This window comes from Cydia fagiglandana, chromosome 1, assembly GCF_963556715.1.
Source record: "Cydia fagiglandana chromosome 1, ilCydFagi1.1, whole genome shotgun sequence".
NCBI lineage: Eukaryota > Metazoa > Arthropoda > Insecta > Lepidoptera > Tortricidae > Cydia > Cydia fagiglandana.
In genome coordinates, this window is record NC_085932.1 from 4,502,960 (window position 1) to 4,791,317 (window position 288,358).

At 37.7% G+C, this 288,358-nt stretch overlaps 5 protein-coding genes across 5 annotated transcripts; 2 read left to right on the forward strand and 3 right to left on the reverse strand.

The window, feature by feature from the left end:
- Window positions 1-5,287: 5,287 nt before the first annotated feature.
- Window positions 5,288-36,617, reverse strand: LOC134679752 (phospholipase A1 member A-like). The gene is made up of 7 exons (XM_063538664.1): window positions 36,414-36,617; window positions 17,702-17,849; window positions 15,785-16,010; window positions 8,282-8,462; window positions 6,933-7,124; window positions 6,144-6,312; window positions 5,288-5,759 (listed from the first exon to the last, which is right to left on the reverse strand). The coding sequence occupies exons 1-7, from the start codon at window positions 36,466-36,468 to the stop codon at window positions 5,642-5,644; spliced, it is 1,089 nt and encodes a 362-aa protein (XP_063394734.1). The 5' UTR covers window positions 36,469-36,617; the 3' UTR covers window positions 5,288-5,641.
- A 10,824-nt stretch (window positions 36,618-47,441) lies between these two features.
- On the reverse strand, window positions 47,442-60,221 carry LOC134679806 (pancreatic triacylglycerol lipase-like). The gene is made up of 7 exons (XM_063538704.1): window positions 60,111-60,221; window positions 59,423-59,571; window positions 58,866-59,117; window positions 58,390-58,439; window positions 58,006-58,147; window positions 56,931-57,099; window positions 47,442-47,559 (listed from the first exon to the last, which is right to left on the reverse strand). Exons 1-7 carry the CDS (start codon window positions 60,152-60,154, stop codon window positions 47,466-47,468), a joined length of 900 nt encoding a protein of 299 aa, XP_063394774.1. The 5' UTR covers window positions 60,155-60,221; the 3' UTR covers window positions 47,442-47,465.
- Window positions 60,222-66,294: 6,073 nt separating this feature from the next.
- On the reverse strand, window positions 66,295-208,146 carry LOC134679591 (cadherin-related tumor suppressor). The gene is made up of 9 exons (XM_063538544.1): window positions 202,489-208,146; window positions 87,847-88,155; window positions 87,137-87,370; window positions 78,240-78,441; window positions 77,593-77,780; window positions 75,774-76,196; window positions 75,168-75,669; window positions 69,695-75,056; window positions 66,295-69,477 (listed from the first exon to the last, which is right to left on the reverse strand). The coding sequence occupies exons 1-9, from the start codon at window positions 207,616-207,618 to the stop codon at window positions 66,867-66,869; spliced, it is 14,961 nt and encodes a 4,986-aa protein (XP_063394614.1). The 5' UTR covers window positions 207,619-208,146; the 3' UTR covers window positions 66,295-66,866.
- Window positions 208,147-253,730: 45,584 nt separating this feature from the next.
- Window positions 253,731-257,318, forward strand: LOC134679051 (uncharacterized). Its single transcript, XM_063537909.1, has 3 exons — window positions 253,731-253,999; window positions 254,173-254,941; window positions 255,251-257,318. Exons 1-3 carry the CDS (start codon window positions 253,746-253,748, stop codon window positions 255,347-255,349), a joined length of 1,122 nt encoding a protein of 373 aa, XP_063393979.1. The 5' UTR covers window positions 253,731-253,745; the 3' UTR covers window positions 255,350-257,318.
- A 7,878-nt stretch (window positions 257,319-265,196) lies between these two features.
- Window positions 265,197-280,263, forward strand: LOC134679667 (synaptic vesicle 2-related protein). The gene is made up of 13 exons (XM_063538621.1): window positions 265,197-265,556; window positions 266,358-266,517; window positions 266,946-267,042; window positions 269,274-269,398; window positions 269,599-269,662; window positions 269,989-270,114; window positions 275,576-275,647; window positions 275,893-276,032; window positions 277,728-277,888; window positions 278,884-278,992; window positions 279,226-279,310; window positions 279,548-279,637; window positions 280,126-280,263. Exons 1-13 carry the CDS (start codon window positions 265,436-265,438, stop codon window positions 280,261-280,263), a joined length of 1,488 nt encoding a protein of 495 aa, XP_063394691.1. The 5' UTR covers window positions 265,197-265,435.
- Window positions 280,264-288,358: the final 8,095 nt, after the last annotated feature.

The window sequence follows — 288,358 nt, forward strand, 5'->3', positions numbered from 1 at the left end:
GTTATACCTACTCGTAAAATATTTCAAAGCAGAGGCCCTGCCGCGAAAAACGAAAATTATAATTTGATTATTAGTACACACAACAATGATGTGTTGTGTTGTGTGTAGATAATCAAATTATAATGTTGTGTAAATAGTTCGAATGCGGTGATATAGAAAGTTGAATGGCTAGTTTCTTAGACATAATAAAAAAATTAGATAAAAAGGAATAAGAAAACTAATTATAACATAGATAATTTATCTGTAATTACAATAGACTATATTAATTTTGAATGTTTTCATGCAGAGAAACTTGGTCTAATATCTTTTAATATAGTAATGTACTTTCCTATGTAAGTTATGAAACTGTATGAATACAGATTTCTTACTTGTACCATTTTAGGAGCGGCCATTCTACCAGTACCATTCTAAGAGAGGCCAACAGCAGCAGGCATATTATGGATGGCCTTATCCACGTTTATCCATGTGATAAAATAAATGTCACTTTTTAACACCGCGGGATAGAAAGTGACGGATACCGTTTTATCACGCTGTCACGTAGACAAAAACGACCATCATATCCGTGCAGGTTGATATAAAAAAATTAAAATGATTGCCACAATAATACTGGGCATTTATTTAATTAAGTAAATTTCTCTGCATGGTTGCAAGTCAAATTAATATTTAACATAAGCCTTGAAGTAAGTATTAATTGCACAAAGGCACTGATTTGTCAATTACTGATTAGACTCATGTTAAGGATTTGCTTTCAAAGTCCTGATATTGACAACCGCTGTAAATAATTTGTGTCGCTTACGTCTCATTTGATCCTGTTGCGTTAATTTTTATTCAACCATTAAATGCATGGTGTCAATTTTCCATTAATGCCATAAAATAAAAGTCATAAATAATTAATTATTTTGAAACAATTTCACCAAGCTACTGTAATGTAATGCAATAGGCTATCGTTTGTAGAACTGCCGTTTTCTTTTCCAATTAAACTCTTTCTGTAACTGAAGTAATTTCTACTGAGACCTCTGACTCTTGCTCTGTTACACAGGCTCAAATTAAATGTTGGGGTTAAAGAAGGCCGAAGTCTTATGTATCATAATATCGAAATATTATGTGACCTTATGTCGTTTTACTCGACCTGACCTTGGTTCCACATCCAGTCAAAAACAAAATAAAAAGCCATGCATTTATGGATTAATACAGTTTGTAGATAATACTTATAAACAGTTCTATCGGTCATTAACTACATTAACTTGCGTGTTGATTGTTACATACACACACCAGCGGTAGTAAAAGCAGAAAAGAATCTCCAGCTGTTACACCATGTTGACAATTGTCAACTGACACTGACAATTCGGCGTTACTGTTATTTAGTAATTTATGTGTTTTTACATAAATTACATAACACGTATTGCGAATTGTCGTTGTAGCTTTTGGTGAAACAGAAGCCGAAAAGTTTTATTTATTTATTCGTCACAAATTTTACTGTCCAAAACAAAAGTTATAAAAAATGTATTTACAGAATGAAGTAGATTATTAGGTCACCGAGTCGTATAAACGTACCGTATTAGTGTGTGCTCAGTTAAGTTGACTGTGGTTAAAGACAGTGGTCGGCATTTAGTTTCAATCTGGCCTATCGTAACTAGTAATTAGGAATTGTACAAAACAGGCCTTATTTCACTAACTTGACAATCGACTTCTGACACTGACAATTTCGCTTGAAATTCTGGCCGAACTATGTGATATTGACGCATAATTATGGTCATGGAACTAATGCCTAAAATATTAGGTCAGTGCCAAATGCCAGCCTCATCTGTCCACTATCAAGTTAGTAAAGTAGATGCCATTATTTTTACAGTTCAGTAAATCAAAACTACGTAACTTATAGCTAGTTTTGGATTGATTATTAACTAAGAAACAGAATTTCTGTTATGTGTTACTGACTTTTTTTGGATAAGATCTTGTAAACTATATAAGGTAAACAACGCGAGTTCTTTGAATGAATTTAATATTGAAAATGTTGCGCGGACGACAAAGATTGTAAATAAAAAAAGTGGATTGACGTACCTATTTAATAAGGTTTTAGGTGTATGAGATTTGATAAATATAAGCTTGCAAGTTCTAACGTTTAGAGTGTGTCTATGGTAACTTCCGGAAACTAGAAAATTAAAGTTAAAGATGAAGGAAATTACAAATAATGAGATAAGACGGGGAAATGTGACGTGATTGGTCACGGTCAAATAATGTGCCCTCGATGGAGACTACGGGTACTATAGTAACTTTACTGTAAATATTTTCACTGTGGTTTCTGATCCTGAAAGTTTGTTAAACAGTATAGCGGAAGCAGTTATAAAGTTGACCCAAAAAATTTTTATTAAGCTATGAGCTTCATCACATATGTTCCTTGAGTAATTCTAAGCATTTCAAGCCTGGGAGCCAATAAGAAATGTGTGTCTACTCGGATTTGTAATGGATTCAAACTTTCAACCCCTTTTTAACCCTGTTAGGGGATGAATTTTACAAAACGCTGAAATTATTTTTCCTGTCTTTTAATAATATCCCCAAATACAAAGATTCAAGTCCCGCGTTCGAAAATTTTTTTGTAATCCATACAAACTTTCAACTCCTTTTTCACCACCTTAGGGGATGAATTTTCAAAAACGCTGAAATTAGTTTTCTTGTATTTTAATAATATATCGTTTTACGAAGTTTCAAATTCCTAGCTTAATATAAAACTTGAACCCCATACAAACTTTCATCCCCTTTTTAACCCCCTTAGGGGTTGAATTTCTCAAAATCGCTTCTTATCTCTTGTACACTTTATAAATGTAATCTAGTGTGCAAATTTCAACTTTATATCTTTTGTAGTTTCGGCTCCGCGTAGCAAAAACCTCCAACCAAATTTTTCACCTTTTTACGTTTTTCTTGTAAAATTACTATGAAATTGAAAAAACAAATATCAGCAATGAATTCTACGTCTTTGGTTTATACAAAAATGATACCAAACTTGCCCTAGTACCCACCAGGATCAGAGTAGATTTTTTTTAAAGATGACGGATGGCGGCCGTCTTTGCACCCCACCCTCCCCCCCACTTCAGGCTAGAAATGCTTAGAATTACTCAAATATCAGATTTGGTGAAGCTCATAGCTTAATAAAAAATTTTTGGGTCATGTATGGCAGCGTTACATAACTGACTCCAGTAGTAGTTGACATTGTAGATGTACATATTTCAAAGAAACTGTGGTCGATTCAATGTAAGCAAGTTGATACTTCATACTTAATCATGTTCAATATTAATGGTTGTTTAATATGTACACTTATTTGGCTGAGATAGTATTGAAGTGCATGTATCAGCCAAGGTTAACTAACAGCGGACCTAATTTTTAAGTCGTCCCATATTTTTATTCATACTTACACAGTTTTGTTTTGTATCATTATTATTTTTTACATTGATGACACAACCTTTTACTCACTAGAAATCTAAAACCGTCTTCAGCAGAAATTTTCTTGAGCTAACCGATATATTCACGAAAAATGTTTCTTAATTTGGCTGATGCAAGTGAAACATTTACCTTCTTAGTTCAATAAGAAATCAAAATATCGATGATTCAAATATACCTTATATTTCCTGTTTTTGATATTGATGTTGCAAACGATAAAGTAGTTTAATCAATCATCATTAATCAAGTAGTTAGATAATTTGTCATAGATTAATAATGTATTTTAAATCGAACTTTATAGTGCATTTATATGTTGTCTTTTTTCTCAGTGTTATACTCGGCTTCGACTTGTTATCTACTGTATAATATATTAAAACTTCTTTTTTGTCTTTACTTCATGTGCTTGTATAGAGTTTTAGCTAAATTTTGTTTAATTTAAATGGTGACATTATCTTCCCTTATAATAAATGTATGAAAATTTTGTTCTTTATTTCATTCCCGGTGCCTAAATAAAACAAAAACACAACACGTTTTTTACAAAGTTTACTAACAATGCAAAAATCAAAAATTATAATCACCTATTCATTTAATTTATTTGTCTTAGTTTAGGGATTTATAAATATATGGATAAATAAGCAAAATAAAAAAATACATACAAAAACAATACAAATCCAACTATAATTGTTACATATACAATCATAATAACCACATTAAATTATACCTACATATTATCTATAATAATTCTAACTACGAGAATCACAAATTCCAATAGATAATATAGACATGAATAAAATTATGTACCCATATATTATTGGAAGATGTATTCCTATTTATCCCCATCTCACGTGAGTGCCACCGTGGTGGGGACAGATATGGATTATTTATATGAATTCACCTTTTCCCACCTGTGACCGGCGGGGACAAATGGGAATACACCTATTGGAATAATCAATCACGATCAACTTAGTTCGTAGTAAAACTATTGCAACATACCTAGGTATCTAAGGCGCTAGGTCTGCGATCAACTCCAAAATTAATAAAAAAAACGAAATAGTTGTATTACACTTAACATAAGTCAACTAAGCATACCGAAAACCGATAAAAGTCTGTAAACCTATCAAGAGTGGCAAATATCACAAACACCTATGACCTATTAATAAATTATATTGGTGAACTATTCAATTGACAAGAAAACACATGCCTAACTAAGAACTAAAACTATGAATGATGGTAACCAGAACGAAAACACGGTGTAGCAACCATTAATGGAATTTAAATACAGTAAATTTTTTTAAATGTTAATTAATCAGAATAATCTTTAAATTGCCTGTAACTCTTATAAAACTCCATTTAGACAGATCAAAAACTTGCATGCGATTTTCTTCACATTGCGTTATTTGGTTGATCGATTGAATTAGTTGTCTTCAGATTGCAATATTCGATAAATTGTTTAAAACAGAGTAAAATTAAAGTCAGCTTATTTATTTATTTATAAACTGATGTAAAATGTATTGGATGCGAGTAATAAGAGTAGTTGCTCCACCGTTGTTGTTACCCCTATTATACGAACCTGACAATTGTCACTTGACACTCAATTCACCGAAAATTCTTAAGGCAACAAATAACAATGATGCCTAGTGATAAATATTATCTTGTACTGAAGTTAAAAGTCAAAACATATGGTGAATTTTTATTAACTAAGACCACACCACACACACCACAATAAAAAGGGCCCACTGATTAACAGTCCGCCGGACGGTATCGGCCTGTCAGTTGTTCGGAACTGTCAAAATTTTGTTCTAACTGACAGGCCGATACCGTCCGGCGGACTGTTAATCAGTGGGCCCATTTAGAGTGGTGTCATGAGTTGGATATTTAAGGTGTTCCGACTGTTCCGCGTTTAAATGTACCGCTTGACTCTTAAACGCTGCGTTAGCGTTATTGTAGCATTATGCAAACATTTTTGGACGCTGTTTGCAATTCCATTTTCCGTGAGAACCAAATGTGTCTAAGAAAGATATACTATCTTTATGTTTTGTACCCTACTGTCAGGTTGGTATAACAAAAGCCTGCTATAGTAGCCGCTAACCAAACTTAGGGTCATCACTATACTTAACTGTCGCTCTACCTAAAACCGCGCGAGTGTGAATGAGAAGTCCTACGACCCCGAACATTAGTTTGGTTTGCAGATAGTTGAGTTAGCAGAACCTCAGCTATTAGAGCTGTAAGGATAGGGCGGTGCGGAACGCAGTCGACGCGATTTGCCGGGGAAGCCGCGTGCGTAAGGGGGCTTCGCGTTTGTCGTCACATAGTACACGCCGCGTGCTCTGTAAAAAATAGAACATAGGTAGGTATATATGATTATTGTATGAAGAAGAATGATCACGAGTCAGTTTACATATATATTTTGTAGGTTTTGGACATACAACTTGCAAAATAATTTCCAGTTAAGATATTTTAACTCACACCAGTCAATGAGCTAGGAGGTAGGAGAAGGCACGGTTCGGGGTTCGGCCTAGAAACCTGTGCGAGACTTGATCTACTTAACAAATACAAGAAAAATAATCCTTACTTGAGCCCATACTCTGTTAGCTCAGGCTCACACCATCCAATTTGGTAGGAGAATAAACTAGGGCACGGTCCGGCCCAGAAGCCTGTGCGAGACTTGATCTACTTAAGTCTACTTAACGACTAATAAGATAAATACTTACTTGTGAGTGAGATGCTCCCCCATGAGCACATACTCTGTGTCCTTAGGCTCACACCAGCCAATGAGGTAGGAGAATAAACTAGGGCAGGGTCCGGCCCAGAAGCCTGCCCGAGAGTTAATAGACTCGATGAAGTACGGCGTCACCTTTGTGTGGTCGCATGAGAGCGTTTCTGGAAAGTGGAAAATAAATTTAACAAACATTTCCAGTAAGTACCTATATTTTTGATTGCCTCGCAAATACTTGAACTGAACATTTGTATATTAGTACAATCAAATTACATTATCTTTTTAAAATATCCTCCATCATACCTTTGATACTTACACAAACGAAGTAAGGTATTTGTATTGTTGCCTGGTTAAAATTTTTAAATAAATAAATATAGTTACCAGGAGTATTGAAAAAATAAAAATAAACAAATAATCAAAATTCTCTATCAAACGGCTAGTAAGTAACCCATGCTCGGAACCCATGCCATGTGTATCCCATTTAGCTACGCCCGCCACCTATCTGCAAGTTCCACAAAGACTCACCAAACTTACTGAACTCCCAGTGTAATGTTAGATGGCGCTAAAATAATTGAGATTACAGCGCCCTCTATCAAATACAGAGCAAAACTCGCTTTACCGTACTTTCACATTATTCACTTAGGTAAGGCTTGTTAGTGTAACATTTTGATAAAAGATGACGCTCTAAGCACTAGTAATGCACTGCAGTTTTTTATTGATCTTTATATATTGGTTTTGACTGTTTTTTTTATTTATGATTTTTTAAGTTGTGTTTGTTACTTACGGAAGATTGTGTCATGCGCGCACCCGGGCTGGCTCGAGCCGCCATTGACGTAAAAGTCGGCGTGGCCATTGGGACCCCATTGGCCAAGTATACCGGCTCCCGTGTGTAGAATGTCCACAAATAGGGCGTCCGTATGGTCCAGGTCTCGAGAACGGTTGTTCCCCATGTAGAATAAGATGGTTGGGTCTAAACCTGGAAAAAAAAAATTTTTGGACTTTGCACACTAGGTACTTTGCAGTGACAACGTGTCGTGTGGAAAAATCGCCATGAAACGACAAATTACTATGAAACTAAGATTTATTTTCAAACACTTCCAAACTTAGCCTCTTTAAAGTCGGTTCAGAGGCTACAGAGCTTAAATGGTCTCTAGCAGAGGGGAAATCATATTATCTTAATTCTAAGTGTCTAAGCAGTTTTTCTTTACAATAGGTAGGTACCTACCTACTTTACTCAGGTACCTATCAAACAATGCATCACTTATTTTTGACTATCATCCGGTCATTGTATCTAAAAGGTAACTAGGTATATATTATATTTTGCATATGGCCAAGGTGAATTATGACATTCGGTACGTTTGTAGGTAATCAAGGTGTTTGGAGGTCGATCAGTCCATAAAGGCTAATACTCTATTTAGATTGTGCTAATTAACGGATGGCAAAAATTCTGATGTCCATTTATCATGCAAATATAATGCCAGGCCAAAGTCAACCTTAAAGATGTAATGAAATGGGTTGAGCTTATCAAAACTGAGTCATCTCTTCTAATTCGTCTTCAAAATTGTATAAACCGTTACATTTATTTGCAAATGGTTCAATACAATAAAACCCACTTCTAGACATAATTGAAGTCGGTTAATTATCGTCGGTTCTTTAATTATATTGGTGCTGTACAGTCAACGGTACCAATATGAAATTGTCTCCATTAGATAGGTACCTAAATGAGTAATGAAGCCGTCACAAGTAAGGGTAGGTACCTGTGTCACCTGTGATGTGATCAAGATTTTCTTTTGTCCGGAAATTTGCAACCAAAATGAGCGCTCAAACTGTACCGGATGTTCCAATCCAATAAGGTACTTACCGTTGAATAATTTTACGGTTTAGACTCACTTTGTATTAAGATACTCGGCCGTCGTGAACGCTGTTCGCACTGTTAGAGCTTGAGAAAGGAAACCTAGGCTCTCCGAAACATGTCGCACTAGTAACTTAATACAAGCCGCTTACCTGATGTGATGCGTCCAAGTTTTCCTTTAGGCAGGTGATTCGCGACCGCCCATAAACGTGAATTACTACGTTGTATACCTGATGTTATTCTCATCTTCTAATGACGTTAGCTCCATTAGCCAAGCTTACCTGTGATGCGACCAAGTTTTCCTTTAGGCAGAAAGTTGGCAACCAGTCCCAAAATGTGGGCCCCCACGCTATAACCGATGGTGTGTACTTGTTCCGGTGGGAAACCCTTCGTCGGGTGCTTCCGTAAGTATTCCAGCATTTGCGCTATGCACATGCCGGCGAAGCGGGGAGCCCATTCGATCTAAAATGATACATTTATTATAAGACTAGCTTTTGCCCGCGACTTCGTCTGCGTGAAATTAGTAATTTGGGTACCATAATTGGAACATTCGAAGCCGTTTCGGGTCTCGGTGGGGGGGGGGGGGGGGTCGAGCTTCGGGAGTTTCGGGGGTTCTAGAACAGTCCAGACCATCCGAGAGTATTCGAGAGCATTCCACAGCATTTCAGAACATTCTGGAATGTTGTCGAATATTTGAGAACATTCTAGATCATTGTGGATCATTCCAGAATACTTTCGAATGTTCTAGAATATTCTATATCCTTCCTCGGGACTTAAACTATCTGTATACCTCAACCGAATCGGTTCGGCGGTTATTGATTCCCCATACAAACTTCCACCCCCTTTTTCACCCCCTTAAAGAGGGATGTCTGGAATAAAAACTACCCTTCCCCGGACCCAAACCCCTTCCCTTTTTCCTTTCCCGGGACTCAAATTATCTCTATACCAAATTTCATCAAATTCGGTTCAGCGGTTTAAGCGTGAAGAGGTAACAGACAGACAGACAGACAGACACACTTTCGCATTTATAATATTATAATTAGTATGGATTTATAAGTGTCGAAATACATTACCTACTCTGGAAAAATTCAAGAGGGAACATATTTTTAGAATGAATGAATGTTTTCTTACGAGTGGAAGAAGTCTTCAGACAGGTCGGGCAGATCATCGCAAAAAAGTTAGGTATTGATGTATTTAATTGCTATTGTTTGCATACTTACGTGCCTATTTTAAAATTAAAATTATAAATTATATGTACCGCAACCCGTAACCTAAAATTGTTCAAAACTTAGCTTCTTGTACCCATCTAGTTTGAATTTAAATCAATCAATCAATCAATCTTTGGGTAATATGGCTCCATCGATACTGTCGATGATTTCGCCAACGTCAAAGTGGATCCCACGTGGGATCGAATTAATATTATTTGTAATAAATAAACTTTAGCCAGTGTACGGTATAAAACTATCAAATTATGGCCTCTAGGGCTCTAGCCAGCCACGGTTAGAGGTAGAAATACCAAATGCTCGTAGAGCACGACGTTGTTCGGTATTAGGGTTATGAGCTCTTGTAAGGTGATAGCTGGACTTTACAAGGACCCTCGTGGGCTACCCGGCGTTGACGCCAGAATGGTGGTTAAACGCGTTTCATGATTAATTTTTCATTATCTGCACACTTCCACATTAATTTACTGCATAATACGCTATCAATATTACACTTTAAACAACATTAATGAGCAAAAACAAAGAAATGAATCACGAGGCGATGTTACCAATATGGCGGTCGACGAATAACCCCTTGAATTTAAATAAACATTATATTGTTTCGCAATAACCTTCTCATCTATACATATAATAAAGCTGAAGACGGTCGAAAGTCTGTACATGGAAGATATTTGAAAAAAAGTTGGCTGGGGATACTTAGAATCGATAACAGAACACGTTCCAAAAGTTTTTAGAATTTTTGTCTGTTTATCTGTTTATCTGTTTGTCTGTTTATTTGAACGCGCATCACGTGAAAACGGCTGAACGGATTTTGATGAAAACTTTACCAATCTGTCGAGAAAATCCCGGGCCAGGTTTTAGGCTATAAAAATTCAACCCCTAAAAGGGGGGCTAGCCACAACACTCGATTGGCTTAAGTTTGCCCCTGAATCTTATGGCGCTACTTAGGAAGGAGGGGCAATCTTTTTTCAAATATGTGCTACCACTATTGAGTACCCTGGTAAACTAACAGATGGCGCTGCATTCAATACGTTGTGACATGAATAAGCCACCGAGGAAAGATTTTGCTAAATTTAACTCTAAGTTTAGAAGAGAGGTTACGGATATCAACAAAAATAATTTAATAATTATGTTGATTTAATAAATTAATAATACAACAAATTTAAACGACAGTAAATTAATTGCCCCTCATTGCACAGTGCCATCTTTTGGGGAACAGAGTGAACATTAAGTAATCAAGAAAACTAAAAATGAGTTTAAGTACATAGTTACGTAGTGGTAAAATAACACACATATATACACGCGTATAATTGCATAATTATTTAAAATTGTAAATTTTCTCCATCATGAAATATACCTAATCTTAATTATATCGCACCCATATCAAATCCATATTCATACGGAGGTATCGCCTCGCACTCAATAATGGCCACGAAGGTGAGTACTTTGAAAAAAAAAAAGCATTGACCTGTCATTTGCATTTTAAGCAAAATAAGCACTTGCACCACGTCTAGGGAGTACCAAAACCGTAGGCAAAAAAACGCGCAGGTTCCATCAACATTGCAGTCGTCGTGGAGTAGGTACCTACATGAAACTTTTATACATGAACCTACCCTTCTACCTACCCATCTAATAACGAAGGGTCGTAGGGATCAAGTAAGAGAGTGAGGGTACGTAAGAACATCTCCAACGTAGGCTTTCGATTTGACCTTACGCTGAGGCCCTCAAAGTCATGGAACACAATCTTGCTTTCGGGCTTGCGGCCAGCCGATTTTTTCGACATAGGGTACCGATTTTATAGCAAATTCTGCTCTTTTGCGCGCCAGATTTGTCGGCCAAGCCGAGTTGCTCCTTAGCCGCGATCCTGAGACCTAACTGTCAAAGTATTATAAGGGACCCCATGAAAGCCGAAAACTAAAAGCATCCTAAAGCCTCCTCCACACGTGGCGTCGATTTTCGCAGACAGCGAAATCGACTCCACACTCGCGTTCGCGGCTTCGCCCGCGATTCACGCGCATAGTCTGGAGGGGGCTTATCAAGTAGCGCTTTCGAGTGAAGCCAAAGAGCGAGCAGTAGAAGAGATGTGATTACATGCACAGATTCGATTTCAAGCCACTCTTTTGCAGTTCGGCGTTAGGTCTTATGCGAGGCCTTCTACCTTACGGCAAAGTTGATCTTCTACTTTAATTACACTTGGGCGTGGATCCAAATCCAAGCTTTCCTCTTTCGCAGCTGGGCCTTCTGCCTTGCTAACACTTTGCCAATTCAATTCACTTGGTCAATTCCAAGCTCTGATTTCTTGCATCTTTTCACCTCTCTTGCATCAAACAACCTCGCTGAGACCCTTAAATATCGAGCTCTATGCGAAGCTAGGCTGATAAAAAACTGTCCCATCCCTTCTCTGTATGAAATCCTGGATTCGCGCCTGGTTGGGACTAAAAGTAAAAATGTACAACTGTCTAAATTGTGTTTTGTATATCGAAAAATTTTCGCGCTCGCTTCGCTTGCGTTTTAATAACTTTATAAGGTCTGATAAAGGTAACATTCAGGTGGCGACTGCAGCAGCATTACTCTGTTGCAACGTTACTGCTGCAGCACTGTCAATTTTCGTGATAAAATTATGTAACTGATTTCCATACTAAAAGTAAAAATGTACAACTGTCTATCAAATTGCGTTTTTTTTATCGAAAAATTTTCGCGCTCGCTTCGCTCGCGTTTTCAACCACTTTCTAAGATATGATAAAGGTGACTTTCAAGTGGTGACTGCAGCAGCATTACTCTGTTGCAACGTTACTGCTGCAGCACTGTCAATTTTCGTGATAAAATGATGTGACTGATTTCCATACTAAAAATGTACAACTGTCTATCAAATTGCGTTTTTTTTATCGGATCATTTTCGCGCTCGCTTCGCTCGCGTTTTCAACCACTTTCTAAGATATGATAAAGGTGACATTCAAGTGGTGACTGCAGCAGCATTATTCTGTTGCAACGTTACTGCTGCAGCACTGTCAATTTTCGAATGATGTGTTTGATTTCCATACTAAAAGTAAAAATGTAAAACTGTCTATCAAATTGCGTTTTTTATATCGATAAATTTTCGCGCTCGCTTCGCTCGCGTATTCAATTGCTTTCTAAGATATGACAAAGGTGACATTCGGGTGGCGACTGCAGAAGCTTTACTCTTTTGCTACGTTACTGCTGCGGCACTGTCAATTTTTGTGATAAAATTATGTGACTGAATTCCATACTAAAAGTAAAAGTGTACAACTGCCTATCAAATTGCGTTTTTTTATATCGAAAAATTTTCGCGCTCTCTTCGCTCGCGTTTTCAATTACTTCCTGAGTAATCCTGAGATATGACAAAGGTGACATTCGGGTGGCGACTGCAGCAGCATTACTGTGTTGCTACGTTACTGCTACAGCACTGTCAATTTTCGTAATAAAATTATGTAACTGATACTAAAAGTAAAAATGTACAACTGTCTAACAAATTGCGTTTTTATATCGAAAAATATTCGCGCTCGCTTCGCTCGCGTTTTCAATTACATTCCATTCTAAGATATGGCGACTGCAGCAGCATTAGGTACTCTGTTGCAACGTTACTTTACTACTGCGGCACTGTCAATTTTCGTGATAAAATGATGTGACTGATTTCTATTTCCAGCTGTAATGCGGCAATGAACTTCACTCAATTTACCAAAAAAATTCAATGTAACCTTGATGACCGTAGGGAGAGGGGGCACCATGGTCTAGAAATGCTTAGGGCATCAAAATATCTTGATCCGGCACTGGTAGTTTGCGGAGTCAAACGATTTGGGACTCGCATTTTATACGCATTTCCATGCCTTCCCGAAAAAAATCGAATCATTCGCAAGTCTCGCAACGCATTTAGATTACAAACAGCACGCGGTCTTCCTCAGGAGTCTGAAGAAGACCTCGGTGAGCGGCGTTCTAGCCAGGCAGGCCGCTTCGCTTTCACTCGCGCGCGTATACCTTACTGTATCGTCCGATATACACTCTGTCATTAAAATCACGTGTAAAGTTTTAATAAGGGCGAAAAAAACTATTGATTTTGGAGTGTAGTTTTATTTAGTAGTACCTAACTGTAAAATATTTTATCTGGACTACAGTTCTCTAGCATATCCATCTGTCAACTTTACTTCAAGTTCCGCCTCCAGGGGAGAGAGAGAGAGAGAGAGAGAGATTAGAAATTAGCCGCTTACTGACACAGACCGAATTCCACGCGGGCGGAGCCGCGGGCACAGCTAGTACTTAATACTTATAAACCTTAGTTTAATGACATAATATATATTCATCAAAACTTGTCCTGCTTCCTGCATACATAATATATTACATAATTACCTACATATATGAAATACCTCCAAGGTACACGTGTCAAAGAGCAAGGTGAATAAGTTATCTTAGGTCTACCTTTAAGCGAGTAATTCTTGTATTATATTTATTTATTTATAAATTTCGGGAATCTCGGAAGTGGCTCTAACGATTCTGATGAAATTTGCTTTATGGTGGTTTCCGGGGGCGAAAAATCAATCAAGGTAGGTATTATCTCTGGGAAAACCCGCATTTTTGAGTTTCTATATGTCCCAGATATTATTTTATAAAATGTTAATTTACGATCTCATATTTTAATAATTAATTTAATTTATTATTTATAAACCAACCTCCAACAAACTACGCAACAAAGTAAAAAAATTGTCATTCTTTACACATATTATATTCATCCAAAGCCTCACCAGAAATATTTATTATTACATATTTATGATCACGCGCCATGTTGCGGAATTTCACTGGAACTAATTTTTCATACTGTACTGAAAGCTGTCACTCTATAATAATAACGCCCTCTTGACAATGATCCTAATTATATAGCAAAGAGAATAGGTAAGATAGGTAATGGCGCCATCTATTCGAGAATTACTTTTTCTTGATTTCCGAGGCACGTTTTTTTCTTAGACTTTATTCATCTTATACGGAGTTATATATATCTCTGTTATATAGGTAACTGGTCAGGCTTCACTAATGTCGATTAATTTTGCCTATGGCCATGACATTTTCAGTTCTAAGTCTATGAGTCGAATCTATTCTAAGCTTTAACTCTTCCGCATTATTGATGATTAAGCAATGTTAGTTAAGTAACTAGCTTGTTGAGCTATCAACAGAATCAATTCAATAAGCTAATTAGATAATGGGTTAGTCATGATGTCATGACATGAATAAAATTGGATTAGGTTCGGGATAAGCCAGTGCTCTTTTTTGTTTTTCGATCACTGGCTATTAGAGCCTAGAGGAAGCTGAAATTAATAAAGCTATTTACTAACTTTTATTTTTCTAATTTGTATCATTTGTTTGAGTCAATCGGTCCTCGGTAGAAATACGGGCAGCCGGTTGCCCTTTGTCGGATAGAAGCTACATATATATTTGTTGTGTCTTGTAGGTGTCTATTACTGATTTATTGGGGCGGGGACCTGCAGCGAATACGGGTGGCTTTGTCCCGAGTTTCCAGGCCCCTGTTTCACCAACGTGACAGGTGCGACGAATTGTAAAATCACTGTCGCTGACGTCACAGGCATCCATGGGCTACGGTTACCGCTTACCCTCGGGCGGGCTGTATTCCTGTTTGCCACCATCATTGTATTATTAAAAAAAACTTTATGATATCGGAAAAAACAGATATTTCTCTTGCTAAGTTTATGACAATTGTCACAAGAAACACTACAATTGTCACGAAATTCCGACATATAACTCATTACCTGTCAAGAATTACCTACAATTCTTCTAAATCTTTGACAATTGTCAGAAACTTCGCAGGAGAAATATCTGTTTTTTCCGATATAATAAAGTTTTTTAAAATAATACAATGATGGTGGCAAACAGGAATACGGCCCGCCCGATGGTAAGTGGTAATCGTAGCCCATGGATGCCTGTGACGTCAGCAACAGTGATTTTACAATTCGTCGCACCTGTCACCGATGTGAAATTGGGGCCTGATGACTTACACCATGAAACCGCCAATCCTGGCGAAGACCTGGCCCCAATTTCACATCGGTGACAGGTGCGACGAATTGTAAAATCACTGTTGCTGACGTCACAGGCATCCATGGGCTACGATTACCACTTACCATCGGGCGGGCCGTATTCCTGTTTGCCACCATCATTGTATTATTTTAAAAAACTTTATTATATCGGAAAAAACAGATATTTCTCCTGCGAAGTTTCTGACAATTGTCAAAGATTTAGAAGAATTGTAGGTAATTCTTGACAGGTAATGAGTTATATGTCGGAATTTCGTGACAATTGTAGTGTTTCTTGTGACAATTGTCATAAACTTAGCAAGAGAAATATCTGTTTTTTCCGATATCATAAAGTTTTTTTTAATAATACAATGATGGTGGCAAACAGGAATACGGCCCGCCCGAGGGTAAGCGGTAACCGTAGCCCATGGATGCCTGTGACGTCAGCGACAGTGATTTTACAATTCGTCGCACCTGTCACGTTGGTGAAACAGGGGCCAGATCAGGTAAGCGAAATCTATAACTAACTAACCTGGCCAAGACAAGGCTCCTTGACCAAACTGCCATAATCCACGATAATGATGTTGTAGTCTCCCTTAGTGAAGTAAGCTTTGCGCATGTCCGTGCTGGGCGAGAGGTTCCTGCCGCCGCCGAAGCCGTGGACGACCACCTTGGTCGGGTGGCTCGGGTTGAAGCGAGACTTCGTGAGGGAGTCGTCGTCCAATGTGTCGAGGAGCTCGCCCTTTGCTTGCGTTGTTCTGAAATGAGAGGATAAAGCATTTTATATTAAAAGCTTCTAATATATATTTAAAACTAGCTTCTGCCGCGTCGTCTGCTTGGAATCAAGATGATGATGATAACTGATAAGAACCATCCTATGTCCTTCCCGCCCTAGGACCTGGGACCTCAAACTACCTCCATACCAAGCTTCTAAATCAATTTAGCAGTTTAGGCGTGAAGAGATTGAGTAGAGATAGATTTTCCAGTCCACAGACATCGGCTAGATTTACGGCCAATTCGAATTTTAAGCAACGTTTTTTTTAAAGAAACGTCACTTTGACACAGACGTATCTACTATCTAATCCATATCGTCTCTAGTAGTAATATTTGACGTAATCCTATAGTTCGAATCGGGCCGTTTTACTCCTGTTCACGATATGTAGAAACACTCTGCCCCAATGGCCATCGGTTCTTAAGTAATATGTCTCACCCTCTTTGTCACATCATATAGAATGGGGACAAAATACCTACTCAAAACAAGCCGCTCTACCTAAAACGACAAATCCAGAAACCTTGAAACGTCTATAGCATGAGCAAATTTATATGCACATAAAATACTACTTAAACATAAAACATAATTTACGTAAGAGCAGCGTAAGAGATAAAAAACCGGAAGATTATTATTTAAATTCGGCACGAGAAGAACTAGCTGTAAAATGGCAATTAATGCAGTAGACAAATAATTGTAGATGTAGATACTCTGATGAAAGACAAATTAATTGTTGGAATAGGTTTTTTTTATTATGTATTTATATGACTTTTATAACTTTAGGTAGATTTTACTAGGCATCTAATTACAGTCGTAACTAAGAACGAACTTTCCTTCATTGGAATATTTCTCACTTGCTCTATCACATCGGCCTTATGCTTCCTAAAGTATCTGTGTATGGAGATTAGCAATTAATATTATTTACTTGTCGATTACACCTATTAAAATAGTCAACTACACGTGGAGGCTTCTACATCTCGAATTCTCGATGACGCTCATTAATCAAAGTTACACAACAAAAAATGCATAATTTTAAATATTTATTATATTTCCCATTGACTTCGCCAATGCATATATTTTTTTAAGCAATCAAAACGTTAATCGACCTTGTGTGCAGAGGTTGAGGTAAAGGTGGATGCGAGGGTCTCATATTAGCATTTGACATTGGCGAGCCGCTAAAGACTTTTTTGAATTTAAAAATATTTATTTCTAAAGCTACCTGCTGTTGCATGAATATTAAGCATATTTGGGTAACTTAAAAAAACTGAAGTCGACGCTCATTTGCCATCTGCGACCCCAGGTTGAAGCGCTGTTGAGGTTGCGTTGTAGTTGTAACCCTGTAACCCTGTAGTGTGTAATCCATGCTCATGGTGTATCATCATCTTCTTCTTCTGCTTTTTGCATGATCAATAAAATTGCAACCCATCAGGATGCACGCAGCGGTTTAATGGCATGATGTAGGAGATGAAGTTAATTACGTTATGTGCTGCTACGATTCCAGGTTGAGGTATTGATGGGGTTGAGTTGTCACTGGCTGACGAATCACTCACTTGGTGAAGAGGCAGAACTTCATCGCAGGGAAAAGGCAGCGGTTGGGTGTTAAATTTTCGCTGTAGCAGTTTGGGTTCGGATTATTTTGATCCACTACAAACATTGTAGTTCCATTTTCATCTCACTCACCTGGTGTACAGGTAGAACTGCATCCCAGCGTGCGGACAGCGATAAGGCGGAGGGATACATGAGGTGGTGTTGAATATGTCCTGTAGCTGCTGAGGTCCGGGATTGACGCGTAGCTTGTTGGGGTTGCGTTGTCGTTGGCTCTCTGATGCTGCAACAAATGGTTCAAAAAATTGTTGTGAATAGTACAGTTTTAATATTTCTCTTTGGTAATGATATAAAAAAAATACTTTTTGGGTGTTTTAACCTTGGGACTCTGCAAAATGCCATGCAATAGGCTCACCCGTCCCATTCTACCAATTAAATGGATTTTTGCAGCTTGACCGGCTGAGATAACGGGCGTGTGTACTTTAAACATAATCCACGGATATGAATAGTTGATAGGTATCCTATCCTACCCGATATGGCCGAACGGTACCTAAGTGTTTCTGCACCACTATATTTCTTTAGTAGGTAGATGTCTTCTTAAAATGTAATGTAACGCTATACATATTGCAGCATTACATTACATTTACAACAGTACCGAAACCAGCTAAACAAGTTGCTTATGAATACAGACGCGAGTAATTGCTTCCAATTGCTTTGGTATTACGTTTCATCGAATTTTTAAAGATACAAATACCTCCCTAGTTTATGGTTTGAGATAAAATAATTTCTCTGGTTTTTTCGACATCGCTTGTGTTTCTTACAAAGATCATAAAATACTGCTTAGAACAAAATACAGAAATCTGACACAAATAAAAAATGGATTTTTAGAAATAGATTGTGCACTGACCTGGACCCCTATTCGACAAGCGACGTTTGACGTATCGTGTTGATCTCCCGTTGAAGTGGGAAAAATCATAAGTTCTCGAATACGTACAATGTCAAAATTTGACATTAACAATCCACAGTTAGGGTGTCAAGCAAACCAAACCGAACCACCCTTAGTTTAGCGTTGAGTTTTGGTTGTACCAAATTATATTATCCACCGTTGATGGAATCAACACTCAGTATGCAATAAAATCAACTGTTGATTTGACGTGGATGCGAAATCTGACAATTGTACATGTCGAATTTGGCCCCTGACCCAACGAAAAAGACAAATGGAGGAATACGTTAATTATGTAACAAACGACTAATATTTAAATACATCTTTGTTTTAATTTATTCTGCGTGAGCTATTATCTAATAAACAGAGCGTAAAGAAACTAGTCGTTACACTGTTCTGGTTATGTTGGCACTTTTACTGTTATTAAATTCTATCCACGTAAATGCGTATCCACACTGTGGATTGTTGTAGGCGCATCCCAGAACATAATATCAAACAAAAATGTCATATTTTTAAAAATCTGAATGTATCATGTCTTGATGCAAGGGTTTTGCGCAATGCTACCTCAAGTAGGCTCTCAAGAAAATTATGCCGACTTTAGGTAGGTACCTACTGCTGGAGCTCAAATACCAAGCGTTTTAGTAATTTTCTAAAATTACGTCTGAGGAAATAAGCACGTCATTTAAATAATGTTCAAATGATTTTGCAATTCCAAAGTATGTAGGTACATACAAATATGTAATTGTTGATTTTATGCTCATATTTTTATATCGGTTTTAAAGACGGCTGTGTCAAAAAACCTAGAATAAATATGATGATTAATTATTACCTATTACCTTAACAAAATTTAGTAATTTTACTGAGGTTAAGTATACCCACCATTCAACATAAGCATACATAAGTGAAACCTTCGCCTTGAATAAATTAAACAGCTTTTATCGTGGTGTGGTCACACGCCATAAATGATTCGCCACACCCGTAGGTACTCGTTACATAGATAAAACTCAATAAATGCCCTGTTTATTATCTTTTATAGATCATAAAAAATGTTCTCATGAACTAAGGTCACGCCTGTGTTGCTGCGCTTAGCGGAAAGCCGTCTCTTCACTGACATTCTGCCGTATTCGAACATCAAGATATTCACAAGAGACGACACGTACTAGATCCATTCTAGATACGTTATAGTTTAGATATCAACTAGTTCTCTTTTGCAGCGCAATTCGGGCAACCAATGTCACTTTTACGTTAGATAGAGTAAGATGGGCGTTTTCAGAAATAAATATCGTAAGCCCGATTTTCGCAGATCCCGGTGTTTTTGCGTTCTTTCAACTCAGAATCAGTAGAATATTCAATTCTGATGATAAAATAAAATGTCCCAAAAATTTGTATGAAAATTGTACATTCCACTACGTCACGCACTTACAAATGAAAATTTTTTTCATACTAAAACGTGACGTAATGGAATGGACATTTTGGGACATCTTTTTTTAATGGTGGGATGGAGAATGCTGTCGATTCTGAGTAGAATGAGCCCAAGAACGTCATGTGAAAGAATCAGGTTTTCAATATTTATTTCTGAAAACGCCCAGATATCTATTAGATGTGAATTGGATCTCTAAGTCATATCCTGTGGAAATCGTTCAAAGGTATCTCCAGAATCGCGCAAATGTCAAATTTGACAGGTTAGATTTTAAATATATCGTTATCGTATCTTGGTGATGTCTAAAAGATGTGTAATAGATATCTATTTCAAAATCCGAATCGGGCCCATCATCAAACAAATGTTTCATGGCACCGACATCCAAGTAATGCGCAGGACAAAGTTACTACCTATGTGTGCGTTTATTATGTCCTAGATCGTCGATCATATTATACGAAAGTGCTATACGAATAGAAAATACCCTTATATACATACATTTATAGCAAAATACGCTTCCCTGTCATGTCACCAATTGGGTTTTAAATGGCGACCGGACTGGCCTAGTGGGTAGTGACCCTGCCTGCGAAGCCGATGGTCCTGGGTTCGAATCCCAGTAAGGGCATTTATTTGTATGATGATACAGATATTTGTTCCTGAGTCATGGGTGTTTTCTATGTATTTAAGTATGTATTTGTATATTATATATATCGTTGTCTGAGTACCCACAACACAAGCCTTCTTGAGCTTACTGTGGGACTTAGTCAATCTGTGTAAGAATGTCCTAAAATATTTATTTATTTATTTATTTATTTATTTATTTAAATGGACAGGGTCTTGTTTCATTTTTATGTTATATGTAAAAGTCTAGAAATATCAAACAGATACCTATTCATATTTAATATAACATTTTAGATGCGTAATCCCACTACATTCATAGCAATTCATAGTATACTTTAGAATCGATTGCACCTAGATTCGCTTAGCACACCTTCCGCCATAGCCTAACCAAATTTAATCATGCCGCTACGCAACGCTCGGGTTTTTCTCACAAATCATTACTATTAGCAAACACGATCTGATCCATTATTTACCCATTTCATTATGAATCACGAGGGTCAACAACTAGTGGTTTGTATACTGAATGAGTCAATGCGCTTTCACTGATCGGGTTGGCACAGTGTGGACGCGTTATGAATGTTATGCCTCACTTATGTAATGTTGTAGGTACCTAGTCAAATTGGTCTTGACATTCAGAATTTTTGAATAATAATTAAGTGGGAAATGTGGTTAGTTTTCCGCATGATTGGCCATCCTACCACTGTAACATAGTTAAGAGTTAAAAGCCGCTGCCATACATAATTGTTTGTACTAATCTGTCATTTTGATTTACGTGTGTGTAAGAAATAGATAAAACATACGTTAACTAGGTGATTGTGGCTTGTAAAATTGTATAATATGGGGCTAACAAACTAACAGAAGTTTTAAAAGAATATTCGGGAAAAAAACTGTCAAAAAAATGAATTCGGGACTCCAAAACTAAGCGCAACCAAGCACATCAAACAAAGTGCATTTGTAATTGTAAAGCATTTGTTTACAATGAAGGAAGGCATCGTAAGACCGACACGCGTGGTCGCGCGATCTAACGACTATAATGAGTCTATAATATAATCATTACCGCCGTGCAATACCATCGCCTTGCGGTTGACATGTATTGAGAAACATCCACCTTTGAGGACCGCGGAGGTCGCTTGCCTAATCACCTTTTTACATGCCAATTTAGGGTTTACAATGGTGTGGTACTTTAGTTCAGCGTCATAAGGTCTACTAGTAGATCTCTAAGGGCCACTTGCACCATTCTACTAACCCGTGGTTAAGCGGTTAAACCATTAACTTAATGTCAAATTGTACTGGTAACCATGGTAACTCCAGGTTTAACCGGTTAAACCCGGGTTGGTGGAATGGTGCAAATGGGCCTAAGAATGTTGCTGTTAGTACAGTTGAGGAAGTTCCCGGTCATGTCTGTTGAGAAATGTATGCGCTAACGGTAGGCCTTGTGACAAAGGCACTACTAGCTAACGTGCCTAAAGTTAACACCTAAGATAAACGTGCTACAAGTTAATTTTAATCACATAAATACAATCTCATAAAGTCATCAATATTATATGTTATTAATTTCTTTCTTCACTTTGGGTAAGTATGTAGATTGTGGATATAATATAACCTGCATGTATTAATCAAACGTCACCTAAACCTGTTCAGCCTCTATTATAATAATTGAGTAACAATCAAACGCGTAATGCGGCTAATCTTGTATTTAATTACGCCTTATTAATCATCATAACGCCACACTAAGATCTCAACAAAGTTAACCTTTAGAGTTCGTAATAAAACATGAGAATTACTATACTTTGCTCCCTTTCTCACGAGAAAAAGCTTGTTAAGTAACCCCGCTATTGTTAGACGTCGTTCAGTTAACGAAACAGAAAGTGTACGACATAAACATGTCTTCTTGTGTTGATGCTACAGTGGTGTTAGTCACAGGTAGAATATTTAGGAAAAAACACAGACGTATTTGTTACACAACGGGACTTAATCGCGTATTTAAGTTTTAAGATACAAAAAAAAATACGCGATTAAGTCCCGTTGTGTAGTTTCATAATGTTAAATAATCGTGAAAGTTTAAATCATAGACATAGACATATACATAGACATAGAAAAACTTTATTTAACATCACAAACATCACATGAATGGTACATTTGAACATAAAATCTTAAAAACTTCTAAAACAAAATTCAATTTATGTTAACATATAAACAAAACAGCGTGATGTTAAAAAGGGGCTCGACTCAGCATGATGTTGCAGTAAAATTAACTGCAACGCTGATTTTCAGTCGGACCCTAATAAAATAATAAAGAACCTAAAGTTAATAAAATATGTGACGTAACGGAGCGAGGAGTGCAAGTTATAAAAATATATGTGTACCTTACTGTGCATTCTATGTGTGTTCTATAGTTTGTGTACAGTATCATATTTAAAAGAAGTAACGTTTTGTGTATATAAATTGGGATATATATTGAGTGTGAAGTGCATACGTATTTGTTAAAAATATAGTATAGTTAAAAAAAAATATATAAAAATCAGTGTATTTGTTACAAGTGGTATTCATTCCAAAGTGAATCACCAACGTAGATTTTACAACATAGAGTAACTTTTTATTACCTGCAGTAGTAGTAAATAATATTGCAAATAATTTAGTTACACTGGTATTTAGTGATTAATTATTACGTAGTTAATAATATTTCCAATCATTATCAGGTTATATTTTACCATTTATGCCACATTACGACAGTTTTAAGTTATAGTATATTTAATTAGTAATTAATTAAACTTTAGGAAGCAAGTTATGTAAGGTAAGAATGTAACTGTCAAATTTTGAACAGGTGACTTTTACTACTTTAATTCTTGTGACCGGCTAGCTAGAGCGGTAAAAGAAAACCAAGTTCTTTACAGTAAACAATATAATATGAAAATATGTACAATAAAATAAACTAATTTCTGTCAGTACTTGAATCTAAACCAATAAAATATCGTCACTGGCCTTAGCGTTCTTGCATCCCATTCTTTGTCGAACCGTACGATCAACTTTATGAGGCCGCGGTTGCGGGAGTCAGCTTTGGCAACGCAGGCTCAGCGAGGTCCGTGGGTAGAGAAAAGCTTCAGCAGCAAACGTCCAAATAATAAGCAGCAACAGTAATAAGTAGCTCTTCAATTTAAAGGTAGAAGAAAGGGCTGGAACAATCGTACCTACGTTCTTAGACTTGTAGTCGAAACCTAACCCAAGCCTTATTCCGTTACAAGAACCAGTGACGTGCATTACGTACAAATAAGACTTGGATTAGGTTTAATTTCAACATAAACCTAAACTTAATGCTATATATACAATTATACAAACTTTACCTGCATTAGTGGCAGCCCTGGTATTAAACTTTATCACTAATTAATTCATACCCCGGCCGGCGAGAGCAAAAATGCGTCTGCTCCTAGTGCTTAATTAAATATCGACTATTCTATCGACATATGGATGTCGATAGAATAGTCGACTTTTAATTAAGCACAATTTTTTTTTAAACTGAGCCATTCGTATTTGTTATTTATTTCAACTTGATATAAACCTCCACGCGTTTCTAAGAATAACCCTAAAACAATTTTCTATCAACATAAAATTATTATTATTATAAAGTTATTCACAATAAGTATCAGAATGTGTTGAAGAAGACCGTTGGCATTTTAACTTTAAACAATTTAAATAAATTGATATCTGGCAGAGAAGTGGAACTACCTAATACAGAACAAATTCATAATCACTATGAATTATTTCGTTTTGCTCCGATTACTACAGTAGATTTAGAACGGTCCTTTAGTTGGATGAAATGGATCTTATCGGCAAGGCGAAGGAGTTTAAAATCAGAAAATTTAGAAAAAATGCTAATTGTATATTACGAAAATTACATAAAATACTGAATAAATACAAACACTTGGTTTTAATTTTGTTTACAACAATAATTAAATTAATACTTCTGCATATCATAACGGTGGTCCAGTACATCGTGTTGTTTTTATCGACATCGACCAAAGTGTGTGTCCTCGCACTATTAAGCTGTCAACGCATTTTTGCTCTCGCCGGCCGGGGTATGCTAATTATAAACATACAGTCGCATTAAAATAATAATTACAGAATTGCTATATCCAACAACATTTCCAAAGGAAAAATTTATGAATAAAAAACAAAAGACGGGCGAGACCCTTAGCTTTTTTATTTACAACCGGCCAGTGTGCGCGGTGACTGTACATGCAGGTTTGCCATGTTACATTCTTACCTCGTTAGGTTTATTTTAAATTACCTACTTACTTTGAAAAGTGTCGAACTTAAAAGTGTTTTGACCATAAGTCGTTAAATTCGGTTAAAACCTCATCGTTAAGACGGCGTCTTTGCCCTCACTTAAAACTTCCTTGCTTACAGACGATACTCCACCAATTTGACCCGACGAAGAGGTGAGTGAAGTCCCGGACTAGTATTATAACAAGCCGAATTTGTTTCCAAGTTAGAGCTTAAAGTTTTGCGGTGCGGCAGGCCTAGCCAAGGTAACAATCGCTATCGCTTCGACAACGAAACGCTTTGTGTCTTTTTATCACTCTTCCTTATAAGTGCGACAGTGACAGCTGCGTTTCGATCGCTACGGAGCGTTAGCGATAGGCAGGTTGGCTACGCGGCCGGATTGTAAAGGTTGTAAGTAAATATTCGTGCGATACATCGTGATTACAAGCCTGAGATTTACAAGGAAAAAAGTATAACGAGGACATTCGAACCATGTCATAACATAATACAAACTGGTAGGCGCCACTGTATGTTACTCGATCTCTGACACGGATCTACTCTTGCGCAACTCGGATGATACTGTGTCAAAAGATCGAAGCAATTTGCAAAATTATAGTTTTTAAAAGGAGTAGGTATAACATCATTGTTATTCTGTTAGATAACCTGCCGTATTCGAACTTCAAGATATTCACAAGAGACGACACGTACTAGATCCATTCTAGATACGTTATAGTTTAGATATCAACTAGTTCTCTTTTGCAGCGCAATTCGGGCAACCAATGTCACTTTTACATTAGATAGAGTAAGATATCTATTAGATGTGAATTGGATCTCTAAGTCATAATCCTGTGGAAATCGTTCAAGAGTATCCCCAGAATCGCGCAAATGTCAAATTTGACAGGTTAGATCTTAAACATATCGTTATCATATCTTGGTGATGTCTAAAAGATAATAGATGTCTATTTCAAAATCCGAATCAGGCCCAACGTTTGGATTAAATAATAGAGTCGCTCAAGTGAAGAATGAGAATGATATCAATTCAGACATCAAACTCTTAAATTGAATGCAGCTATTGGTTGAACATTGTAATTAATCTAAGCGTTTATCTCATTGTATTTTTTGTTTTGCATGACCAAACGGCCGGTGACCAGCCAGATTTTGTTAACCCACATTCGTGCATTCGTTCAATGGCGTTCACGTTGATTTCCAAGTGCTAAGTGCTTAGACACTCCTAATAGTTGCCATCCTCATCTTAATTCCAACAGCTGACAAACATGCTGTCAACTATTCGCTGTTTGGCTGTCAATCACTAGGACGTTTGTCTTGTTTAATGTACATACCTACTTAGGTAATGTAGACAGTAAATTTCTAAGAGTGGATATATTTCTATTGTTGCTTAAAAATAATATATTTTTAGCTTGTTTCTTATTTTATTCCTTACAGATTTTTCCGCAAAATATCCTTACTACAATATTGTAAGTAGCTTTCGTCATTAAAAAATAATAACATGTAGGTACCTACAGTGAGTTCGATATATGGATAGATGTTGTATTCTGCAATGTCCATTAAGTAGTATTCTCATTTCTAGTACCGAAGGCAACGGGCACGCAAAAGAACGTGATTAGGATACAGAGTAAACATTATGACCCACATAGTGAGGCCCAGGAAAAACGCTGAATTAGCACAGGTTATGAGCAGTGACGAAGAGGGTTCACATGACCACCAATTATGCTTAAATAAAATAAGCGAAAGTGATAAAGTAATACGTACGTTAAAACGTCGTCGTCGTCGTCGTACGTCGATGGGCGGATGTGGTGGACGCTGATCTGCGCGAGCTCCGGGTTGAGAACTGGCGAGACACGGCACAAGACCGGGATCAGTGGCGAGCAGTCGTGTTGGAGGCCAAGACACACTTTGGGTCGCTGCGCCAAAGGAGTAAGTAAGTAAGTAAGTACGTTAAAACAAGAATTACAACAGTACTCTGATGTGCATAATGAAAATAAGTTATTAAAACAGCTACTAGCAGATAAAGAACGACAATACAACAGCCTTGAATCAAAATTAATACCAAACGACCCAATAAATAGCTCTTGCCCAGGTGTGGGGTCACTCGAGACTGATGAAATGCAAATATTAACCCCACTAAAGCAAAAAATTGCAAAGAAAGAAAAAGAGAATCTCTCTCTGGCCATGAGAATAGAAGAACTAGAAAATGAAAATACGACCTTATGTAATATGATTAAAATTAACGAGCCTTCCTCGATGACACCATACAATTTAGATAAAATTAAAGATCTTGAAGAAAAAACTAACGAATTTAGACAAAAAATCAAAGTTCTGACTAAAAAACTACGGAACGTTATAAAAAAATATACGGCCTTAAATAAACAATATAAGGAACTAAAAAGTAAGGATATATCGTTAAGCACTATCAGGCAATCCGTAGAATGCCTTAAAAAGAATACAGACGCGTTAAAAGAGCTTATAGAACAGGCCCCCAGTACAATCTATACGACCCCTAGAGTTGCTACACAGCATCCGAACACGTCAACCCATGAAGATCTACGCGACAAGTCTGCAAGTAACGTGGAACATAAGACTAAAGAACAGCCAAGGCCAAAACCAAATCTTCTCCTTCTATCAGACCTCCATGGAACTGAAGTGACCTCAATGCTGTCTCGTATACGCCGGGGGGACTACGATTTCACTGCGGACATTATCAACAACGGTACAACTGACCGCGTCCTCCTGAATGTTATGGAAAAGACGGAACACTTCAGTAACAAAGATTGCGTAGTCATAATGTGCGGTGGAAGTGACTACAACGTTTACACTCCAGCAGAAACGGTTTTATTGGTAGAGGAAGCAGTTAAGAGGCTCCCCCATTGTAATATTGTTATATGCACTATACCAGTGAGCATCAATTATAACAGCAAAGGGTTTAATTTATTTGCAAATAAGGTTAATGCTGGGTTTACCCAAACTTTGACGAAGTACAACAACGTTACAATTAAAAATATAGATGAGAACCTTAATGTGGAGGATTATGCAAAGAACGGCTATAACTTACGAATTAAGGGTAAATTTAAAATTGCATCTGCCATAAATGTATGTTTAAAAGAAATTAACGAAAAATTTTACAATAGTGACAATTTTTTATAAACAAAGATATTATGGATAGTAAATTTGAGGCTGAAAATCTTGGCATTATGCATTTAAACATAAATAGACTCAGAAATAAATTGCTTAGCATGGAAGCTTTTATAGAATGCGAAATAAAATTGAAACCAAAAGTGATTATGCTTACGGAAACATGGCTTGAACCATCCGAACACGCAAACATCAACATGCCAGGTTATTCAGTTTCAAGTCATACTTCTAGAACTATAACTAAAGGTGGAGGAACAATAGTATTTATAAGAAATGACTGTTCAAATAATTATAAAGAGATTGATGTTTCTGAATACTACATAGAAAAAGTATTTGAAGTATGTGCAATTTGTTTAGAGCTGAACGGCACAGGTTTTTATTGTGTTGTAATCTATCGATCCCCAAATTCTAATTTCAATCTTTTTCTCAACCAGTTAAATAACATGTTAAGCAAACTTAAGTTTCCTAACATCATAATAGGCGGAGACTTTAATATCAATCTTGCATCTAAAACCGATAATAATACTAAAATGTTTCTACAGACCCTCTTAGAACATAATATTAAACCTACAATATCTGATTATACCCGAGTAACTGCAAGTACATCAACTGTAATAGACAATATAATGACAGACTTTAGTGAGTACGCAACAGCTTATGTTATACCATGTAGCTTCTCTGATCATGATGCCCAAATGCTAGAGTTGCCTGCGTCACTCAATCGAAAAGCTGAACCATGTAAATTTACACAAAAACGCATATTTTCTAAAAATGCCACAAGTAAATTTCAGCATGATCTCGAACTTATCGACTGGCACACAGCTTTTGCTAATAAAGATTGTAATAATAAAATAAACCAATTTTATGACATACTATTGCCACTGATCGAAAAATATTTTCCTTTAAAAAAGGTACAATCGCGAAAAAAACCTAATAAGTGGATAACCAAAGGCATAAGAAAATCTAGTCAAACAAAACGTAAGCTGCATAGTATAGCGCGCCACACTGCTGATGAACCCTTCCTGAAGTACTATAAACAATATAAAAATACATTCAAAACCGTCCTTACCCATGCCAAGAAAATGAACATGTATCGTACAATCAGTAACGCAAAAAATAAGGCCAAAACTGTATGGAATCTAGTTAAGGAAACTACAGGCAAATGTGTAAAGACTCAACCTAAAATAACTCTAAGACTAGATAACGGCATTACTAACGATAAAAAAGCAATAGCAAATGCGTTTAACAATTACTTTTTAAATGTAGGGATGTCATCGTGCAAAACAAAAAATAAGGAACATATAAAAGCTATGCACAAGCTAAAAGTAACTAACAGTAGTTCAATATTTTTGAGCCCGATAACAGAGTCGGAAATCATCCGAACAGTAAAAAATCTTAAAAATAGTAACTCTACTGGACCAGATAATTTAAATACTAGATTCTTAAAAGATAATATTCACTTATTGTGTTCCCCATTGTCCATAATATTTAATAGTTGTATAGAAAAAGGTATTTTTCCTGACCTGTTAAAAAAAGCTAAAGTAATAACCATACACAAAAAAGGAAGTCGCTCTGAACTAAATAATTATAGACCGATATCACTGTTATGTGTCGTCTCAAAAATACTAGAGAAATGCTTAGCTGAGAGATTAGAAAAACACTTGACAAAACACAACATGTTAACTACACAGCAATATGGCTTTAGGAAAGGAAAAAATACTTCAAATGCTGTAATCAATTTAGTAACGGAAGTAATGTTTAATCTAAATAAAGGTTATAAGTGTGGCGGAGTATTCTGTGATCTGACAAAAGCATTCGACTGTGTCGATCACAGGATACTTCTCGACAAACTAGAATATTACGGAGTTCGTGGCTCTGCTCTGAATCTCTTTGAGTCATATTTAACTAACCGCACTCAATATGTAGAAATATCGTATGTAGATTCTGATAGCGTAGCTCGTTCTGAAGAAGCTGTAGTAAAATACGGGGTCCCTCAGGGCTCTGTACTAGGTCCATTATTATTTCTAATTTTCATAAACGATTTACCCCAATCTCTTACCTATGGAACACCTTATCTATACGCTGATGATACCAGTGTCATTTTGAACGCGACCACTACCCATGAGTTCAAAGTAATGATCAAAAAATGCTGGGAAGAAATCGAAAATTGGTTTACTGTCAATGGCCTTAGAGTCAATCATGAGAAAAGTTATTACACTATATTTCGACGTAGCCCTAAAAGTACCGACTTCGACTGTGATGTACCAATACAGAAGGCCGAATGTATTAAATTTTTAGGGGTAGAACTCGATCCTTATCTGAGATGGAACAACCAGATAGATTCCATATGCAAAAGGCTGGCTAGTGCATGTTACTCCTTAAAATCACTTTCGAAAGTAGCCGATGTAACTATACTTAAATCTGTATACTTCTCCTACTTCGAGAGTATTATCAGATATTGTATAGAAGTATGGGGTAACGGAACGAACATAAACTCTATACTACTCTTGCAAAAAAGGCACTACGAATTATTGTGGGATCTAAACACATACCAGTCACTCATCGCAATATGTTTATAGACCACAAAATATTTACAATTACGGCATTGTATTTATATCGAATATGCGTTTATATGTATGTCAATCAAAATAATTATAGAAAGGCTGAAGAAACCCATCATTTTAATCTCAGAAACAAATCAAAAATTGTTCAAATTAAATCTAACTTTATCCATTTTAATAACAGCCTTAACAATATCGGAATTAAAATTTTTAATAAATTAAGTACCGACATAAAACAATGTAGTGACCTAAGAACATTTGACATAAAGGTAAGAGATTATTTCATAAATAGACCATTCTACACAATTGACGAATATTTTGCCAACGCACTTGATTAAAATTATTTTAGGAGCTGTATTTGTAACTTCGTAGACTTTTTTATTTATTTTTACATCATAACTTGACATTTATACAACATCCGACATTATTTTATACCTTCATTTATATTTTTAGCTAGATTTAAGATATTATGACTGTAATGGGGGTTCTTTTTATGAGTGGGGGTTTTATTGTTAAATTAATTATTAAGTAATTGTAGTTGTAATTATTATATAGTTTGGACTGTAATTTGTAAGCTTTATGTGTGTATGTGTAGTTTTAAATTTATTTTATATCGATTTTAATTTTAATGTATTTTCAATGTTTTTCTAATTTTGTGCCAATTAAATTATAAACATAATTGAAATTGTAATGGATAATAATTAATGTAAATATTGTAAATAATTGTATATACCTACCTTGTACCTATAAAACTGTATTTGCATGTACATGTACTTAACGCAAATAAATAAATACAATAGTGTATATTGTCTACGTTTGGAACTATGCTGCAAATCACATACCTTCGTCACACTTTTAACTGACTCCGTAGACAACATGCCAATCACTAACGCTACGTAGCGAACGAAACGCAACTGTCACTGTCACACTAATATGGAAGAAGTGATAGCTCTATCTAGAGACACAAAGAGATTCGATGGCGAAGCACAAGCGAATGTCACCTTGGCTAGGCTGCCTGATTATTCGTAAATCTTATTGCAAAGACGTTAAAGTCTAGTGTTGGCCAGCCACTGATCATATTGTTTTTTATGGCAGTGCCTACTTTGCATCTATATAAATGTTTGAATGGGGCAAAGGTTAAGATTGCCTTAATAGGATGGCTGTTAATAGTGACCGGATGGAAGATGCCCAGGATCTAATATAACAACATGATGCTGGTGGCCTAAGACCAGCAGTGGAACGATGCTGTATGTTAATGTGTGCTAGAATGTATAGCGATGGGTTTGTTAAGAACCAATAGAATCACCTCCTTTACCTATTATCCTCGCTCAGAGCAGCACAATATTACTATTGGTTCTTAACAAACACATTCCTCGCTACGCATCCGCACATCTCGAATCTCTGGTGGAAACGCAGCCTAGTATTCATGATGTGAAAGGTAAAGGTCCGTAAAACCCAGGGAGAGAAAAGGGAACAGAAGTCAGTCAGAAAAGGTAAGTAATATTAAAAAAACAAGACTAGTAAATTGTAACTACGAGGACATTTATCTTAATTAGGAAAAAATACTAAGTAATTATAAGTAATTGGTCGTTTCGTCAGACAATGAATTAACCATGATTCACAAATAATGTATTTTTGTGGACTACAATAGTCAATTACATCTTTTATTTTCTAAATTATCAACGATTTTCTCCCATTTCATTCGTAACGATGTCACATTACCTAACCCCATTACCAAAATCGCGATACCATCGAATGAGAGAAACGTGACAATAACAAGAAGTGAATCTGTCCAAAATTGTCCCAAATCAGTCAGTCACGTTTACAATGTAACGTATCAAAGTTAGGTAAGACAGTGAGAGTAGTTTGTGGAAAAAGGTCTTATGGTCATATGTTTTAAACGTGTGCTCCGCCTTTCTCTTGCGCGCGCATGCGCGGGATTATGCAATGAAATGTGGTCTGCGCTTGCGTTCGGAAGTAGCGCAGTGGAAGTGTTATGCGTAAGGAAGTTCTAGTAGGTTCTGTTTATATTTGTGAGGATAATGTTGACTTTTGTTTTAGCATCATTTTGTTTCAGATAAATGTAATATACCTACCCAGGTAGTTCGTATTTTTTTAAAGTTAGGCTTTACTTTCGGCTTGGAATGAAATTTTAAACGTATCTAATAACAATTTTTAAAATACTCTTATTATGTAGTCTTATTACTTAAAACACCTATCATGATTTTTTATTATTATTTTGGAAGTTTATTTATTAATCATTATTATGATAGTTACAAAAAAGGATACAAATTACAACTAACAATTACAAATAAAAGTTAAATCTATAATAATATACTCTTTTAATTACAGGTACAGAGTCCCTCAAAACTAACTTTGCACACAACGACAAAGTGCGGAAGTGTCATTATAAACGTCATGTTTTCATAGAAATTTGACGTTAAATATAACATTACCTCACTTTGTTATTGCGAATGGCATGCAGAGTTACCTTGGTCCGCCTCTAATTATTTCTTGCGTGCATGGCATTGGATAATCACTGGTTGGTTAGGTTAAAAGTGGCTATGAACTTTGAGCATAACATAACGACTTGGCAGTAAAATAAAGTTAATTCCTAGGCTATTAAATATATACCTATACCTAATAAACATCACTGTTTCTGAGTAAAAAGTCAGTTAGTCTTAAGTACGTAAGATTTTATAATGTAATTAAGTACCGTAAAACGGGGTGAGTAGGTTTCGCGGGGAGAGTTGGGTTATGAATGGGGAGAGAAGGTTTGGGGTGAGAAGGGATTTTAAGACTACTGCTATAAAAATAATGTATTCCAATTTTAAATGGGGCTATAGTAATACGCATAATAAAAAAAAATCGATCCAACAATCTTCCAAAATCACCTTTGTATGAAAAATCCTCTCACCCCAAATACGAGGCACTACGGGGTGAGGTGGGTTTTCCTCTTTATCGTATCGTAAGTTATGAAATGGAACTACCCAAAATAAAATACAAGCGTTCGAACCACTTATTATATACACCATTCAGTTTTCACATGTGAAAATAAAATTTTATCGAGGTTTGAAAGTCTAATTTCACCCAACTCACCCCATTTAACGGTACCTAAATTATTTTAAATTATACTTTTGCTTTAAATTTTGCTCGTCACGTCCCTTGGTATAAATAAAATTGCAAAAAGCCCATAACATTTCGCCATATATAGAATACAATACAATACAATATACGTTGCCATGTAAATACTTACAAATATGTATTTTAGCCACATGTGTTAACGTGGCGTGTCACGTAGGTCAGGTCTGTGTTCCGTCTGTCTATCTATTCACAAATCAATCTGTCTCGACTGGACCAGTCACCAGTATTTCTTGATCTCTTGACTTTACCTAACCTAAACTAACAACCGTTTCATTTATTCATCCAAATAAACCATTATTTCTTTACTTAGTGCATCGTTTTCACCTAATATTTTAATACAAACTTCGTAAGTCCCCACGTCCTTGTACAAGTACAAATTAAATTCGAGTTTTGAACTCTTATAGAAAAAGAAAGTTCCAAATTCAAAAGCGAAAAAATTTACTTGGGTCTTACGAGGATAAATACCTATACGTGAACGGGCTGAGGCTGCATTCCCTTTGTGCACTCCTCCCTACAAAACCAGATAAAGCTTAAAAGCCGGCAAAGTGCAAGTCGGACTCGCGCACGAAGGGTTCCGTACGATTACGCAATATGGGCAAAAAAATCACGTTTGTTGTATGGGAGCCCCACTTAAATATTTATTTTATTCTGTTTTTAGTATTTGTTGTTAATAGCGCCAACAGAAATACATCATCTGTGAAAATTTCAACTGTCTAGGTATCACGTTTCATCAGATACAGCCTGGTGACAGACAGACGGACAGGTCGGAGTCGGACAGTGGAGTCTTAGTAATAGGGTCCCGTATTTACCATTTGGGTACGGAACCCCCAAAAAGGACAATTGTCGCTGATGTTAAACACATTATTTCCCTAAGTTAAATCAGTCTACAGACAATATAAATATTTTTTCACCTCAGCAGCTCGAACAAGGGTACTTTGCTTCTTAAAAACAGTGAGCAAAATGCGATTTTGCTCACTGAGTCATTTTGTCTCACTCAGTGAGCATAATGCGATGCGAATGACAAAATGACATTCAAGTGACCTTTATAGTCAAATTTCATTTCAACATGCGGGGTCTAATATATACAAGTTCGATATACTTGGGTTCTATTATCTCTGTCCCTCTAGGTATGTTCTCACTGCTTAGGGTGAAAAATTTTGTGTACTACACGAGATCAAAGTTATTTACATCTCGTGCGCTTTTGAAGCCCTTACTACGCTCAAGATTCAAAATTAGATTCACTCGCTACGCTCGTGAATCTATTATAGAATCTTTCGCTTGCACGGGACTCAAAATAAGCACTCGAAGAAATATCAAACTTTGATCTCTTGTTGTACAAATAACTATTCTTCCAAAGCCACTATTAGGTTTGTTGCACGTTCAGCCAGGACTGCACGCAAATCTTCGACTCTGTTTTTGGGACAGTTTCCGACACGCACGATATGATACTCGTTAACTTTACGTAGTACCTAGTATCTGGTAGTATAAAGTGTCGAAGTGTAAGATGCTAATTAAGTTGCATTTAAATAATGTTAATTGTCTATACAAGACATTATTCCGACTGTTACTTTTCGATTGGTCGCTTGCTTACCTCTACTTTGCAAAATCCTGTTTTTAGTGTTCCGTACAAAACTTTGTTCACGGAACACTTATGGGATCACTTCGGTCTTGTTTTATTAGCAGCATTGGCTTGGCGACGACGTCCAGCGACCAGCCATCATAACGCCTTTAATCTACCGCAAGGATGCGTCTCAATTTAAGTGCTGGTTATTAAGTCGCAGTGGTTTAATAACTTGATCTCTACATGGTTTTCCGGCTTTTACTTTTCGCTTGCTAGCTTGCTGCCCTTTACTTTGCATAATCTTGGGAATATATTGCACCAGCTTGTTGCGTCCTTGACTTGACGACGTCCAGCCATCGCTTCTTTAACCTACCGCAATCGCAATTCAGGACTGTTATATGCAGTAGATAGGTAAATTTACTGAAAATGCCCTGTCCCTGAAGAAGGACAAGTAAGCAAATGCAGAACAAATTATTTAATTTTAAAAAATTGTACTTAATTCCCTTTTTTAGGATTCCGTAGCCAAATGGCAAAAAACGGAACCCATATAGATTCGTCATGACTGTCCGTCTGTCTGTCCGTGTATGTCACAGCCACTTTTTTCCGAAACTATAAGAACTATACTCTTGAAACTTGGTAAGTAGATGTATTCTGTGAACCGCATTTAGATTTTCACACAAAAATAGAAAAAAAAACAATAAATTTTAAGTATTCCCCATACTTAGAACTGAAACTCAAAAATTCTTTTTCATCAAACCCATACGTATGGGTGTCTACGGATAGGTCTTCAAAAATGATATTGAGGTTTCTACTATAATTTTTTTCTAAACTGAATAGTTTGCGCGAGAGACACTTCCAAAGTGATAAAATGTGTCCCCCCCCCCTGTAACTTCTAAAATAAGAGAATGATAAATCTAAAAAAAATATATGATGTACCATGCAAACTTCCACCGAAAATTGGTTTGAACGAGATCTGGTAAGTAGTTTTTTTTAATACGTCATAAATCGTAAACCGCAATTTTATTATGTTACTTGCTGGTACGGAACCCTTCATGGGCGAGTACGACTCGCACTTGTCCGGTTTTTTTGTGAATAGGTAACGTCTTAATTATCGTTAACGTGCAATTATTACAAACTGCAAAAATGCTGCAAAACTGATTATTATCACTAAACGCCGTTTTTCCACTCACCAGGAAATTGCAATAGGACTACTCCGACCACCAGCAACCACTTCGTTTCAACCATTTTCCCAATAAATATTTTAACTAAGCATCACAATTTCACACAGACATAATATTTGTTATCACAGACCATAACTAATATTATTGTTTACCGCGTGATCATACTGATCATGTCGTACGGGTGCGTGTGAGCCGGCCGTGTGCCGCGCGGGTACTGGCCAGCGAAAGTGGAGACGTTGGGACAGTGTGACCCTCGTACTGCTTCCTCTTGCGCTGTGCTCCATGGATATATGATAACCATATGTTAGGCGTTGTCCTACCTTGAGGAAGGAACGGGTGTGCGTTACTGGCGGAAGGCTGTCATAATTGTTGAGTTATAAGTTAAAACAAAAACAACATTTTTTAATTCAATGTATGTTATAGTGTGTGCCGAAAGAGAAGACTCATAGAATGTATTGTTTTCTATACACAATTCTATTGTGTATTTAATAACCACCAGTCATCCTCAAGTATACAAAATATATACAGTAAACTGTAAAAATAACTGCTATATTAATGCGCAAAAAATATCTTGTCATTGGCTCTATGGATCACCACCCAGACATTGTGAGCCAGGCAAAGTGGTTTCATGAAGCCTCGTTGGTTCAGATAAGTATAGAAAAATAATTATGTTTTTTATTATATATCTTCCCTATGATATTTTTTTATAAAGAGTCACCGTTAAATATATTTCACCATAACATAACGCAACCCGACGTGCCTCTTCTGATGGTAACGGCAATATGGCGTTTTGTGGTCACAATTCAATCAGCATTGTTTAAAATTACGAATTTTTCTCTCCTTAAATTTCTCACCTTTATGTAGTTCCATTCATTCATCATCAGAATTCTGTACATTTTTGGGTCGATGAAGTAAGGATACTAGTTGTACATATGTAAAGCCTAACCAGGAATATGATCACGCGCCACTTCACTCGGGGGCACATTTTGTTTAACCCTCGTGCTTTGAAACCCTCGCAACGCACATGATTCCATTTTTCGAATCTTTCGCTTGCTCGGGTGTCAATATTAGCACGAGCGGTTAAACAACAACTTTGCCCCCTTGTAAAATAAATAACTATTTTATACGCGTTATTGAGCGTGATTCTCTTGGGATACACCTTGCGCAAAATGATGCATTGTCTATCGCTTACACAATAACTATAAATGCCAATCGCTAAATTATATTAGGATACTTGACAGGTATTCATTAGGCAACAAGATACGTGTTAATAAACCTACACAACTTGTGTAATGTTTTTGACACTCATCTCTAAATCTGGCAACATACGGTCATATCAGACTGATGAGAGCTATTTTCTGTCTCTCTTTAACGGGCTAAAATCTAGAGCTTATTATTAATTTCTCTCCTTTAGAAAGCATTCGGGAATACCTTAATAAATATTTTACACATTTATTCATTCGCGGTTGAAGTCCTCTTTTTTTGTATGTCGGTTAAACAGTTTGGCAACCTCGCCCGTATTAATTAAGGTTCCAAGTATGTTTAAGCCTCCTGGAGTGCTATTCGAACATCAATAACCTGTTATTGATGTGTTACCGATGACTTACAGTGCATTTTGCACCTAAAGAGTTACACGAATATAATTATATTGCTATCTAGGGGCCCGTTTCTCAAAAGCTTATAACTTGTAATACAAGTGGAAGTCCCTTTCTAACAAAAGCTGTCAAAAAGTGACATCCGCTTGATCTTATTACAAGTTACAAGCTTTTGGAAACGGGTCCCTGCCCATGACGTCGGCGGTCAATGGGAGCGAGACAGCAATATAATTAAGCGCGTGCGTAAGATAGGAACAGGTAGGTTCTTCAGAAATTCTTCGTGCTTAGCGTCCTTACTTTACCTATACGTTTACCGGATATCTATCCACAGACATTGACTGATTTGTTGGCCATACACATATCCCAGATAGATCTGACGTAGGTACTACGTATGTACTTATACCCCTAGCTATTAAATAAGCACAAGTGAGATACCCGGGCGCGGGATGTCAAAATGATATCAAATTGACACCAATCTGTAAGTTCGAATCGCCCCCCGGCGTCGCCCGTCGTTCGACAACCGGTTCTGTTTCCAAAACTCCCTTGACACACGAAAGTTGCTCTTTTATGCAGCCGGTGTTTTTCCTACATTATTTTAAAAATAATTCAACATTACCTATACCTAAATTTTTTTAGATTTTTTTTACCTGAAATAACAAACTAGAACAATGGTGGGCAAACTTTCTTCATGAGGGGTCAAAACTTGAAGGAATTTCAGAGGAGGGCCAGATTTACAGCAAGCTGCAAGCGGCAACACACACCACTAAACTAGAATACAGGTAGATATAGCTACATATAAAAGCCTGACTAGAGCTCCAAAACTACCCCACACAAATGTAGCTCTATCTTGACAATAATTATAATCGTCGTCGTCGTAAATTTAAGAGTTGGACTCTTGTCGGTGTAGCTCTCTCCATTTGACTCTATCCAGGGCCGCCTCCTTGATTTCCTTATACGACATTACAGCTACCTTTTCTTTTATTTGTGTTATGTAGCTTATCCTCGGCCTTCCCCTTCCTCTCTTGCCTGCAATCTTTCCTTCTATTATGTTATTTATAAAAGCGTCATGTCGTATAAGATGACCAATCATTTTCCCTCTCCTACTCTCTATTGTCCTCAACAATTGCCTTTTCTCTCCTACTCTTTTTAACACTTCTTAACACTTCTTCATTTGTGATTCTTTCTGTCCATTTGATCTTTAATAATAATAATTATAATACACAGATTTAATTTACTTATAATTTTTTTCGTGCTTTAATATTGATCTTGTAAGTGGTAGGCTTCGAATACGATAGTTATCTTGTTAAATTAAATGAATGAAAATGAACGGACTCTTGAGGTTATTTACCTACACACAGATACACTGCAGTAATATTTAATTCTCGTACTTCTGTGTCGCACAACCGCAAAATTATACTTATTCGCAGTTCTAAGCAGTTACTGTTTACTGGGAAGTGTCGTAACTTCACTTAACCTTTTCCGGCCTTAGAAGGCCATTGGTCGTCAAATAGGTAGGAAACAAATTTGCGGGCAACTTTTTTTGTTATATTCAAAAATGACACACACACGCTTAACACGCGTATTCGGGAAACGAGATAATCACAAGATCTAGAGACGATTTAGAGATCAACTAGATCTATATTAGATATCGACTAGATGTGACTTGGATATCTAAGTCATAACTTGTCGAAATCGTTCAAGAGGACCTCCAGAATCGAGGAAACGTCAAATTTGACATATCTACCTTACAAATATCTTTAAATTATCCATATCGTAACTTGTTGAAGTCTAGTAGAAATCTAACTCATTTTCCGAATCGAGCCGTAAGGCTGTACCTACAGGTGGCCAATTGGAGCGTACATTTTGATATCTTCAAATAAATTGAAAGTACATGATTTAGTTACGAATATCAAAATGTAACCTTACCAGACGCACGGATCACACGGATCACACGGATCACACAGATCACACGGATCACACGGATCACACGGATCACACGGATGTTACTTTGACAGGCTCTAAGGATATTTTGGGTTACTTAATGGTAGTAACTATACATACAGTTACATACATAGGTACCTACTTCCAAATGTTAGACTTGAGATTGTTTTAGAAATATAATTATTATAATTATATTTTCTACATAGCGCTTCCGACATATTTTTGGTCTGTTTTATGATTTTTCTGTCAAGTATTAGTTATTAGCTACATCGTAAATCTCTAATGGGAAAGTTTCGCAATCGGGTTAAAAGCATTCGGGACACAGACCACCATCTTTACGATGGACATTATGAAAGTTACCGGTTTGGGTACATTTTACGAAGGCCTTTATTATTTTTAAGTGTCCAATAAAAGGTTTTGACATTCATTTAAGGGTCCAGCAAGAAAATTTGGCTTTAAACTTAATTTTTTAGGGTTCCGTACCCAAAGGGTAAAACGGGACCCTATTACTAAGACTCCGCTGTCCGTCCGTCCGTCCGTCCGTCTGTCACCAGGCTGTATCTCACGAACCGTGATAGCTAGACAGTTGAAATTTTCACAGATGATGTATTTCTGTTGCCGCTATAACAACAAATACTAAAAACAGAATAAAATAAAGATTTAAGTGGGGCTCCCATACAGCAAACGTGATTTTTGACCAAAGTTAAGCAACGTCGGGCGTGGTCAGTACTTGGATGGGTGAGTCCGACTCGCACTTGCCCGGTTTTTTAATGATGTCCACAGAAAAGTCGCATAACCTTAACTTACCACACCTAAAGCAGTTTTTGACCCAATCGGCGACGGCCATAACGTATTTAATTCTGGGATCTCGAATTTGCAATACATTGATTTAGCTGACTGACGCACTGGATCCGCCGAGTGCATCCGTGTCAGCGGCTATTTTATGTAACAGCTTAAATCGTAACAGTGCACTCGCATTTGCGTAAACATCTCTGTCCGGTTTGAGATTCGCAAGACAAGTACTATTTTAGTAATTTATTTATGTAACTGTATTTTTCTAGTCTATTCTTCTTCAATAAACTGTCTGGCAAAAGACCGAGTAAGTACTTAGATGTTAAGCCTCCTGCACACTCGTGCGCGAATCGCGGCGCGAAGCCGCGAACGCGAGTGTGGCGTCGATTTTCGCGGACAGCGAAATCGACTCCACACTCGCGTTCGCGGCTTCGCCCGCGATTCACGCGCATAGTCTGGAGGGGGCTTTATGTGAGATAGGTACAAATAGTCAAACCTGATATTGTCTTAATAGACTCTAACCACGCTAAATTTGCACAAACTTGGCAGTAAGAATGCATAAATTAAGTATCCCTATAAGTTCCATTTACGTTGCACTTGGAACGAAAGCTTAGCACGATCTGACTACTCCATTTTAAAATCACAAGAAATTTTAAGCTCTCAAAGTTTTACTTGCTTTTTTTCTTTATGGGTGGTCAGGTCATGCAAGTCTATTTTGTTTCATGGGTCAAACAGAAAACTGTGTTACGTCTTTCCTGTAGACATACACAAGAGTTAAGGGCTATAAAGCTTAATTTTCTTATTTAACTCTTATCCACGCGAAAAAGTCCTCCTTTTATTTAGAGAACTATGATAAAATCATTACTTACATGCCCACAAGCTGTTAACTATTGCCCACAGGAGAGAAAACTGTACAGTTCGCGGGAACACACTTAGTTATCTCTCCTGTGGGCAATAGTTAACAGCTTGTGGGTATGTAAGTACTTAATGATTTTATCATAGTTCTTTAAATAAAAGGAGGACCTTTTCACGTGACCTTGACCCTTATTTTATTTTATTGGTTTACCAGTAGGTACCTGTTACAGTGGCGCATACATCACTAAGCCACAGATTATATAATAGTTCTTACGAACAGATACTTTTCTCTCAAACAAAACGCAAATACCTACCGTTTTGATACCTACACAAAAATACAATGGAGTGACCTTCAACGCGCCGCTCCCCGCACCGCGCGCACCGGCACAACGCTAGGGTTGCTGACGCTTAGAAATGATAAATAAATACCTACTTAAACAGCGGAGTGAAATAAAAGGAAAGCTAAATCTTAAATTATACCTAATATTCCGATTATGCGTTAGTGTTTGCGAAAGTCATTTTAAAAGGTCATATGTCCCTGCAGTAACCGCAGTGTTTACGCCGTTTTATAAACCGCGCAATAATCCCAGCAAAAAATATTTTAAAACTTCGTGTAATTTAAAACCAGATAGAGATTAATGTTACACAATAAAGAAAAATAATATAAACCCCATGAATACAAGTAATTAATTATAAGTTAACCAGAGCAAAAATGAGTAAGTAGGCACTTTCCGGTGTAAAGTTAACTTACTGTCGTTAAACTAAACATTTACCAAAATAAATTAAAAATATGCTACCTATTTCAAATAGACAGATATCTAAAACTATACATTTGTCATACATAATAAACATTACATGTTTAATTAAAGAAATTCAATAGTAGGTAGGTACCTACTACGTAGCTTGTAACTATCGTAAAAAATGACAGTGCGGTGCGGCGCGCGGTGACGTGCGTACGTGAGCGCGTGTGGCAACCAACTGGCTTGCTTTTCTACCGTAAACGGGAGCGGATTCGTAGGTATTAAACCGAGCTCGCACGGAGAGTTCCATAGGCCTGACTAAGCTCTTAAAATAAAATGGAGGTAAACACTGCATGCAAATTAAAATTTAGGTATTACTATTTATATCAGAGGACAACGGAGGATGTTTAGGGTCACCCCATTGTCATTAATGACAATATTTTACAGAATACCTAAAACATATTTTAAGTTGTTTCCTCAGAACTCATTTATTAATCGATTACTTACACCATATTTTTTACATCTATGAATTTTTGTATTAAACCCAGTTTAAAATTTCGAAGGAGCCCCCTCCTAAATACTTTGGAATCTTTTTTAGGGTTCCGTACCCAAAGGGTAAAAACGGGACCCTAATATTTACTAAGACTCTGCTGTCCGTCTGTCTGTCTGTCTGTTCGTCTGTCCGTCACCAGGTCTCATCTCATGAACCGTGATAGCTAGGCAGTTGACATTTTCACAGATGATGGATTTCTGTTGCCGCTATAACAACAAATACTAAAAACAAAATATAATAAATATTTAAGTGGGGCTCCGATCCAAACGTGATTTTTTCTCAGTTTTTGGTGTAATGGTACGAAACCCTTCGTGCGCGAGTCCGATTCGTTCTTGGCCGGTTTTTTAAGGTTTCCTGATTGCTCGAAAATAGACCGAATCTTCTTTTGTTTCTAATGTCAAGTCAGAATCCGATTATGGTTTCCTGGGCAAAACGGGGAAACTCTTCAAGTACTTAATTTTTAGTGATTTCGGTATTTTTACAGTAACTGCTTTGCTTTCGGAAAGTGGAACTAATGAAGATCATTTTAGCCTCCTGTCACCCACTGCTGAGCATAGGCCTTTCTTCGTGTATGCCACTATCCCGGTCCTGGGCTGCTCTCACCCAGAAGTGTTCCGCGATTTTTCGATTGTCATCCCAACTAGCCAACAGTTTTGTGAAGTCAGCCTTTTATTATTGCTAAAAGTTATTTAGTGTCTACAAGTAGGTAGTAAGTAAAGTATGCGAACTACCTGTTTGTCCCTCTTGCCGTGGAAACCGCTGGCTGTTGGTTTGCCAAGTCTTTCATTGGGGAAGTGGGCAGGCGTTTGAGAGAGGGTGGTTATGACCCCCGCTCCGGGTCGTTCCTTAGGGTCTCCCCAAATATATCGACGCGCATTCGGCAAAAGCCGATAGGAAAAAGCTTTATGTCCGCGCAATAAGAGCGAAAAAGTCGTCGTTCGACTCGGCTCGCATCGGCCGGCACCTGCCAACGCGTCGACGGCTTTTTCGCTCTTATTGCGCGGACATAAAGCTTTTTCCTATCGGCTTTTGCCGAATGCGCGTCGATATATTTGGGGAGACCCTTATGCAAAGGTTGTCCATCGCGGTTCAACGTGGCAACGCGGCGAGGGTGATGGGCTCCTTTGCGTCTGGAGACTCTGGAGGGACTCGGAACGAATTTTGTCAATAGTTTTTGTTTTATTAGTTGTTAGTATAGGTTAAGAAATGAGTAATTTTTGGATTTGTATTGTATTGTAAATTGTAAGATTTGTATTAATAAAGAATTTTATAGTAGGTCTACTAGTTATTTCTTTTATGTATGATTGTAAGTATGATACTGCACACCGTTACGATATGATCGCGATCGCCGATCACGGATAAAGACACACCATTTAAAAATGTTAAAAATGAAAGGTTGTGCGGTGATTGCTCATAAAGGTTTACCGAATTACCTCATCAAGTACCTACTTGAACTGTCTCGTTAAATAAAGCAAGCAATATTGAGTCGTATTCCATCGGTATAAGTTTTAAAATTGGATAGATGAAAAATGTGCATTTATAATTATTTTAAGACCTTAATGACGTGTATTACATAACTGGTATTTATTCATCATTCCCTGTTTAACTTTACTAAGAACTATGGGACTGGTGTAACTGGTGTTGCAATAAATTAATGACAAATATGTTTTTTAGAGCTTGCTATGTAATATGAGCCGTTATATCGCATGTAAATTTTCTCGTCTGTTTCCTTAGTGGTTGGACTTTAAGGCCCCTTTTTTCTTCAAAATGAGTTTACTTATCTATTACAGACACGCTCTCACTTTTTTCTCTTGCTTATCGCTTCTATAATCTATCACAGAATAAATAATAGTACTAGATACAGAGAAGACTCACTCTCTAACAAAACGCGTCTGTTACGATCATATTTATATGGGGCCGATTTTTGAATTTCGACCACTCGATTTCGTGTATTTCGTTCAATAATATCTCCACTACTAGGCATTATAATTCTACTAATAGAATTGAAAACGAGTGGGCAATACCACTCGATTCCAAATTTCTATCGCTCGTATTTCAAAAATCAGCATTTCGCCGTTTTCCACCGATTTTCGAGTGACGAAATCGAGCGATCGAAATTCAAAAATCGCCCCCCAGGACAGATATGGCCGCTAGGTGGCGACAGCGCCACGCGCGGCTTATGGCTAGCCACCATAATTGCCACCAGCGGAACGCATGTACTTTTAGCTACCTGCTGCAAAGCGACGAAATCGCGGAGTGAGCCACGCCTGACTCTACCAACAACATCTGCTGCTGAGGCTATTTAAAGGCTTAGGTATGTGACCTAAAAAAAAATAACTTATCATAGACATTTAACTCTAATAAGAAGCATCTGTCTTCTACAGAAACATTTGACGTTTACACTTCGCTTTAAAAGACAGGGGACTACTTACAGTTCTGACCTTACAGTACGTACATGAACGCTCCCTTCAGTACAGGGTAAGTGCGCTCGCTATGCCGCCCACAGGTCTGGTATCCACCAGCCTTCACTCTGAAAATGTATTCTAACGACACTTCTTAATACCTTTACCTGTCGCCGAATAGTTAGCAGGTACGTATGTCATAACAGCTTCGGATGCTAAAGTTGCTGCAACACCGGAGTTGCAAAACCAATAGGATGGTCTCTCGAGGATGTCGATGTAAATGTCCTATCCAAAATTGTGGTTCCATGTTTATTATAGACCGGGTTTTTTTTAATTGACCATAATTTTGACTTGGCTGTCTTTTTTTTCGCCTCCTATTACTCAAATGACTTGAAGGAGTTGATGTTTAAGGTTTTGTAGATGTATCTATGTACCTACAAATTTGTTGGTCGATTTGTAACAATTGTAACTATAAAAGCCACTGATAAGTATGATTCTCATGCGAGTATGTTTCTTTTTAAAGCATTTCAATGTGATAACTATGTTCCAGTACGCCTACCATGAGTTGACACTTGACGTTTACGCTATCGACTCCGTAAACTCGATCGCAGTCCATCTAGTTCGCACTGATGTATTGCTGAGCTCAGTTCTATTGTTTAAGGCCATGAATCCCTTATTAAAATGTTGCTATTAAAAGTACCTTAATCTAATTCTAAACCAGTGAGATATTATTTTGAGGACAGTTGGAGCAAATGCGCCCATCATGTTGGAGGTCCATTTTTAGGGTTTCGTACCCAAAGGGTAAAACGGGACCCTATTACTAAGACTTCGCTGTCCGTCCGTCCGTCCGTCTGTCCGTCCGTCTGTTACCAGGCTGTATCTCACGAACCGTGATAGCTACACAGTTGAAATTTTCACAGATGATGTATTTCTGTTGCCGCTATAACAACAAATACTAAAAAAAGAATAAAATAAAGATTTAAATGGGGCTCCCATACAACAAACGTGATTTTTGACCAAAGTTAAGCAATGTCGGGAGTGGTCAGTACTTGTATGGGTGACCGTTTTTTTGCTTTTTTTTTGTTTTTTTTTGCATTATGGTACGGAACCCTTCGTGCGCGAGTCCGACTCGTACTTGCCCGGTTTTTTTTTACTCGGAACCTTAGTTACTTATTACTTGTTTTACATTGTTCAAGAGTATCGCTGTCAAGTTTTACATGGCAACTCGAGCTCAAGGAAGCGTCTCAAATTAAAAGGGAAATGTCAAGTGAAAGTACAGCACGCTGTTGAATGGAAGAATGTACTGCCTGTATATACTCGTACGTTTATACTTGGTTTGGGCGATTTTTTCCTTATATTTGCAGCACTGGACAGCAACAGTCTATAGTTGGACCGTAAACAGTCTGCAGCGATTTTGATAGCCCACGCAGTGCAAGTGTCATTTTAAACGTCAAACTTCTATGAAATTATGACGTATAAATAACACTTATACTGCGTGGGCTATCAAATCCGCTGCAGACTTTTATTCGTGCGACTATATCTATTAATTCACATGGAAATAAATTTTTCCGGTAAGTAGCTACAATACGAACATTAACTAACCTCGTATTTTGCTTATTATTAGAAAATTTAAGGCCTATTACGGTATTACTCCTTTAATGTTCCTGTATCATAATTATGGAGAATTCAACGAATTTGTTATGTTTGTAATAAAGTACTTAATCCAAAAGTTGAGGAAATTGGCGAAATAGATGCCTACATTGCCTTTCACTACGATAGAGGACAAAATTTTGTAGTCAAAGGTAAGGCTGATATAGTTAATTCACAATCCGATCAAGGGTTAGTATCCATAAGCAAAATTGTTTTTCTTGTGTGCTATTACAACTCTTGCACAATAGTTATTTACGATACAAGTGTGATTTTTTTTATATTAGTATCGTGGATCGTGGTCTTACCGTTCGCTCGCATAGGTACCAAACTATCTTTAACAAAGTGGGATACCTACAGAAAATATTCACTAAAATATAATTATGTACTTATATTTTTATTTGTGCGCTCTTAGTTGTTACTTCATTTATTTTTTGAGTGAAATGTTATAGGTACTTATTTACATCTACAATTATACATTTCAGTATTTAGTAACAATAAATCACGTTGAAGCTTCTAAACATATTTTACAAACGCTATCGGTGGAAAATACTTCTGGAATCTTTCTTGTTGCGGCCACGTGCGTACGGTGACTCGGAGTTCGTCACGAAGAAGTAAAGACCCGAAGCGCTGGAAAATAAAAGTGCATTGAAAAAGTAAGCCGTCAACATCCCGAACCCTCTTTGTACACTCAACTATATGGCAAATAAGGGAAAAAAAGAAATGGTTTCTCGGCGGCACCCCTTCCACGCAAGTGGACTTTTGCAATATCAGGGGATTGCATTCTAATTTGAGCGCAGTCCATTACCACCTGGAATCTGCGCAGCCGACCATCCTATTTTTAACGGAGACGCAGATATCCTGCCCGGCGGACACTGCATACCTGTTATATCCCGGCTAATACGCTTGAACACAAGTTCATGAGACACGCTGGTGTATGTATGTATGCCCGGCAGGAGGTCTGCTGTCGCCGCCTCCATGCCTTTGAAGACAGGGACCTGTCAGTTCTGTGGGTGCGTGTGGATTACAGCGGCCACACTCGTATCTACGCGTGCCTATACAGGTCTCATAGCGGAAACACGGAAACAACCCGGCTTTTCGAGCACCTACAACGGACGGCTGACAAACTTCTGGAGCAGTACCCTTCCGCAGAGCTGGTGATTTTGGGGGATTTTAACGCTCACCACGTTGAGTGGCTTAGTTCCCGGTCCACCGACCACGCAGGGAGGGCTGGTCACGATTTTTCTCTGGCCTATGGACTTTCGCAACTGGTACATTCTCCCACGAGAATTCCAGATATCGAGAACCATACGAGCTCTTTACTGGACCTCCTGCTGACCACACGTCCGGACGGATATTCCGTCTCAGTGAATGCACCTCTCGGTTCGTCCGATCACTGCCTCGTCCGGGCACAGGCACCTTGCGCGCGGCCCGATCCACCACAGCCAGCTAGCTCGCGGCGCGTGTGGCATTATAAGTCAGCAGATTGGGACGGACTGCGTGAATTCTACGCCTCGTTGCCGTGGAGGCAGCTCTGTTTCACATCAGACGATCCTGACTCCTGTGCAGCCAATGTTGCCGAGACAATACTGCTGGGAATGGATTGTTTCATTCCCAACTCGGTAATAGCTGCGGGAGCAAAGCGACGTCCTTGGTTTAATCGGCCTTGTAAAGAAGCTACAGTTCGCAAGCAAGCCGCTTACAGGGCTTGGACCAAGGCCGTAGCTAATAAGGATCCGAACGTTTCTGATGTGAAGCGCAATTTAAACGCTGCCTCGAGGTCCAGTAAAAAAGCCATTGCCAGGGCTAAATACGATTTCGTCGGCAGAATTGGTGAGAAACTAGCGGGCTATCCCACTGGGAGTCGCGCGTTCTGGTCACTTGCCAAAGCTGCCGAGGGAAAATTTTGTCAGTCGTCTTTACCACCACTGCGGAAAGCTGATGGTGATCTGGCCCACAGTGCAAAGGAGAAAGCCGACCTCCTTGGTACTCTTTTTGCCTCGAACTCAACCCTGAACGACGACGGTAGCGCCGTGCCGCCCACCATCCCGCGGTGCGTATACTCCATGCCAGAAATCTCATTCACGCAGAGGGATATTCGGAGGGAGTTGCTATCCCTGAACGTCCATAAGTCGAGCGGCCCAGACGGCATACCAGCTCTTGTGCTAAAGCAGTGTGCTCCTGAGTTATGTCCCGTGTTAGCGCGTCTTTTCTCACTCTCTAGCGACAAACGGCATGTTCCATCTTCGTGGAAGACGGCCCTTGTACACCCTGTGCCTAAAAAGGGCGATAGATCGGACCCATCGAATTACAGGCCTATCGCTATTACCTCCCTTCTCTCTAAGGTCATGGAGCGTATAATCAACGCAAAGCTCCTGAGATACCTAGAAGAACACGATCTGATCAGCGACCGCCAATATGGTTTTCGCCACGGTCGCTCGTCTGGTGATCTTCTAGTGTATCTCACACACCGCTGGGCTTCGGCCATTGAGAGTCAAGGTGAGGCATTGGCAGTAAGCCTAGATATAGCGAAGGCATTCGATCGGGTCTGGCATCGGGGTCTCTTGTCGAAGTTACCATCTTATGGATTGCCGGAGGGACTATGCAAATGGATCGCTAGCTTTTTGTCCGGCAGACGCATACGAGCCGTAGTAGACGGAAGCTGCTCCGATAGCATGGACATTAACGCTGGCGTTCCGCAAGGTTCTGTGCTATCCCCTACGCTGTTTTTGCTGCACATCAATGACATGTTGTCTATCGATGACATTCATTGCTATGCAGACGACAGTACTGGGGATGCCTTTTACACAGGCCGTGCCAATATCCCTCGCTCTGTGGTGCTGGAGAGTCGTGAAAAGCTTGTGTCAGACATTGAGAGCACTCTATCTAGAGTTTCGGTGTGGGGCCGGGACAATTTAGTGCGATTCAACCCCACCAAGACACAAGTTTGCGCGTTCACTGCTAAGAAAACCCCATTCACTGTGGTCCCACAGTTCCAAGGCACAGCCCTTACCATGTCAGGGAGTATTGGGATCCTCGGTGTTGACATCTCCAGTGACGTCCAATTCGGCAGCCACCTGGAAGGTAAGGCTGCGCTGGCATCCAAAAAACTCGGTGTGCTCAATAAAGCGAGGCGATACTTTACTCCGGGGCAAAGACTGCTGCTTTATAAATCGCAAGTCAGACCCCATATGGAGTACTGCTGTCACCTTTCGGCAGGAGCACCTGGATGCCAGCTTGGACCCTTCGAATCAGTCCAAAGGCGCGCTGTGCGAATCGTCAATGATCCCAAACTCACAAGCGGTATTGAACCTTTAAGTCTAAGGAGAGACTTTGCCTCCTTGTGTGTGTTCTACCGCTTGTACAATGGGTTGTGCTCTGAGGAACTATTTGACATGATGCCAACGGCCGCTTTCTATCACCGCACTGCTCGCCGTCGGCAGGGTGTTCATCCTCACACCCTAGAACCTAAATGGTCGCGTACTGTGCGATTTAAGAGGAATTTCCTCCCGCGGACGCTCCGGCTGTGGAATGAGCTCCCTCCCGAGGTTTTCCCGAGGGTCTACAGTATGGGGTTCTTCAAAAAAGGAGTGTACAGGTTTTTAAAAGGTCGGCAACGCGCATGTAACACCTCTGGAGTTGCAGGCGTTCATAGGCTACGGTGACTGCTTACCATCAGGCGGGCCGTATGCTTGTTTGCCACCGATGTGGTATATAAAAAAAAAAGAACGAAAGGCAACCAAATACGATTTGTTTTTAATTAACCTCGACAAATCTACGGACATGAGTCGTGGTGGTGGTAGGTTTGCAACCTTTACAGCCTTTTATATCAGTGACTGCCCATACAACCATTTCCAGTCGCCGTTACGACGCGGTGTAGACACATCTTGTGTCGACACCGTCTGTTTCGGTCACAATTCCAGTCGCAGAGTCGTCGCCGTGTCGACACAGTTACCAGAAATGGGGAAGGGTCGACACATGACACAAAGTGACATAAAGTGTGGTCGCCGTGTGCACACATTGTTTCGGGTTTGCGACTACTTTATGCCAAAATCATTCGTTCATTCGTTCATTTTGTTCCTGTCAAATGGAAACTGTCAGATGGAAAAATAGTTAAATAAAAATAAGTGACATTAATACGCCATCTCTAAAACGGATTACAAGACGTAAATTATATATTGTTTGCATTTATATTACAATAGGACTTAAATTATTATGGGGAATTAAACTGCTCGAGTGATTTGATAAACTAAGTGTAATATAATCAACGCGCCACCACATTGTTTTAGTTTAGCCGGAAATGAAATTGTTTACTTCTCAGTGCTTGTGTTCATAAATATATTATTTGATGCATTTTTAGTACTTCGATGCGTATACTATACTTAAATAACAGAAATAACGCTTTACATACTACGAAACTTGTTAATTATGATGTATAAATATGGTTTAAGGCTGAGAAATATTGCAGTCACAAAGTAGTCGCAAATGTTTCGACTTTGTGTCGACTCTGTGTAGACACATGACACGCGCTGTCAAAAGTAATAACAAAGTAACTGGATTTGCAAAATGGCTCCTTGTGTTCATTTGTTTTCAGATATTCTCAAAGTGTAAAAATGACGTGGTCAGAGATGGGACTTAATAGATTAACTGTTTATTCGACTAATTAATGGAATAAAAAAAGTTAATCCTCAAATTTTAATCACGATTAGTTTAGTCGACCTAACATAGATTGAAATTGAATTAATCTGAACATTAATCGAATAAATTATCGATTAAATCTCGGTTGGAAGTTGACAGGGGGCCATTTTTGTACGTAAAAATAATAGAAATGTCTTGCATGCAGATGGTAGCCAAACACTTTGTCATAAAAGTCGAGATGGGTGTCGATTTATAGGTTTTAGGGAGTGCCGATTTCGAAAATGATGACCATTTTGGAATCCAAAATGGCGGCCATGCACTGTGTCATAAAAGTCGTCATGGATGTCGTTTTATACGTTTTAGGGGGTCCCAATTTTGAAAATGATGACCATTTTGGAATCCAAAATGGCGGCCATGCACTATGCCATAAAAGTCGTCATGGATGTCGTTTTATAGGTTTTGGGGGGCGCAGATTTAGAAAATGATGACCATTTTGGATTCCAAAATGGTGGCCATGCACTATGTCATAAAAGTCGTCATGGGTGTCGTTTTATAGGTTTTAGGGGGCGCAGATTTCGAAAATGATGACCATTTTGGAATCCAGAATGGCGGCCATGCACTATGTCATGAAAGTTGTCATGGATGTCGTTTTATGGGTTTTAGGGGGCCCCGATTTAGAAAATGATGACCATTTTGAAATCCAAAATGGCGGTCATGCACTATGTCATAAAAGTCGTCATGGGTGTCGTTTTATAGGTTTTGGGGGGCGCAGATTTCGAAAACGATAACCATTTTCGATTCCAAAATGGCGGCCATGCACTATGTCATAAAAGTCGTCATGGATGTCGTTTTATAGGTTTTGGGGGGCGCAGATTTAGAAAATGATGACCATTTTGGATTCCAAAATGGTGGCCATGCACTATGTCATAAAAGTCGTCATGGGTGTCGTTTTATAGGTTTTAGGGGGCGCAGATTTCGAAAACGATGACCATTTTGGATTCCAAAATGGCGGCCATGCACTATGTTATAAAAGTCGTCATGGATGTCGTTTTATAGGTTTTAGGTGGCCCCGCTTTCGAAAATGATGACCATTTTGGAATCCAGAATGGCGGCCATGCACTATGTCATGAAAGTTGTCATGGGTGTCGTTTTATAGGTTTTGGGGGGCGCAGATTTCGAAAACGATAACCATTTTCGATTCCAAAATGGCGGCCATGCACTATGTCATAAAAGTCGTCATGGATGTCGTTTTATAGGTTTTGGGGGGCGCAGATTTAGAAAATGATGACCATTTTGGATTCCAAAATGGTGGCCATGCACTATGTCATAAAAGTCGTCATGGGTGTCGTTTTATAGGTTTTAGGGGGCGCAGATTTCGAAAATGATGACCATTTTGGAATCCAGAATGGCGGCCATGCACTATGTCATGAAAGTTGTCATGGATGTCGTTTTATAGGTTTTGGGGGGCGCAGATTTCGAAAACTATAACCATTTTCGATTCCAAAATGGCGGCCATGCACTATGTCATAAAAGTCGTCATGGGTGTCGTTTTATACGTTTTAGGGGGCGCAGATTTCGAAAACGATGACCATTTTGGATTCCAAGATGGCGGCCATGCACTATGTCATAGAAGTCGTCATGGATGTCGTTTTGTAGGTTTTAGGGGACGCAGATTTCGAAAATGATGGCCATTTTGGAATCCAAAATGGCGGCCACGCACTATGTCATAAAAGTTGTCATGGGTGTCGTTTTATAGGTTTTAGGGAGCGCGAATAATAACTATTTTGGAATCGAAGATGGCGGCCATGCACTATGTTAAAAGTCGACATGGATGTCGTTTTGGTGGTCATGGTCATCATTTTCGAAATCTGCTCTTCCTAACACCTATAAATCAACATCTATGACGGCTTATATGACAAAGTGCACGGCAGACATCTTGGAATCCAAAATGATCATCATTTTCGAATTCTGCACTCCCTAAAACCTATAAAACGATATCCATGACGACTTTTATGACAAAGTGCACGGCACACATCTTGGATTCCAAACTGGTCATCATTTTCGAAATCGGCACTTCCTAAAACCTATAAAACGATATTCATGACGACTTTTATGACAAAATACGTAGCGGCCATCTTGGATTATAAAATGATCATCGTTTTCGAATTCTGCACTCCCTAAAACCTATAAATCGACATCCGTGACGACGCAAGTTATCTTTATTTTCAGATCTAACAAATTGCTACAGAATACAAAGGACAAAAAAAGAAGCGAGGAGGTAATGAAACAAGCAAAAATACAGATGATTCCTCGACGCAATTGGATGCTTCTTAAATTGTGTCCAGATTTTTTTGTCATAAAAGTTTTTATTTTTCACGTATTACTCTCACAAGTTCCGTGACATTTCGACCTTGTAATTTTTTAAGTAAATGTTTTTGTTTATCTGTGAGGATCTCACTAGAATAATATAATCAAGGTATGTTTATATTTGATGATTGAAATAGTAACGCAAAAAAATATATATATATATTTGTGTCTTATATTCCTGCCGAAGACTTTTATTTTTCCTTTTCCTTCTACACAAGTTTGGTCAAGTAATAAGAATTTAGGGCTCTCAATTTTATTTTGACTTCTACAACAGTAAAGCTACGAGGCCATGTTTGGCATCGTTTTCGTATAAATTCGCAGTACCAAATTAAGTTATGGTATCACATTGACACCATTCCAAAGTAAAAACATATAAACTTACTTTCTTTTAAACTCCTCTTCACGCTTAAACTGCTGAACAGTTTTAATTTAAATTTAGTACACATATATTTTGAGTCCCGAGACAGGACATAATAAGTTATCTCAAAAATCATCCTTCAAAGGTGTGAAATGAGGTATAGGGGGTAATTCAAAATTGACTTCTTGAAGTTAATACTGTTTAAGTTTAGGTTTGAAGTCATGTTTTTTTTATCATTTTTAACTAAATCAAAGATGTAGACCATCCCAAATTTAATATAAATCGGTTCAGCGGTTATTGATTTCCCTTACAAATTTCCACGCCACTTTTCACACCTTCAAAAGATGATTTTGGTTATAAGATCTATCCTATAATAATAATAATAATAAGCCCCCAGGGCAGCTTGTGGCGAGCTGAATGGGAAGTGACGTCCCTTGGGTCCCATACCCCCGAGAGTCGGTCAGGCCCCTCTCTCCAGCTTGCCTTCATTGGCCGGCTGGAGTGAACACTGAGCAGGGGCCGCAGGACTCTCACCTCTGGCTTGCCTTAACCGGCCGTCCAGAGTGGGGTGTCAGAGCTATATGCTCGCAGGGCGGAAGTGAAATATGCCTAAGACGCGAGTTGGCACAGTGGCTGCCTACAGCCACTGGGTAGAAAGCGGTGCACACCTCTCCACGCCCTGAGCCGCTCACGTGATGTTGTCCCCTTGTCGCTCCGTGCGAGCGGCCGTTTTCGGGGACCCATATTGTGAGTTGGCGAGTCACCACCTGGCCCATTTTTTCATGTTTTTAACATATGAGCAGGGCAGGTGCCATAGTCTCCTCCATAGTCCCGGTTACTAGCCCACTAGCAACTCAACGCAATAGCCCGGTTTCTTTTTGTACCTTTTCTTGCAATAGTCCTACACTAACCGGGGCTTGTCCTTGGGTGCACTACTATAGTGCAAACAGGGATAATCGTCGGTTGGTGTCACATTACATTTAGAGTAAATTGTCTTATTACAAGGGGCCTCTACGTGTTGGCTTCGGCCCCACGCACGCCTTCCAAATGCCCGGGACCCCATGGTCCCGAGAATTTGTAAAAGACAGACATAATAATAATAATAAAAATACCTAACCTAAGACGATAAATAAATAATAATAAAATCATTTATTTCAGGCAAAGCCCATAAAAGTGTTAGTATCTGTACAAAGCAAGACTTAAGACTATTGTTAATAAAATACAGAGTCACAAAACACACACACAACCGAATGAGCTATGTCCTGTTCCGGGACGCAAACTATTTCTATACCAAATTTCAACGAAATCGGTTCAGCGGTTAAGCGTCAAGAGGAGTTTAAAAAAAACCGACCAAGTGCGAGTCGGACTCGCGTATTAAGGGTTCCGTACATTAAGTCCGACTCGCGCTTGACTGCACATTTCTAATAGGTTTTCCTGTCATCTATAGGTAAAGAACTATTTTGTGTATTCAGACAGACAGACATACAGACGCACGAGTGATCCTATAAGGATTCCGTTTTTTACTTTTGAGGTACGGAACCCTAAAAAGATTTTTTTAATTTTGTGGAATGGTGTCAATGTGATACCTTAAATGGATTCAGCAACCCGATACAGACAGCAAAACGATACCATACACGGCCTAGCACCTTCACTGATTTAGATATATCAAGATAAAATTGAGAGCCCTAAATAAACTTTCAAGAGCGGATATCTCAAAAACTATTCAACATATCGAAAAAATTGACGGAATAAACTTGTAACAAATTAAATTAACTTTCATTTTGTATAAGTGGCCATGTCGCTAAGATGCATAGTTTCCGAGATATAATCGAAAAACCGGAAAATGGGACCTTCAAAGCCCCCTCTCTTCCCCCCGCTCAAGGGCTACGGCCGGGGACTTTTGATATGTTCACCTCCTAACTTGTCCAAACCAAGTTACAGAGTCAAAAATTGTGTTCCGAGCATTTCCCTCTACAACTTTTTTGAGCATTCGTTGGCTGACCTAAGTAGCTTATTGCATTTCTTTAAAAACTTTTCTGTAAAAGGTTGACGGGTGTTGGGTGTTTATATGGTTTTGGTCGATTATTATCATTTGCATCGCCCATGATGACTTACTAGAATTACTTACGAGCACACGAGACACTAATAGTAGTTTGACAAACCTTGGTTTTCAAGAGGTATTTTATATTGACATTTGCTGTCACAAATTTGCTGTCAGATTTAGTCGCAAACCGCACGCAAAGTGCACACAAATGTGTCGACACCTTGTTACGGAAAAGTGTACACACGGCGACGACACTTTGTTTCGAAACAATTCTAGACACATTGTGTGGACTCTGTTACGACACATCTGACATTTAGTTACCACTTTGATGATTCTGCGACTGGAATGGTTATATGGGTGGCTAGTCACTCTATTTGAATTTAGAATCTGATTTCGCTGTCAGATGGGACGGGGTGCGAATCGGATTCCTAAAGAGGCAGCCATCAAGAGTAGTTGACTTACATAAATTTTGTGATCTAGCTAACCGTGGTTGAAAGAATACAGAAGACCTGATTCATGCGTATTAATGCCCTCCACATCCTTCCTGATAGGCCGTATCACTTTACAGTACCGTAGAAGCCATATAATATTTACTTTAATGACATCCATTCTCCATACAGCTCGTCGTCATCAGACCGCCCGCTGCACCACCCGATAATGTAGGAGAACCACGAGTGGCACTTGGTACCGTAGAAGCCGACCTCGGTGGTTATGGATTCCGCGTAGTACGCCGGAGCTCTTGCGTGGTCGCAGCCTGATTTCGCTGGAATTTACAAACGATACTTAATTAGTATATACCTCTTTAGTTTGGGACTAAAAGTCAAATGAAGTTAGGATTGCTATAATCTCGCTAGCAACCCCTACCGAATTCTAGCATATGTATTTACTATTTTAGCAAACGAGAGGTTGGAGAAATTAGTACCTACTCACAATTTTATCCTCAACTAAGTAAACTTAAACTTATTACTAAGCCAAAACTTGCTTACAAAATTTCATTAGAATCTGTAGAAATGCGATCTATGCAGGAGAACAGCTGGACAACAAGCTGAAACGGAGACCACTTGCGCATCGCACTCGTTGGGTTTTCGCAAAACTTTGGCTCCCGTTCGTCTATCTCTCCGCAAACTGATGTATCTGATAATGCTAGGAGACTGGGGTACCTAATGCTCGTTTAACCTCCTAAGGCTAAGGCTCATAGTTCTACCTACCTACCTATAGGTAGTTAGTTGGTACTTATATTGGAAAAGAGTTGCATTTGTTTATCAATTTTAGAATAATATAAAATCAACTCTATAGATTAAATTTCACTGGCTAATTTTGGGCTATATCCTTGTTGGGCCTAACTGGTTGGGCCTTAAGAGAATGAAAGTTTTATACAAAAAACTTGCGATGTCCGACTACCGACAAATATTGGTTTGGTCGAACTGCTCATATAAAACCTACAGGCGTTTTCTGTGAGGTCGTACAACTACTACAGTATACTGCAATATACTTATAGGTAAGTACTGCAATATTTATGGATACTGCGACTACGGTTTTGAGGACTCACTTAGCTGATAGGATAGGGTATAAACTTTTCTGCTTATGGGCAATAATAAACCCTGCGTCAATGTGAATGGCATTTGTCAACGAAAAGCATTTATAACTTCATCTGTAAAATAATAGTTACTTTGTTCCTTCGTCGGCAAGCAACCGGGCTGTGTGAGCCCTCCGTTGGGGAACCAGTCGGACGCGCCGCAAGTCTCCAGCTTGCCCTTCTCCAGCGAGTTGGTGTGCAGACAGTCCACGTTCTTAGCGTCACCGGAGTCCACCTTTAACACCCATCGGATGAGTCAGAAGAATTACCATATTTTGGGTATTTTACATACTTACCTATTAACATACAAATTTTTATTTTACATGTATGATTGACTAGGTAATATATAAATAATATCATCATGTTATTCACGAGGTTAAAACAAAATTTTTGTTTTGATTTTAGTACTAAATTAAAGAAAGCTACGTCTCCATTTTGTATCATAAATTGAATCCTATACTTTAGTGTATACGTTACCTTCTTATTCTTATCTTCGGTGACAAACAAGGGCATGGCTGGATCAAGGGCTGAAAAAATGCATTGTGATAAAATAAATAATAATTTCTTCTACGTGGTAATAGCCCAGGATGTAAGATTTTTTGGATGAGTGAGTAAAATAATTTGAGACCACTTTTTCAGATCAATAGCAATTAAATTTGTATTAACTAGTTTGGTAAGATAGAGTAGTAAACAAAAATTTGGCCAGTGCACCTTGGCGCTCAGAACCGTTTTCCGTATTGTTCGAAAATAGATCTCACCTGATATTGTTTCCAATGTCCCACTGGTCAGATTTTTTTAATTCACTCAGCAGTCTGTCCTTCAAGACTGAAGCTGAGGACATTTAAGTGAAACTTCCTTAAATTGAATCCGTGCTCGGAAACCTGGTCGATGAGTTGGGCCATGCACTTGCACATCAGTTCTATGTCGTGTTGCTGTGAAGTAGGTTCACTTACCGGATATCCTTTCCAACTTCCCACTTGTTAAAAAGTTTGCAGTCAATCCAGCCGTTTGTCCTCCAAGACTGAAGCCGATGATGTGGAACTTCTTCAAATCGAAGCCGTGTTGGGTCACCAGTTGGTCGATGAGTTGGGCCGTGCACTTGCCGACCAGTTCCGTGTTCCGTGCGGCCTGGAAGTAGCACGGATCGCGCGCGATGGGGTTGTAGTCGACGCTGATTACGTTGTAGTTGCAGCATTTCATGTACGCTGAGTTCAGGGGAATAGTTAGAGCGATGTAAGTGGGATATTCAAACACGATAAGAAGTAGGAAAATAATTAATGATCTAATATTGAAAAGCTTCTAGATTAAATTAGTACAATCCTTTAAATCTATAAGGTTTCATTTTAGAGTACCGTGACACTTAATAAATAATATATAAAAATTGATTCAATAGAATTTCTGTAAGAGGTATTAAAAATTCCAGTACTACTGTAGACAAATTCTGGGCCGATTACGAAACATGTTCAAATAGTTACAGGACAAGTGAACAAGGTTTCCTTTTTGTTTTCACCTGGCCGTATTTCCTTGCTGGGCGAATAGTCTTTGTGGCCTGTGTACCCGTGGATGAGGATCTTGACGGGAGCTTCGGCGACCCACGGCGCCGATTTGATGGAGTCTGCATCCATGGCTAGTACTTGATGCGGCTTGTCTTCGTTGGCCCTGCATGTGAACCAGGAAAACGTCTTTCTTAGTAAGACATATCTTTCCTATAAGCCGTCTTGTCGTTGTGTTCTGTCGAATTTTTGCATGGTAACCACGTTTTTGCGGTGTCTTGAGTTTTTGACTAACTAAACATCGGAATTAAAAGGTTATAGTGCAGTGCCAATAAAGTTTTACTATCAAATAATGACCCTACCTATTTTCTAGAAATGTTAGAAACAGTATATATTTTATTTTAAATAATATGCTTACCCGTACCTTTGGTAGTCAACTAGGAACCTAGCCCGGTTTTTCTAAAATACTTTCTACGTGAATCTTAATCACGGATGTACCTACGCTGCTGTCGCGATCACAATAATAGAAATGTATATTATTACATATCCATTTAGGGCCACTTGCACCATTCCTCTAACCCGTGGTTAAGCGGTTAAACAATTAACTTAATGTCAAATTGTACTGGTAACCATGGTAACCCTAGGTTTAACCGGTTAACCCCGGGTTGGTGGAATGGTGCAAGTGGGCCTTAGTGTGTTACCTACCTCGTGTAGAGCCAAAATGTAATATTTTGGTTGGGGCATTCCATCGGCGGTGTTACGCACCCCTGTTGTGCTCTTGCGTAGCTGAAAACTAAATAAGGTGAATACTAATTAACTCAAAATTTATATGTATCTATAAATCCATACAGAGCTCTGACTTTGCTTAGGATCTTACTATTTCTACTTTTTCCTAATCAGAACACGATACCGAATATGCCCTATAACGGATCCCCGATATTTATGTTAAACCTTGACTTGAATTAACCTGGGCTATCGCGAAAACCGAAATTCGCAAATTGCGGGGATCTTTCTCTTTTACTCCAATGAAGGCGTAATAAATGTGACAGAGAAAAATGCCCGCAATTTGCGAACTTCTATTTTCGCGGTTATAGCCCTGTATTTTATTATCTCACTATAATTAATTAAATCCTTGATCCTGCTAAATTTCCGATGCAGTTTCTGTATACCTTTGCTTGTTGGCATAATAAAAATGATGATTGTATTGGCAATTTGTGTCAGTTGAATGGTTCGCCGGAAGACATTTGTGATAAGAGCGCACCTTCTGTGACGGTTACGACTCGGTTAAACGGAAGCTGTCAAAAATGTAAATGTATAGAAGGTAGAGGTACTTCTACCCCAAAGAGTACGTATGGTACATAAGTATATTTAAAGTACTGTCGCCATCAGATATATCGGAGCGGCCAAGGTGCTGACAAATATCTAAACATCTGTCAGGGCGCTAGAGTGCGTGTTCAGATATTGTGAACACCTTGGCCGCTCCGATATATATGATGGCGACTGTACATATGGTGCTACTTTACCGCCCTGGGTCGGGATTAAGGACAATGCGTGCCTATATCGAAAATTTAAAGGGCCATATGTACAGTGGCGTTCAGAAGTGCATGGATAGATGTCGACCGTAATACCTTAATATTACAGCCATGCACTTTTGAACCACTGTACTGTAAAACGTTTTACAATACGTGTGTATTGTAATGTACTATATAGCTCTACTCTCCATATGCAAAAGTATAAAAACCTCACGCGATTGGTCAACGTCATAATATAATGTCAATCTTATTTTGTTAGCATTTCTCGGTCGGTGACTAACAAAAGAAAATATATAGGCACCATTACTAAACTTATAGGCGCTTAATTTTGTAAATGCATAATGAAGTACTGTCAAGTGTAAAAATATTTTTGGTTGCACACATCCAGGCGCGGATCCAGCCCTCAAAAAGGGTTGTGGTCACAGCCACTCCAAAAACAGCCAAGTGCGAGTGGAGGGTACCTGATGATCCCCGACCAATAAATTCGCAGAGGGATCGCAAGCGATTTATTTCAGTCTACTTATACACACTTAGATAGATTACTACGCTAAAAAACTAAAAACTAAGCTAGAAATAATTGCCCCTGTTAGTAAATATATAATTCTTGCAAATAATTAGGGCACTGTATTCAGCTGGGGTACCTAGCCTAATAATTCTCCGACCAATTTTTAGCAAATTGTCGATTCGCTTACAACGTTTCGCCGAAAATGGTTTCGCAGAGTCAATTATTCGTAGATGTAACTTTTGGTCGACTAACTTTTGGTAGACTCTTGATTCACATATCATTCAGATCGCTTCTGTGTACATAAATTAGCAGACCAATTTGGTAGAGTAATCTTTTCATCAAGCAACCTTCAGTCGAGTAACGTTATATAACTTTTTGTAAAGTTTTTGTCAAGTGGCACTCGATCACACTACATATAAGTATTGCATGTGGACGGTTTTGCCTGTGGACACTGCCGGTATTTAAAGAACTACTAACGATAGATAGACTACCATCGTGAACTTAAAAAAATGCATTTTCTTATGGCTCCTCTACACGATGGGCCAACGCCGGCCACTACAAGGGACGCAGCCAGGGCCGGATTAAGCATGTGGCCCTAGGCAGTGCGAGGCACGGGGCCCCTTACAGTCAATTCTGCACACACAATATTCAGTACAGGGAAATAAGTTTGAGTTTTTAATTTATATACAATAACAATTTTGATAGCACTCGCAGAGCAAGTGTTATTTTAATCTTCAAAACTTCTATGAAATTATGACTTATAATTAGCACTTGCACTGCGTATGCAAGAAAAGTCTGCAAAATCATTGGTCTTACTCTATTCATTTACTAGTCACAAGCTAATATGTAGATACAGGGTCATCTAAAGAACAAAAAGAAACGCGAGCACAGCGAGCGCGAAATTTTCTGTTAACTATATCGCAAAAAGGCCGGGTATCAATCTTCATCTGGGCCTAAGACTCCGAAGTGAAGCGAAGTTAGGACACCCTGACTAACGAAAAATCAAGCTTTATTCGTCTAAAGCTTTGCATACTAAACGATGATTTCGAGGTCTTTGTAGACCCTGGAGACAATATCAAGTCCATAATAATTGCTGAAAAGTTGTACCAAAAATATTGTCCATAGGTACAAACCCTGCCTATACAAACAGTAGTTGTACCTATGAACAAAAATATCAATTTTAACATTTATTTTATATCTATGGTTCCTATTTAGCTAACGTGGGAAAACTAGTCTGCAATTATAGACTATATAATAATTATTCAAAAGAAATAAATAAGTTTATGACATTGTCAATAGTTTATGATTTATGAACAAAATAAGGCCAAAATCTGGAAAATGTCTACATGTAGAGCACTTGCCCCTACACTTAAGTAGTCGGAATTTTACCAAAAATGGCATGCGATTTTTGTAAGGTCTATGGAGCCCTTTCCATGCCCATATAGACCTGTGGCCTATTTTATAAAGCTACAAGTTACAATTTACAAGCGGAAGTCTCGTTCTAAAACATAGGGTTAGAAAGAGACTTCCGCTTGTAAATTGTAACTTGTAGCTTTATAAAATGGGCCACTGCGCTTTAAAACTCCTATGACAGTCAAAGTCAATTAGAAGCTGGCATGGCACGTTTAAAATTTAAATTTAAGACTTCATAAGTTAACAATTTAAAAAAAATGCTGTTTATATTCTGTATCACTAATAATTTGAGTTGTCAGCTGATACTAAATACTTATGACAGGTAGTTCTATTTAACTAAGTACCTTCATAGGTATATAGGTACCTACCGTGTTTCAGCCAATGGTTAATTTACTCGGGCAATTTTAACTTTTACCAAACTCAACGATCATTCTACGATAAGTAAATCTGCTTACCTATCGATCAACTGACTACCTACTCTGTGTATTTATATGTACCTAATGAAATTCTATCAAATGTTCCTCTGCCAAAGCGTCTGCGAAACAAAAATCGGCGTAATTCTACTCGGGGAAACAATCGGGCACCCTATTAGGGTTGTGGGCATGCCCACCGTGCCCACAACGGTGGATCCGCGCCTGCACACATCACACTCAAAAATATGTCCCATAGCTCTTATGTCAGTGAATTAAGATCTATGGGACATATTTTTGAGTTATATTATGCACCCATATTTTTACACTTCACTGTACTTGAGTATGCATTCATTCAATTAAGCGCCTATAAACTTAGTAATGGTGTATAATTAACACAATATTGATGATTAGATTACAGTTGAAGTCAATATGTATGTTAGAGTCTGTGCGGAAAGAGAAGAGTCGTGAAATGAATTATAGTTAGGCTCTCTACATTCCACGATTCTTCTTTTTCCGCACAGACTCTTCTTATTCAACTTATTCGTTACATGGTAAATGAAATCGATAGAATATGAGTACTTTATTGGGTATCCAATGACAAAAAATACTCTAAGAAAAAATTAAATTACTTTATTTTACTTTGTGTTATTTCAAATAGACACACTACTATTTGAAATTACAAATTGTTACTATTTATTCAGACATTTGTCTCATAAACGGAGGACGCTGGTTCGATTCCAGCCTTGGCCACATTTTTTCCTTCGTATACCGGGTGTGGCCTGTAACATGAGCAAATAATTAAAACATAGATTGTACTCCTCAAACCGCGACACTTTTGTTCAACAACTTTTAAAAATTATGAAGTATTTAGACTCCCTATTTGTGATACAAAATAAATATTATCTTCAATGGACGCCATCGCCACGCCATATCATTGTGATTGACATTGCGTCTTAAAATAAACTTTAAAGTGTATTAAAAATCAAACCACAAGTTATTTTTAAAAGTCGCTGAACAAATGTTGGTCAGTATGAGGAGTACCTACAGCCTACAGTTTAATTTTTTGCTCATGTTACAGGCCACATCCGGTATGACATTAATTCCGGTATGTAAGTATTTTAGATTGCAAAAATAATAAACTGGAAGCAATGTATTTTGCTAAAAATACTTACCAATACTAAATATAAGAACAGAAATAGCACAATCCATTATCAAAGAAGTAGATAGGCCTATATAATTACAATTAAATGTAGTAAAACTCTCGCCTATATATAAACACATGACACGCCTCGGTGCTTCAAAAGCCTCTTACGCCCAAGACCAAAGAGCGACTGAAAATTTTAAGAACAGTTAATGGCATGGAGCGGTCGTTATAATCTTTTGAGGCTATTTCCTTTTTAATAGAACAGGTGTGCCTTATGAATGTCTTGTATTTATTTAGTAGTAATTACGTTACGTCCGTTACTAACTTGTTATTAATAACTGCAATAGCTCCAATATTCATTTCACATTTTCATCAAAAACACGGTTCACGGTTGTGTCGGATTGATTTTAAATTTTGCAAGCTTACATATAATGATACTAAGATTTTGTGATACTAAGATACAAATGAGTTTGAAGGGCTGTTTTAATTGCTGAGTCAGCAATAAAAACTCAAAAAAGAAATTATTGTCAAAAAACTTATTTAAAGTCCAATACACTCTACAGTCTTGTCTGTATTGTAATATGTAAATGTTTTCAAATTAACGCAAAGAACATGCTCATATGAGTATTAGCTTATCTTCATGGCGTGTGTTTTGGCATTTACGGCGAATTCGGATATACTTATCTATACAGGGAGCCTAGCCAAGATGACAAACACCAATCCAAATATAGTGCATTGGCAGGCGTGGCTCACTCCGCGATTTCGTCGCTTTGCTACAGGTAGCTAAAACTCCATCCGTTCGACCCCAATTTTGGGGCTTGCCATAAGCCGCGCGTGGCGCTGTCGCCACCTAGCGGCCATATCTGTGCTGATTGTGACAGACGCGTTTTGTTAGAGAGTGAGTCTTCTGTACCTAGTACTATTATTTATTCTGTGGCATTGGGGGAAATGCGAAGGCGGGGTAATTCCGAAACTGGCAAATATCTACTAAACTAGAAACACTTTCTACTGTAGCAACAGTACGCAAGATGCCATGTAAGCGTTGCAGCGGCGTAAGTGTTGCTAAAGTATGAAGTGTTTCTAGTTTAGTAGATATTTGCCAGTTTCGGAATTACCCCGCCTTCGCATTTACCCCAATGCACCCTATCAATAAAGTATGGAAATAGTCACGTGACTTTTCGTAGCATCTGTCATCTTGATACATTTTTTTTTCGTTTGCCTAAACAAAAACACGTTACTCGAATATACAGGGTGCGTATCACTCTTCCAAATTAGTGCAATAGAGACTGTTGCGTTTAGTTTGCTACGGAGCGTTAACGATTGGCATGGTTGTCTACTACATCAATAACGCAGCAGATCTCATTTCCATCCATTTTGTTCAGTACGTTAATTGCCTCTAGTTTGGAGTTCAGGTCCTGCAGCGCCATCTATATGATTGAACGAAGGTTTAGTTATTTTGAAACAAATTTCCTGTTATCTTCAAGCGTTATACTGTTCCTTTAAAAACCTATTTCATAGCAGATTCAGGGTATCGATAAATAAATAAATTTAATTATTTGAGTTATTTTTTTATTGTTCATATTAACATAAATCAGTCGGTCATCGTAAACAAAAAGGCATTTGGCACTTTGTTTGCTAACAGTATGGCTCGATAAAATTTTCAATTTTCAAAGTCGTTTGTCAAATTACTATTCAGAGAGACTTATTAATTGAAATAAATAAAATTGCAGGTCAGCCAACATACATACATAGGTACTATACAGGCTGTTTGGTACATCGTTTGCCAAATTAAAACGGCAGATAGGTTGAGTCATTTGCTATCTTCTCAGGCCTAGAAATTTTTAATTTGGTGAAAAATTTTTTTTTCACTTCTATGACAGTTTTTCGTAAATTTAAAATTTTTACTTGCGTAATAATAAAAAAACCATGGCCAATTTTGTTTTTCTAGGCGTGAGTAGATAGCAAATGACTCAACCTATCTGCCGTTTTAATTTGGCAAACGGTGTACCAAATACCCTGTATATATACATAGGAATACATACATAGGAATGCATACTATATTTTATAACAACCGAAATTTTTTAGAAAGGATAAAAGTGGTAATTTTGCTTGCTTGCCTCAGATACACAACCTAAAAAATACTGTTGGTGTTGTCTGCAACCTTATTTGTAAATTTATTTTTGATGACAATCTCAAAACTATGTATTAAAAAGAGACAGAAACTTAACTTCATTTCTTATATACAAAGTGACTTCCTATTCTATATATACATTCACGATATTCATTCAATACATTACACAATTGCATGAAGTTTATTACACAAAACGATCAACAAGATATGGCAAGAGAATTGAATCTAGAGAGACCTTGATACAAGATCGCAACAAATATTTGTACAAAACTTAAAATTACTCCAGACTATTTACAATATGTCCTTAAATAATAATTTATACATTACACGTATTCTTCTGATGGCTTAGGGGTGCCATTTGGAAGTCTTAAAGAGGAAGATATTCGACCGTTAACGGAGTCGGGCAATTCAGCAATATCTTTAAACACGCCAATCATACTTTCAAAATTCGGACCCCAGTTGAGCAGATAGTCCCAGCCTAAGGTAGCTGGGGCAGGCGACCCGTTAGCCTGCCGGTACAGCGCGGACCCTACGTGCGGCGCGAGGTCATCATCCGAAGCGACCAAAGTACTGAGAGATCCCCGAAAGGACGAATCAAAACTTTCATACGGGGGTGGTAAAATAGGCTTCTTCGAATTATTGCCGCTACCCACGTTGGGCCTTCTCACATCCTCTGGCTTGTCAGCATTTATACTATTATTATCATACTCTACTTCTGAACATGTAAAGCTATCATTACCGCTTTCATCGTCAGAGCCGGTTGAACTTCTATTGTCGACAGGTGGAGAGTGATGCCTGTGTGACATATGGTGACCGACCCCTCCACCTCGAGGTGCTTCGCTCGAGCTTGATACTGCATCTAAGGTTGACACTAGACTTGAAGTTCGTTGTCGTGCATTCATTCTCTCTATTTCTTCTGCGGTCAGACCGACCGCTCCCGACCCTACAGAAACTACTTGAGGAACTTGAGGTGGGGCACTAGGCGTTTTTCTGCCAGCGGATGAACTCTGGCCACTTAATTGAGACATGACCGGACTGTTCAAGCTTCGTTCGCTATTGCTATGAAGAGCATCTTTACCGACGCCTCCTGAGCTTGACGTAGTTGCGAGTAATGCGCTTTGTAGAGGCTTTCCTGAGATATCGTGAAGAGTAAGTATCCTTGGTTGTTGGCTTAGTTCACTACTAGGAGACAATCGGGCTAATGGTGTTGTTTGGTGTTGTCTTGGTTGTGACGGAGGCTGAGACGGTTGTGGTAGGACTCTCGGTGGGTAACCGGCATGATGTGGTGAATGCCTATGTTGAGGTGTTTGGTGCTTGTGGTGGTACCCAGCTATGGGAGGAGGTGTTGCTTTATATTTACGAATACCTGCAGCTTCTCGGAATCCCTTGTAATGGTAAACAATATCTATGTCCGATGGAGCAATAGAACTGGCGTTTTCGAGATCATAATGCTCAGGTATCTCCGAGTTCAAATCCATTCCACTTGGGTGGTCATGTGTATGATGGGAATTATTTGTAGATGGTGGTGGTGGCGGGTGATGATCTTCTCTTAGCGCAGGACTTTTGCCCACTACTTCACGCTCTATGATATCAGGTCTTTGTGGCCGAGGCGGGTCTATATTCATTATTTCACGATCTTTGTACTTTTTAGATAGTAGTTCGGGGCCAACTATATGACCGACGTTTCGCATAATGTCAGCATTATCAGACAAATAGCTGTTCAGACTTGTCTCGTTGCTGTGTAAATTTCGACTCATTATACTGTCATTGGTACCAGCTATCAAGTTCGGTGCATTCAACATAGCAGGACCACCGTTTTGTTTGGAATGCATGATGCTTTTCCCCGTCGGCATGTTACCCTTTTCTTTCTTTTGCTTTCGAAGACGGAACACGACGAACGATACTAAGATGGCAACAATCAGAATAATAAAGAAGACGATGACTAGGGTAATGCCGATACTGAGAGGATCGGGATTTTGTGCTAGGCCGACTCCGAAACTACTATGGCATCCAGCCAATATTTTTCCTTTACGAATTATTTCTTTAAATATACTTCCGTTTCCAGTAAAAGGTTGTAATTCGTTATTGATCGAAAAGTTTGCTAAACAGCCTTCAAAATTGTTGTTGCTGGTAACGGGCAAAAATTCTGTTTTTACGCCGCCAAATGAAATTACTGTTAAATAAGGGTCCAAAAAATCATGCACCCCGGCAGCGTCCAGTTCTTCGCCTACATTTGCACCATCTACTATAAGGCGAATGCTCCTTCCAAGAGAGAACAAAGTGACATTGTGCCAGGTGCCGTCAGCAACATCTACCTGTTCCACTTGTGTCATATTGACGATAGTATTTTGTTTTGAAGTGTAAACTATTTTTCCTTCCATTAATTCAATCAAAGTGTAGTACTTGTCAGTTGCAGAATAAAATAATATGCCTTCTTTACGATACGTTCTGAAAAAGAACGTCAGTGATTTAGCTGGATTGATGTGATTTTCAGAAAGTCTACTAGATTTCTTGTTCCAAGCTGTATCTTCTATGTAGAATGTCTCCAAAAGCTGCATTCTTCGATGTTTTTCCGAGATTGTATAGTACACAAATCCATTTCCACCAACAGATATAGGCTGGAATGACGAACCGCAGTCTGGGGATAGAACATTGCCATCGCATTTGCAGTAATTTGCCTTCCATCGGTCTAGGCATTCACCGTTGCCACACACGTCCTTTTTATAACAAGCTCCCTTCTCTTCTCGACCACAATTAGGCTCAACTCCACGGGATTTTATGGGATTTGTTAAATTTAATAAGCGTCCATTTATTGATATACTGTGAATACATCCGATAAAGTCATCAGTGTGAATTTGTCCCGGGCGCTCTAGGACTGGATCAGCTTTGTGAAGACCACCGATGAGAAGGCGTTCGTTGTTGAAGTTTAATGTCCTGAAAAGAAGCACACAAAACATCAATATTAAAAAGTAATCGAGTCTTGGTTATCATCACTATATATTTTTAATATAACTCAACAATATACCTACACATATTATTTTGTTAAATTTTCAAACTAGTCTGTAAGATGGGAATGGACTTTAATATTTATCTCAAGATAAGATATAAGGTTTGTACTCAAATATGCGTTAATTACTAATCAAATACGTACCCTGCTTGGCCAGTTTCATCGTTGTAGCAGGAGTGGTCGCCGGGTTCGCATTCCATGCAAACGTCACCATGGTCCGTGCAAGATGTGACGCTCAGCGAGATAACACGGCCGTTCCTGGTTGCGGTCAACTTGTACCATCCGCCGTCTGCGAAGTTCTTCCTATTATCCGTGATAGCAACTGAAGCAATAGATGTCCTCGCACCTCCAAATGAAAACACAGGTGTTCCCCCTAGAAGCTCAATTGCAATAAAATCGGATCTCCCTCCTGTTTGTGCCCCGTAGTTGTACAGTAGCAGCGCATCAGACTTAGTAGTTGCAAATATGATTGTAATGTCGTTAGTAGAAGCATCCAAGGCCGGAAATTGCATATAAGATAGTTCATTAAATCCGAAAGTAGAGCTTTCACAATGTGCACCGTAACGGCCATTTGTGCAGCTGCACTTGTATCCAGGCTTCAGGCTTATACATATTCCGCCATTGAGGCAAGGGTTGGGTCTGCAGGAGTCCACTAAGGCTTCACACTCATTCCCGCGATAACCAGGACGGCACAAACAGAAGAATGTTTTTCTATCCGCACTCTCTTTGCAAGATCCACCATTTTTACATGGATTTGTATTACATAAGTCGTCTCTTTCCAATTCACACGTTTTGCCTTCACGGCGAGGTGGACATGTACAAACAAAGTCATGTCCCTGTTTTCGACACTGACCTCCAAAGCGACATGGGTTTGGAGAGCACGGATCTTGTCGTTTTTCACATTTGTCGCCCATAAATCCTTCCGTGCAATGACAAGTGAACTCGTGCCGCACTAAAGGCGATGAAAGAATTAAAGCGGCACTCTCTGTTATTTTAGTTTGGTCTAAAACTTTTATTGAATCAAAGCAAATACCATTATTTTGGCATTCGTGGAAAGAACACGGCATGTAAGATACTATTATTTGACTCTTTAATAACTTTGACATGTCGCGCTCTTTGGCTTTCAAGTGTTTTTCTGTAAGCTCTCTTTTCCAGACTGAATGGTTTCCTTTAGTAGCTATTGTAAGATACAAGTTACCATCATCCTCATTGATACTGTATAAATAAACACTTTCTGTGTTTTTGAGTCCCGTTTTCAGGGTTTCAAGTAAACTTCTATAATAATGTGTCAGGAAATGAGATGCCGTCATATTCACGATTCTCAGGGTTACAGACTGCTCTACTGTATTATTATCAAAAGAGAAGTATTCCACGCTAACAGATGAGACCACATCTCTGTGAATGCCATCATTACCAGACACAGAAAATGAATATCCTTGGCCTGGTCTCACTGCATTTGTGTGTAAATCACATCCCTTTTTGACATACAATAATGAAAGCGTGAGGTCGGATGTCGAGTCTTTGATAATTTTGCATTTGTAGTCGCCAACAATGTCTAGGTCATTTGGTTTAACGTCGGCTATTTTTCCAGATGGCACTTTATTGTTAAATACATAGACAAGTACATGCACTGATCTTGATGTTGGTGGGTTGTCATTACGATCTAGTACTTTTATAGGTATTGTATAATTTGATGACATGACGGGTGTTCCGCTATCTTCTATCTGTATGATTATTTCTAAATAAGGAGTCAGTTCTCTATCTATTTTCTTTGTAGTTAACAAAACTCCTGTATGCTTGTGTACTTTAACGAAATTTTGATGTTTTCCTCCTATGATAGAATAAGAAAATGGAGCACCGTTTGGTGGAAGATCGGGATCCTTTGCAGTGAGTGTTGTTATGCTGGTGTTTGGTGGTTCGTTTTCAAAAACAGCGCCATTAAAGTTGGCGACATCAAATATAGGACCATTGTCATTAATGTCAGTTAAGGTTATCGTCACTGTGGCTGTACCAGTTTGAGGTGGAACACCGGTATCAATGGCGCCAACAATCAAAGAATATGTGGGCAGTGCCTCTCTGTCCAGGTGACGTGCAACTTCTATTTCACCAGATAATGGGTCTATTTTAAAATCTTGATTGACATTTCCTCCAATTATTGAGAAGCTGAACTGATTATTCTGCGGGCGAACATCTTTGTCAAGGGCTTGGACTTGTATGACTTGGTGTCCTATGTTGGCACCTTCAGAAATGACCGCCTCGTAGTTATGGCGCAAGAATTCGGGTGGATCGTTACCATCTTGTATAGATATTATTACTTGTGCTTCGTCAGTATCGTTTCCATGTATTCCTCCAGAATTTTTAGCTAGCACTGTCAACACTACTCTATTTTGGGTTTCTCTATCTAAATATCGAGCGACTCTTATAACACCGGTTTGAGAGTTAATACTGAAGCCTTTATCGTTACTAGAACCCACGAATAGGTAGTAAATTATTCCATCATCACCGTTATCTTGATCAGTTGCTTGAATAACGCCAACATTTGTGCCAACCTCAGCTGATTCTGATACATCAAAGTGAAATACTGGCTGAATAAACTTTGGATAAAATTCGTTTACACCTGTAATTTCTACTAATACTTCAGTCATACTCTTCATTGTAGTATCTGGATTTGCAGCCAGTATTTCAATTTTATACATGGACTTTTCTTCATAATCAAATATTTCTTTAGAAAATATTTCGCCAGTATTTGCATCAATACGAAACAAGGACTTCATTTCATTATTTTTAATTGAATATTTAATAATTGCATTTTTTGGCGAATCTATATCAATTGCTTTTACTGTAAAAATGAAACTATTAACTGGTGCATTCTCTGGTAAGAAGGCGGTGTAGTGAGTTTGGTTGAAAAGGGGAGCATTGTCATTGATGTCGGTTAAAATAATTGTCAATGTAGCAGTTGTCTCTTTTGGCTTAAAGCCCAGATCGCTGGCAGTTATGTTCAAACGATACTCTTGAATCGTGTCGTAATCAAGTGGCCGTAGAATGCTTATCGTGCCTGATACGGGATCTACTGCAAAATCTTTTCCGACGTTCCCAGATGATATAGCATATCGGACTATTCCGTTTGGACCTTCGTCATCGTCGCTAGCTTTAACTGTTAGTATAGAAGATCCGGTTGGTTCATTTTCTGGTACTATAACTTGATAGCTTAGTGCTGTAAATTTAGGTGCAAACATATTATCACCGGTTACAACAAAAGACATATACGTTTCATCTGATTGCGGAGGAACTCCACGATCGACGGCTTTTACTTTCAGCACGTAATATTGACCAAGATCATAAAATTGTTTCTTGACAATTATCCAGCCGTCTCTTTTGTCAATGGTGAAATATGTTGAACCATTGCCTCCGGACACGTAATATTCAACTTCTGCGTTAATTCCAAAGTCCAAATTATCTTCGGCAATCAGTTTGACGATTTTTTCGCCTAAAGTAGCATCCTTTGGAACAGGTACCAATCTTTCGTGGTCACGGAATTTAGGCGAATTATTATTCGCATCCACAACATTGATCGTAACCAAGCATTCTGATGACATTGGGGGTTTACCATTATCTGTAGCTATGACAATGACGGAATAAGTATTTTCAGGTGAAGAGTTTATCGATGTTCTTTTATATCTCAGTACATATTTGCTCAATATTTCACCTGTTGCAGGATCGATCGTGAATATATCCGAAGGTTGCTGTAATGCATAAGATATTATAGAATTTGGCCCTTGTTTATCTCTGTCATTTGCAATGACTTGTCCTACAAAACTATTCTTCTTTTGTAACTCTGGGAAGTTGAAACTGTAATAAGAGTACTCGAATTCTGGAGCATTATCATTTTGGTCCTGTATAGTTATTGTTAAAGGTGTTTCTGATCTCCACGCTCCGTCAATGGCGGCAACTTTCAATATGTATTCGTCTTGTAGTTCTCTGTCCAAGGATCCAACGACAGTCACATTACCGCTGATGGGATCGATAACAAACTTTCCACCGGGGTTTTCTACAAAACTGTATGTTGCATTAGCATTTGGCCCCGAGTCCAAATCAGAACTAGTTACTTTGATTACAAAGGATCCAATTTCTGCATTTTCTGTGACGTTTACGCTAAACAGCCTTGTAAATCGTGGCGGATTGTCATTTTTATCTAAAACTGTTACGATAACTGTTGAACTTCCTACCAACTGAGGAGTTCCATGATCATAGGCTTCTACCAATAATTCATAAAATGGAGTTGTTTCTCTGTCTAAAGCCATATTAGTATATATTTCTCCACTTTCAGAGTCGATTTCAAATGTTTCTTCATAATCATTAACTAATCTGTAACTAATTCTACCATTTTCATTAGAATCGTCATCGTGAGCTTCTATTTTAATGACAAGTTGTGAAGGGGACTCCTCTTCTAAGACAGTTGCATTGTAGAGTGCCTGTTCAATGATGGGAGCATTATCATTTGCATCAGTTACTTTAATTTCGATTTCTATAAAAGACTTTAGTGGTGGGTTATCAGAATCTCTTACTTCAAACCAAACTTCATATAAAGGCATGGTTTCGTAATCAAGACCTTTTCCGGTGACAAAAACTTCTCCACTCATTGGCTCTACTCTCAAAGCATCACCTACGTTGCCGCCAGCAATGGCGTATTGTAATAGACCTGTTGGACCTGTCTTTGGTGATGATGCTGATAGCCTTGTAACTAAAACACCTTCAGGTGTATCTTCCGAAAATGTGAACGTTAATTTATTTGTAACCGCAAATTTTGGAAAATTTCTTACTGACTTGGGTATAAGCTTTAATTCAGCTGTGGTTTGTCTCGGTGCAGTACCTGAATCTGTAGCAACTATTATTAAATTGAAAGTTGAACCACTTTTGCCTCGATATTTCATAAGATTTTCCTCCGCTTTTATTACGCCAGTTTCTTTGTTTATAGTGAATAAATTTTGATGTTCACCTTTTAAATCATATTTTATTTTCTTGTTTAAGCCGATATCGCTATCTGTAGCTTTAACACCAAAAATAAAATCTCCCGTGACAGTGCGATCTGAAATGTAGGTTTCATATTCCGGTTGGGGAAAGGTTGGCGTGTTGTCATTTTCATCGTCAACGACAATTGTAAGATTGGCCGTAGCTGTGCGTGGATCAGTCGTGGATGAATCTTGTGCCATTATTATTAGATAATAGACATCCCACTCTTCTCTGTCTAATGATGCATTAGTAGAGATAACGCCTGTTCCAACATCAATTAGAAATCTTTCAGATTTGTCACCCAGGATACTGTAACGAATTTTGGCATTATTTCCAATATCCTTATCTGTTGCTTTTGGGCTAAGTATTATAGTTCCTATAGGTAAATTCTCTTTGACTCTTGTTTTGTAACTTTGTCTTTCAAATATGGGGCTATTGTCATTGACATCTTGTATGATTATTTTCACTGTACCAGACCCGGTTAAAGGAGGTGAACCTGAAAAAGACAAAATAAATCAATATGATTTGTTACTAAAAAGCGCAAAAAAAAACAGAAAGAACAATGAATTGAATGAATTTACAATTTCTTAAGATAACGCTTCCTTACCTGTATCCATAGCTACGAGTGATAATGTGTACTCATCTTGTATTTCTCGATCGAGTGTTCTTAACAACGATATTTGTCCAGTCGACGCATTTATTTTGAACAGGTCAGCATCACCTTCTTTTATAAAATAGCGTACTTGATTATTGAAGGGCGGAGAGTCGGCATCATAAGCATGAATGGTTATAACATAGCCGCCATTAGGAGGTATTACATTTTCCATTACGTACGCTAAGTACGGTGAATCTAAGAACGTAGGCGGGTTATCGTTAATGTCTTGGATTGAGATAGACAGCTGAGCCGTGTCAAATTTAACGTCGTCTTCCGCACAATCTTCGGCCCTTATGGTTAGAATATAACGAGCTTTCCTTTCAAAATTAAGGTTTTTAGCAACCCTTACAATTCCTGTATCCTCACTTATACTGAAATCACGGTTTTCGTCTCCAGAAGCAATAGAGTATCTAACTCTTCCATTAGCATCTTCATCTATATCAGTAGCCGAAACCTGTAAAAAATAAATGAACATCTTAGTAAAAGCAATATCGTTTTTTTAAGAAGGTACTGCTTAATTTTAAGAAATACAAGAAGTATGTTTTAACAAATATATACCTGCAAGACACTTGCTCCAATGCTAGCATTTTCTGGTACGGATGCACTATACTGTTTTGGATCAAATACAGGACTGTTATCATTTTCATCCAAAATTTTTACTTCGATCAACGTTTTTGATACTTTCGGAGGATCACCTCTATCTTTAGCCGTTACGGAAAGCATATAACTAGATTTTAGTTCTCTATCAAGCTTGCCCGTGGCTCTCAGTATTCCATCAACATTTCCCAATGAAAAGTAGCCATTAACTTCTTGGTCCGAAGCCATAAAATACTCAACATATCCGTTTCTTCCCTCGTCTTTATCCACAGCCTTAACAGTCATCACAACAGTGTTGAGCGGAATATTCTCGGAAATGGTTATTACATTTGCAGAAACAAATTCTGGGGCCATATCATTGACATCTTTTAACTGTATGGTGACCTGAAAATTATAAAATAATATACGTTAATAATTTTATCTTGGAAATACTTGAAAATCTCCATTACATGTGCGTATTTGTATAGAAATAAAATGGTTGCATCATCATATAAAATTGGGGAGCAGATAAATCTCTTTTATAAAATAGAATATATATAAAATAAACGAAGGAATATGAACTGTAAGTAGCGTCTAGGCACAGCTGCTTATCCTCTCTCATCAGTGGCATATTGTGCTCTTTAACAATAGCACTCTTTAACAATGCGAACTAATGAACGTAAGTTTTTAAAACATTTTTACTTTTACCTACTTCAACATTGAAGCTCACATCATTTCGTGTGCATGGAAATTATTCAAAGAAAAAATACTTTGACATTTTTACATAATTTTCATAAGAAAACGACTTGTTCCCATAAACCACAAGGGCTTGTTAAGTTAGGGATAGTATTCGTAGAGGTGATAGCTTGTTAGAGGAGTGCCACTAAAAATAACACGTGTCCGCTAAAGCAAATATTGCCGCGGCTACATTTGAACAGGCCGAATGATCAAGAGTAAACTGAAGTTTTTTCACAAGTGAACTGTGTACACAGTGATTGTGAGATCTGGAGTAGTTTTAATGATGAGGGAAGAATTTTAACACAATTGCAAACTCAAACAATTTATTTTATTATGCTTTATTCATTGCTATTAATCCGAATAATGATGTCTGTAGTTACAGTGTATGCGGGTAATTTATTGGTAGGAGGTGTTTTCGAAGCTATAATGATCGAAAAAAGGAAAGATCGACGAGGGGATCATAATCACTAACAATGCACACAAATATCAGAAATCGTATAGGTCTGTCGCTCTCAAACAGGGAAATAGATTATAACTTAGTTAATATTCTTTGGAGAGTGGCTTAATCGATGTTTCTGATAGTTAGGTACTGGGTTAAACTGTTTTTATTTCTTATTACAGTTAACTGGCAGTTGGTAGACCTTATTGCTTTGCAATACCATTTACAAATAATCAATTAACTTTTTTGACGACAGATAATACAGATATTGTAGGTACCTGCACGGTAGACGACAGCTGCGGCTCGGACAGGCGCGCAGAGTCCTTCGCAGTCACAACGAGGTAGTAGATGGGCAACGTCACCCGGTCCAGCAGCCGCGCGGTGTACATCGTCCCGTTAGGAGCAATCGAGAAGTCCTGTGCGTCGTCTCCTGGTGTGATATTGTAGGTACTTGCACGGTAGACGACAGCTGCGGCTCGGACGGGCGCGCAGAGTCCTTCGCAGTCACAACGAGGTAGTAGATGGGCAACGTCTCCCGGTCCAGCAGCCGCGCGGTGTACATCGTCCCGTTAGGAGCAATCGAGAAGTCCTGTGCGTCGTCTCCTGATGTGATATTGTAGGTACCTGGACGGTAGACGACAGCTGCGGCTCGGGCGGGCGCGCAGAGTCCTTCGCAGTCACAACGAGGTAGTAGACGGGCAACGTCTCCCGGTCCAGCAGCCGCGCGGTGTACATCGTCCCGTTAGGAGCAATCAAGAAGTCCTGTGCGTCGTCTCCTGATGTGATATTGTAGGTCAACTTGCCGTTTAGCCCTGGAAATTGTACATAACGATATTTACTTCGTGCTTCCGAGAAAAATGAAAGGATGCATAAAGAATGATTTCAGTTCATAAAATACAGATCGCATGTGAACCTTACATAAAATTCACGTTTTTCCCCAGTTTTATTTAAATAAGAATACTAATTGTGTACAAAATTGTTTTAAACCTAGAAGTGCCTATTTATAGCAAGCCTATCTAAATTAATTGGTCTATGCATAATATGCATTACCTATCCTAATTTTACTTACTTTAAATTTTCCTGTTTAGGTACGCATGAAAGTATAAAGCAACCATTTAGATCCATAAATTGTAGCATATTGCAGAATATTGGACAATTTTGAGAAAATTGCACAAATCTCCGACTTATCCGAATTATAATAGGACAACTACAAACCATGACATTTTTGCAAAGAAACTCATCACATACCTACACATAATTTCTCAACATACCCGAATCTAAATCCGTAGCACTGATAGTAACAACAGAAGTGCCGATAGGAACGTCCTCAGGGATCTCATTGGAGAAGCTCATGGGATCGAAGACCGGCGCGTTGTCGTTGAGATCCACCACGTTGATGTACACCGTCACGGTGCCTGAGAGCGAGGGCCGGCCGTTGTCCACGGCCTGAGTTACCAGAATGTAGTGCTGCGTCTGGAAAACGGAAGATTGAAGCTTAAATCAAAGTGGTTAATGTTGGTTTTAGGTTTAATTGTGTGGGATAAGCAGTGAAAAAAATCCTGTGCGACAACTAAAATTATATTATCATATTAGTAACAGGTCGGATAAGTAATAATAAATTTGGAAAATGGTCATGCTACTTTTAAAGCGAAAAAAACAACGCAAGCTGCTTATTTAAAATGGCTCAAATGTTTCAAATTCCTAATAACGAAGCACAAGCTACAGAAGCGGGTGATGTTAAAAACCTAAATGCCGAAAATTCTCAGCATAAGGCCTGTAATATTTTAAGAGGCTTTTTAAATTTAGTTATGTTCTTTGACGTGATGTTGTCTACGAATTGCATGTTGCAATTTAGTAGTTTAGGCATAAACAAACATCAGAGTTGGTATCATTTGCTAGGACCATGTATAAAAATGGTCACAATATACATAGGTATGGTTATGGCATGATACTGCGGAATTAAATATTATATGGTGTTGTGACTTGTGACATAACGTGACACCGTGTTGTAGCAATTACGACGTGCATTGTAAATATTGACGATACGACATCGTATAACATCCACTTGTATTTTAGCCCTAACCGGCATATATATCACCAAATAAGTGTTTATTTTAAAAGTATTTAAAAACTTCATTTGTATCAAAAACCACACAGCAGTAAAGCGCTGCTATAACATTTCACGGACGTCGCTGGCATTCAGATTTCCACTTTTTACTTTTTCAACATCTCATTTTACCTGTAAATACCGTTGTAAAAGCAACCTTGCCCTATGTAAAATAAAGTACATTTCGAAATAACGCAAAAGTGAGATATGAGGTCGAGAAAGTAATGTCGATTTTTCATTATAGTAGGACACCGAAACCTCCCAGCTATGACAAGCTCCTTCATTCTCGGATCGTGAACTGAGTTGGCCGTTTAAAAAACGGTTCGTGCTCGCGGAATCCGGCTCGCGGATGTTTTGCAGACGGCTGCTTTGTCTGACATTGTTTGAGCCTTAATTTCGATGGTGGATCGAGCGGGCAAATGCCGAATATGATGCGCGACGGGAAAAAACTGTACCTGGATGAAATTAGCAGCTCTCTAGCAGGGTACGCGGAATTGGCGGGCGGTCGACAGAACGAGTGTACCCCGAATTGTTTTTATTAATTAGCGAGCTTGGCCGACTTGATGAGTCTCCGGCGACGGTTCGGCCGCGCCGCGACTTGCGCCCTTGCGGCCCGCGCGCTCCAGCGCCGAGAAAGGCCAACTGACGAAACGTGGAGATAAATTTAACAAACAATGGAACGAGTTTTTTAGTGTTTCAATAGTAACTATTAAAATATTCTAGAAGTATCCTTTTTGTTGAAAGTCGGGTTTGTAAGTCAGTCTGACGGGCGGATAACTTATTTTGCGATACGTTTCAAGGCATCTGCGTTTCAATAGGTGATTATATCTAATTAAACACAGACGTCTCTTTACGATAGCTGGATAATGGGAAGAGATTCTTTGATGGCAACTTATTGTATGTGGTATACGTTATAGAGCTCTTATTGATACCGCGCGTTATGATATAGCGTTTATATCTAAACGCGCGGTACCTATCTGAAAGTGAGATAAGAGTGGCCATAATAACGCCTACTGGACGAATATGGAAATAGGATATTAAATTAGCGCATTATAGTACTTGTATATTTAACAATAAGTGCAGTCAAAATAATGACTAAGTGATCAAAAAATAAAATCATCATAAAATATGCAGTCTTAAAAATATCAATATAAAATGCGACGTCGATGTCGTTTGGATATACAACAGGTCCAGGAGCGGCAACCTATCCAGTTAGTGTTGTTCAATTTTAAACTCTGTGATTATGAAAGTAAACGTCAAAATTGTCTACAGTTTTATGAATCTATTTTATACATGGTGAATTAAAACACGCTCGGGGCCATGGACGTCCTTCGTTTCCGAATTGCCTACGCGCAGGGGTTTACGCGTCGTGCAATATATTTTTTATACACTTTTATTATTTTTATACCCAAAAGGCATACCGGCAAATAGCTCGGGTAGTGCTTTACGAGGTAATTGTGCAGTTTCAAGTAGGAAAAACAAAATAATATATGTATTTTTAACTTGTCTTATAATATTTATGGCATTTTTGTATTCAGGTGTAGGTATCCATCCCTCATCGGGCGGCTACGGCAAATGTTACTCGTACAGGTAAGAACTTTGAAACGGTTTAAATACGTGAAACTATGATAATATGTAGGGATGTACCGACTAGTCGCCGACTAGTCGGGAAAGCCGACTATCCGGCCACATTTGTAGTCGGCGATTAGTCGGCGACTAGTCGGCAAAAATGGCCGATTAGTCGGCACTTTATTAGTGAAAGAAAAACAGAAAAAAAGAAACCAACAGTCAATATTTACCATATGTTTTATGTCTATTTTACCAAAATACCTATTCCGGGTGTGGAAACTATTGTTCATATAATTCTCAGGTCGATCTCAACTGACGTGTAATTTCATGGAAGTTCTATACTTAAAGGATTTTATTATAATTCAGTTTTTGTTTTTTTTTTAATGGTGGAGCCATGGGAAACTACGAGTATTAATGTTATTGCAAAATTTAGAGACTTATAAACAGGGCACGTTCCTCGTAAAGACGCTGACCACAGGGGATAGGTTCTTAACTGGCGACTACGTATGAGAAATAGAGCCTTGGAAATACCTCCTACAAGTTGTACCTACTGACGGTCTGCTCAGGATCGCAAAATAAAAAAAAAGACAGAAATTGAACGAGGAGTCTCTGAACCTGTAGAGAACACCTTTTAGCCAAGCTAATATATGAATAGCGCAACCAAAATAGCAAAACTATTGTTTTTCACCCGAACTTATACGAAACTAATGATCTGGCCGACTAGCCGACTAGTCGGCCGACTAATCGGCCATTCGAGCGCCGATTAGTCGGCTAGTCGGCTAGTCGGCCAAATCAATAGTCGGTACATCACTAATAATATGGTATTCTTGTAATATGTAAGAATTTAAATAAAGTTGTGATTATATACACTTATAACTAAATAAAAAGCCGGCAAGTTTATACCTCCCGCGCCGAACGTTGGTACTTTCCCTACCTACTGGTCCCTATTACCGCGCAATTGAATATGGAGGTATTTAAGTACCTACTTATTCCATTAAGAATCGTTTATAAACATCCCAGCTTACATACGTTCCATTTATACATTTTATAATGGACAAGTGCATAAGAACTGATCAAAAGCAAATGCGACAGGCTTTTGTCCGACATATCTGTGCTACTTATACATCACGTCCAATATAAGTTGTCCGGTCAACGCCCTCTTGTAGATCTATGCTTAGATAATTCTTTGGACCGCAATAAGCCTCGAGCGGAGACTAAATCAGACATGTGTACTTTAAAAATAAGCTTTTAAGTGTCTATTACTACTCTTAGAAATAATAGGTACATAATGAGTATTTTAGCGTACGGATTTGCGGGACGTGTGAAATGTTTTTAGGCGGGATATGCCACGACCGATTAGTGATATTTTGATGTAAAAGCGTTTTGAATTGATCTTGCTAGTTCGAAACGTCGAGTATGATCATACAATCAGAAATATTGTCTGATTTTTTAATGAAAAGTCTTTGACGTTCGATTTATTGGCGCCCACCGTGATTTAGAACTCTTACAATCTCTATATTTTTTATTATGTCTTAGGCAATGACTAGCGACCTGCCTGGATTTGCACGGGTTACAAAAAACGTGGTCTTCATACTAAAAAGCAGTCATTTCACATCCACTAGTTTATTAATTCGTGAGACAGACAGACGCAGCGGAGGATTAGGGGAAACCGAGGTGAGTTGTGACAGAGGAGAGTTGTGATTGTGACATCGTTGATTTTTTGGAATCTATTAACTAAAAACAAGGTCGCAATAGAGCGCGTTTGTTAATTCAAGTTACGAGCTAACAAACGCACACTGTTGCGAGCTCGCTAACAGTCATTAGATTCCAAAAAATCAACAATGTCACAACTCTTCTCTGTCAAAACTCATCTCGGTCTCCCCTATGTTTTACAAAGTGATGCTGATGTGTCAAAATGTGACGCACCATAAACTCTTAATTCGTGCTTAATTCTCACTTTTATTTATTATAGATTTGCCATCTAAGTTTAATATCAAAAATAATTGTAATAAATTTTTAAAGTTAATATTTACATAATGGTACCTAGATAGGTATGTAACTTCTGTAGGTACATTCCGTTCTCTCGGAGTAATAAAATTAATTAAAAGCCATTAGTACAACACTCAAGTTAGTGCTTAATTGGAAAATAGGCTTTATTTTCACCGTTACCATTTTATGGGTCTTACCTACTCTTTTAATAGTCTCTTCCTTATCTACCCATTGACACTAAACTTTTAATTGCCAACAATATCCCTTGGGCGTTGTGATATTAGAACTTGTCTACGTTGGAATAATAATGCTTCTGCTTTTACGTGCATATAAAAATAAGGAAGATATTGCTCATTCATTATGAGGTAAAGGATGAAATAGCTATTTAGGAATAGGTATTAAAACATTGGATTTCTGCATAAAAACGATTACCCAGAGAATGTTGTTAGAATTGCTAAATTAAAGATATTTACTATCGAAAATACGACATAAAAGTTATGTTATAATTATAATTTTGTTAAATCATGTAACATAATTATTTATACGAATGATTTAAATGCCTGACCGACGCTAATGTATACATCGAATCAATTATTTTTTTACAAAAATTACATTTTTGAACAAATCTTATGACATAAATGTCATTCTACAAACCCAAACTCAATGAGTTTGTGTATAATCACCATGATCAGTTCGATCACCGGTTTGTAGGTTTACCTAATTTAATCCTACTGCAAGTTTATTATGGCCTATGGGTTATGGGTTCTGATTGAATTTCCAACATCTGACGTAACTAACATCGCAAGTCAAATAAAAGGTTGCGAATGTTATATTATATCTACTTTTGACTTTTGACTTTGTAAGTATTTACTTGTTCAGTCAAAATGCGACAAAACTGAAAATTAGGGATGTACCGACTAGTCGCCGACTAGTCGGGAAAGCCGACTATCCGGCCACATTTGTAGTCGGCGATTAGTCGGCGACTAGTCGGCAAAAATGGCCGATTAGTCGGCACTTTATTAGTGAAAGAAAAACAGAAAAAAAGAAACCAACAGTCAATATTTACCATATGTTTTATGTCTATTTTACCAAAATACCTATTCCGGGTGTGGAAACTATTGTTCATATAATTCTCAGGTCGATCTCAACTGACGTGTAATTTCATGGAAGTTCTATACTTAAAGGATTTTATTATAATTCAGTTTTTGTTTTTTTTTTAATGGTGGAGCCATGGGAAACTACGAGTATTAATGTTATTGCAAAATTTAGAGACTTATAAACAGGGCACGTTCCTCGTAAAGACGCTGACCACAGGGGATAGGTTCTTAACTGGCGACTACGTATGAGAAATAGAGCCTTGGAAATACCTCCTACAAGTTGTACCTACTGACGGTCTGCTCAGGATCGCAAAATAAAAAAAAAGACAGAAATTGAACGAGGAGTCTCTGAACCTGTAGAGAACACCTTTTAGCCAAGCTAATATATGAATAGCGCAACCAAAATAGCAAAACTATTGTTTTTCACCCGAACTTATACGAAACTAATGATCTGGCCGACTAGCCGACTAGTCGGCCGACTAATCGGCCATTCGAGCGCCGATTAGTCGGCTAGTCGGCTAGTCGGCCAAATCAATAGTCGGTACATCACTACTGAAAATGTCAAAAGTATCCATGCACCAAATATATACCTACAAAATCATTGTCCTTAACCGAGTACCTAGATGGCTCTCACTTGAGGGCCTAACAATCGTAAAGCATGGCGGCCAAGCGACTCTTCCGACGTATACTTATCACCCCTGTTCACGATTTTCCGGGTTATTTATCAATCAGACTTGACCGTAACTTAAGTGTTTTACGTTCCCTAAAGTGGACAATTTATTGATACCGCTTATGATTTAATTCGGTGCGGCCAGTTAATGTTGACAAGCTTTATTTTAATTGTTAATTACTGACGCATTCCGGGCTAAAGTGTTGTGTTAATTACAAGCTATACCAGTAGTAGCGAGAGATAAAATAAATAGTGTGTAGGTACTGTGGACGGACATGCGATACGGTTATTTATTGGCAACAAATAATCGAAAGCGGGAGCGGAATCAATCAGGCCACTGGAGGCATGTAAGGGCAAGTTCTCGTGTAAGGTAAAGGGCCCCTGGCCGCGTAGCCAAGATGCCGATCGCTTACGCTCAGTAGCGATCGAAACGCAACCGTCACTGTCGCACTAATATGGAAGTGTGATAGAGAGACATGATGGTTTTCGTTGTCGAAGCGATAGCGATTGTAACCTTGGCTAGGCCGGCTGTTTCGGCAGGTTAAGGCTCTTGAGAGTGAGTTGAGAGTTTGTGTATTTTTTTAAAATATTACTAAGCATATCATTACCTTGAAAGCTTTTGAATATGTTATATTAGTTCTTTGTTAATAATTTAATGTATAAACTGTAGGGTTTTAGTTGAAACTTTTTTTTATATGAATTTTTTCGTGAACCTCTTATTTGGCTCCCATTTCGTGATACAAATTTAGGTCAGCTCCTAAATTCATGAATTCGTGTCCCCTGTTTCGGCATAAAGTTTTCTTAGAGTAATTGGTGATAAATTGATAATTTGCTGATAATCATTTTAAATATTTAACGGTCTTACCTACTTACGAATAATTGTAAGGTCAAATAAATAATAATAATAAAAAAAAAGGTTAAATTGAGAGCTAGCTTAAAGTTTTTTGTACTCGTCGACTTTAATGGTTGAATTAAGACTTAGGTAAACCATATGGGTACTTTAATACTTAATTAAAAGTCATACTATTTAATTTATTTTATTTTATTTATTTTATTTTATTTTAAATAAAAAAATAATATATAGAATATAAAAAAAATAAAAAATAATAAAAAATAATTATTATTTACATAAAATAATTTACTATCTTATACGTTAAAAATAAACATACACAAAAATAAATCAAATTTCAATAATAAATAAAATTGTGCTAGTAGTTAATATGAGAATACGTGGAACATACCTTAAAATTTTTAACTCGGGTCACATTCAAACTCGTTTTATGAGAATTCTAGTGAAAAAAACATATACCGAATTTCGCTCATACGAAACTTCATGAAATACATTAATTGTTTTCTAATTTATTTTTTTAATTATCTTTGTTGTTATATTTAAAAACAAGCACTCAAAATGTGTCTAGAAAATCCTTGATTCGTTAGTGGCACGAAATAGGAGACACATGTAAGATAAAATGACCGCTATTTCGTGAGTCGATTTATTGCAATTTTAAGTTATTTCTATGCATATATTCAATCTTTTTTCTTATCAAATCAATTACCAAGGAACCCACAGAAACACTCCCAAAAACTTTTATTCGAATGGGTTTAGCTTTTCCTTCCTATAAGCTTAACAAGTGAGAGCGCGCACCTTACGCCTAAAAAAAGTGCACGCATACAACACAGCTATTCGCGGCCGTCTAACTGTTTCGACCGTCGTATTACTCTTAGTTTAATCACTAAAATATTGGTTATCATTTTATTGAAGAGATTAAATAATACAGATTTTTTTCATATGTATAATTTGAATAAAAGATATTTGAATTCCTTATTATTTGCGCCAGAAAAAAAACTAACGAAATAACGTACTAACACGAACTTGGGGCCGTTTACCTTACTCATTTGCAAATATACCAATAAAAATCCTTCGCAAAATGTCAAGGTTCTTGAAGTCCTCAAGCGGTGTTTCGCCTGAGTGCGAATACTTTGCATGGTAATCACTTAATTTATTATAAAATGTGTTTAATTGAACATTTGGTCTGTCTTTACGGTCGCTGCACCTTTTACGCTGTCCTTTATCTTACTTCTTTTGTTAATTGAGAATAAACATGACTACTCAATTATCTGATTGGATTATGTTTTAATTTGCTAATTATTTGTTTGAATTCGCGGAGATCAAACAAATAATATCATCAAACATAAAAGCGGCGGATTAAATTCTCATCTCTGTGGAAGACTATCATTTTGGATTTTACTTTTTCAAGACATTGAAACAATTATAGTGACTAAATCATACAAAAAGATCGAATAGCATATTTATAGCGAAAATCTACTACGACTAAAGCCCCGCAGGATTGCAAGCCACATGGGCGGATCTACAAACATTGTTCAAGCGCGCGTAGCGTGGCCATGCGCCTTGGGAGGGTCGATCTATATTTGAACTTAAACACCCTTTTTTTAAAACATGTGATAGATACCAGCTATAAAACTGCTTCACAACAATCTGTCCTTTTAAGCTAAATGGCCACATCTCAAAAACAAATGATATTGAGAAGGACACTTTCAGATAAATAATTTAAGGTACATGTTTGCATTCAATTTCCATTTGAGATATCACCATTTAGAAGAGGGGTCTTAGTTAATTAGCCGGTGCGGAGTAGTGGACTCATGGGCTGATGATGATGAGCATGTAAGTGACCTGGGTATTGGAGCATTAAAGTCGAAGACCAACGTGTTCCTTACCTCTTCATAGTCCAGCCTAGCAGTGAGCGTGAACACGCCAGTCTGCGGGTTCAGCGAGAACACGTCATTAGCCCAATCGCTGATGAGCGTGTACGTGAGCTGTGCGTTAGGCCCCGCGTCCAGGTCGAAGGCTGCCACCGTGCCCACGATGGAGCCCCGGGCGGCGTTCTCCAGGATATCGAAGGAATACGCGCTCTCTTTGAATACGGGCGGGTTGTCATTGGAGTCCGTCACCTTAACAAACACAAAGTCCATTAATTCACGTTTAGATTTGCTGGCAATTCTCAGAAGATATTCAAATCTATTCGTATGCTTCCAATCACTTCCTTTAATAATTTTATGGAGTTTCGGCTGATTAATGATCAGGTGATGAATTAGTTTTGGTACATACATCTTGTTTTACTTACTTTGCTGCTATTCAAATAAGCTCTGCAGCGAAAAGTCTTATGAGCGCTATATACTTAAATGATTTGATATCTGCTCTTATTTAGGCAACTAATTACTCTCTTTGGCACAAATTGCAGCTAACATAAAAACTTTTTTTTTATATTCGCTTCTAAAGTTTCTTTGTGTGTAACATTTATAAATTTCTTGAAAAAGTCATAAATATACATATAATCATACATATATGTATATTATTATGATATATATATAATATATTACATTTATAAATTATACATTGCATATTAAAAGTAACGACGAAAACTCACCTGCACAACCACAGTGACATCAGTAAATTGCACTCCATCGTCAGCTCTGATCACGATTTGGTATTCAGAAATCGTCTCCCTATCCAAAGGATCCTTCAACATCAGCACGCCCGAGTTTGGATCCAGTGTAAAGGGAGTATGCTCCTCCGACAGGATGCCATACGTGATGGTCCCGATGGTGTCCGGGTCTTCCGCGATTATGGTGGCCACCGGTTGCCCTGGCGCCAAGTCCTCCGAGGCGAAATACGCCGGTGGAATGTTTTTGAACACCGGGGGACTGTCATTTTTATCCAAGATCACGACCTCGACCTGAAATAAAAAAAGTATCGTGAATAGATTGAATAATGGACCCTTGTCAAGTTGGACATTTTAGGTAGATATAAATAAACTAAATGCTAACTTATGGGAATCAGATTTAGTAGGTATATGCGGTAAAAAATGATGAGATGCATATTTACTAAAATGGAAACTTTATTACATAGGTTTATTGTACACGTTCACATGCCAACATTATTTCTCTATATTAACTCCATTTCTTGACAAATAAAAGATAAGCAGGTGCATTTTTAAATAAACTAAAATGCTATTATACAATTTCCAATACAATGCTTCTTAAAGTTAAACAAAGTGAAATCGTAATAAAGCATTTAAACATGTCTGGACTGCCACAAAACCGTCTCAGAAGAAGGCTGGTGATGTTTTATTCATAAGATTGGCACAAAATCGGCCAATTTAACACAATATAAGAACACAAACCAAATTAATAATTCTAAAAATGCAGCCAGCGAGCGGCTGGCTCGACAAATGTGTGACTCCTCCGACGGGCGGAATAATAAACACAATGTAGCCCTTTAGGGACGTGAAACTGTTCGGCTAGGGACGATGGTCCTGTGGGACTCAGTACGCTCAAACCAGTCAGGGTAAAAACACCAAAACCACGGAAATGTTGGACCTAAACCACGACACAATACAAGTTATGTCAACGCCACAATGTGTTCGACACGTCCCGAGTCGTGAATTTTCTCTGTGCGAACCACTATATGGTTGCAAATTGCAACAATGCAGTTAAGACGTACAAAAAACAACAATATGCACCCATGCAAAGTTTAACAACCATTAATGCGCACTTTGTGTGTTAAGACACTGCAGTTTAAACGCATCTACCACAAATAAAAAACCTTTAAATATTTTTATGATTATCTTGAAAGCCTAGCTGTATCCATAGATTAGTATACGTTATTACTGTAAATGTATCTAAACTAAATAGATCGAATTCAAAATGCATAATTTTATTATTAATTTATAATCGAAACCCGATGTTCACTGGATTAATGTATCATATTCAGGGATCTTCGGAACCTGCCTAAATTATTGTTGCTTTTTTGTTGCTCGTTCGAGTACCTTGTCCGGGCCTGAGATGAATTGCATAATTTAATGATTTCGGGTGTCGTTAAAGAACTGAATTGAAAGAAAATCAAGAAGAAATTGAGCAGGAGCGCTCTCGGCTTTCCTATCTGTGGTCCTATGCATTCATCAATATGATTAATGAACTTGTTTCTCTTACGTTATTTTTTGTTTCCATTTTGTTTCATACATCATTTCTTTTGTTATACCAGAGGTGATACCTACTGCGGTTTTTATGAAAGAGATTTGCAAAGAATTGAGGTTTCATTATCCAAAATTTAACACTTTGAAATTTGATTTGTATCTCTTATCAGTTTTAGCAATTTAAATAACTGTAGGTAAACATGCCAGAAACCTTTTATACCAAAGTCCTGAGCATGACTTACTAGATAAGACCATCTTCATATTCTTACACAAAAAATAGTGAGTTGATTTTATTGATCCGTCCAAAGGTAACGGTCGTTGTTTAATTCTCATTGCCTGCGATGCATCAGAGAGATAAGATTAATAAAGTCAAAAGCGAGCTTTACAAACGCAGCCGGTGGACGTTTACAAAAAGCCATTCGGAACAAACTCGACAATTCAACAAAGGAACAGAGGAGTAAAAGACCAAGACGCTAGCATTTCGTCATCTGTGAGTAGATCGGTGCTTCGGAGTCGAAGAATTCGGGGCACAATGATCGGGGCCGTCACAGATAAGAGCGCGATTGTGGAGAGTTCCGTGCCCTCGGAGGACGCGCGCCGCATTTGTTATGATGACTCAATCTTTTCATTGTAGGGTAGAGTCGAACGACTCGATAGGTGCCTACAGGAATGCTCTTGACGCCTACGTAACGTAACAGAAGCAGCAATTAACGCTGATTGTCCGATCCCACTTCTTACAAAATAAATTGAAATGTGTTAATAAAATTTGTTGTCCGGAGAAAGTATGAGAAACTCTTGGAACTATTGTGGTAATTTTATTGATATTTCTTTTTATTAGTGTTTTGATGGGAAAATTAAACATATGCTCTTTATTGGTAGTTTAAATTTTAAAATAAGAGACGCCTGGCGTGGTGCCACACAACGCTTATAATATTAAACAAAAAAGATTTATCATGAACAAAAAGCGTCCGTATAGGTCGTGGTATGCTAGAGGACCCCCTGCCGCTTATGTTTGAAGTAATCGATTAAGGGAAGAGAAATGACAGAACGTCGGCTTAGAGGGATCATCGATTAGTCAAGTTTCGTTAATTGATTACGCTCCGCTACTAGATTAATAAGAACTCATGAGCGTTTTCATGTAGTGCACCATTCATTATTAATTCAAAGATGTATTAGGACAGAGTAACAACGATCATACTAGGTAAGCCTATTAGATCTTACTATAAGTTCATATTTTTATATTCGCTGGTTTTTAGGGTTCCGTACCCAAAGGGTAAAACGGGACCCTATTACTAAGATTCCGCTGTCCGTCCGTCCGTCCTTCCGTCCGTTCGTCCGTCCATCCGTCCGTCCGTCCGTCTGTCACCAGGCTGTATCTCACGAACCGTGATAGCTAGACAGTTGAAATTTTCACAGATGATGGTTTTCTGTTGCCGCTATAACAACAAATACTAAAAAGTACGTAACCCTCGGTGGGCGAGTCCAACTCGCACTTGTCCGGTTTTTTAATCACCGGACATCGACCCTGTCTCGTAACCAAAAAAACTTTCCGTTTGTAAATTCTTTTTGGAAGTAATTTTAGGAACATCAATCATTAAAATCGTTTACTCCGGAAAATTCACCGGCAATCCTTTACAGCCACATGTCTGCTCCATTTCTTGAATGCAATTTATATTACACCTTGCGATAGAAAGAATATTGTGGTATGGAATGTTGAAGGAAAATCAAGATTAATTACTACCACCTCTATAATTCACCTGCCAGATCTTTTTGCACATTTTTGTCAAACAACAACATTAAATTCTGGCTAGGTATAACTGCTAAACTACTGCTAGGATATTATTGCTTCTAACAAAACAAAGCTAAAATATGCCTCCGTATCAATCACTTCATTTCCACGTCAGAGAATATTGCGTACGTTCTTGAGTTTACGTGAAAAATGTCCACACTTATCATTCCAATCGGTTACCGACCGCAAGCGAAGTTTCCTTACCATACATTTTAGCGACATTTTTTAGAGGATAGGTACTCTAAAGGCTCATTTAGACGGTGCGAGAACTCGCATGCGAGTTTCATTACATTTCGGTATTTGATTGGTCGGTAACGAGTAACGTAATGCGATTTTAGTTGCATTGCGGACTGTGTAGGTTACGTCCAATTCCACCGACCGATCAAAACCCGCAATGTAATGAAACTCGCATGCGAGTTCTCGCATCGTCTAAATGAGCCCTTAGTCTGGTCTTCTTGAGTCGATCGCTCGGGTAAACCATGACGTTACGAGTATGAGATGAGTTGCAGGGTTCTGCGCCCGCATAGCGAGCGGGACGCCGACGGGTATGGTGACATCGTTTAGGCCCAGTCTATGTTAAGACAACCTTGCACGTGCATTCAAACTTAACAGTTTCAGACCAACAAATTGACTTTAGAGAGGACACTAAGTCTAGCAAAGAGTTCTGTAATACTGGTATTCTTGAGTCGATCGCTCGGTATACCAAGTTATAATTCACAGGGCCCTGCGCCCGCATAGCGCGCGGGACGCCGACGGATATGGTGGCATCGTTTAGGCCCGCTCTGTGTTTAGACTGCTCGTGACTGCGCGCGGCCCGCTATACCCCCGGGACTCGTTACAAATTATGTTATGCCTAAAGATTAGTTGCCGGAGCGATAGCGAACGGGGAGATATTTGGATGCGCTTTATCTGAATATCGTTTTATATTAGAACTAATTTTATTGAGTCAGGTGTCTTAATTTCCAAGGATAAACTCGTACTTATGTCATGTTAGACATGTATACTAAAATTGCTGTGTATACTAAAATTAAAGTATTCTCTGTCGTTATTGTAACTTGTATCTGTCACAAGGTACTTGTTATCATTATTTTCTAGCGTTTTTATTCACGTCCAAATCATTTTAAATTATTAAATGATAATCATTATTAATTGGCCACAAGTACCTATACCTACTAACAATTTATAGTAATATTTTATTTTTTATAAACCTTTTTATTTATAAACCTAAACAAAATACGTTTTATGTTATGCATATTTTGGTTGGAACCTAAAAAGCACGTTTAAATGGAACTATGCGCCTAACTGCCGTCTGTTGCCTTTCTAACCTAAACCGACGTAAGCTTTGCCTAAAGCGGGCCTGTTACGTCCGTTTCGTACGAGAATCGGTGTTCTTGCATCATAGACTGTTTACCACAGACACCGCACAAAGCGTTTATCAGGACTCGTGGTCACCTCGCCGCACATATATAAACGACACGGCGCACCTGGAAATGGAATGGCTGACTGTCAGTCAATCACATTCTGCAACATTTTATACCATTACAGCCAGTAGCGAACCCTAAAACTAAATTTTGCTGATTATTATTTGTAGTATAGGTATATAAGTACCTATACTACAAATAATAATAAAATACGAGTGATGGTCACCCCACATTAATAATTATTCTCATAGTAATTAAGTGCTGCCGTACTCGTGTACGAAAAGTCAGACACCGAAATAATAATCTAAGTGTTTGTAAATTTACAGGAACCAAAGAAGTTCTTATTCTTTCTCTACACTAGTTCGACTTACTATTTAATTGAAACTTTATACTTATGAAGTTTCAATTAAATAGTAACTCGTCTTTTAACTTGAATATAAAGCAATGTTGTGTCAAAAATGTGAGCTTTCGCGGGAATGAATAATACATGTGTGACACAGCTGTCAGAGCTGTGCCACTGTCATACGGCTAAAATCCAATATGTTTCATCGAGTAAGTAAATGATCTGCGTATCGCATTAGCATCGCAACGCCCACTCGGCTATCGCATCCCCGCAAATATATGTAAAATATGCACAAAGAACCCCGGATAAAGTGCAGCGATACTGCGACGCAATTTGCATCGCTCGGGGCCGGCGAATATTCGGCGATATCATGGACCAACAAAACAAGAAGACTGGCAATGTCAGTGAACGGACGTTATTTTGTCCAAAAGTTCTAAGCGCCGAATAAAATGCATGGAATTGAACTTGGTGAACTAACTTAATTTTCACTCAATTGATGGCGCTACGGAATCCGAACCCGAGAACAGACGTCTTATAATGTATAATGTAATGAACTGAGTCATCATAACTTGAGTAGGTATTGGAGAAATATGATTATGTATAGTCGTCGACGGTCTTCTTCTTTTATTTGTCCATGGCAATGTTTGAAATAGCGAGAAACGTCACCCGTTTTGGGAATTCTGGGGGATGTAAATGATGGTACCGGGGATGCTAATGACGGTGTGAGGTGATGCTTGACCTGTTGCTAACGGTTTCGGCGTTTTGAGGTTTAAAAGTGTAAAATGAGGATATTTTGGCATCTGTACGTGATTAGGTACATTCGTGTCTGTGTCTGTTAAGTCAGGTTTTTTTATTAGAGAAAGATATATACTTTCAGAACAAAAAAGTTGTTTATATATGCTGCGCTTTGCTCTAGCGTTTTGAGCACGTTTTATAGATGTGTATAATATTGACCTACCTACCTAATTTTATTAACATACCTAATTTAGGGAGTTCTAATACGTGCTACTTTTAGTGCTAAAACTCAACAAGGGAAGGCTGTCACTTGAGGGACTTGTTTATTTTATATAGAGGTATGGTTAGCACTCTAATAAGTTGAAACTTCCAACTTATTAGGGTGCTAGCTAATAGCCATACCTCCATAATTCTTGCAACTTGGAGCCTTAAGTTCCAGCATGTATTTAAGTTCATTCGTGCCAGACCTGGAGGTAGGTACTTACAATACATAAAATTCCATGCAATTAAATTTAAATATGTATTTATGCAAGCATTTGACATTAAGTGGCACAAACCAAAGTGTTTTAACCACAATGATCACTGGAAATTTGATCAATTTCCCAAACAATTTAAGGATTGCGTGAATTGGAAAGTTGTTTTACGTGCCGTATGATTTCGCTGCATATTTTATCAAGTCCCGTATTCCTAATGGGTTTACCACCCAAAAAGGGTGTAGGTATTGGGTACCAGCGTAACATGCCATCGAATAAGGTGAGTTGATGGACGAGAATAGTGTCTGCCGGCTTAACACAGGAGCGCCGCGACAGTAGGTATCTCGCGAGACTAGTTACCCGTATTTTTCTCACTATATTCGTTAATATAAGAGAGGTAAGTACAGTCAACTGTAAAAATATGGGTGCACAAATCATCTCAAAAATATGTCCCATAGCTCTTATGTCGGCGAATTAAGAACTATGGGACATATTTTTACAGTAGACTGTACCTAGAGGTAGTCTATCTCGTGCCGCTCCTGTGCTGTTTTACTGAGATCAAGTGAGTGCAAGTCTACTGAGATCCAGACACACTGTTCTACCACTTGAGGTACGGAAGATTGCCCGATTGTGGTGAAAATTTCTATAATATCCTTGATTGCTTTATAAGCCTAGCGACATCTATACCTACTGAGAGTACTGGCCCCCTAGCCAAGGTTACAATCGCTATCGCTTCGACAACGAAAAGCATTATGTATCTCTATCACTCTTCCCCATTAGTGTGACAGTGACAGTTGCGTTTCGATCGCTACGGAGCGTTAGCGATTGGCATCTTGGCTACGCGGCCTGTACTGAACTACTTATGATGTATCTGCCGGATAAAGCGTATATGGTAATCATTAATAACTTAATTATTTGATATCAGCGGATTTGTCTGATGACGACTTTAACTTTTTCCTTGAAATTATTTTTGGAATTCCTCATTGTTGGACGGCTCTGAAGACAAAAAAATCAAGGTCATTTGTGTTGGTTTTCCTAGCCATAAAACTCGCTTTCGCTCTTAGCGACTGGAACAGCGCCGCAAAACGCCGCAGTTAGCGGGTCGCACGCGAACACAATTTCGCCTAAATTCGCAACCTGAGGCGCCCGAGCCTATTATTGCGTGATCGATACTATAATTTTATAATAACAGAGTTATTTTTATTTCACGATGGTGATAAACAAGTGTACGTACTACCTGAACCACTGCAGCCTTCATACGAGGCAACACAGCGCATTTTCAGAAATTCTAGCAATACTCTTCAACTACGTACGTACAGAGGGCCTACCGCGAACCACGTTCGACGTGTTGCCTTACGCACTTGTCGCACTTACGTACGAATTTACAAGTGCGACAGAGAGGCGACACGTTGAACGTCCGTTTATAAAAGTACAAATACATATGTTACAATGTAACAAATTAACGACAACATCGCGTGCTCTCAAGAAGTTGAAGAATACTTTCCTACATTAGCTATGCAAAACAGTGGGCCAATCAGTTAGGAGAATAACCCATGCAACAGTTGGTTAGGTTGCTAATATGCATATAAAATCCCTTAGTAATCTGAGAGACATGTAAATGATATAGACTGACAATTTCTGTTAAAAGTTGGTCTCTTTTCTATTAATGTACGTCTACGTAGATAGAAAAGCACCCGCCCCTTATTTGTCCTATGGATTTGAATTTCATGACGTCATCTATTAAAGTCTCTACCTAAAATATAATAAGCAGCCGTCATTGTCAGCAACGTGCTTTATAAAAGTTATAAAATGCTAAAGACCTTAAAGCCTAATAGTTAAAACAATGATGAATGAAGGGAATATTGTATGGAAGTTAGTATTGACTTTTTGACTTTTCTCTGGTAATCAAAGCTGGCGCATAACCCTACAAAGAACCACACAGGAATAAGAATTCTACTACTTTGTAAATAAAGTTCATAGTCAAAGCCAGTGCCATGATCAGCAGACCACGTTGCATGTACCCGAGGGTCGTAATACCAATTCTATTACCTGCTCAATTAAGTTCAAAATCAATATCAATGCCATGACAAGACCACATCATAAACTTTCCCGGTTTCCCAGGGCTCTTAATATCAATTCTATTATCTTCTTCATAAGATTCAAAGTGCCACGGCAAGCTGAACTCGTTGCCTATACCCTTGCCGGGTTGCCCGAGGCTCGTGCGCTTTCCCAGAATGACAAAATTGCTCCATTCTTAAACTGAATTTTACGCAAAATTGATACTTTATTTGTCGATATCAGATAAATGCGTAATAACTGTGCTTGGAATATTTTAGCACGCAAATTACAGTGATTTTAAATCAGTAGGTAGTTGACATTTTAATATTTTAGTCAATAGGTCGTACATAGTTAGAAAGTCTTTCATTTTTCAGCTTGAATAAAACTGAAAAATAATTAGCGCATATGTCTACCAGTATTTTTATCGGAACACATGTACTCGTACTGGCGTCCCTCTAGGTAATTATACAACTTGGTTTTGCTAAATGGATAACAAATATACCAACTTTTATCTACTACTCTACCTAATTAAGCTAAATATAGTAGGCCATTATAATATTTAAACATTATGTACATAACAAAAATATCACTTCACAAGGGTCAGAGGGGTTCCAAGCTTTGTTTAGCGCAATTTAAACACAAAACATGACAAGGAACAAAAATAAAGCAAAGATAACAACTGAAATGAATAGCGGAAACAATCTAACAGTTTGCCGTAAACAATATTCGCCCTACAACTGTTATTCCACATTTAGCTGACTCTTACACTCAGGTGACCGGTATAAAGCGCACCACGATTACGACTAAGGCCCACTTGCACCATTCCGCTAACCCGGGATTAATCAGTTAAACCGTTAACCTAATGTCAAATTGTACTGGTAACCATGGTAACGCCAAGTTTAACCGGTTAACCCCGGGTTAGTGGAATGGTGCAAGTGGGCCTTAGTATTATAATTGTAAAGGTCAGTTATACTCTGGTTTAATTGACTGTTTGTGTGCTTGCAAACAGGAATATGCGGCAAATAAATGAAGTACACGAACGAAAATCACGACCGCTGAATTTTTCAACGTCGCTCGCGCATCGCGATCGACTCCGGCGCAGCGGCGACCACAAAGCGGGGACGATTAACGAACTGGGACCAAATAAACCATATCATTTTATTACGTAATGTTTATTCATTCATTTTAATGATAAACTTGGCTAAATTGTTCATAATTACTACCCTAATTAGGGGGCCCTTTTCTTGTACCGGTAGACTTTTGGGACAACGATTAGTGTCTTTAAGAATGTGCAAATGTGCACCATGCACTTATACACTATTATCATTTTATAACAAGATAATTAAAAATAAAATGTGTATGTATATTTGCTAAAAATACCTACGCCAAATTGAGTGTGAGAGCTTCCTCGAACGTCTGAAATAATCATGAAGTTTTTTGTTAGGCTAGGTAGAAATAGTTTATAAAGACAAAACGTAGATCTATCTAGGCTTGGAAAACTCATTTCCTCCATGATTTTATTGTATTGTAAGGTAGTAATTTACAACAATAGTCAGTCAAAAAGCACTTACACCATAAGTACTACTTACACACGGCTGTTTACGAAAATTACACCACGTTTTCGCCTCATCACCAGTCACAACAAAAATAATAGCAATAACAAAAGAACTAACACGCCCGCCAAATCGCAGGTGGTTCTAACGATTTATCGGTACGCGATACGTCCGATAATGAACGGCCACTTCTGTCGCAACACACCGATTTCGGAGTGCCCGTCGGTCATCTAACGATGGAGCGATAATTAAGATCGGAGCATTATTTACGCCCGCAGCGTCCCGACTGAGTCGGTCACGACTTTTTCCGAGTCGACCCGACTATTGTGCGCCGTGTTTAGTTTGGCTAGCCGCTTTCCGCACGGCCGATTTACACGCTCAACTATAGATACGATTTGTCTGTCTGATAAAGATAAGTGTATTGAACCCGAGCCGACGTCTGATCATTTTTTAGGTCCATTCTTCGGATTCGTAGGCGCTTAATTATAAAGAATGAGTTGGACAGTAATTGGGCAGCGACTAGATAAGTCCTGTTTGCATTTTTAATCGACGTAAGTACCTACATTTAATTATAATTTATCAGAACGACGGTAATAAGTACCTACCTATCATTTTTATAAATAGGTACATACCTACGTTACCTATCTGTAATGTAAAAAAATTAAGAATATTTGTACAAATTCTTATGATTTTGAAGATACTTACAAGCTTATATAAGTACCTAGGTATCATTACTTTCTTTGCTAGGCATTTTCGCAGGTGTAGGTAGGTACTATGGTTGGCTTCTATCCACGTGATAAAATAAGTGTCATTTTTTAACACCACGCGATGCGATTAAAAAAGACTGACACTATCATGTCACATTCAATATCTAATGTATGTATGTACCTACTACATATATTATGGTTTGTTAACTGGCGTTAATATTAAAATTATACTGATTATTCTTCAGCACAGGAATGTCAGACAAATCATTTCTCTAGATGTAAATAAAGTAGCAGGCGTCTAGATGGTGTCGAGCCACAGATATACAATTAAATAAAAGTCCCATACAGCACGACTTTTGTGTAAGCATACCGTTTCATGGTTGCGTGATAATATCAATGATAACAAAAAAACTCAAACGAAGTAACATATCAATATATCTACCTATATGACAGCGATGGTTTTTAATGAGCTATTACATAAATATTAACCGATTAATTTTTAACTGGTTAGCATTTTTGATCAATTTAGATTTTTTATCAGCATATTTATTTAACGGACTAGATCAACATAAAATTTAATGATAATTAAAGATTAAATCAGAAACAATATTCAATAAATGATTATATGAGATATGTTTGCAAAACTGTATAAGTTGCGTTGTGTCGCTAAGGGCAACCTGTTATGGCTTTATGTCGTCAAAACTTAGGGCATCGGAGCATCGGAAGCTTAATATCAATCGGTGTGTGCTTAGCTAATATTGGATTAATTGTCAGTGTTATGTAGTTTATTTTTTCATAATTTATTTGACCCAAGTAATATCCCGAGTTCCGTGTGGAGTACAGAACCAGAGCTGTCAAAGGTTAACGCTTTACAATCCAGTTATTGTATAGTATAATACACTATAAAGGACCGCAGAGCACCATTTACAATAACCGTCAAATCTGCGGCTGCAATATTTTACACTGCTTTACGCGGTTTAGTATTTTAGTATTTCTTTCTCTATCTATGGCGTAGATATATCTGTGGTTTCAGAGTGTCGCGGGACCGCCCGTCGCGCTCCAACTACCCGCTATAAATGCACTGCCGTAAAAATGACACAATTTATCGGCATTTTATGAGACATTTTAAATCAGAAAATGAATACACCATTACCATTCTGGAAGTTGTATTATATATTAAGGCATTGAATTAATAAGCATCCTAGTTAAATTTTATATCTATGGTTGTTATTGATGTTCCCTATTATACGTAAGTTAGGACTATTAAAAGAAGCTGTCTTATTGTACGTTATAATTATAATATAATATAACATTTGTATACAGAAGTGTCTTTTTGTGTAGTTAATATAGAGCAATAGAACCTTACTTCGATCTTCGTTCAGTCAATAATGATTAATGACCCACAGATGTACATATATTTTACTAGATTTAGTTTACTAGTACCACTGTATATATCAATTATATAAGTAAATGGTTTTAATAGATCTGCCAATAGCAAAAGACGGCAAGAACACAATTTTTCGGAAAACTGTTGGCATGTCACGAACTATCGTAAAACACGTTGAATAGGGCTCCAGAACCCACCAACTAAGGCTGGTTACAACGATTTATCGATCGCCTCTAGGATGTTTTTCTCAACTCCATTCTGTTTTAAATACCTACAGCAAAAGTCATCGACTCCGCGACTGACGTTCGCAACCTCCGATATTACATGACTGTTGACCAGAAATTGAAACTTCACAACTACAACATAAGGTTTCTTTTTAAAGCGTGTCGTTATGTAAGATTCGAGCTTTATAAAAATCTTCTTCATTGGACAACCCACCTAATTGATGTCGGATGTGTATTGTCAGTACTGTTAGCTATTTCTTGAACCCAAGAATCCCATTAGCCAAAATATTTATCCATGTAAGAAATAGTTCTTATCTAGTTTTTGTCATTTGATCGATGGTGCGTGATTGCAAATTAATCAGCAACATAATGACATAAGCATTGGGGCTAGAAAGCTTGGCATTTGGAGACAATGCTAGTAGGTGGGTATAATTATCGGTGTAAAAAGTTGGAACAGGTTTTGATGCTCGACATGAAAGATTACTCTAATGTTGATGTAGTGATTAAATAAATACAGCATCGTAGGTATTGACTTTTTTGGATAAGCAGTGAGTAGTAGCATATTTTTTTTGGGTGCGGGCGTCATCTGTACTAGAATGTATGCAGAATGTTTGTACTTGAGTGAGGCACAAAAAATGTGCTTACAAATAGCAATGTCATTAAAATCGCACACACAAATCGGAATGTGTCCGATTTTTGCCGTAAAATGAAACCGAAACTGAAAACCGAAGGTTCAGTTTTGGTGAAGTTTCGGCTGAAATGCCTGAAATATGATTTCTTTGACCTGCTGAGCAGTCTTTGACCTGTTAGAACAGGAAAGGCATGGTGACAGGCGATAAAAACACGACCATGTTACCGCCGAGAACCCTATGAATAGAACATACCCGCGCGAGCCCCAACAATAAGTTGGGAGATTTTTTAGGATTTAGAATAATACCAGTCGTTTACAAAATGTAATTATATATTAAAACTATGTACTTCAAACTATTATCTTTCAGCTTTGGGACACAAACGCAAGCGTAAATTAAAAATGCCTACAATATGCCGCAGTAACAATTTATACAACACATTTTTGGGTAAACCTGTAGGGCCATATTGAGGATACATAGTTTCCCAATGACAATAAATACAACGGCGTAAAATTCCGAACAATTCTGATCGGACTCAAGAAAGTTTCTCAGTAACCTAGTTCCCGTTTTTCACGGTACCCACGGTGCTTTCATTAAAATTCTTCTTAACTGAAGCATTATCAAAGTCTAGAGCACACAATGGTGGCGAGATCCTTGTCGGCGAGCCACGACAGCCGCGGGCCCGGGTTCGGTTCCCGTTCGACGAAATTCAGGCTAACGACCGCCAGCGATAGTCTTTTGTTACGTTCGATACCGTTTTAGCGTTCCCTAACAAGGGAGCGTTACGAAAAAGTTAGTATCAATATTATATAAACCACTGTAACGGCCTCGGAAGTCGCCGTAAGCACAGTCAGTTCCTTCTTTACCAGATGAAACGAGATAAATAAAAGGAGAAGATATATATTCTATCTGGAGCAGCCTGTGAATTAGTATGTTGCTACGAATGATAAAAGAACATGTTGTAGGTTCTCCCTTTTTGCCATACATACATATTCTTCAAGTCAATTAACAACATTGATTATCAGCGGACGCGTTTTATTTACATACTACTCCCCTGTTCATCCCACACATAAATTCGACATCAGATCATTAAATTTTAACGTTCTTTATTAGGGTTTGAATAGAATGACGTTAAAAATGACTCCAATATGGATTGACTAATAAATCCGGGGTGATTATACCGCGGTTCATTATCGTGCCCTAACCTTAATCGAAATGCAAAAAATTGATGGGACGTCACGGCAAAAATAATTCACACTTATTTTAACCGCCAAAAAGTAAGGCGGGTTATACACGAGCTACGCGATGATACATTTTTTCTTACGTACGCACACAGGCGAAAAATCAATAAAAGTCGGACAAAACCTAAACATTCAGGATTATTATAGAAATCGTATTAATGCAGGTTTGCCAACTAATAAAAACAAAATTACAATTATATTATGACATTTTATTAAATTTTGATCATAATATCTTCTTCTAAAAGCGAAGCTTCTTGGGAAGCGACTTTTTACCACCCAATTTTCTTAGTCCTGTTATATAAGGATCGGAAGACACTAAAAGTCTCTTGAAAGTGTCTTCCATAGCCATTTGCCTAAAAAAAAATGTCGCTTAGTCACATTTTTGATTAAACTAGTCATCGATTAAAATGAAAATTTTGTTAAAATGTCGCGTAAGGTCGCATAAAATAATGGTTGTATGTTAAAACCCAAGTTCTGTAGTTTCTAAAATTGATAATATCAAAACCGGATCTATCAGGAAGTTGTACTTTTCTCCTTGGTGAAGTTGAACAATGTGCAAAAAATACAAGACATTACACTTATTTTTTTTTATAATAAACAAGCAAGCATAGCTATCAAAAGTAACTATTAGTAATTAGGTTATTACCTCCTGGAAGGGTATCCATCATTAAATCACAACTTTCTGGAAGCAAACGATAAATAAGTAAGCACATAAGTAACACTCGCAGAGCACTAAAATATTCGCCTTTGAACAAGTCGAACTTTGGAATGAGAACGTGTCGCGTAGATGACTCTAACATGAAAATGATTATGCGAGTAGCGTGCACTGTTTATTGGACTACCCGCTAAGATTGGTTTTTGCCTGTTGGGGCTACTTAGAAGTTTTTTGGTTTTGTCCGACTTTTATTGATTTTTCGCCTGTGTGGTACGGTTAATCCTTGCTTAAATAAATCGTAGCAAATTACATACATTTAGCCATAGGGCATTTATTAATGTTACCTTTAAATCAGTTCGAATTACACACTTTTTTGGCCTAAAAGTTGATATAAATTTGCTGCTTTTTTTATATATTTTGGTACGACTGGCCATAAAACATCCAAAAAACATATTGTTTTTCATTAATATGCCCGACAACCATATTTGTAGGTACGTATTTTTTTACTCTAACTTTTAAGTAATTCATATATATTTATCGCATCATGAATCGCTATAATGTTTTATGAAAAACAATTAATTTAAAGTATATGTATATGTACAGTCAAGGAATTTAAATTCCGACCCATTTCGTACTTTGTCACAGTGACAACCGTATGAGGTCTCTAGCGGCTTTCATATTGATTGTCACTGTGACAAAGTACGAAATGGGTCGGAATTTAAATTCCTTGACTGTACTACCTATTTGATTTGTCATATGTGACATACCTACTTATTTAATTAAGACATTAATTGAATGAAGCAGATTCTAAAAATCCATCGTCCAGTGCACACAACTGAATGATTCCGTCTCGCCATCGTCTGCACACGACTTATTCCCCCGTGTTATATTACCTAAGGGCTAAGTCAGTTCATTAGGGATCGTTCAATCATTCTTTAAGGCGAAGCGGACTCATCTTACGAATTAAATTCCTTATATGAAAAAATATCTCGCATCATTATAAGGTTTGCTTAAACAAACATAATTTAAGGTAAAACACCCGTAGATTGGCGTAAAAATACAAATAATTGATACCTACTCAGTTATTTTCGAATCAACGCTATCGCTAACGCGTCTTTGAGGCAAATTTGGAGCTGATAATAATTGGAAGGATGCCAACAGTAAGTTAGATTACACACTTTTAATGTCTGTTTTCAGCAATATTCTATCATATCGAATTCGAAGTCCATTTGTTACACAAGCACACAGTACCTTGGCCTTAATTTTGTTTTTTAATTCGCTTATTTTTGTATTTCGCGCGAGATATTAAAAGTTATACGAGTTATAGAGATCTTTTCTCGTGTTTCGCATTTAAAAACTTTAAGTGTATAATGCGGTTAACGGTTAGTTTTAAATCAATCTTAGTAGATACAAACACATATTATTTTATGTTACGCATGGTTGTATCATAATTATGGCACACATAGTCACATACCTTGTCTTAACTTTTGTTTTTAAACCACCACGGTGAAAATCCCTACTGTCCACCGTATGGTTAACACTGGACACCATGCAAATTCATGCAAATCTCGTAATACTGTTTTAATCAAATTAATTTCAAAATTTTCAGTAATTGTTAGAGTTAAAAAAATACGGGACATTTGTTAAGAATTTGCCCTTTTAATTTCCGATGACGTCATTCTTAAAAAAATGTATTTTAAATAAATGAATAACTAAAGTCAAATTGTGTCCGTTCCGTGGTTTCCCATGCCGCGCACGTAACTGACACAAGTAGGGTAAGTGCGTAAGTAGGGTACACTGAAGCCTCCACTTATAATGAAACGAGACGCGTGCGACCCACTTCCGTGACAGATATCTATCTATTAATTATGATTATAACTCGATCTGAGTTATCGGCTGTTACTTGATTAGAAACAACTTTAGAAAATGTGCTTGGATAATTTACGATTATTAGCGTAAAATGGCTGTTACGGTGACCCATTAGCAGAAAGTACATCTGTAAGAATATGAATCGAGATCAAAACACGGATTATTCAGATTAGTTAACATTCTTTTAAAATAAAACTGTTCCAACGTTTTTGTACTTATAATTTCAATAGAGTCGCACCAAATAAAGCGGATTTGATAACCCACGCAGTGTAAGTGTTATTTATACGACATCATTTTATAGAAGTTTGACGTTTAAAATAACACGTGTACTGCGTGGGCTATCAAATCCGCTGCAGACTTTTCTTGGTCTGAATCTATAACATAGATATTCCATGATTGCTTTTTATCTTGTTACCTAACTATTAATATCAAATCCAATATTGAACTTAAATCAGCAAACTGGGCAAACTTAATCGTTGAGTTTTTGTCATGTGGGATTAAAGAGCAGCCGGAAATGCATGACAGCTTTATATTTAAAACGTATCAGATTACTACACACACCGCAATTATCTTATAAGTAACCTGTACATAAAAACTTAAAAATAAATACACGCAAAAGTATATAGCCCGTTTAGGTAAATAGATTCCAACTCAGAACACACGCATTTAAAGTGAAGAATCCGTAATCTCCCGCTAAAAGCATCGAGAGATAAGATGCACTTACGCCCTTGCAAGTCCTTTACTACATACCCGTCTATATCTATACACCCATACATATAGCTGTATGCCGAGTGATAGCGTTAATGAACCCATGTTGCCGTCACAGAAGTGGCGCGGTTTGAACGATTGCGCGGCCATTAGGGAAACTCAAGGCCAGTGAGGGCGGACAGGAGCGCAATTATCTAAAACAAACTAACGCTTTGCGGATATCGCCGGTTAACTCGCGGGGCTCGCAACAGGCGCACTTACCCTAATAAGCATTACTAATGGGGCTGGCACTTATATATTTTAATTGATGTCGCATGGCCAGTCTGATAGGGAGTTATTTTCATTTTAATAGTGTTTCAAGACTTTCAAGCGAGAAATGGAAGACTAACTATTGCAAACTGTTATCACAAATGCGTTAATTTTATGGAGAGATATATTATGTAAGTGGTTATAACGCTTTAAATAGTTATGTCAAGTGGTTTATGACTATAAAAATATCAATAGTAAATTCTTTAGTTAAGTTAATAAAATAATTAGAAAATTAATTACTTAAGAGGAGTTTTTTATAATGTTTCTATGTAGGTATACAATTTCTTCGAAAATATTCTCAAATATTTATGTAACGTAGGTAACTTTATATTGAGTGTTCAACAAATTATTTATATGAATGGGATGCTTGATTTAATAATAAACAAAAATAAATAGTATGCAATATTCAGCAATTTATTATACTGACAACTTTCGGCCACAAAAGGACGAAAGCTAAAAAACTGGAGCGCAACAAGGCGTCGCGTTGTTGCAACTGCTTACAGAGGTCAGGCAATTCAAACCAATGATATTATGATTAGGTTATAGGGGTTCCAAATATGAAGCGCTTATATTGTACAAAAACGACATGGAAATGCATTCTACCTTTACATGTACCTACTTGTACAAATGTATAATCATAATCTTGCACCGCCTACAAGTTCTCTTGACTGGTAGAGGATGCCTTTATAGCATTAACTCCACCTTTTGTACGATTGTATTTTCTTTTGTGCAAAAAAGGTTAAATAAATAAATAAATAACCTTGACTCATAATTAGAATGTTTTTTCACCTACTTCGCCTGTTGGTTTGATTAGCTTTTGTCTCTGCAAGCATAGGGAACATACAAGGGGTCGGTTTCGGTATCAGACCCAAAACCGCTGTTCGAAATCTAGTTCGCCGAAACCGGATCCGAAGAGTAACCTAATGCGGTAGCGAAGAACCTTCAAATGTTGACAAAACAAAGGTAAAATAATCATGAGACGTAGTCAACACGTTAACAACTATGGCTAAATGTATTAATAACCACTAACTAACCTACACTAACCACTCATACTTTTTTCATAAGACCAGCGACCCGCGGGTTAACAAATTATGCACCTAAACTTCAATCACTCTATTGATAGGTGAAAACCGCATGAAAATCCGTTCAGTTTCTACTGTAGTGACAATAAACAGAATGTCTTGGAACGTGTTGTAATTAGCATAACTCTAGCATAAGTGATGGTTTAATGGTAGTACCAACATATTACTGATATTCAAAAATACCCCATATTCGAAGTTACTCCAATGCACCTTAAAAACTATATAGGTTTGAATTGTCTATTGTACAGAAAAGTCACTTCAGTCTTTAGTTTTCTTGTGTTGTGTAGTTGTCTAGTAGTAGTTACGTTTAAAAATCAATTATTCAAGTTGTAAGTAGGTACAATTTTCAGAAATAGATAACTATTAAAAAAAAAACAAATTCAAATGTTCTAACATTAAGCAAAAAAGTCCTTATAGGAAGCTAATTACTTAGTTATTTGTGTAAGCCGGAAGTTCTGACCGTATTTGTCTTAATTACGAGTATCTGGGCGACTAAACTCGAGGCCTCTTTAACATATGTATGAGTAAAAAACTATCGCAAGTATTTTGCACCGCGAGCCTCAATGGCATTGCGGTATCTATCGGCATCCGTCTTGCTCTCCTCAAAACATGTTATGGTTACCTGCGGTTTCAGTACTTGCCTACGTACCTGAGCATATTACTACACTACAATCACTCCTATATCTTTATAGATAAGGTTGAAAATTGAGATATTGCTTTATTTGGTTTCGTAGGCAATATACAAGGCTTGTAACACTTTTACAACCGCTCTGATGCGCGATCGCTTCAGAAAGTACTTATTGGCTATGTGAAATCCCTGTGGTGGGGGGTGGGGGTAAACTATGGCAGCGTGAACCGTGGCAGAAATAATGAACTCTGAAGTCCGTTTACATCAATGGAACTAATAATACCTAACTACATGTACATACCTAACTGGATAATTAAGTATAAAATTTCTTATAGAAAACTATTAACTGCTAAGAATCGTATGGCTGTAGAAATTTTATCAACCATGTGTAGACTTAAATTATTTTATATTTACTTTATTTACCAGCTCCTTGAAAAAAATATCATTATGCCAAGAAAGCAGGTGCACTAGAAGGATACTATAAATTGATAGTATAAACTGATACTATTAACTGACGTCACCAAAAAAGCTTATGAACATCCAGTAGAGGGTAGTCGACATGACTATCGACTGCGTCATATGGGGGGGGTATCATGATTAGTCACTATGTGTAGATTTATCGAATTTGCTTTGGCCCACTTGCTAATTAATTATCACATATCCATTCATCATCATCATCATCATCTCAGCCATAAGACGTCCACTGCTGAACATAGGCCTCCCCCTTTTTTGGGGGGTGAATGCCATAATCGCCACGCTTGGCAGGCGGGTTGGCGATCGCAGTCGAGTACACCGAATTTGAGGGACGCTGCTGCCCGTCCACCGGTGGTCTTGGACGTGGTTTAAGGACATACCTGGGTCCTGGACGTAGTTTAAGGACATACCCGGGTCCAGGACATACCCGGGTCCACTAACATATCCATTAATAAATAGTTATATTATAATTGATTGCTTAACATTAGCAAAACCGAAAACCTAAAGCAATTACAATTACTGGTTTACAATTATGGTCGGTCGATTATACTAGTTAAGTAGTTACTAATTAATACTTAATACTTATTAAAGCTTATCGCCGCGAGGTGTGTGCAGCACTTAAATACTTTTACTGCGGAAATAGACTACTACGATTATTGCTAATTCTTAAGCTATTCTCAGATCGTAAAATTTAATTAATATTAATTTTTGTACCTTACTATTAGTGCTTCGTAAGGTCGGATGTGAAGATGCGACGAAAAACCGACTAAACGTCAGTACATTCATTTTATAAATATTATAGTATTATTTTTATGGGTTGTATATAGCTTGGGATTTTATACCTGGTTTAGAAATATATAAGCATACTAACTAATAGGTTACTCGTACCGGTCGGTAGCAACTTTAGCACTAATTGAATATCAGTATTATCAGCTAAATCAGCACTTAGCGAAGAAATGGACGAAGGAAATAGGTCTCGCAACATCTTTGTGTGTTTTAACTACTGTTGTGATTTTTGGTTTCTCTTGTAGGGGCTAACCTCAGATGTGTATGATGATCGACCATGATAGAAGGATAGGATTGTTTGACATCAAAATTCCTTCTTTACAATAAGTAATCATTTGAGGTAAAATTTACGTTCGTAAATAAATTAATTTTTATCTTGTAAAGGCAGAATTCTATCTGTATTTCCCCTATCCTCCTTTATAAAGTATTTAATCCAAATGGAATTTTGAATTAAAATGGAATATAAGATGGTTCCAAATTCAAAACTGCAATAATGACAAGGGGGACTCAGGCGGCTATAATTAATACGTTTTGTTATTTTCGCCAGTTAAAGTTTACACCATGTAGCTTATTCGATCGATAACTATAATTCCAGACAAGTAGTCTCTCGCTCTCCTGACATAAATGCATATACTTAATATAATTATATATTACATATCTTTACGGTAAGTCTCTCGCATGACGCATTTTGAAATCACAACGAAGCGACGTTTCCCGCCCGAGCCGCGGCAGAAGCTGTCATTTAGGATTATGAGTAATTATTTTTGAGATGTCCCATGCTTAATAATCCGGTCGGTCTGAGGTAGAGACGACAAAATAGTAGACAGTCAAAATGTATACAAAACTTTTATTAAAATTATGGTTAATAGCTATGTCGTAGCCAGATTTTGGAATTGATCATTTTATGATGTGGCAGTCTTTCATGAAATGATCGGTGGGCCACGCCATGAAAAAGTCAAACCTAACCTAAGCATAAGTGATCAATTCTAAAATGAAATTTTATGATCAAAATCTATGATAGCAGATGAGCTTTTCTTAAATATCATAAAAATTTCGTGAGCTCGCCCGAATCGTCGAAATAAGGATAGATCAAAGCATAAAATAAAAGTAAATGGGGCCTCCTTTCCACGTTATGATTGCGACTTTGTATGTAGTTTACCAGTCTTTATTATTCATATGTGTCTGGTCCAAGTGAGACTGCGGTGGGACGCGTAAAACTGTCACGATTAGAATCGATCGCAATGATACACATCTACTCTCTCAATCGCTCGCCCGCAATACGCACGACAGTTCTACAGTCCTCACAAACAACATCCTAACACACCACTAACCCCATACCCTCTTAATACCTTTGGACACCTGACAAGCTTGCCCGACATTCCATAGAAAGCAACCACAATAGTAAACAGAAAGTCGACCTTATCAATACGTCATTAGAGCACAAATTAAACAGTTGCAGCTAGCGAGCAAGAATTTCTTTAGACCTTAGTAATCACTGGAGTGGTAATCACTGTGTAACGTCTTTTTGATCTCAAGGTACTGGATCAAACACATTAGCTAAGGTCTGACGTGTCCCGGTAGTTGTAAAGTACTTACACGTAATTTTATAGGTCGGTATAAATAGTTATTGTTTGGTATGGGTATGCTTGTATTTGACTAGAATAGTTATGCTAAGGTCGGATGTGAAAATTCAACCGAAATCGAAGGTGAATTACCTACCTATCTAATTTGTACCTACTCATTCTATAACTTTTGAACCAGTCTAGATATTATTTTAATCTTCATTTATTTTATTGGCCTACTTCATGTAAGTAATGATTTTTCCAACCGATAAAGTATTTATTTAACACTTCAGAACTCAAAATTCATATACTGAAGACATGCAGCAAAAGACAGTACCTAATAAATACGACCCTGTGCTACATATTTGTTACTCGGGGTTAGTTTGGATTACATTTTGATTTCAACTGATCTGCCGTCATACTTTCTTGTAGGTCTATACTTATAGCTACAAGAAATCTGGGAAAGGATACCTACGTTTTATTAGAAGTTAATTATGAAAACTTGTAGCGATCCTACGGCATGCATTAGGCGAACGTGTTGCAACGTTAATCTTTTCAGATGTTGTTTTATTTTTGTTACCGTTGTAATGTTATACATGGATGTTCGATGTTATAGATAGCAGCTGGCGCGGCCGATAATACTTAACATGTCCCTCTATAAATAAAAATCCTTTGATAGCCGCTTTAGGTGTCCGTACGGCATCACGGGAGTCGGTCGTTCACTCGATCTCGTCCAATTTATTTACTTTTTTCCCGGGTGTAGTGTTACGGCTATAAAATTCAGTTTTTGTTGGTCGGGCGCATGCTCGCTAGATCTCCCGTCGAGAGATATGTTGATTTACGTTTAGCGCGCGTGACCCCTGTTCGGAGCCGATCATAGACCAGATAGACGATTCGAACTCGCGCTCTCGCGATATCGGCGCATCGCACTCGTGCCGATGTATCTCTGGAAATATTTCGCGGTACACAGCCTCCTGCCGGCCATTCGGACCGAGATTTGAAGATTTCTTTGTGTTTCACACGATTCATACACCTTCAACTGTGTTTTGTTTTAATTTCTACAAAAGCGCAGTAAAGTGAATTTAAGTTAACGCTCAAAGTTAAACGACATCTGATTGCCTTGTTTTAATTATGGTAGTTTATTAAAATTTAATATGGGTCCATAAATTAGTGGAGTAATACATCGTGACGGGCGCCGCGGGAAAGAGCGCGTTTTACATCATTGTATTTAGTAATTAATGTTAACCTTATCACATCGCCCGTCCACTCCTACAGAAATATGCGCTTTCTGTGACCGCTGCGTTGTACAAACAGCATCGGTGGACCTTATGCCTTTTGTAATAAGGTTTACCGATGAACAGTAACCAGTGTCGGCGATGGTAGACTTTAATTGACGAGGTTAAAGAAGATCAGATGTAGATGCTGTAGTACAATCGCCAACAGATATATCGCAGCGCCCAAGATGTTCGAAAATATCTGAACAAAGCCTCTTTTATCATGAAGTTAAAGTATTGATTAGGGTACTTCTTTGTAATATATGAAGCATTATTATAAACTACCCTTCGCCCGCGACTTCGTCCGTAAGTATATATCTAGAATAATTATCAAGGTAATGCCACATATAAATGTCACGTTATAATTATACCTTCTTCATCATATTCAAATTAAGCTATGACCTTAAATGTTACAGATTGAGGTCACCTGTTGTCTCGCCGTATTGTTGTTGACAGCTCTCAAAGCAATATTCAAATAAAGTGCATGCGATATTAAAGTAAGATAATGACGCCCCCATCTCGCGTTCCGACGCGGTGATTATCAAAAGCATTACAATACAAAGGTAAACCTTGTATTCACAGACAAGTTGAACATTCTGTAGACTGCCTTAAATAGATCTTACGAGCAAACTTTTTTCTTAACTAAAGTTTCAATAGTACTGGGGTCCACTGATTAACAGTCCGCCGGACGGTATCGGCCTGTCAGTTGTTCGGAACTGTCAAAATTTTGTTCTAACTGACAGGCCGATACCGTCCGGCGGACTGTTAATCAGTGGGCACCTTATGTTAATTTATGTGTCACATAAATACAAAATTGGTCCTTTTTTCCCCGGCATACGACTTATAAAGGAGCCTATTTTCTGACTGTGGATTAAATCTAAGTACTAAAATAATCCAAGTTTACAAAATAGTTTTGAATTGTAACATAATACACTTAATTACTAGGAAAATAAAAAAACAAGTTGCCCATTTCTTCTGATGAAAACATAGATTGGCCAGGCATTTGGTCAAACGCGTTACATTTTCAGTCTAATCCCAATACACCGGAATGGACCTACTGTTCCTCCAAATAGGTAATCACTAACGTTCTAAAAGATGTAAACGATAGTAAAGGACAGAATTAATTATGTAGGTCCCGAGCACCAAATAGTAGCTCATTTCAATTAGCATTAGACATAACAATGTATTATTGTATGGAAATACTGGACTCATTGCATTGCCGATGTGGTTAGTCTCTTTGAAAGCAGCGACTACATCTGACCTTTGGCCCGCGTAACTGTATGAAACATGTTTTTTACATGACAGAATGAGGCTCGAGGATTGACTCAACACTTGACAGTACCATTCATGTTACTTACGTACGCCGAGAAAGCAGATTTGGATGTGTACCTGAAAAATACAAAATAATTTTGTTACTAATTTGTTTAATACTTACAACAAAAATTATTCTATGAACACTAAGTCTTTTTAGCAATCCGTTTAGTTACATTACGTGTAAGCCCTTGACATTTTGAGGCATTAAATGCTGTTCTTGTACTTCCCTTGATATTATCTAAGTTAACACCACGAACTATTACTTCGAGTGTACCTACGAAGCCTGCATAAACAACTGAACAAGCCCTAACACTTCCATTGAAATTATTCTAAAAACACATTTAGCCTGTAGTCCGTAGTATCGGAACACATTAGGATTCCTTCTTTGGCGGGAACGTTTATCTATTCACTCAGATGCGGTAAATTGAAAACTGCTGAAAGACGTTACGCCCGCGGCGATCGTCGTGGCAAGGCCTTAAGTGCCAGTTCTTCCTAAGGGCTATTGCATCTAGCATTCCTGTAGGTACAGTTAGGGAGAGTCTAGACACTTGCCTGAGCGGAAAATTTAACTATTTTTTATAAAATAATATTGAAAGCTTCGCAAATAAAACGACAATAGGTACGACAAAGTCATTGGTTTTAAAAGGTGTAGGCTAAAACCCAAATAAATTAGGTAGTCATGCATATTAAGAAATCAGTTGGAATGCTAAACGACCACGATTAAAGGGCAGCAATACAAATTTTTCATTTTTATTCATATGTGTCAAAAATCGCTAAAATTGGGTACTACGCCCCGCTGCGGCTACAAGACATATTTACAGGAGGAATTTTAATTTCGCATGCAAGACTAATATTTTGAAACGAACCTAAATAAACACACTGCATAATAATTGAATGAATGTCACGCTGTGACTTTGCTTTACGAATACATAGTAGGTACAAAATATCGAAGCTGGATCAGACTACCTACTTTAATGCAAATCAAGTTATCGAGGTAAAACCGAAGAGCTGTCCTATAAACCGATAAAAACACGCGCGAGGCGCGATATCTTTTATTACGGTCCAATAAAGTATACTTATTAAGAATATTAAACGAAATATAAAATAAGTGCTGCTGTAGCAAAACGGTCGTGGTCGTTTTGCGTGGACTCACGGCTTTGGTTTTATTCAACACATGCCGCATTGATTGGACGCGGACATATTCAATAAAAGCGTTTCCCTTTAGTCAACTATTTACCACAAGGCAATCGCAATAAAGCACAATAAAGGTGGACGTCTTCCGGCATTCGTCAAATGGCCTGAAGTCGCCACTACTTGCGCAACCCGCCACCCAACTAGTCGTAGGTACCGACAACCTACCGGGCCGGGACAATTGAGCGATTTGTCAACCGTTGCATTAGGTAACCGGTCACCGCGCTCGCTCGCCCTATTCTCTGGACGTCACATTGAAAACCGTCGCGTCCACTACCCGCTTACGCTACATTGATTCCAATAACAGTTTGCTTCAATGAGGTAATGGATACTTTGTCAGCAGATAGTGACTAACGCGGCGTGGGCAGGGGCGAAAGCAGCCGTGAGCATCGCAAACTCCTTACGCAAGATATATCTGCAACTCACACAATGGACGAGGAATGCTTACAGAACAAGCTTTTTGGATATTTATTGGATAGATTTTGTGTGGGACGAATTCGCCGCGGAGAATCCACGCAACTTCCAGGTTCTATTAACAGGGGAGATAAATACCTATTTGAATAACTACGCATAAAACTGGAAACCTATAAAACTGTAGAGCATTATTTATCTATTCTCGTTAAATCTTAGCTAGCTTTCGAGGCAGAAAGTAGATAAGGATCTATTTAAGCAATAGGTATTAGGATTTGCGACAACAGTGTAACAACGCGGGTAGCTATCAGGTCATGCCGATCGAAGCCGAGTGTCACCGCGCCGGACTTATAAGCCGATAGATACGGTAGAAAAACGTTTTATGGCAGTGAACATGGGCTGAAAAATGGCAATAGAGGCCGCGCAAGAGCGTCAGTAACTCAGACACGTTCGTGATCTGGTAGGAATCGGCACAAATAGGGGCGAGTAATGCGCAATGCATAGGGTAAAAGCACCAGTAGTCAGCCTTATAACGAAATTTCTATGTTCAAGATCGTATAATTTGCACACTTATGGACCAATAGGTATTATCAATGTTTATTCTGTTCAAGAATTTAATAAAGTTCAATTTTTGTAAATAATAAAACTTAATTAAATTCAACTTTTGGAAATATTTAGTTAAATATAATAAAAGGGCATTTTTGCCAGTAATCAGCCCCCTGTATACCAATACACAGCCTTTAGGTACCCAGTGCCCAGCCATCCCATTCTAATGGCTGATTAGTGGGTTCGAATAAAGTGAGCTTATTGTCCAGTGGTCAGCCACAGGCTGACTACTGGGTATTTAACGTATTTCAATCAAATAAATTCATAATAACGTAATTTTTTAAAGGGGCTTGATTTAACGACTTACCTTTCATTTTAAAATAATAACAAATCCTAAATCCTATGGTCAGCCTCCCCCGGCTGACTTCTGGGTTTACGACCTTTTAAAAATTACTGCTTCAAACCCAGTAGTCAGCCCGGGAAGGCTGACTATTGGATTTTGTACAAAAAAGTAGTTTCCAATAGTCAGCCGCCATAAAAATGTTACTTCCACGTGGATTAATATTAATATTTTACGTTTTTCAGATAGTTTAGGTATTAATTAGGTGAAGCAGTCCATATTCTTTTAAAAATAAATCACAATTCGGCTGCTATCGTCTTATCAAAATCCCATGTGACATTCCAAAAAAAATGGCGCATATCTCTTAACCTTTCGTGTCAGAAGACACCGCCACTTTGAATTTTTTTTGTGGATCATCGTAGAGTATTCGGTTGAAAATTAAGGTATTTTTCAATGAATAGGTTATCAATCTATAATATTACCTAGTTTTCACATGAAAATTAGAAAAACATTATTATTTACAGCCAAAAATAGGCAAGAAAGGCTGACTACTGGAGCATGGCTGAGCACTGGTGCCTTTACCCTATATAGAGACAAATACAAGTAATGTGCCCCTACCAGTAACAGAAGTCTGAATTAATTAATCACACATAGTATAGGCAATATCAACGCGTTTAGTTATGAATAAACTAAAAATGATATTCTAGATAAAATGAAATGTTGTATCTGGCTTTACAGGAGTAGGGAAATTCTCAACAAAATGGGCCGATAATCAAGACAAAATAGCTCGACTAGTCGTTACTGAAGATCCCGAGGTCCTCCCAGAGGAAAGGTCATTGGCCAATAATTGATATCTTTTGGGGAATGACATGATTTTATGAGCCTATCGCGGTTGGCAGACCGGTGTCAAAAACGTGTAAAAATTATAAGTACCTAATATGATGATGATCTTAGTTGGCTACTCTTTGTCGTTTTATCTTCGAAAGAAAGGTATTTATTTAAGAACTATCCGACACACCAGAAATGAAGAGGTCTCAAGCAGCAATATTCGCAACACGGCACTATAATTTTGCAGCTGCAATTTGCCGTGGCATGTAGCAGTTCAAACATTGATTCTCTCCATTGACTCCCCGTGACCTCGGTCGCGGCACCCGACACCCGTTTCTAGGGCGACGTGGATGCTCGTGGTCCGGACCATTTGTACCGTTCTCCGTACACAACCGTTCAGTTACACGCGTGATTATTCTAATACCAGATAGGTGATACGTCGTGCTATGTAGGACGATATCGTTTTCATCTCGGAGAATTTATTGCGGTGAGGTTTTTCATCTGAACGCACGATCGATGAATCGGCGAACACCTAAGATCAGCGTGAGGGAGACAATGGAGATTGGAATGGAGATGGATAGATGGGAATATGTAAAAATAATAAATATTATCTGTTTTTTAATGAATAAACAATATTACATGTAACTTTTCTCGAAGTCACTTTTTTTTTTTTATTATGAATGGGCTTACTCATGGCCACAGACTAGCCGAGGCGTAGACGTGGCCTACGATGGAGCGAGCTCGCCCAAAAGCGAGCTTTTCCAAAGTTTTTGAGGTGACCGACACTATTTAGCCAGGACAGGTAACTCTTAAACATTTCAATTATATACCAAAAATCCCAAAGGCCCCGATAAGTTGAGCATTATACTACAAACACGTATAACTTGAAAGATTATTAACTTGGTATTGAATGCCGTGTCATTTTATACGGACAAATTGGCTTGGCAGTAAAGTCCTAATACAGAATAAAACGGAGTACCTACCTTTCATCATCATCATCTCAGCCATAACATCCACTGCTGACTGCTGCAGACGTCCACTGCTGAACATAGACCTCCCCCTTATGGGCGCTTGGCAGGCGGGTTGGCGATCGCAGTCGAGTACACCGAATTTGAGGGACGCTGCTGCCCGTCCACCGGTGGTCTTGGACGTAGTTTAAGGACATACCCGGGTCCTACCTTTAAGTTAACTCTATTCTAGGTATAAATATGTTGCTGTGTCCTTACAGGGCGTCACTTAAACTAACCCAATAATATGTACCACCTTTATATCTAGTTTGTGATATGCAATAAATGATTCTATTCTATTCTATTCTATTCAAACGGGACGGCGCAGTGTATTTCAAGTATTTCAGTGATTTCAACCCTATTATTTGAACCAAGTAAACTTTAACCATTTACAGACTCCGCTCCTAGCCTGACATCAAATCATCCAAAATTATCCCGGCTTAGATATGTCCGGCTCAAGGGGACGTCTTCCTACTTTATGTTTAAGGACAATAATGCACATAATGATATTCGTGTGACGTCGAACCATAAACTCCAGCGCGGTAAGTATGATAGGCAAGCGATAGACGAGCGATCGGGACTCTCCTAGTATTTCCATTGGGTGAGCATAGCTCGCTGTTGAGTCGGGTTTAGGAGAAAACCAGAGTAAATTGACCTGGAGATCTGTAACGATCATGTAGTCAAAGAATTTTTGACTTTTCAGAAAAAAAAATACCTGATTCTACATAAAAAGTGTCCGCATTTCTTGTAGGTTTTGTAACCCTTAAAGGTGACATTACTGGCTGTTGGCTACATTGCTGGTTAAAAACAGGACTGCCAATTTTATTTTCTTGCTGCAATCGCCATCCAAACGCCACATTTAAAGGTAGATCATTTACAAAGATGTTTGCATGAGTAGGTGGAGTTTCTGTAAATCCATCCAATGGAAATAACCTTGACCTACCTAACTTAAAAGGCTAACTCATTTTGAAAATTTCCTCCTACTGGTTTGTTAAATTTCGACTAGCTCGCACTCAACAAACGCTCACAACGACACCCCAGTGCCCAGGGCCAGGTCTAACGGACGCGCCCACTCTAGGTGTCGCGGCCATCCGTCCCCTCCTCAAACGATTTACGACTCACCGAGTACTTTATTGGATAAAGCGATTCACATAAATCCTCTAAGTACGTCTTGGGATATAATTTTTAATACGTGCCCATCTATTTTGAAACCACATTTTTATTAATAAGGTTGATTTATATATTTTTGGTGGGAATCGATTGTAAATTAACGGTAGAGATTCATTCTGATTTTGAGAATTGAGTATTATCGTGGTTAATGGGTCAACGTTATTTTGTATCATAAATCGTTAGAGCATTTAGTAAATGTTCTAAGGATAAATTTTAAACATTAAACATAACACTGGAACAATAGCTCTAGAGTGCATTTAAATACATGTACATTTGCTACGCGGTAGTAACTTGTAAATGGAGCATAAAAGCATAAGCAGTTAAGCAGTATAAAACTATTTTTACTGACCGCTTTTTAGTATAGGTATCTGCAATGCTCCTGTAGTATTTCTGCCATGAATTTAAATATCATTCCTATATATACACGTGTGGTAATTTTCGAGCTCTACTTTAGTCTAGGGGCCCGATTCGGATTTTGAAATAGACATCTATTAGATATCTTTTAGACATCACCAAGATATGATAACGGTATGTTTAAGGTCTCACCTGTCAAATTTGACATTTGCGCGATTCTGGAGATACTCTTGAACGGTTTCCACAGGATATGACTTAGAGATTCAATTCACATCTAATAGATATCATACTCTATCTAACGTAAAAGTGACATTACGACGGCCGCTTACGCTGTGAGGAGAATTAGACAATTGACTAATGTTGAGACAGCTCGCCTTGTTTATTATAGTTATTTTCATAGTGTAATGTCATATGGTATTCTGGTTTGGGGCAAAGCAGCTGACATACAGACTATATTTGTCTTACAAAAGAGAGCCATTCGTTCTATATATAATTTAAGGGTGCGTGAATCATTAAGAGAACTTTTTAAAGAAATTAATATTTTAACTGTAGCTTCCCAATACATATATGATAGTATTATTTATGTTGTTAAGAATCTAGACTCCTTCACTAAGAATTCTGATGTCCATAACTATAATACTAGAAATAAAAATAAGCTTGCTATCAGAAAGTTTCGTGTTCGTAAAGTACAGAAGTCATTCGTTGGGCAATGCATTCATTTTTATAACAAGTTACCTGAGGATGCTTTAAGATTACCCTTTCCAGCTCTTAAGAATTACTTAAAAAAGTCATTGATGTTGAAGGCTTATTACAGAGTCGAGGACTACTTGACAGACAAACATGCATGGTCCAAACCAGAAACTGTAATAACGACAAGTAGCAATTAAAAACATTGTATTATGTGTAGAGTTAAAGGTGACTCAGCTCAGGTAAGAAAGCACATCAAATTGTATGAAAGCATCTCATAACAATCAGTTAGATTCATATAATATGTATTCTCATTTCTTTTATTGATTTTATTTTCTTTTCCTTTTGTAAGATTTGATTTGTTTTCTGAAAGAGCTACGTATTTGTGATTTCATGTGCATATATGTTTATTTTTTATATCAAATTCTATAAAGTTATGTACTCACTGAGTATAATTGCATGAATTCTATAGTAATTTAAATTGTATTAATTACTCGTAATGCATGTTAATTATAAGATGTAATAATGTTTTGAAAAGATGTGTCCCGCCGAGTTTGTTGCCGGTCCCATATTGGGATACCCTCCTCCAATTGAGGGGGGATTTAAATCTTCTCGGGGCAGAGGTGTACGGTTGGAGCCGGTAAAGGTTTATTTGACGTTCATAAGCGCATTGTAATATGCCTACTTGAATAAACTATTTTTTATCTTTTATCTTTTATCTTATCTTATCATTGGTTGCCCGAATTGCGCTCCAAAAGAGAACTAGTTGATATCTAAACTATAACGTATCTAGAATGGATCTAGTACGTGTTGTCTCTTGTGAATATCTTGAAGTTCGAATACGGCAGTAGGCTTGTTTAATAGAAATTATCTACAAACGCTCTAGGCGATTCTTTTCGTGCTTGACAGTCATCAAAACCAAACAAGGATGCGAGCTAAGACAAAATATGTCGCGTGCACTTACAGTTACCTGCCAGGTCAGAGCCTGGAGGAGTGAGTGACAGCACAGGCCTGGTCAGCCCGTCACGCCGCCAGCAGCAGACGCGCCCGTTAGGCATTCAGGCTCACACAGATTGCCTGGATTCCGATAGATATCATCTGTTCACCCGGGGCTGTTTGTTTTCTTTCTGTTGGGATAATAAGGTTGGCTTTGTTGGGTTACGAAGCCAAAGAGTTATGTTTGTACAGTTAACAGTCTTTGATATATTTTTAAAGGTTACTGAGATTTACTTTACAAGTAAAGGTTGACTTTATGTCAAAAACTCATGAACATTTTATTATTTTAAATGGATTGCGTTGATGTCTAATATATGTATGGCGTTTGTTCCTTGGTAGCAATTAATTGGGATGGTGACATATGTTGAATTTCATAATCAAATCTAGTTTACAAGACAAAAATGGATTGGACATTAAAAAGGAAATGACAAAAAATTCAAGACTTCGAAGGTTCAAGAGATGGTCTTATCTCAATTGGTTCCATATAGACATTTGATTCTTAACCGGACTGGATTGACTGATATCATTAATAAAAACTTACCCAATATGCAAAATACAAAAATATTACTAGTACCTACTACCGTACGTAATGTTATTAAAAAGATGATCTAGCTAAATCATTACAATACATTACATGTATTAAATAGAGCTGCGGTAATTTATTTTACTGTCGTTAATATTATTTACGTACTAAGTTGTGATTCTACGATATTATAACTTTCATAGAAATTCAATATTTATCTCATCGTAAAGTAACTTAGAGCGCTATTAGGCGCTGTCAAGCGCTGGTCGCGATTCCCACGAAGATATAAAATATGGCCGCCGGTTAACAGAACTCTCCTGCATCCCTCCAAATTGTACTTAATAAGACCATATTTATACAATCTTGAATGTAAGATAAATAATAGAACAATGGAATAAGTCGTTTAATCGTGAGAAAATAAATCAATTATATTGTATTATAATGTTAAATCTAGTGAATGTGATGTTGATGTGATATGGGCGTTTTCGGAAAAAAAATAATTATTATGTTAATTGAAAATATTGTAGACTCTACTACTTACAAGAAATCTGCTGATCTTTAAATCCCAACAGAGAAACAAAATTTCCACTTTTTGTGCAGGAGGTATATTTGTGTGAAATGACTTCATTCCGTTTAGGGGACGTTATTTGTAAATGCGATATTCAAATGACTTAAAAACTAAGATATCTTTAATATCTTTTAATCTTCAGTGCGATCAATATGCATATACCTACATACATATTATTTATAAAAGACAGCTACATATTTATTCAACTAACATCCATGTTTTTTCCCGCTCATAGTAACAGCTACAACACTCAATAACACTTGTGGCAAAGTAAAATACTGATTCGTTTCTTTCCCGCCCGCCGGAACGTAAACTCCCCAGTCAATAGAATCAAAAGCCTATGTAACATTCATCCATTTTAAGGCTCCAATATTCTCAGCGCCCGTAAAGCCGCCACGCCGCGCGGGGGCGATAAAAACGCAATAGCCCCATAAAAATATTACACAATCCACTATCCCCGGCAACACTGTTTAAGTGAATAATTATAGTTTAATAATATGCATAAAGGAAACACTTCTGATTTAAGCACGTCGCAATAAATACCTTGCCTTAAAGCCCGCTATAAACGTACAAAGTCTCAGTCCAATTATTTAATACGTCTTCAGTAATTGTAAGTTACTTTTGAATGGCGCCATAAATTGGTATCTCGCGGGACGTCATGATAACGCTACAAATCAAGGCAGAATGTTAATTACTGCCCTAGGTACACTAGGTGCCTATCTAATAAGTCCGTGAATAGATAGAGATGTGAACGCGGCCGCGCTTGTCGCTGTGTCGTGGTGCCTTATTCCAGCTGCCTCTATAAAAAACGGTCGAGCCAAAGTGGTGAAAAGGATGAACCAAAAATATGATGAGCATGAATTTTTTAGGTATATTTTTCTTACTTAAATACAGGTCTTCTGAAAATGTAATTTAAAATTAAAACTACAATCATTTAACTAAAACAATACTCGTACGTATCATCTTCATCATATTCTCCTTGTAAACGCAAACGTTTGTTAAAATTATCAACAATACGTATGACACAGTAAAAAACTCTTAAGAAATTACTTACCTAGCCAAGCCGTATAAAATCAGACGAGGACTTGAATGCTTTCAATATACTTATGTAAATGAAAAAAAAACATGGATAATTTGTATTTTATCACATTTTTTTTTAACATGTTTAACATGATTATTGCCTACGATAATGTTATATGATGTTTCGCTCCAAATTGTACAATAAACTCATAGGTGTCATGTTAGTTGGTTTTTAAACGTTTCGTCCGAAACCGTTACTCTTCTCCGCGCGTACCAAGTGGAATACACATGTACCTATAAAGGAACTGGTTCCTCAAACTAGTTACAAATTGACGATATCGGTATGTGACTCATCTTCAGATAAATGTTTACCATAAGCTTAAATAATTAGGAAGTTAATCATGCGATGCACCTATCACGAACACAACTTGCGTAACTAGTTGAAGATTAAATTACATTTTTATTAAGCAATGTAAACCATTAAATAGGGTAATTTGTATATCCACCGTCAGATATTTATCATACAATTTTACGCCCAAGTTGCTTGAAATGTATTCAGAGCGAAGTTATAAATTCAGTTGAGGGTTTTTTTCTATGAACGAGCTTTAACGTGTCATTCATTATTCTCTTTGAATACGTAGTTGTACTATGTTACTCTGTTAGTCCAACTACTGTTTTGCAGAAACCCAAAATCTTGAAAAAATATGCTATTAATACTCTATGTATACAGTCGACGTCGTCGACGTCGTTCACACTTTTGCACCTTACTCCTTTAATAAGGCGAAAAATGTAAACATATCTTTTACGTCGACTGTACAAGTAGGGAGGCGCGAATTTTGCGATTACGAGTACATATAGTGTTTTGTTTTTTAATTCTGCAAATACTAAACTTTCCTATAAGTGTAATTTAGTTTTTACTAAATGCCTTGATTTTTATCAAGGCACACAAAATCACACGACCGATAAATGGCTGCTAAATACTCATTTCAAACTACATATAACTAGTCCAATTAGGTATCGACGAAAGTCCGTAACAAAATGTATATATACCGTTCAAGATTCCATGTATAGAAGAATGTGATATCTTCATCTCGTTCGGAGATAAGCGGCTCTCTAATCGGGGCGAGTAACGTTTACGTTTACAAACTAGTTGGGCAACGGATGTTTCTTGTTGATTATACAAAAAATGTTGTCCAATTGTTTAATTTATACTAGCCGCGGGTTACCGGTCCATTCACACGCGTGTAATGGGAACAATGCTTTTTAATACAGATTTATATATCTCATGTGTACACTTTTACAGTTTAGACATTTAGAGGGTAATTTATGTTGCTTAGTATAGTACTAAGTATTGTATAGCAAAATTTGTCTGGAAGATTATTTTTTTAGCGACAATACCACTGTGCAATGTTTTCTACAATATTTTTATTGTATATTATAACGGATTGAATATTTAAAGTCAAAGATTGCTCGATATGTTTCGCTCCATACCGCGAACACCGAAGTTTTCAAATCGCGGGCATCCTTTTCTGTCACTCTAATAATGCTTCAATTGGAGTAAAAGAGAAAGATTCCCGTAATTTGCGACCTTCGCACGGTAGACCATCAGCTTCAACGGCGGATTATAGGTGGAAAATAAACAAAGTTTGTATGACCATTGTAACAATATATCGATGTCACGGAAGAACTAAATTTTGCCATTCAAATTGCAAGTTATAAAATTTTATTAGACATATCATTAAATGTACAATTGCTCTCCAAATCAAATCAGCAATAATTATTTTTAAACATGAATAATTTACAGGTACCAGGCAATAAGACAAGAACATTGGCTGTAATGATATTTTACGAGTTGAAGATAATGAAGTAGCTAGCAAAGATACCGTTTTTAACATTATAGTCTTTCATAAACATAAAGGTGATAGTCCATTTCCAACGACAGCTGCACTACTGTCGCGACATAGATACATACATACATATACATGTAGCGACATAGAGCCACAGGAAAGCTAATAGTACTGATAGAGCATCGAGGCATCATATTTACACAACATAGCAATTGTTTCTTCTTAACGTCATTACTCATTAAGCATCATACATAACATAACGATTGTTTCTTCTTAAAGTCATAAAAGCGTCGTTTTGGCTTATTTACTTTTTGTGTTTGATTTTCATTTATTTCATTAAGGCACATCATTTCATGTCGATTGTAATGACACTGCCTTAGATACTTAAAGAAATCACGAGTAAACAGTAAACTAAAAAGAAAATAAATACAATTATCACACAATTTAATCCAACCCTTTTTAATAGCAATAAGTGAAAAACTGAAATTGTTTTTAGACGCTCATCTCTCTAGGATATAAAAGATATGTTTTATATACCTAAGGAAATCTACTAATAGTTACAGCGTGATTAATTCCAAGTGTGGCCTGGGGGCCGATCGCGGACAGGCTGCATTAGAGCTGTATATCAAACGTCGTAAGTGTATTTTGAGCCTTATTTGTGTCGTTCATCTAAAAAGATACCTTAAGGTGGGCATCATCGTCATCATCATCATCATCACATATTTCGAGTCACTGCAGAATTCCTTCATCTTGAAGTTTTCCTTAGACATCAATAAACATAGATGCATAAGTACCTACTTATCGTAAAACTGTAGCCCTTAAAACTTCCCACTATGGCCCAAAATTAACTCGGATAAGTTTGTTGAGGTGCCATCGCCCACACTGTTACATGTACGGTGGACCTTATGCCTTTTGTAATAAGGACCACCGATGTACGTACAGTTAGGAGAGTTGCTGTTTGTACTATTACCTATATGAATGTTACTACATGTTACAAGAAACTACTGTTTGTTGGCAAAATATTTGTATAAATAGAAGAAGAAAACACAGACTTAACCAAATAGAATATTGGTAGTTTCAATGGATTACCTACGTCTTGAACTCGTGGGCCATAGATGTAGTACTGGACTATAGCTGGGTGGTTTTACGGTACATAAGTTCAGAGAAACTCAATTGTACGAGTGAATCACGACGTCTGGTTTAGAAGCTGCTTACCTTCAGCTACTGGCGACTTCATTGGCATAGAGCCTATCAATGGCACCCCTATACAGGCTTAGTTTTCATTGCCCATTTAACCCTATTTTTTACGCTATTTTTGGGTTACGGAGGTTCAAACAAACCTTTTCATATATTACTAAGATCCAATCTATATTAAACATTAAAAAATTAAGTGCCCCCCGCCCTTAAGTCCCTTTTTAAATGGAGCGACACATTCACATACCTTTTTAAATTGTGCTTCAGGCGGCCGAAGCGTCTAGAAGTACCCGCAGATAAGAAAGTTATAAATGGAACAGTTTATTTCACCCTTGAATAATTGACCGTGAAATCGTTGGTCCATATCTGCGTTAAGTGGACATAATTACGGAGTAAATTTGCTCGAGTATGTCTGTTTAAATAGATATAGTATATTGTTTACTGTGAATTTATTTATTATAGTTCCAGCTAAATGGCCGATAAAAACAGCAATTGTGGATGCTTGCGAGTATCAACATTGCTCGGTAATATCTACATGATAATTACCTAAGGCACGTTAAAAACTGTAGTAAGAATTTTATTGATATTTAAATGTTAAATTGAAGAAATTGTGTGTCATTTTTACACGACTGTCAAAATAAAGGAGTGTATTCTAAGTTCGGAAATACTGAGTTTCCTATTCAATTTATGAACGATAGTTAATGCCAAATACCTAACTAATTACATAAATTCAATCCTAAGGCTGAGCTGAATACTCAACATAAACCTTTCTTTTTTGTCGGATAATTAAAGTACCTATCCGATACCCACGTAAGTAGTATCAAAATAATTGGGAATCACACCTCACGTGCTTCTTAAGCTTGCTTAAAAAATCGGTAAAGTGCAAGTAAGGAGTGTCCACAGAGGGTTTTGATTCTTTCATGTGTGTACATAGTTTTTTCCTACCTATTTCAATAGTTTGCTATAAGATAAATAACACACTGGGACTATTTAATGTTTACCGTGACAACTACGCAATGAAGAAGGTACAGATATAAACGGAAAACCCAATCTGTATCTTTTCTCTTTTTACTACGAGTATTTAATTTAACAATAATATTTTATTGATTACAATAATTTCAGAGGTCTACTGTAACTTAAAGAACTTAAAAATTTTAGGTATTCCTAATGAAGTGAGAAAATTGATCTCGACATACTCACGAGCGAATTAAACAATGGTTCCATAAACCTTTGAATACGAAACCCTAAAAAGCACAATTAAACTCCATACCCCAGTTCTCTACTGAAAGAATGTGCGCGTCGTGTAGTATGTCTTTCCATCGAGTGATTAAAGCCTGTAGTAAAATTTTATATCACAGGTCTGCTTTGAAACAAACTTGCCTTGCCGGAATCCTTCTGTAGCTAACTTAGCGACGCACCTTTGTGTAATACTACGACGGGAGTAAAAAAATATGATCTACCATGAGTTTAGTAACTACCTAAATAATATTAGCTTAGGTACTACAGGGTTGGGCAGATTAAGTGTCCTAGTCTTGTACTGCCATTTTACTTAAATATAGCGCAACTTTTTTTAACTATTTAATTTTTTATTAATCGAGAATTTATCCGTCTTTATGATTTCTAGACGTCAGGGGGCCGATTTTTGAATTTCGATCGCTCGATTTCGTCACTTGAAAATCGGTGGAAAACGGCGAAATGCTAATTTTTGAAATACGAGCGATCGAAATTTGGAATCTATTGGTATTGACCACTCGATTTCATAACTATTAGTAGAATTTAAATGCCTAGTAGTGGAGATATTATTTAATGAAATACGTAAAATCGAGTACTCGAAATTCAAAAATCGGCCCCCAGCTTGATATCTATTGTTTTTATATTGTTATTAACATGGACGCGGAACGCCAGCTCGTTGTAAATTTATACAAGCAAAAATTCCGAACGTGCAAGATATTATTTTTTCCGACGAAAAGATATTTCAATTGCAAGATAGCCACAATCAACAAAATTATCGCGTTTATGGTGCTTCATTAAGGGATATTCCAGTAGACAAATTAGCCGTACAGCGGTTTCAAAGCGTTCGTCGGCTGTCATGGCATGGCGTGCCATATCACCTAGGGGCAAACTACCACTGCTGTTCATAGTGTTCATTGACCGGGGAGTAAAAATTAACTACGACTATTATATTCAGAACGTGTTGCAGGGTTATATGCTAGAAAATATCCGAAAGTTGTTTGGGGATGACTATTATTGCTTTCAACAAGACAGTGCCCCGTCTCACAAAGCTAAACGTGCACAAGATTGGTGTCGAACAAATTTGACAGATTTTATACCGTGGCAAGAATGGCTTGCATCTTCACCAGACTTGAATCCGTTGGACTTTTCTATATGGGGATACATGCTCAGCAGGATTGGCAGCACACAGGGAATGAATTTAAATTCATTCAATCATCGGTTGGTCAAGATATGTGACGATATACCAGATGAGGTAGTGCGTGCCGCGTGCAATTCATTCTATGGTAGAATGCGTAAAGTTATACAGGTTAAAGGAGAGCGATTTGAGCTAATGAATTAATTTTGTAAATATAGAGTATGCTTAAAATAAAAACAAGTTTAATATTCAGATTTGAAGCTTTGTTTTAATTTTATGGTTATTTAAAACTAGGACACTTAATCTGCCCAACCCTGTAATAGCCCCCATTCAACGCTGCCTATTGTGATGGACAGGTAACTACGGAACCCTACACTGAGCATAGCCCGACATGCGCTTGGCCAGTTATTAACTAGTTTTTCCTTTACTATAACGATACAAGTTAAATATAAAGGGATTTATACATCCTGATGACCTAGTGGTCCCTCGCTTTCTCTAGTTTCTTTTGCCACTTCATTAGTTGTTGAACAGCCGCCGTTCTGTAGGAAAATTTATGAGCCCGGGGAAATGTTTGAAAATATAAATGGCTGAGTATAAAATGAGTGGAGTGAGAGCTTTCCAGCCACGTCGCTGTAAATGGATGCAGTTGAGAAAAAACTTAACTTTCGTGATGAGGAAAGCATTTAATTGCTACTCTAAGGAAGCAAATGGTGTATATCATAAATGGGTTATTTTTGGGCCCGATTCGTATTTTGAAATAGACATCTATTGGATATCTTTTAGACATCACCAAGATACGATAACGATATGTTTAAGATCTCATCTGTCAAATTTGACATTTGCGCGATTCTGGAGATACTCTTGAACGATTTCCACAGGATATGACTTAGAGATCCAATTCACATCTAATAGATATCTTAACGTAAAAGTGACATTGGTTGCCCGAATTAATTGCGCTGCAAAAGAGAACTAGTTGATATCTAAACTATAACGTATTTAGAATGGATCTAGTACGGGTCGTCTCTTGTGAATATCTTGAAGTTCGAATACGGCAGTTTATCTAGTATCTTATGGTATGCGCTACAGTATACATATAGAAGTAGATACTTAGATATTTTTAGTTTAATAAGAACCTTTTTAAGTGAAAATATCAACTTGACCGACAACAGCTTAACCGCAAGCGGAGCAATAAAAGAACTAAGACAAAACATACACTTTCACTTATTAAATTACCAACGACTGAGTGGGTTAACACATACCTACTTACTAGTATCTGCTCAATCAAGAAGGTCACAATAAGTAGCTGACTTTAGAAATAAGAAGTAAAATATTTGCTGTCAATAATCAATAACGTACTCATCATTATTATCTATAACAAATTCCCAAAATATCCCAAAAGAACTTTGATAAAACCAAATGCTTGAATAGACAATTTGCATCATCAAAATATTACTTTAGTAGGAACCTGTACAATACTATTACTTATTCTGTGCCTGTACTAACCCAAACCTAATTCATTGTTGCGACACTTAAGAGTAAACTGTATAAGTACTTACTTTAATTTATAACAAAATTTTGCGTACCATTAAAATAGAAGCCGACAATAACTATACACACCCCCAGTTCAAAAAACGGGTTCCATTCCAACGTACGCGTGAATGGACAATGCAACTCCGCAACCAGCAATTCATTTCTCTATCATACCTCCCAGCGATCATATCTCGGTTTGCGAACCAACAAAAATTGATGAATCGTTTCCTAACTCGGCGCTAACCAATGCCCCGACCATTACTAGTAACTATGTCCAGCCATCTTTGTTCACGATTTAATACGCCGCGGAATCATAAAGCTCCGAGCGTTTATCATAAACTTATTCGAAGTGGCGGTTTTTGCTGCAGCTGTTTTTTATATTAACGAATGTTTCATAAACAGGCAATTATTATGTTTGCCTGGGTCGCTATTTGCACATGATTTGATAGTTCGTAGCATCTAAAACTTCTGCGGTTATACGTACGTACGTACAGAAACTCAAGAAATGAGGGAGGCAATACAATACTCGTAGGTAGAGTTATAAGCTTATACGTTGAATACAAGTTACACTTAAAAGGTGCTTATATATTATGGCTCACTTAAGCGCTTCAGCGACACATGACATTATTCCGCTGTAAAGCCAACCAATTTGAATTCTGAGCCGCTTTATACATTGTCACAACAAAGAATAATATGAAAGCGTCTTAAATCATTATCCTTTTAATTGATTTACACTACTTACTCTTAATTTTGGATGGCAAGGAGACGCACTGTCAATTTATGCTAACCTTGCTTAGAGAGAGTCTTAAAGAGGTTAAATTACCTTCCAAATGTAAATGCATATCCTTTTATGAGCGTGTGTATGAATATTTAAATATTTATTTCCACAATTTGTTTACTTGGCTTAGTCACCGTTACCCAGATTAATCGAAATTCAATATAGAATTTCTGCACAACTTTCATTTAATTTATAAACATAAAACGATCCTTATTTCATTGAGTGCGATAGGATAGTTACAACCAATTAACGTCTATTAGCATGGTGACACACTTGATTGCCCCTATTTACCCCTATTTTCTAAGAATGTAGGAGTTCTAGTACCGTTTAACTAAGTATTCAAAGATTTATTTCTTAGGATTGAAAACGGCCATCATTCAGGTTCAGCTCGTTTCACTTTAAGGCTTTCTTTGTGATTATAAATAGTCCGTAATGTCCAAATATATAATGAACGCATGGGCAATATTTTATAACGTTGTATACCTACTCATACCTGAACTTTGAAAAGTGCTAAAAACGTGAAACGCGCAGTTTTAGATATGATTTTAGATGTTTATCGCTCTCTTTGAGAAAAATCCGGAGAATAAACAAATTATCGAATAGGCTATTGATATACCGTTATTCTTTAATTACAAAGAAAAATAAGTACTATTGTAACTACACAAAAATCGGGTGTTACATCAATTTATGTACGAGTGTGTCTGTCGCCTTTGTCGGGCCTATTCGTAGCTCCGCGCCGTGTAGGTATCCCTGCCCGCGCGATATGATCGGACCCCCGTCGTCTTATTGATAAGGTTTCCATACTTCCCGTGGGTATTGGAATGCTTCTGAGTTTATTTAAATTGTAATTTATATGTAACCAGTATCCAGATATTGTGGTGTGTATGAAGATTTTGGTATTGAATTGTGCGTTTTTCACACAAAGAAACAAGTTTTATTGCGATTGCGAATATAAGTTTCGCATAAATATTTCTTGGTTCTTTGTCTATCTAGCTTTAAAAAAGGGATTTCATTTTGAGTATTAACTGGATTTTACTAATATCTATGAACCTATTCCATTTAAAAAACAGGTCATAAGGTACAATCGTCATTAGCATTAGTAGCTTTATTTGACAGCAACAAAAGTGGCATTTATATGTAAACATGTCAAATAATCCTTCAGTTAGGCGATAGAATAGCCACCGTAAATTGAAAGCATCGATTATGATGGGGCGAGCTGATTCGACGGGGTCGGAGCGACATCACGACCGGGGTTAGAGAGCACCTCCCGAGTTATGAGCTCACCAGACACAATGGCCAATTTCTCGGAATTTTCCTTTGATGGATTTGAGTTAAGCTGAGTTAACGGCGCTTTACGATTTGAGGTGAGTTAGTAGAGCAATAAACAACTGCCCTATTAGGTCAAACTGGATATTGAACATTATTTGTCAGTGGATATGGGCGGCTCCTATGAAACAGCGAAATTGTGTGTTAATTTATTTTAAATGTGTCAATCGTTGGAATTTTAAGAGCGTTTCCGTTAGCCGTAATGCGATTGTGGCATGAGTTGGCTACAAATGAATCACATAGCTCTCTCAGGCTGTCGTCAGCGAGCTAAATGTCCCTTCTGGGTTCCGAGTGAGGCCGGAGGGTTCGGTTCTCATAGGGATTCGTCACGGGCGCGACACGACGCATCCGTCACGATCGCGCCGCTAAAGCATTTCAGATAATCCATTCATCTGATACAATTTATTCTTAAAGTTGAATGACATTAAGGGCACGTTTGTAACGACGCTTTTTAACGCTTATTGCCACTCTTTCATAGATTTTTTTGTTACGTTTATAGGTCTTGTACCTACTAATCACCATTCTTGTCTTTTATGTGCCTACGAAGTAAGTAAAGTAATAGCAATATACACAAGTATCTTGTGCAAATTTTAAGGTTTAGCCTCTTAGGTCCCAGTACACGTCATGACGACATATATTGGGATAGTGATGAACACACCGACGATTACATTATGTCATATTTATGAACATGGGCGAAAATGTACAGTATTGTGTAATGGAATATATTTCAACACCTACATTTTGATAAAAAACGCTACAGTTAATCAAGATTTCTATCCATTTGTGATTGAAGAATACACGGAGTAATTATGAATTCGCCCAAAGACAAATAATATCATGTACGCATTTGAATAAATGAATAAGTTAAAATAAAGGTTTCTTGTTTTGAATATTATCCGCCCTGGAAACCCCACTTGTGTCAGACCAATAACCATTTGTAATATAAACACATACATTAAATATTCATGGTGCCGGTTTCCTGACAAATAGGTACGAGCGGCGAACACGATGCGTTGTCACTGGGGCATCACTTACCCCGGTCGAAGGAGCCGTTTTATTCAGACGTTTGACTGAATTTACCAATTATTTAACAGAAAAATTTCCAAGTCCTCAAATTCATCTCTGGGTGCACAAATGACACAGAACATTTTTTTTAACGCATGTCATTTTTTTATGAAAGAAATGAATATAAGTAAAACTTTATCAATTCATTCAAACAACACGGTTTTGGTACGTTTCACTTTAAGTAGGTATATTCGTTTTTTAACCTGCATAATACTGGACGCGGTTGTAGAAGATGCATATGTGTTGCGGTTAGGTTAGTTTTTTTACAAAAAGTCACAAGGAGCTACGTAACTTCCCATGGATAAGAGAAAGCGTAAGGTTAATCTTGTGGTATTTTTGATCTTAATCACTAGCTTATGCTTAACTTTTAATGTTGCTGTTTACGTAACTAATTTTTATGCAGCTAATAACATTTCAGAAATGAGCCAATGGTAGCAGGGCTATAACCGCGAAAATCGAAGTTCGCAAATTGGGGGCATTTTTCTCTGTCACTTACGCCTTCATTGAAGTAAAAGAGAAAGATCCCCGCAATTTGCGAATTTCGGTTTTCGCGGTAGCCCCTCTGAGTTGTATGCGTTAGACTGTCGAGATAAAGGTTCTAGCTAATACTTAATATTTCTCAGCATACTCGTACACACTAGATAGCCAAAAGTGACGAATCTTGCTGGCAGCTTAGTTCGTGCTAGCACAGAATAAGTGATATTAATAATATATAGAAAGACCACCGTCTAACAAAATCAATGTTTATCGTTAGCTAAAAGTCACGAATCATGCCGTTATTTCTTAACGCATAACTCATTCTCATTTGACTCGTTAGGGTTGTCGAGTTTGCGCGTGATCTACGTAGACATACTCAATATGGCCTTCAAGGACTAATACTACATATAACGGGTGCAAACCACTAAGGCTTCCGGAGTTGCCCAAAAGCCGAGCGCAACCGGGCCTAAACGTACGAGTAAGCGATTTAATACCCTCAGTTGATTGGACTAAAAGGCATTAGGTACTCGAATCCTGCGCACCATCCCTGGAAAAATAAGAGCATTGGAGCCACGATTCGACACAGAGTCGACTGGCGGCCGCACAATACTTTCTCATTATACCGTCACCGTCCTGACACTAAAGTCATTTCGACGAAAAAATATGCTTTAACAGTTTTTGTTGCATTTTTTCGAAAAAGTTCTTAGTCGAAGCGTGACTGTCGTAATTAAGTCGGCGTGCTTGAGTTTTGTACGTGCATTATCACTGTACAGGCAATAGGTTAACGTGGCCATAATTAGAATAAGTAGTGTGGATAAATCATTATTCTTTGACCTGCACCAAAGAAAGCCCATCGTTTTTTTTTTCATATGTGTGTTAATATAAACTGATACTTTTGTCTATGGTACTAGCCTACATGGACGTAAAATTTGAACCCATACACACTTAATTTAAAAGTATAAAATTTTCAAAGCAGACAGGCTTAAGACTGCCCGATTCGTACTTTAAGATACGTCAATTAATAGATCTAGAAACGATATGGATTAGATGTGTCAGTGTCAAAAGTGACGTTTTTGTTTGAAGAAACGTCACATTTGACACTGACATATCTAATGCATATAGTTTCTAGATCTATTAATTGACGAATTTTAAAAGTTCGAATCGGGCGGAGAACCGGAACAGGTACCTTACAGACAGGTATTCAAATTAGCTAGAAGATACTAACATAATTAACGAAACTAAAAAGTTTAAGCATGATTTATTAAACATCGTTAACAAGATAATAAATTCGCAACAAAATAAAATATCTCGAACCTTTGTAAATTAAGGGCAAATACCAGGACATTTGGCAGGTTTGGACTTGTCTATCGTAAATCATCGGGCACCCGATCACTTACGATGTCCCATCACATAAAATCCGAACTTAATAAGTTGCATCTAATTTAAAATCAAAATTATTTTTAAACCCGCTGTCTCTCAGAAAAGGGGACCCGTCGTGGCAGGATTATAAATCATAAATGCCACGTTACTTCTCGCAGGAACCTTATTCAGAAAAGAGAATTCAATATCAATATATAAACAATTGAATATCAAATTCAGGATCGCCTTCACACATATGAGGGTAAGTTGTAGTGCGAGCGAGCACACGTAACCAAATGCGTTATTTTTATACATTATAGCTCATGAATACGGCCTCAGGCGGCTCTCTGGTATCAAAATTATCGCCCAAGAGCTCCGCGTAAATACAAAACAGTTTCAGGTTACCGCGTCAAATAATTCTTTTTGACGTCCAAGGGCCCGTTACAGTCCGCAGTATACTATCACATTAGGTTCACATTCAGCTACGACTTGCAGACGTAGTGTAAACCTTATTATTATATTCTACTTACAGTGATAGTTCTTTTTGACTCGACAATGTGACTTCGGATACCATGCCTAGTGCCCAGTGTAGCTGTGAACAGTGGTTATTTTACGGCCAAACTGTCATTTGACCAAAAAATACTGAAAATCCACAAAAATAGCCATATGGTAGACATAATCACGCCATCTTTTGTCATTTTCTAATAGAGTCAACTGCCCCTGTACGTTATGCATTAATAAGTAATGGCTATCTGTGAGCCGCAAACAATATGCGTAATGTGAACGGCTCTTACTTAAATATGTAAATACAATGACCAATTAGCAAAGCGGCTTCTCATGTTGTGCGAGTCGATCTGTTAAGTGCGGATAACTACTTAACACAATAAGTATGATATAATGTTTTTAAGGCGAAAACATACACATCATTATATGTGATGGAAACATGTATGTTTAAGTCACAAGAAAGCTATATCACTGTTTTTAATTGCTTGCAAGTATCTGAGCAGAAATAATATTATAGCTTTTTCAAAATAGGTACTTCTATTTCTAAATTATGTTTCAGTCATGTGTTAGCAGATCTTACAAAGTCACCTATACCTTTATATGTACCTAGTCAAAGTTTAGGCATTTAAAGCTTTACGTGACAACTTGACTCGATATAATACGGTTCATATTATACTAGTAGTTCGCCCCGAACTGTGAACTCGCCGTTCGCCAAAAAGATCAATTGAATGCAGTGCTACTTAGTCCGAGATGGGCATTTCGTAATTGATTCCTGATTCCACGATTACTGGAAATTACTTTGTAATCTGATTACCGATTCCCAGATTACTTTGTTATCTAACAATACCGAAAATACCTACTAAGTACAATTCCATTTGAGGGATCAGGAATCAATTTTCGAATACTACAATTATTAGTAATTGGAATCAATGTAGATTCTTCATTACAGGAATATATTACTTGACTCCTTTCAGATTACATTTCGTACTACTATCAAAAGTACAATTCGATAGTAGATATAGATGTTGTTGACTTACTAGGATGCATCTACCTATACCTTATTTGAAACAGGTGTGTAGATTTTGAAAATGATGATCATGACCAATAAAACGACATCCATGACGACTTTTATGACATACTGCATGGCATGGCCGTAATTTTGGATTCTAAAATGATCATCATTTTCGAAATCAGGGCCCCCTAAAACCTACAAAGTGACATCCATGACGACTTTTATGACATAGTGCATGTCCGCCATCTTGGATTCCAAAATAGTCATCATTTTCGAAATCTGCGCCCCCTTAAACCTATAAAACGATATCCATGACGACTTTTATGACATAGTGCATGGCCGCCATCTTGGATTCCAAAATAATCATCATTTTCGAAATCTGCGCCCGCCAAAACCTATAAAACGACATCCGTATGACATAGTGTATGGCCGCCATTTCGGAATCCAAAATGGTCATCATTTTCGAAATCTGTGCCCCCTAAAACCTATAAAACGACACCCATGACGACTTTTATGACATAGTGCATGGCCGCCATTTTGCAATCCAAAATGGTCATCATTTTCGAAATCTGTGCCCCCCAAAACCTGTAAAACGACATCCATGACGACTCTTATGACATAGTGCATGGCCGCCATTTTGGAATCCAAAATGGTCATTTTCCAAATCTGTGCCCCCTAAAACCTATAAAACGACACACATGACGACTTTTATGACATAGTGCATGGCCGCCATGTTGGATTCCAAAATGGTCATCATTTTCGAAATCTGCGCCCCCAAAAACCTACAAAACGACATATATGACGACTTTTATAACATAGTGAACGGCCGCCATTTTGGAATCCAAAATGATCATCATTATCGAAATCTGCGCCCCCCAAAACCTATAAAACGACATCCATGACGACTTTTATGACATAGTGCATGACCGCCATCTTGGAATCCAAAATGGTCATCATTATCGAAATCTGCGCCCCCCAAAACCGATAAAACGACATCCATGACGACTTTTATGACACAGTGCATGGCCGCCATTTTGGAATTCAAAAAGGTCATCATTTTCGAAATCGGGGCCCCCTAAAACCTATAAAACGACATACATGACGACTTTTATAACATAATGCATGGCCGCCATTTTGGAATCCGAAATGGTCATCATTTTCGAAATCTGTGCCCCCCTAAAACCTATAAAACGACAATCATGACGACTTTTATGACATAGTGCATGGCCGCCATTTTGGATTCCAAAATGGTCATCATTTTCGAAATCGGGGCCCCCTAAAACCTATAAATCGACATCCATGACGACTTTTATGACATAGTGCATGGCCGCCATGTTGGATTTCAAAATAATCATCATCATCGAAATCTGCGCCCCCCAAAACCTAAAAAACGACATCCGTGACGATTTTTATGACATAGTGCATGGCCGCCATTTTGCAATCCAAAATGGTCATCATTTTCGAAATCGGGGCCCCCTAAAACCTATAAAGCGACATACATGACGACTTTTATAACATAATGCATGGCCGCCATTTTGGAATCCGAAATGGTCATCATTTTCGAAATCTGTGCCCCCCTAAAACCTATAAAACGACACCCATGACGACTTTTATGACATAGTGCATGGCCGCCATTTTGGATTCCAAAATGGTCATCATTTTCGAAATCGGGGCCCCCTAAAACCTATAAATCGACATACATGACGACTTTTATAACATAATGCATGGCCGCCATTTTGGAATCCGAAATGGTCATCATTTTCGAAATCTGTGCCCCCCTAAAACCTATAAAACGACAATCATGACGACTTTTATGACATAGTGCATGGCCGCCATTTTGGATTCCAAAATGGTCATCATTTTCGAAATCGGGGCCCCCTAAAACCTATAAATCGACATCCATGACGACTTTTATGACATAGTGCATGGCCGCCATGTTGGATTTCAAAATAATCATCATCATCGAAATCTGCGCCCCCCAAAACCTAAAAAACGACATCCGTGACGATTTTTATGACATAGTGCATGGCCGCCATTTTGCAATCCAAAATGGTCATCATTTTCGAAATCGGGGCCCCCTAAAACCTATAAAGCGACATACATGACGACTTTTATGACATAGTGCATGGCCGCCATGTTGGATTTCAAAATAATCATCATCATCGAAATCTGCGCCCCCCAAAACCTAAAAAACGACATCCGTGACGATTTTTATGACATAGTGCATGGCCGCCATCTTCATCTATATTTTGTTGCACACTTACCTTGGCCGCAGACATTCGGAATTTTCATTCAGTTTCCGTTTGGAATGACAGTTAGGAACGGGACGTCGCTCTACAAATGTCATTCCGTTCGGAAAATGGGGTTGGCCGGTCGAAGTATTTTGAAGATGGCGCCAGCATAGCTTGCCCTGTCAATCCCTAGAATTGTGTCAATTTTTTGTTTGTAATGAATATTTATGTCCTGAATGCCAGTCATTTAAGCCAAATCTCATAGACAAAGAGGCAAGCTATGATGGCGCCATCTATGCAAACCTTTGACAGTTGCCAACCCCATTTCGAACGTCTGTGGCCTTGTGGCGAGGCTAAAGTCGACAATGGATTGAAAACGTGTGCGAATATAGTTGTCAAATCAAATTTGTCAGTAAATAAGAACAAAAAAACTATACTCGTCCTTTTGTTTCGGGTGCTAGTACTGGTGTAAGACAAAGATAGTATCATTCTCTCTGTCTGTGTTTGAAACGAGACAGTCCTTTGACAAACTATAATTGTAAGCTCTGTGGAGCCTTTAACTGATTCACCATAGAGATTAAAATAAACTGTATCTGTGGTAAGCCGTATTGTTTCTTGTATCTATGGAGTGTAGAACTTCTACCTTCCATAGTTTCTTGCCAAATGTCAAATACCTGTACTATGTTTATTTTTATCTTGCTAATTATTCCAAAATGGTAAATTTAAAGACGATATTATAAAAGTGCAAGGCGAGCGTTTTCATTTGATACCAAACTCGACCATACTTTCTTACAAAAAAGATGACCAGAAATGCATGACCCCTCACAAATAGCTTTTTAGCATTTTAAGCTCTTCTAGCTTAATAACCTCTTGATAAAGCCTGCTCATAATTTAATGACTAAAATTTACTGCCCTCAACTACACGTTTACCCAATTTCATTTAAATAAGGACAAATTTACTTAAGTTCTTGAGTATCAAACTATCTTCTGACAGTTCAGCTTAAAAACATCGAAATGCCGGGACGTGCCGCTAGCCGCCCGCGTGTCCGAAGTCGAATGTAAGAACTTCGCTTCGCTTCGCTCGCTCGTTCGATTATGTCCAGTTGCTAACGAGCACAGCAGGGTCGAATAATCTTATTATTTTATGAAAGACATACATTTATTAACCCGGACCCGGGTATGTCCTTAAACTACGTCCAAGACCACCGGGGGACGGGCAGCAGCGTCCCTCTAATTCGGTGTACTCGACTGCGATCGCCAACCCGCCTGCCAAGCGTGGCGATTATGGCATTCACCCCCCATAAGGGGGAGGCCTATGTTCAGCAGTGGACGTCTTATGGCTGAGATGATGATGATGATGATGACATTTATTAAACTTAGTTTAAAGAGAAATAAAGGAAGTAAGGTGCAACAGAAATAGAAGGAAAAATAACAAAAACTTTACAATAGCGTAAAAATTTCGTACACGTGTTGGTAGTCTATAATATTATCCGAGACTAATTGTATTATGCGCTACGCATCATCAAATATTTGAATATACCATCTGGCTCAATCAAATACTACAATAAAATGAGCAGCATCAATGAAGCGGTTCGTAACGTGATAACTAATCGCCAAACAAAGCTCGGTGAGATGTAATTATACCGACTGGAAACTTCTCACAGTCCATTGACGTTACTTTTACATGTACATAAAGTGGTACATTACTTCCGCACTCACCCAAAATGGAAATAGCGCAGTGTCAAACTTAAACGTCAAATTTAATTAAACATCCATGCAAAAATCCACTCTTTTCCACACGTGACTGAGCTCAAAATCAAATGACAATTAGACGAGACTTGAACCAAACTGATTGCGGTTTTACAAGCTTACACAAAAACAAATGAAATCGCTAAACGCATTAGGCGCAAACGAAAATCTTGTTTTGCTATGACCGGAATCAAATTTGTTACTTCCTATGGACAATTAAAGCATTGGGTATCGCTTTCAATCATGGGTGAGTACTTAAATTACAACTTAGAAAGTGACAGTAAAACATAGCACAAATGAGACAGCTGGGTAGATTAGAAACCAATTAACGTTATTTTGCGAGGTGATTGCAGTCATTATGTCAGATTTGATAAATTGTCATGTAAGTAGATAAGCCACAGATAAGACAAACGCGGTTAAACTAGTTTGTAGTTATTACAATCTAATTGATTTCACTTGTAACTAACGAATTTACTACGTGCCTAATAAAATAGTAGGTTTTTTCCTATCTACTAGTAATCAGATAATAACTTATATAATAAAGGTTATTAAATTTAATAAACAATCATTACACTTTCCTAATCATATACTTATCATTATACCAATATGTTACTAACCTACTTCAAATTTTGCTTCCACATGTGCTACAAAACTAATAATAACAAAATTAGCTAACCACATTGTATGTGCCTATATCCGCGCTGATTCCCTTCCTAATTTTAAGCAGGTACATTAATAATATTCCATTTATTCAAATCATTTTCGTCAACAGTCGATTACGATGTTGTATTAGATAAAATCGTCGGCGTCTTTTAGCGATTATTTCGAGATATTCCATTTACCTGACAAGATAATTAATAGCAGACGTCTCTCAATCCAAGAACTTAGTTTAAAGTTAACACATATCCTACGCGCCGACATTGCGCATGCGCAGGATGGATTGCGTCGCAAACAATGCTGGAGATGTTAAAATCTATGCCCTGACATGTATCGTGGGCTAGATTTAAACGGTACATAAATTATGGCAAAACTGACTGTCACAAGACATACGGACAAGGTAATGTATGCGTGATATTGATAAAACTATCTTGATACATGTCCCGTCATGTCCCGTGGCTGTTGAATTCGTTATTTCACAATATATTTAATTTAGAGTATAGAATTAAAAATATTACAAATAATTTTACTTTTTTTATGTACCTAGAACAGTTCGTTGTCCGTAAAATTATTTTCAAGTCACTACTCCTCTGAATTTTTGAAACTCAACTAAGAACATTCTCCTCACTTTTTTACTAGATAAATGACTTCCTACCGCAGCTTTAGCTTAATGAATTTTAATGTTAACTTCCAGTTGTATTTTTCTCGAATAGATGTTTTTCAACTGTCAGTCACAGTTTTTTTAAAGATAAGTAGTTATTAAGTTAGCAAAAAGCACTTGTCAGCAAAAAACGCTTTTATAGGTATTCTAAAAGCTGACAAGCCCAAACTCAGTTTGCACATTAAATAAGAACACGACTCAACATTATAAAAAAAGACTGGAAACATTACTTTTTATGTTTTACCTGTATGAAAAACTGCTACAATAACCTGTGTGTTTTTCCCGTTTAAAATTTTACATTTGTTTTAAATTATGAGTTCCGGTTTTAAAATTACCTTTTATACATACAGCTTCATAAAACTATATTTTGAAACTGTACCTATTATACGAAATGTTATTTTATTACAATCTGTACATTACTCTAGTACTTAGTACGTAGGCATGTGTATTTGTATAGGTACAATTAATCTTAGTCCGCTAAAATTTAGAATGATTTCTAAGATTTCTCGTATCCGCAATTTATATGGAATTTTATAGATTCAATATAAAATACATGCTAGTCGCGCCAGGGCGCTGACCTCGCGTCTTTTGTAATGTTGTGTCTTCAAAACAGAACTATTCAAAATGTTGCTCAATTAATCATCAACATCATCGTCGTCGTAAAACCTTGCATTGCAATAAAGCCTATTTTTGGTTTATTTCGAATAGTTTTCTTATTTTCGATTATCGCGTTAAGAGCTTTGGATATTTCAGTCATTCTTCTTCTTTTTTTTCGCATCTTCATGACTATTTAAGGAACGTAAAAAATTATAATACCTAAAGTAGTATAAAACTTTTAAATAGTCTTAGATTTCATGAGATTCTTTTAAAGGCGAGGCGCTACATTTCCACTCGTTTCCTGGGACTCGCTCCAAAGGGAAACTGTGGGTTCTAATATATCATTGGGTAGTAGCAAAAAGCGGCGTCGGTTCGTAGAGACAGTAATCACAGGTGCAAAAAGCACCTCACATTCACCTCCAATTACAAACCATTTATGGGGTAGCGACGTGCCTTACATAACGCTTATAATCCTACATTTTTCTTCCTGGCAAGCTGGTATTTTTGTATTAGTATTTTGAGTTAGATTTTCGCGGGATCGGCTCAACAGTCAAGAGAAGTCGCGCTCCATATTTGCTATAAATAAGTAAGTAATTGTACTTTGCAATGGATCTGATTCAAGGTGGATGAACACATGAAAGCGTAGCCTAAATATTTAAGTCGAACAAAGTTCAATAGTAGGTAGGTATAGGTACCTACTCAATTGTCAGTCAATTAGGGAATAATTTGGGTAAGATAATTTAATATTGTATTGTGAGTTGGTCGTTATAATCATTATCAAGCAAACACAGTTACTTACAACTGAATTATTCAATTACTTAAAGCAAATCCGACCCTGTTTACTAATCAACTTACTTTTACCCTGTCTATAAAGCTTATTAAACCAACTTAGCGAACCGCTCCTTAACTGCGAGATCTAAGTATTTTAGAAAAAACTGCCAGAGGCGAATAGCGTTGCAATTATAGCCGGAGCGTCTTCGTCCGTCCGTCTGTCCGTCCGCGTCCGCAAAATGGCGCATGCCTGCGCAAGATTGACTAGTAGCCGACGCTGCGCCAACGGCGATCTAGCCCCGGCCAGAGCCGATCTATCTGGCCCCGGCACGCAGGAATGAAGCCGGTAAATTAAAATTCTTTTTGTTTGATAAGTGTTCTGTCATTATCTTGCGTGTTGAATGTAATAAAAGCTTAGTTAAGGAGTGTTTATCTCTGCTACGTACCACTGGTCACCTTTTTACGTTGACATACCTGGAAATTAAATAGTAAATATTACTGCACGTCTAGAAATAGTATAGGTAGTAACCAATCATGAAATAAATTAAATGTACCAAAAATATGTTAGTGCTGCTATGTTAGTGCTTTTTACTGCTCACGTTAAAAGTATAACCCTGCTTCGATTCATTAAATATTACACAATCGTCTGGGCTTAATATTCAGTTCATTGACCGCCAAAATCACAGTAAACAATAAATCACGGTCAACAGCAATAATGAGCACGTTAACACTTACATCGCTCCGCCCAAGTGCACAAAGGCTGTCATTATCGCGCGCTAACCCAAAACCACATAGGTAAGGTAAGGCATGGTAAGTCACATTTATCGCCGCATCAAAAAGCAATCAAGCCACAAAAGTCGGGACGAGTCATTGGGATATCCGACGAAATGTCTTTGAGACGCGTCTAATCGATTCCACATTAAGGCCACAGGTTTAAAAAGACACACGAGTCAAGGTAAAGTTAACCTTTTATCGTTGTTATTAAGAACTTTGTCGTGTGTCGTAATTTCACGCTTCTGCTTATATGGCTCCTATTATAGCTTGGTTTGATAGTTAATAAAAAACAGGGGGTAATAAATCTATTTTGCCATTTTGTCTGCTGTATAGTGACTAAATATAGCACAATAAAATTGCATGTGAGAATTTAGACATTAATTACGAGTATTGTGTACTACTATGTACTTAGATAGTTGAATCAGACCACACATTTTGTCTTTCTACTTTTACATGCATTAAGGTAAACGTACTAGTCCTCAACACGCTAATGCCCAATAGATGATACCTTGCTGTCACCTCTATTGACAAAAGTTTCAAGATGAGATGTATTGGGACCGCGTCGAGCACCAGTACGTTTACCTTATAGGTACCTACTGGCATAACGCCAAAGTTAACGGTTCTTGATTGATATCGGAAATAACATGACTATTATACCTAAGTTGTCACTTCTTTACCTACATATAAGTAGCGGGTACGTTGAGATATGTTAATCTGACTGCAATTCTGAATTTTTATAACAATAATGTATTTTTTTTTGTGGTTAGGCTATAGAACATGTGTACTTTTGTCTATCTCCTTGGTAAAATCTCTACTCGTAGGTAAATTTTAGTAATGTAGCAAAGAACCTAACGTATATGATTTAGGTGCAGTTCCAAATAGGTAAGTTAGTAGCTCTAGTTTTTAATTAATTTAAAATGAGCATAATTTACAAAAAAGGGTACACTGTCACAAACAAATTAGGCACATTAAAAGGCTTCTCTAAGCAGTATGAATCCCCAAGGTGACCTCAATGTTCTTGAATAGTTCCACGTACCTAACTAGAGGCGAATCCTTTGCCCAGACACCCCCCGCAGTTCCGAGGTATGTTACCTGCCGATGGAAACAAACACCAGAGGATCGAAGGGGCAATAAATTTCTAAAATGACCCCGCATTCTGATTAAAAATCCAATTTCGAGGTGTATTTTTCCTGCACCTTTTTATGCTTTACTGTCAATGCATATCCTGCCTTCGTTGTCGGGTCGGTTTGAGGTACTTTATTTAAGATAAACCATAGGTGTTTTGGCTAAGTAAACTGTTTATTTAAGTATTAAATGTTTATCTCTGCTATATATAAATGTTGTAAGATCTGACGAATCAACTTGAAGCTAAAGTTATTTTGGGAATACCTAAAAATTCTTGCGCTTAGCGATAACACCTAACTCAAATTAAATCTTATCATCACGCTAGAATCGCTAGATCCTAGAAAAAAAGAGACCTTTTCTCAATAACTTTGGTAAGTAGTACCTACTCTGTATTCTCATTGTACCTACGACATAATCACATTCTAAAATAGACCTACCAATCATATTCCAATGAATGGGCAGTTTCTGGTTGTTTAATATATGTATTGACAAAGTTTGAATGAAATCGTATACTACACCGAATAAGGGCGAAGTACACGGTTTCATACCGTAAAGGACACACAATACGCGTCTCGCAATCGCTGCTATTTCAATATGTAGTATCCAACTTATGCTCTTTGTTAAACAGGCTACTGAACAGAACAAATGGTCAACCATTTAATTATGGATGAATCCAGAACTCAACTCAAGCGACTGGAATAGTTTTTTTTTGTTTTTATTACCTATCTTTTGAGTGAGATATTTGTGATTTCGTGGCAATGGTCAGTTCTGTGAAGCTCAGTTTATTGGTCCTGTCGCTATGACATATTGTTGCACCAACCTTAATTGAGTCGCTTAACTTCAAATTCGGGTAAATCCATTTGTCAGATTATGCGATTTTGGTACTAAGAAAAGGTAATAGGGTAGACATTTGCTGAGATGGTCGAATGGATTTACCCGAGTTTGAAGTTAAGCGACACAATTAATGTTGTTTTGTAATAGTTTTTTTTGTTATAATAAATAAAAAAGGTATATTTGCATTGAGAAAGATTAGCAACAAAATTTGCTACAAATGTTGCTCTTTCAATAGAAAAACTAGTCATATTAGTATTTTTAATTCACCACTTCTAGTATGCACTTAGATGGCTCGTGTTCTTATATTGTCAGCAACGAAAAAATTATATCAAGGGAAATATTTAAAAGCTCAAGCTCTCTGACACAGCTAAAGTTATACGACTAATTACAAGGTCTAACATCATTAATGCCCACATCCCTCCATGTGGTCGCGATACCGATCTAGGAGTTCCACTGCGCATACGCAACAAGACGAATATTTATCTTACGGAGGAGCTTGACGTAAATTGCTCCTTAACTTACTTAAATTGTTAATTAGAAAATAACTTCCCATCAGACAAATGACCGTTTCTAAATATAATTAGACGATTAGTTAAATCAAAGATGGATTCCGATATGAAAAACAATGTCGTTTATTATTTGTAAGTATAAAAAAAATATTTTACATAAGGCGCTACCTACTTTGAACGTGAACGCTTTGGAGTAGTGTCCCAAAGACTACGAAAGATATAAACATACAATAATAACATTGGAAATGCGTAATAACTTCTTCTTAAGATATATATGTATGAAGATTATAAGCCCCATACCTACAGCTTGCAACTAAGACAAAAAAAACCGTTTTTTTATTTAGACTAAGGTGTTTTCTACTAGAGGTTTAATCAGTTACTAACACAAATGTTTTATTATTATGTATGTCTAATTATATTTCTAAATAGGTGCCTATATAAGAATATACATTTACATATTCATTGGTATCAAGTCGATTTTAGAAAAACCCTTCCATTTTGAAATCCCTTACCATTTTCATAAATTCTGGCAAACTGGTAGGTTTTAATGTACATACACAAGTAAGTAAGTTTCTATGTAACCATACCTATACGAAGCGCGCATTAATAACTTGTAACATAATTTAATTACAAAGCTTTTAGCCGACTCAAGTAAGAGACAGCAGTTAAATATACTGCAAAGTTGTGCAACCATAAAAGGCTGACAGTATTGTTGGCTAAGTGGCAGTTAGAAAGGCCCCAATAAGACAATAATGAAATATTTATATATACATATTTGTAATTAATGGTCACGCAATCTTACCTATTTGCTATTCCGGGTGCAAGTACAGATACTCTCTTGTTTCCGTGAATTGAAGGGTTTACCTAACTACCGCGAAGCTATTTAAGGGTTCTGAATTAAGCGAGCTATATTTGTGCACATACTTGTATATTATTCATGTACTTTTAGATTTTTGTCTAAATATTTATGTAGTTTTAAATTTTCAGATTCTTTTGAAATTTTTTTTATTTAAAATAGTTCACTGATATGACCAATCAGTTGTGTTATTGTGTAAAACCAGGGTATACATTCCACGACTCTATTCTTTCTGCACAGACTCTGTAATATAGGTAGGTATAGGATATCGTCAGTGTCAGGTGTCAATTGTCAAATTGGTGAAATTGGCGACATCTATTCAATCTAAATCATTTCTAACAATCTCACCAAAAGAAAACAATGCAACACTGGTTTCTCTAGTCGTATTATTATAGCTAAGTATGTACCCACGTCGCCATAGCAATTGTATAGAAACGTGGATACTTATGTCAGGGAACCAACTGTACCTATTACCTACCTAAATTGTAATTGTATACGACCAATATGGCAAAAATACATCAATATTCTAAAGGTTGGATTTCTTGTTGGATGCGATGATCGAGAAAGCCGCATGCGGGCCGGAAACCTCTCTCCGAACAAGCCCCGTCAATGTCGATATGCGACCTACTACCACGCTCCACTACATTTATGCTAGCCGATAAAAGGGCCTACCGCGAACCACGTTTGACCTGTTGCCTCTCTGTTGCACGTGTAAATTCGTACGTAAGTGTGACAGGAAGGCAACACGTCGAACGTGTTTCGCGGTAGGCCCTCAGTAAATCTATTAAACTTACTGCAGTCGGACTCTAAAAACTTAACTTGTTTCTCAGCCATGACTATTGACTAGTCAATAAAGTAACGGGGTATTTACTTAGTTTGTAAGTAGCTGCTTGATTAGAGAAGTAGTCAAAGGTGTGGAAATGGCTATAATAAAGGCACATAAAGGCTATATATTAATATATTCATTACATTGATGTTAACTACTAAATTATGTATCTTAACACTAGATACAACAACATTACAACCCAAGTAGCATTGCAAGCTGTATATAAGCTGTATTGAAGTTTATTTGTATACTATAAGCTGTACAGTTAGGCTGTACAAAGGCTGTATAAGCGCTTATACAGCCCTTATAAGTTAAAAAAGGGCCCAAATTATACAGCCTTTCGCGTTATTAGAGCTGTAGAGTAGCTGTATAAGCAATACATAAGCTGCATAATAGCTGCATTACAGCTATATTTCGGTGTAACAGGAAACCTTAACACTACAGATAATCTCTTATAAGTACGATATAAGAATATGAGTTTTAAATGAGTTTTTAAAAATGATTACAAGAGAATAATAATCATTTAGGAAACTAAAATGTCTTAATCTTGTTCATTCGTAATATAGTAATGGCGACAATAAAGTGTTATAGTGGATGGTAAAAGTAAAAGTAAATATTATAGAGGACTTAAGTGGAATATTATACTATTTGTAAGTGCCGATTATTATTTATTGTGAACCTATGTATCTTTTCTGGCAAAATATTCACGCGCCTGCAAAATAACAAAGAGAAACCATAAGGAAAATATCAAAAATCGGTAAAGTTAGTGTTTGTTTTTAACAAAAAGTTTTATAAATATTAATTCTAAGGCTAAAGTTAATTTATTTTAGCTGGTAATCATAACACGATGTTAGTCTGCTTAATATTTGCAAGTATTTCCTTAATTATATTTACAAATACTTTTTTTTCCATTGGAAAATGGCGACAATTTTTAAACAGCTTACAGGATAGTTGGAGAGCATTATAATCTTAGTAGCTGTGCTGTGTAATAAATGGAGTGTCATTTACAGCTTTTGTAATTAAAACAGCTTTATAATAGAAGGTTTGTATTCGTTTGGCTGTATTTCGGTTCTCCGTACATAAGTTATAAGTCTCTTTAGAGATCCGTATAACAAATAAAAAAACCCTTAGGTCCAAATGTATTTGGTCTATTCTTCGTTCCATTTCATAATTTTCTAAATTAATTAATTTTGTTCATTACAATTTTTTATTTTCGTGGTAGAAATATATACTTATACGAGTGTAAAATTACGCCGAAATAAGCGACTCTGTCAGTAATACAGAAAAAAGCTGTACTATAGCTGCCATTTATTCGTTTAGTTTTATAATACCCTTACAGACAGAAGTTATACAACTACTATTCTTATAGGAGAGTAAAATTACGCCATAAGAAATAGCTTTAAAACGGGGTTGACAGATACATTTGTACAGCTACAAGTGCCAAGTGATACTACAATACAGCCTGTATACAGCTCTTACGATAAAATTAGCTTGTAGTGTTTCACAACACTTAAAGTTTTAAAACGGTGTTGACAGATACTTTTATACAGCTAAAAGTGCCAAGTGTTACTACAATACAGCCTGTATACAGCTTTTACGATAGAATTAGCTTGTAGTGTTTCACAACACTTTTAGTTTTATAGTAGATTTTCTATATTCTGATAAAGCACCCCATGATTCCGCAGAATCCTTTATAATGATTTTATACAGCTTGAGCTGTATAATGTCTGTAAAATACCTTTTATACAGCTTAAATCTTTTCTGACACTCTTATACGTCTCTTAAATCACTCTAAGTTCTAAATTGGCTGGTATATTGATGTTGCCGACACTTCCATGCTACTTGGGAAGGAGAAGACTTTCTCCTTGTAATGTTGTTTCTGTTCATTTGTTGTCTCTTATTTACTTCAGAGAACCTACCTGTTATGACATCTACCTCTCTTTCACATTTGCGTTTTTAGGCAACAAATAGGTGAACGAATGAATGAAATTGTTCGCGGTAGACCCTTGTCTTCACGAACTATTTCTCCTAGGTACCTAAGTCCAACAGGTCCTCGCCATTTATAAATCAAAATGAATATATAAACGGGTGTCTAATACGCTCACGCTTAATCGCTATGCCGAGACGAGAGTGTCGGCTCGATTCGGGAAATGAATTAGAGATTCACTAGATATGAAATGGTAAAGATATGTGACGTTCCACGGCAAAAGGTACCTTATGGCAACTAGTGCCGCAATTCGGTAAATGAATTAGAGATTCTGCCGTATTCGAACTTCAAGATATTCACAAGAGATGACACGTACTAGATCCATTCTAGATATGTTATAGTTTAGATATCAACTAGTTCTTTTGCAGCGCAATTCGGGCAACCAATGTCACTTTTACGTTAGATAGAGTATGATATCTATTAGATGTAAATTAGATCTCTAAGTCATATCCAGTGGAAATCCTTCAAGAGTATCTCAAGAATCGCGCAAATGTCAAATTTGACAGGTTAGATCTTAAACATATCGTTATCGTATCTTGGTGATGTCTAAAAGATGTCTAATAGATGTCTATTTCATAATCCGAATCAGGCCCATTCACTAGATATGAAATAGTAAAGATATGTGACGTTCCACGGCAAAAGGTACCTTATGGCTTGGCGGGTGGCGCTTACGTCGTATAGCGCCGCAATAATATTGGAGCGGCGTTAATAATAGCGTAAGCGTAAGGTACCTTTACCCGTGGGACGTCAGATATCTTTACTATATCGTATCTATTAGTTTATCTCTAATTCATTTCCCGAATCGCGCCGTGTGCATACACGTGCAAAGCGTCCTCTCGTTACACATAATAGGTACCCTAATTATAAGGAGAGTAAATAATAACCACCAGTTACCTATAAGTATAATGGCCAGCCGAGGCGTCAGGAGTTATTGATGCTAAGCCAGCAATTTGATGTTCCAATGGGTCAGAATAGAAATTACGCCTAAAGCGCTCGCCGATACGGAAATGCACTTTCCAGTAAATACTTCGCTAAGTAGTGAGCAGGCTAGTGAAATAGTAATGTTAAGTATGTTTAGTATAATATTAAGACCAAGTGGTAGTAAATGATTGTAATACTGTATATAGTATTAGAAATTTAGAACACATTTGCATGACGAACACGAGATGATTGGAGGTATGAAGAGTCTAAAGAAAATAAGTAGCGAGATTTGAATCAAAGGGGTTTTGCTTAGACAGGTGATTTGTATTTTTGATCTCTCCTAATCTATGCAATAAAAAATTAAGTAATAATCTACTCATTCAGTGATTACACAAGGACTTTTTACGGAGGACGGGCAAACTAAAACAAAAACTGACGATGGATATTGGCAAACGTTAAACGAGAAAGTGGATGAGTTATATTACAGCGATAAGGTAAATATGTCTATTAAATAGAAATGAATGGACATCTCGCCAAGTTAACTTTGCAAATTAACACAGCTTGGAACTATGACATTCTGGTTGAGTCAGACAGACCTCCCTGAAATCAACAATAGTGTTAACCCGATTAGGGCCCCCTTCATCTAGCGTCTTTCGAGCGTCGGCGTCTACAACTCTATGGCCGCTGCTCGACTCAACGTCGACGCAACTGCGCAGCGACGTCATTTTCCATAGCGCTGACCAGACGCCGACGCTCGAAAGACGCTAGATGTGGGGCCCCCTTACAATTTCAGTAGTAGGTACGCGTACAGCGGGCACTGCACGCTTGCTGCACGACCCCGGCGATACCCGTACTTCTATTGTTTGCCACGCCCTCTGCGCCACGCCTCGTCAACAAAATAGTACCCTCAATTATTGCTTGAATGCGGTTCTAAATCACCCCACTCTCAGCGACAAGTAACACTCGTAGTTGCGCCAGAGAACTAAATAATACAGACTATCTATTGCATACAATAGTGAGTGTAGATGGCGTCACGTTAGCGAGGTGTCAGATTCATTAATTTTATTATCATGACGTCTAAATATGTGTCTTAACATTTTGAGGTCTATAAATCTATAAATAATACGCGACTAATTAAATAATAGTACATAATTTTAAAACTCGATTAATAGTAATAGTACGATAAATTAATGAATACAAGCAAAGATATTAAGGAACACAACTTTGCATGGAGATTAAATATCACTAGTGTTCTCTAGTCTCTGTCCGCGTGTATTATACAAATACTAAGCCAAACTCACTTGAAAAAGATGGGCCATAAAAGTGTTTATTGCTTTTCTTCCCACTTGACTAGCGGGTCGTCGAACTCATATATTTTAGATGATATTTACAATATAATTTAATATGTACATACGATTACCATCAATCAATCAATACATACATAATAAGCGTTTTAAATGTATTTCTCTGTATGGATTAGACGAATTAAAAAGTATTAGGCATAGGAAGCGGGGATAATACAACCCAGCCATCAAAATATACCAACAAAATATTATTAACGTGCAACATTATGTTAAAAAGCTACATTTAAGTTTATTACAGGTTTTGGTTTTTACAATAAACTAAGCATTAATCAATTAGGTACTAAATAAGTTAATCTACTTTGATTTTTCATGGACAATTGTCGTCATATTTTTGAGTTAGACTGGTGGATTCTATCATGAATGCTGTTTCAGCTCATTTGACTACAAGGGAAATGCAAAAATTATACCTACAGTTCAGGGGTCCTAGTGACAATAGTTAATAGAAATAGTCAATCGAAAATTAAGTAAATAATGTATGGAAATGATCGTGAATGAATTTTCGTTGCATTTGTCATCGGATATATCGATAGGCGTTGGTTAATGTTAGATTGCCATCTTAACTAGGTTCTCAGACATGAACTCATAAATGTACCGATAATTGGTCTAATAGTGTGACTAAAACCTCGTAATAAGTATTATAAAACGTATTACCTGTATAATGAACTGCAAAATTACATGGATATGAATGGAATTCAATCATAAAGTGGCCATACACTTTTACAGCTCGCTGTGATGCGTTGCGGCCCCGCCGCAACCTGACCTTGTTAGAATCAAATTCACAAAATATCAAATGTACAGGAAATATAGTGTTTCATTAAACCACGACTCAAAACATGCTACCGGCAGAGGTAGCTCTAATTGAAAATAGCGAATATTCTGTACCCGGCTCCAGGTATTAATTAAAACTAAAGATTCTCGCCTCTACTTGCTTACGCTCAAATACATTACTTTGGATGTCTATAAGTATCCCAACCTCACCGACACAAATTCAACATTAGCACCCAGTAAATAGGGTTTGAATTTAATCGGCAACGATTACCGCCACCGTTTGTCATTTTAAACTTTGATACGGAGCTTTAGAGTCCAGATTTGAACGGAAAATAGTAAATATGGACGTGGAATCAAACAAGGAGCGTAGTTAATAATTTATTGATATAAGACATGCAAAGCCCATAAAGTTACGTTTGGCACACACGTCCCGGTCTCTTTTAATTTGTAACTTGTTAGGATTAAGCAGTCTGTGTAGCGAGAGTGGAGATAAAGATTTAGGCTTTGTTCAAAGGCTGCGGGGTCCCGTCTGCCCGACGCGCTATCAGGGCCACTTCTAATTTATGCACGGGTGACCTAATGTTAATTGTAAAACAATTCTGCCTTATTGATGATACTTATCTATAATGCAATGGCAAATCGGGGCGACACCCTTTAAGCGCAGTGTAGCTGCTTGGTTTAATTAATAAAATAAATGCTTTAAAACAATTAGTGTTCCTCAATGGTGAACCTGTTGCGATAAGCAAACCCATCAGCTCAATGAACTTTACATCCATTGGTTATGCCTCCCGACAAGAGTCATGAAGGATGGCTTAATAGAGCTTCATTAGTTAGCAAACACTTGGGTAAAGCCAACGCGTGGCGGCGTAACGAACATTAGTGTCTCAAACAATGCTCATAACTGTTGTACAAACACGACAGGCGCGAGCGCCGAAACCTGGCGTTTGGCCGAAACCGAGGGGGCGGGCGAGCGGAGAATGTTAGAAAAACTTATAGAAAATGACAAGCGGCTGACAAGGACAGACACAGTTACACCATAGTTGAGAGCGGGACGCATAGAAAACTCGTTCTCCGGCATTCCGCCGCATGGTTGGATTTAGGAACGGGGGCAGCACGATACCATTAGGAGGTTATGTCATGTTATTTTAGTGATCCTGTAGCCTGTTACATTGAATGCGCGATAAATGAGAGCTTTTGTGTAATTTCTGTTTTTGTAATTAAATTATAAAATTAAAATTTTATTACATACAGTACCTTGAATTAAGTGTCGTAACAAACATTAAAAACTTTTTAACAAAGCTTGTTTCTCAGTTTTCATGTAAATAATTAAGAAGGCATTCAAGCAAATGTAATATAACTCTACCGTTATAGCGCTTACAGAAAACATCCGGAACAAATGAACGCGAAAGATTTTAACCAGTATTATATTTCTTAATTGTTACGCTTCAGACAAAGAAAACGGCTCGCCAATGTTTCTAAGAAAGCATCATTAAGGCATGAAAAATTTCTCAAGAGTGCCTCCAACACGTTTGTGTCAAATACACCTTGCGATAATGAAATGGCTACATTTGCAGTGTTCAGACAGATGGTACAAGTGTAAAACATCGCTTGTTCCGTCTGCTTCATTCATTCTCGGTGTGAAAGAGACAGTTTTATGCACGATAGGAGAGAACTTGGGTGTAATCAGAAACGATACGAGGTGTGTCGTAGGGGCGTCACTATATTGTACATTACTTTCTTGAACTCTTTTTTTTGTGCAAGAACTGTAGATTGTTGTGGTAAAATTATAATGCCTGTAAATGTTGTTATAAGTACCTAATAGTTACGATATATCGCATTGTAATACCCAGACAGGGTATAGTAATACCAATAGCTGCAGTAGCAGCTTTCAATATGAGATTATATGTTTTTAAATTAACAAAGATATGTCAAAAACTCGAAAACTTCTCAGAAAATTAAAAATACGAACATTCAATGTACGAAGGACACAGTACTGTTTTGATATACGGATGGTTCGTACTTATAGTTTAACCCTATCCAGTTTCCGGACTAAGAAAACTTAACGTAGTTAAGGTGAGGATAATAATATATACCTATAAGTGATTCTTTGTAACATAATGTTTATCATTTGAGCTAAGATTATTTAATAGTTAAATATGAGCTCGTGTTTGAATGTCACTGCATCATGTGATTTACGTAGCAATTAGGGTTTCGAAGTTTACTTTTGATTTTTTTTTTTATATTGTCTAGGCTTATTCTTATTATAATCTTTTGATCAGATTAAGTTATAATAATAAACGAAGTCGTTACTTTAATACGGCAGTATAAAAAAAGGTAATTGACGCGATACTTTAGATTTAACAATGTCGTTACTTTTGCTTCCCACAAGTTTCATTGTTTATTTAGCTCTGCACTTTAACACTAGGTAATGTAGCAAACTGGCAAATATATGTACTTACTTAACAATATACGAGTAAGAATATTTATCTTTTGTTGTATATTTAATGAATTTAATTATCCAAGAGTAATAGTGTAAAAGGAATGCTATGGTCGATAGATATACCTATGTAGTTCATTACCTGAATCAAACTAGTGGTTCAAAATTAAGAGATTTAAAATTCTAAAAAATGGGTCCATATTGGGTCGCATAATAATTGATTGTCCTAATGTAATGTTACGCATAAAACTCATTTCGCTTAATTATTATTGTATTGAAAATATTAATATTTCAAAAAATTATAACACAAACCTAACCTAACCTACCCTATTCTACACAACCTATGCAAAATATTTTCGAAAATACTTTCTGTTTCAGCTGGAGAAAAAATATGCGAAAAAAGTTTTATGCGTAACATTACATTATGACAATCAATTATTATGCGATGAGATAGGATCCCTTATAAAATATATAAATATGGATAGTCTTAGAAAATTAAATCAATTATTGTACTGTAGGTAGGAACATTAATAAAACAAACAGGAGTAGTAATCTAAGCTCGGAATCCGGATTACTCCGGATTAGCCGCGTATGCGCCGATAGTTAGTACAAATTCCTGGATCTCGGAAATTCCGAAACATGATCAAACATGGTAAAACGATTTTAGATTATGCCGGAGACCAACTCGTCGAATGTGTAATTAATATAGCTTAATTAAATTATGATCAGAATTTAGTACAAATTCCTGGATCTCGGAAATTCCGAAACATAATCAAACATGGTAAAACGATTTTAGATTATGCCGGAGACCAACTCGTCGAATGTGTAATTAATATAGCTTAATTAAATTATGATCAGAATTTAACTAGGTACTTTAATTATACTTAATTTAATTTATATAATTCTGAAATCGGATGTAATAAAAGAAATCAAAATCTGATCTCATTGAAAGTAACTTTAATTTGATTGGAGTAAGAAAGGGTTTTTTTAATAAGGACTGTGAGATGAAGGTTAAGGAAAAAAATAAATGCTAATTCTCAGACGGACTCTACAGTATAGGTATGACAAAACACATTTATTTTTTTTATTTGCAGATCGATCACATGACTATGTCTTGTGTATCATATTATTATCATCATCATCATCATTTCAGCCTATATACGTCCCACTGCTGAGCACAGGCCTCCTCTCATGCGCGAGAGGGCTTTGGGCTATAGTCCCCACGCTAGCCCAATGCGGATTGGGGACTTCACATACACCTTTGAATTTCTTCGCAGATGTATGCAGGTTTCCTCACGATGTTTTCCTTCACCGAAATGCTAGTGGTAAATATCAAATGATATTTCGTATATAAGTTCCGAAAAACTCATTGGTACGAGCCAGGATTTGAACCCGCGACCTCCTGATCGAAAGTCAGACGTCATATCCACTCGGCCACCACTGCTGCTCGGCCACCATATTATTATACGGCAAACAAGAACATGGCAATACCTTCAACAGAAAAAGGATGATTCACGAAACAGGAGCAACAGGTCAAGAGGAGCTTTCCTCTCCAACGGTTCTCATTCTCACTGCAAAACATATTCCTGCGTAAATATTTAGCTCGCACGCAACACGCGAGGTGTCCGGTGTCGGCGCGACGCGACGCGACACGGCAACAAACCCGAGACGCGCTAAATTGTTTCATTTATTTTTGATACTGTCCGATATCCGCGCTGTCGCGGTTTGAGATTTTTATTGCGTGTCACGTCATATTGTTTGACAGCTGATCTTTCTATCTAGGCATTTTGTATCTTCAGACCGGAGATGTATGAGAAATTCATCTCAATCTTTTTTTTGTTATTTTATGCTAGCACATAGGTACAGTTCACCTGCAATAATATGTTACTTTTCGAAGGCCACAAAAATATGTGACACGGCCTTCGTTGTGTAACATATTATCGCAGGTGACTTAACCTATGTAAGTTTTTTTAAACCGATTTAAAAGTAGGTATGATCGTAAGCTATTAACCCTTAACATGGCAAGACATGAAATAATGTATCCACCTATTTCATGGAATGTTTTTGGGGATAGTAATGGGTAAAAAAGTACTATATTTAAGAAAAAAAATTAAAAGCATTCTGAAAGTAGGGTTTTCAGGACGTCCGTTAAAACGGACATTGCCACGAACCTTATAGATTGATTGCTCTCAAGGTTGTCCTAAAAAACGGACAATGCCGTTATACAGTTTCACAAAATAAAAAATATTAAAGAATTACAGGGCAAGAAAATTTATCATTATTTCAATAACACACTAGTGAATGTTTGGAAAAATGTTTAATTATATTAATAAGAAGAAAAAAGTAATGAGAAACATAATAATACTATATTTACTTCTAGTGTTTATATGTAAAACGACCCACGTACAGATATAATAAACAAAAAAATATACATTATAAAGCTACGTATACAGGCAAAATAGGCTCATAAAGATAGTTACACATTACAATGATTGTAAGTAACATTACTTTACTTAAATGACCACACCATTTATCACTACGGTCTCACAGTTCTATGTTTTGCTTGTTTTCTTATCACCCGGAGTATCTGGAACCTAAGCTGGTGGTAAAGAAGAGCTGTAGTTTCAGTAAAAGTTTAGATATTTTTCAGTCTCAATGGCCTCTGGCAACATTTTGGTAATATATGGCTCCTCCTTGGCGAGAACCAGAGTCTTATCCATGTCATGCTCCCAGACCGCAGACTTTAGTTGGCGGTGCTTGACATTAGCTATAATAATATGTTCTTGTACCCGAGTAGAAATGCTTTGCTTCGTCTGCCCGACATATGAAAGACTAGATTCTATTCCAAACCAGAGAAATTAGCTATTTACTCTCCTGAAATTTGTAGAGATTACATTTTACAGGCCTCAGGAATTGTAGCATCTTCATCATCAACTTGAAATAGGTTCTAACCGTAGGACATTTCAAGAAGTGCCAATAATTTGGATACTGAAGCGAGTTATGCGTTTAATGGCGAGGAATTAAGTTTTTTGGATGGAGTACTAGAGGACAGGACAGGTCGTGTTTAGGTCATCAGGTCGAATATTATGAACAGCTTTTTTCCCACAATGACTACGTTAGACTTCGAAATTACATTTAAATACAGATAGTGCCATTCACAATGAGGCGCACTAAACTTTAATAGCATGATAATAAGAATAAAAGCACGCGTGTTCGTAAATGAACATATATTTGTCCATCATATTTGACATCCTCGTAGAAAGTGACCTGGCTGAAAAAGAGTCAGATTGGGGCAAGGCAGATGTACAATCTGTCTCTAGTAAAATTTCGTCATCGTCGTTTTTTCGCTATCTCACTCTTCTGAATCAGATGGTGGAACCACCTGAAACTAAAATATAAATAAATGTATACATATACTTATGTATAACATAACCCCAATGCAACAATAGCCTATAAAATGACGATAAATGAAAAAAATGCATAAACCCTAAGTATGGCAATGTCCGTTTTCTGTCACAATCTTGTCTCCGCACAAGTCGGCACTGTCCGTTTTTTAGGACGTGCTAAATGGTACCTTGTTACCAGTACTATCGACAATGTCACAAAAATGTGACAAGATATATTTCGCAATTTTTGACTTAGAATTAATCTATGATTTAATGAGCTTTATATAGAATAACAATGTTTAACTCATCTAGTAATAATATCAACACAAAGAAAACAATTTGGCTATTAACTTTATATTCTATGACCCCAGGAACACACACCGTCGCAAATTCAGCGAATTTCAAATTTCAACTGCCGCCTGCGCATAAACCGAATTTTGTCTGATATTTTCTTAAACTAGGAAAAAAAGTACAATTCTCGCACTTTCTTTAACGTACTTCCTTTTCTAGCCTGCACTTAGTGTTTAAACTTGGCGCCACATTTAGTGCCTGTACTAAAAAAGTGACAGAAACGTTTTAAGGGTTAAAATGGTATTTTACTATAATTCTGAATTACAGATTTTATGGCGTTATTTATAAACGTCTGTCAACTAGGTACAATCCTTGACAGATAATCGTTTATCCTTGTCTGTCATTTTAACATTAGTGTTTGTTAGAAAAACACAAACAAATGTTTGCTAAGTTTTTTAAATAAGAGTGTTAGTGTTTTACTGGAATCAGTCAAATATAGCACCTTCGTGTCATGACTGCATGCATTTTTTCAGACTTGAAAATGATACGATCAAAATGATACACGAGAGGACCAGATTTCACCTATAGGGTTCGTCAAGACTGGAAACAAAATAATATGTGAGCTCATAAAGAAGATGCAGATCTGCCTATTATGCAAGTACTCGCACACGGCCGCATTACCATGATACACGCAATCATAACCATGTAACTACATATTTAGTGCATTAACATAAAATAATAAAAAATACCCATCATAAACTCGATCGATCGGACCCGCACCCCTCGAGCAACCAACATGGTATTTTTAAAAAGCGCCACGTATATAAATTCCGAACATGGGCGCGACCATCTCTGGACAGAAAAGTGTCGTAATAACATGAATATAAGTCATAAAATTCGTTAACGATATTTTATCTTCTGACACTCATTATGAATAATTCGTCTGCGAAACTTTTTCGAAAAACTGTGTACACAACAAGAATATATAAACAGCGGAGCAGCCGAGATGTGTTGGACCGAGTGTTAGTTTTAATCAGTATATTCTCGAAAACTCCAGTCTTCCTTTGTTTGAAAACTTTGTGCCTTAATTTATTCTATAAGAAAAGAAGAAAAAAGCCGAGCGCTTAGTCCAATAAAAAGTCGAGCGAAACTGTCACCCGCTCGCGCGCCGCAATACTAGTTTTAGAAAAACCAACCGACTTTTAACGTTTTTCTAGGAAGTGTCGAACCCGACGTGCGAAGTGATAAAATACAGGACTGTATACGGTAACTAGTCTAGAAACAATGCGAGCGTTTTTGTACTAGCAGCCCCTAGGTCATTACAATAGCATAAAGTAGCCAGTTATGATGCGGCCGGGCCGTGTGAGAACCAGCCGCGGGACCGGTTCATAGCTTAACGCTTTTTATGAAAAAAAGACTAGTGAACGTGAAATTTTATACACAACATAAATTACTACTAATCTAGGCATTTCTTTACAAAATCATCTTTGATATTAGCGAATTTTTCGCTACCTGCTGCAATATATACGAGCGATCACGAATTATCGATACACCGCGAACAACCGATCCATAAAAGTCGAAAAAAGAAAAATGGAATATCGTATAAAATCGTATCGGGAGAGATACGGGCGGCGACGGAGAGGTTGCCCACGGCGTCCGATATTTCAAGAAACACCCGATTTATATGCGATGCACAGGGCCTGCAAACCTTAATGTTCCTCGCTCGTAATTACTGCTAAAAAGGAAATATGAAAATGTATGTGATTCTATTACAGTGCTCGGATAGCAGTAATATGTAATACTAATGTTGCTTCTTTTGACTGAGTGTTAGTCGTTTGTTAGACTATCGGTATTAAATATCTAACTATAAACGAGTTGAATTTATTTATAAGGCGATTCTAAGGTTTATGTACATAGATAATATTGTAAACAGTGGTATAAACTGCCAGCGGATAGCCTTCCGACTTTAATCGCATAGTAAATTTTTGTAGGTTCATGTTCATTGTTCATATAAAATGCCTGTCAATCCTATACAGAAGTTAGTTGTATTGTACCTAGTTTTGCCTTAAAACAAAGCCTACGTAAAACGGACTTTTTTCTCATTTAGGTGATATTTAATTTGGATTTTTGCGTTAAAATTAATTGTAATATACATATATGTACATATGTACTTTAGCTTAAATCTTAGTAAAACCAATGAATTGTATTGTTAGGTAAAATGTTTACTTGGGGGCTTCATCGTTGTTTGTACTTATATGTTTAAAATACAAATCATTAAACTTTTTAGAAAGGAAAATTCTTATTATGTTTTGGAGTAAGTTCACAAATGTCAAAAATATGTATTCGGATACACTGTACATTGTACAAGAATGTTGGTACCTACGAATAAACGTCAAAAGGTAACTACAGGAGAGACAGAAATCATTGGGCACTTTTTATGCGCTTTAGTACTTAAGTGAAGCATGCTTGACGCTTATCTTAGTTTTAGCCCACCGTCTGATGGATCGGAGTTCAGGACAGGCCAGGCCATGCGTAAACAGTATTTTTTCCATGATTCCGTATAGTTTTATTCCGAGTACAATTTTGTTTTCATATTATATGTACCGGTTTACATATTGTTCATACTATATACTCGTATACCCTTTCAACAAATAAACCACCTTAATGAAGCCCAGACACAGGGTGGCAAGGGGTAGGGGTAGGTATGCGTTTTATTTATTATTAAGGCTCGAAGGCTCCCTGTGCTATGTCGACTGCTTTAAATTTAAGTCGTATCTTGGGGATGTTTCTTTGCAAAACTAAAATAAAACTACGAAAATTAATGGAAAATTGCTTTCCGTTGGATTGTTATTGGTCCGTGATTGTAACGACGTCTATAGAAGAAAGGTACCTAATATAGAAAAATATACATTATATTTGCGGAACCCAAATATAACTGCTTGTTGGCAGTCCTAATCGAAGGCTTTTAAACTGAGCCGCGAGCATGTATAACAATTTGTATAAACAGCCATAATTAACTATGTGTATAATATAATATTATGTATAAACAATTTCCACCCATAATTGTTTTATTACGGGGAAGGGCAAGGGTCAATTTAAAAAGCCGCTCTGACCTACTGGCGTAGTTTTTTTTGCGTAGTCAACGTGCTGACAACTGAGTTATTACCCTCTTTGTCTTAGCTGTTCTTATATCTTATACAATTAGTCAAACGAATGATTAAATGTATGCAAATTGGAGGCTCTTTGTTGTGTCTATCTGTCAAACAACAAAAATGTATTACATTAAAACAATCATAAGTACATAGGCAAAGGGTTAGGTAATACATATGTGGGTAGGGTAGAAAAGTGGTTTCAATCGATATGTGGAAGGGCGGCACCGTCGTCAAACCCAAGCCACCAGGCGGTCGACTTAAAACGGTGGCGTGTGCCTGGGATACACATGCTGGTGGCGCGTATAACGGCGATACTGATCCTACATCTCAGCCAGCCCAGTATGGTGCTTAGAGAACGGTTCCACCGTTGAGATATGGTTTCTGCCATATGTTTTATAAAGGAGGACATTTGGGGTGCATAGACGCTGTGTCTATCTGTCTGTGTGTGTTATATTTAATTGTATCTATGCAGAAAGGCCAATGAGTGAAACCACTACGGAAGTCTTTTTTTTTATCAAGGCGTTAACATAAAATAATAAAAAAATACCCATCATAAACTCGATCGATCGGACCCGCGCCCCTCGAGCAACAAACATGGTTATTAAAAAAATATATTAAAAATAGGTACCATGTATAAAAAATATTAAAAATACCAATACGTATTTAAATGTTACTAATACTGCAGACAAGTGACGACCAACAGATCAGTAAACAGAGAACACATAACCTATAATATAAATAGTCATTTGCGTAGAGTTTACTAATCGACTAAAATTATCATTTATTAACAAACGTCGGATTATAGAGGGCAAAACTTTATGACGGGTAGGGCAGTCCTATATCGATAAATTGAATTATAGATACTTTTCCCAATACTAGTGATCGCCCCAGCTTCGTGTGTAACTGAATATTGCTTGTAAGAATTATTTTGGTGTCCATGATAATGATAAAGTATATTTTATATGATCGCTAGGTTAAAAAAAATTATTTGTTTCATGTTAATATTTTCAGTAGGTACAATTGTTTTCTAACCAATCAAAAATGGAGCGATCACTAGTATAAGAGAGAAGCATCAATAATTGAGTTTATCGATATAATATATGTAGTTCAAAATAATAAATAAAAAGCCTGTTAAGGTATATCAGGTTTTTAGTTATTTTAGTTGCCTAAGAGAGGAAACGGACTTAATTTCAAGAACGTAATAGAAGCACGTACGGCAATAGAACAAAGCTTTTATTGTTCTCGAGCTGTGAACAATGATTAACTAAAAACTAATAAAAATGTGCAAGTAGATATCAATTTCATATTTTAATAGTGGAAAGTTGATTATAAATATTTCAGGAGTCACAATACACTTGGTTTAATATGAACCTACAGGATTATTTAATTATTAACATTTTTACAACATAATAAAAACACAAATACTTATAAATAAAAAATTTGCCCCTCTGGATGGCAATGCTGATTCGTTGGGCAAAATATTGGCCAGCCCTCTGGTCACCGGAAGCCTCTATGAGGCGCTTTGACAGCTCCTCATAGAGGCGACGCGCGCTAGGTCCCCACGGCCCCAAGGATTCCACTCCAAACGCCGCAAATATAAAGCTACACAATTTTTTAGCGACGCCACTTCGCTAACGACAACGGTTAACTATATAATTGCTATTTCAAATTTATTACGTTATGGTTATGGTGCTCCCACACATTATAACTTTAATATCGTGTGACCAAGACGACAACATAGTATTGATAGTACAAAATAATGTTGTCAGTTGTCACACAATGTCATATAACTCTGCCAGTGTAGGAGCATCATTAGACAGTAAAAAAACATATTTTAATCAAAGTAAATAAATTCCTGACAAAATTCTCCAGGGAAAACGAGGATGACGCAAATTATTCCGAAGTACATAGCTTTTATTATTCAAACCATATCTCATACCTACACAAATGAATAACACATGAATTGAATCCACGATAGAAAATAACAAATAGTCCTCAGTCCGGACCAAATGAATTGCAACAAAAGCCACGTCAGCTTATAAGATGAATGATTCGAATCTAAAGCCCCTCTACCTGCGATCAACCCAACCAGGGGGCCTACCGCGAACCACGTTCGAGGTGTTGCCTCCCTGTCACAATTACGTACGAATTTACAAGTGCGACAGAGAGACAACACGTCGAAAGAGGCTCGCGGTAGGCCCTCAGAAATTTTATCAGAATTCGGATTACCCTCGAGCGCTTAATATCGAGCATTAGTCAGACACGTACCTAAATAGTAAAAATAGGGGCTCGATTCGGATTTTGAAATAGATATATTTTAGACATCACCAAGATACGATAACGATATGTTTAAGATCTAACCTGTCAAATTTGACATTTGCGCGATTCTGGAGATACTCTTGAACGATTTCCACAGGATATGACTTAGAGATCCAATTCAGATCTAATATATATCTTATTCTCTCTAACGTAAAAGTGACATTGGTTGCCCGAATTGCGCTGCAAAAGAGAACTAGTTGATATCTAAACTATAACGTATCTAGAATGGATCTAGTACGTGTCGTCTCTTGTGAATATCTTGAAGTTCAAATACGGCAGTAGGTTAGATATTTTGATTTGTTTTCACCACGCTAGTAAGTAAAGGCAGTCTTTGTTCTTCAAAATTTGATGACTTTGCATTTTATCCACATGAGTAAAAAAGTAATTTTAGTGGAAAAATAAAATGGAAATTATCAGATTTTATAAACACATTTTATAATTAAGCTGTGCAATTAAATCGACAAGATGGCGAATTCATCATGGGCCGCGGGTAATTATGTCAGGATTGGGTTTATTTGGATTGAATTGTGCAACGGCTGCGCACAGGCGTAAAGCTACGGGTGTCGGATGTCCGCTGGCTAGGTGTACACTCGCCTGCATTTATAGGGGAGAACGGGGACAATAGTTACTTATGGTAACATTCCATTTCTAACCGCAGCTGCACTACCGGTACTGAACGCGTCGCTGTCAGTGTCCATTTCCATAGTAAAATTAACAGTAATGCAGCTTTCGTTGGAAATGGACTGTCACCTTTATACTTCTATTAATTTTTCACTAGGTCGCTAGCAAATTACAATGTTTCATTTTAAGAAATATTTTAAAGTTTGATTCGAACGCAGATTCGAACTTGCCACCTTGCGGAACACCGGGTCTATCGTTTTAACAACTTACTAAATAATCAGATTGTTCGATTAGGTACCTACACATCCTGTTATAGTTTAAGCAAATCATTTATATTCAAGTCTGCACTCTGTCTGTTAGTGTTCAATTCAATATTATTATTCCTACTCGTATTTTAATCTGATCCCATTTTGCTGTAAAACTGGGAATCCGATCACAGCTAAAATATTCTCTAAAAAAACGAATCTTTTACAAGACCATAAATCAGACGCGAGCCGGAATTACAACTTATATTTAAATATTTTTCTTACTCGTGTACTTTTATTTGTCCCTTATACCTACATCTATGAACACACATATACGAAAAAAACATAATAAGCCTCAAGAAAAGTCAATACACTATTCGTCTTAACAGCACTAGTGCTGTAAAATAGACATTACCATATCACGTGTAAATACAACTTTTTACTAGAAAAGTAAAAATTAAAAACTTGTATATACTTGAAAAGTAAAAAGTTGAAAAAAAAGCTCGAGGTGTCTCTCTTAACATTTTTCGTCAACGGCTGCGCCTCGACTCTAACTGACGCCACTTGTCTTGCTTGATCTCTCTTATAGGTACAACTGCAGCATAAAATATCATTATTAAATGAATGTAATTATTTTATACATCCGTTTATTTATATAAATACGAAAATGTTTCGATTAAACAATCACGTCATTAAAACAATAGTATAATCGAATCATTAAACCCGTAAAAACGCCTCTTATTGCGTCGATGTGACTGTACCTGCGTCGGTGTGACTGTACGGAGTCGAACAATGGTCGCTAATAATAAGGGACGTCGTATTTACGAGTTACGTGCCTCTCGCCGAGACGAGCACCTATTGTGCCCATTGCCCAGACCTCCTATGATTATTCCAGACTTTTCCACAAAATAATCCCTTTAACTCCATTTACGAGTTCAACTAAATCAGCCTTTCATTCTAATTTACGTTGAGAACGCAAACGATTGTTTTTTTATGCAATATAAAACGTTTAAACAGCGAGCAAATGTGTTTTCTTGAAAGTTTTATGTCGGACTCTGAACTAGGGCTAAACGAACATAGATTTTATGCTGAGACTAAAATATTTTTTGCTGTAGGTATTGTCCTAGCTGGAGTGACAACGTCGACCGCGACTATACAAAAAAGACAGGTGTCAATTTCACAAGTTACATGGATCAGTTTAAAAAAAACGTTATAGACGTAATCACTGCGACATTTTCATATGGTAATTGTTACGTTGATGCTAAGTTAAAAATGTGTTAGGTACACTTTCTTAGACTAAAGCGCTTCAATCTACAAAAACTAGAGTTACTTAAATCTAAAAGTTAGTTGAAGTATTTTGCGGCACGCCTCATTATTGTGACATTCAAAGATCAATTCCAAAACAAGGTGTGAAATAATCAAAAGTTCTCATAGTTATGCGGCAAATATGGTATAAAGGCTGCTGCTAGATTCGACCCACGCGCTGACCCAAATACGTTCGCCTGCGCACCCGGCGCCCGCCAATCACATGCCGCCATTCAAATCAAGAACCGGCGCCGATCCCTGCATCTATAAATCCGAGCTGAGATACAACTAGAATTATAGATTACCCAGCGAACTATTAATATTAGCAAATGCCCTTTGAATTATAGGTCTCCGTTTAGCCATTGCTGGGCCGAGTGACCTTGCATGGCGCCTGCCTTTGTGCTGTTACGAGAATAATTACAATACAATTTACATTTATAACATAAACATTGCCTGCTTTTGAGTACAATTTAATTTGAAACCGATATTTCACATTTTCAGCGCATTTGTCTACTTATTTGGCAACTTGTAATTCGAGTCGGGTAGCCTTTTGATATGATCAATAGAAAATTTAATATTAATACATACATGACTTCTGCAACATTATCACGATGGTAACAGATTTGTTATAAATATGTATTTGAGGTTGGTACGAGTAGGTACACTTGCAGTTTTGATTCACGGTGAGCAATATGCATGTAACTGCGTCGAAATATCAGGAGCTCGAAAACAATACAAAAGGTAATCACGGTTTATATCCCGATCGATATAAGTCGAGTACACTTGGTTTACTAAATATATTAGATGGCACAACGCAACGATACGTTTAAACGGTCCACATTTCCAACTTCATGACCTCATTAAACCTATGCAAAAAGGTAAACACGGTCCAAGGCAACGATGCTAAGATTTAGAGATGCATTTCAGCCAAACGGCCGACCATGTCTAGCCGAGCTCACTTTACGTCCCGCGCTCCACGAGATAGTGTTAAACCTCGTTGTATTTGTCATTTACTACTAATAAAAGGCTTTTGTATCTAGCCGACTTTACTAAATGGTGAATCTCGGTTTTAGTTTTACGATGATATATTTTAATCTTTGACCATCAAACCCGCTTTAATTGTGTCATCTTAAAACCGACCCACTAAAACTGTTTTCGATTGTTCGATGTTTGCGGTAGATCTTCAGACCTATTTTAATTTATATTTATGTAGGTAGGTTAAACTACTATGGTTCAGTTTTTAACGTTGATTCTTAACGAGGCTTTATGATTTGTACTCGTTACATTTATTTTGAAGCTTAGATACACTCCTCTTTCTATAAGTATTATATACTCAACATAATTTGAAAAATACTTACACATTTTTTAGTGGAACTTGAATTTGGATCATAGTTGTAAGTTGTGGACTGAAGTCACCTGGTTTTACGGTACGTAATCGCATGCAAGAGAATAATTCACTTTTACTATGATAGTTTGTTAACAAGCCGACACCAATAAATAAAGCTTAATATTTTAAGCCGTCATGGACTTTCGTTGCTGAAAGGATGGACCTTTTAAAAGCTTTCCACGGCCAAGGGCATTAAGGGGGAGATAAGCACAGGCAACAACGCCGGGCGATATATTGCCGCCTGTGACACATTCATCTACTTTGTCTTTATCTCCGAGATAAACCGAGTCATTTGACTAGTGCAATGGTCAGATTGTCAGGTATCCTTTTATCCGAACAATGTAACTTAATACGCTAGAGAACGGGGCTTCAAATTATTAGGACTAATAACCAAGCCTGGAGGAATGTTTGGGATGAAGTTAAGAGGGTAGTGGACGGCCGCTTCCCCGTACAAAAATATTCCCCATTTTCTTTCCTGGATAGTGACCTTATGTAATTATTTTACACATTTTTTATTGTAGGTATACATACATATTAACAGTAGGTATGCTCCTTTGTTTGACTATTTTCGGAATCTAACTACAATAAAATCTTATAATAAGGATCAGAAATCAGAGATCGGACCGGAATAACTCATCTTCAAAACACAATAAATAATCATTATTTAAAGTAATTATTAAAATATATTACAAGGCTCAGTTAGAATCATTCGAGGATGCGTTTAACTTGACATAATGTGGGTGCATGTTTAGTTATGTCTCACAAAATATCCATAAAACAAACTGGACCCCTGTCACTCGCCGTGCTCCCACACATTAATCCGAACGCGGCTTCATAACCTTTTTTATCCAAAATAAATCTTACAATGAAAACATAACAGCAATTTTGTTCAACTTAGTATTCTTCATGCACTTGTTTGTCAAATGGATAGACTTCGAAATAAGTCGTCACGTTGCTCCATCATTTATGTATTCTATGACATTTTGATCTTTTGTATTACATGTTATACATGCCATATTTCTCATCGCGCCGTGAACGAATGGTTCACACCTCGACAAAAAGAACGACAAAAGGAACCAATGACAAAAATCCCCCCGATCCGGAAACGCATTCTTAGGCGAGATAATATATGAGTGTCGCTTAAGCAAAAGTAAGTCCGATATTTCAAGTCGCGTTTAAGTTATTGGCTGTTATTAATAATGCGCCTTTCCTAACTTAATCTGACTTGAGAGGCATTGAGACCCACGACGTGTAGGCAATGCATTGTTACACCGCATAGAATACTTTATCCGACTCGGCACAAAATATAAACTACTTACCTACCTATATATAACCTAACTATATAGCAGAAGTACTTTACTCTAGACTAATAATAACTGAATGCACGCCCGCGTACCTACTTACTATAAAATTATTATAACCAGGTGTTCGAAACATATCTTGAAAATATATCTAATATCTAAAACTAAAAACTGTCATTACAATATAACGTGAAGCAATACTTTTGAAGTACTTACTTGATACTTAGTGCTGTATCTATGAGTAGATTAGTGCGCGCTATGTTACGAAATATAAATAAACATTTATGTAGCCGAAAAAAAGGCTCCAGTCAATCTCTACTCGTTAGCTGGGTCCGACTTAAAGTTAACTTGTAAAGAATCGAAGTATCTCTTGAAAGTTCCGCTGTGTCATTGCTCGGGCTATGGACAGAGGATAGTGGAGTCGCTATCATAGACAAGATATTTTGATTGTAACATATTAAAGTAAATAAGAGTTCAGTTATCTACTTTGAAAATCTCCAATTTACAGAAAGATCTTTATATAAAAGTAAAAAATATTTTATGACCATCAAAACCTAATTTAAGTTTGACCTGATTATAAAATCTGCAAATGCAAATGGTATAGCCAAATACACACTAAAATGTTGAATAGAGTCACTTAACAGTATTCCTATTATTTCTTGCCACACTTTGACATACCTGCAGATCATAATTAAGTTCGCTTGTCAATTAAAATTAAGTGCTGTTAGGTGGCCTTTGTGTAAGTAACTTCAAAGCCAAGTTGAAAATCTACTTATTGAATTGTTTGTATAATTTTAATGATGCTTCCAAGTAATTTTTTGCTTAAATACCGTGTACAAAGAAGTAACGGATTTTCAAATCAATGGAATGGCACATGTACTTACAACTTGATTTGATTAAATAGCGTACAGTGTATTAAGTATTACTTAAATGAATCTGAGTGCTATAATGGATGTCACTGATTAAAACTTTCACGATTTCTACTCATCCTGTCCTTAACAAAAAACCGCGATAGAGAAACAGCTCTATCTTTTCATAAGTTAGACATCTTTGTTTGGGTTTTTTTACAAAATTAAAATAAAACAACACATAATCACTTTATATAGTCTCGTCTAGATTTAGTAACGATCTACTCAGCATAATACTAGCGCAAAATTACAGTGTTTAGCCTTTACTGCCTTAGGCTTTACTGATATACGTGTATACTTGCGGGAAATGAAGAATATTTGTGTAGTTAACATGGTGATCACGAAGTAGACTTACCTGCAACAAAAAAAAACTATATTAATTATCAGTTTTATGTAAAAAATATTCAAAGTATCACTTGTAATAAAATATCTACATAATAACATTAAAAAAGGATGTTTAGGTCGAAAATAGCAAAAGTTTCTAAAAGTTGCTCATTTACATACACGAAGAAACATTACAAATAGGCATGTTTCCTCGGAGGTCTCTGTGCAGATGCAGGAATACGAACGATTGAGTGGCCATAGGCTGGCGTGTGGGCCGTCGAGGACTATTGAAACTCGTCTTTTTTCCTGCGTGCGCGCAGCCTCGGGCCGCGCGCCCGCGCCGCGCATTGTCCACCGTCCACTAAAATAACCCGCATTTTAGTGCACAAGTGCACGAATAAAATGACGTATTGATGTAATAAAATGTAGTGGTTGCGAGACGTAGCTGACGATAGTTGATTGCGATTGATTTGGATAGCATGAAGATACGTTATTTGTGACTACACAAACAGCGCTGACATAGGTTACAATGTCAGCACTGAAAACCTGCAAGTTTTATAATCACTTGGACAAGAACAAGTCAAGAAAATGTCGAGTTCAAATTCATAAAAACTGCACAACGCTAAATGCTTTAAAACTTATTAATAGTATGTTAAAATTAAGTGTTAAATCTGTTGGTTTGAATACTGGCCATGGAAAAAAATATGTCAGTTAAACTATGTATATTTAATTTAGAAGTGTTAACGAAGGTTCCAGAGAATAAGTGACCATATAAGAAGGTATAATGTAGGTACATGGAATGAAAGGATTAACTAGATTAATTTCACAGAAACCCGGTAGTGCAGTAAATCTTGTGATACTCGATATTGGTTCATTATTAACATAAAATATCATTCAATTAATTAATGACATTTATCACCGTAATAAACCCAGGTAGGTAGTTACAAAAATTAATTTCCCCATATATATACGACATCGTAAGTTTATAGCGACAGTGCGTCCACATCCTACTTTGGAACTTATACTTAGAGACTAAGCTCACAAAGTTGTACATTTATAATACATATTAATTTTAATCTTTCCGCATTTTTCAAAATAAAATTGAGATACAGATGCTATAGACATAAATCATGTAGATACAATTACTTACTCACGTATACAATTTAAATAAGCAATATATAAGTAAGATATACATACATAGATACATTGATTTATGATTTATGATTTTATAGCAAATTTTAAATAATTGGTAGTGATAGGTACCTAATTAACCTACCTTTTTTAAATTAATTATCATTGCATGATAAACGTTAATATAATATATCATTTTACAACATAGTACAAATACTTCATGATAAAATTGTTCTAAACCTTGAGTCTTCTAGATAGGTAGGTAAACATTGAGATCTAAGTACTTACTTAATAGTTGCCAATTATTTTTCTATTTATTTATTAATAACCTGTATTTATTTTTGTTAGATAGTACACGGTCATAATCAACCTGCCTGTCTGCTATAATACCTATGTATATGTTATACCTACATACATATACAGAAAAAAGATCAAACTATGCGTGGTGCATCTACGATAAAATCAATTTTATACTTTATTGGAACGTGTCATAATAAATACTGAATAATATTTTACGATATTTCCACATCCAGAATAGGATTTGAATACGGGTAGATTAAAATAAAAGTGAATCTTGTAAGCATAAATTTAGGGTATAATCTCGGTTGGTAACAATTACAACATGACGAGGTAACCTTTCTCGTGTTTCGTGGATATTTATACTCGTTCGAGTTAAATTCTTGTTAGAATCGGGCGAGAGCAAACTGGTTTGGGATTGTTGGTAAGTAAGTACGTTTGTTGATCATCGGGTGATAAAACAATTGTTTCTATTAATTTATTACACCTTCCTAGATATTACCTGGATATTTTTTTTGTATTTTATGGCTTCAGTTGCTTCATTTAATGTAGGTACTTATGTACATCTTGCAACAAACAATGTGTAACGCTTATAAAATAAACTGTAACTCGACCAAAATTGAGTCAGACAGAATTTTGCTTTTAAACTTCATGCCAGATTTTATAATCCGCTTTAAACGCAACCAAAGTTTTATTATTTTATTTATATTTGACTGAACTCAAGCAATTGTAAACTAATCTAAACCCAGCTACAAATCCTGCCATAATTTTGAGTATAGCTTACAGTCCTTGTCAGTTATTACCAATAATACATTTACTTACCTAAATAAATATCTGTTTAGCGTCTTCTATTTCTATGGCTCATAAATAATTTAAGATCAATAAAGTACCTACGTAATTAAAAGTAGGCATAAAATCTCATAGGGTTTGCCGAGCGGAAATTTCTCATTTTGTTTTCACGGTAGTATATTGCGTAGTAAATATGACTTCTAATGTGTTGATTGTTTGAACGCGGTTCAAGAGCTCGGAAGATGAGCAGATCCAAACACATAGGAAAGTGGTAAGACAAAGTAGTACCTAACTAACAAATAAATAAGTTCAGTGACCTATTCAAATAAATAACACTGGTAAATTTAGGTAACTTGATATGGTTTATTAAGTATCATGTTTCGTTAATCAATTGAATGAAGCACTAATTTATTACGTTAAAATTACTCATTTTTAAACCAAAAAGCTATTTAAGTGACTCATTTGATATCCAAATTACGAATACTTGTTTTTCGTCCAAACATATTAAAATAGATACCTACGATAAATCAGTAATGATTAGAATAAATATAAGTTTACATATTAATCATTTACATATAATCGTAGACCGTTGTTTCCCATAAAGTTTTAAGTCATAATGTATTGTTTGTCATATTATCGTTAGTCATAAAACTGAAACCGTTAACTTTTTAGGATTTTCGTAAGGTTATTCTATAGATAGGGTAGGTTAGGTTTGTTTTATGGCAATTCTGAAAATTTACGCGTTTCTGAGAAAACCCAATTATGATTAACGAAAATTCGGACAAACAATATAAGTATTATGATTTAAAACTATTTTGGGAAACAATAGAGACCCAATCGTAGAGTGTTAAATTAAGTTGATACTTTTATGGTATTCAACTAAATACTTTCGTGTATTCTAGAAAATACTTCCAAACCTCCGAATGTCAACTGAAAACGTGACAGAGCTTCGAAGCTATCTGTATGCTGCGCCCATCAGAGTGAGAACGAATTAAGGGCACCATGTCGCGATCCAGCCGAGAACAATACTCGACGCCGCGCAAAAACACACGCACACTACACGAAAACCTGCCCGACTAACAAAAGAGTTTAATTACATAGAATTATGGTGACAATCCGGGCCTCTTATAATTAAGGACGATGACGTATGGTGACAAGGTGTACGTGAAAGCTGTATTATCGCATGACAAGTTTTTTCAGTTTTTTTTTTTACTGATTTAATGAGTACCTATTACTCGTATAATCTACTTTACTCTCCAACAAATCTTACGACATGGCACACTTCAAAAACTTCAATCTAATAGGTTGAAGTTTATCTCCTGATAGACTGAAGCTCAAAAGATTTAAGATTCCCTTCTTTGTCAACCGGGTAAAAAAGGCTAGTAAAAAATCAATTATTACATTAGTACATACCTAAATATATTTAAGTTATTGTAGCAACATTTGCCAAAATTAGAATGAGGCATCCCTAAGTCTTACTAAATTAAGTCAAAAATGGAAAAGTTGAAGACGTAGAAAATGGAAGAAAAAGTTGGATACTAACTTACAAATGTATGATGGCAAAATGAGAATCAAAATCAAAATTTCTTAAATTGCTAAAATTTAAGTTTATGTCGCACTAAGTAGTTACAACACTTACATCATGACAAACTACCTCACATTACAAGCTTACGGTAGCACGAGTATAGTTACAGCGCTCTCAGCACTTGTCCCGCGACCGCGCTAATCATGGTTTTCCTAATTAAAAGAAAAAGCCACCGCGCCCGGAATGGTTGGCCGAATTTACTCACGCATTGGTCGTCGTGAAACTCAAAAAAGCTTTTAAAAATCACTCGCCCCGCCCCGCTCCGCCCATGCGCCGCGTACTTATGATTTATCGTGACGACAACCCGCCCCTCGCTAACTACCCGGCTTCCGAAACTAATTATACGTGTAACATCGCCCTCACAAAATCTTTTATCGCATTCTCGAATATCCCATCGGCCCAAATCGCGGCCGTAATCGTATTCGGCTCGCATATTCGTCTTAATCATTTCGCTTACATAAGTCTGATAATGACATTATTTTTTGCCGTTTGATTAGTATTTGGTTATATACAGCTTGTTTTTTTAAGTATAGCCAAATTTCGCGAAATACATATCGATGATACTACAGGATTTCCCCTGAAATCGAAGAAATACTGACCCATAAAATACTTGCGTTCTAATCTCCTAAAAAGTAAGATATAATAAACTAAAAAAAATTTTCCCAAAAAAATACGGATCACGTAATTATGACTTAGATACGTATAAATTAACATCGCGAAAAATAGCCAGACATCGAAATAGTACTTAGCCTGTATGTTAGAATCGCAAAATTAATCTAAATTTAATATAGACACATAAATTATATAGAGAGCAGTCGTGGTCTAGCGGTTTATTGCTTTGACTCTGACCGAGGTCGTAAATTCGAGGACCCGCGACACCAAATTATAAGTCAATTTTCAATGTGCAATTTGCTATTCGATGATAGTTTATTGTTCCAGCCATGCCGTAAACAAATTAAACTACTTAAACAAGAAGTACTTTAGAGAAGATAAATAAGTATGTAAATTTGTTAACATAAACTTAAATCATTTTAATGTTACCTTAAGATATTAATGTTAACTTGTACAATGTACCTAGTTTTGCATTTATCCAATGGGTATGTACCCATACTCACTTGGTGTGTCTATAGTATATTTTCTCTTTGCTGTATGTCTTGCCGGGATTTCGCAGATACTCGTCAAATCCTTGATTCGTCAAGTTGGGGACAGTTAGCCATAAAGCCATTGAAATATAATTTTCTGGCTCACAAAACGATTTTAAAACAGGCACATTTAGCGCCTTAATAATCTCTACCTAAATTGTGAACTAATAGAAAAACATTTAGGTACCTATCTGATTTTTCCTCTGGTTATTCACATACGCAATTACGCATGCCTAACAAGAGCTACTTATATACGATCTGAATCTGGCTTGAATATAAATAACGAGTAAAATAGATGAGCGTTAGAAAATCGCTAAGGACGCTTGACTATTTATCGTTCTATTACAATAAGCAAAATGGCGTTATATTTTATAACCGTCTTTCAAGTACGTGCGATGGAAGCCAATGGCAGTCAACTGCTTCTTAGCGAACTGATCACGCTTCAAGGACGAGAATCGAACGCTCTTGGCATAATTTGGTGGTGGACATCGCCTGTTCTCACGCTATAGCATTCTTAGTAGATCATTAGCATACGGTCACAGTAGCAAATGTTGTCAATAATGCGGCTGTGCAGAGCACTTGCGGCCTTTTTTCACGACAAAAATACACGTAGTACCTATCTTAATAGGAGTTGCTGTTTGAAAGTCAGTTATTGGAATGGCTCACGAAGACCTAATGAAGATGCTTATGCGTCAGCAAATCTTCGAGTAATGGCTACTTGCTAGTATCCTTGTACACAATTTTAGAACAAGGCTGAAAGCTGAAATACTTAATGATAAGTGGTTAAATTTTGAAAAAATCTGTATTTAGGTCTATTCCTGCTCTATACTCTGTATCTTTAGTTATTAAAAAAAAGTAAACAAAATCTACCCTTAACTGACTTAAGAAGCCATTTGAGGGCAGATGAAAATATTACTACATGATTAAATAATGTACTCGTATGTTAAAGGCAGGTCGTTCAGTGACAAACCCGGGCGGTTTTGTATTTTTGCATTTTGTTGGTTAACCATTAAATGTTATATAACATTGGTTACATAACTATGACCGTTTAGTTATATAACTACCCGAAAATGTACAAATTGTTTGTTTACTTTTATTTAAATACCTATGTAAAAATACATAATAACTAAGCACGTTTATATTTAAGACTATGGCTAATACAGCTCACAAAATAAGCATAGACTCAAACACAGTAAGCCGGTCACTTAGATAAACCACTATACGCCACGTTAAAAATTAAATGGATAACAACTTCCATAATAAACAAACGCTTGTAATCAATTAAAATATTATGAACACCCACGGTCACCTACCGGTGTACTAGAAACTAAAGGAGGTAGAACTAATAGGGAATTCATCCATGACAAATTAGTCATTTAAACCGGCCTCATGAATTATCTATGAGATGAAAAAACTTGTCTCGGTGTTTGTTTTGATCACAATCGCTGGGTCATGTCTACATTTCTACTGTGTATATTGTGCGTCTGTAAACTAATTACGTTCGAACATGATTTGGTCTAACAATTTAAAAAGTTTGTGAGGAGAGATATTACTTATGAGTGAATTTTATATTAATTAATTTGGTAGTGAAGTATTAATTTGGTTCAGGTCAATGGTGACTTAAAGTGAACTCTCGTTACAGTTACTCCTGGACTAAGGGTAGTATAAATTTCATTCGATGACGTGACGTTGTGTATGGCCAATGTATGGGATTTTGATCAGCGCGCCAAGCGTGACGTTTGGGATAACCCATAACGAATCCAGATCTAATTCATAACCTTTTATTATTATTAATATTTGATCGGTGATCTTCCTTTTGATTGGCAACCAGGCATTTCCTCCATTTTATACTGTAAAACCGTAATAAGTATACGTAGTGATTTAATTTATTAACACTATTAACAGTTACTGTAACATTAGTTATCTAATCTGTAAACCTCTGTAATATTAGAAAATACTTTATTATTGTAGTCCCAAGTTTTCATCGTCATCTTCATTAAATATTAAATTATTAGTAAAATTGACTGGATTAATATCTCTTAGTTACTGTAATTCCAAGTATTAATTTAACATGTTTTCAACTCACTTATCATTCATCTTAAAACACTAAATTAATTTATCTATTTATCTTTTAACTACCACAAAGCTACGTTTGTTTCTTTACAATAACTATATAACAATGTTAATTATATTTCCTTTAAGATATTTTCACCTCTGATTAATTAAATAGGTACCTAGTATTCTTAGAATAATGTCGTTAGTGAGGTCCATAATCGTAAATAGGGTATTAATATAAAGGATATGCAGAACAACATAAATAAATTGATCAATACATAGACGCCCGGGGTACATGTTGGCCGGCACCAGTTACAATAACTCAACACGTAACGTATCAATTAAACTAGCAATAAACGTATCTTCTCTTATGCGATATTCAAATGCGAATAATTATTTTAGCAGTGTTCACTTGCAGACTGATGTCAGAACTAAAAGTCGTATCCACTATCGCTTTTTATTGCTAAAACAATAATAGGTTTATTAGTGAGAAAATATATTGATATTTTTTGTGCAATTTTTATACTTTTGTATAAGTACTTATAAGATTTTTTTTTTGTATACTTATGAGAAAATTTTGTATATTTTTTAGATCTTATCTATAACATATATAAAGATAGATAAGATCTAAAACATATATAAAATAAAACAATCTGATTACATTGATAATTTAAAAATTTGAATCACACTTTGAAATCAACCTTATAACGGTTATAACATATTTATATGAAACTCAAATAAATATATATTCGTAAGAAAATACAAAACCACAATTCAAGAGTGCGAATTGCGTCACTCGGTAAGTGCACACTGCACAGGCAGTACAGGCAACATTATTATGCGATTATTTACTTGAAAGCTGACATTTCCATCAGGAGAGCAAAGGCTATCGGGCGCGGGTGGCGCACAAACGGCTAACGCCTCGAGATATCTCTGTTTTGTCATAAATTGCAACTTTATTTACGATCAATATCTTCCAGTGATTTACTGCAGCAATGCTATTAAGCACGTTTTTAGCACATGCATACCATAAACAATGCCGATTCGACCCGCAGCTTACCATCTGCGGGAAGGAAAAACTTGCGCACCAAAATAGAATATATGTTTATGTATGAACCGGGTTATGATGAATGTCGCAATTATTCTCGAAATTTAATTTAACATTAAAAAAACTTTGTCAAGGCTCTCACAGTCCATGTTTGGGAAAAAAGTCCTCACTACATTCTTTATTTACACTGCATTTTCCTAGACGAGTTTTTTTGCAGGTGTACCTGAGATATCCTGCCGTATTCGAACTTCAAGATATTCACAAGAGACGACACGTACTAGATCCATTCTAGATACGTTATAGTTTAGATATCAACTAGTTCTATTTTGCAGCGCAATTCGGGCAACCAATGTCACTTTTACGTTAGATAGAGTAAGATATCTGTTAGATGTGAATTGGATCTCTAAGTCATATCCTGTGGAAATCGTTCAAGAGTATCTCCAGAATCGCGCAAATGTCAAATTTGACTGGTTAGATCTTAAACATATCTTTATCGTATCTTGGTGATGTCTAAAAGATATCTAATAGATGTCTATTTCAAAATCCGAATCGGCCCCATCGATAAAAACTGAGAGCAGAATGACGGGGTGCAATTATTGTCACTGGGACACAAATATAAATTGATATCAATGTTGAGCCATCAGTTTTTTAATCGAATTTATGATTAATTGTTGATAACGATCCGATAACACGTCTAGAATAAACTATATAATTTAACATGCTGCTAAAGCAGATGACGAAGTAGTCGAAGTACTGCGATGGGGGATTCAAAAGTGGCTTGAGGACGCAAAAATACATTTTTTATAAAAAACTTAGTTATGGTAAGCTAGAGAGGTTATATAATACAGAGAAGCCATCGTGAATTTACATGATAATGATCTTACCAAACTTAAGCAACTCTACGTCCATTGAAGTCGAAATGAGAAGCTAAGGAATGAGTAAAGAAGTGAACTTCAGTGCTAACTGTTGGTAATTGGTCTTTTCATTGCACTGTTGGGTATTACCGAGAGAAAAATAAAATAAATACTCACTAAACTGGTCCTATCAGCTAAATCTTTCCACATTCAATTTAAGTGCATATCCAACGCGTCTCCATGTTTGTAAATGTTGTAATTACAATCCTAAATGTTAGGCTGGTTTACAATTTCATTACAAGTCGTTGCGCCGGGTCGCGGGGCTATCGGCCTCGTCTCTGATCCTTGTCTTGCGACTACCAAAACGACACTTCAACTATGCGACTTAGATAAAGATTAATTTACATATTTTATACACTTTTTTTTCGATGATTACAAAACAATTTTCAAAGAAAACATAGATAAACGCCGGCTATAAGCGTTGAGAAACTCATACTCTGCCATTTCCCGTGGGCTGAATATGCTTCAAGTAAACTACGATTTTAATGAGTATGCCTGGTAACGATTTATAGATTAGATAACGGCCAAAAGAGCAACTTGTGCGCTATCTCGATCAACTACGATGCATATTGGTTAATCATTGGCTACCGGAGATTGTTACGCGATGGAATTCCGAAGACTTCTCTTGGTTAGGATAGTTCTCATCTTTTCACTTGTCTTATCTTTTCTAAATACTAGTTGCAATCCCACAAGTACGGTCAGCCAAGAAAGTGGTAGACCACTCTCTTGGCTGACTGTACATATATTTGGCATATAAAAGTTGCAGCACTTAATTTGAATAATCAATGTTTTTGATATGAGTTACCATATCACGGTACCATGGGGTCCCGAACCATTGGAAGGCGTAATTTGTATCTTGAAATACATCAATTAAGCAACACTTTAAAAATCAATACATAATGAAATATTACTTAGGTATACCTGTATATATAAAAGTAAACTCAGCTAGACATACGTCAACACTTGTTCAGAAATATCGTTACTTACTTGTACCAAGCACAGCGATAAGTTTGGATCGCGTTAATTCAGGTAAACATGCAGCCGAACTGCATGCCTTAAATCTTCCTTTTTGATTTTTAATGATAATAAAGTGAATTTATGATCGCCATGCGCTATTAAAGAAGTGGAAGTTATTTACGGTGTCGCCTTTACTGCCTCGTAAATAAAGACGTATTTGCCATGAAAACTTAATTATTTACGCTGTTTTAGCATAGCGAGTCAGGCTAGATGTCATTTTTATTAATCGAGACTCACTTGCAATCTTAACGTGCCGCTTCAAAAATAAAAGAAGTCGTATGGCGAGGTGAAAACTTGTCCGGTGTAAATATTTCTCTTTCTGGTTTTTGTTATACTGGGTGTTCCACAACACTGTTGCTTGGGACTAACTTTAGCTAGGTGAAATTGTACCAGGGGAGTATCGCTAATGTTTTATCAATTTTATGGTAATTGTATTAATCCTTACCGTCAGTAAACATTAACATAGAATGTAACTCGATCTAGTCTGTAGCTGTATTACAAAGACGAACAATTTTATTAAATACATTCAAACTAGCAAATTCTTGGGTAAATCCCTCCTAAAATTATAAATGCGAAAGTAACTCTTTCTGTTACCTCTTCATGCTTAAACCGGTGAACCGATTTAGATGAAATAGCTATTGTTTGGAGATTTTTTGAGGCTCAAAGAAGGATATAGGATAGTTTTTATCAGTCATAATCAACATCCCCGCAGACGAAGTCGCAAGCAAAAGCTAGTTTGTTTCATAAAATAGTGAAATGAGGATCGAAGTGAAGGATCAAATTAAAAGAATCCTGATTGTTCCACTTAACATTTTTTTAATAAATAGCTTAATATTTTAAACTAGATTTTATTTATTTACCCGGTCTATTAGACGTAATAAGTTTTCGTAAAAAGTTAGACTTCGCAAACAAAGTTATATTCAGTGTGACTATTAAAATATTAAAAATATGAAGAATTTGCACTCATGCTCAACTCGGTCCGCGCCCGCGCCCGCGCACACTCGAAGTGCAAGAATACTTCTTAAACGCATTCCTTCATTGTATATTGTAGCTCATTTGTATTCTCGTATTACTTCGTTTATTTTAGGACTTGTAAAATTATGTGGTGTCATTTTCAACGCTCATCTATGAACATAATTTTAAATAGCCTAACAAGTTGAGTTATAGGCGGCTAAGGCCGGCCGAACCGAACATCCATTTCTCTAGCGTTTTATGTAATGTTGTGTAGGAGAGGTGGTTAACAGACGGCAAAGCCTGTTTTTACAAGAATGTTAGTTTTTTTATGCAGAAGAATTTGTAAAATGTCCATAAGGTTAAAAGAACATTCGATACCAGTTTGTTCAAGTCATATTACAAGTTACAACCATTATTAAGATTTTTAAACCAAAAAATAAAATATCTAAATTAGTAACAGACATATTTAAGATATATATCACCTCTTGACGCTGAACTGATTAAGATGAAACTTGGTATGGAGAGATTTTGAGGCCCGGGAAAAGACATAGAATAGTTTAAATCAATCATCATCATCCACGCAGACAAAGTTGCGAGCAGAAGCTAGTATGTAGGTAGGTACTTAATATAAAGAAATTGAAAAAACCAAAGTGGCGGCAATAAATAAAATAGTTAAAAAATATTTTCCTGTAATAACATAAAACAATACAAATAATATATCATATATAGTATACAGGGAAAGGAATGGGCACTGTGTTTACAAAAATGGACGTCCAATGTACTTTTCAGTTACATACAACACTTGTTAGGTACCTAATATAAACGGTCATTAAACGATGCGGGAAGTAAGTTCGTGGCATCATAAATGGCCGAACACCGTTAAAGTAATTTATAGAGGGTGTTATGTTTTAAGAAGTGTGTCATGCATAAACAGTTTACGGTGGCCCTTAGGTATTCCGAATCTAAAAACGTGTGAATATTTGCACATTTATACTGTACTAGTTTCTGCCCACGACTTCGTCTGAGTGGAATTTGATAAAAACTATCTTGTATCCTTCCCCGGGCCTCAAACTATCTCTATATCAAATGTCATCTAAATCGGTTCGCGGTTTAAGTGTGAAGAAGTACAGACTCTTTAGTACAGACAGAGTTACATTCGCATTTAAAATATTAGTGTACTTATAGTAGATTTATTGGGGTATAATATAATTATACTTAATTACCTTTTTTTTCGATGTGGGAATGCCGTTACGCATCGTCCCTCTGGCCCCGAGGTGGGCCCATTATGGGGGGTATGTGGGACTCTCACCTCCCAGCTCTTTTCAATTGTGAAAAGAGAGGAAGGAGCCTACCCACTAAACCCACGCCGGCGTTTCCCTCAATATGCCGTTTATAAAAAAAAGTTTTGATTTTAAAAAAAAACAGTATAAGTTAGCCAAGCAAGATATTTAGCGAAAGCTAATTTTTGCTGAAGAATCGCAATTAATAATAATTTACTCAGGGCATTTTTAATTGGGGAAATATTGTTTTAACTTAAATCGGAAACATACCTCATATATGTACATAAGTATGTCTTAATCCAGAGGGCCAAAAGTTTTTTTGACAAAAACATTGTTCGTAGTGTCTATAAAGTTCATATCGATGGCTATGTCTTACCCAATTCAGTATCTATGGAGTATCGTAAGGAACCGACAATTCTCTCCCACAACGGATCCGAGAGCGATAAAATGGAACTATAAAATTCGCAAATCATATTTTATTAACAATAAAAACAAAATAATTTCATGATATCGGTCTTGATTAGTTTGGTTCATTAGAAAATGCTTGTTTATTGCACTTGTGCACAGTCTCACGCTCAGCGCCCTCCGGTAGGTACGGTTAAAATACCATTCACACCTGTCCTGCGGGCGTCATTCTTCTGTTTCTTTTTTAACGGACAGAAAATCTTGTATCATGGTGATTAATAAAAATCGCTTCAAATAAAACTACTATTTCGTTTTCTGGAACAGAACAGAACGAGAGACTTTTATGCAAGAGAATAGTTTAGCCTAAGACTTGACTATATTTGTAACCCTTTTTGAGATACAGTTTGTTAAATATTAGTGCAGAAATCTGTATGTTACAACTCTAGCAACACGGTCCTATTTATGACATGACATATGTCAATTTAAAATGTAAATAACTTTGTATGGCTGTCACTGTTACATTTTTTAACACGACTAGGCTAAATATTAATGAATTTGTTGAAAATCGTGCTGCTGATAAAAAGCAAGGTGGCGGGATAGACTCTATAATAAACAGATTTTGCAGCAGACGAACTAAAGTCACCGATATAGCCCACCGGATTAGCAAGCCGAAGTGGCAATGGGCAGGCCACATTGCACGCAGAGAAGATGGCCGATGGGGTCGAAAAGTGCTCGAGTGGAGACCACGGACTAGCAAGCGCAGCGTAGGACGCGTCCACCCATAAGATGGACAGACGACCTTGTTAAGGTCGCCGGAAGACGCTGGATGCAGGTCGCTTCCAACCGGCACGTATGGAGATCCAAGGGGGAGGCCTATGTTCAGCAGTGGACGTCTTATGGCTGAGATGATGAATAGTGTCTAAAAATAACTGCTGTCTACATTTCCCCATTCATTTCCTGGTGCTTTATTTCATGTAGGTTGTGAAATAATTTATTTTAAATACAGTTATTATCCCTATTCATATTCATATGGCTACCTACTGTAGCTATGCTGAGTAAGTATGGTCCTTAAAATTTTCGACATAGTATGTATGTATGTATGTATGTAAACACTTTATTGTACATAAGACAGGTTAAGATACAATTAAAAGAAAATATACAATGTACAAAGGCGAACTTATCCCTATAACGGATCAGTCACAGAATATGCCAATTATTGCTCTAGTCTAGTGGCATACAGTCACCTGCAATATGTTACTTTTCGAAGGACGCAAAAATATGTGACGCTTTTATGGCTCTACAAATAAGATCGTGTCAGATATTTTTGCGGCCTTCATTGCGTAGTGTAAAGGGGACGGCCTATAAGGGAGGACGCTGAGGGCATAAATACACTGGAGATCAGTTCTTTCGTATATTCTTTCAGCCAGGTTACAATTTAAGTAAATATCTACACTTGATGGCTGCCTCTAACCGAATGCCGATTCCGCACCGCGTTTTCATTTGACAGCGGGCTCATATTCATATTATTGCAGGTGACTTTACTGTAGAATGTTTGAACATCATCGGCCACAATAGGTATCATGTTCAAGTAATTCGTTAAAAGTCGTGCTGATAGAAAGCAGGCCGCGCTATCTGCAGATCTGCGATCTCGACAATGCAGTATCAATATGCATGCGGTCGCGACCTCGCATTTGCATAGCTGAGCTTGCATTCCCCCGCTGTTCTATTGTTTTATGATCTAAATGACCACGCGATATGGTCGGTCACGATAAACATGTAAACATAGTAGGTAACTTACATGTGTGATTACGTAATGTAATGTGCATGTGCATTGGGTTCGATTGCATGTGACTCCTTATAAAGGTTTCGTGCAGGGGTTAGAACTCTAGCTTCATGAGTTGTAATAAGCGATTAATAATATTTAAACTTAGTTTTCTAAGACACGAAGAATAATAGTTAATTTCAACATAAAACACACATTATTTAAAAAAATATTATTTTATGTTACCTACATTCTGTACATGGTTGTAGTGTTATGTTACATGTTGTACAAAACATAATACCTTATTATTAAGTACCTACAACTTATACATCTTACATTATAGGCACCAATTACATTTTCATTTCTTTAAAAAATTTAATCGCGGATGGTGTTTTGTAACTACTAGGGCTATTTAAAACCGAGAATACAAGTTTTATACCCATACTTAACACTTAAATAATATTGTTTTACGCCACATATTTCGCGTTTTGGGCTTTTCTCAACTAAACATAAATTTACCTTGATGAGTAATATAAATAGTAGGGACTACGAATATATTCAATCTTATAAAATAGACCATTCCTTTCTTATAGGTTCGACTTCGATTGTTAAAAGAAAAAATGCGTAACAAGCCTCAGTCATCCTCGCAGCTACAACACTCGCAGTAAGAAATAGCTTCCAAAACGATACAACTACGCCAAATGGTCATAAACGGGCTCCGTTTTATGACACGAGCATTTATAGCCTGTCTCGGAGGAGTTGGACATGCCACCTTGGCTAACTTTGGACCCAATAACAAAAACTTTTCCATTTACTTTACCGACTCTCACTCGGAATGGTGTATTCTTAGATTCTTACGGCTGAAGGTTTGCTATAAAAAGTTGTCATAAAATTGTCTGTCTGTTGGTGTCAGACTGCATTTTTCTTCATTTCTGTGGTGTTCTAGTATCTCTATGCCCATACCAGGTGTTTAGGTAAGCTGATGGCATGAGAAAAATGAGGAAATCATTCGTAGAAGCGTAACAAAGCAATATTATTATTTAGCTTCTGTCCGCAATTTCGTGTGCGTGAAATGATGATGATGATGATTGGTAATAACAGATTACTATCCTAAGTATATCCCTTCCCGGTCCTTAATCAAGGTTAGATGCCCAAATGTTTGTTCATTTGGTTTTTTAATACTATTTATCTGAAAAGGAAACAACTACAGCTACATATTTTTGGTTTTCCATAATAGAAGGGTTCTTCTGCTTCAAGTACATTAAGGCCCTTTCCATCTGAAATTCCAACAGAAGTTCTGAAAAAAGGTCCTTATTGCACATGAATCATAAGGACCCTTCTCTGTGGAAAGCGACATTTTAAAAGAAGGTATAAAAGTATGCTGGAATATGACAAATGGGAATTTGCCGTTCTGTGTGAATAAGAGCTGGTGATGATACCTGTCGCCGGCTCGATTCATACTTCCTTAGTAATTAACAAACCCAATAATTATCTTCAACTTGAAGGTTCCAGCTTCATAATGGCCAGACGCAATTTTAAACGGTAATAAATTAGTGATGCCCACATTCACTACAATAATTAAGAGACATTTTCATGCATAAATTGTTTTGATTTAGTGTCAGTCTAGGGTTGGAGTCGTATTTATTTATAGTTGAAATGAAGCCACGTCGTAAACTTTGCCTCTGATTTATTTACGAAGCTCGCGTTATTATGCCCGTCCTAAATCGAAGAATACTATTGCATTCTCTGGAAGTATTGGCATATCGAGAGTATTCTCCATTCTAATTTGTTCTAGTAGGTACCAGTATTTATTTATGTGTTACGTAATGTAATGTGCACTGAGTTCAATGGTTTCATGCAGGGGTTAGAGGTTTCTTGCAGGGGTTAGAATTTTAGTTTCGTAAGTTGTAATAAGCGAACGGGATCTGCAAATTGTTCTGATTTAGTGCGCAGGGATCACTCGATATAAATATTTTAGACTCACTATAAATTGATGCCGTTGATGTCGCCGTCGAATTTGTGAATGTCGATTCAATCCGTTACTCATTTTATCAAGGAAATATCTATGTCACCTTTGTCGGTCGGTACAGAATAATCTATTACCTACAAAAAGCTTTTGAACGTGAAAACAGATAAAATGTGTAGAAGCAAACAGATATTTTGGAAGAAGGTTCATAGTTTTTGTCATCTTAGTAGAAATAGAGCCTGCTCTTATGTTTTTTTTATTCTAACGCTATTTTCGTTGCCCTTTTCACACCGCTACAGTTTAAAATCTACCATAGTAAAGCGCATGGCTTCAAATTTAAACAGTAAGTTTCGATAAGAATCAGTTCCAACCTCTCGTTAATTCAAATTCCAGTTACCGTAGAAAAAGCCGTAAATCTGATGACTAAAGCAACCCTCTACCTGCCTCACACGCAGGTACATTCCACTTGCTCAGAAGAAAAACGTCACATAAGTTTATGACAATACAATCACTTGCAACTTTTTACCAGTGAGATCGCTTTTTGACAACAATAACAACGAGATTGTGGTAAAAGGCACCACAAAGAGTCGACTCAAGGTCGACGCACGTTTCATCTAATGAGACTGAGAGTTGCAATGTTCATTATATGTAGTTCGGTCCAAAAACGTTGATATAGGTTTAAAATGATAAAGGTATAGGTTGAAATAGGTTATATGCATTGTCCTATTAGGGATGTTTGGATATGAGTACATAATAGCAAATCAAGCAAAATTTTGACACAGTACTATATTTGAGTTCATGAATACGTATACGTTTTTCATCTTATTGCAATGGATAATCCATTGCAATCCATCCTAAGGTAAAGAGATGTATACATATTTATGATCTCGATACTATAAATCCCTCGATAAACTTCAGGTAATTCCCTAATGATAGCTTTCGCAAAATTATTAATACGATAACCTATACCTCATAAAAGTTTAATATTCAAACTTAAGAGCTACTGTATGTGACCTTAGTATAGAAATAGAGTTATAGACCAAGAAAAGTCTGCGACGATTTTGATAGAACGCGCAGTACAAGTGTTACTTATACGTCATAATTTCATAGAAGTTTGAAGTTTAAAATAACACTTGCACTGCGTGTGCTATCAAAATCGTTGCAGATTTTTCTTGATCTAACTCTATCCCTACAAACAATATTAAATGACATGTAAAAAGAGATCAACCGAGATCCAACGCGCACTCATCGTCAGTCCTTCAAAAGCCTCGCACTCAATCCTCATTCAACTTTTAATATAAGGCGTTTTAATTAGAATAGAGCCCTTTCAAACATAAATGGCAGAATAAATAAAGAATTACTACAAAAAAATCCATCAAAGCCCCTCGCTTCTCATGAATTTGTATTGAATAGGCTTATTACTAAACGTGGTTTTGGCCGTTGTGCAAATCTGAAGCATATTTAAGCAACCTGGGGGCCTACTGCGAACCACGTTCGACGTGTTGCCCTGTCGCACTTACGTACGAATTTACAAGTGCGACAGAGAGGTAGTACGTCGAACGTGGTTCGCGGTAGGCCCTCTGTTCTTTGGCGTGAGCCTGCCGCCGGTAACTGAGTGGATCGGAAAGGTTTCCCATGCCAAAGGTTAACCTTGGCGGAGGATTTTGATGATTTATTAGACAATTAACAAGTGACATTTCTGAGAAAAGATGATTCGGCGCTTGTTTGGTTTTAGATTGTCGTGCGCGACTGTACTGCTAGTTTCGAGGTCTAGAATACCTAATACATACAAGAATGAGATATTACTGTCAAAGCATTCTAGGTGAAGGTAAGCTAAATTAAAAAAAAAACATTTTTGATGCACTGCATGGTATAGGATAATTTTGGGAATTTACGGGCAAAGCAAGTGAAGACTACCATATCGCACTATCAGGAAGGATTATAAAGTATTTGTATCGTTATATGTAATAATATTTATTTCACATGAGTGAAATAGTCTGTCAAAATGGCAAGTCCACTGTTATTTCGTACGTCGATAAAACCATAACTTCACACACAATTATGTCGTCAAGTAAGAGAAAATAACCGTTATTTTGGCTCTGTGTCCATTAATAAATTATATCCAAATAGTTGCATACTTTAAATCAACAAGGTCTCTGAAGCCGATTGAACGCTGAATTTACGTATAACCTGTTGATCATAAATAACTATGTATCGTATAATTATGGGCTACGCGCCAACCAAATTAAATATTTTGAACGGTCCGTTTCCTTTGGATTAGTGATGTGTCAATGCTGTGGAACAAAGCCTTTCTAAATACCGTTATCGATAATAATTGACGTTCACATATCGATTGTTAGGTTACGAATGCGGATAAGAGAAAGCGCGCGGATATGTGTTATTTACACGTTTAAAACACATAAAATTAGTATTATATATAGTTAAAACGAATCGAATCGAATCGATAGAAGCAATAAAATAAACGTATCTGACGCGAATTTTATGCATTATTTAGTAGGTTTAAGTGTACACTTACAGAATATTTTGTCGAGACTAATGACTTAAAGCGGTGATCTTAACATATCATTCGTTTTACTCCATGTCTATGCAAATAAAACGTATTCCGTGTAATGTCAAAACGAACACACGAACACGCATACTACGCGTGAGAATAAAAAGCGAGATTTTATCGTTATCGATGGCGTCTCGGGGCGTCCCTAGTCACAAAATGGCGTTTAGCTGCCGGTTGCGCGAGCGCCGGCCAGCTCTCGTGCCCTCTGCAATTATTGGATGAAATGTAGGCCCTGGCACCGCCTATTATCTCGCTCTAACATTCGGTTGTTTCTACGACTAGCTAAAGTTTGGTTATAAAAGGGTGGATAGTTTGAGAATGGTTTTATTAATTAATGCTCAGACTATAAAAATAGAAAATAAGGTAACCCTAGGTATAAAATTATAGATTACCGACTACCTATCTAGAGAAAAAACCGATTACTCTTTATTTAGAACTTCTATAAAAAGTACCGTACATACTTGTAAAGGCAGTAAGCAGTATTCTTCAGTGACATTATCTATCTATTCCAAGAAAAAACTTAAATTATAACTCAATCTGTGTATTCAGATTTTAATATAATTAATTCATTCACAAATAAGACATTTATTAGAAATGTAATAATTATGATAAATAACTATGGCTTATTAAAATAATTGAGTTACAAGACCTCATAGATTAGCTTCTACACAGTATAGATTAGCTTCAAAACAAGGTAACGGTGACGTATCACCCGGGCGTGAAATTCTTAACATTTCACTATCGGCATTTGCATTTTACAACTTTTATCGATGTACTTAAACAAGATTCTGCTAAGGCGAGTACCGACGGCTCCATATACTACATGTTTATCTTATATGAGAGATATTTGAGACGTAAAGTTCTTAATGGAAATTGTCCTTATAGGTATAAATTACTTACACTAAAAAACTGTGGGGCAACTTTACATACCTAGTATATTTCGTATTTAAATATGCATAAAAGGCGTCGAACTGTGTTTTCGATACTACGCCACCTCGCATTAATATGACATTCAGATGTATACTGCAACTACCGACAGCTACATATACTACATGTTTATCTTATATGAGAGATATTTGAGACGTAAAGTTCTTAATGGAAATTGTCATTGATAGGTATAAATTACATACACTAAAAAGCTGTAGGGCAACTTTACATACCTAGTATATTTCGTATTTAAATATGCATAAAGGGCGTCAAACCGTGGTTTCGATAGTACGCCACCTCGCATTAATATGACATTCAGGTGTATAACTGCAACTGCATTACTGCTATTACTGTTGCTACATTACTGCACTGCTCTGTTACGGCAAAACAGCGTATCTTATTACATATGTATTTTCTATCTAGATGCGACAAAACGACTAGAACAGTGTGTTATCTCTTTTTGTTAATTTTCTTGATTCGCGGCAGTAATGCGGCAGCGAACGTCACTCATGTTATCAAAGAAATTGATAGATACGTAATGGTGACATTTCATTTCTAACCACAGCTGCACTACCGGTACTGAACGCGTCGCTGTCATTGTCAATTTCCATAGTAAAATGAACAGTAATGCAGCTGTCGTTGGAAATGGACTATCACCTTAAGTGACGGCGTTGGTACTGCAGCAGTATATATTGTCGCAACAGTAATGTAGCTGTGGTTAGTATCCGAATGTAACCTTTACAACTAAATGAGACATTCGAAAACTCAACCATTGTTTACCGTAGTCATTCTCGCGTAATAAAATACAACTTTGTAAGGCATTCCAATGTAACAACATACTTTGTTATTGTTATACATGGTGGGGCATACCGGTATCGCAAACAGTACGAGTAAAAGCCCAGGAATTCAAACTTATATTGCCTTAAAAATAATGGATAGGTATAAATAAATATAGTAAGTACCTAAGTTTATTTTGTTTAGGTATCATACTCGTACTTTAATTAATACAATTAAGCTCCCCCCCACATCTGGCGTCTTTCGAGCGTCGGCGTCTACAATTCTATGGCCGACGTCGACGCAACGTCGACGCAGCGTCGACGCAACTGCGCAGCGACGTCATTTTCCATAGCGCTGGACCGACGCCGACAGACGACGACGCTCGAAAGACGCCAGATGTGGGGGGGGGCCTTAAGTAGTACATGAAAAACTTTGAGTGATCAACTAGTAGGTACATGCTGGGAGAATCATCAAGGATTGAGTTTATCGTCCCTACCCGTCATTTCATTTTGCCCCCTAAAATCTGATGTCTGTTAACAAATAACATTGTTATTTTTTTCTCTTCCTATCTTCTATGTTTTCACAGGCTAAGTAAAGTAAAAATATACAATATTTACTTATAATAATTTAGTAATTTTACTTGAACAATAATAGGTGTTGGGCGCTTGTTATTTTGGGGGCCATTTTGCTAACAGGCCATACAAAAAATACTGTGAAAAGTTTAATGCGTCTATAAATCACCATAAATTATCATTTTTATTTCACAAATCTGAATAAAGCTAATCAAAAGCCATTCAAATGAAAGTAAGTCAGCGTTTCTCGCCATCTCATCGCATTCGTCGACTGATCAAAGCACAAAATCAACGCGAATGAACCGTTTGCCCCGAAATATAATGCGATATGTCAAAATTTATACCTTTAATTGTAATTTAGTACATCGGACGCGAGAAATCAAGATGAGAGCGCGTCCCCGAAAATGAAATACATTTGTGATACGGGGAGGAGATCCTCGGGCAGTGGGCACAATAACGCACTAAATTATATCAAAACATAACGCGACGGAGGTGTGCCCGCGCAGTATTAAAATGCAATAATATCTCCGCCGTGCTGTAATTCTGGCCTGTCTCAGATCACCACAGATTATCGTAAAGTATTTATTTATCCAACGTTCCCTCGGGAGGTTAGATAACATCAGGAAATCAATTTCGCTGCGAAACGTCGTGGAGGCGTAAGGTTTGCGGCCTTTAAGTTACAGGTGGCGGTAAAACGTCGATTTAAAAGCTATTGGCATTCGGAACTCAATGGTAGCGTCCGATCTATATAATTCAGGAATATTCCACATTAAATGCTTAAGAGGAAATGAGAACTGGCGTACTGTAGGTACTTTAGTTAGTGCATTCACTAGAGTTGAACTAAAGTTGGTTAGCTTACCCTGCATGGCGTTCGCAATGACTAAGGTAATTGCTATGAAACAATGACGTTTGTGATGACGATGATGATGTAGTAGTAGTAGTAGTAGTAGTAAAATACTTTATTGTACAAAAAGAAACATAAAACACTAAAGAACACACATCATTAGTACAAAGGCGAACTCAAACTCAAACAGAATATTGAGAAATCTCCAATTCTGTTCAATTTAATGCAAAGTTACCTTAGATTGACTGCTACAAAAAAGACTACAACAATGTAGACATAGCCACAATAACTAACGATCTGGAAACACGAAGCTCAACTATTCTCATACGAGATAATTTTGTTTGACATTCAATTTACACATGAGGTGCGTGTGCTTAATGGCAACATGCTAGGACGTTCCATATACTAAGCTCCCAATACAGAAACATAAATAAGAGAGCTACAAGCCAGCAGGCTAAAGTCCCATCACGCCGCTGCCAATGATACACAAATCATAATAAACTTCATACAAGTTTAAACTTATGGTCTACATGTCTCTATAACTACGCCTATATCCAAAGGTATCTGACGTAGAAAGCAACAGACCCACGAACCGGTTTGGCTTCACGTGAATGCATACATATAAGCCAACCAATTAAGTGAGGCCTGTGACAGTCCGATCACTGTCCCTGCTGCGGTCTTCGGGAAAGGGGACGCGCGGAGGGCGGCAGGTCGGCTCGAGGTGGTCGTTACAGTCAATAGCGATAAGAAAACAAGCACAGCCGAAGAACTGTCAAGAAACGATCTATGAAAGAATGCTTGTGACGATTACAGTTACGAGTAATGCCTTATAATTTGACCTTTTTTATATAAATGTAGGTACCTATATCATTTTAAATATATTTTGGAAAATACATTTTACAGTTTTTATTTCTACTTTAAAGTCAAGCCAAGCACTGAGGTAGGTATTACTTACATTAAAAATTTCTAAAAGCGCATATGTGTAGAAAAAATACGTACCTACTAATAAGACACTAACCATAAATCATTGGGACTTTTAACCACTACTATAACGAGGTATTTTAACGCCGCCGCGCCGTAAGCTTTGTTAAAAGGCTGCCGGGAAAGAGTTTAAAAATTAAATATAAACAAGAATGCTGGTCAAACCAGTTAAACTGCCATATTTCTCGACATAGAAAATGGCGGCGAGTCCATCGGCCGAGATGCTATAATAGTGTCATTTTCCAGCACTCGGCCGCCCACTAGTGGTATCGGGGCAAATCTCTCCGTGCCTGCGATATTGACCTTCTAGAAGTTTCATTAGTTATATTGACGTAGATAATTTCAAACATAAGTGTAAGAAACCATTACAGTTTAAGGCGAAAACAATAAAGGGGCACTCAAAGTTTAAAAATATATATGTATTTTTTGGGTAGGTGTATTCATTTAATGAGTTCCCCTCGTGTAACATCTAAAATTAAAGAAGGTACACGGTTACTAATAGACAAATAAAAATCATATGTAAAAATAATATTTACTTAAATATGATTTTTATTTGGCAATAGCCCATCATCGTTTTTCTAAACAACAGTACGAATTAAACAATGAAACTTATAGAAATGTAATGCAAGTTCTCAACTTAGAGTTAAGCAACTCAATTAAAATCTAAATAATAATACATTAAGAGCTTTGTTTCTATTTTACTAAACATCGTTTCAGAAATTAAATATAACGGAAATTCAAGTACTCATAAAGAAGCATGGTTAAACATTATTTGAAACATGAAACGGGAATCAATCACAGTGTGATAATAAAGTTTTTATTGATATAAATACATTAGTACGACCGCTCGAATACGTATTGGAACCGAGCATCTTTGATTTCAAGCTCATTACGGATTCGTCCCAGCCGCAGTCCATAACATTTGACAAATTAATCACTTTGGTATATTGGAACCTGATATTTTAGGCGGCCCATACAATTTGTCAATGTTTAATAGTCTCCGATAATGCTTCTCATATAAATATGTTACCTATCTGCCTACATACTTACTCAGCTTATGTATGAGAAAATGCTTCAAAGCAGTATATCAACTTTATCTGAGCTGTATATAAACATAATTTATGACTTTGGATTGGTATAAAAAACTGTTTGAAGTAGATTTACGTAATGAACTTAAAATTCTTGCCTAGATTTGCCAGTTGTCTAATAAATTAAGTAGTTTTATTAGCTTGCTCAGTTTCGCGTGGCCCGACACGTATTTGCGAAAACTAAATCAACATTCGCTGTTGTTGAAATAAAAAGTTTGCTACAAACGTGACACCCATGTTTTCACGCAAGCACTTGCTCTATTTACTTAGTAACAGGTTCCGTAAGTCACCTGTACTCGTCACTCGTTCATCGCGTACTGGATCACTATACATACTACCACAAGGTCCTAACTATGTACGCGGTCCATACATAGTTGTTACTTTGTCTGCTGGGCTTGCAGATCAGCCCGCCTGAGCACGATCTCTCACAACTCTCTCTTCGACGTAAACGATTCGATTTTCTACTCAATCTCACGGCTATTGTATAAGCCACAATTACAGGTTGCTAGGGTCAGGCTAGATTCAGACTTGAGGGTAATTAAAACTGCGCCTTTATGTGAAGAATTCCTTAAAGGATTGGCTACCGTGTTTACGTACCTATTAAATAAGAGCTTATTTATATTTATACCTTAAGATGTAGTATGTAGCTATAAACCTGATGGAATCTTCTTTTGTATTTCAATTTACACATTGAAAATTTATGATCAAGTTTCTTGCTTATGTTGACTTTAGCTTACTTTAATATGCTCACTCTAACTCGTTTTGTTTTGTTGAGTGTCTACCTAAATATTTGTTCGGTCTTTTTGCCTACCTATCTATTTCGCTTTTCAATGTAACAAAGTCAAGCTTACCTACCAATCCGTTCGAATAAGTAAACAACATAAAAAAAATAGTTTTTAATGGACAGACTATTCCCACATTCGAAAGAACGTTTCAAGATTTCTACCATAAAATGGGCTACTACATCCGATGGACCTTATTTTTAATAGCGCCTACTTTAAACCTTATCAGTTTAATAGCTTTATTTGCGATGTTACGCCAATTAAAACGTTTCTCGCTTCATCTTACAATAATAAAATACAAACAATATTGGCGAGGTTGACAGAAATATAGAGGCACGTAACGATTTGCTGCTAAAACTCTAACACCTCTGTAATTTTGTGTTTATTTTATGTTAATTGGACGGCGTGTTATTGTTATTTGCATTTTATTTCAGGTATCATCGCCATTTACGACGGTAAAATTTTTCAAGATTCAATATTGTGGATTTTTGTACGATATGGTATGGGGCAAATTCCAAGCGCTTGCTTAGCGCAAACGAACTCATCACTGAGTCGGACCAGTGGAAAAGTGCTATTCGATTAAGTAAAGTTGTTAGGAATTGAGGTTACGTTACACTGGTTCACCCAAGAACAAGGCACGCCCGAGCTCGCGCCACCAATGATAACGCATGATCAGATTAGTTGCGACTAAATACGAAGATCACACGCCATTTAGATATCAATGAACGTGTTATGAGTCCCAAGATGCAGGCTTTGCGAAATATTTAAGGCGAGTTATTATTAAGAATATAGGTACTAACACATTTTATAAGGCTCGAGAAAAAAAAAGTAGTCGCAAAAGGATACAAAAACATTTTGTTAGCTAAGTAGTGTTAAACCAAGAGAAAAACCTCCGATTTTATTAAATAAAAAATCTACAACGATTTTGATAGCACTCGCAGCGCAAGTGTTATTTTAAACCTCAAATTTCTATGAAATTATGACGTATAAAGAGACTTCCACTGCGTATGTTATCAAAATCGTTGCAGACTTATCTTAATCTACATTGTAATTATTGAATTGAACGAAACAAAATACTTAAATAATATCATTCGTACGTAATCTTGTAAAATAACTATAAGGCAAAATCGTGTACAGCTGCCGTTTCTGTTATACCTAACTGAAGTTGTTATTAAGAGGCCTTTCCAGTTGATGATACTCGTAAGTACAAGTACATAATATTGAATAAAGAATTAAATAATTTTGCTACGCGGTTGTACGCTGATGCGGATAAATACCGCCAAAATTGCAAACATCGTTTGAGTAAGAAAATTATTTTATGTTCTAGAATCTAGACGTTATGAAAAACACTAATAAAATATATCTACAAAGTTAAATGTGTGTGTGTGTGTGTGTGTTTTAAACCAGTCGTGTAAAAGCTGATATAATATCTTTATGTCTTAATACCCCGATTAAGACGAAAAGAAACCGAATCAACTTGTCTGTTTGTCACATTGGTAAAGGTAAATGTTCTACTTATCTTTTGAAAATATTTCCAGTGAGATTACATTTTGCCGTCGACTGTTTTTCTCGACAGACATTAGTAGGCAGATCTCGTCTAGTATGTAGATTTAGGAGAGCTAATCTTACAGCCCTCCCAAAATTTACATATTTCCATCTATCATGATTTCTCTGATTTCCTATCAGTAGGGCAAAGATGGACGGCTCTTTATCATTTGTCACCATGACTGCCACGTTCTAACAAATATGTAAGTGCGAAAGTGACGCATGGCATGACAGGTGATGAAGATGCGACCATGATACCGCTTCAGGTGAGAATAGATAGGGCCCATCGTCTATTCGTTTGTAATATGTAGGAATGGATTTGTCCCTTGACCGACGCTTTATTAGTTACGTCAGGCCAATAATTTTCGGGAAGTTTATAAAATTAAGTTTTTTGTACCTACTTGAACCAGAGGGTTTGAATTAGCCACATTGTAAACAACTACTGTTGCTTCCTTCATCAATCGGCATCGGCAATTAATCGTAGAAAATAAAACTGAGAAATATCATCCCTATTCATGGTCCAAGAAATACATCACGTCCAACTAATCACAACTGGGTAAAAACACATTTTAGAAAAAGGAAATATGGATCCTACCTGTAAAAATTAGCTTTAGGTTCCCTTAAATTTGCGATGTCTACAGGAAAGACGCGAACGAGCTTGCTAAAAAACGTGTATGACCCAACTCGCGTCCGAAAGGCCTCTTAAAGACAATGCATTCGTCTAATTGAGTGACAAGTTGGTGAGCCGTCGTGTTTGTGCGGGTCGTCGTGACCGGGCTGCGCTCGCGCCTATTAACGGCCGATTGAAGCGAAATCGACTCTTGCGCAAGTATAACACCATCCTACATCAGTACATCCTTCGGTTTAGGTGCGCCATATTTGTAAATACCACGTTCTAGCAGACCTCGTGCTAACTTAGGTGACAAGCGATGCAACAAAAGCACAAGTAAAGGGTGACAACTTTTTTTTGTTTAATTTTTGCACCATCATTTAATTGCTAGAATTTATAATAAAATAAATCGGCATATAAAATACATTTCATTTAAAACAACCTCATTTAATTTCTCGATCAACAATATATTTATGCTGAAAGTAAGTATTTCAGCCTAAATATTGTATTAATCGAAATCGACTATTTTTGAGTCCTGCATGAAATTTTTGGAAAACGATTTTTCCCCGGAATGAAACCTAGTCAATCCCTATAAGTAATTCACTGTTCTCATTTTTTTAATACACGTCAGTGGCAAACAGGCATACGGCCCGCCTGATGATAAGCAGTCACCGTAGCCTGTGGACGCCTGCAACATTGATTATTATTATTACCTATACACACATTTTTGGTTTCGACTTTCTTTTTTAATTTTGCGGTATCGCAGGGCAAGTAAGGGGTCAATGTAAAACCAAAATAATTAGCTTCCTTCAACTTTTCCTTTGAATTTATCAATTTTATCATGCACTAAGTGCACTTCAACGACGATTAATTCATCTTCAATTTAAAAAGGCATAAACGGTACCTATATCAGATACACTTAGTTCCTATCGATGTTTCGGCTTCAGAATTATTTGTATTTAGTATCGTCAAAATGCGTCACTCTAAATCGCCGATTTACTGCCAGTGTTTAACTTATTAGCGTTTCGTTTTTATCAACGGATTTATTGGTGGCCGGTCAGTACAACTTTAAATGTTGGATCGAACATTTAACCTATAGCTGTGCCTTAATGCGTCCTGAGGTGCAATGATAAGGCGTTTGGGTGGCGCGTCTTCTAAAAGTGTTATCGTAAGAAAAAAATTACTTACGTCTCCATGCCACGGGATAAAGGAAAGCCGTAATCTCTAAAAGCCATTAAGTAATTTCCGTTCTTCTGTTTTTAATACAATGCCAGCTACATGATGGCATGTCACTTGTCAGTAGATATAGGGAGTTAACATTGTTATTGGATGGGTCATATAGTTACGGGCCATGGTAGTTCTGACGAAATAAGTTGTTTAAGCGACTTTCAAACATGGGGTCGTCTGAACTTCGAATCCTGACTCGTTCTCGTGACTTTCTCGAAATGTATGTAACAAATTGTCATCAGTAACTTGTCTATCGGTCAGAGTAAACTAGCTTGTCGGTTAAGGAATAAACATATGTGTATATAGGTAATAAGGAATACTAAGGAAATTTGCTTATACACATTACATTAGGGAAAGAGTTCAAATGTGAAGTTTCCATCTGGAGCTGTTAAGGTAGTAAGGAGACTTGTGCTTGTTGTTCCAAGTTTTCCATGAAAGAAGCCTTCACTAACCAGTAGGACGTACATATAATAAAACTGATGATGATGAGTACTCGTTAGTGTAACCACCACTTTGTGCAAATCTGCGCCTTGTGAAAGCATTCTCCGGAACATTTCTCAGGCAAAGGATCCAAATTATATTGTTAACATGCGTATAGAGGCTTGTGAAAATATTACAGTACCTAGACGCAATTTCGATCTAATAGAAAAAGTGTCTGATCCACATCATCCTGCTCTAATGACCTCTTTTCCAGTTTTAAGAGAACTCAAGATTTGAGCTGATCAAACTTCGATGTTGAGATGTTTTTAGTCACTGATCCCGCATCTATATTTTTGCTTCGGCCCGCAGGTTCATTAAGGATGTCGATGCCCCCAGCCAAGTTGCATAAATCAGGTTGGGAATGCGGCGCCCTAATGCGCTTTTGGTGTCGGTTGATAGCTCACCCTTTAAGCTTTTTCCACCAATAATTTTTGTAAGTGTCCCCTTATACGGTTTAAGCGGTTGCGGGTGCTGGGTGCGTTTTGATGTCTGATTGTGATTGTCGATAATAGATTTGGATCGGGATTCCGCGTGAGTACCACGCGGTCCGTTTTGTCCAAGCGGAAGCAATGACGGGTAAATAATTTTATATGAATGCGTGTGGAGGTAAGGCGGTACCTACGTGAGATTATCGTTGTTTTTTTAAGCACTAGGCAAAACTCTACAGAATGGTCAAAGCTATTCCTATTCCTACCCAAGTTGTTATTAAAAAAAGCAAGAAAATAAATACAAAGGTACTTGGAAAAATAATAACCAGACATAGGTTGGAAATATCTAAAGGGCTCTAATTTTATTGTTACTTAAGAAATCTATTTCATTTTTGATATTGCTTGGTGGCGTGTTGAGATAAACCAATCTGGATATAGTAGAAAGGTAAATCTACACGTAGTATAAGGGTTTTACCGTTCAAAGGTATAATCACCGCCAGACTTGGAACATAGGCTCCGCTAAGTCGAAAAGCAAGCTTATCTGTTGCTATAACATCCAGAAATATCTATGTAGATATTATTACCAGGCCTGACGCCTCGCCAGTCGCATCAAACACATCGTAAAAGTGCATTTTAAGTGCGCACATAATGTCAACGGTGCGGCAAACATGCACACCACGTCCATATCGGACAAGTTTGTCAGTACAAATAGTAGTAAAAAGACTTGGCACCGACTCTGCAATATAGTGTCGTATGTTATGGCTCAACCACAGACAAACGTTTGCTTGGTGACTGCCGAACACGTGAAGGAAATGGCCAAATCCACAATCTACATACTTAACACTTTACAATCTTTTATAATCTATAGACGCTTTCCTGATCACTGGAAAACATGTATGTAATGCATATAATTGTTTTCCGTCGTATTTTCTCGGAAACGTTCGTATTTGTCAAAGGTTCAGTCAATTATCATTGTCAGTACTTTTTGTACCGATAATGACTGAAATACGTAGGGACCTATATACTATAGCCAACCCATTAGGTGCGTACGGCTTTTTTTTAGAAGATCGTTAAAATACTGTTAGTACGAAATTCCATTTTGGGAATAATATGCTGATTCTAAATCGTCATCAACCACGAGTACCTAGTTAATATTTAAAGTAAGTATTACGTTGTCAAATAAATGTAAAAATGCTAGTACATACATAAACACTAAGTACACATAATTTTACTCGCATTATCGCGGGTTAGCATTTTATAGTTTCGTCATAAGGGTCGGATTCGTAATGCGACGAGAAATTTTACGACTTAAACTCTTAGCTCTTTTACTGCGGGCAAGTAAAAAGTCACATTTGACTTTCGTTACTATAAAAGGCCCCTTTCAGTTCGAAGGTTAATCGTTTCAAGCCAGAATCGCTCGGAACGCGTGCAGCATAAACCCAACCATATTGTCAACGGTTTTAAACAATTGAATGTCATCCGGTTTTCGAAACACTTCGCTCACGTATCTAAATTTGAGATGAAAAAATCTTCAAGCAACTCTTAAGTTTTTTATGACTCACATTTTTAAGGTTGTCTCAAAATTTGAGACTTAAGCACCTAAAGCTGGGATCGGAAATCACTTCACGATAAAAATTACTTGGAATTTTTAGTTTCATATGTTGAATTGGATTTCGTAACAAATATATAACAATTTGATAGCATTTATTTAAAAATAGAAACGTTGTTTTAGGAAATCTTTTAAAAGTTTTTGAAATAAATGGCTAACGTAAAGGAATGTCAGGTACAAAATAATATCAAACAACTCAGGAAAAGAATGTGTGAATACTTCAATGAATAGCTGATTTCACTTAACTTAACTTCACTTAACTTGCTTCAGATCCATCCGCTCAAGTTTATTATGCGAATCACGGCTATTCCACTACAGAACGCAGCAAAAGAATGCCAATTTAATGAAGAAATGGTTAAACCTTTAAGTAAGGGCAGGCACCAGAAGTCATAAACTCTCCCAACTGTATCTAACAACTTGGTTTACAAAGTTGCGCGAGAGATACGGGCGTGAAAAAAGCGATCGTTACAGCTCGGGGGTGTTTGGTCTATAAAACATTTAGAACATCTTTAGACGAGCAAAAAGGCGCTGATAAATTGTTCACTTACGCTAGGTTCTGAAGCGAAACGATCCGCGGCGACCTTTTGCGTTTCGTTAGTGTTTGGTAGAAACATTGCAAGAAAATTAATGCGTTTATGTTTTTATTAGAGGTAATTTAAAAATGTTTTCACTTATTTTTTAGTTCCATCTAAACTAACCAATTGACGGTTAGGTACTTACACAATTTGATTCAGTTAAAAATGTGCAATTAAAACTTGTTTTAAACCTCGAATTACGCAGAATAATTTATAAAGTTAATGTTGAATTGGAAACGTTAAAATAGAAATTAAGGCAAACGATAATGCGAGGTATAAATAATGAAGCAATACGATTAACAGACGAAAACCGTGCTCCTCATGTAATCTGCGGAGGTTTCAGAACGAATGTTAAGATATCGTTCCGAGGCGCGACTTATCGCTAATTTAGAACCGCGATTAGACAGCGGCCGACCGACGCTAACGAGCATTCGTTTCAAATAAATATCCCCTTATTTTCCGATGTTTTGTTTGACCGACAATTGCGCAAGCTTAATTGAACGATAGTCCAATTAACATGTTACTGAACAGAAACAATAAATGCCATCTGACGATATTTTATAATGACAAGCCAATAATTGTATAGACATAGCAAATAAATCAGGGTAACAAAACTAGACAACAATAAATAATTAGGTTTTATTCTTAACATCAAAATCAAGAGAACAAAAAGTCCAAATAAAAAAGAATCGTTACGTTATTGGATGAAGTGTGAAACGATTTGGGTTGTTCGCTAAGGTAGTGCGTTTATCGTGGGGTCATAAATGGTAATCGAATGCGCTAGATCGGGTTAGCGTAGGTAATTCCTGCGTCGCTAGTCAGGGCTACATTTATTGGAGCCAATCGTAAAGTTCCCAGAACACAGTGCGTTCTGTACTGTTCGTACAATCCTCATTTACGTAGCGATGTTGCCACTGAACTTATTTGCGTTAATTTGCGACGCGCCCACGCTTTGTGTGTGAACCCTGGTTCTTTTAAAATGTAAATAGATGAAATTTAATTAACATGTGATTATACACTTGTTATTATTATTAAATATTATTCATATTTTCAAACTTGATTGTTTTGGTTGATTGTCTTTAATTTATAAATATAAAACCTTACCTTGGTTGTAGTTGTTTGCAGAGGCAATCCCGAAGACACGGCACAAATTTCCACTTCATATCTGTCAACACCAGCTTCTCGATCTAAAGAAACAGCAGTAGACAAGATTCCTAGAGAAGAATCTATATCGAATAGTCTGTCCACTTGTCGGCCGTCACCGGTCACATTCACTATGTAATACTCCAACCCGGACTTGTAATTGTTTGTTAAGTTTAGCACCGCCGTACCCACGGGTTCATTCTCAGCCACTGATACCGATCTCGGGTTCGTCCAAGTCACGCCTTCCAGCTCACTGCCACCCATAATCACAGTAAGGTAAGTCTCAGTACTTTTCTGTTCGCTCAGCACCGCTTCATCCGTTGCCTTGATGACAAGGTTCCACCGCGCTTCTGGCTTTGCTGGCGGATACCGAAGAGTCAGCTCGCCATTACTTCTATGCAAATCAAACAAATCATTTCCACCGTGAATCAGCTTGTAGGTGACCAGTCCGTTCGTTCCCGAATCCAGATCGCGTGCGATCACGTTCATGATGAATAATCCCCGACCGGCACTCCTTCCTAGCCTCTTGGAATTAATCACGGCTGCATTCATTGATACGAAGGTTGGCGCGTTATCATTAATGTCTTCTACTATAACCGTGACAAGTTTCTCGGCAGACAGCCTGGCCGACACAGGTTCCGCTCTGTCATACGCGACAACAGTTATGCGGAACGTGTCAATACTTTCTCTATCAATGGGCAATAAAGTATGAATGACCCCTGTTACATTATTTATAGCGAAATGTCTTTTGTTGTCGTTCGGGTCTTGGTGTGTGATCGAATAATAAACTTTTCCATTCAAGCCTGAATCTGGATCTTCTGCGGTAACCGTAACTATCGGGGTATGCTTCGGAATCCCTTCTCTAATTTGTCGCACAATAGCTGTATTGGTGAATATGGGTGCATTGTCATTTGCGTCGATCACATTAACGATGAAGGAAATGCTAGAAGATAAACTTGGGTTTCCATTATCGGTTGCAGTAATATTCAAAACATAGGACGTCAAATCTTCATAGTCCAATTGTTTGTGTAAGAAAAGCTCACCCGAATAATTATCAATGAAGAATGATTCTTTTCTATTACCTGACGTTATTGAGAATTGCACTTCTCTATTGATACCAAGATCCGCGTCTGTTGCATGAAATTGGATTATCTTTGTATTGACAGGTTCAGTTTCCAGCACAGACACTTTCATTTGAGTTTGTGTGAACACCGGAGCATTATCGTTCTCATCAAGAACTTTAACGGAGATGGTCGTTGTGGCGGACAGCTGTTGAGTTTGTCCTGAATCGTGTGCTAATATCGTTAGCTGATAACTATCGACTGTTTCTCGGTCGAGGGACTTTTTGATCAACAATTGACCTGTGGCTTCATCTAACATAAAGTTACCCATGTCATCTCCTCCAATAAGTTTGTAATATATATCCCCATTAAGACCTTCGTCAGCGTCAGTCGAGTACACTCTCATTATTGAAGCTCCAACGGAAGCTCCCTCAGATACTTCCACTTTGTATGGAGTTCTCACAAACATAGGAGAATTGTCATTTACATCTGTTATGTAAATTGTAACTCTAACGGAATCAGATAGTCTTTGTTTTCCGTTGTCAGTAACTGTTACTGTTAATGTAATATAATTTTGTCCTGTATTGTGTACTAAGCTTTCTCTATCAAATGATTTCATAGTTTTGATAAATCCGTTTCTAGTATCTATTCTGAAATCATTTTGCGCCGATGAGAGGCTGAAAGTCAGTTCAGCGTTTCGTCCGATGTCTCGATCAGTTGCTGTCAATTTACCCACAAAAGTATCTTGTGGTTCATTTTCTTTAATTTTGAATACAAACGTTGTGTTTGTAAATTGTGGACTGTTATCATTTTCATCGAGTACGTGAATAACAACAGGTACTTGTGATGATCTGGTTGGCTTTCCCTGATCCGATGCTACTATAGTTAAGGAGTAATAGTCCCGTTCTTCTCGATCTAATGGACTTTTGACGTAAAGGTATCCATCAGGAAATATACCAAACTTGTTATCAGTATTTCCTTCCGCAATTTCATACGATATTAAGCCACTTGCATCAAGATCAGCATCCGTAGCAGAAATAGCGAAAAATCGAGTGTTGACAAGAGTAGATTCCAGTAACGAAGTTTCATAAGAAGTGTGGTCGAACACGGGAGTGTGATCATTTACATCGTCTATTATTGCAGCTATAGAATGCTTAGTAGCAAGGGCAGGGCTTCCATTGTCAGTTGCTGTAACTTCAATAGGTACAATACTGCCAGGCTCAGTCGATATAGGCTTGTTAAGATAAATTACTCCAGTGGTTTCTGATATACGAAAACTATAATCAGGGTTGTAGGTCAATGTGTAAGATACAGTTCTATTTGAGCCAGAATCACGGTCCGTAGCTCTTGCGAAATAAACTTCGTGGCCAACAGCCATGTTTTCAGGTATATGAATTTCATCCTTATCTTCGATGAATACAGGATAGTTGTCATTTATATCCAAAACAGATATGTTTACAGTAGTGAACCCAAAGGCCACACCGCTTTTGGCAAGTATTGTTAGATGGTAGTTCATTTTCTCTTCGCGGTCAATATTCGACTCTGTTGTAATTATACCACTCCTTTCGTCAATCTTAAATATATTTTTGGGGTCACCCTCCAAAATATGATAAGTAATTCTTTCACTTGACATCCGAGCACTGACCTTACCAACAAAGCGGCCGGCTTGATATTTTTGTGTTCCTTCATCTTCTACAATTTTAAAAGTGTACCCATTGTACTCCTCAAACTCAAGATTTTTACGCTGTGCCATTTTAACGATTTCTACTATAGCATCATCATAAGCTCTTCTGTGTCCTTTATCTCTGCAAGATATTTTTAATGTGTAGGATGCAGCCGGCGCTCTGTGAAAATCTTTTTGTAAGACGACATTTCCGGTCCACGGTTCTACGTCAAAGAATCCATCTCCGCCGCTTTCTATCTTATACGTCACTCTAGCGTTATCTCCCTCATCTAAATCAAATGACTTAACCTGTACTATAGTAGAACCCGGTGGAACATCTTCACTAATACTTTCTATATACCTTTTGGGATAGAATACCGGATCATTATCATTTACGTCAAGGACATTTAGATAAACTGTTGCAGTAGATGACTGAGGCGGAAATCCTTGATCTTTGGCTAGAACTTGTATTTCGTACAGACTAATTCTTTCTCTGTCTAATTCAATTATTGTACTGAGTTGGCCAGTTAATGGATCTAGTATAAAAGTTTTGGGATATTTTCTCTCGATATTTGATGGCAAGTAATATGAAACTGAGCCGTTAGTGCCCTGGTCGTAGTCCGAAGCGGTGAGGATTAAGATTTCTTTTATTGGCTTAATATTTTCGTGTAAAGTAGCATTAATGTCAGTCTGCGGAAAAGAAGGCGCCTCGTCATTTTCATCTAAGATAGTTATTTTTAGTCTTGTGAATGCCCATTTAGGATTTGGTCCACCATCCCTAGCAGATACATTAAGTTCGACAGTACCTTGTATTTCTCGATCTAGAATAGATCTTGTTGTTACTAATCCAGTCAAATGGTCTATGAAAAACCATTGCTGTTGATTTCCGTCATAGAAATCGTAATATATTTCTGCATTTACCCCTGTATCTTCATCTGTAGCCGTAATACCAGCAATGTACGTACCAGGAGGTGCGAGTTCACTTAAAATAGCAGAATATTCTGATTTCTCGAAAACTGGTTCATGGTCGTTAACATCATTAACATGTATAACTAAGAATGAGGTAGCAGTTCTTGGAGGACTACCTTTATCAGTAGCAACAACAGTTAAATTGTACTTACTGATCTCTTCCCTGTCAAGTACACCATTAACATGAACTATGTAAACACTGGAGGTATTCTCGAGCCGGAAATGGTTTAGCTCGTTACCAGCTGTAATTTTAACACTAGTAATACCATTGAATCCCGCATCTAAGTCAGTTACAGTAATGGCGGCGACTAGTGAGCCGTTCTTAGCGTTTTCATCGACTGTGGCAAAGTTGGCTGTGGGTGGTACGTAGGTAAAGGTAATGACTGGGTCGTGATCATTTGCGTCGATGAGATTTACTGTAACGTACGTTCTCGCATCCTGCCGAGGTACCCCGTGGTCCCGCGCAATGATTGTCAGCACACACGTCATATTACACGTCATATTACTGCAATACTTTGGGCAATTTAACTTCTTAGCAGTCGTTATCACTCCAGACTCAGGGTCCACCGCGAACTGCTTCTCGGTATCCGTCACTTCGTATGTTATTTTACAATTGTCACCTAAATCACTGTCCGTTGCTGTCACCTTTAAAACAGTGGTTCCGGGCGGCACGCTCTCATTTAGCGACACTGAAAAGTCACTTTGATCGAATATCGGTGGATTGTCATTAACATCTAAAATCGTTACATTCACTTGTAGATACCCGTATTTAGGTGGACTACCGCCGTCACGTGCCGATATATTCAAGATGTAGAAATCGTTTGTTTCCCTATCGAGTCGGCCGGTGGTTTCCAGGTGTAGGTACGACGTTTGTCCACTCGGATTGACAGTAACATTGAGACGAAACTTTCCTTCACTGTCACCATCGACGATTCTGTAGTCGTTAGCGATCCCATTCTCTCCCAGATCCTTATCAGTGGCCGCATCGAGCAACAGCTTGGTGCCAGCCGCGGCGCTCTCGGAGAATGCCACAGCTATGCTCGGTTCCGGGAACTCCGGGTAGTTGTCATTCACGTCCGTCACTCGAAGCCTAACCTCTATCGGGTATGTCGGCTGACTGGAAAGCACTACGAAGGCGTAGCGATCAACTGCCTCCCTGTCCAGAACCACATTAGTTCTGATCTCTCCGGTGACAGGGTCGAGAACGAACTCCTTCGGGGGCTCATTGAAACGGTACGTGAAGCCAGGTTTGGTGGGGATCTTGCCGACGAGTGTGCCGGGTGGCTGGTCCTCGGGCACGCGGAGGTCGACGCCGGTGTCGACTGCCCGCGACTGCATCTGCTCCGCCGCCGCCGGCGCCGCAAGCGCCAGCAGCAGCACCACAACGCTCATCATCATGACATCAACAAAAACATTATCGGCGAAAGCGCTCCGTCCTGTTCGCACACTAGCGCGCTCGCTCGCCTCAGGTATGCAACATGGCCGCGACCTGCGCGCACGAATATCTCACGGAAAGTGCGACCCGCCTGCGCCTACGCGCTTCGTAAACACACGTGACACGCACTGCACTACAATCCTTCACACACAGAACAATCTTTCACTGAACTTTAGGTACCTTCGAGTTTTTAATTCAAGCACGGTCTGTCATAACTTTGGAGTTATGTTTATGTCGGTGTGTCAGCTGGTCGCGAGGCAGCGCGGCATGCGGGTCGCGTCGCGGTCGGCGCGGCACTGGCGGGCGGAGGCTTTCACGCCGCCCCTCCCCCGCAGCTTTCAAAGCTCCGCTGCGTGATGATGATGCTAAGATAACGGCCACCGAACGATTCTACTGCTTATTGTATGATACCAGTCATTCCGAGAAGCTCGCATACGGCACAGGTAGGCCGAAAAAAACAAAGTTTACCATGGTTCTGGCTCAGGTAAATTAAGATATATTAAGTTATTGCCGTCATTAGGGTTGCACGACTCATAGGGTTTTTAACGTATTGTCTAAACGTGACTCAGTCATGATTTTAAAGTATTATGCAATTGGTCCTCCTAGAAATACTTGTTACAAAAAAATGCCTTTTAAATAATAGGCATTGATAATTTGCATTTAAACAATCTTCAAGTTCCTTCTTTGCTAGCAGAATGAAAGATTCTTAGCGTAGAAATGTATTAGATTTAAGGTTGTGTGGCACAGAATTCCTTATGGTTTAATACCAGTCCAACTTTTGTACTGTAAGGTTTTTATTTTGTGAAATAAACGTTAAATAAATAATCCTCTAACTTCTTTTTTACCGCAGTAAAATAGAATATTGAAAGAATGTTTCTATGTAGGTACTTAAACCTGTACTTAGTTAAATAGGTATTTATGGTAAGTTTACAGTTAATCTTTTTTTATTTTTTTATTTATTTATTTATTAGTCAAATAAGTAACACAGCATTACAGTAAAACCAAGGCACTGTGAAACTACAAAATAAAATACAATAAGTACAAAGAAACTACGAATAAAAACCAAAGACAAATTAAACATTAGATTTGGGCGACGACGTAACAGCGTGGCTCCGTTGCGTCGTCTGACTATAATATAGGTCCGTTTATAATATTTATGGTAAGTTTACAGTTAATCTTTTTTTATTTTTTTATTTATTTATTTATTAGTCAAATAAGTAACACAGCATTACAGTAAAACCAAGGCACTGTGAAACTACAAAATAAAATACAATAAGTACAAAGAAACTACGAATAAAAACCAAAGACAAATTAAACATTAGATTTGGGCGACGACGTAACAGCGTGGCTCCGTTGCGTCGTCTGACTATAATATAGGTCCGTTTATAATATAGGTACGAAGCTCATGACTAACATTCATTGATTAGGCTATTAATCTAGGCTTAGAATGCTTAGTGTATTGGTAATTAAGAACATTAATAAACTTTACTGCAAGCCTATTATGGATCGCTTTATCCACATTTATCCACGTGATAAAACAACTGTCACTTTTTAACTCTGCGGGATAGAAAGGGACGGACACCGTTTTATCACGGTGTCACGTAGACAAATACGACCATCATATCCGTAATGATTTACAAGTGAGTAAGTATATGTCAACTATTGTCAACCTCAACGATAAATATTTAAAGATTCAAGAGAAAAGGCAACGGCGTACTTTGTAATCTTTGTATTGAATCTTTAACGAAATTCCTGATTAGAAAAACTTGTAATGTCGGAAACCTACGATGAAAGCAAAAACCATACGCGTTGATGTCTTTCGTATGTGTGCTAGGAAAAAGGCAAGCCGGGGCGCACCTATTTAGGTAACTAAATCGATTATCTACGCAGTAAAATACCTATAGTTCGTTATTTTAGCATTAGAAAGAACTTGAAAGAAGGTAAACGATCTTGACATGTCTTTTAATTTTATTGAAAAACGCTTTTTGAAAATCAGGCCGCGTGGCCAAGATGTCAATCGCTTACGCTCCGTAGCGATCGAAACGCAACTGTCACTGTCGCGCTAATATGGAAGAGTGATAGAGATACAATAATGCTTTTCGTTGTCGAAGCGATTGTAACCTTGGCTAGGCCGGCAGTAACTCTTACTATTAAAGCAGAAGAATATAAGTAAAGAATAAAAAGAATAAAGAATATTTATTTCACAGAAAAACCTTCTTAACAATTTTAAGTATCCTGTGGCCCCACACTAGGCTATGCCTGTGACGTGGTAGCCGAATTCGTTATTCGTAAGCTAAAGGTTTAGTAAAAACTAATCTAATAGGTAAAGAAATTAAGTAGTTCAGTTTTGATATTAAATGATCGTATTACATTCATAATTTTTACATATTTGCCGTGATCTTATGCTAAAAAAACCGGGCAAGTGCGAGTCGGACTTGCGCACGAAGGGTTCCGTACCATAAAGCAAAAAAAAAACGGAAAAAAATGCAAAAAGAAAACGGTCACCCATCCAAGTACTGACCACGCCCGACGTTGCTTAACTTTGGTCAAAAATCACGTTTGCTGTATGGGAGCCCCACTTAAATCTTTATTTTATTCTGTTTTTAGTATTTGTTGTTATAGCGGCAACAGAAATATATCATCTGTGAAAATTTCAACTGTCTAGCTATCACGGTTCGTGAGATACAGCCTGGTGACAGACAGACGGACAGACGGAAGGACGGACGGACGGACGGACAGCGAAGTCTTAGTAATAGGGTCCCGTTTTACCCTTTGGGTACGGAACCCTAAAAACGAACTATAGATTAATTCACTACAGTAGCTTCTGATTTGTTTCGTTGAAATACAATTTTTTGTGGTAATTATTTTATAATATCCTACTAGGGAAAGCGAGCTAAATATATATGTAAACCCTGATGGAAAATGATGATTATATGAAAAAAACTTATGGTAATTGCGTCTAACAAGGGCCGTAAGCTTGACCACTTAGACTGGTCATATTTTTCATAAAAACGATTTCGACTGGCAAAGCATATTACTTTTTGGCAACCGGGTTTTTTAACCTAATTAGACCCCGCTGAATCCGAATTTGCCGGTTGCTTGATCGAATTCTTGACCGGAAGTGAGATATTTGACATTAAAGGTCCCTTTTTTTCGTTTTTCGTAAATAACTCTTAAACGGTGGCGCATAGCAAAAAATGTTCTATTACATAAGTAATCTGCATAAAATTACCTACAAGAAACATTCGGTACAATTTTTCGCTAGGATCAATATTCAAAGAGATTTCAACGCGGGAAATTTAATTATAATCACTTCTAAGGTCCCGTTTTTTAGGTTTTCGTAAATAACTCATAAACGGTGGTCAATATCAAAAAATGTTGTTAGACTTTAATAATCTACACAAAATTTTAAATAAAAAAGATTCAGTACACTTTTCGCAGGGATCAATATTTAAAAAGATAATAAAGAGGGAAAGTTAATTATAATAAATTCTAAGGTTCCTTGTTTTTATTTTTTCGTTAATAATTTGAAAAGTATGACTCATAGCAAAAAAAATCTTATACATAAATAATAAACGTAAAATTTCCTACAAGAAACATTTAGAACACTTTTCGCTAGGATCAATATTTAAAAAGACAAAGCAGCGGGTAAGTTAATTATAATCAATTTTAAAGTCCCTTTTTAGTTTTTTGTAAAAAAACTCGTAAACGGTGTCCCATAACAAAATAGGTTTTTAAGAACAAATTATCTACATAAAATTTCCTCCAAAAAACATCTAGAACACTTTTCTCTAGGATCAATATTTCAAGCGATATTATAGGAAGAAAGTTAATTACAATCAGTTCACAGGTCACTTTTTTTTAGAGTTTCGTAAATAACTCGTAAACGGTGGCCCGTTGCAAAACAATATTCTACATAAATACTAAACATAAAATTGTCCACAAAAAAGGTTCTGTACACTTTTTCGCTACGATCAATATTCAAAGAGGTATTAAAGGGGGTAAGTTAATTATAATCAATTTTCAGGTCCATTTTTAGGTTTTCGTAAATGACTCGTAAAATAAGGCTCATAGCAAAATAAGTTCTTAATGTTCTTGTAAATAAATAATCGATATAAAATTTTCTACGAAAAACATATGGAACACTTTTCTCTTTTTAGGGTTCTGTACCTCAAAATGAAAATAAGCCGGCCAAGCGCGAGTCGGACTCGCGTTGCAAGGGTTCCGTGCATTACCCAATTTTTAACAATGTGTTTTGTATATGTGAAACGCGAGTGATTGCCTTTAAAAAACCCGTCGGGATCGGTTCAAAAACTAAGTAATGCCCGACTCGCGCTTGACTGCATAATTCTAATAGGTTTTCCTGTCATATAGAGGTTCTATTCTGTATATTTTTTCAAAATTTAAGACCCAATAGTTTCGGAGATAAAGCCCCTCCCCCCAAAATAAAACATTAAAATACAAAAAATTACCATCGGGGTGATGGTCTGGCCTTTATCTCCAAAAATACTGGGTCTACATTTTTAAAATAAAATAAAATAAAATAGTTCTTTACCTATATAGACGAAAACCTAAAAATAGGGACCTGGAAATTGAATATAATTAACTTACCCCCTTTAATACCTCTTTAAATATTGATCGTAGCGAAAAAGTGTACAGAACCTTTTTTGTGGACAATTTTATGTTTAGTATTTATGTAGAATATTGTTTTGCAACGGGCCACCGTTTACGAGTTATTTACGAAAAACTAAAAAAAAGTGACCTGTGAACTGATTGTAATTAACTTTCTTCCTTTAATATCGCTTGAAATATTGATCCTAGAGAAAAGTGTTCTAGATGTTTTTTGGAGGAAATTTTATGTAGATAATTTGTTCTTAAAAACCTATTTTGCTATGGGACACCGTTTACGAGTTATTTACAAAAAACTAAAAAGGGACTTTAAATATGATTATAATTAACTTACCCGCTGCTTTGCCTTTTTAAATATTGATCCTAGCGAAAAGTGTTCTAAATGTTTCTTGTAGGAAATTTTACGTCTATTATTTATGTATAAGATTTTTTTTGCTATGAGTCATACTTTTCAAATTATTAACGAAAAAATAAAAACAAGGAACCTTAGAATTTATCATAATTAACTTTCCCTCTTTATTATCTTTTTAAATATTGATCCCTGCGAAAAGTGTACTGAATCTTTCTTATTCAAAATTTTGTGTAGATTATTAAAGTCTCACAACATTTTTTGATATTGGCCACCGTTTATGAGTTATTTACGAAAACCTAAAAAACGGGACCTTAGAAGTGATTATAATTAAATTTCCCGCGTTGAAATCTCTTTGAATATTGATCCTAGCGAAAAATTGTACTGAATCTTTCTTGTAGGCAATTTTATGTAGATTACTTATGTAATAGAACATTTTTTGCTATGCGCCACCGTTTAAGAGTTATTTACGAAAAACCAAAAAAAGGGACCTTTAATGTCAAATATCTCACTTCCGGTCAAGATTTCGATCGAGCAACCGGCAAATTCGGATTCAGCAGGGTCTGATTAGGTTAAAAAACCCGGTTACCAAAAAGTAATATGATTTGCCAGTCGCATCAAGAAGGAGAACGATTTTGAATATTTTTGTCTAGTCTAACTTTCAAATTTTAATTATTTTCTATGTTTGAACAGGTTCAAATTGTAGGTCCATATTCGCTAGTACAATATATCATGTAGTGCATAAGTAATCGTTTCATCGTATTTTCACGGAAACGTTCGTATTTAGAATTCTGAAATAGCAAGACACGTTCGTAAATTTCCGTGAATATACGATGTAAAATAATTAGGTATGTACTACATCTGTCCAGGGTGTCCCCCTGTCCGGTGGCAGATTTCCGATTTCAAAATTACATTAAAAAAAATGTATAAACCAAAACTTTTTTTTTAAAGAACATGAATGCGGGTTTCGTTTTTTTTTGCAAACTCAGATTCTCTACCGAGCTTTTAATCGGTTTAGACGGTGCATCACAATAAGGGCGCATATCAAAATTAATATGAGTATGACAAACTTACGCCTAGGAGCCCAAACCGATTCTGATTTCATTTCTTGTTCTGAAATAGACGTGAAGTAATTTTTACGAGAGTTAGACCAAGAAAAGTCTGCAGCGATTTTGATAGCCCACGCAGTGCAAGTGTTATTTATACGTCATACTTTCATAGACGTTTGAGGTTTAAAATAACACTTGCACTGCGTGGGCTATTAAAATCGCTGCAGACTTTTCTTGGTCTAGCTCTTATAATACATAATACTGTACTTAATGCATAGGTAATTGTTTTCCATCGTATTATCAAAGACACATGTAACTTCGTATAAGATGAATGAAGTCTAAGAAAAAAACGTGCCTCGGAAATCAAGAACAAGTCATTCTCGGATAGATGGCGCACACACCTTTGGCCTATGGTCGGCTAGGTGGCGTGACGACACCGTTTCATATTTAACAATTTTAACACATAGATATCAGTGAATGAACATGGGTCAAAATGATATAAATATAATAAAATTATTTATCCAAATCTATCCATATACATATATATTCATTATTTTGATAATTTTATACTTGTTTATTTTGAGTTATAGTCGTGTGTCGATAGATGGCAATAAATTTACAGTGACTACAACATTTAGTATGACAGAACCCCTCTATACTTTCTATTCTTTTTGGTTCCAGCAAGACACGTTCTATGTTTCCGTGAAAATAATTATGTAAGTATGTGCCCTAAGTACATCTTGTATCTACATTTTGGGACGCTTAGAGCATATACGGCGTATCGCCGTAATCGCTAATTTTAGCCACCTGACGGTAATAAGAAGCACCGAGTTCACCTCTAAAGCTTCGCTTCTCTACAAAAGCTCCCAAAAGCTGTGTTGTGCCGGCGCGCCACTGCGACTAAACGCCAATAGGTGGCGCTAGTAGTTCAGGTGAAGCTGAAGTGAAACTAGCTTCACTAATCAAGGAAGTAATAGATGTCGCTACATGGTACCAGAGTGAATGATAAGAGCAAACCCCATTATCAATCAGGTCAATTCGAACTTGTAAATAATGACATCAAACCGATATAAGAATGATATTTGTTTTGTTTATTTGTTTATTTTATACATACCAGCACTTACAGATAAACCTTACGTGCTAATAGTGTTGTTAATAGATATTGTACTCTTATCATAGTAGGTATCATAACAGTTTCTATACAAGTGGAAAAGGAGACCTTTTTATAGGTCTCTGGGCGGCTAGGGGATAACGTTCTTCTTTTATTCAACAACGTAAGGGTAGGGAACCGATTTTCTAATAGGCCAACACTGGACAGCTACTGTAGTGTTGCCACATTAAGAAATTGGCTATATTATAAAAGTGAATCAACTTTTTAGTGTCTCTCTTGCCATGGTAATAGTTGTAAAAGGGAAAAATATTTTTTACGTGTGAGTTTCCTTGCGATTGTTCTCAGCTATGTTTATTTGTTTAATGAAAATCGGTTCAGCAGTTTGAACTTCGCTGTATTGTAATTAGCATTAAATCATAATTCTGCTGTAAATTGCATTACAGATTATGGGATTCATGGGCGTATACGACATTCTATACTTTGTGGTGTATTGGGAATAGATGAGGGTTAGTATAATTTTCATAATAAATGAAAAGTTTTGTACGGAACACTAAGGGCCATTTGCACCATCCCACTAACCCGGGGTTTACCGGTTAAAACTGGAGTTCCACGTGTATTGGATTTATTTTAGGAATATTATTTTACTTGTATACTTACCTACCAGTTTAACGCAACTAATTTAAATAGAAATAGTTTATTGAGAATTCATCTTTTTCTTTGTAAAATTATTATTTACTTGGGTTTAGTTAGTTACGTGAAATACCCTACGGTAGATATTAATTATTAACCCTGATTTTCAATAAAAAAAAGCTTCCAACGTCACGGCAGCACAGCACAGTCACAATACACATTATACTCAAAAATAGGGCAAATATGATTACAGCATAATAATAGTCATAGTATTAACCATTTTATTCGACGCAATTATTAAAATAAATAAATAAAAACTACTTCGTTACTTACAACTAATTAAACGAGACATTGGATTAAATTTTCACTTAATTAGAGAATCACAAAGGGGTAATACTTCATTAATTTTCCAACTTTACATAGAACATAGTAATAATTATTATTATGCTTTCATAATAATTGGATTACGGTTATAAATGTGCGTGGGTAGGCTTAAAGAAATAATATAAATATATGTCAGACTGTTATTAGGTACCGTTATGAAAATGTTGGGATATTCCGCCCACAATGTAATTCTGGATTTCCGGTTGAACTTCAAAATGGCGAAATAGTCTCGAGAATATTTATTTTTGTTTTTTGCTTATTATTGTTGTTTAATACATTAAGAGGAAAGGGGAGCGGCGCTATGCAACGTAAGGGCCAGCCGCCATAAGGTACCTTTTGCCATGGAACGTCACATATCTTTACCATTTCATATCTAGTCAATCTCTTATTCATTTCTCGAATCGAGCCGTTAGAGTCTTTGCGGAAAGAGAAGAGTCGTAGAACGTGTTGGATTCCATACATTTCATGACTCTTCTCTTTCCGCACAGACCTTTTGTTATAAGGTTTGCTGGTGGACAGTTAACTGTGTGGGCGATGGTATGTCCCACGTACGTATTCTTCACCTCCCCGCTCGTCTAGCCAATACGCAGAGGGCCTACCGCGAACCACGTTTGACGTGTTACCTCCCTGACACACTTACGTACGAATTTACAAATGCGACAGAGAGGCAACACGTCGAACGCGGTTCGCGGTAGGCCCTCAGGTCACGCATGCGTAATGAATGTTCAGTCACTTCAAAATTATGCAGGTAAAACAGCTAAGGTTAGCAATGAAGATACTGCAACAAAAATATGTTTACAATATTCACCTTATCACAATGGGAGAAGGTGCAAAATTATCAACATATTTTTAACGTCGACTGAACGAATGTCGCTTAAGTCGTTTACTCTAAAGCAGAAATTAATGGTTATAATCTAAAATTCTGTATTTAATAACATAATCGTTTAATAGTCTTCCAAATGCGTCATAGTGACAAATTGTAGTTGAAAAGAGCGATAACATATCGCGGGGGCGATATGAAATTGTTTATATACAGGACGTCCCAAAACTATGGGGCATCAAGGGAAAGTACCTTAAATATCGTAGATAGGATATTTTGCTGAAAGAAGACATTATTTTAATTTAAAAAACAATTTAATCTGCATTCAAAGATTTAAAAAAAACTACATGGTTGAACCGGAAATCGAACCCGCTACACGAGAAAAAAATCTCCCTGTAGTTTTATCATACCGATCGAAAGGATTCATCATAAGAATTATTTTTTGCTAAATAACATAGTGTCAGAAATAAAAGGAAGACCATAAATTTTAACAAAAGTGATTGAGCACCCCCTTTGTAAATAAATAAATAAATGTATTTTCTTTCTTTCTTTCTTTCTTTCTTTCTTTGTAGTTGAGATAAAATTACGAAACTTGGTGTATTTTATCAGCATAATAAGTGTAACAAAATAAGGGGGTGCCCCGTCGGAAAAAAAAACATGTTTTTTGCACCACCCTGTGTATAGCCCCTAGCAAAATAAACCATGTTAGTCTTACCCCACCTTACCTCAGTATAGGAACGTTTCTGACCTCTCCTAAGTAGGAAGGTTTCTGACATTGATTATTAGAGTAGGCAGTATAGATGGATGGTATTTAAGTGAGCGGCATAGCTACCGAACCTCACGAACCTAGGTCATTTTTGACGTTGAACTAATTGTCAGAGAAAATCCTTACGTTCATATGCATACACGGAAAAAAATAAGCACTAGCAAAGTACCAATTTGGCTTCGTTAAAATTTATTTAGTTGAATACAACCAAGCCTTATTTAAAATACGGATTAAAGCTTTGTAATTGACAAACAAGCAATTATTGTTAAACGTTCTTGGTTGTTTTAACCAAGTACTAATTTGTTTTCAAATAAGTGTCTTAGTCAATATAAACGCGTGTTGTTTACTTTTAATAAATTTAATTGCAGAATTTTAACAACTTACGGTTACCTAGTTGACTTCTTTGATTTTTAACAACGAACTTTGCAGGCTCCCTCGGAGCTAAGTCACTCGGTTGTAGACAGCAAAAACTTATTTATTTCTAGCCATTTCATTTTCTCAGTGTAGCTACCGAACCTGGGTTATTTTTGACGTCAGAACTAATTGCCAGAGGAAACCCTTACGTTCATGTGTGTTAGAAATTATAGTTCGTTTTTTAGCATTAGAAATAAGGTAAACAACCTTGATGTGTCTTTTAATTGAAAAACACATTTTAAAAATAAGTTACGGCAAATATGTAACAATTATGAATCTAATACGATCATTTATATTTTTCTGCTTTCATAAATAATAGTTTTTGATTTTTAAAAAGCGTTTTTCAATTAAAAGGCATGTCAAGATCGCTTACCTTCTAGGTAGGTACCGTAAAATCAGGTAAATTTAGTCCACAACTTTTAAATCATTTATTTACATACAATATATATACAGTGGTAGTACTAAACGAAATTAATAACTAGCTTAACAGGCCTATTCGGATTTCGAGATAATCATAAGATCTAGAGACGATTTAATAGAGATCAACTAGATCTACATTAAATATCGACTAGAAGTGACTTGGATATCTAAGTCATAACTTGTCGAAATCGTTCAAGAGGACCTCCAGAATCGCGGAAACGTCAAATTTGACATATCTATCTTACAAATTTTAATATCGTTAAATTATCCATACCTATCGTAACTTGTAAGTCTAGTAGAAATCTAATTCATTTTCCGAATCGAGCCGTAAATCTAAAATAGGCCCCTGAGGAATTGTACCAAGGATGCTGGCGGCATTTCCCCGCTGTATTGTGAGCTAGGTAGTGTATCTAAGCTCCAAAATAAATGTCATCATCATCATCATCATCATATCAGCCAGAGGACGTCCACTATTGCTGGACATAGGCAGGCGTGGCTCACTCCGCGATTTCGGCGCTTTGCTACATGTAGCTAAAAGTACATCCGGTTCACACCAATTTTGATGTCTAGCCATAAGCCGCGCGTGGTGCTGTCGCCACCTGTAGTCCGTTTTTTTTAGCATTAGAAAGAACTTCGCAGAAGTAAGCTTGTGGTTCCAAATCCGGCACATTTAGCGGTAATAATTTGAAGTAAATTATATGTATTGACCATGCTACATTAGATAATTCAATAATTATTAACAATTAAAGAGCCTGATAAAAACTGCACGCTTGCTTCTGTGGAGTTCTTTCTAATGCTAAAAAAAACGAACTATAGCGGTCATATCTATCCTGATCGTAACAGACGCGTTATGTTAGAGAGTGAGTCTTCTGTACCTAGTACTATTATTTATTCTGTGACATAGGTTAAAATAAATGTAACGAGTATAAATCATAAAGTCTCGTTGAGAATCAGCGCTAAAAACTGGACCATAGTTGTACTTAAGTACGGTTACCATCAGTTTGTCACTGACATAAACGCCGTCGAGAGCGTAATTTACTTTCTATACATCCCGTTTGCACTAATATGCGAGTGCGAGCGAGATGTATAGAAAGTAAATTACGTTCTCGACGGCGTTTATGTCAGTGACAAACTGATGGTAACAGTAAAGGACTATAGTTAAGTATCTGATTTTACGGTACTTAAAATGTGTATCTAGGAATATTAAAATCAGCTTCCCTACCCTATACAAAAATAATAAGCACCTTTTTGATGGTAGTCGTTTATTGTATGAGGATCAATAAATGTTAAGCGGAGGCGAGAGGAGATGTGCGGCAAACAATCCAGCGGAGCGGAGAAGAGATGCTGATACGCAATAATGTGTCAACCCACATTAATTTTTCAATAAAATGTCAACTGTAAGCGTATTTTTTTTGAGTTCACATCTTATTGCATATTGTATGTGGGTTGACACATTATAGCGTATCAGCATCCAGATGTGGGTGGTTTGGGACGAAGCATGTTACTGATGGCGAAGCCTGCGTTGCAGATTTCTTACATATAACTAAAGTATTTTTTAACATTGCAATCAAATTACCTTTAAATAAGTTACAGATATTTGTAATAACTAAATATATAATATATTATAATTTTATAAAAAAACCAATGCTATTGGTTGATTCCCGCACCTCTCTCTCCTCTCATCTCCGCCTCAATGGAAAGGGAGCCTTAATACCGTCTCTGATAATTCTTATAATTTGAACGTCTGATAGAAGGGAAGGAGCGTGATCGAATATATATTGTGGCCGAGATACCTCCTTTTATACAGACATAATAGACGAATTCCAGCTAATATGATTGTTGTGAACTCTTTAAATATTTTATTAAGATTTTTGACAAATATTTAAAGAGTTCGCAACAATGATGATGATAATTTATAGAAATGATAATACTTAATATCTAGATCAGGAGTCTCCAAACCACGGCCCACGGGCCGATTCTGGCCCCCGACGCGTTCCAATCTGGCCCGCCGACACCCAACGCGAGTGCCCACTATCCGGCCCGCGGGAGCCAGGCTCCTGGGGTTCCGCATTCATTGAGAGTGGAACTGTTCCTAACAGCAGCAACTAGGCGCCCTCCCCCGGCACAAAAACCGACGGTGGCCCGCGCGAAATTTTCTGAGGGGCAATATGGCTCTAAGGTAAAAAAGTTTGAAGACCCCTGATCTAGAGCAATAAAATTATAACAACCATACATGTCATCATACTATGCGATAAAAGTGGTCATAGTACCTGCTTAAATGCACAGAACTATAGGTAGGTAATTCGCCAGTAACTGGCCGAATTTAGTAACGGCCGCCCTAAAGAAACTAAAAATGAATTATATTTCACCTATGAACAGAATTCATTTTAGTATAAGGCCAGGCCAGTTATTGAAGGCTGGCCAGTTATTGAAAGCTTACACAAAAATGAACTCTGTTTATAGGTGAATAGAATTCATTTGGTGGCCAATGGGGTTGGCCGGTGGAAGTTTTTAGCAGATGGCGCCATCATAGCTTGCCCTGTCAATCCCTAGAATTGTGTAAAATTTTTGTTTTTTTAATACCCTGGGTGCAAACTTTTTAAGCCAAATCTCATAGAAAAAGGGGCAAGCTATGATGGCGCCATCTATGCAAACCTTTGACAGTTGCCAACCCCATTAGACGTTCCATGGCAAAAGGTACCTTATGGGGGCTGGCGCTTACGTCGCATAGCGCCGCCATAATATTGGAGCGGCGTTAATAATAGCGTAAGCGCCAACCGCCATAAGGTACCTTTACCCGTGGGACGTCACAAATATCGTCTACCAAATTAAAGGCTAAAATTAGACGTCAAAGTTCAAACCTCTAACCATCGCCCTAAATACCAAATTTAGATGCTGAGATTGCTGAGTGCCTTTTTTGTTCAGTGGTCTAAATACAGACGTGTTTAAATAAAAATAGGTACCTACGTGTTGAACCTAGTTGCCTCACGACAGCGGTCAACTGTTCCTCTACCCACGCCTATCGATATTATCATTCATCGATATAACCTTTCCAGATTTAGTCTTCAGTAAAAACCCATAATGCAGCTACCAGGTTAAAAATAGCATGTATTCAGGCGATATCTGAGCACTTGTTGCGCACGATTGACGTCAGTGCCTCCCCAGCACGGGGAGGGGGGTGCGCGGCGGGGCGGGAGGGGTACCGCGCCTCCGCGAGTGGGTCGACTGACGTAAAGGCTTACATTCATGAATGAGAGCCCCAAAACCATCATGATCTCATTTCTGTAACGTAGAGTCTCTAGCGTAGACACCATAATAACCTTGTCGTCTGGGTTTTTTTATAGTTTATTATCTATGCATAGATTTCGTTGGGGTGTTTTCGGGGATTTTCTATGTAATTTTCCATTAGTTCGGCGGGCCTTGGAGACAGTGGGTTTGTCCATAACGTTGTTGCTATGCTATGACTTTCGAGGTATTGTCGACGCGTCTTGTTTGGATTTAATGCACCCTAAATGTATGGCCTTATAAGTAATTTATAACTTGAACTTTACTGATAACTATCCAGCCTTCGCCACTGGAGGGCTAACGTCACATTTGCTTTAATACATGTGTCGTTTTCAACTAAAAGGTACCACATTGTCGGTCGTCGATAAGGTTGATTTCAAATAGAAGCTTTGGAAGTAGCGCCATATTGACAACCGACAATAGGTACAGTCGACGTCAAAGATATGTTTACACATTTGCACCTCACTCCTTCGTAATAAGGCGAAAATGTAAACATATCTTTGACGTCGACTGTACTTAACATTTTGGTTGAAAATGGCACTATATGACACCTTTCAGTTTATGATTGATTCTAGCAAAAAAGTTGTCTGTTCGCAGGTGGAATGCTACATACATCTACGGTTTTTCCCGTGTTATCGACTAAGTAGCTACGCTCGTAGCGCGTAGCTCGCGCTGGCAGTGAATTCAATTGAGCCTTATGTTTGTTTATAGTTATAACATACAGCTACATATGTTGTAGTAATTAAACAGTAGTTGTAGTGAATGCTACATAATGAACCACATCAAACAACTTAGTAGTTCCGTACCAAAAAGGTACAAAAGGAACCCTTATTCAATTCAATAATTATTTATTTCAAACAAAAGTCCATATCCTTATGGCGCGACTGTATCCGTTTGTCTGTGAGTCTACAACATTGCTAAATATCTTGAGAACTACTTAAGCTATCGATTTGAAATTTGGAATATTTACGAACAACGCTAATCCAACACATTGAAGTGTTATTTTTTAATTTAATTTTTATCAATGACTTATGGTATGATGCCCAATATAAAGAGGGGGCAAAAGTTCAAAGTCTAGTTACTATTACTAGGTCGAGTGGGATATCATTTGAAAGAGCTCAAATTGAACATTACACTTATTACATTTATTATCTGCGAAGTTCAACGAGAAATTACGAAATTTTCATTTAATAATAATATTATCATAACTATTACAGGGAAAATATAATCACACATATCTATCTTGAAAACTTTTTTATATTTGCAATTTAAACCCCTTTGCGGGAGTTGTACTTAAAATTCAGAAAATTGCGGGGCACTTTTGGATGAGACTAGCCCAGGACCAGGATAAGTGGCGTACACGAAGAGAGGCCTATGCTCAGCAGTGGGCGACTGAAGGCTAGAATGATGATGATGATGATGATACTTAAAATTTCTATGAGATTACACTAAAAACACCTTTTTTCAAATAGAATAAAAATTGTGTGAAATCGGTTTACATGATTAAGGATCCTTGAAAAACCATCATGTAGAGGGCGCTCACATTAGTTAGTTAGTTAATTTGGCAATAGATGGCGCTGTACACAATCGCTCAGTAATACTTCTGGTCAAGTCTTTCGTGATTATAGTTGAAAGTGTGTACGGAACCCTCGGTGTGCGAGTGCGAGTTAAAAGAACTCGCACTTGACCGGTTTTTTTTAATAAAGGATAACGATAATACGCCAGAGGATACGAAGCGAACTTGACAAACTGAATAGATTTTGACTAAAATGTTTGGCATTCATGTTGGAAAACCGCCAGGTAACAGTTTGTAACTGTATATTTTTTACTGTGGAATAAAGTTTACATAAATAAAAATAATAATTTCTCCGGTGCAATTAAAAGGAGGGTGTTAAAATGGGAATGGGACCAACGCCTATTGAGCTCCAAGTCAAGCTCGTGCTACCCTGGTACAACATAATGCGCGGCTTTGAAGAACCATGAAACCGCATTAGACCCGCGTGGTCTAACTCCCCTCATGAATGCAATGCGCAACATCCCGCCACATTCGAGTGTGGTTCCAGGTGTAGGTAGGCAGTAAGAAATCCCAAGCGCAGCCAGTCTAGGGTGATCCCACATCAGCAGTCTTCTTCTTCTTCTTCCATGCGTTATCCCGACATTTTGCCACGGCTCATGGGAGCTTGGGGTCCGCTTGGCAGCTAATCCCAAGAATTGACGTACGCACTAGCAAGGCACTAGTTTTTACGAAAGCGACTGCCATCTGACCTTCCAACCGAGAGGTGAAACTAGCCTTATTGGGATTAGTCCGGTTTCCTCGCTATGTTTTCGTTCCACAAAAAACAACTGGTAAATATCAAATTATATTTCGTAGATGAGTTTCGAAAAACTCATTGGTGCGAGCCGGGGTTTGAACCCGCGACCTCCGGATTGAAAGTGATGACCTGGAAAGAGGAGTTGCCTTTGCCCTGTTGTGGAACACCCTTTCAGACCAATTTAGTTTTAAGGAAACTGGGATTCGGCTTTACCTTTGTAATTGATTAATTGGCGACTGACACCCTGCAACAAAAACGGTTTTAGAAAAAAATTCTCGTACAAACGCTCAGTCTATTCTTCTTGTTGAGGTATTCTAGAGGGACTAAATATGGGAATATAAACTGAAATAAATGTCATATAGAGTCTGGCTACTGAAATTTTACCTAAATTATTGGCGGGAAATTAAAAAAATCTTGGGCTGGTCACACTTTGTGTAGTAGGAATTATAGTTTTGATACTAGACAATATCTTTGATATTCTGTGCACAAGTAAGGTACCTAAGGAAATAAGCTAAATAAACGTTTAAGTGCACTCAAAGTCAGCTCACATAATTTCTACCACTATTTAAAGTACAGTCAACGACAAACACACATGTTAACGTTCCAATATTTCGATTTTATAGATATTTTTCAGAACTTTTAATTTATCCGTTTCTTTATACACTTGTCCTATTTATGAGATTCAGGCATTAATAAATTCACGTACTTAATCAAAGTAATCGGCAAATGTTAGAACTAGTACTTAAAGTATCAAAATATTTATAGAGCACCAACCTCCTAATTTGTTTACATTTGGTTAGAAGTTGTAAACATTGCACTTTTTCATTATACAACGCTACACGTCGACTTCGCACATTGTCGTAATTATTTACGAGCTTAAATAATAGTTGTGAACCTCACTCAGCATATAATTTATTAATATTATTTAAAATAAACCCCATAAAAACCGCAAACAATTTGAATGAATGACATAAATTGACAACTGACTTTTAGCTTTTTTTTAAATCATAGACAATTGGTGATACAACAACGAAATATCTGTCAACAATTTTTGGCTAGCCAGACTCTACTAAGAAAAAGTGACCAAGTACCCCAGGCTGGAATCGAACTCCAGCGTCCTCTGATATCGCGGTAGATGCCAGTGCCATTCGGCAATACTTAATAATACTTCTAATAGTATACCTATAGGATTATTTAAGACTTAATACCTATGGGATTATTTAAGGTTGCAGACGCAAAAAGACCGGTCGGGCAGCCAATGCTGCGCTTTAAAGATTGCGCGAAACGTGACATGGTTGCCTTTAACATCTCATGTAACCAATGGCAGAAACTGGCCGAAGACCGACCCGTGTGGCGTCGTGCTATTCACGATGGTCAATCCATGCACGACGATGCCCGGTTTTCCTCATTAAAAGAAAAACGCATGGAGCATACACCTGCCGCGTGTGTGGCCGTGGGATCCTCTCTCGTATAGGGCTATACAGCCACGAACGCAAGTGTCGTAACCAGGATGCTGCTTAAAACATCTGAGACGGATGATAAAGGCCTATTATTATTTAAGAAATGAGTGAACAGGTTATATAAAGTGACAACAACAGAGTTGCAAACGGTGGAAAGCTAAGAAAGCTGTTTACCGTTATGCGGGCTATGATATCATAACCAAAGGATAAATGAAATGAAGCGAAAATATTTATAAGCCTTGCCTACCCAGATAAAATAGACTAAGCCCTTGTTTGGGGATCGGCTTTATCAATAAGGATATCATAAAACTGGCCTACTATAGTCCAAAAAGCTCTGTGTCAAAAGTTTAAACATTGTGGTGAAAATTAACTCGAATATATTTATTCAGATGTGACTATTACTTGAATCTCGTATTTCTATGGCAAGAGAAATGAAAGAAACATTTACACATAATTACGTATTGAACACGTGAACCATAATCTGTGCCTCCAGTGTAAAAGGGTTAAACTCGAGTTTGTCCAAATTACAAATTTTGCCAGTACAAGGTTTATTACATGAAACTACATCTTTTGTGCTGACACCCACGGCCCTACGACTTCTAATTGCTGAGATATCGATTGTGCAAAAGGGTTTAAGTTTGCCAAAAATCTTAACCATTATGTTCAAAACGATTTATTTTTATATAATCTCGTTTAAAAAATTGGTACTTAAGAATCGTGTTACGAACGATAGTTAAAGTAAAGTTTAATCTTAATGAATAAACTACATTTCAAGAAACATTCGGTGTAAAGAAATCAAAATTCACTTAGATCTATTTCAACTACCGAGTCTAGTTCGTGAATGACGGTAAAACTTAAGTTTTTTTATTATTTACAAACATTTTTTAAGACGTCATGATGTGTAAAGGGGTATAAATAATTTACTTTGACCGTTTTTCACCATCTAGTTTCGCTAAATTGAGTTAATGATTATGGTTAATATTCACTTATATTCCTTTCCATATAATTTTTTTTTTTTGTTGGTCAATGTTGTGCAAAACGGTGGAAGTCAAATATCAAAAAGAAAGTCCTTTAGAAGAAAAGACATCTAAAAGGCTGATTATGAAATAATTGTGCAACAAAAACAAAAAATAAAAAAACAAAGATGGGGAAGTAAGACAAACAAGTACAACTGCCCTGTTGTCAGTACAACACTACTACAGTACAACAGTACAACATTACTCTGTTCAGTAACCATTCACAATTTCAACAGAGTAATTAAATATATTAAGTCACTCTTTAATTACATTAATATTATTCTCTTTGGTTTGTTTTTTGTACCATCAATCTAAAAAAATGCAATATTTAGTTCCCATGGTTTCTTTACACAACACAAAAGTTCAAAAAGATTTTAGTAACACTAGAGAAAGTGCAGTTTAACCTTTTCACACATTCATTATTTTTGTGAAAAGGGATATAAGTTGTTTTTGAAAGCCAATATTTCCGTTACTTTCACATAAGTCAGGTTAATTTAAATGACAAGTTATAATTCATGACTTAAACTATCTAAACTAAAAACAAAAACCTAATTTTTTTAGAAACAATGCAGAGAAAACACGGTTCGAAACGTTTTTCGGCCATACTGAAAAATTACATTTTTTGAGTTTAACCCTTTTACACTGGAGGCACAGTATACATAATTGTGGTACAGTCGCCGTCAAAGATATCTTTACATTTTTCGCCTTATGACAAAGGAGTAAGGTGCAAAAGTGTAAACATATCTTTGACGTCGACTGCACTAGGCTTTACCTAGTTGGGTTGTTTTACGGTACCCGTGTTTAGCGCGTGACCTATTTTTTTAAAGTAAATTCTCTCAATTCAGCGAAGTACAATGTCACGTGCTCCGCAGAGAACGTGACAAGGTGACTAAGAACATTTCTGGAGTTTTCTTTCAATTGTGAAACAATCGCGAATACCTAAAAACAAGCTGAACTTGGAAAGAAATCGTTGAAATTAAACTAAATATTTATTTTCCATCCTACTGCGTAGGACTGGAATCGGACGAAGCCAATAAATACTGGAAACTTTCTAACATTTAACGAGTTTTTAATATTTAATTACTAACGAGAACTCGTTACTTACTGAGAAATGAAATCATATAAAAAATATTCCATTGAAAATTTTATTTTTCTTTAGTAAGTAAACTCTCTTAGTATTGGCGACTAAATGTGGGTGGAATTTCATGTTCTAGTAACTATGAGATTATATTATCTAGAGTAACACGTAGCGTATTCGGGAAACGAGATAATCACAAGATCTAGAGACGATATAGAGATCAACTAGATTTACATTAGATATCGACTAGATGTGACTTGGATATCTAAGTCATAACTTGTCGAAATCGTTCAGGAGGACCTCCAGAATCGCGGAAACGTCAAATTTGACATATCTAACTAGATTTACATTAGATATCGACTAGATGTGACTTGGATATCTAAGTCATAACTTGTCGAAATCGTTCAAGAGGACCTCCAGAATCGCGGAAACGTCAAATTTGACATATCTAACTAGATTTACATTAGATATCGACTAGATGTGGCTTGGATATCTAAGTCATAACTTGTCGAAATCTTTCAAGAGGACCTCCAGAATCGCGGAAACGTCAAATTTGACATATCTATCTTACAGATATCTTTAAATTATCCATATCGTAACTTGTTGATGTCTAGTAGAGATCTAATTCATTTCCCGAATCGAGCCGTAAGTCTCTCTCTTCCTAGCTATCCATCCCACATGGTGGCGGGGTATTATCTAGAGTAAGTAGATAAGTAATAATGCTACTGCATGAATGTGTGCAACGTAGGCGTAACTTGTGCCATTACCATTGTTACATATGGTGACATGGCCAATTCAGTCTTTTCTCTCTTCGTTTTAAAGTTTACCTGGCTTGTATGCTGCTTGGAGCCTGGGGTTCATTGCTTTCCTCCAATTTGTGCGGTCTATGCGTATGTGATAGCCAGTCAACACCTCCAGGCCATTCACCACGCTGACATATTGTCGCCTGACATCTATAATGATGATGTCCTCCCAGACGTATCCGTCGACGGCGACACCCAGACAAATCAGTAGGTACCTATCAGGTATGCAGTAAAAGTCGGACATGCATGGGCTCGCTCACCCACCCAACATTACTGGTCCATGTAAACATTGACGCTATGTAGCCTACCGTCGCTATAGTTCGTTTTGATAGCATTAGAAATAAGGTAAACAATCTTGATGTGTCTTTTAATTGAAAAACACATTTTAAAAATAAGTTACGGCAAATATGTAACAATTATGAATCTAATACGATCATTTATATTCTTCTGCTTTCATAAGTAATAGTTATTGATTTTAAAAATGCGTTTTCAATTAAAAGACATGTTTAGATCGCTTACCTTCTTTGAAGTTCTTTCTAATGCTAAAAAAAACGAACTATACTTACCCACCCAGAATTATAAGGAAAAGTGTCAGGTGTCAATTGTCAAGTTGGCAAAATAAGCGCCAGGCTTTCTTTTATCGGATTTTTGCAGTTTATCTTCAATGTCACGAACATGAAGGCTGCCGCTTTTTATAAATTCGACCCGTGTGGCAGGGGTCTTCTTCGTGCTCTGTTTTACGAACAATGGTAGCGAAAATGAAACTTTTTGCCGAATACCTCCGTATTTTTTCAACTAGCTCGGTTAACTAACAGCCGCTTAGTTACCTAACTGTTTAATCTATCGAGCTATTGAGCATTCACATTTTCTAGATCGTGCTTTCAAATGTGAAAAAAAAAACAACTTCAGGCACCCCCACCCATATCCTTCGCCCATTAGTAATTTCCACGTTAGAAAAGTGCGCGAATCACATGAACTCTAATCGCATTCCACCGAAAAGGCGTCGTTTAAAAATACCCCATTTTAATTATGTTTCCACTGATTAATGCTAAGTCCTATAACGAAGCAGATGCCGGCAATTGCCAGCTTGTTCTAAATATAGAACGCCCCTCCACGTCTCCCTCACAAGTAATTTCCCTGCGTGCCCACCTAGGCTATTCAGAACACGACTCCTTGAGCCACATTTAGAAACCAACATTATATAGTTCATTGGCTGTTTTGAGACAAAGGTATTATACCGTTAAACTATCCAAATATAGTCCAGAGGTACTACAACTATGGTCCAATGTTCTGATTGGTTTTGTGTGGGTTTCTTTATTCATTTATAAGAATGGTTTAGCAAAGAACTACGATATTTAAGTAATAGATACACATTCACACACGAACGAAGATAGAGTTAGACTATGACAAGTCTACAACGATTTTGATAGCACACGCAGTGCAAGTGTTATTTATACGTCATAATTTCATAGAAGTTTGATATTTAAAATAACACTTGCACTGCATACGCTATCAAAATCGTTGCCGACTTACCTTGGTCTAACTCTATTCGGAAAATTTTGGACCATAATTGGGAGCTTTTGGATAATACTTGGGTCCTTATGAGACCGGTATTAAAGAAAAAGTGAGCGATATTAGCTCCGGCTTGCCTAATGCTACAGTGTGACGCTCCGCCACTTATATCGTATATCATATACATATTTAGATTAATAAAGCCTGGAAGTTGAGTACATCCAACCGTAGTGAAGCTAACTATTTTAACTACCTATACCTATCATATCATTTATTCATATCATTTATTGAATGCCAACCATGGTATTACAAGGTGTTAACAATTTTATAACATTATAAAGTACAGCATGGACCCTGCTAGGGCGTGACAAATCTTAAAATATAACTTAACCTAGGGAAAAAAATTAAAATTTACACTTACCTACCTATATCATTCTAACGTATTAGCAGATGAGATTGAGGAGTTCGTAATTTAGCTTCACTTTTTCACATATCGACTATATGAATGTAGGCTTCTACCCCCTTATTCATAAACGTTTACTAAAGTTAGCAAGCCGATAATAATCGTTTGTCCCTTTCCATCATACTAATACGCCGGAAAGGGACAAACGATTATTATATCGGCTTGTCAACTTTAGTAAACGTTTATGAATAAGGGGGCTAGGCTTTAATTGCTGGATTCTATAAAATTACAATCAATAGGAATATAAATACGTCAGGCTTATATTGCCTCCGTGATTCCTACTATTGGGGCTGCGCTCTAAAACTTACAAAGAGCACACACACTCAATAACGTGTTTATTATAATTTTAAAACATCTTGCAAACTTCTATTAAATTATGACGTATAAATAATACTTGCACTGCGTGGGCTATCAAATCCGCTGCAGACTTTTCTTGGTCCGACTCTAGAAATCCAATTAATAATATACATTCAATTTTGTATTTAGGTATGGTATGTATGGTGGTGGTGGTAGGTATGGTGCTAGGTATTTAGGTTATGTACTTAATTATTGCGTTGCTTGGAAGGGCGATTCAAACTATAATATTGATATGAAACGGTTATGGATACGAATATGGATATGGATGGCTGTCAGCTATCAACAGTGACATTTCTTCAACCAGAAATCTTGATTAGGCAAAATCAATAAGTAGGATCTTGAAATGTAAATTGTATTAATCCTTGCTCCGAGCTGAACTAAGAAAGGATCATTACGAAATTGAACCCCCACCGGAGTGTAAATGGGTTGAGAGATTAAATTTGACAGTTTGAAATATTACAATCAACTGGAAGCCAGCATTACCTTATATTTTGTCCAGTCCAATTGGGCCCTAGTTTCCATCTGACAACAACGTCTTATAAAAATCTTTTATAATGTTAGCTCATCTAGCAGGTCAGGCGGTTGGCCTAGTTTCACGAATAAAAAAGATATTTATGTTTATATTTCATTTCACCGAGTTTAGAAAGACTTAGATAAGTAAGAGCACTTGGAAAACGTTTTGCTTCACCCGGTTGGTGGTTTGCCAACTCGTAATCTTATTCGTGTGGGAGCTTGCAATGCATATCTAGTTGCAGTAGCTTATATTTAGGGCATTTCTATTTAACGTGTACGTACCAAAAAAACTATGTTGGAATAGGGTTTTTTTTTATTTCTACAAAAAAAGGGTCTCCAACATTTTTGGTCCGTTTGGTTGCGGTTTTCAATACCTACAACCTTCTATGACCGTAACAAAACACCAAAAACCGGGCAAGTGCGAGCCGGACTCGCACACGAAGGATTCCGTACCATAATGCAAAAAAAGGCAAAAAAATACGGTCACCCATCCAAGTACTAACCCCGCCCGACGTTGCTTAACTTCGGTGAAACATCACGTTTGTTGTATGGGAGCCCCACTTAAATCTTTATTTTATTCTGTTTTTAGTATTTGTTGTTATAGCAGCAACAGATATACATCATCTGTGAAAATTTCAACTGTCTAGCTATCACGGTTCACGGTGAGATACAGCCTGGTGACAGACGGACGGACGGACGGACGAACAGCAGAGTCTTAGTAATAGGTTCCCGTTTTACCCTTTGGGTACGGAACCCTAAAAAATGTATGGAATTTTGGGGACAATTTTTTTGTATTAGGATCCAAAGAACTCGTGATTCTGAGAGGAAATAATGCAAAAATTCCAAAATCTAAAATGCAAGTTGGGGGTACGAGTTGAAATAGAAATGTAAGTAAGTAGTACATTAATAGTAAGTAGTACAATTTAACTGCAGGAAACCCTCTTGTCAGCACTATTATTATAGGCTTTGTCGACTACATTTCTCTTCAATGAATAAAAATCCATGCACTGTAATAAATGCTCCATCTATGAGTATCGACGTTTCTAAAAATATTGCAAAACAATATTTCCCACGCTATCCCAGCTTAATATAAGCGTGAATACATTATTGAAACTCATCGCAGTTAAAGCTTCATTTTATGATTGTTACAAATTCTTTTCTTCCGATTTTGTCCATTTTTCCATAAAACTTGGAAAGCTTATGAAAATGAAATTGTTATATATATATTCCAGAAATAGTTTCCATATACACAATGTTAACCTATTACACTAAAATCTACTACTACAAATTAAAACGTAACATTAACTAGACATATATTATTAACTACCTATAACTAAAACCTATATTATGTTCCCTAGTTAATATGTTAGAGCTAAGAAACTTACATATCTAATCAATTTATAAAGAAGAACAAATAACAATGCACTCCAAAGCAGTGAAAACAGAAGGCCTAGCCAATATGGCAATCGTTCATCGACAACCGCCAAATGAAAATAAAAAATGTATCAAGATGACTTGCATAACAAATTTCACGAGCCAATTGAACGCCAGGGAGTGAATAAATAATTGCAGCAATTATTGAAATAATATTATCGATTGATGGTTCATTTCCAAGCTTATAAGACTCGTACTAGTTTTTCTTTCATAATAGAGACAATTAATTGATACTATTGATAGACCAGCCAGTCCAATCAACTTTTGTTGAACCCAATTAGTCCCGAATCAATAAATTATGTAAGGTAATATTAACCTACAGCTAACCTAAGCTTAACCTAAGGTAAGGCCACCTCAGTTATATTTAGCAGCTTCTAGTATTTTCCTGTCAGAAGACCCACATTGATCTGCGCAGCTCCAATGCAACTCCAACGCTCTACACCCACCAGTTGACCTTTCCGCGGGTCATGGCAACTCAACAACAAAATGGCCAAACTTATCAGAAAACTGTTAGTACTTACGACCTTTTACATGCGAGTTGGGATATAATACCAAGTTGCCAACGTTCATTCGGACTTTTATCACTATTATAGTGTTCGTTATCTTTCATTCAGTCATGTAATACGGGTATGCTGGTCAGCCAAGCTTGCGGTAAGGGTAGCTTTGTTAGCGGGAATAAAAATACTGTGTGGGTGGACCTGAACTAGCGTTTGAATGGTTAGAAATGCGACGTTTGGACGGAGTCATGCAATTATATGTTTGATTATGATCATTTAAGTAGCTTACATTACACAATCGATGTAGGATATCAGAAAATAATGAATCTTATTACGTCACAGAGTTGAAAACTTTCTGTTAAATAATTTTATTGAAATCAGATCTGTTTTTTTTTACCGTGTAATAGTTGCTCGTACGTAGACAAACGGAGTCATTTCTGAAAAATATCAGTGTGGTTTTATTCCCAACTTGTATGTAAGTATTATTTTTGCAACCCAATTTATAGCACGTCGCTTCACGGTCTATCGTCTTTCAAAATTCGAAAAGAGCGATTAGGTCACCATGTTGTTACTTCGCATTCCTAAGCCATGTCAATTCGTTATTTATATGTATTTGTTGAGTCCCTAGAAAATCGCCGAGATATTCTGTGGTTGAGTCTAAGTGGATAGCAAGCAACTATACATGCAGTCATGTACTGTGTTGTCAACTTGAACGCATGTTAAAGTGTACTTCGCCCTCGCATTGTGCAATGCCGTCTCAAATGGTCAGGTCACGTTTTTTCTTTTAATATTCTTTTCTGCAATCTCCTTTAAGTTGTCGCGTAGACATTCTGAATGACTGCGTTTCAAAGAATAAATATATATAAACATTAATGAAAAAGTTTTAAAGAATACGATCCTAATCCTTAATGAGTCCCTTTGAGATCCGGAACTGTTCAATTTCCACAACATAGGATAAAATTACCGTAGCGACATAATTATGTTAAAACTAGCCTCGATCTACCTTCATCTTCATTTTCCCTGCCGCAACCTGTACGATCTTGGGGTCCGAGAATTGTCATTTGACCTTCCAACACAAAGGAGGATTAGTCTGGTTTCTAGTTTGATATATCGGGTATGGTCATAGTCAATATATTTAGATAAGTCTTGGTAAAACTTGGTGCCAGTTAAGGGTTATATCTAACCAACGACCTCAGTTTTGAAAGCCTCACGGCTCCACCCGACTCAGCTACCCGTGAATAGCACATGACATTAATAGAACAAGCCATTTATAGTAATTTACTGTGTATCCATTATTCAGTCCCTCACTACCTATTCAACAAAACCGCTTTAATGGCTGGCAGTCCTCAACTGGGGGCCGATTTTTGAATTTCGACCGCTCGATTTCGTGTATTTCATTCAATAATATCTCCACTACTAGGCATGTCAATTCTACTAATAGAATTGAAAACGAGTGGATAATACCACGACGAGTGGTTAATCGAACGCTCGAAATTCAAAAATCGGTCCCCAGTGCGTTTCTCTAGAAACTAAACTGCTAAACTGTGGAATGGACTGTCACTCGCGGTATTTCCAGACCGCTACGACTTTGAAACCTTCAAGAAAAGAACGTACTTCCATCTTAAATACCAGCAACGCACTGATAACCCCTCAGGTGTTGCAGGTATCCATGAGCGACGGTAATTGCTTACCATCAGGCGATTCTTATGTTCGTTTGCCTCCTACATCATAAAAAAAACATTAAACAACAAACACTTTGTCTAAGAGCTCGTTATTTTTCCACTCCTCCAGAAACTCAGTAAACAATAACCACATAAACTCCACGATTCTAAGTCTTATATCACTAGCAGTTAGTAGTAAAATTGCTTGTGTGTTGTGTGTGAGTCTTCGACTTATGTGTTGGGTTTGAATAACCATTTTGATTTCACGACGGTCGACCAATCAATAATGCGTGTGCAATCAGGTCAGAAGTGGGTCACCGAATCGCGGTGTCTACAAGTAAATTCAGAAGCTGATATCGACATCACATTGGTATTTCGCATCCATCCCGCTCACCCTATGGCTCATTTACGTGTGTGCGAATGCGAGACATTGATTTTGACATTAAATTAGTATCGTGTCTTACGTTTATGAATATGCCTGTTGAGGTTGTGTCAGGTGCCTGAACTGTGTCAGGGCAATAGAATCTAGGTCGCTGACTTGCTAGACTGCATTCGTTAAGTAAAAAAATGAAGCTTTTCCTCTAGAATCTAGATAGATTATATAGAACGGAACATCCAGTGCTTAAGTATGTATGTAAACTTTGATAGTTAAATAATACAAATCTTACCTATACAAACACCAAGGCAAGCAGCAGTAGCAGACTTGGTTTATCATTATATTTTTGTTTTTATTTGATGCGTGTTTACCTATAGGAAATTAACCTATTGCCGACCAATGAAGCCAAAGAAGGAAATTACCGTGCGGAGAGTAGACTAAGCCCAACAAAACAACAAGACTCAGTTTTTCCATAAAGGGGCCCACTGATTAACAGTCCGCCGGACGGTATCGGTCTGTCAGTTAACAAAATTTTCAGTCAGTCAGTCAGTTAAAAAACAGTTCCGAATAACTGGCAGGCCGATAAAGTCCGGCGGACTGTTAATCAGTGGGCCTCTTAAGATTCCATAATGGAAGTTCAGTGTGCCTATACTTATAGGCACACTGAACTTCCATTATGGAATCTTTTAGCATTTAATTTTTTAGCATTAGAAAAAGGTAAACAATCTTGATGTGTCTTTTAATTTAAAAACACGTTTTAAAGTCACGGCAAATCTGTAACAATTATGAATCTAATACGATCATTTATATTCTTCAACTTTTCTAAGTAACCTAGTTAGGTACTTACTGATTTTTAAAAAGATAGCTTACCTTCCTTCTAATGTTAAAAAGAACGAACTATAGCCAAGATGCTAATTGTTCGCTACGTAGCGAACGATACTATAATATCTCTCTATCACTCTTCCTCAAACAATCTCTATATTAAATTTCGTCGAAATACGATTCAGCGGTTTAAGCGTGAAAAGGTTACAGACAGACAGAGTTAGGTACTTTCGCATTTTATAATCATCATCATCATCATCTCAGCCATAAGACGTCCACTGCTGAACATAGGCCTCCCCCTTTTTTGGGGGGTGAATGCCATAATCGCCACGCTTGGCAGGCGGGTTGGCGATCGCAGTCGAGTACACCGAATTTGAGGGACGCTGCTGCCCGTCCACCGGTGGTCTTGGACGTAGTTTAAGGACATACCCGGGTCCCATTTTATAACATTAGTAGGGATTTACTCCCAATTCGAGCTTTTCGTAGAGAATCCTAACGACGTTGCGTGGGCGCTTATACGAATTCTGATTTCTAGTTTCACTTTTCGCGAAAACACTTCTTAGAACGTTTTATTAGACGCGCTTTATTTTGTGAAATTATATTTCCAGTTTCGAAGAAATGGAAGTCATTACCTATCTTATAAAAATATTAATTCAAAACTTTGTCTTGGTATTGCTCATGCACTGGAATGGACTGCATGTGGCAGCCACAGATGCTGAGTAGTGGTGCATTTAGGTCGCCTAGTTATATTTATTTTTTAGTATGTAGATAGGTTTATTATTATTATTTTGTAATTTTAATGTCACTAACCTTAATTAATTTTAAGATTTGTGTACTAACAATATTATGGATCTCTGGATTTGAAATAAATAAATAATTGAAATTGAATTGAATTGGTACGTGTGTTATGTATGCAGTGATCAACTACCTATGTAGGTATCTAAGTACTTATGAGTATATACATATACCTGCAATTTTATATGCATTTAACTTCATCTGTATAATGATATACTAGGCTCTACCCGCTACTTCGTCTGCGTGGAATGATAATGATTATTGACAAAAACTACCCTATATCGTTTCTCGGGGCCCAAAATATCGCCATACTAAATTTGGTCCAAAACGGTTCAGCGGTTTAAATGTAAATAGGTAACAGACAGACACACTTTCGTATTTATAATATTATATGTATTTATAATATTAGTATGGATTACTACGCAATACATTACCGCTCAAAAAAAGAACTGCGTTCCTTTAATTACCTACCTAAGGCTAAATTAAAAATTCCTTTCATAATCGTTTCATCCCACTATTTAAACCTACGTCTCTAGTTATTTAGCGGTTTCATTAAAATATACCTACGCTACGCTAAATTAAATACTAATCTATGTAAGTACATAAAATAAATGTCTTTATATTTCCCTTTCAGTTATTTTCTACTTACACCCAAGCGAAGAGGTCCTGAATAAAATAAAATTCAGAATAAAATCAGCGATGTACTAATGGTTCTGTGTAACGCCCACGCGTGGAACGTAATGTAATTGAGATACATGTTACTCAAAGGCTGTTTTTGTGTAAGACCTAACCAAGTGGGAATAGAGTGATAGAGGGATCCTTGAAGGAAACAGAATAAAGGATGACTCGCGTTAGACCAGGTCGTGTCCGGGCCGGAGCTTTCGACGCATCGTTTTCTATGGAAAGCATCACGTGATCGCCTGTCGTCATAGAAAATTAACCTTCGGAAGCTCCGGCCCGGACACGTGAGCAAGTCCTTTTTGAAACCCCTAAGGTGGTAAGTATATATGGTAAGTAGATAAGCTTTTCTCCAATATGCTCGGAAATGTTCACCTTACTGTAGCAAAAATAGTACGGGAAGTTCTTCGTTAATGTCAAACTCTAACTAAAAAACATCAAACTATCGGTGTCCTGTTCTAGCGGACGGGAAGTAAAAAAACACTACAGTAATAACTTATTACTGTAGTGTTTTTTACTTTTTAATAATAAAAAACGCAAACGGCCAATTATTATTGCCGCGAGCCGCTTCTACACGACCCGATCAGCTATCATTTCACGTGTATGATCGTGCGAATACTGCTTAATAAAATCAAAGATTATTTTTATATTTTTTTTAAATCTCATCCGTGTTCATAAAGCTTACATAGTTTGTCAAAGGACTTTCTCATTTCAAACATAGACAAAGAGAATCATACTATCTTTGTCTTACACTAGTACTAGCACCCTAAAGAAAAGGATGGGTGTAGTTTTCCTGGTTCTTACTGACTGAAAAGTTGGTTTGACAAACTATATTGCGCAATTATATTGAATGAACGAATATTGAATGGTACTGAATGGCAGAATAAGTTTGTGCCTTTAACTTTTAAAAATTAATTAAAGAGGGAAATTGTTTTTGACATTTTGGATGTGAAGGTTTGATTTGAGTGATGCTTGATGCTTAAATAATAATTATTTTAGCTTATTTCCTCGCATGTTTGGAGAAAAGCACTATATATGCCTCGGCAGGAATAGCAATTCGTGGATTCGTCTTCTTTGTCGGACTCCGCTTCGCGTCGTCCGACAAAATCGAAACTCATCCACGAATTGCCCTTTCCCGGCCTCTGCAATAATGTACTATTAATATCACCGTCTTTTTTACTTTCAACAGTTATTAACACAACCAGCGACTTTTCTGTTCGTAGGCGCATGTTGCTACATACGGTTTTTTCATGTTATCGGCTTCGCTCGTAGCACGTAGCTCGCGCTGATAGTGATAATCGGCGCGATTCGGGAAATGTACTTGAGATTAACGCAGATACGATATAGTAAAGATATGTGACGTCCCACGGGTAAAGGTACCTTATGGCGGTTGGCGCTTACGGTATTATTAACGTCTCTCCAATATTATTGCCGCGCTATGCGACGTAAGCGCCAGCCGCTTAAAGGTACCTTTCGTCGTGGTACGTCACATAACTTTACTATTTCATATCTAGTGCATCTCTAATTCATTTCCCGAATCGAGCCGAATCTGCCCGTATCGAACTTTAAGATACATCAATTAATAGATCTAGAAACGATATGGATTAGATGTGTCAAGTGTCAAAAGTGACATTTTGTCTAAAGAAACTTCACATTTGACACTCATCAGTTCGAATCGGGCCGTGTGTTAAGACTAACAAACGCAAATTTAAAGTTGTGCTGTTTTTTCACGGAGTTACAATGGCCACCTCTGATCTACATCATCAGATCAGCACAAGAAGAAGAAGAGAAACAATAATGAGGCCACCAACTGACACATACAGTGAAACCTGGTTAAATGGCACCTGGATAAATGGAAAACCTCAATAATTGCAACCAAAAGTCCGGTCCCGGTCCCTTGAGACCAAAAGGCCTCTATAATTGAAATTTTGGAACCTCTATAATTGCAATTTAGATTGTAGCGCTTTTCGTAATTTTGCCTCTGTAATTGACCACATCGCAACTAAGACCTCTATAATTGACACTGTGCTAAAAAAACCGTTATTTTTGTTTTTCTTTTTACCTCCATTATTGAAACGAGGCTTACTTTATTACCTCTGTAATTGAAATAATGTAGTTGTAGACAGCAGAAACAATATTTTAATAGCAATGATCATTTTATTTATATCTTCATCCCGAATTGAACTTATTTATTGGGTATCTATCACAGCCTGTAGTAGGTGAAATACTTTTGATTAAATCAAAAACAAAGTATGCTTTTTACATTCTAATAAAATTTTCTTTTACAATTCAAGGGATTTTTTTAACCCAAATGATTAATAAGAAAATAAAGTAGTAATTAAAGTAGTGTAAAAGTACAAGTATAGACATAAGCAATATATAGACCAAAAACCCAGAACGTAAGCGTGTAAATCTACTTTCAAAGGTTATTTGCACCTCCATAAAAGAAATTTGTCAGAACGCAACCTCTATTAATGAGAACCTCTATAATTGACACGACGATTTTTTGAACCTCGTTAATTGACACGACCTGCTTAAATGAAAAACCTGGATAATTGACAAAAAATGGCCGGTCCCTTGAGATTGCAATTATCCAGGTTCCACTGTAGATACTTGCAGTAAAATCATAGTCTAATAAAAACATGGTCTTCCCTTCCCAGAGTGACATAAGCCTACGTCACAATCAACAAGCGAATCCTAGGTCTATGGTCACAATAACATTGCCACTTTATATAGCGCTATCGCATATTATCATATAGCGCTGTCGCATGATGACGTAGGCTTGTGTCAGTCACGTCACCACGAAAAGACTGGAAGAGAGTACCTATCAGGCGGAGTATATTATTAAACCATGCAGTAAAATAAGCATTTTGTCCGATGCTGTAAAATAAATGTATTATTTAGGTAGCTATTTAACGAAAAGGACTTCCCACTGGAATTTCCAGACAAAATAAGGTCACCCATGTCACCAGAATGTCGTAAACATCTACCTACTCGTATTTGTAACATTAGGTTGATTAAATATCGGACAATAAAATAAATACAGTGAAACCTGGATAAGTGGGATCTCAAGGGACGACCAAATTTGTCTCACTTAAAGAGGTTTTCCACTTACCCAGGCTCCCAGTTAGCCAGGTATAAAATAAATAAATTTCTGTCTCATTTACAGAGGGTTCCATTAATAGAGGTGAGAATAGAGTATATTTCAGTTATAGAGTTATCTTTAAAAATAAATAAGGTAAAATAAGCCTTGTCCCTAAATATTTTTAAATCTGTTTATATATTTATTTTAATTTATTTTTAATGATTCTCCAAAGGATAGATATTTCTACATTAAATTAAATTTGATATGGACTTCATTACGTGTTAGAAATTTAATAAATCAAAATTTCAGCTTTCGTTTCGATAGTTTTAACTACTTACATAAATTAACTAAATCAAACTTGAAGTTTAGACACAATTAGGCAAATGCGGAATTTGTGGATAGACTAAGAGTTAGTAAGAATACGGAAATTGTTCAATGAAGTCCAAGTTAGAGAGGTCATAGATTGACGTTATCACAGATACAGAAGTCAATTCCCTACAAAACTCTAAAAACAATTACGAAAATGTAATCTTATAAATATAGTCTCAGTAATAGAGGTAAAATACACTCTCTGTCTCAATTATAGAGGTAAATGTGACTATAAAATCACAACAACGAATCCCAGTTATAGAGGTTCGTTTTATTTCAGTAACAGAGGTAATTCAGTGCTAAAGTATCGGGACCGCACCATAAGTCCCAGCTATAGAGGTTTCTCACTTATCCAGGTCCCACTTAACCAGGTTTCACTGTATTAGGTACAGGACAAATTTACACAAGCCGACTAAAGGTGACAGTCCATTTCCAACGACAGCAGCTCTACCTACCATTCATTTTACTATGGAAATTGACAATAACACCGACGCGTTCGTACTAGTAGTGCAGCTGCGGTCAGAAATGGAATGTTACCCTTAGTCTCACAATAACCTCAAGAAGGCACGCTGTTGTGGGTACACTTTTATAATGTTTTTGATATAGATGTAAGGTAAACGTACTAGTGCTCGCCGCGGTCCCAGTACATCATGTCGTCTTGAAACTTAAGTAATTTTCAATAGAGGTGACAGCAAGGTGTCATCTATTGGGCATTAGCATGTTGAGAACTAGTACGTTTACCTTACACAAAATCAAATTTTAATATGAACATGTTTCATTGACGCATTTTTATTTTTGAAATATGAATGTTTCTAAGTAGAAAATGCCCATAAATTATGATCACCTTTATTTGAACACTGATACTATAGTCTCACAAAATGTCCTCTGATCACTCAGTATCAAATTTTTGGCCCATTTTGCGTAAACACGATACCCAATTTGCTGAAACCAGAGCGGCTACCGCGAGAACCGAAATTCGCAAATTGCGGGGATCTTTCTCTTTTACTCCAATGAAGGCGTAATTAGAGTGACATAGAAAAATCCCCGCAATTTGTGAACTTCGATTTTCGCGGTTATAGCCCAGTTCAGTGGTTCACATTCAACAGGTCGCGTCAGGAGTCAGTAAAAACATATACATGGGCCTCGTACGTGTCGGACCACGCAAGCGTTTTAGACACCACATCTTTAGCTGTTTAATTTCACTTTCTTTTCTGTGCTAACGTGCTGCTGCTACATATAGCTTTCTTGAACAAGCCGGAGCTTTGCCATTTTATTTACCATTTAAAAAATAGCACGTTTCACAACTCAACTATACGGCGAGCATGTTGACAAACGTCTAATATTTTAACAGCAAGTAACATAATAAAATTGCGGTTTACGATTTATGTTATGACGTAGGTACCTATTAAAAAAAACTGTTTACTAGATCTCGTTTAAATCAATTTTCGGTGGAAGTTTGCATGGTAATGTACATCATATATTTTTTTTTAGTTTTATCATTCTCTTATTTTAGAAGTTACAGGGGACACACATTTTACCACTTTGGAAGTGTCTCTCGCGCAAACTATTCAGTTTAGAAAAAAATAATCGTAATATTAGAAACCTCAATATCATTTTTGAAGACCTATCAATAGATACCCCATACGTAAGTCAGTAGGTACCTAAGATCACAAGCTCTTTAATAATAATAATACCTACTAGGTTAACATATGTGGTAACCTTGTTGTTGTTGTTGTTGTAATTTAATTTAATTGTTCTTAGAATACCCTTCCCTTGTTTATCCACAGTAAAATTATCCCAGACGAAGGTCGTTAAACAATACACTTCATCACTGTATGCGTGGTCATAAAGTCTCTCTTGTTTCATATTAATGTCATCCTTGAACGCGACCTTACTGTAAGCCTCATCCTTGTTATTCAACGAATAAAGCCAGTATAAGTAGGTCGAGTATAACTCATTATTCTAGTGGATCAGGAGCTCACATTACACTGGGCAGTCATATAAACGGAGGCGACGCGCGTAATTTTGAATACACAGCCTTGTCTACCCGCAAAGCGATCCTTGGACGCAGTTTGACTGCCGGCGGCTTTAGTAAACGCCAAATATATGTTAACACTTTTGCACCGTATTCCATTGTAATAAAGCGGAAACTGTATACCTATTTTTAAAGAGGACCGTATCCGGAAGTTAAGAGATTAAAGGGATATTGTAACAAACATTTTAAGGATGTTGTTTTTGTATAATTTAATTAAGGGTGCCCGGATATTTTAACTACCGAGGTCATAATGAGGTAAATACGGCGAAACAGACTTGTTAGATTAAGAATTCATTTTAATATTTTTAATTTTGTAACGTAAGACAAATTAAAAGAGATATATTATGTTTATTTTACTGTGGCAAACGATCGTAAGTATGTAGGGCCCGCCTGAACCCCCGTCTAGTGTAAATTTCATTCGAAGGGTGACGAGCGTATGTGTTGTCTATTTTTACCCGACTGCGCGACGCAAAGGAGGGTAATGTGTTTATTGTATGACGTTTTGGAAACTCAATATCCCATACAAAATGACACTTAAATACAAATGCCCACTATTTTAATGGTACACCTATATCACAAGCATATTGCTGATTCTGACGTATCTGCAGCTCAGAGCGCTTTCACATCGTCCGATCCGATATTGGATGTCGGATAGAAATACAAAGAAGTAAAAAGTGCTTTTTATATTGTGACAAAAGGACTTGACGCATCTGACATTTGATATCGGGTCGGACAATGTGAAAACGCTCTTACTGTAGGTACTTTTATATATTTACAAAATGTTTGAACAGTTAGCAGCAGAAAGTAGCTAAGCGGGTCGGATGTTTAAAATAATCTATACAACTTAAAAGATAATAAGGTATCTAATATTGAGCGTATGCTATGCCTATGCATTGTGATGCATAGCAATAGCATACGCATCTACCCCGCGTAACCACTACTGCTGACTGTACCATCAAGTTCCTTGACTCACTTGACTTAATATTCTATGTCCGCTACGCTAAGCTACGCGCTTCATTTCGCTCCACGTCTTGCCAATGGTCGCCGCCTCTGCGATGATCGTCCGTCGCCAGGATTGCTTAGGACGGCCACGTTTCCGCTTTCCTTGGGGATTCTAGTCGAGGGCTTGCCTCGGGATGTGATCGAAATCCCTTCGCAACGTGTGGCCGATCCAGTTCCACTTGCGGCGTTTGATCTGCTGGTCGATCGGAGTCTCACCACAGCGTTCCCACAGATCTACGTTGGAGATATTCTCGGGCCAGTATACACCGAGAATACGGCGAAGACAGCGGTTGACGAAGACTTGGAGCCGATGTGAGATGTGAGATGTCAAGTTCCTTAACATTGCCTAACATACATGGTGAATCTTTATGAAACAGCCGTACAACCAAACAACTTATATCTAATTACCGATAATAGGAGAATCCTGACCATTATTAGGACTTAGACAAAGACAAGAATCACAATTTAAAAAGAATAAGTTTATTAAGCTAAGCAATACTAGCCATGGTAGGCAATGTTGATAAACTTGACGGTGTCACGATACAATCTCCTTCACAAAGTTTCACAAACACTTTGTGAACATACTTAATCCGTAGTGGAGATAGGGTATTATATTTACAGTATAGTTTAGGAAGTATGCTAGACCAACGGAGAACCACTTCTCTGTAACAATGTAAATTGCAAGTGTTTAAGTTTAAACATACAGGTACAATACAACAACACCAAACGCCTATATTGAACTAGCGCCTTTATTCGTAAATTCCTCACCTTGACTCCTAAGTGACTGACGAAAGTAGACGTTATTACAATAATTAATTAAATAAAAATAATATAAAATTGATTGAAAATAAAAAACAAAGTCATTTATGCGTATTTAATAACACGAAGAAAACAAAGAACGAAACTAAACTAACAAGTGTTAAAAAATCTATTTTTTACTACTAATAATGCGGAATTAAATCGCTGCATCATGTACTCTATTTGTTTTGTAACATTTATCGAGATACCTCTATAGGTGCTTAAGTATCTAAATAAGTAAAAGGTTGTCTGGAATATCACGCGTATTCGGGAAACGAGATAATCACAAGATCTAGAAACGATATAGAGTTCAACTAGATTTACATTAGATATCGACTAGATGTGACTTGGATATCTAAGTCATAACTATCTAAGTCGAAATCGTTCAAGAGGACCTCCAGAATCGCGGAAACGTCTAATTTGACATATCTATCTTACAAATATCTTTAAATTATCAATATCGTAACTTGTTGAGGTCTAGTAGAGATCTAATTCATTTTCGGAATCGAGCCGTATATCGCTTTGTAGCAATAAGACCTCCTGTTTATTTACCTCTGCTTTTATTTCTCTTTTCTTTTGTATTGTTTTCTGCTATTGAGGTCTGCAATAAAGAATACCTATGTGGTAAAATCTTTTGTACCATATTTCATGCAAAATAAACTTATTTGTATTTGTAAGTCATTTTATTGTATTGTATAAATATTTATTTAAATATTCAAAAGTCAATAGAACTAAGACATCACGTAATTTTAATAACAAAACTTCCGTGAGACTCAGACATATTAAATATATTAAAAACACAACATGAAACAAGTCGAAGTCGAGTGAAACATGTCGAGCGTTTTTCGACTTAAAATACGTGAGTGACCCGTTTTTAATATCTATCTATCTATCTATACATATAATAAAGCTGTAGAGGGTCGAAAGTCTGTACATGGAAGATATTTGAAAAAAAGTTGGCGGGGGATACTTAGAATCGATAACAGAACACGTTCCAACAGTTTTTAGAATTTGTCTGTTTGTCTGTTTATCTGTTTGTCTGTTTATTTGAACGCGCATCACGTGAAAACGGCTGAACGGATTTTGATGCAAACTTTACTAATCTGTCGAGAAAATCTCCGGCCAGGTTATAGGCTATAAAAATTTAACTCTTAAAAGGGGGGGTAGCCACAACACTCGCTTGATTTAAGTTTGCCCCTGAATCTTATGGCGCTACGTAGGAAGGAGGGGCAAACTTTTTTCAAATATGTGCTACCACTATTGAGTACCCTGGTAAACTAACAGATGGCGCTGAATTTAATACGTAGTGACATTAATAGCCACCGAGGAAGGTTTTTGCCAAATTAACTCTAAGTTTAGATGAGGGGGTACGGACATCAACAAATTTAACTGAATAATTATGTCGATTTTATAATATACAACAAAATTAAAAGACAGTCAATTAATTACCCCTCATTGCACAGTGCCATCTTTTTCACGACTACCCGAAAAAAAGAGAGAGAGAGTGTATTGTGTTTTCAGCGTTCGTGTTTGTATGTAGGTATATATTTATTTATCTGAGTTTCTTTATTACACCTTAACTTCTGAATGCCTTAAGTAGTACATAGTAAAAATGTACAACTGTCTATCATATTGCGTTTTTATATCGAAAAATTTTCGCGCTCGCTTCGCTCGCGTTTTCAATCACTTTCTAAGATATGATAAAGGTGACATTCAGGTGGCGACTGCAGCAGCATTACTCTGTTGCAACGTTACTGCTACGGTACTGTCAATTTTCGTCATAAAATGATGTGACTGATTTCCATATTAAAAGTAAAAATGTACAACTGTCTATCATATTGCGTTTTTATATCGAAAAATGTTCGCGCTCGCTTCGCTCGCGTTTTCAATCACTTTCTAATATATGATACAGGAAGCTTTTCTCTTTCGCCCTATGGTTGACTGGTAGAGAATGCCTATACCGGCATTAAGTCCGCCTGTTGTACTTTTTGTATGTGCAATAAAGTTTAAAATAAATAAATACAGGTGACATTCGGGTGGCGACTGCAGCAGCAATACTCTGTTACAACGTTACTGCTACAGCACTGACAATTTTCGTGATAAAATAATGTGACTGATTTCCATACTAAAAGTAAAAATGTACAACTGTCTATCATATTGCGTTTTTATATCGAAAAATTTTCGCGCTCGCTTCGCTCGCGTTTTCAATCACTTTCTGAGATATGATAAAGGTGACATTCAGGTGGCGACTGCAGCAGCATTACTCTGTTACAACGTTACTGCTGCAGCACTGTAAATTTTCGTGATAAAATGATGTGACTGATTTCCATACTAAAAGTAAAAAACTACAACTGTCTATCAAATTGCGTTTTTATATCGAAAAAATTTCCCGCTCGCTTTGCTCGCGTTTTTAATTACATTCTCACCTAAGATATGATAAAGGTGACATTCGGGTGGCGAATACAGCAGCATTAGGTACTCTGTTGCAACATTCGTGATAAAATGATGTGACTGATTTCCATTCTCAGCTGTAATGTTGCAATGAACTTCACTCAATTTACCAAAAAAAAAAATGTAATCTTAATGACCCTAGGGAGAGGAGGCATCATGGTCTAGAAATGCTTAGGGCATCAAAATATCTTAATCCGGCACTGCTTCGGACTTAACCCGACGTACGTGTCGCGCTGTACGCGTTCCAAAGCCGGGCGCCTTCGGCGCCCTCATACTAAAAGCGTCGGGAGTAGCCCGACGTACGTGGCGCGCTGTACGCGTTCCAAAGCCGGGCGCCTACGGCACCCTCATACTAAAAGTGTCGGGCGTAGACTGACTTACGTGACACGCTGTACGCGTTCCAAAGCAGGGCACCTTCAGCGCCCTCATACTAAAAGTCAGGCGTAGACCGACGTACGTGACACGTTGTACGCATTCCAAAGCCGGGCGCCTCCGGCTCCCTCATACACAGAGCGTCGGGCGTAACGTACACGTTTCAAAGCAGGGCGTCTTCGGCGCCCTCATACTAAAAGAGTCGGGCGTAGACCGACGTACGTGACACGCTGTACGCTTGCCAAAGTTGGGCGCCGAAGGCACCCTCATACTCAAAGCGTCGGGCTACTCCCGACGCACGTGGCACGCTGTACGCGTTCCAAAGCCGGGCGCCTCCCTCATACTCAAAGCGTCGGGCGTGACCCGACGTACGTGACACGCTGTACGCTTGCCAAAGTTGGGAGCCGAAGGCTCCCTCATACTCAAAGCGTCGGGCTAAGCCCGACGCACGTGGCGCGCTGAATGCGTTCCAAAGCCGGGCTCCTTCGGCGCCCTCATACTAAAAGATTCGGGAATTGCCCGACGTGTGTGGCGCATTGCACGCGGTCCAAAGCTAGGCGACTTCGACTTTCTCATACTAAAAGAGTCGGGCGTAGTCGGACTACTACAAATCGCGCTCTAAAAAGTATGAAACAATAAGAATTATTTTAAGAAATTATCATGCAGGAAATTATAAATGTTATAATTTTTTGAATATAAAATACAGCGTAATGTAATTTACTATTTTTTATATATTTAGTAGCTTACTGACACAAACCGAATTCCACGCGGGCGGAGCCGCGGGCACAGCTAGTATTTAATAAGACATTACGTAACATACCGCCCGGGCACACCGAGATACCGCTGTAGCTGAAGCCACAGAGCATCTCCATGGGGTAGGTCGTATCGGAGGGGGTAGGGTAGGGTAGGTGCAGGGTGCAATTCGGCAGGCGAACGCATCAGGTTGAGGAAGCAAACATCAGGGCAATGACCGACTGGCGCCGTTGGGGCGATATTTTCGAAAATACCGTTAAATCTTATCGTTTAGATTGTTTAGAAGAGGATATGAAGGTCGACGCATGTTGAAATTACCTCATTCGTAACTCGTAATTTATTTAACACAGTGATTTCATATTTGTTCCGTTGTATTCAGTTATTTTGTTACTTATGATTTTGCGTGGAGTTAGGAAAGTCAGGGTGTTATGATAATTATTGAATATATTTTCATAGGTAGAAAAATAATGCATTTAATTCTCTTGTTATATCAGTAGTAGGACTAGTAAGTAATTTCCTTTTTTTTTCGATTTAAATAGAAATAATTATTTTGCACACGATCTACTTTCAAAATGTTACACATACTTGCATAAGTGTAAATAGGGGCCCGATTCGGATTTTGAAATAGACATCTATTAGATATCTTTTAGACATCACCAAGATACGATAACGATATGTTTAAGATCTAATTTGTCAAATTTGACATTTGCGCGATTCTGGAGATACTCTTGAACGATATCCACAGGATATGACTTAGAGATCCAATTCACATCTAATAGATATCTTATTCTATCTAACGTAAAAGTGACATTGGTTGCCCGAATTGCGCTGCAAAAGGGAACTAGTTGATATCTAAACTATAACGTATCTAGAATGGATCTAGTACGTGTCGTCTCTTGTGAATATCTTGAAGTTCGAATACGACAGTAGGTCTATTTCTACGCATAGCAAGTAGTAGTAGTAGTAGTAGCGTCTGTAGGGAAAAAGCTGACAACTATATTTAAATGAGTCTAATTTAAATATAGTTGTCAGCTTTTTCCCTACAGACCCTATAGTTAGGTGGTAAAATTCCGTAGGACACCCACAGCGCGGACATAGAAAAGGTGATATTTAAAATAAAGTGTTTTACTATATTAAAACCAGGTAGATATTTGGAAGGAATTGAAAAATTCAGTCGTAATCAGTCAATCTTTATGTAGGTAGTTTCCTTAAAGGTTGGTAGAATAACACAAATTTTTATGTGGAATCATAACTAAATAAAGATAAACATATGGACTTGGGAACCTCCTTTTTTTATTTTTATGGTGTCCAAATACTAGTATGTAGGTAGATTTGACCCTGAAATCGTTTCTTTCAACCAACTCTAATACTTTACTGTTATTTCAATTGTATAACCATACCAATAATGATCACTTAGCAACGATAATTACAGCCTATACTTAATCCTCATAGAATCCATCGATCGGTCAATCATTATTCATTACTCATATATCATCACCGCGGCCAATTTGAATCCATACCTACATTTATTTATAGAGCGGTAAGCTACGATCGTAGCGCTACCTACATCATAGCCGTCGTCTTACATGGCATCTAGGCTAGGCACACAGGGGCTACGCCGTAGCCAGTAGCAATCATTTGTAACATACATACATGTTACATTTATAACATATATTTATGCAATTATTGCACGTTTTCACATAACTAAAGTAAATCGCGAAAACTTAAGGTTATCATTTTATTTGCATAGGTATATCTACAAATTGTAATCAATCTCTCAGCGTACATCATGGGTACTATAACTAATAATAGATAGATAACCAGTTAAGATCATGAAACAGTAAAACAAAATTTCATATAGTTTCCAAAGAGTCAACAAGTTAACGTTATGATTTCTGTAGGTACCTAATAGCTATTTGTAATTTTTTTCGTATAATCTCACAATGCAATCCAGTAAATTTGTCGAATTTTGTAACCTGGCTCTTTTGCGTCAAATGCGGTAGTTCTGATTTTTTGCAGACTTGTTTATGATGTTAGCCCAATGAATAATCCAAGTTTGTGACTTCGAGCGCCGAACGCAACTTTGTCAAAAATCGAATAAACCGCAATTTTTTTAGATTTGGGCGATTATAACCCTAAAGTACTAGTTTTTGGTAGTAACTTCCTAGGGCGTTTTTAAAGTAGACTAAATTTGCTACAATAAGACACTAGAATTGTCTCTGTACATCTAATATTTTCCGAGATAAAGCCTTTCAAAATTTTATATTTAAATTTTTATATTTTTTCAAAATAGGCACTCATACATTTTTTTATGGTAAATAAATATTTTGTAGAACGCGTCGGTGATGAATTCCATATAAATTACCTACCTAACCCTTATATTATAGCTAAGAACTGATGTAAAATTATAAAATTTTGAAAGGCTTTATTTCGGAAAATATTAGATGTACAGAGACAATTCTAGTGTCTTAATCAAAAACTAGTACTTTAGGGTTATAATCGCCCAAATCTAAAAAAAATTGCGGTTTATTCGATTTTTGACAAAGTTGCGTTCGGCGCTCGAGGTCACAAACTTGGATTATTCATTGGGCCAACATCATAAACAAGCCTGCAAAAAATCAGAACTACCGGATTTGACGCAAACGCAAAATGTATAATTTTAATAACTTGCAGTGAAAATAAACACCTACTCGCACTAATCAAAGATTTTGATGATTTGAAGATTTGAAAGCTTTTGACTCGAGCGGGGTAGATTAATAATTTTACTAAGAGGATACGGGAGCCAAAATTAAAATATATTAAGTGAATATATCCGTCTCGCTAACGGAAGCGGATCCTATAACTAGTGCGTAAAGGACAACGCCAGATTAGGCGAAAAATCTTGCGTAGGTAAAAATCTCAAAAAACGAGCTTTCGTACTCGACTATTTCCTCTTCCAAAACTTAACCAGATGTAACAAAATTTTGAGATCTAAATGGTAATGACATTGCCTATGCCAGACTGTTTTGCTTTTTAGGCTAATTGATGTCAGTTTTGAACACCATGCTTCTCTTTGCGGCCTAGTAAATTAGGCCCTTTTTGCGAATATATGAAGTGCTCTAGCGCACTTAAAATATTAAAACCAAAAATATAAAAAATAAACAGTCCGACACGGATATTAATAATAATCACCTATGTTGAATAAATTATTGCTCTGCTCAAAAACCACGGAGGAAACAGTCGAGTACGTTTGTATGGAGAAATGACGACTCCATTTGCCTCTTAATAACTTGAAGGGTTAAACACCTATAAGACCTCGTGCCCGCCCACGCAAAGACAATACAAAGATAGCATCGGGGGGCCATAAGTCACACACCCTTTTAGATTTAGCTATTTTCAGACTGTAGCTTGGCTTTGTGGAGGCCTACAACTACATTATACAAAGCCGTCAAAACAATGATATCGTCTATATTGTTTTTTTTTTCAATTAATTTTCTATTGAAAGGAAAATGCGTGGTCCGTTGGCTACGACGAGCAATTCTTATTTACAAGTACTTGAAAAAGACTAGCATAATTTGGTCTTTGAATACAAATCAGTCGTTCTGAATCCTGGGTTCAAATAATACTGGGGACTAGTTGTCCAGTTGAGAGAGGTTTGTTAATGGTAGTGTAGAAAAACTGACGGTGGAAATTGTTTGCGACGCCCACTGGTCGCCGTAGGTACAATTAAAGTATTACCTACAGTCATTTAACTTTATCTTGGCTAATGCAAAAGAATCATATTATACTCACAGAAAAACAAAAGGTGCAGTTGGAGGATCAAATTTAGAAATGGATGACAATTTAATTCTCATAATTTTTAACGAAAATTAAACTTCCATTTCATTTTTTTAGGGTTCCGTACCCAAAGCGTAAAACGGGTCCCTATTACTAAGACTTCGCTGTCCGTCCGTCCGTCCGACCGTCCGTCTGTCTGTCACCAGGCTGTATCTCACGAACCGTGATAGCTAGACAGTTGAAATTTTCACGGATGATGTATTTCTGTTGTCGCTATAACAACAAATACTAAAAACAGAATAAAATAAAGATTTAAGTGGGGCTCCCATACAGCAAACGGGTCAAAAAAATTCTGTGTTCGCGTCTTTCCTGTAGACATATACAAGAGTTAAGGGCTATAAAGGATAATTTTCTTATTTAACCCTTATCCACGTGAAAAGGTCCTCCTTTTATTCAGAGAACTGTGATAAAATCATTACTTCCATGCCCACAAGCTGTTAACTATTGCCCACAGGAGAGAAAAATGTACAGTTCGCGCGAACACGCTAGTTTTCTCTCCTGTGGGCAATAGTTAACAGCTTGTGGGCATGTAAGTAATGATTTTATCATAGTTCTCTAAATAAAAGGAGGACCTTTTCACGTGGATAAGGGTTAAATAAGAAAATTAACCTTTATAGCCCTTAACTCTTGTGTATGTCTACAGGAAAGACGCGAACACAGAATGTTTTTGACCCAAACGTGATTTTTGACCAAAGTTAAGCAACGTCGGGCATGGTCAGTACTTGGATGGGTGACCGTTTTCTTTTTGCATTTTTTTCCGTTTTTTTTTTGCTTTATGGTACGGAACCCTTCGTGTGCGAGCCTGACTCGTACTTTCCCGGTTTTTTATTATATTTAAATGAATTCTCCGAGAACCTTTGCAACTTTTTGGAAACTTTCCGAATAGCCCTAAACATCAAGCTGCTTCTGCAAGATTAGAGAAAATGGTGGAAAAGAACCTCATAGTCTAAGGTTGACTGGTAGAGCATGCCTTATGGCATTAAGTTAGCCTTTTGCACGTTGTACCTATTTTCCTTGTGCTTTGTTTTGTAATACGGATTAAATAAATATGTAGATTAATACATAATTGAAAAAAGGACATTAAATACGCTTACACGACGTCAGAGCGTACCATGACCCTCATCAATGTGGAAGAGTATTTAGCTCATTTATACTAAGTAGAAGTGAGTCATTAATAGTCATTATACTGGTGGTTAACCAACTAGGCTGCTACCCCTGTCTGTTTTAGATCAAATAGTACTAGAAATTTACTTGGCGAACTTTGGCATTTAATAATTCAAATATTGTTTGAACGCCCATCTCATTATCCAGGGAGATAACTGGGATAAGTAAGTGCTATGTGGGCAAGGTACGCCCACATAAATCCGAAAAAATATCTTCGTATACTTTTACCTGTTACTACGCTGACTTCATAAGTATTTAAGAATAATTTATTTAAATGGCACAAATAAAACTTTAAAAATGACATATAAAGAAATGGTCCTTTCAATCTGGTCATATGGCCACCACTGGTGGTGGTGACCACTACTCCAAACAGTTATTATCAGATCCCTGATGCAATCCCTTCACGCACTTACAGTTCAAATTCGAGCTGAACAAGTCACGTTTCTCAACAAAGAAATTTTCCACAGCGCCCCGCCACACGAACAGGACATTATTTCCTGTTCAATAATAGAACCCATAAATCCGACATCTAATTTGGCATAGCTCTAGCCTATGCCAATATTGTAGTGAATGTGTCTGGTGAGAAAAAAAAAGTGTCACAATTTAGCGAGATGAATAATAATCTGCGGGCGCGATCGATAGCAGAGTGGAGTCGGGGAGACGGGGGCGACACGACCCCCGGGGAGGCACGGGCTCGTACAGGGAAGGGGCAGGGCGGAGGTTCATTGAGAGTGTGGGCGGCACGCGTGGGCGCGATGCTTATAAAGCCCCCCGGAGCTCCCGCCTCGCATAGTCGTGCCCTACTCGCGAACCAAGTAACAACGAAAAGTGATAAAAAGTGCAACATGCAGATCCCGAGCATAAGGTGGGTGGATATCCGATTCATTTATAAAACTCATAAATTAGTCATTTTTCCAAAATAAAATCAAAAATAACACTTGTGAGATTAAGAATTTTCATGACCATTTTGTCGATATTAATTTCGTAAATAATTGGCAATAGGTGCTTGTACTTCAATATTTTCCTTTTTTTTTATAGATTATGGGCTTTCGTGGTTGGTTGTTTTACCGTGCAATGTGGTGCCTATTCGGCATGGCCCATGTACCCGCAACCATCCCATGAATATCAAGACGATGATTACTATTACGCACCGAAAGTACAATACTACTACGATAATCCTACAGTAAACGCGCCCGAGGTATATGGGCAAGTTCCTTATCCGTACTTCTATGATCCATACGGACATTTCACAAATGAGGCTCCGAAGAGGCAAGAGGAGAGGTTCGCAGCTCTCCCGATCGGACAAGAAACATGGTTTGAAAGTGATGCCTCTCCTCACTGGCGCCCCAATGACGTGGACGATGTGAGCGCAGCTTTCCTGGACAACTTGATCCTCACACAAATGGCCCAGGACGCCCAAAGGCGGCGCGAGAACGCCCGAGCGGCCTTCCCCACAGTCGACTACGAAGAGCGCGACGTCGAAGATGAAGATGTTCGTGAACTCAAGGCGTTAGCGGGCAAACCACTGTACCACGTTCCAAAAACAGTTCCCAAAATCGAAGAAGAAGATGACTACCCTAACGACGAAGGCTTCATTAACTGGGACGGCGGCAACAAGAGAAGCGTCACTACTACCGCGCCAGTGACGACAACCACGGCGAAGGTTGGACAAGCGGAGATCATGGTGCCCCGGCCGGCGAACTCCCACAAACATCAGAGCGACGAAAACAAAAGGGCGTCGGCATTCTACGGCAGACTCGCGAAACTGTTGCAGAAAGAAAAAGAGTCAATTCACACACAATCTGAGGTGAGTGGGATTGATCAAATGTTTTTTAGTGTTATAGCTTTAGAATCGGAATGATGTCACTTGTTTTCCAACTCGGTGAAACGGTAAACCCCCGTGTCTAAAAATAGCCGGCCGGGCCGGGGGTGGCGGGTGACACGGCCCGAGCCCGGAGGCCGGGTCATTCGAACAACTCTCAGAACTGCAATGACTTATGCGACGCTAGACAACACCGTCTTCATGCTACCTTAAGAAAACAACTTTTTAGACGTATTATTTTCAGGTATCGAATTTGTTTAAACCTAGAACTAAGTTATGTTGTTTTGTCCATAGGACTCTGCAAAATCGCGAAAAATCAACAAGCGTTTCGTGGCGGGAGATTCCGATCTGGTCATGGAGCTGCGAGGCCTCAAGCACCGCATACCAACTTAAAGAAATTCTCCTGACTATCGCCAACAATTATGAGACTGAGTAATTTGTAGCTTAATAGGTATCTATTGCAACGACCTGGACGGACAGTCCCGGGCCTACGATCAAAACGACAAAAAAAACTTAGAGTTTGGTCATATCCATTACTTAAAGGCATCTTATTGGAATATTATAATTAGTAAACATGTCCTGTTGTCCACTTCTGGCGAAATATCAAAGTCCTGTGTATCATCTTCTGAGTAGTCAAATAATTTTTCGATTGTTTACTACGATGGTATATAAATAACTAACTAAATAACGTGTAATATGGGTGTTAATAATCGTACAAAATGTGACTATAATCTCCATTAAATTGTCGATGGTATAATTATGTGCTAAAAGATGTCGACGAAATGTTGCTCCTTCGAGTGGCAGCTAATCAATTCGCACAAGTGTGCATTTGTAAATACCTGTACTGATTATATTTAAGACTTATTATTATTTAGATAGAAATAAAATGTTATTAATGATGTTTGTAGAATATCAGCGCTATTATATCTGGAACTAAGTAAGGGTTCTGGAAAAAAGAGAGACATAGTAACCTCCTGAACTCTTTCAGAGGGAATGAAAATAATTGCTATTGTATTTTATATAGATCTCTATAAGAAATCTTGTCTTGTTTGAAGTCGTATTGAACAGTTTTTAAATCTGACTTTTCTTGGCCTAATGTTGAGGGTAGAATAAGTAGATTCTTTATACTTTTACACGAGTGCTAATTCATTCAACTTACAATGTCTAGACAATACCACTAAATATTTTGCAAAGCAAAAACATAAACACATAGTTCGTATCTATCTGTGTAAGAATGTTCTCTAAAGAGGGGGGATGAGTGATATCGTTAGCTTTACGGCTTTACATTACCAGGTCTCTAAGACCTTTTATTGAATCAATAGAGTATAATATTGCGTCCTCGTTTCTATTCGAGCAAATTAGCTTTTTTACTAAAAATACTTCTTTGTCATTCTTGAAAGACGCGGTAAACGTTTGGTTTTTCTGTACGCTCCTACTTTCGTACAATATGTGGACGTAGGTATCTCTGTAAACTAAAACATATCTGTTTATATATTTACTTTCCAGTATTAAATGATGGTCATTACATTTAAAGGATCGTTAGAATACTTAGTTTCACAAACAAATGAAAAATAATAAATATAAAAACAATATCGTTGTTCAGAGGATTTTCAGAAAAGGTTACCGATTTGATTTTCAAATTAGTGCGATGTTCCAATCAAAATCTTAACTTTAAAGAAAGAAAAAGTAATGGAGCTAGTATATACTAACGATCCTTTGTGACTCCAAAGATAGATAATGTCAACCGAGTTAATTGTGTCCACGGGGTAAATGTACCTACTTTCAATAAACCAGGTAGCTAGGAAAATGCCAGTTGTAAAGGTGGGTGCATGTAATCTTTTAACTGTAGGAAAACGCATTTCCCCGTAGTCGCAATTATCCCGATTGATAACAAATAAGTAGCGATCTGTAAAGTATTACAATAAACATGAAAAAATGTAAATAGTTAGGCATTTACTGAATAAAAATCTTAATGTTAATAGCCGTTACAGTATAAATGTTTGAGGTTCTTTTGGGATCTAAATTTATTTCTTGTTTAGAGCATGGTATTTTATAAGAGCAGTTTTAATCATAGTGCCTAGACATCTTACTATTTCAATAGTCTGTCCAGTTGAATGGTAAAATAAAAAATAGATGCTGTTTAAAAACGTCCCGCTGAATGTAAGTGCACGGGAAAAAAAATGCCTATCAATTTATATTTTATAGAAACATACTTTGGTGAAATAGAAAGTTTTATTTTAATTACATATATATAGTAGAAATAACATAAAATGTACCTATGGACAAAAGTCCTAAACTTAGAGAGCTATTTAAAGAAGTTGTGTAAAAAAACTGGGAATTAAATCATTACAACAATATTAAACTGAGCTGTGTTTTAAATTTTCCCTTCTTCACTTTTAAAGCCATAACTCAAAATTTTAATCAAATCAACAAATTTCATTCCTTGGCTATATTTTTTTAGAAAGATCCACAGCCAATCCCTGCTAATCCATACTCAATACATACCTACTATTAAGTATTATAAATGCGAAAGTGTGTCTGTCTGTCTGTCACCTCTTCACGCTTAAACCGCTAAACGGATTTAGTTTGAGTCTCGGGGAAGGACATAGGATAGTTTTTATGTCGGAAGTCTTCCCTAAAGAGCGTGAAAAGGTGGGTAGAAATGACAAAATTAATGAATTGCCTGTTAATTGGTGTAAGCAATACGTCAAACAAACATCAAACATCAACATTTACTCAGCAACTAGGCCACAAGGGCACACATTAAATTGGAATTTACATACAAGCAAAAAAAAAACACTTCAAAAATTGTAACATAGGTAGGTATACATCTAACCGCAAATATCAAATCGAACTAGTTAAAATAATGTAAGTATATTAAAGTCTTTAAATGTCGAATTACAAACAAAAAACTATAATAATATTTAAAAAAAACATACAAAAACAAAAATCTAAAATTATTTAAAGCTGTAAAAGTCTCTAACACGCGTATTCGGGAAACGAGATAATCACAAGATCTAGAGACGATATAAAGATCAACTAGATTTACTTTAGATATCGACTAGATGTGACTTGGATATCTAAGTCATAACTTGTCGAAATCGTTCAAGAGGACCTCCAGAATCGCGGAAACGTCAAATTTGACATATCTATCTTACAAATATCTTTAAGTTATTCATATCGTAACTTGTTATTGAGGTCTAGTAGATCTAATCTAATTCATTTTCCGAATCGAGCCGTAAGAGTCGGAACTAAAAGATTATAAGATAGTTAGTCAAATTATCCTTAGAGATGTATAGGGTCTCCAAGAGTCAAATACATCAATCCAATCCAAGAGTCAATTAAGCATTATGTGCGAAATTATTGCCATTAGATTTTATCCAGGCGCTGTACTTAGTCTAACTACTGGTACTAATTCCACACAGAAGAACTCGCGGGCAAAAGCTAGTAATTTATATGCGAAAGCGTGTGTCTGTTTGTAACCTCTTCACGCTTAAACCGCTGAACCGATTTAGATGAAATTTGGTACAGAGATTGTTTGAGTCCCGGGGAAGGACATAGGTAGTTTTTATCGCAAAATTACCCTTAAAGGGGGTGAAAAGGGGGGTTGGAAGTTTGTATGGGGAATCTAAAAAAGCGGATAGAATAAAAATTAAGCTACCCAAACTAACTCCACGCAGACGAAGTCGCGGGAAAAAGCTAGTATTATAAATTATAAATGCGAACGTAACTCTGTAGTTATGTTATCTCTTCACGCTTAAACCGACTGAACCGATATAGATGAAATTTGGTATGGAGATATTGTATTTTGAGGCCCAAAAAAGAACATAGGATAGTTTTTATCAATCATCGTCATCATTACCACGCAATAGCTTATATACAAAATCCTTAGGGCGGTTTCAGACTAACGTAATTTTCTGCACGTATACGGTCGTTTCGGAGTAACGAGCTTACAACCGCGTTAGTACCTTATTTTCCTACATTTGGTTTTTGCGAGCTTACACGCGCGTTATTTTTCCCTATTCCCAGTGTAGGGTAGGGAGATTTGGTTTTTGCGAGCTTACACGCGCGTTATTTTTCCCTATTCCCAGTGTAGGGTAGGGAGATTTGGTTTTTGCGAGCTTACACGCGCGTTATTTTTCCCTATTCCCAGTGTAGGGTAGGGAGATTTGGTCTATACGAGCTTACACGCGCGTACTCGGACCTACGCTCAAATAACCGGTCTGACCCACCCTTAGGTATAGTTTCGTCATATCCGCCTGCAATAACGAGAAGCAGACCAATTCGAACGCACATTAACATCAGAATGATTTCTAAATGTAGATTAAAAAAATAGGTGACATCGTACACAGATCAACCTAGCCCCAAACTAAGCTAAAGCTTGTACCTACTATGGGTGCTGGGCGATGGGTGGGCGGTAGATAGACTCATACGAGTATGGTTCGAGTTTTTACCAACTAAGTAGGTATAACGCCTTCTTGAGACGAACCATAAGAGAGTTACAACACAGACGTACCGGTAAGTAGCCACTCTAGTAGGTATGGTATACCTCACGCTGGTAGGTACCTATTTGATCTGTATGAGAATTAAGTTAATTTGCTCGCCCGTTGAAATAAGTACAAGTGTATTTTCAACCTGTTTCCATAAACAAGTTGAAAACACGTTGTTTTCAGAAACGAGGCAAATAATGTACGCATGTAAATAGCCGCAAACAGCTACGTTGCCTAGGCTTGTATGCCCGTGTAACCTCTGACCTTTAGTACTGCCGCACTGGGGATGAAACGCGGAACAGATAAGTATGTACTTGCTTTTAGGATGTACATTTTGTTCATACATTATTTTTATTTTTAAGAGATTAGAGAAATGGAAGGGCTGGTATTTAACTGAGGAAGTAAGGCTTCCAAACTGGAAGTCATGATTTTTTAAATCCCATTGGTATTAGGGTTCCGTAGTCAACTAGGAACCCTTATAGTTATGCCATGTCCATCTGTCTGTCTGTCCGTCCAAGGCTATCGTCCGTGATCGTTTGTGCTAGAAAGCTGTAATTTTTCGAAAAAGCTGTAAGAATAAAGGTGTAGTGTATTTTCTGTCCACTCTGTCTTCAACTAATATTTTTTTATAAAGTAAGTTTGGAAATGTTCGAAATATAAACAAATGTCTCCCAAAGGGTGCGGATACTCCAAAATGTTTCAACCGTGCACGCACACGTCACGCAAGCGGTGTGCCGTCGCTCATAAAGATCTCATATTACAACGTGCACGTGCATGTCTACGAACACGCAGCCGGTGTGCACAGGCCTTTAGGAAGCAAACGAACAGACGAATCACCTGATAATCCATCACCCATGGACACCTGCAACACCAGAGGGGCTGCAAGTGCGTTACAGGCCTTTAAGACGGAATACGCTCTTTTTTATTACGTTGTTTTCTTACATAGTTTCTATGTTCATCTAGGTACATCAGACTAGCTTAATAATATCCTAACATCGCATTGTCACCGGATTACTGATCAAGTGGACACAAGGAACTGGATCTGGATGAAGTGTCCCAAATAAGACGTGATGTCAGTCTATGTCAGAATAGTCCCAGATTTACGAACCAGATACGACATTTTTTTCTTGTTAGACATTTTAGGTACTATAGGGCTTTAACAGCCCGCAAATATAGATGGTCAAGCAAATCTTGTCAGTAGAAAAAGGCGCGAAATTCAAATTTTCTATGAGACGATATCCCTTCGCGCCTACATTTTTCAAATTTGCCGCCTTGTTCTACTGACAAGATCTGCTTGACCAAGTATAGTTATGAATTGTAATTACACTTACCTTGCAAATCTTCTTCTACCGCCTTCAACTAGCTACTTAGTGAAGATTGTCAGTCGGCTTCGCTCCTCCATCTTTTTATGCACTTACACCCACGGGCCTAGAATGTACAAGATTAGCTGTCAAAATATCAAAAGTGCGACGAAAATCGGAATAATGCCAAAGTGTCATTGGAAGTTTCTACCTATTAGGTATATTCAAATGCAGAAATAATACCTAATAATTATGTGATTGCGTATAAAAACCACCCATTGTATCTCCTGAATACAACTTTTCGTTTTCCAGTCCGCTAAGCTTACGTTCTGGTACATTCAAGCGGCCGCAAGTGGCCGCTATGAAACTCAAGACTGGTCATGTTTTTTCCCTTGTAGATTGCCTCTTTTACATTTGGCATTCATAAAATGTTCATGACCTAGGTAATGATGCGGGACTTTAATTTGTTCTCTTACTTGCACTCCACATAAGCGCTGGTGACCTAGCGGTAAGAGCGTGCGACTTTCAATCCGGAGGTCGCGGGTTCAAACCCCGGCTCGTACCAGTGAGTTTTTCGGAACTTAAGTATCAACAAATCAAGCATATACACCCAAAAAAGTAACATTTGATGAAGTGGAACTGCTGATGATGATCAGAACGGAACTCTTTAACGACGCATAGTTCACGGTTGGCGATTTGTCCTCTTCGTTATGTTTGTTAAGCAAGTTAAGTTTTTAAGCCACATTTTTGTCAAGCTCGAGTTCTGATGATGGGATCCATGAGGAATCAAGGGAACTCCTCAAATCTTAAAGGCATGCGTATAGAGATTTTTGTATTTACATCAGAAAATCAAGCATTTTCATGTTGCATTTGATGAAGTGGAACTGCTGATGATGATCAGAACAGAACTCTTCAACGACGCATAGTTCACGGTTGGCGATTTGTCCTCGTCGTTATGTTTGTTAAGCAAGTTAAGTTTTTAAGCCACATTTTTGTCAAGCTCGAGTTCTGATGATGGGATCCATGAGGAATCAAGGGAACTTCTCAAATCTTAAAGGCATGCGTATAGAGATTTTTGTATTTACATAAAAAAATCAAGCATTTTCATTAAAAACTGTTGCATTTGATGAAGTGGAACTGCTGATGATGATCAGAACAGAACTCTTAAACGACGCATAGTTCACGTTTGGCGATTTTTCCTTTTCGTTATGTTCGTTAAGCAAGTTAAGTTTTTAAGCCACATTTTTGTCAAGCTCGAGTTCTGATGATGGGATCCATAAGGAATCGAGGGAACTCCTCAAATATTAAAGGCATACGTATAGATTTTTTTGTATTTTCATCATAAAATCAAGCATTTACATTAAAAACTGTCGCATTTGATGAAGTGGAACTGCTGATGATGACCAGAACAGAACTCTTCAATGACTCATGGTACACGTTTGGTGATTACGAATTTCGATTTTGACTTGGACTGGGACCCGGACTCGGACTCATACCCGGATCCGGTTCGGACCCGGACCCGGATCCGGTTCGGACCCGGACCCGGATCCGGTTCGGACCCGGACTCGGATCCGGATTCGGACCCGGACTCGGAACCGGACTCGGACCCGGTCTCGGACCCGGACACGGACCCGGACTCGGACCCGGACTCGGACCCGGACTCGGACCCGGACTCGACCCGGACTCGGACCCGGACTCGGACCCGGACCTTGACCCAGAAAACCACTATGATACCTTAACTAAATAAACAACTATGATTACCTATCATAAAATTAATGTAGGTATAAAGTACGATGATGCCAATCTTACTAGCCCCTCCCGCTTAAACCCCCGTACACCGCACGGCATGCGCCATTAAGTGGGTTAGGTTAGGTTTGAATTGCGATCCTCACAGAACCGAACAAGGATTAGGTTAGATTAGAACTGCGAGCCTTACAGAAACGAAATGCTACGTGAAAAGTGGGTTTGATTAGGTTCGAACTGCGATCCGCACAGAACCGAACTGCTATCTGAGGAGTGGGTTAGGTTAGGCTAGAACTACGACCCTCATGGCTCCTCTTCACGATGGGCCAACGCCGGCCACTCCAAGGGACGCATTTATGCGTTAGAGGGAGCAAGTGATATTGCTATCTCATTCTACCACATGGCTGCGTCCCTTGGAGTGGCCGGCGTTGGCCCATCCTGTAGAAGAGCCATTATACAGAAGCGAAATGCTAGTAGAAAAGTGGGTGGTTTTACCTCCTTTTCTACATAGTGTACCATCTACAATAATCTTTCATCGGCCCCCATGGAAGTCGGTTTTTTTTTCTTAAAAATTATGTTCGTGTTTATAGCCGATAGCTCATAGCTTACTAGCTCGCGGTGGGACCAGTGCCTAAGCACCTATAGATAGATGGTCAAGCAAATCGAACGAAAATACTGGCGACACAAACTGAGGGCCTACCACGAACCATTTTCGACGTGTTGCCTCTCTGATGCACTTGTAAATTCGTATGCAAGTGTGAAAGGGAGGCAACACGTCGAACACGGTTCGCGGTAGGCCCTCTGGTTTCTTGCGTCCGCACGTCATTTTATCGGTAATATCGGTCATTATCGGCGGTTGAATTCGGCGAGCCAAATTGGCGTTTGCGTCCGCACGTCCTGATTCGATCGGACAATTTAATCAGATTGGCAAAACATGTCCTAGTCTGGATACGCCTATCAAGCAGATCTTGTAAGTAGAAAGAGGCGGCAAATTTGAAAAATGTGCGCGAAGGGATATCGTCTCATAGAAAATTTGAATTTTGCGCCTTTTTCTACTGACAAGACCTGCTTGACTAACTATATATATAAAGTAAAGGAAAGTAACTTTTTCCGTAAAGGGGTATCCAGACGGGACTGACGAAATCAGTCGATTTGTTCAGGAAAATAATTGGTCAATCTCATCTAGCGTCCAGACGTACACAAATTAAATCACCAATTTGCATTCTACTATGAAAATAATTGGCATTTTTGTGTCCGCACCTGCTGATGTGATCGGGGAATCAAATTGGTATTTGCTTCCGCACGGCCCTGTTCGATCGGAAAATTTCATCAGTTTGGCGAAAAATTGTCTTGTCTGGATACAACTTTACTTCCATTCCGTTCGGTTACCCTCATACAAAGTCAATCAAAATATTCAAAATATGGTAATGAAACAGAAAAAATCTTGCGACACTTTCTTTTTCCCAGAATCGGCTGCCATAAAAAGCTCATGATTTTGAGTATTCCATTTAAAACATTTAAAAAATATCCACATATCCATCATTTGCCGCCTTTTTGATGTCACCAATGTAAGGCTGGCCAGTAAATAAAAAAAAATGATTTTTATTTTGTCCTATTTACATGGCATTTTTAAAGTTTTTGATGTGTAATGGCCAGCATTTCTTGATTTGGTAAGTGTTAGAAAGAGACAAAAAGAGCATGGGCATCATTAACGCGGCGGCTGCCATCACTGCAAGGAAGGTAGTAGGATCCTCCATCCGCATACTCTCCGACAGCAGAGCAGTCTTAATGGCCCTAAAAAGCCATATAGTCACATCCAAACTTATACACGAATGCCACGAACGACTAATGGAGGTATGTCAGAACAATAAGATCACCTTACAATGGATCAAAGGACACAGTGGATCCCGAGGTAACGACGCCGCGGACGAGCTCGCCAGACAAGGATCGGGTGCGGGGGCGATAGGCCCGGAACCGATCCTCCCGATACCGTTTAGTAAGGTACGCTCAATGCTGCTGGCACGTACAGGGAAACTACACACAGAACACTGGCTAAACCAAACTGGATGCAGACAGGCCAAGCAGGCCATGCCTAGCATGAACGGTAAGCTCACAAGGGCGCTCCTTCAACTAGGAAAGGTTCGACTGAGTATGGTAACCAGTGTCATAACAGGTCATGGACTTTTTAACAAACATCTTTTTATAACAGGTGTCACAGACAGTCCCCTATGCCGTGGATGCATGGAGGAAGAAGAAACAGCCTCTCACGTGGTGTTGGAATGCAGCGGATTGGCCCCATACAGGGCAAAACATCTCGGATCCCCGAGTGACCTCCCCGAGGTCCTACTCAACATCAAAGGTTTGATAGGATTCCTCGAGGAGCTGGGCTGGCAAGACTAGCCCACCCCCTATCACGCAAAATAGGCGCAAGACGTCGAGTTGCGGAAAATCGCCCGAGCTACAATACAATACAATACAAGAGACAAAAGCTGTTATTATCATTGTACGGGTTTTATGTATATTTTCTTAAAATATTTACCTATAAAATCAAGCATTATCGCTTGAACTTGAATTATTTTATTTTGTCAAGCTATTGTAATTTCTTCTACATGTATTAAATTTAACATCCAATTCGGAACTCATTTCGCAGCTACCAACTGTCATATTGACGTTGACGTCAAACTGTCATTGCCATTGCCACAAAAACTTTCGCACCCAGCGAAGTTGGTGAAGAAACTCGAAAGTTTGTTTCTATTTCTGACAACCGCAAATCGTTAAAAATGTAATAAAATAAAAGAATACATTCCGACAATGATACATTTTGCATAATAATATTACGAATACTGAAAGATTTGTAGTTGCCTAGATAAAACAACCGTTCTTTCTCCCGTTATTCCGAAGTGTCCACGTAGATTTTAACTGTTTGTGTTTGTTGAATGTGAAAGATGCGTCGTGCTAAAGGGTATCAAGATTTGGATGACAATGCGGTGGGGCTGCGGCCTGGTCCGCCGCCGATGCCTGCTCCCCAGGAAATCGAAATGGCTTCGGTGACGGTTGTCCCCGATGGTATGCGGAATTATGTTATTATTTATTGTTTTACAACGTCAGACGCCGTCTGGAATGCGTGTAATGATTGTTATTGTTGCTGAGCATGAAAACGAAATTCTTAATAGGTGTGTGTATGATGTGTTGTCTAAATTGTTAATAAAGCCATAAAAATTCTTCATTGAAATTTTTTAGCTGTGAATTCAGTTTCTTCATGAGAATTTTAGTTCATTGGAGGACAAACGGGCATATATATTATTACAGGACCCTAGAAATGCTAGATCCATTCTTAAGTCTGTAGTTTTAATTGTATTAAAACATATTTAATAAACATTAATCACTAATATTTTTATACTCTATTACACTAAAATAACGTAACTTTTGGGTAATTCTGCCCTTAGGATTCTACTCAACTCCAGTTAGTAGCATGGATAGTTTTGAAGATAAAAGGGGTGAATGGTTGGACAGACAGACACAAGAGTGATTCTTTAAGGGTTCCGTTTTTTTTCCTTTTGAGGTACGGAACCCTAAATATAAAAATTAATGTTGATAAAATATATTTACAACCTTTTTGCCAAGCTCAGTGGAGTTTGGGGTCTGCTTGTCAACTAATCCCAAAAACCGGCATACACAATAGTTTTTACGAAAGCAACTGCCGTCTGACCTTGTAACCCAGTGGAAAAATTTGGCCTTATTGGGATTAGTCTGGTTTCCTCGCGATGTTTTCCTTGAACCTGGAAATCTGCAGATTAAAAGTTATTTACTATTACGGCCAGGCATAAAGCGCTGAAATAAATAAGAGCTTATTTTATTTAATTCCAGATACATTCACTGTAACGCAGGCTGTGAACGCCCTGGGCTTCGGTTGGTTCCAAGTGAAGCTGTCACTCTGCACGGGTCTATGCTGGATGGCGGACTCCATGGAGATGACCATCCTGAGCATACTCTCGCCTGCCCTGCATTGTGAATGGAATATAAGCAAGTATGTGTCTTAATAGCCCAACCATAGCACACAATAGTCGATTCATTGTAAAAAGTAACTTGAATATCTTTATTCAGGCATATTTGAATGTTGCAGTTCTAAGCCAAAATAAGTATATTCATAAAAGGAAGAACAAAACCCTACAAAACAAAAAAAAAAGATTAGTATTGGTACAATATTACGTGTTGAACTTGTCGACCATAGTAGTAGACGCAGTAGTACTAGACTATAATTGGGTGGAATTACTCCATAAATGTAAAATATTATTCCACTGACTCTGTGAAAAGTAAATCCGAATGGCTATTTTATTGCTTTGAAGATAATTTAGTTAAAAACTGAGAAGTTTATTTCCAATTACATTATACATTTGTTATGTTTATTTTAAGATAGTTAATCATTGTACTATCATGATCTGTTTGTTTTACCAGATACCAACAAGCTTTAACAACCACAGTGGTGTTCCTAGGCATGATGCTCAGCTCTACATTCTGGGGCAACATCAGCGACCGCTATGGACGAAAAACGGTAAGCATGTGTGCTTGCTGAAGCCTTAGACCGCCTAATACGTCATACGACGCGCGTCATACACAACTACAGCCCAATATCGTCGCATTCCGACAAGGTTGACTATGACGCACGGTAAACGATAGGCGTGGCGTTCATTGGGTTAAATGTTGTCTTCTATGCCAGTGTTTTTCAAACTGTGGTTCGCGACTCCCTGGGGGATCGCGAAGCCTCTGCCAGCCTTAAAACAGTACATAAGCGAAACATTTTGTTCATACTAAGGGGGTCGCGACATGATAAAGTTTGAAAAACACTGTTCTATGCCACTGAAGATTATAAAGAATACGTAGTGTTTGTATATAAAGTTTGATAACAAAATATTTTTCACCACACCAGCTCGGAACGACACTTCAAAAACTAACATAGCAAATAGCAGTAGATAGCAAAGTTGCATTTTATTCACATGTGAGGCAAAGTAATCAAATGCAAATTTTGAGTTTTCTTTTGTTTGCCGGTAGATGCCGGTTACTTTTAAATGATGATTTTGGATGATAAATATTTAATAACATTCATTTGGATTTGATTTGGTTTGATTTTGTTTGATAATTTACATTTATCAAACTGCACAACGGGACTTAATCGCGTATTTAAGTTTTAAGATTTACCTCCGACGTTTCGAGGACGGCGTTGTCGGCGTTGTGGCATTTTTGCCGTATGTAAAAGGGGTAACGGATAAAGTTGGCACAGTACTTGGAAAGTACTCTATAAAGACGGTGTACACACCTTTATCCAAAGTAGCAGGGAGCCTAAGGTCACCGAAGGACGTTATTCCGTTCCAGTCACCTGGCGTTTATAAAATAGATTGCAGTTGTGGTAGTTCCTATATCGGAGAAACTAAGCGCACCATAGCAGAAAGAGTTAAGGAACATATCGCAGCTGTCAAAAATCGTCAGGTCAACAAGTCTGCGGTGGCTGAGCATTTGCTGGAGTCAGGACCAAACCACTGGATTGAGCTGCATAACCCTAAAATCCTCTCCACGGATCGCCATTTCTACAGTAGAAAAGTGCGGGAAGCCATTGAAATCAAAAAACATTGCAATTTTAATCGGGACGAGGGTTTTAAGATCTCATCCACATGGAATCCAGTCATTAGTAAATGTAAGCGGAAACGAATATCGACAGTCGATAAATCGAATATCGTTAGTGTTGTGTGTCGACAGAGTGACATCCCTAGTGCGCAAAACGTTCAAACTGATAAACAAGACCAAGTGCGGGTAGTTCGAAAAACTCGCGCGGCTAGAAGATGTTGATGTCAACTTGAGCCAGTCTTCTCCGAGACCACGGGGACAACGCCGTCCTCGAAACGTCGGAGGTAAATCTTAAAACTTAAATACGCGATTAAGTCCCGTTGTGCAGTTTGATAATGTTTAATAATCGTGAAAGTTTAAATCAGTGAATTTACATTTAATATTTGCTTCGGGTTGGTGTGGAGAAAAATTTTGTGTTTCACTCGGGGGCAAATTTTGTTTAACTCTCGTGCTTTGAACTGGACGCAACGCTCAAGATTCCATTTTTCGCTCGTATTTCAATTTTGGAATCTTTCGGTTGCTCGGGAATCAATATTAGCACGAGCGGTTAAACAACAACTTTGCCCCCTTGTAAAACAAATAACTATATTTGGATTTGAACCCGTTGAATGCCACGCCCTGTTATATATAAAGCGACATTGTAAACCTTGTTGGAATGCAAGAAGGTTAATAGTAACCGTGTGACTCAGTGTGCGTCTTTTACATTAAACAAATTAAGACTTCAATCGCTTTTCCAAATCACGTATGAGTCATGTATCGTGTAATAATAACGATATAATATTTTATGTATTTGATTCGATCTTTTTAAGAGATTCACAACACAGTAGTTTGTACAGCATTTCGTCGATACTTCTACATGCTATTTGTATAGCAAGTTAAATATATCAAATCGTTTTCAGTGAAATACCTTTACACATTAACGTATAACGGACGGGCCTTACGGGCACTGAAAATGGTACTAGTTCGGCAGTGTCACTCACGAATTAGAGCCAATCGTGCAGTCTAACGCAACTAGTTGCGACCAATCGCGCGCGCGATTAGAATTCATCAACCAATCGCATTGTAGCGGTGTCACATCGCTGTACTGGCCCCATTCATGCTCCATTCTTATTGCCCGTAAGGCCAGTCCTGAGATATACGTCAATGCATTTTTTTTATTGACAGGCTCTAAGCATGTGTGGCGTCCTGCTGTTCTACTACGGGCTTCTAAGCGCCATAGCCCCGAACTTCCTCTGGCTACTCTTTCTAAGAGGTCTTGTGGGCTTCGCCATAGGCTGCGTGCCACAGTCGTAAGTATATCTTCATCCAACAAGCTCATATGAGTTTATGTGAGTTCTGCTGTTCTACTATGAGGTGTTGAGCGCGGCACCTCCTAACTTCTTCTGGCTCTCTTAAATCTTCATTTTTGGAGGTCTTGTGGGTTTCGTCAAAGGCTGTGTGCCTCATAATTTTTGTTTTGTTTAAGTAATGTGATTTTTTTGTCTTTCAGTGTCACATTGTACGCAGAGTTTCTGCCCACCAAGCAGAGAGCTAAATGCGTCGTTCTACTGGACGTAAGCTTCTTCTAGCCTTATACTTAATTCTCATCTTCTAATTTTATCGAAGACCTGGGGGCCGATTTTTTAATTTTTAACGCTCGATTTCGTGTGGCTCCCTTCAATATATCTCCGCCACGAATTGTCAATACTACTAGATTCCCAATTTCTATTGGTCGTATTTAAAAAATATCAATTCGCTGTTTTCCACAGATTAACGAAATCGAGCGCTCGAAATTCAAAAATCGCCCCCCTAATCATTATAACATTTACCAACAATAATGATGATGTAAGAATCATTTCCTTTATTTCATTCAAGAATTGAGTCAATCTTTTTATTGTAGTGTTTCTGGGCGCTGGGTGCTTGTTTGGAGGTGGCGCTGGCGCTGGTGGTGATGCCGACTCTGGGCTTCCACTGGTTACTGGCTCTCTCCACTATACCACTGCTGATATTCGCTCTCATATGCCCGGTATGTATTAATTCACACCATGTGTTGAGAAGGTAGACTTAATGTTCTCTTATAGTGAGTGCAGTCTAAACAAATATCCCATTCAAATCTAAAAAAATGTGAACAATGTCATATGATTTTCTCAGTCGGCCTATAAGATTCCTTCCTTCTATGGAATTATATTGTAGGGATGAATTTATAGTTGTAATATAAATCCCAAATATTTTTAATTACTCGCGGACAGAGCGACCTTTTTTATTATTAGATAATTTTCAAATGTATGAGCTCTGTTCTGTGTAAATAATCCTAGAGCAGCTGTAAGCGCTGCGCGCCGCGCTGGACGGTCTAACGATCGGCCCTCGGCTGCAGCGCTGACAGCGATGTATTGTGTCCGCTTTCCGCAGGCGCAGAGAGCCCTTAGAGACGAACGTTGTTATCGTGGCTGTCACACTAAGTTGCTTTTTCTGTTAAATTTGTATTTGTAAATAATTGTTTGGCTTTCGCTCTTACTCCTTCTATTTTATATAGATGTGTATTGTGTGCCGTTACGGAGAATAAATCGGTGTGCGAAAACGAACGTTTGGTGCCTATTATTTGCTCCTGCATCTGCACCCGCTTACCACGCCTAGCACAACTCTACCTTCCACATCTACACTGGTGACCACGCAGAACACTGAAAATGAGCGATACCGAGAATGACGGATTCGTAGACTCGGAGTTGCCTGGGCCGAGCAAACCAACAAAAGGTACTCAAGAGGGCAGCATACCCACAGAAATTTACCGCATCGGCGTAAAAGTGCCTGTGTTTTGGCCGGAGAAACCTGCAGTATGGTTCGCTCAAATGGAATCTCAATTTAATGTTTCCAATATTACTGCGGACGCGACCAAATACAATTACATCGTCGCGCAGCTCGATTCCCAATATGCTGCCGAGGTGGAGGATATAATTGTCTCGCCGCCAGCTACTGACAAGTATAAAAAGCTTAAAGATGAGCTCATCAAAAGACTGTCGGTGTCCCGGCAGAAGAAAGTAAAGCAGCTACTTAGTCAGGAAGAGTTGGGTGATAGAAAACCTTCCCAGTTTCTCCGCCACTTACGTCATTTGGCAGGGCCAAATATACCCGATGAGTTCCTGTTATCTATCTGGACGTCTCGCCTGCCAAGCAACATGCAATTTGTGATCGCATCGAAGCCCAATGACCCAATTGAAGAGCTCGCCGAGTTGGCTGACCGTGTTCACGACGTAGCAACTCCTCAAGTAGCCGCAGCATCAGCGCCTGACTCTCAAATGGCTATCCTCATGCGTCAAGTGAGTGAGTTGACTAAGGACATGAAAGCACTAAAAAGTCAGCTCGATAGTGACCGGCCGTCGCGATCAAGATCTCGTGCTCGCGCGTCTAGCAAGTCCCGCAATCGCTCCAGCTCACAGAGGTCACAGTCGAATTACCGCAAGTTTCCTGAGTGCTGGTTCCATGCGAAGTTCGGTGAGAAGGCGACTAGATGCGTAAAACCGTGCGATTACCAGGCGGGAAACGAAAGGGGCACTCGATAATGGCGACCGCCGTTTGCCCTAGCCCCGGTCGCTTATTTGTTACAGACCATACAACGAAGATACAGTTTCTCGTGGATACTGGTAGCGACGTCTGTGTCTTCCCTAGGTCTCAACTAAAATATCGGCGACATCCTACCAACTACGAGTTAGCTGCAGCGAATGGCTCACCAATAATTACTTACGGTTACATTCACTTAGTACTGAACCTAGGCTTACGCCGCGACTTCGCTTGGCAATTTATTGTTGCGGATGTGACGAAGCCTATAATCGGCGTAGACTTCTTGGCGTATTACGACCTTCTTCCTGACTGCAGGAATAAACAGCTGATCGACAGGATGACTAGCTTGTGTGTCGTGGCTTTGCCTGGATGTTCGACGGACGAAATTTCTTCAGTCAAAGTGGTGACGGGTGAGTCAGATTATCATCGCATACTACTCGAATACCCCGACATTACTCGCCCATTTGGCGTTCATCGGGTTCCAAAACACAACGTCCTCCATTTTATAAGGACTACTCCAGGGCCTCCTGTGTCTTGTTCTCCTCGACGGTTGGCTCCGGATAAATTAAAGATTGCTCGGGACGAGTTCTCCGCAATGCTTCAAAATGGAACAGCCAGACCTTCAGAGTCACCTTGGTCGTCACCTCTGCACCTTGTCCCCAAGAAGAATAATGGATGGAGACCTTGTGGTGACTACCGAATGCTCAATGCCAGAACTATTCCGGATAAATATCCCATTCGGCATATACATGACTTTGCTCACAGTATTTCTGGTTGCCAGGTTTTCTCCACCATCGACCTTGAGAAGGCGTACCACCAGATCCCCGTAAACCCAGAAGACATACAGAAGACCTCGATCACCACACCGTTTGGCCTCTTCGAGTTCCCGTATATGACGTTCGGGCTCAGGAATGCTGCCCAGACGTTTCAAAGGTTTGTGGACGAGATGGTAAGGGGGTTGGATTTTTGTTATGCCTATCTAGATGACTTCTTAGTGTACTCTAAAGATGAAGTAACTCACAAGGAGCACCTGCGCCAGCTGTTTGCTAAATTCCAGGAGTACGGAATGGTCGTTAACACTTCCAAATGTGTCTTCGGGGCGACGGAGGTAAAGTTCCTGGGCTACAGCATTTCAGCCGGAGGTACCAAGCCCCTCCCATCCAAGGTCGATGCCATCAAAGAATTCCCGGTCCCAAAGAACGTGAGAGAGCTGCGCAGATTCTTGGGGATGGTTAATTTTTACCGCAGATTTATCCCCGGGGCAGCAGCATCTCAGGCTCCACTTCATGCGCTTTTAACTGGATCTGTAAAGCCTTCTCATCCCGTCAACTTTAGCGCTGAAGAACATGAGGCTTTTGAGCGTTGTAAGGACAGCTTATGTCAGGCTGCGTTGTTAGCGCATCCAAATAGTCAGGCTAAGCTGGCCATTGTCACAGACGCTTCTGATACCGCCATGGGAGCCGCGCTACAACAATATGTCAACGAGGAGTGGCAGCCTCTGGCGTTCTTCTCGAGAAAATTGAGCCCCGCGCAACGTAAGTACTCACCGTACGATCGTGAGCTTCTAGCCATATACGAAGCGCTAAAGTACTTCAGGCACATGGTTGAGGCTAGGGACTTCACAATCTATACGGATCACAAGCCCATCTGCTTCGCCTTCAACTCGCGCAAGGATAACTGCTCACCAAGACAGTTCAGGCATTTGGACTTTATAGCGCAATTTACGACTGACATAAGACATATCTCTGGGAAGGATAACGTGGTGGCAGATACCCTGTCGCGCGTTGAGGAAGTCGCACAACCGATCGATTTGGAGCGACTAGCGCAATCCCAGGCGAGAGATCCAGAGTTGCAAGAGCTCTTACAGAGTGACACTTCGCTGCGTCTGAAGAAGTTCAAGTTGCCAGGTATTCAGGCCGAACTGTATTGCGACGAGAGCGACCAGACACTCAGGCCTTATGTCACAAAGGAGTTGCGCAGACAAGTGTTCCAGAGCTTGCACTTCCTTAGCCACCCTGGTGCTAATGCTTCCGTTAAGCTCGTCACAGACCGGTACGTTTGGCCAGGTATCAAAAAAGACTGCCGCGAATGGACACGTACCTGTTTGTCATGCCAAAGAGCCAAGGTGACTCGTCACGTTTCTGCACCACTTGGGACATACAGACTTCCCAGAGCAAGGTTCATGCACGTACATATAGACCTTATAGGCCCCTTGCCAGTATCTCAAGGATTCAAATACTGCCTTACAGCCGTCGATCGTTATACACGTTGGCCTGAGGTGGTACCGCTACTAGAGATCACAGCAGAAGCCGTAGCCAGAGGACTTCTACATGGCTGGATATCACGGTTCGGCTGCCCCAACGACATCGTAACTGATCGTGGCAGACAGTTCGAGAGCTGCCTCTTCAAGCACCTGTCGGAGCTAGCCGGCTTCCAGCATCGTCGCACAACGGCCTATCATCCGGCCTGTAATGGCCTCGTGGAGCGTTTCCACAGACAGTTGAAAGCTGCTATTACCTGTCATGCAACTAGCAACTGGGTAGACACATTACCCTTGGTCCTGCTCGGTATACGTAGTGCGTACAAGGAGGATCTCAACGCTTCGACTGCTGAGCTCGTATACGGGGAGCCACTGAGGTTGCCAGGAGAGCTATTGCACGCCCAGGCGCCCGATGACACCATTGATGTGACTGATTATGTCGCACGCTTGCGTAAGTTTGCCCATGATCTCACTCCAGTACCAGCGTGACGCCATACAAGCAATAGACGAGTGTTCATATATAAGGACCTCAAAACTGCCAGTCACGTGCTGCTCAGAGACGATGCGAGCCATCCACCACTGCAGCCGGCGTATACTGGTCCGTACGAAGTGCTCGAAAGAAGTGATAAAGTGTTTAAGTTGCGTGTGAACGGCAAAAGTGTAACAGTGTCTATAGATCGCATTAAACCTGCATATATACTGGCTGATGAGCCGACTGTACCTATTACGCGTACTGTTCCACCTGCTCAACCTACTCCAGAGACTGAAAATACGGTAAAAAAGACAAGGTCAGGACGTACAGTGCGTATTCCAGATTATTATTATTAAGTTATTTTTATTTTTCTATCGCCCTTGACGGTCTCTGGAGGGGGGTGATGTAGGGATGAATTTATAGTTGTAATATAAATCCCAAATATTTTTAATTACTCGCGGACAGAGCGACCTTTTTTATTATTAGATAATTTTCAAATGTATGAGCTCTGTTCTGTGTAAATAATCCTAGAGCAGCTGTAAGCGCTGCGCGCCGCGCTGGACGGTCTAACGATCGGCCCTCGGCTGCAGCGCTGACAGCGATGTATTGTGTCCGCTTTCCGCAGGCGCAGAGAGCCCTTAGAGACGAACGTTGTTATCGTGGCTGTCACACTAAGTTGCTTTTTCTGTTAAATTTGTATTTGTAAATAATTGTTTGGCTTTCGCTCTTACTCCTTCTATTTTATATAGATGTGTATTGTGTGCCGTTACGGAGAATAAATCGGTGTGCGAAAACGAACGTTTGGTGCCTATTATTTGCTCCTGCATCTGCACCCGCTTACCACGCCTAGCACAACTCTACCTTCCACATCTACAATATGTTTATTACATGACACTTCAGCTTGAACTAAATTAGTTTTGTAGGGACTGCGTCCTACATTCGCCCAAGCTTAGATGATATTAAACAAATAATTAAATAAATGAAAAACCCCGCTGCCAAAGTTTAATAGTCCGTCTAAGCTGACTTTGCATCGACTGGAATAAAACGAAGTGCCATTATAAACGTCATTATTTTCATAGATATTTGACATTAATGATGACACTACCACACTTTGTCATTGCACATGGGGTGCAGAGTTAGCTTAGTCCGACTGTAGAGAGTTTTCGTGGTCTACGAGTACATGTATTCGTTTCGTTTCAGTGGCTGCCGGAATCGGCGAGGTTTCACGTCGCTAGCGGGCAACCCGACAAAGCACTATCCACGCTGGAACAGGTAATATACCATAGCAATATATTATTCTATTCAACTTTGTCAGTAGAAAAAGGCGGGAAATTCAATTTTTTATGGGACAATAAACCTTCGCGCCTACGTTTTTGTAAATTGCCGCTTTTTTTCTACTGACGAAAATGGCTTGACAGACTATTTATATTGCTGCCGAAGCTAGATAATTTGAGCTATTTTGTCGACATTGTCGTAACAATTTATCATTCACTAATTATATTTCTTTTTAATTTTAGATAGCTGCAGATAACGGACGACCGATGTTGTTAGGACGACTAGTGTGCGACGACTCAGTGGGTATAGGACAACGGGGACGGCTCAAACACCTGCTCATACCGCATCTGAGAGCGACTAGCTTACTGTTGTGGTTTATATGGTAATTACTTGTTAATTAATGTTAGCGGCATACAACGGACGACCGATGTTGGAAAGACTAGAGATTGGACAACGGGGGCTCAAATATCTGCTCATACGAACTACCAGTCTGTTGTTGTGGGTTTTATTTCGTAACTAGCGACCCGCCCCGGCGTCGCACGGGTTAACAAATTATATAGTTAATACGTGTATAATTCCTTCCTCAAGAATCACTCTAACGATTGGTGAAAATTGAAAACAGCATGAAAATCCATTGAGTAGTTTTTGAGTTTATCGCGAATATACATTTTAGCGGATGGCGCTGGAGCTAATATACGGCGTTGCATGAACAAGAGATTTCCTTTGGCAGGATTGGTCCTTAGGACCCAGGGATGGATTCAAGAAGTGGAGCCACCGAGATTATTGATGTAAATTTTTAGGGGGGGGGGGGGGTGGTCTCTCAACTTGATCTTGATATCTGTATCATTTAAGCTACTGGGTCAAGTTTGGTATCGTTTCCGTATAAATCGGGGGTGTCGAATTCATTTCTGATATCATAATGACACCATTCCGAAGTAAAAACACATAAAATATGAAAAAAATACTTTTTTTAAAATTCCTCTTCACGCTTAAACTGCTGAACCAATTTAGTTCAAATTTGGTACAGAGATAGTTTGAGTCCCAGGAAATAACATAGCATACTTTTAATCTCAATAATCATCCTTTAAGGGTGTGAAAAGGGAGGAGGAAATTTGTATGGGGATTCAATAACCGCTGAACCGATTTAGATAAAATTTGGTATAGAGATAGTTTGAGTGCCGGGGAAGAACATAGGATAGTTTATATTAAAACTAAAAACTTAATAAAAACCGGGCAACTGCGAGTCGGACTCGCGCACGAAGGGTTCCGTACCATAATGCAAAAAAAAACAAAAACAAAAAAAAGCAAAAAGAAAACGGTCACCCATCCAAGTACTGACCCCTCCCGACGTTGCTTAACTTTGGTCAAAAATCACGTTTGTTGTATGGGAGCCCCATTAAAATCTTTATTTTATTCTGTTTTTAGTATTTGTTGTTATAGCGGCAACAGAAATACATCATCTGTGAAAATTTCAGCTGTCTAGCTATCACGGTTCGTGAGATACAGCCTGGTGACAGACGGACGGACGGACGGACGGACGGCGAAGTCTTAGTAATAGGGTCCCGTTTTACCCTTTGGGTACGGAACCCTAAAAATGAAAGGTAAGGTGTAGGATTTTATGGGAAATCAATAAACGCTGAACCGATTTCGATGAAATCTATGTCTACATCTTTGATTTAGTTGAAAATGATACTAAACTTGACTTAGAACCTATTAAACTTAAAAAAATATTAACCTCAAACGTCGCAGACGCTTAAAACCCCCTCCACCCCCCACCTGCATCAAAAAGCTGGGTGGCTCCACTTCTTAAATCCATCCTTGGGTCCTAAGGACCAATCCTGCTACAGGAAATCCCTTGTTCATGCAACGCCGTGGTTGACCTTTTTTTGCTCTGAGCAAACACAACTATTTAGACAGACGCGGCGAGGGACTTTGTTTTATAATATAAGATGTAGTGATGTCGTTTCTCACTTGAGTTTAGATTATTCGATTAGCTTTAAAAACAACTTCGTTGTAAGAAAAAACTAGGCATGAAAAACGATGCGAGCGATTCATTGAAGTCTATTTACTTTATCAGGATGTCCTGCGCATTCTGCTACTATGGCCTTGTCTTGATGACCACGGAACTCTTCGAAACGGAGCCCGGCGGCTCTTTAGAGCCCTGCGCTGCGGACTGCCGACCTCTACAGACCACAGACTACATGGATCTATTGTGGACTACGCTTGCTGAGTTCCCAGGTACTTTTTTCCTTTATCTCATCATTATTTCATCCGAAATAGGTACATATTTCATCAAACCATTTTGACTTGAAAATAAATAGGTACCTATTGACTAAACTCATTAAAAAGTCATTCTATGAAACTTGCTAACTATGTAAGGGGTCATCCATTAATTACGTCACACCAATTTCTAGGTTTTTTTACCCCCCCCCCCTTGTCACACTTGGTCACATTTGGCAAACCCCTCCCCCCCTAGTGTGACGTCACATTTTTTCTACGAAATCGCCAAATCGAATTAAGTAAATACCTAAGTATTATTAATATTTTATCAAAATATTTTTGACGATATAAATATTAGTAATTTTATAACCCAAAACTGCTTAGGAAAGAAAATTAAACGATTAAAAACTATTTTCGTTTTAAAAACTTGTTATTTAAATGTACAGCGAACTACATAATTTAAATAAATTTTCGGTTACTGATGAAGTTAAAGTGACGTCACAAAGTTTGTGTCTCCCCCCTCCCCCATGTCACAATATGTCACATTTTCTTGACCCCCTCCCTCCCCCTAAACGTGTGACGAAATTAATGGATGACCCCTAAACAAAAGTCACTAGTAAATTCATCATTCAGAGACAATTTCAATATGGCGGTTTGTTTACATAGTTAGCAAGTTCCATAGAACGACACTTGACATTAAATATTGTTGATTTCGAACGCGAGCTCTGGGTGCGTAACCAAGATGCCCATCGTTTACGCTCCATAGCTAACGAAACGCAACTTTCTCTGTCGCACTAATATGGAAGAGTGATAGAGAGAAAGTACCGTTCGGTTTGTATCTTGATTACGCACCCTGAGTAGTTAAACTAAAGAGCTCCATAGACGTTGCAACAAATTGCATCCGATTTTGGATACATTGCGACAGTTGAGCGATCAATTGAATCTGTTGCACGCAAGTACTTTGTCGGCGAAACATAAATTTATGAAATATTTCTACTTTTAAATTTTTTTAGGCATCTTCGCAACCATATTCATTATAGAGAAGTTCGGCCGCAAGAAGACCATGGCCTCACAGTTCATCATATTCTCCGTCTGCGTTTGTATGCTGATCTACAATGAGAAGTAAGTAGCAGTGTTCTCTAAAATTAATTTGGTGACCATCCGAATAATAATTCTTTATGACCTATTCCACTGAATAGGTACCTGCATTATAAGGATTATAGCCGCTTTCAAGGAAATCTAGAAGAAGATATGGAAAATAGTAAGCAAAGTAATTAAAGGTCTTCATCTTCGAGTGATAACTTTTAGTTTTAAGATTTTTTTTAAATATATTTAACGGGTATTCCTTTTTCCAGCCGTGTGTTCCTGACATGTATTCTGTTCTTGGCGCGTGGTATCATCGCTGGGTTGTTTCAGGCCGCGTACGTTTACACTCCAGAGGTAAGCAACTATTCTGTCATGGACGGAGCACGATCGTAAGATCAGGCAGATCGTAATGTTCCTGTGTAATGTTTTGACGATAGTCACATTAAACCAATATATAGGTAGGTTAGGTTTGTCAGGTTGCTTCAGATGCCCGAAGGGCAAACTGCCCAGAAATAGGAGCCCCGCGTAGCGAGAAAGTACCGTTCGGTTGGCATCTTGGCTTGAAAGTCTACAGTACGTGTTAATCCGCAGGTGTACCCAACAGCGCTGAGGTCCACGGCCGTGGGCGCCTGCAGCGGCGTGGCGCGGCTCGGCGCCATGATCACGCCCTACGTCGCGCAGGTAACGGGAATGTAGTTAACACGACACGAGCGTATACGCATTATATAAATAAGGCCTACGACTAAACGAATATACCTTTATGCTTATTCATTCTCCTGTTCGCTAAGTGGATACGTAGCTGGGTTGATAATCGCCTCTCCTATGATAGGGAATTTATTTTTAAAAATGTTGACTATTATCAACAGTAATTTTGCTCAAAATAGATAACCGAAAACGTTAATACTGACACGTTACTGTTGATCCCATAAATGACGTTTTTATTTTATTTCTCGCTTAGTAGAAATGCTTGCCTTTTTTATTTTCCTCTTAGTTAAAATAAAAAGTAGAGTATTCAACTCGGATGGAAGCACCATTTCACCCTCAAACTATTAACGCTCTCTTTTGATTCTCCGTTCGTACGCCAAAAAATCTAGGGTACAATGAGCGACATTCAACCTTTGCTCCAACTATAAGTTTCATACTTCTAATAATTTAAAGTACGTTTCCAGGTGCTGCTAAAGAACTCGATAGCGTTAGCGACGGGCGTGTACGCGGCCGCCGCCGTGCTGGCCGCCGCCGCCTGCCTGCTCCTACCCATCGAGACCAAAGGCCGGGAGATGCGCGAGTCCGTTAACGCTACTACTTAAGGTCTGTTTACATTACGAAAACTATTCAGTCCTCTAAGCACAGCGCTAGCAACGGGCGTGTACGCGGCCGCCGCCCCCTGCCTGCTCCTACCCATCGAGGCCAAAGGCCGGGAGATGCGCAAGTCAGTCAACGTCACTAAGAGGTCAGCTCCATAATCCAAAAAACTAGCGTCTTTTCGTTCTCTAATAGGCCTCATACACTCTTCTGGCTTCAACTAATGCGGTGCGAAGTTAGTTGCCTAAACTCCTTTCACCTACATCTCCAAGGCCTATTCAAGGTTTGTCCCCATAAATAACGAATAATGTATCCGAAGGAAGTATCCTTAGTCTCTAGTCGTTAGCGACTACCTGCTCCTACCCATCGAGACCAAAGGCCGGGAGATGCGCGAGTCCGTCAACGCCACTACTTAAGGTCGGTTCCCGCACCCCAAAAACTCTTCAGCCTTCAAAGCAGCAAACGAGATATCCAATTTCCCGTAAATCATATTCGAATGCAAAGAAATGGTATTGAAATTATTACTCCAAAGTCCATCCTTTCTGCCAATATGCGGAAGGAGGATGTATTGGTGATTGGCTCAAAATGTGCATGGAATTACTTTGCCACTCTAAAAGATAAAAAGCAATTTTTCTATTTGTTTTTGAAGAATCAAGAGAGCCTTTACCAAAAGCTTTTATTTAAACCGTGTTCTTGCAAATATATACGTAGGTATATTTTTAAAATTAACATCTTTATTATTTTCTTCAGGTACATTACGGCACCTAGAGCTGTTCTATTCAAATAGAGGAAAAGCGACTATTTATTACCAATAGTAAGAATCTCAAAGCGGCACGAGAAAAATTATGTACCTGTATTATAATATTATATTTACTTGTATTATAATATAGTCGGGTGACAAGCAAAAGTCACTAAGTACTATCAAAAAATTAAAGTAACAATGCACTTTATTACACTTGTAACACGGTTTATTGTCCAATAATTTCAAAGGTGTTACTTAGTGACTTTTGCTTGTCACCCGACGATATTATACCTATTTATTGACAACAATCGTAGGTACGTTACTGGAAAAGACGGGACTTGCTATTCCTAAGGGCCTACCGCGGACTACATTCGACGTGTTGCCTCTCTGTCGCACTTGTAAATTCGTACGTAAGTGTGACAAGGCAACACGTCGAACGCGGTTCGCGGTAGGCCCTCTTCTGTTACCTATATCTCGGTTGACTTTTTATGCATTTGCTATAATGAATCTCACACTACTATAGATATTAATTAATTGTTAGAACGGTAATTTTGCACAGCTTAACGTATTTATTTACTCCATCTCTGCATTTTTAATAATAATAATGTTTATATTGATTTTGACACTTGAGTAATAAAGATAATTAAATTAAGAAAAAGCAATATGTAAACTGTAATTAGTTTTAATTATTGACTCGAATAATAAAATTATGTATAGGTACTTAAGTAATCTAATAATAGTTGTGAATACTATGCATTTTTTAACTTATTTAAATACTAATTGTAAGACATGTAATTTGTGGAGTCATGGTTAAAAATAGTTGAGCAGTCCAGGCAAAAAATCAAACCTCCATATGTGACGTTCTCAAACAAAAGGTACCAGATCGCTTACTACAAAGACGACCTTGTATCTTTAATACAAATAACCTGTCAGAGCGTCCTTGGGGGTCATCCATTAATTACTGTAATTAATTACATCACCCGTCGAGGCTAGGGAGGGGGTCAAAATGTGACATGTGACAAGGAGGGGGGGAGTCACAAACTTTGTGACGTCACTTTTACCTACTTCATCAGTAATTGAAAGTTAGTTTAAACTATATTCATAAAATATTAATAATACTTAATACGATTTGCCGATGTCGTGGACGAAAAGTGACGTGACTCTAGGGGGAGGGGGGTTGCCAAATGGGACCAAGTGTGACAAGGTGGGAGGGGGGGGGGGTCGAGATAAAACCTACAAAAATTCGTGTGACGTAATTAATGGATGACCCCTCATGGCAATCGACAATATAGTACCTTTTGATTGAGAATGTCACATATTTTCACGTCGTTTGTTATTATTGTAAGTTTATATTAGGCTATCCTTTTACAACCCAAAGTCCTATCATAGTACTTACTAATTAGAGTATCTACTTCAACGTAAAAGAAACCATTTACAAACGGAACAGAATTGAATTTATTTTGTTTCATTCGTCCTAAAATATTGATTTCAAATTCCATTCAAGTTTACATATGTACTTACTTACCTAATAACAATAATCTCATTCAAAGTTCTTAATATCATTTATTTACAAACAAGATATATACAGTGGTATTACTAAAAGAAATTAATAACTAGCTTAAGTCTAAAATAGGCCCTTGAGTCATTGTACCAAGGATGCTGGCGGCATTTCCTCGCTGTATCGCAATGCTGGATTTATACATAAATTATGGATTTTCTTTTGTATGGCTGGGCCTTAAGGAGGTTAAGATATTCTTATGAACTGTATTATTTTTAGTCATAGACTATACAAAGGGACCATTTTTCTATAGCACACTAGTCTATATATTATAAGCACTGAAATATCTCTAAAGACTGTTTTTGTAACCGCTTGTTAATTTATACGTGTTAGCTTTTGCTATTGATGTTTTACAATTGTATATCTAGTTATAAGTATTAACGAAATGTCTAAACTTCGGTTATAAATATAGGTATATATTGCAATTGTTATCGCAAATACTATCTTCATAAGATTTACGAGACAATAAGTATTTACGATTTATAATATTAATTGTGTTATAATGTGTCAGAGTTGAAAATATCACTAACAATTTTAGTCACCAACGAGGGCTTAAGTCAGGGGTCTCAAATACCATTAAACCTATTTTTGAACCAAACGATTTTTCTTACCTAAGATGCAGTGTGGCTCTGGGGTGAAAAAGGTTGAATACCCCTGCCTTAAGTGGTCCAGACGTAGTATGGCATTTAGAGTTTCCAAAACGTTCCGCTTGGTGCGCTGAACAGCCCAAGCCAAATTCCATACAAAATTAGAGTTAACGCAAACGCGTACGTCACGTCTCGCTATCGAATTAATTTTACACTAAGGATTCTGAGGGGCTACCGCAAAAACTGAAATTCGCAAATTGCGGGGATCTTTCTCTTTTACCCCAATGAAGGCGTAATTAGAGTGACAGGAAAAAATGCCCGCAATTTGCGAACTTCGATTTTCGCGGTTATAGGTCTGAATACTGAATACTCGTAACTGATGCAGACTAACTCTAGACTTAACTGTCAGTATTATATTTATCTTAAGCCTGGTTGTGATATTTGTGAAATAAGTACTTAAAAGGTGCTATTCCCTTATTCATATTTTCATATTGTATAATTAATTTTGCTCGAGTTGGAGGGGCACTACCGTGCCCCCAGATTATAATGCATATTCTCGTGATCAATTTCAATCAGGATCAGGGTCAACGCCGACCACTCTAAGGGACGCAGTCATGCGGTAGAATGAGATAGCAATATCACTTGCTCCCTTTAAGGCCCCATTCGCACGGCAGCTCAACTCGGGTTAAAAAAGCGTTTGAATGACACAAATGGATAACCATGTATATATGTATTCACACGACAGCCGTGGCGCTTTTTATCAAGCGTAGTTGGATTTTCGACTTTAAGCCTTGGTCGGTAAGTCGAATTTAGAGTGTGAACTAATTCAAGCGCTTTAACGAGCGTTGAATAAGCTGTTGTGCGAATGGGGGCTAACGCATAAATGCGTCCCTTGGAGTGGCCGGCGTTGGCCCATCGGGTAGAGGAGCCATCACATTTTGCTTTAATGAGAGAGTGAGACGCACTGACATTGGACAAAGAATTTTATTAGTCCATGCTAATGACCTTTGTGGTCAGCCTTTCACTGCGCATGACGCACATGCTGCGCTGACACATGTATTTTCTATAGGTATTAAGTATATGATCATTTTACTATATAGGCGCAGGTTGGATTTAGATTTGCGCATTGAAACAATTTGCATTTGACGTCAATACTTGCAGCTGCTTTGCACTTCCTCAATCATAAAAAAAATATTAATTACTCAGTTCCCTGCGTAGTATTATATCTTTAAGCAGTGCAAATAATTCATTTATTATTTATCAAAGATCGATTACAGTGCGACATAAAATAGTAGAAAATAAATGAGGGCGCCACTTCCTACGGAATATGTAACTGTCACATTTTTGACGTAAAATGCTTATTAAACATGGCAACAATAGGGATGTTTCCTGTACTTAAAATAAATTATTTCAAACCGTGCACGAAATAAAGCACCCGATAATTATTAGAAAAACATAGATAGCAAATATTTTTAAATACAATTTGTATTTAATAAATCGGATTGAAATATAAAAAGTAGGTGAGTTTACCGTGACGTCACTACATTTGTTTTCATATAAATTCCATATTAGCAAATCGTTTTGACAGTTCTAAAAAAGAAGCTGATTTGACTAGTAGGAATGTAGCCTATTTAGTATGGAAATTTTTGTTCCATTTTTTTAATTTCTACTATTTTGTTACGCACTATATTATACATCTGCCGATTGTAGGATTTAAGTAGTATGGATTGTAAATTGTTTCAAATAGGTATTTCTTATTTTTGTTTTATCATTTCAGCAAACGTTTATTTATTGTTTCACTTCTATACAGAGTATCATTATCACTTAATTTTGTTAAATTAAATGCACCAAGACTATTCTTTATTTTATTTTATGCTAATTGACTTAGCCAGGCGTGGCTCACTCCGCGATTGCGTCGCTTTGCAACAGGTAGCTAAAAGTACATCCGTACCACACCAATTTTGGTGGCGAGCCATAAGCCGCGCGTGGCGTTGTCGCCACCTAGCAGTCATATCTGTCCTGACCGTTGAGAGTGAGTCTTCTGTACCTAGTACTATTATTTATTCTGTGACTTATATTATTAGCCAAAGAATAATAACTATGGGCCTATCACCGATGATGCTCATTCCTATAATACATACCTACCAAGTCCTGTTCAGATTACTGACCTGTGACTGGAAGAGAAGTCAAACTATCAAAAATTGCACGTAATATAACCTGACCAAAACCACGACTTGATATGAAGTCGCGGCGTGTGGGGCACAAATGTACTGACTTTATATCAAGTCAATGGCGGCGAAAAGGTTCAAGGGGAATGACTATATATTCATTAGGCAATAATGCCAACACTAAAATTAATCAAATAATGACATTATATACTGTAACTAGAACGAGTGAGACAGTCCTCTTGTTATGATTTCCTCTTTCGGACCGCTTTCTCTAGTTTGCTAATAGTCCGGGAGCCGGCTGCATGAAACAAACCTCATCAAAAAATAGAATATACCTACCCTGTAGAGGTACCTGACATTTAGTAGATTCCAACGCACTTGGTCGGCCTAGGCTTAACCTGGCAGATTTTGTACAAATGGCAAAAACGTTGGACAAAAATTCATCAAAAAAAACCTCATCGAAAAATAGAAGGAAACTTGTATGGTAGGATACCTGACCTTGAGGACAGTAAAAAAAAAGTGGTCGGCCTCACCTTAGCCTGGCAGTTTTTGCAGTCCGACCAGATTTATTGGGTCACGTGAGAGCTACAATTTACCTCATCGAAAAATAGAATGAAACAAACGGATTATAATAGCTAAAATAAGCCTGCTGACGTATGTCTTGGTCGGCCTCACCTTAACCTGGCAGTTTTTGCAGTCCGACCAGATTTATAAAAAAATCATCAAAAATTTTTTATCGATAAATCGTATGAAACTTGTATGGTACGATAGCTGCCTTTGAGGACAGTAAAAAAAAAATGGTCAGCCAAATCCTGTGTTTGCAGGTTCCTGTGTCCGACCAATTTTGTGGTACCACGTGAGAGCTACAATTTACCTCATCGAAAAATAGAATGAAACAAACGGATTATAATAGCTTAAATAAGCCTGTTGACGTATGTCTTGGTCGGCCTCACCTTAACCTGGCAGATTTTGCAGTCCGGCCAAATTTATAAAAAAATCATAAAAAAATTTTATTGAAAAATCGTGTAAAACTGGTATGGTACGATAGCTGCCTTTGAGGACAGTAATAAAAAAAACCGGGCAAGTGCGAGTCGGACTCGCGCACGAAGGGTTCCGTAGCATAATGCAAAAAAAAAACAAAATAAGCAAAAAAAAAAACGGTCACCCATCCAAGTACTGAACACTCCCGACGTTGTTTAACTTTGGTCAAAAATCACGTTTGTTGTATGGGAGCCCCATTTAAATCTTTATTTTATTCTGTTTTTAGTATTTGTTGTTATAGCGGCAACAGAAATACATCATCTGTGAAAATTTCAACTGTCTAGCTATCTCGGTTCGTGAGATACAGCCTGGTGACAGACGGACGGACGGACGGACGGACGGACAGCGAAGTCTTAGTAATAGGGTCCCGTTTTACCCTTTGGGTACGAAACCCTAAAAAATGGTCGGCCAAATCCTGTGTTTGCAGGTTCCTGTGTCCGACCAATTTTGTGGTACCACGTGAGAGCTACAATTTACCTCATCGAAAAATAGAATGAAACAAACGGATTATAATAGCTTAAATAAGCCTGTTGACGTATGTCTTGGTCGGCCTCACCTTAACCTGGCAGTTTTTGCAGTCCGACCAGATTTATAAAAAAAACATCAAACAATTTTTATCGATAAATCGTATGAAACTTGTATGGTACGATAGCTGCCTTTGAGGACAGTAAAAAAAAATGGTCGGCCAAATCCTGTGTTTGCAGGTTCCTGTGTCCGACCAATTTTGTGGTACCACGTGAGAGCTACAATTTACCTCATCGAAAAATAGAATGAAACAAACGGATTATAATAGCTTAAATAAGCCTGTTGACGTATGTCTTGGTCGGCCTCACCTTAACCTGGCAGTTTTTGCAGTCCGACCAAATTTATGAAAAAATCATCAAATTTTTTTTATAGAAAAATCGTATGAAACTTGTATGGTACGATAGCTGCCTTTGAGGACAGTAAAAAAAAAGTGGTCGGCCAAATCCTTTGTTGGCAGGTTCCTGTGTCCGACCAATTTTGTGGTACCACGTAAGAGCTACAATTTACCTCATCGAAAAATAGAATGAAACAAACGGATTATAATAGCTAAAATAAGCCTGTTGACGTATGTCTTGGTCGGCCTCACCTTAACCTGGCAGTTTTTGCAGTCCGACCAAATTTATAAAAAAATCATCAAATTTTTTTTATCGAAAAATCGTATGAAACTTGTATGGTACGATAGCTGCCTTTGAGGACAGTAAAAAAAAAGTGGTCGGCCAAATCCTGTGTTGGCAGGTTCCTCTGTCCGACCAATTTTGTGGTACCACGTGAGAGCTACAATTTACCTCATCGAAAAATAGAATGAAACAAACGGATTATAATAGCTGAAATAAGCCTGTTGACGTATGTCTTGGTCGGCATTACCTTAACCTGGCAGTTTTTGCAGTCCGACCAAATTTATGAAAAAATCATCAAAAAATTTATATCGAAAAATCGTATGAAAATTGTATGGTACGATAGCTGCCTTTGAGGACAGTAAAAAAAAATGGTCGGCCAAATCCTGTGTTGGCAGGTTCCTGTCTCCGACCAATTTTGTGGTACCACGTGAGAGTTACAATTTACCACATCGAAAAATAGAATGAAACAAACGGATTATAATAGCTAAAATAACCCTGTTGACGTATGGCTTCAATGTGGCAGTGTGCGGCAGAATCCACTTGCATCAAATTTGATGCAACACATTGTGGCTGGACATTAAGAGATGAAATGTATAAGATCAAATGGTTTGAAGGATACATAACGCCTTTGCGAGTCGAAGAAATAACAATAAGATAATCACTTAATATATGTGAGGTTATCTTGTGTATTTTTATTTATTTATATTTATTGAGAAGTTCAACAGCGTTTACATTAAATAATATACAAAAAACATGAGAACTTGTAGCATAGCCAATAACAGAACTTCCTGTAATAAAATTTATACATAATAAAAAATCATCTGTGGGTAGACTTGTAACTTGTGCTGTACAAGAATCGTAA

Coding starts and splice junctions, on each gene's coding strand:
- LOC134679667 (XM_063538621.1), top strand. CDS start 265,436: ATGCGTCGTGCTAAAGGGTATCAAGATTTGGATGACAATGCGGTGGGG. Junction 267,043..269,273: donor ACCGCTATGGACGAAAAACG/GTAAGCATGTGT, acceptor TTTTATTGACAG/GCTCTAAGCATGTGTGGCGT. Junction 279,311..279,547: donor CGTACGTTTACACTCCAGAG/GTAAGCAACTAT, acceptor GTTAATCCGCAG/GTGTACCCAACAGCGCTGAG.
- LOC134679051 (XM_063537909.1), top strand. CDS start 253,746: ATGAATAATAATCTGCGGGCGCGATCGATAGCAGAGTGGAGTCGGGGA. Junction 254,000..254,172: donor ATGCAGATCCCGAGCATAAG/GTGGGTGGATAT, acceptor TTTTTTTTATAG/ATTATGGGCTTTCGTGGTTG. Junction 254,942..255,250: donor CAATTCACACACAATCTGAG/GTGAGTGGGATT, acceptor TTTTGTCCATAG/GACTCTGCAAAATCGCGAAA.
- LOC134679752 (XM_063538664.1), bottom strand. CDS start 36,468: ATGGTTGAAACGAAGTGGTTGCTGGTGGTCGGAGTAGTCCTATTGCAA. Junction 6,313..6,932: donor CGCGCATGACACAATCTTCC/GTAAGTAACAAA, acceptor TCCACTTTCCAG/AAACGCTCTCATGCGACCAC. Junction 5,760..6,143: donor GGGGAGCATCTCACTCACAA/GTAAGTATTTAT, acceptor TATTTTTTACAG/AGCACGCGGCGTGTACTATG.
- LOC134679591 (XM_063538544.1), bottom strand. CDS start 207,618: ATGATGATGAGCGTTGTGGTGCTGCTGCTGGCGCTTGCGGCGCCGGCG. Junction 75,057..75,167: donor ACTCGTAGCTATGGATACAG/GTAAGGAAGCGT, acceptor TGTCTTTTTCAG/GTTCACCTCCTTTAACCGGG. Junction 69,478..69,694: donor GATGAAACTGGCCAAGCAGG/GTACGTATTTGA, acceptor GCTTCTTTTCAG/GACATTAAACTTCAACAACG.
- LOC134679806 (XM_063538704.1), bottom strand. CDS start 60,154: ATGGAATGCCCCAACCAAAATATTACATTTTGGCTCTACACGAG. Junction 59,572..60,110: donor ACATTTTGGCTCTACACGAG/GTAGGTAACACA, acceptor GTTCACATGCAG/GGCCAACGAAGACAAGCCGC. Junction 59,118..59,422: donor CAGCAAGGAAATACGGCCAG/GTGAAAACAAAA, acceptor CCCTGAACTCAG/CGTACATGAAATGCTGCAAC.